Consider the following 288,358-nt stretch of genomic DNA (forward strand, 5'->3'; position numbering starts at 1 on the left):
CGGATCTATTATATATTGAAAAGATCAGAAAAAGGGTGAATAGAAAGGTTTATACATTTATGCCTTCTGTTGACGGCTTTTCTTTTAGACATACCAATTTGGAAGGCGGGTTGGTTGGTTTTTACCGCAATGATGAAGTCCACCTTTCTGATATTGGACTTGATATTTTTAATTTAGATTTGCAGACTTGTGTGGAGTTAGCCGTGGCCCAGGGTGCCAGGCCATGTAACTCTTAGCCTGGGGTTTGGGGTAGTTGGTATATAGTTTGAGCTTTAATGGCTGAACTAATTGAAAGTTAAATATTGTATATATATATATATATATATATATATATATATATATATATATATATATATATATATATATATATATATATAGTTTGAGCTTTGATAGCGGAACTATTATTGTTCTGGTATAGTCAGAAATTGTATTGTTTAAATTGGTATTATTTTAAGCCAATAATAAAGGGCCACGGCCATTTGTTATCCATATCTTTAGTCTGTGTGTGTTTATTATATTATTAACATTACATTTTAAATTATGTTTTCAGCCTTTGGTCCCATGAAAGGCAGGAAGAGCTAAATAGCGACCCCTGCCTATGGGACCAGGGACTGAAACAAAGCAGTGGGTAATTATTATTTAACTGTTAATAAACTTTATTTATAAACTGTCAATTTTAAAAATGTCAGGTGACTTGAAGAACCTATAGGAAAGAAGAAAAATTAACGGTCAATCACTTCAAGGGCAGCGCTTCAAGGAGAAACATCCCTCCCCCCTCCCTATGTTGTGGTTTTGTTATGTGTCTGGTGTAGTTTATATTGTGTAGTTAGTTTCATCTACCTTAAGGGGTAGTTGGTATGATTATTTGTATATAGTTCGAGCTTTAATGGCTGAACTAATTGAAAGTTAAATATTGTATGTATAGTTTGAGCTTTGATAGCTGAACTATTATTGTTCTGGTATAGTCAGAAAATGTATTGTTTAAATTGGTATTATTTTAAGCCAATAATAAAGGACCATGGCCATTTGTTATCCATATCTTTAGTCTGTGTGTGTTTATTATATTATTAACATTACATTTTAAATGATGTTTTCAGCCTTTGGTCCCATACACTGATTAGTGGCTGCTGAACAATGAAAGTTTTCCAGTGTGACCATTCAACAAAAGTAGATCCAATGATCAACCCCCGTCCAACAGGGAAGCATAAACTCAGATCAAACCATATGAATTGTGATCCAAATGTGTCTAGCCCAACACTACCCTCCCCTGGATTAAAAATGCTGCTGTGCAAGGGATGCTCTGTTGCCCTTCCATAGAGTGGAGCTACCGTAAGACAGAAAGTGAATTACTGGCAGGATCACCATGAAAAAAAAACTAAAAAAGGAAAACTACTGCAGTCACCACATTTAAAGCAGAACTAAACCCACCAATTTTAATGTTCCCCAAACACTTACATTCTAGACGACATGCCCCTAGGAATAACTGTCATGCTTACCACTGTGTTAATGCTAGCTCTCAACCAAACTTTCAAGTCTTTGAATGACCACTGTCATAGCTAATCTCATGTGCAGCACCATAGCAACTACAGATTAAACAGAGGCTAAGATGGTACCTTCCTTGGTTGTAAATAATAGGATAGTTTAGTTCTGTTTTAAGGATTGGTAAGCTGCCATATATACTTTTTTTAATTTAACCATTGAAGCCCACACTATAGTCGGAAGACGGCTACAGTGCAGGCTTAAATTGCTGGGAGGGCCTATAAAAAATGTTTTTTTATTTTATTTTATTTATTTTTTTACATACAGTTGTCAGTCAGTGTCCCTGATCACTGCCTCACCTGTTTTATGATATTGCTATTGATATTTTTTTATTTCTTAATTTTCCACAAATTTGTGACAAAAAATTACAACTTCAAAAAAACTTGTCATGTGTCTTACTAAATACCTTGGACATTCTACTTTTCCAAAAGGGAGTAATTTGGGGGATATCTGTACTGTGTTGGTGTTTTCATGCCTCAAGAAATGAGATAGGCTATCAGTACATCAGAACTGGTCAATTCAGATTCAATGGCCTTGTTGCCCTCTCAGGAGAATGGGTATCCTCAGACTGAAAAACAAGAAAAAAGAAAAGGGCGCACCTACCTAGCGCATTACCCCATTAACCACTTCAGCTCCGGACCAATAAACACCTTAAGGACCAGAGGTCTTTTTGCAATTTCGCACTGCGCTGCTTTAACTGGTAATTGCGCGGTCATGCAATATTGCACCCAAACGAAATTTGCGTCCTTTTCTTCCCACAAATAGAGCTTTCTTTTGATGGTATTTGATTGCCTCTGCGATTTTTTTTTTTTGCGATATAAATGGAAAAAGAGCGAAAATTTTGAAAAAAAAAGATATTTTCTTCTTTTTGTTATAAGAAAAATCGAATAAACTAAATTTTAGTCATACATTGAGGGCAAAATTTATTTAGCCACATGTCTTTAGTAAAAAAAATGTCAATAAGCGTATATTTTTTGGTTTGCGCAAAAGTTATAGCGTCTACAAACTAGAGTACATTTTCTGGAATTTACACAGCTTTTAATTTATGACTGCCGATCTCATTTCTTGAGGTGCTAAAATGGCAGGGCAGTACAAATCCCCCCCAAATGACCCCATTTTGGAAAGTAGACACCCCAAGGAAATTGCTGATGGGTATGTTGAGCCCATTGAATATTTATTTTTTTTGTCCTAAGGGATTGAATAATGACAAAAAAAAAAAAAAAAAATTTTTTTTTACAAAAAGTTGTCACTAAATGATATATTGCTCACACATGCTATGGGCATATGTGAAATGACACCCCAAAATACATTCTGCTGCTTCTCCCGAGTACGGGGATACCACATGTGTGGGACTTTTTGGGAGTCTAGTCGCGCACGGCACCCCGAAAACCAATTACCACCTTCAGGATTTCTAAGGGTGCAAATTTTTGATTTAACTCCTCACTACCTATCACAGTTTCGAAGGCCATAAAATGCCAAAATAGCACAAAACCCCCCCAAATGACCCCATTTTGGAAAGTAGACACCCCAAGCTATTTACTGAGAGGCATGTTGAGTCCATGGAATATTTTATATTTTGCCAAAAGTTGCGGGAATATTACAAACTTTTTTTTTTTTTGCACAAAGTTGTCACTAAATGATATATTGCTCACACATGCTATGTGCAGAAGTCAAATTACACCCCAAAATAAATTCTGCTGCTTCTCCCGAGTACGGGGATACCACATGTGGGGGACTTTTTGGGAGCCTAGCCACGTACGGGACCCCGAAAACCAAGCACTGCCTTCCGGATTTGAATATAAAATGCTATAAAAAACAAACTAACCAGAGTCACCCGTAACACTTATACGGTGATCAGTGGTGAAAGGGTTAACTAGGGGCAATCAGGGGGTTCAAATTTTTATTAGGTAGTATATGGGGGTCCCTGGCGCTATATAAAAACCTGACGGGGAACCTAAATAACTAACTGGCTAACCAGCGTCACCAGTGACACTTATACTGTGATCGCTGGTGAAAGGGGGTGAAAGGGTTAACTAGCAGCAATCAGGGGGTTAAAACCATTATTGGGTAGTATAATATCGTACCTAGCGCTATAGAAACCTGGCGGTGAACCTAAAAAAATAACTAGCTACCTAGCGACACATGCAGCGATCAGAAAAATGATCGCTTAGTGACACTGGCAAAAGGGGGTGAAAGGGTTAACTAGCGGCAATCAGGGGGTTAAAAACATTATTGGGTAGTATATCGGGGTACCTATCGCTATAAAAACCTGGCGGTGAACCTAAAAAAATAACTAGCTACCTAGCGACTGTAGCGACACTAATGCAGCGATCAGAAAAACGATCGCTTAGTGACACTGGCAAAAGGGGGTGAAAGGGTTAACTAGCGGCAATCAGGGGGTTAAAAACATTATTGGGTAGTATATCGGGGTACCTAGCACTATAAAAACCTGGCGGTGAACCTAAAAAAATAACTAGCTACCTAGCGACACTAGCGACACATGCAGCGATCAGAAAAATGATCGCTTAGTGACACTGGCAAAAGGGGGTGAAAGGGTTAACTCTAGGGGCAATCAGGGGGTTAAATCTTTATTGGGGGGTGATAGGGGGCTACCCTGGACCTAACACTAACTGTCCTGACAGTTTTTACTGTCACAACTGACACTGAATGCATTGATCAGTAAAGAAATGATCAATGCAATCAGTGACACTGTGACTGGGGGGGGAGGGGGGGCGGGGGGGATCGGGGGGCGATCGGGGGGGGGATCAGGGGGGGGTTTGTGTGCCTGTGTGTACCTACATGTCAGTGTAGTGTTGGTGCACACTTACTTTTACTGTTCTCCTCGTAGTCCGGTCAAAAAGACCGCCCCGAGGAGAATGACATCACTTCCTCCTTCCTGTGTAAACAATACACAGGGGAGGAAGCTTCTCATTGGCCAGGAGCGATCCAGAGGGGGTGGCCGAAAACCAACGGCCATCCCCTCATCACGGAGCGCTCCTGGACCGAATCGGACCGCCGTAACCAGCGGGAGGGGGTCCGATCGGACCCCCCACCCGCTGGAAGGCAATCACGTGGATGTACGTGATTATGCCTGCCTGTGCCATTGTGCTGACGTACAATGGCAATACGGCGGTCCTCAAGTGGTTAAAATGTATTCCAAAATAAAAATAGCAATAAATATATTCATGAACGTGAATTAAGTAAACGCATGTCATAGCAAGTGACATCACTTGCCTGAAGGTCTAATCAAGTCTATTGGTACTGCCAGAAGACCAGGAGGCATCCAAAAATGACGGAATACGTTTTATTGAGGTAATGTGCTAGGTCGGTGCTCCCTTTTCATTTTTGTTGATTTTCAGATATATACCATAGTTTGTGGACTCTATAACTTTCCTAGAGACTAAATGTAGCAGAATACATTTTGGTTTAATATTATGAAGAAAGATTATTTATTTGCAAAAAACAGAAACAAAAAAAAACATGTTTTTTTTTTTCAAAGTTTTCGGTCTTTTTTTTTGTTTATTTAGGAAAAAATTAAGTGGTGATTAAATACCACCAAAAGAAAGCTCTATTTGTGTGAAAAAAATGTAAAAAATGTCATATGGGTACAGTGTTACATGACTGCGCAATTGTCATTCAAAGTCGACAGTGCTGAAAGCTGAAAATTGGCCAGGGCAGGAAAAGGTGAAAGAGCTCAGCATTGAAGTGGTTAAACATACTTCATTGGAAAGTAGGCATAAACAAGACAGAGAATAATTTGTCCTTTTACTGAAATTAGCCCTGCCACATTATAGTTACATTGTTGGATAGTCTATAACAGGGGTAGCCAACCAGACGAAGACCAAGAGCCACATTTTTTACCGAGTTACCGCAAAGAGCCACATCATACGCATGGGCACACATGAACATCACCCCATTCCTTCCTCATACACACATACTTTTGCTCAACTGGATTTATTGTAAATGTCACACACTGTTTTAACACTACAAAGACCACAGGTCAGTAATCTTCCTTTGAAAGTACATCCATGTGACAGAAGACAGCAGCTCATCTAATTTCCAAAATACAAATTGTCTTACAAACAGTGAACTGGTCAGGATAACAATAAACAGTTAATGGGTCTTCTAGCCTGAACTAGCAGTAAATTCTTCCAAAAAACATCACAGAAAGCATGCAGCACACACAGAGCTCTGGATAAATAAGTGAAAAGAAGCTGAAATGGTTAACAGCCAGCAGTGTGTCACACTATCAACAGACAGAGAATGTGCTGAGCAGATCTTATCAGTGTTCAGGTGAAACCGTTATTAAAAAAAAAAAAAGTACAGAGCAAGACAGAGGGAGAAGGGAGGACAGATCAGTAACCTGCACACTTGTGGCCATACCTTTTTGTATCTCATCGGCTTCAGATACAGCGTGTTTCTCCTTCCTCTGCCCCCCTTCAGCCTCACTCCAGCACCTATGTATTCAAATGTGGCGGGCTGGGGACACTACACGCTGATTGGCTGTTGATGTGTGGGAGGAGCGGAGGAGTGCAGAGACTCGGGCTGCCTGTCACCGCAATGAAACAGCCCGAACCAGCCCGAAGAGCTGCAGGAAACCGATCAAAGAGCCGCATGCGGCTCGAGAGCCGCGGGTTGGCCACCCCTGGTCTATAATCTTGTGAGAGCTTAATTTATTATCTATCTCGATAGAGAGAGAAAGAAAGAAAGAAAAATAGATAAATGTGCTGTATGTGTTTTTGTGTTGTGTTTGTAACATAAACCTTTATTCTTTATTCTTTATTCTTGAGAACTTCTGCTTGCAACTGTTTTGCATTTTCCCCCATCCTCCATTTTACAAAACACACACTGAATTAATTTGCTAAAATATGTTCTGCCAGAATTTCTTTTCTTGGAAAGGGTGAGGCTACAAATTGTAATTGTATCACTGAAAGATTTATCTGTAATAAAGAAACAAACAAAAAAAAGTGGAAAGATTTGTCTCACAGCTGCATAATGGTCTTTTTCAGCTTTCTTTTTTTGATGGTGGCATCATTAGTTGCTATGGGTATTGAATTGTGGTAAATTTTAGCTCCAAAGTTTGCCATTCAAGATTGGCAGTTAAAATGCATCACCATTTAGCTCACTGAGTAAAAACAGTATGCAAAATGGACATCATTGACAAGTCAACAGTGGTAGGATGAAAAATGTATTGTTCTTATATAGTGCACAGTTTCACAGTTTTATATCATCTCGGTACAAATATTATAAACAAACCCAATGCTAGCTACCTACCATAGTAAAATTTCTTGTCAAATTACCTTATTTTGTGTTAGTAAATAAAATATTGTAAATAACATAATTCCCCAATAGTGAAGCACTGTCAGGTTTTTACTGCTGTCTGGGGCTCCATTAGAGAGATTTATCCTCACTTCCTGTCTACCGCAACATTATTCATACAAGAGATGAGGTTCCATCCTCACTGCACCACAGACAGAAATATAAATGCATTTTCTGGTATAATAGATTATATTGAGAATAACAATATAACATAATATGAGATGAACATGTAAATCCCACGCAGGGGATTGGAACAGATAAAATAGCATGTAAATGTAGAAGAAACACACTTTTTTGGGGGTTAATCAAAGCAAAAGTGCAAAAATATCCAGCATCCAGTGAAAGAATGTCAGACCATCTGAGGCCAGGTGACAGATGCACACCGTTGGGATCAGGAGTGCACCATAAGGTAGTGGACCCTACGGCTGACTGCTGCGGATGGAAGTCTGGGTGGTAAAGGAAGGCAGGGCAACTAGAACACCAACATGGATCCCACCGGGGTTAGAGCATAAGATTCCCTAGGGCGCGAAGTCTAAGAGCCAGCAGGTGTTCACCAGAACCTCTAGTGGTGAGGATAGACTGGGCTGCAACTGGCTCCAGGTCATGACCCCCAGGGTCCCCTAGCTCATGCCCACAGTAGGCAACAGGAAGATAGTGATAGTAAGGAAATAAGCCAAGGTCAGGGCCACAAGCAGACAAGGACAACAGAGTAAATGCCAAAGGTTCAGGGTCACAGGCAAACAGGGATAGTCTGGGACGTAGCAAAAGGTCAGGGTCACTAGCAGACAGGAATAGTCGAGAACACGCCAAGGTCAGTAACAGAGACATACGAAGAGCACGCGGAAAGCAGGGAACAGGAAGCCAAATACACAATGAATACACAATGGTTGATCAGCACCGCTAGCTTTCAGTGCATAGGTTAATATAGGGTTCCCTGATAGGGCCTGATGTGGAGCCATGCTTAGAGGAGAGGTTATAAAAAACAGCCAGGTGAGAGTGGCTGGCCTCTTTGTCTGAACACATGAGGAGAGGAAAGCTGACAGAGAAAGATTACTGCATAACCATGACAAAGAAATGGCAACAAGTTTCCAGGCACGGTGGCCCAGAACTGAGTGGAGCAGAAAAGGTCCAAGCTTGAGTCAGTAGGGTGGAAAATAATAAGAGGAAGGGAAAAAAGAGGGGGGGGGGTAGTTTGGGGAAGAGAAGGGAGTAGGGGAAAAGGAGATAGGCAAGTGCAAGTGAGAATGAGAAGGAAAGTATAAACAGGACTAAGTAAGAGAAGAAGGAAAAATCTGCGGGCTGGGCTGAAGTCTACATCGGTCTGAAATACCTAGGCTGGACAGGGGCAGAATGGGGAGAGTATAGAACTACCACAGCTCCACACAGGAAATTTGGAGTGGGAGTAGTGGAGAATGCTAGTCATTTTCTCCTTGATCATGAGTAGTGATGGACGAACTTCCGACGGGACGTTTCGCGAACGCGAACGCGGCCAAAAGTTTGCGAACTGCAAAGGTTCATGGCGGACCCCATTGACTTTAATGGCAGGCGAACCTTAAAAACCTCCAGGTCATATTTTCAGCCACAAAATACTTACTAGCTGTGCAAACACAGTCCCACAACATGGACACTGACAAAAGTATTAAGTGAATCTGGGATCGACAACGACAAGCATTCTTTTTTTATCTGTGAAATTTTGACAATTCAGGAGCGCATGAAGGCCATGGAGGAGAGGCAAGGTCAGGGCAGGCTATGAAGGGGGTGCAGGAGATGATCAGTGCCACAGTCAGGGCAGCACAGTCCTGTCCCAGTGTGCCAACCTGTGCTTGAGCCCCTCCCTCTGCCTGGCCCTTACCCCCACCTATGCAGGGCTCCACTGCGGTGGCCTGGAGGTGCCAGTCCAGTGCTGATCCTCAGCCATGGTGCTGGCACTGCCTGCTGATTGGCTTCTCTGCTGCTATCTCCCTCCCTGTCTGAAACCAGCACCGTGATAGAGACTGAGCACTGACACCAGCACCGTGATAGAGAGCACTGACACCAGCACAGAGATAGAGAGCACTGACACAAGCACCATGATAGAGAACACTAAGACCACACCAGCACCAAGATAGAGAGCACTGACACCACACCAGCACCGTTATATAGAGCACTGACACCAGCACCGAAATAGAGAGCACTGAGACCACACCAGCACCGAAATAGAGAGCACTGACACCAGCACCGAGATAGAGAGCACTGACACCAGCACCGTGAGAGCACTGACACCAGCACCGTGATAGAGATCACTGAGACCACACCAGCACCAAGATAGAGAGCACTGACACCACACCAGCACCGTTATAGAGAGCACTGACACCAGCACTGAAATAGAGAGCACTGACACCACACCAGCACCGAGATAGGGAGCACTGACACCAGCACTGATACTGCAACTCACTGCGGGACCCAAAAATATGACACCACTCAACCTCTTAAAACAGGAGGGTACAGGCATATAGTACGGTGTGCTTTTTTTGCACAAGATAGTGAGCCAAAGGTAGAAAAAAGGTCAGCGTTCTAGATTAAATAAATCGTTTATAGAGTTATGCATGTACATGGTCTACAGGTCACATGTGTTGAGATCCATGCCTCATTCATTTTTATAAATGTGAGGTAGTCAACACTGTTGTGAGCTAGGCGAGTGCGCTTATCGGTCACGATCTCCCCTGGTGCGTTGAACGTCCTTTCGGACAGGACACTGGACAAGAAGCAAGACAACAGTTCCATTGCAAATTGGGCAAGCTCTGGCCAGAGGTCAAGCCTACCCACCCAGTAGTCCAGGGGTTCATCACTTCTCAGAGCATCCACATCGGCCGTTAGCCCGATGTAGTCGGACACCTGTCGGTCTAGGCGTTCCCTGATGCTGGATCCGTATGAGACCTAGCGATGGGTCGGCTGAAAGAATTACCTCATATCAGAAGTCACCTATACATCTTCTAACTGCCCTCTTCTTGCAGGCGCTGTTGGATTGGTACCCGCAACTCTTTCTCTGGGAGTGGGAATTCCTCCTCTGCCAGCACATGCAAAAGCAGAATGCATCATTTCTCGAAGCAAGGCCTGTAAGTGCTCTGTTCTGACAGCATTCTGTGACGGTGGTAACATTTCCGCCATTTTGTGTTTGTACCGGGGGTATAAGTACGTTGCCACCCAGTACTGGTCCTTGACCCTTATGCTTTTTATACGGGGGTTCCTGTTAAAACACTGGAGCGTGAAGGCCCCCATGTGCACTAAACTGGAAGCGGTGGCCTGGCTCCTGCTCATCATCCAGGATAATGTCGTCCTCCTCCTTCTCCTCTCCCCATCCATGGACAACAACAGGGATCCCAGAAAGGTTTAAAGCATGCTCTTCTTGCTCCTCCTCATTCGCTCCGGCACCATCCTCCTCTGACCCCTCTTCAGACTCCTGTTGTTGACTTGTCCCAGATAGAGTAACCCCCATGGGAATTCATCCAGAATTGCGACTTCCTCATCTTCCTGCTCCTGCTCCTCCACGGCTTGATCAATGATATAACGCAATGCACGCTCCATAAAGAAGGCATAAGGTACGATGTCACTGATGGCGCCATGGCTGCGACTGACCAGTTTGGTGATCTCATCAAATGGCCGCAGAAGTCTGTATGCGTCGCGCATGAGCAGCCACTGGTGCGGTGAAAAAAAAACAAGCTCCCCAGAACCCGTTCTGCCACAGAGTTCGTACAGGTAGTCATTAACTGCAAGTTTCTGCTGGAGCAGCCTATCAAGCATATAGAAGGTTGAGTTCGGGCAATCACAAATAAGACGTCTGACCGGCAGATCGTGTTGCCGCTGAATATCAGCAAGGCAAGCCATGGCCGTGTAAGATCTTCTGAAATGGGCCGAGATTTTCCTTGCCTGCCGCAAGATGTCCTGGACCCCAGGGTATTGGACAACGAATCGCTGCACGACCAAGTTTAAGACGTGTGCCATGCATGGCACGTGTGTAATTTTGCCCTGTTTCAATGCGCTAAGCAGATTGGCACCGTTGTCACACACCACTTTACCAACTGTCAAATTGAGCGGTGTTAGCCACTGATCTGCCTGTGAACGCAAAGCTGAAAGGTGTACAGTGTGGCTCTTGGCTTCCAGGCAAAACAGGCGCAGCACAGCATGGCAACGTCTTACCTGGCATGTTGAATAGGTTCTGGGGATCTTGGGCGGCGCAGTGGAAGAGGCTCTAGCAGTGGAAAAGGAGGAGTCAGCCGAGGAGGAGAGGGAGGAGGATGGAGTAGGAGGAGGAGAAGAAGAGGCAGGCCTGCATGCAATCCGTGGCGGTAAAACCAAATCTACACGGGTGCCATGGGTTACACGCTTGACGGATGTCAGGAAGTTCACCCAGTAGGCAATAAAAGTTATATACCTTCCCTGCCCGTGTTTGCTAGACCACGTGTCTGTGGTCAGATGTATCTTGGCACCGACACTGTGTGCCAGAGATACATTCACTTGTCGCTGAACATGGCCATATAGCTCTGGGATGCCCTTCTCTGAGAAATACTTCCTTTCTGGGACCTTCCATTGTGATGTTCCAAAGGCCACAAATTTTCAAAAGGCCTCCGAGTCCACCAGTTTATATGGCAGTAGTTGGCGGGCTATCAGTTCTGACAAGCCAGCGGTCAACCGTTGGGCAAGAGGGTTATCCGGCATCATCATTTTTTTATGCTCGAACATTTGGCCCACGGAAGCCTGCCTTTTTCCAGAAAAACGTGAGGACGGCATGATGGAAGGTGGAGTGGAGGACAGTTGGGAGGAGAGAGGAGAAGGAGAAGTAGAAGACGAGGCTGGATGGTGAGAGCCTGGAGTGTGGCTTTGTGGGTTCCGTTGCTCCCACTGGGCTCGGTGATGGCAGCTCATATGCCTTCTTAAGGTGGTCATCCCTAGGTGAGTGTTGGGATTACCGCGACTTATGCATTGACTGCAAAGATTGCAGATGGCAACACTATTGTCAGCAGCGGATACGTTAAAAAAAAGCCCACACTGCGGAGCCATGTGCCGGCGTCCTGGGAGCACCAGATGTGATTGTTTTTGAGTTTTTTTGCACTTTAATATAAACTGTGATGGCCATCTCATCTTTCAAGACCCTGTGTAAGTGTGCGCTAGGACTGTGCAATGCTGTACCCTTCTCTAATACTCCACTAGTGTGTGGTAGCATTCGAAAACATTCACCAATGCAAAGAGCAGGTTGGTCAGGACAGGAGGGTTAATTAAAACGGGTGTCATGCCTATATCTGCGTTTTCTGCAGACACTACATCTTCTTTGGGGATTTCTTTGGGTAGGGTTACTAGAGAGGACATACGGAAAATGTCTCTCATGCAGCCGGCTCACTGCATTTGGATTAGGAAGTTGGGTCACAGCACCGTCTGGAAACAGAAGGGCTGTGATGATCTTTTCCTGGAATTTAAGGAAGGATCCAGTCGTCCTGAAGCTTTGTATAGCACATAAACATTCAGCAGAGCCAATTGGAATAAATATACAGACACTTTCTTATACCAGCATCTGGCCTTATGGGTAATTAGGTATGGTGCCAACCACTGATCATTGAGGTCCACCCTTCCCATGTTAAGGTTGTATTCCTGGACATAGAGGGGTTTCTCCACAACATCAGTCGCCGTTTGAATTTGGACCATCGTGTCTGCATGAAGGGAGGACAGAACAAAAACATTCTTATTATCCCTGTACTTCACAGCAAGCAAATTATTACATCTCAAGCAAGTTCTCTCCCCCAGCCTAAGATGGGAATCTACAAGCCGCTGTGGTAAGCCCAGTGATTAGATTGCACAGTGCCACATGCGCCAATTCCATGATGAAACCAGTGACTAAAAAGTGGCACGCTTGTGTAATAATTGTCCACATACAAGTGGTACCCCTTTCCGAATAAGGGTGACACCAAGTCCTACACAATCTTACCAGCACTCTCTATGTAGTCTGGGCAGTTCTCCGGCTCTACATAACTATCTCTTCCCTCGTAAACCATAAAACTATATGTATAGCCTGTTGCCCTGTCACAGAGCTCATGCATCTTGACCCTAAATCTGGCACGCTTGCTGGAAAGATACTGTTTGAATGACAAGTGGCCAGAAAACGTAAAGCAGTGTTTCAGCTGTAATAATTTATTTTTTTTAAAAGTCAGCTGCTAAAAAAAAAAAGTAGATGCTGACTTTTAATAAGGAGACTTACCTTTCCAGGGTGCCCGCGATGTCGGCCGCCGAGGCCGACATGTCCCTTGGCTCTCAGGTCCCAGCGCCACCATCCTCACTAAGGGAAACAGGCAGTGGAGTCTTGTGGCTTCACTGCCCGTTTCCTACTGCGCATGCAGCGCTCTGTGAATGGGACGTGCTATGTTAGGGAACACACCGTTCCCAGAACACAGTGCACCCCATTACCCAGAAGACAACCCGGAGGACGAGAGAAGACAGAAGATCACTGCAGAGTAGGAAGGAGACAGATTAGGAAGCAACAGGGATTTCTGGTAAGGTGAAAAAATATTTTTTTTTCAAATGTTTTTTTTACTTTTTTTTAAGAATATTAATGCTCTTTTTTTTTTTTTTTTTTTTTTTTAGGGTGGCCCTCCAATTTAATCAGGGATTCATCAACATAGACTTGAACGGGAGTAAACAAGGCTGCAAACTGCTGGTTGAAGTGGTTTACGAGGGGCCGAATTTTGTAGAGCCAATCGTGTTCAGGGTCACTCCGAGGATGACAGAGTTAATTTTCTTTGAAATGCATGAACCACAAGATCTGTTCGTATCTTGTCCTGGTCATGGAGACAGAGAACAAGAGCATATGGTAAATTGGGTCAGTGGACCAATATGACAGCAACTCACTTTTTTTAGTTATGTCCATGAGGAGGGATAGGCCCAGGAAGGTCTTAAATTCAGAGACCATAATAGGTCTCCAATCTCTGGCAGGGGTCAACTGGTGATTAATGGCGCTGAATTGACCAGCATACAAATTGCTTTGGTCCACAAAAGATCTATAGAGATTTTCTGTGAAAAACAGCAAATAAAAATCAAGTGACGGAAAATCAACTGTTTCCATCTGAATTCCGGGTTGGCCAGTGAATGGGGGAAGTACGGTGCTGCAGAAGTGGTGGGCTCCTAATTCTGATTGGCAAATGCAGCAGGAAGGACACTATGGGCTAGACAGGCCTGTGTTTGTCTTCTTGCTGGCTGCGGGACTCTATTTGTGCTTGCCACCTCACCAGCTTGAACTGCACTTATGGGACTCGCCACATCACCAAGCGTAACTGCAGTGCTGGATGTACGACCAGGATGTCTAGGCCACTGCTGCTTGCCAGTTCACCAGAAGGATGAGCGGCACTAGTACTGGCTCTCTGCTCCATACAAGAGCCCTGCGGTTCTTGCACCTCAACGGCAGCAGAAGAACGGGGTCAGGTACACCTGACCTTGGCAGGGACCACTATTTCATCATCAGAGCTATCTGTCAGGGTGCCACTGCTGTCTACAGGTTCGAGAGACACCTCAGATGACGTCACTGGCTCCTCCCAAGTGACGTCATCCGAGGTGTCTCGTTACTACACAGCGGACGCTGTGTGAGGATTATTCAGAGCGGCTGATTGTTACAAGCGCTGTTTTGGTTACACTCACGTGAGTGGATCGGCGTATGTCTGGTGACCTGTGTACAATGATCATTGAGCAATGATTGCCTGTCTTTGTTTGTTTTTTATGAACTGGATGTAATTTAGAAGAAATCTGGACTTAAAGGAGAATCTTAGGGGAGAAACGAGCATGAGTGCCTGAAGAGTTTTTATGATTGATTTGTGATCCATATGTAAGTGCTTCTATGGACTTTCATATAATGAACATCAATTTATTTTCTTCATTGTTCCTTCACTCATTGTTCTCTGCTTGTGAAGATTTATGTGGGTGTATTTTGATCAATAATTATTGGTTGGTGCTTGAGGTTTTTTATTACAGTACCATTATGATTCAGCACTCAGCACTTTATATTCAAACATCCTATATTTAAGCACTTTATATTTTATACTTGTTATACTACACTTTAGCACCTTTATACCGCACTTTATTGCACTATATATAAATAGAAAGTTGATTGCAGCGCACTATTACTTGATATATATATTTGATGTTTTAGGGTGTCAGAACACCACTACATGGTTGCAGCGTGATCATTTGTTTTTTTTCTATTTTTCATATTTATACACAATTTTCGCATTTATATTCTCTAGCGTATCAGCACTTGGATTCACATTTTTATATTAAGGGGTTAACTGTGTTAGCTGGGTGTGTTCTAACTGTGTGGGGGGCTTGGCTCACTGGAACACCACAGAGATCGATCTTCCTGATAACTGGAAACAGCAGATCTCCATGATGTCTCCTGTCAGAATGAGGATCCGCCTTATTCTCACAGGCAGTTCCCCATTTTACCTCTGTGTACTGAGATTACGGGTCTTTGTTGTTTTCATTTTGGATAGATTAAGGGAGAGTGATAATGCCCATCAGTTTTTTTTTCTTTGTCATCTGTGTCCCATTGAGGAGGTTTCCCTTTATTTCCTTTCCCATAGCCAAAACAGGAAATGAGAGGAAATCCCTTCAAAGTGAGGGAATCCTGGTGTGTCACCAGGATCACCACAATTAAAGTCATCATTGGAAGAATTCCCCTCCATTAGTGTTCTGATATCAACCCAAAATCTGGAATTGTCTTTTACTTTCACTTGCAATAATAACGCTAAACATGACAAATAGAGGGGGTGAGGGGGACACAAGTGTGCAGGGGTGCTCTAGTGAGGATATAAGTGTGGAGGAGGACTATGATGGGGAAAAAATTGTGGGGGGGCTCTGATGGGGGACACAAGTGTGAGCGGGGCCCTGATGGGGACACAAGTTTGGAGGGGGGTTCTGATAGGGGACTAAATTGTGGGGGGGTTCTGATGGGGGACAAAAGTGTGGGGGGGACTCTGATGGGGGACAAAAGTGTGGGGAGGACTCTGATGGGGAACACAAGTGTGCAGGGGGGGCTCTGGGGAGGACACAAGTGTGCAGGGGAGCCCTGTTGGGAACACAAGTGTGGAGGGGGACTCTGATGGGAACAAAAGTGTGGAAGGACTCTGATTGGGGACACATACAGTATGTGAAGAGGGGGCTCTGATGGGCACACAAATGTGGGAAGGGGACTTTGATGGGGGACACAAGTATAGGGGTCTCTGATGGGGGACACAAGTGTGCAGGGGGGATCTGCTGGAGACATAAATGTGGGAGGGGGACTCTGATGGGGACACAAGGGTGAGGTGGCTCTGTTGGGGGCACAAATGTAGGGGGGAAAGACTCTGATGTGGAACACAATTTATAAATACCGTACTGGTGACCCCACAATAGGGATAAAACGTTTTCACAGAAGGGAGTTTAACAAGACACATGGCCACTCATTAAAATGAGAAAAAAAGAGGTTGAACCTTAAACTACGTAGAGGGTTCTTTACTGTAAGAGCGGCAAGGATGTGGAATTCCCTTCCACAGGCGGTGGTCTCAGCGGGGGGGGGCATCAAAAAACTATTAGATAAGCACCTGAACGACCGCAACATACAGGGATATACAATGTAATACTGACATATAATCACACACATACAGTAGGTTGGACTTGATGGTCTTTTTTCAACCACACCTACTATCTAAGCAGTAAGTGTGCAGGGGGCTCTGATGGAGACACAACAGGAGGGGTTTTAATGGGTGTGGGGAGGTAGCTCTGAGGGGACACAAGCATGTGGCAGGAGTTCTGATGGGGACACAAATGTGTGAGGGGTGGCTGTGATGGGAGCAGAAATGTGCAAAGGGGGGGGGGGGGTGTTAATCTGGAATCAAGCTTGTAGGTAGAGTTTGATGAGGACACAATTGTGTGGCTAGAATCTGCGGGGACAGAAGTGTGTGAGGAGATTTTGCTGGTGATACAAATGGGCAGGGAGGCTCTGATGGGGACACAAATGTACAAGGCAACTCTGACAGGAACACAGATGTAAGGCCTCATGCACACTTAATGTTTAGCCCTGGTGCACAAGGCTCTGGCAATTAGGTGTGAGCGGAGGATACACAGGTGCATCATCCAGCAAATGTCATTAATACAGTGACAGTGTATATTATTAGCACTGATCACTGTATTAGTGTCGCTGGTAATGTCAGTGGCAGTTAGTCAGTTCCCACAAACTGTCAGTTGGTGTCAGATTTCTCTCTACATTATCACTGTCCCAATATAAGTCGCTGATCACCGCCATTAGTAGTATAAAAATAAAACAATTCCAGTATATATACCAAAGTTTGTAGACTGTAACTTTCATGCAAACCAATCAATATACACTTTAATGGGATTTTGTTTTACCAAAGACATATACCAGAATACATTTTGCCCTACATTTTTGAAGATTTTTTTGTTTTGTTTTTAATTGGAAATTTTTTATAGGATAAATTAAAAAATATTGTTTTTCAATATTTTTGGTCTTTTTTTGTTTATGTAATAAAAATTAAAAAAAACAGTGGCTATCAAATACCACCAAAAGAATACTCTATTTCTAAAGTAATGCACTGCTAAATAGCAAAAAAAATGGCCTGATCATGAATGGGTAAAATCTTCCAGAGCTGAAGTGGTTGAAGAAGAAATTCATTAACATAGTTGGTAATTACTTAACAACCATCAGCTTGGGACAATGAACACTTTGGCATACTCCCCCCCCCCCCCAACTTTTTGAGATGGGAGCAAGAGACACCTATTAGCAAAAGTAAGTAGGCATAGGGCACACACCCTGCCACGCCCCCTTAAAGGAGAATTGTACAAAAAATGATTGGTTAAACTCGCAAGTGTTTTTTTTTACCACTAATATTCCTCTATATTGGCTTTTGAAATTTAGAAATGCAGCAATTTAGAAACTGGATGAAAGGTTTAGCGCTGGGAAACACTTTTTTTATCGATAAAAAGTGCATTTTATATACAACTATATAGATCAGACCAAAATGAGGGACAAATGAGGTGGAAAGAGGGACAGAGGGACTTTGTTCCAAATTAGGGACAGTTTCTCAAAATCAGGGACAGTTGGGAGCTATGACTTTGGTCAAGACTATGTATCATATGGCATATTATTAAGTGCAGCCATTTGGAATAGGTCAAGTATGTCAAGTGTAAAATGAAGATGTATACCCTGGTGATCAGTGAAAACTCAGCTAAAAAGATCATTGGTGTCAGCTCATAGTTTCTTACAAATTCATCCAACATTGCCTAAACTTTGTCTGTGTGTAGCTAGACCTGAGGCACCGAACAAGGGGACCAGGCTTAAGCGCCCCAAGTGCTGGGGCCTGCAATGTCCATCAAAGGAATACTGATGGCTACAACAGCACATGAAGAATCATTCCATGAAATGCATCTCTAATTTGCAGTTTTCTTTTGATATAGGTAGTCTACAAAATCAAATAAGAATTAGGACAATGCAAATTAAAAAGACCTGCCAGCAACAGAAAATTCAGTAACAAGATATAGTTCAGAGCAAACGTTTAATTTTGTTAATTAATAACATATAAATCTTAGCACAAACACTTGTCACTTATTCCATTTTAATGTTAATCTGTAAATGATAAACCAAAATTAAAGTTTAATTTTATAAAGGTAAAACTTTATCAGTTTTGGATAGAGTGAAGAGGCCTTAGAACACCTACGCTTTTTTTTTCTGCTTTACTGTCTGTGTCTCTGTTATGGAAATTTTCCCTCTCTATTTTTCCTGTTTACCATTTTCATTGGAAGTGAAAGTAAAATAAAATACAAAATTTTGAGTTGTCTCCAGAAAAGTAAAAGAGGGGAAATCTTCCAATTGGGACACTAGTTCTGGTGACCTGGGGGTTTACATATTTTTTTAGGGATTTCCTCTCACTTCCTGTTCCGGCATGGAACAGGAAGTGAAGGTAAATCTCCCCAATGGGACACAGATGGCAAAAATACATTTGCCATGGTATAATCATCCCTTTCTCTATCCAAATTGAAACTTTCTACTTTAAGCACATGACTATTCAAGGTATCATTAAAGGAGAACTGAACTGCGTTAATACATATATGTACAGTAAAACCTTGGATTGAGAGTAACTTGGTCTGAAAATGATTTGGAAGACAAGCAAATGTTTTTTTTTATACATTTTGACTTGATAAACGAGCAACGTATTGATATACAAGTAGCATTATGTCACAACTGAGTGTAAAAGAGAAAAGAGGTGTCTCTAAGTGCCTCAATATGGTTACATTTAATGAAGGTACAACATTTAGCAACTCACATGGTTGATGATTAAAACAGGCGCATCTATGTATGCAGGCATCCGGGGTAAAGCTTTTTACCATGACCATCCTCCTCACCACCATCAACGTCATCCCTTCCATGCTGCGCCTCACAAGCGATTCAAGCATTGCTTTCAGATCGCTCTATTGCAGGGTAGTCTTCCCGGTCACGATTGCAGACTGACAGCGGTGAGACCTGGTGGTGCGAGGGAATGGTCTATGTGGACAGCTTTACCCCGGATACCTGCATATTTAGATTTGGCTCTTTTAACCGCTTGCCGATCAGCCACCACAGTTATACTGTGGAAGGTTGGCACAGCTGTGCAAATTACCGTAGCTGTACGTCAGCTCTTTAAGACACTATAGCAAGCGCAGGTGTGTGCACCCATAGCATGTTCCCGGAGCTGGTGTGCATGCCCGGTGGGCGCAATGTATGCTGGGCACCCGCAATCACTGCTGACAGAACGAGAACCGGGATCTGTGTGTGTAAACACACAAATTCTGGTTCTGTCAGAGAAGTAGAGACAGATCATGTGTTACTAAGTAGGAACAACAATCTATCACCTCCCCCAGTCAGTCACATCCCCCCACAGTTAGAAACAAACCTAGGGAACACACCTAACCCTTTGATCGACCCCAAGAGTTAACCCCTTCCCTGCCAGTGATATTTATACAGTAATCCGTGGCTATTTTTAGCTCTTATCGCTGTACATGTGTCAGTGGTCCCAAAAAAAAGTGTCAAAAGTGTCCGATCTGTCCTCCACAATGTCACAGTCCCGATAAAATAAAAAAGCAGATTGCCACCATTGCTAGTTTAAAAAAAAATAATAAAAATGACATAAATCTGTCCCCACATTTGTAGACACTATAACTTTGGCACAAACCAATCAATATACGCTTATTACGATTTTTTTATTTTTATCAAAAATACGTAGAAGAATACATGTCGGCCTTAACTGATGAAGAAATCATTTTTTTACTTTTTTTGGTATATTTATTATAGCAAAAAGTACAAAATATTGTGTTTTTTTCAAAATTGTGAAAAACCGCAGAGGTGATCAAATACAACCAAAAGAATGCTGTACTTGTGGGGAAACACAAATCAGCATCAGTTAAAGCGACATAGTAGTGCCATATCACAAAAAATGGCCTTGTTAGGAAGGGGGCAAATCCTTCCGGGGCTGAAGTGATTAATCATAAATCACGTGAGTTGCTAAACGTTGTACCTACTTTAAATGTGCCTCTCTTCTTTTTTATACACTGTAGCTCCTGCTGGATTTTGCTTCTAATCCCTTTGTGGAGGTTTCCATTTGTGGATGGATATTTTATGGTTACACAACCAATCACATTACTATAATCTTTTTATGTGGAATATAAACTGAAGGACTTATGAATAAATGGTTGTGGAATGAATCATCTGAGTTTTCATTTTCACATATTATGAGTATCGCCTCTGGTCTAAATTTTTATAAATATTGTATAATGTACCATCATCCAGAATTTGCAGTTAAAGGAAAGAGGGCTTAAATGGGAATACCGGGTAGTCGCTCACACCAACCCCATATGTAGTTCCATTCGGCCATATAATAAATTGGACTATACCGGTACTTGGTAATGGAAAAACACTAATAAAATTTAAAATCAATATAATGTTTAATAAAGATATAAAACAAAACAACACTGAAATATCACTTGAAGGAGTACAATAATATGCACATCACAGTTGAGGTATTCCTGACGGGTTCTCCATAGGGAACATTCAACCGTAGAGAGTGCACAATAATTTATTGTATATGTAAATAGGGATGGCCTTGCGTTTCGCCCGGGGGTCAGTTCGTGGCAAATTTTGCTCGTTCGCGATTCACTAAACTGGCGGACTTCTGTCGCTGTTCGAACGGCGGCCATATGCGTTTACATTGTGAAAGAACTTCGACCCATGATGACACATCCATCATGGGGTACAGGACAGCCAATTGAGACATTTCAGCACATGGATAATTGGACATTCCCCCTACCTTATAAATAGACCTGGTCTGGTGGCCATTTTACATTCTGTCTTTTGTTAGTGTAGGGACAGGACGCTGTGTGGAGCAGGGACAGTCAGTTTAATCACTAGCTATTACTATTAGGTCCACAAAGGTCCTTTTAAGGACTGGTATAGGTGTACAGTGTATAGGGTTGTACACGTATAATATACTTTCTTTCAAATATAGAAAGCCTATTATACTTGACTGCTGAGCTGAGTGCTGACCGATTCTGCAGCTATCTTTTATCGGTGTAGGGACTGAGGGACAGTCCGCAAATCACTAGCTACTAGGTCCACAAAGGTCCTATTAAGGACTGGTATAGGTGTACAGTATATAGGGTTGTACACGTATAATATACTTTCTTTCAAATATAGAAAGCATATTATACTTGACTGCTGTGCTGCTGAGCTGAGTGCTGACCGATTCTGCAGCTGTCTTTTATCGGTGTAGGGACTGAGGGACAATACATGGGTCAAAGTATTATGGGGTTGATTTACTAAAACTGGAGAGAATGTTACACTCCCCAGTTTTAGTAAATCAATGCCTATTGGCTAAAAAGACATTTTTACATTTATTTTGACATTTTATTTTCAGTTTTAACAGTTTTTATTGTGTGTTTTACTATTTTGAGGCACAAACTAGAGACCCAATACTAAATGGTCTGTCACAAACTAGAGACCCAATATTAAATGGTCTGTCTATAATACTCTGCAGTTTTTGTAAATCAACACCTATATGTACTTTGTCCCATAAAGAACATAACAGTAAAAAAATATATAATGATAGACATTCTTAAAGACCTAAAGTTATCACATATTTCAGGAACTGGATGGATGAATGTGTTTATTAAACAAAAATACAGAAAATAAAGTTTAAACGTGCAAGGAAGCAGGCATATGACATAATCTGAAAAGACTGTAAGCTCAGAAAATACGGTCTCACTCTTATCAGAGCAGAAATTAACTCAGTGACCAATATGTTACAGAAGATAGTCAATTCAATGGTTGCTTTAAATAATCATCTCTTGTGCGGAATATCTAATTCTCTTTGAACTAATTCTGCTTTTATGGTCACTAAAAAAGTAGAAAAAGTTGTGCAAATGTCTCTTATGAAAATTTTACATATTTTTCCAAACATATGATGCATTGTGGACTAAACATGGTAGAGCCACAGTGACAGTTTTCAGCCCTCAATGGACTTCTCCACACTCCACGAAAGCACATTATTTTAACATTATTGTAATACAAATAAAAGATTGAAGTTGTAAACTGTTACTGACATTGGTAGAAAAAAATCAGATGACACGATGCTGCATCTGCCAGGAGAACACATTTGTTTTGTGCATTAAAAACCTTTGGACTGGAAGAAAGCAAATACACTTTGACAGGACATGTGCTTGTGTGTAAAAGTACTGCATTTGCAAAGGAGAATAAACTACGGAACAAAATTCCATTATGGGAAGGGTCCAGATAGATGATTTTGTAGCTGGATATCTTGGAGGTAAGCACATTTCTTTCTTTGCACTATTTTTCACAATAATATCCTCTTACATATTTCACCGATCTTTAGGATTATTAATTTTCTAATGTGTGACAGTCAGACCATTTTGTGTTGCCAAATTACTTTTTGACGAACAGTATTATAACTTAATACTGTTTTTTTTGTTTGTTTTTTTGTTTCTTTTATGTGCAGGCGCTGCTAGTGTTATTGTTGGACATCCTTTGGACACTGTTAAGGTATGTGATTTCTTCATGTTTGGCAGTGTTTTTAGACAATTTTTACATTGCTAAGCAGACTGCATTTCTCTGGTGGTAATCATATTTTGTTGATGCTATAATGTTATAGTATGACAAAAAGAACAGGATATAAAAGCAAATATTGTACTTCTTATTATGTATAGAAAAAAAATAACAACACTTTAACTTAGAAATATTCCATGTCTTGCATTTCAGATACACACCAGATCAAATCCCCGCCACACCTCACCTGCGCTATACTGTCAGTCACAACTCAAGCACGATTATTGTAATACCAATAATAAGGGCAGAAGCAAAGGCATTAATAACATAGTTTTTGCATTTGTTTACAGATAATCAAACTTCTTAACAGCCATTCTTGTAACAAAGAAAGCTTGATTTATTCATAGGACCTGGTTAGCAGACTGAAAATCTGCCATAGATCAGGGTTGCCAACCATCAGTAAATTTATGGAGAGTTTGTAAAAATCTGTGATTTTTACAACTCTGTAAATATCAGGTGCTGATTATTTGTCATGCTGTGTTGACTTTTTAAGTGTAACCCAGGCATATTACTTGTTATGGGTATGGTCAGTGTTTCCATATTGTGTTTATACTGTTTAAATATCGATTGTCTTAATTTTTAATAGGAGTTCTGTCATTTTTCAGGTTGTCAGTAAAAAATTTGCTCTGTCAATAAAATTTTCCATGTTTTGTCAGTAAAAAATACTGCAGGAGGTTGGCAACACTGTCATAGATTGTCTGTTATTGCTGAAAAATAAGAGGAAAAAAATGTTCCCTGTTATAGGTTCCTCATTGTCGGTCTTTGACCTGAACGCAGGTACTTTGTTGAAGTGAACAGCCCTTTGTTGAGCTATGGACCCCTTTAAGAATCCGATGAAAGTTCATGGGGGCCAGTGTGTGCACAAGAGCCGGTATTTTGGTATCCGTGCATGCCATCTACAGTAAAAGTCTGTTGCTTTTGGTGCTTCAGACATCACTCCGCAGAACATTTCTTCATCCTGACCAGAATAACACATTCCACTCAGGAGGTGGATGCCCTCTCTGATTACATCAAGATTATATGACTTTATCACCGCTGATCACGTTGTAAATAGAAAGAGCCGGTGATCGGCTTTTTCCTCACTCGCGTCTGACAGACACGAGTAGAGGAAAGCTGATCGGCAGCTTTCCTCATGGGGGGGTCTGCGCTGATTGTTTATCAGTGCAGTCCCTCCTCGGATGACCACACTGGACCACCAGGGTTGCCACTAGGACCACCAGGGAAGTACCCCATGGCCATCCACATGTTCAAATGTTCAAATGAATGCTCAATCTGTGACAATCAGTGCCCACAAATGGGCACTGATTGGCACCAGTATGTACTAAAAGAGAACAGTGATACCCAGAAATGCCACCCATCAGTGTCATCAGTGCCACCAATTAGTGTCATCAGTGCCACCCATTAGTGTCATCATTGCCACCCATCAGTGTCCATCAGTGCCACCTATCAGTGCCCATCCATGCCCATTCAGTGCCCACCTATCAGTGCCCATCCATGCCACCTATCAGTGCCACCCATAAGTACCCATCAGTGCTGCTTATGAGTGCCCATCAGTGCCGCCTATGAGTTCCCATTGGTGCCACCTATAAGTGCGCATCAGTGCTGCATACAAGTACCACCGAGCAGTGCCCATCAGTGCCACCTATCAATGCCCATCAGTGCAGCCTATCAGTGCCCATCATTAGTGCCCATCAGTGCCACCTCATTGGTGCCCCCTCATCGGTGCCCATCAGTGCCACCTTATCAGTGCCCATCAGTGCAGCCATATCAGTGCCCATCATTGAAGGAGAAAACTTACTTATTTACAAACATTTTTAACAGAAACAAAGAAAACGTGTTTTTTTTTCAAAATTTTCAGTATTTTTTTATTTGTTGAGCAAAAAATAAAAATCGCAGAGGTGATTAAATACCACCAAAAGAAAGCTATATTTGTGAGAACAAAATTATAAAATTTGTTTGGGTACAATGTCACATGACAGCACAATTGTCATTCAAATTGTGAAAGCGCTAAAAGCTGAAAATTGGCTTGAGCAGCAAGGTGTCTAAGTGCCTGGTATTGAAGTGGTTTAACGGGTCCTCTGAGTGGATATAGGAGTGGAGGTATATTACATTTATGCTGCCATAGATTGGTGTCAGAAAAGGAAAATTATGGTATTTGATACAATTTTCAATTTTTCTGAGGCTTGGGAGTAGGTTTGTGAGCACCTAGTTGGTATATTCAGGAGACAGCACACAAGTGCAGAAAAATTTGAATTAATAGGGTACGTAGTGTAAAGGAAATGTGTAAGTTCTGTATATAATTGTATTCTATTTTGTATGTATTGCACACTGCACTCACTGTGCACATGGCACTAATAATGTTTTCATTACATGTTTGCATTCTTTCGAGTTCTGATTAGAATTAGTCTGCCTATGTTATGCCCCTTGTTACCATAAACGTACAATTGTAATATTAATGCTACAATAACTAATCTTTATCAAAAAGACACTCTACATGCATTTTTTACTGATTTATAGATCAGTGTTCACCAGAATATAACATTGTCCAATAAACACTCTGAGTTTGCCCCAGAGCTTCCTAAATGTGATGAAGTTTCACTTTTTAAACCATACCTAATGATATGTAAAGAAAATAAAAAAACAGCATTTTTGCTTGCATACGAATGGTGAAAGTCAGCAAAGATTCACCTTATTCATTAAGCTCATGGACAAATTCACTTGCAAAGTGCAATTTCCCTTGCAAAGTGAACAGCCTATTTGTGTTTAGTCAATCAACCCCTTTGTGCACTGTAATGAACTTTGTCCTACACGCAGGGTACCTTTCACGTGGAACATGTTGATCAATGCCAGGGACCAGGTGGAGATTGCAGTCTTGTGAGAACATTAACCACTTAAGCCCCTGACCATTTTGCTGGCCCAAGACCAAAGCCCTTTTAGCGCTTCGGCACTGCATTGCTTTAACTGACAATTGCGCAGTCATGCGGCGTGGCTCCCATACAAAATTGACATCTTTTTTTCCCACAAATACAGTTTTCTTTTGGTGGCATTTGATCACCTCTGCGGTTTTTATTTTTTGCGCTATAAACAAAAAAAGAGTGAAAATTTAAAAAAAAGCATTATTTTTTACTTTTTGCTATAATAAATATCCCCCAAAAATATATAAAAACATTTTTTTTCCTCACTTTAGGCCTATACGTATTCTTCTACATATTTTTGGTAAAAAAAATGGCAATAAGCGTTTATTGATTGGTTTGCGCAAAAGTTATAGCTTCTACAAAATAGGGGATAGTTTTATTATATTTTTATTAATAATTTTTTTTTTTTACTAGTAATGGCAGCGATCAATGATTTTTATTGTGACTGCGACATTATGGTGGACACATCAGACAATTTTGACACCTTTTTGGGATGATTGGCATTAATACAGCGATCAATGCTATAAAGATGCATTGATTACTGTAAAAATGCCACTAGCAGTGAAAGGGTTAACCACTAGGGAGCAGGGGAGGGGTTAAGTGTGTCCTGGGGAGTGATTCTAACTGTCTGGGGGATGGGCTAGCAGTGACACGACACTGATTGCTGCCCCCGATGACAGGGAGCAGATGATCAGTGTCCTGTCACTAGGCAGAACAGGGAGATGCTGTGTTCTTCAGCTTCGTGAGACGATCGCGGGTATCCCTGTGGACATGGAGTCCGTGGGTGCCACGGGCACTGTTAGGAGCCATGCCATTCTGACGACGTATATGTGCAGGACATGGTCGGCAAGCGGTTAAGGTATTAGGCAGCCTTCACTATGTGCAGTAATTAAAGTACAGAGTTCTACTGAAACATCCCATGTCACTACATACCGTATATACTCGAGTATAAGCCGAGATTTTCAGCCTCTTTTTTGAGGCTGAAAGTGCCCCCCTCGGCTTATACTCGAGTCATCGCCGTCTGCCTGCCCGATCAGCGTGTCGAGCAGACAGACGGCGGCCATTCTACTATTCAAAAGCCGCGCCTCCCTGTCTGTGATAGGCGGAACCCTCAATTTCGCAGCAGTCAGTGCTCCGCCTATCACGGACATCCGCTCATCCTCATACTACGGACGAGGATGAGAGGATGTCCGTGATAGGCGGAACACAGACTGCTGGGAAATTGAGTGTTCCGCCTATCACAGACGGAGGCGCGGCTTTTGAACAGTGGAATGGCTGCCGAGGCGCCGACGCCATCTGTCAGACGAGAAGAGCGGCGATCCTGGCATGGCAGAAGCACACAGGCTCGGGACGCAGGCGGGACGCAGGCTCGGGACGCAGGCTCGGGACGCAGGCTCGGGACACAGGTAGGCTGGACACACAAGGCTGCACACACAGGGATGGACGGACACACAGGGATGGACGGACACACAGGGATGGACGGACACACAGGGCTGGACACACAGGGATGGACGGACACATAGGGATGGACGGACACACAGGGATGGACGGACGGACACACAGGGATGGACGGACACACAGGGATGGACGGACACACAGGGATGGATGGACACACAGGGATGGACAGGCATGTCTCACCCTCGGCTTATACACGAGTCAATAAGTTTCCCAGTTTTTTTGTGGTAAATTGGGGGCCTCGGCTTATATTCGGGTCGGCCTATACTCGAGTATATACGGTACTATACCTTGATGTATGTTACATTATTACAGACGTGTTGAGCCTGCGCCTACTCCACCAATCCAGCATACCTCTGTTAACTCACTCTCAATAACAGAATGTGGTCCCGCCGTGCACCTGGCATAGACCTCATGCATGCACTTGTTACCTTCTTTACTTCCTGTACCTCGTGACCAGGCCATGGACCTCCATAATGTAAGTTCGGATCCAGTTGCTATTAGATACCGACTGATACGAAGGGAGCCAGATAATGCCGCCCTTGCTACCAGAGGACCTGTCACTTTACCAGGTACCATGTCTAATGACTGGTTGCTTGTGTCTTGAACTTTTGCTTGGATACTCTTGGCAACTACACTCCTCTTTTTCTCTTGGCCAGTTAACCATTTGTAGTTTTTCTTAGTGCTTTACAGACCCTGAAGGCTGTGGTGATGCTGGTGAAACTGGTCGGCCTATACTCGAGTATATACGGTACTATACCTTGATGTATGTTACATTATTACAGACGTGCTGAGCCTGCGCCTACTCCACCAATACAACATACCTCTGTTAACTCACTCTCAATAACAGAATGTGGTCCCGCCGTGCACCTGGCATAGACCTCATGCATGCACTTGTTACCTTCTTTACTTCCTGTACCTCGTGACCAGGCCATGGACCTCCATAATGCAAGTTCGGATCCAGTTGCTATTAGATACCGACTGATACGAAGGGAGCCAGATAATGCCGCCCTGACCTGTCACTTTACCAGGTACCATGTCTAATGACTGGTTGCTTGTGTCTTGAACTTTTGCTTGGATACTCTTGGCAACTACACTCCTCTTTTTCTCTTGGCCAGTTAACCATTTGTAGTTTTCCTTAGTGCTTTACAGACCCTGAAGGCTGTGGTGACTCTGGTAAAACTGGTGAAGCAGCTGCAGAGGTAGAGACAGTAGTACCTCTTGGTCAAGAACTGCCACGTCCAAATAACTGGTGGTGTCTGGAAAGGGTGCAGGAGGCATTGTTGCCACTGTTGGTGCCAGAGGGGCAGTGACAAGAGGACTTGAAGAATCCTTCAAGCAGATGGTCACTTCGCCATCATTCTGGATGGACAATTCTCCTGAGGCAGGTGGTTCAGCTGGCTGCTCGACCCCTTTCTCCCCAGGGAAGGCCAACTCATGGGCATTCTGCCCAACAACGAAGCTCAGAGAGGTTAGAGAGCTCGGGACTTTATCAGTGATGGAGGGACTTAAAAGGAGGGGATATCTGGGGGAAATGGCAGTCCATTCTCGCTGACAGCTCCTCAGTCCCTTCCATCCAATGATAGAGAATAGACCCACAAATGTGGCATGTGGCCCAAAGGGTGAAGTTCATATTCCACCTCTGACAGGATGGGCAGATTATCTGCATTTATTCTCTGTCACGTAGCCTGCAGTGGGCAAATCCCACAATCAGCCAGGACATAAGGCCTGTATGCAGCACTGAAATATGCTTCTTCCAGGGAAGTATCTCTTGCAACATAGCAATTTCAGACGCATAGCATACCATGTGGCGATCTGGGACGCTTCAGAGTTTTGGTTGTTATATATGCCCCTTATCATAAATCCAGCCAGTCTGGTGACACAGCATAGCACAGCAGTTACTTTCTAAGTTACTAAGCCTGAACACGTTCTTGCTAACTAATTACAGCCACGGTCTCTTTACTGGTGGTCTTCAGGCGCATTGGGGTGGGCGTATCCTGTTGACTACATTGGTGGGGTCTATTTCGCCCTGCATGCACGGATATCTTTCGCACGGGGCATGCTCATTAATGTCTGGGACCAGGCAGAGACTGCAGTCATGTGAAAAATCTAGTATTAAGGCATTTCCCAAACTAATGCCTTGTACACACAGTCGGAATTTCCGACAGAAAATGTGTGATCAGATCATGTTGTCAGAAAATCCGACCGTGTGTGGGCTCCAACTGACTTTTTCCATCGGATTTTCCAATGCAAAAAGTTTGAGAGCAGGATCTAAAATTTTCCGACAACAAAATCCGATCACAGAAATTCCAATCGTGTGTAGACAATTCCAACGGACAAAGTGCCATGCATGCTCAGAATAAATTATGAGACAAAAGCTATTGGCTACTGGCCCGTTTATAGTCCAGTCGTATGTGTTCTATATCACATATGTATACACCATGTATATGCTAGACAAGTTTGGGCCAAAATCCATCTGAAAAAATCTGATGGATTTTGTTGTCGGAAAGTCCGACCGTGTGTACAGGGCATTAGAGATGAGCCTTCACTGTGTGCAATAATTAAAGTACAGCGTTCCTCTGAAAAGTGCTGTCCTATGTCACTACACATTGTAACCATGAGCAACAATGTACTTTTTTGTACCCATGTATTTAGAACATGCCAGGATCTATTGATTAGATGTCTGCATATGCTCTGAAAGAAACAGTGGTTTTGTCATACTAGCTTCAGCCATTTGTCCCTTAAAAGCCCCCCCCCCCCCCCACATTCTTTATCTCCCATTACTTTCATAAAGTGTTTTCATGGGATGTCATTCAAGCACTCTCTTGAAGAGTATGGATGCGCCAATGGTGAAGTCTGAATCCAGTAGCGGTGACATCAGAAGTACAGGAGGATACTTCAGGTTTACTATAGGGACAGTGCAGTAGGGATGAGCCTGCCTAAGTAAGTAAAGGGGCAAGGATAGCCATGACATCACTGCCCAAATATAGTCACTGACCATATTTAGGCAATGATGTCACCACTATCCTCCCCTCTTCCATAATATAGCTTATAGCAGCTTGGGGAGCTGCCATTCAGTTGGTGGTACCCTTTGGATTGGTCATGTGTGCCAGATCATCGTCTTTTTTCAGTGAGTTATTGGGTGGCAGGCATTCTGATTGACAAGGGATGTACAATAAGGAACATTGTTGGGGATTTTTATTTTTATAAAAAAAATGACTTTTAAAATGTTTCGAGTGTATCTATTTCTAGGTTACATTTTTATTTTAATGAGCAAGTATGGGTACTATGTACTGCATATTCATTCACATGGTAGGGGTGGTATTTGGCAAGATAGCCTCAATGTTGAAACATGTGGTCTGTATGGTTTAGGAATAAAAGGGGGGCACATGCTCATCCCTCTCTTTCTTGGCCAGCCAGGATCCATGTTTGGAGGATTACTCCTCTTGATCCCAAAAATAAGTAAGTAGTTCCCCACTCTATCTCCAGCCCTGTTGCTGAACTGGTAAGGCCCAGTGAATTTTTATGTATGGGAGCCACAGCTGGCAGGATTACTTACATGCACAAAAAGGTATTTAAAGTTTCTTCTATGCAGTGGTGCATTTAGAGTTTTTGGTGCCCTTGGCCGGAGTAAACTCGTGCACCCACTAATTTAAATATGACCCACCCCACCCCTTCCTGTCAAGGCCACCCCCCACATTTAAAACCTGCTCTGACATTTTCCAGTGGGGACACTAGTTCTGAGGGTCTTGGGGGCAGTAAAGTTCCTTAATTTGCAGGTATTTCCTTCCACTTCCAATTTGGCTATAGAGCCCGTCAGCTAATTTTCTGACAGTTTTTAGCCTCCCGACATGGCCTCTGCCTCTCTGTAGCTGAGAACTCAGGTGAGAGGTTCGCTGTTATGATAGGACAGTAAAAACTAGAAGCAGAGCCCCCCCAGTTGCGGAACGCTGCATGCCCACACAATAACTCATTGGTTGGGGTCCACCGCCCAAGCCTCCTACATGTGTATAGGCTGTCCCCCATGATGATGGCCCTGCCAGTATTATTATACCAGCAGCAGTGCAGTTGATTTGTGGGGGCACTAGACTGATTTTCCTCCCAGCCCAGTCCAGACTGGAGCTAAACTAAAAGTGTAGCACAAGCCCGCGCGCCCCCCCCCACCCCAAAGCACCTTGTCCCCATGTTGATGAGGACAAGGGCCTCTTCCCGACAACCCTGGCCGTTGGTTGTCGGAGTCTGCGGGCGTGGGGGCTTATCGGAATCCGGGAGCCCCCTTTAATAAGGGGGCCCCCGGATACCGGCCCCCCACCCTATGTGAATGAGTATGGGGTACAATGTACCCCTACCCATTCACCTGTGAAAAAAAATGTTAAAAAAAAAAACACAACACAGGGTTCAAATAGTTTATTGCACAGATCCAGGGGTCTTCCGTCTTCAGGGGTCTTCTCACCGGACTCCTCCGCTATCTTCTGCTAGCTCTTTTGCTAGCGGATGAGCCCAACTTTCTTCTTCGTCGCCGCCGCCCTCTTCTTTCCGACTTCGGCGGTCTTGTCCCCCTCTTCGGTTCTTCTTGCCGGGCCACCGCTTCTTCTTCCAACTCTTTTACTAGCGGTGGCCCGGTCTTCTGTCGCTGCCACCGCCGTCGTCGCCGCCGTCGTCGCCGCCACTGCCGCCTTCCGTTCTTCTTCTTCTTCTGGAGATGTTGACTCAACGTTCTCTCCGGCCGCAATGCCAGGGATGCGTTGCGCGGCGACTTATATAGGCACAAGGGGTGGGGTCACCGGTTGATGTCACATGGTGACCCCGCCCCCTTACGATGTCACAGTCCCAGCATCGTCTGGGACTGTGACATCGTAGGGGGCGGGGTCACCATGTGACATCAACCGTTGACCCCGCCCCTTGTCCCTATATAAGTCGCCGCGCACCGCGTTCCTGGCATTGCGGCCGGAGAGAGCGTTGAGTCAACATCTCCAGAAGAAGAAGAAGAACGGAAGGCAGCGGTGATAGCAGTGACAGAAGACCGGGCCACTGCTAGTAAAAGAGCTGGAAGAAGAAGCGGTGGCCCGGCAAGAAGAACCGAAGAGGGGGACAAGACCCCCAAAGTCGGAAGAAGAAGGCGGCGGCGACGAAGAAGAAAGCCGGGCTCCTCCGCTAACAAAAGAGCTAGCAGAATATAGCGGAGGAGTCCGGCGAGAAGACCCCCGAAGACGGAAGACCCCCGGATCTGTGCAATAAACTATTTGAATCCTGTGTTGTGTGTTTTTTTTTACATTTTTTTTCACAGGTGAATGGGTAGGGGTACATTGTACCCCATACTCATTCACATAGGGTGGGGGGCCGGTATCCGGGGGCCCCCTTATTAAAGGGTGCTCCCGGATTCCAATAAGCCCCCCGCCCGCAGACCCCGACAACCAACGGCCAGGGTTGTCGGGAAGAGGCCCTTGTCCTCATCAACATGGGGACAAGGTGCTTTGGGGTGGGGGGGGCCGCGCGGCCCCCCTTCCCCAAGGCACCCCCCATGTTGAGGGCACGCGGCCTGGTATGGCTCAGGAGGGGGGGCGCTCGCTCGTCCCCACCCCCTTTCCTGGCCGGCCGGGTAGCGTGCTCGGATAAGGGTCTGGTATGGATCTGGGGGGGGACCCCACAACGTTTTTCCGGCGTAGGGGGTTCCCCTTAGAATCCATACCAGACCTAAGGGCGTGGAGTTCCCTCTTGAGAGCTGATAATTCTGTCAGAGTCGCCTCCGTATAGACGGAGATCCGACTTGGAGGCGACCTCCATTGAAATCAATGGGTACCAGTCGCCTATAAGTCGGATTGAAGTAGTACAGGAACCTTTTCTGAATCGGAGCGACTTCAGTAGTGTGCATTAAGACGGCTCTCATTTACTTACATTGATTTTTAAATGTTGTCCGACCTGAGGCGACTAGGGGCGACCTGAAGTCGGATCTGAGTCGCCCATGTGTGAACCGGCTCTTAGAGAGTCTACAAGTTGTGGTGCAAATCATAAAAAAATGATCACACCTGAAGTACTGGTGGCTCATCTCATTTCTTGTGACCCAAACAAGCCAGGAAAGTACAAATATCCCACAAATGACCCCTTTTTTTAAAGTAGACACTCCAAGGTATTTAGTAAGATGCATAGTGAGGCGTTTTATGTTGTCATTTTTTCCCATAATTCTTTGCAAAATTAAGATTTTTTTTCCACAAAATTGTCATTGTGATAGGTTATTTCTCTCACATGGCATGTGTATAAAACAAATGACGCCCCAAAATACATTCTGCTACTCCTCCTAAGTATGGTGATACCACTTGTGTGGGACTTTTTCACAGCCTGGCCACATAGAGAGGCCGAACATGCAGGGAGCACCATCAGGTGTTCTAGGAGCATAAATGACACATCTAACTTGTTGACTACCTATTACAATTTTGAAGGCCCTGGAGCACCAGGACAATGGAAAAGCCCACAAAATTACCCCATTTTGGAAAGCTTACACCCCGACATATAATCTATGAGGCATAATGAGTCTTTTGAATGGTTCATTTTTTTCCAGAAGTTTTTGGAATATGTGGAAAAAAAATGAAAACACTTTTTTTTTTTTTACACAAAGTTGTCCATATATAAGATATTTCCAACACATAGCATGTAGATAGCAAAAATTACACCCCAAAATACATTCTGCTACTCCTTCAGAGTATGGTGATACCACATGTGTGAGACTTTTACACAGCCTGGCCACATACAGAGGCCCAACATTGAAATAGCACCTTCTCATTTCTCAACCACCTATTACACTTTTGAAGGCCCTGGAGCACCAAGACAATGGAAACACTCACAAAATGACCCCATTTTGGAAAGGTAACACCTCAACGTATAATCTATGAGGCATAGTGAGTCTTTTGATTTTTTTTTTTTTTTCCAGAAGTTTTTGGAATATGTGGAAAAAAAATGAAAACACATTTTTTTTACACAAAGTTGTCCATTTATAAGATATTTCCAACACATAGCATATATATAGCAAAAATTACACCCCAAAATACATTCTGCTACTCCTCCTGAGTATAGCAATACCACATGTGTGAGACTGTTACACAGCCTGGCCACAAACAAGGAACACCGTCAGGTGTTCTAGGGACACATAGCATGCACATACCAAGAATTACACCTCAAAAAACAAACATTCTGCTGAGCAAAGGTTAAAAAAATGATTACCTGTGGTTTTAGTAGCACAGTTATCCACATAAGGATAGCACTGGTCCATGCAGCAGGCAGGTACTGGTCAGTAAAAGCGAACACAATTGTCCAGGCAACAGACAGGAACACTTTCCATTGTGAGTTCAGGAAGAGATTGTCAGCAGTGGCAAAATATTGATCCTGGTAGTAGGCAGGAACATGGTCCATCCATGTGGTGTGGTCAATTCATGCGTCAGGCAGAGGCATGATGGCATAGGTCCTACAGGCAGCAGGCAAAAGTAGGACCTCATTCAGGATGGAATGGGGACAGGGGCAGAGGCTTCTCCAGACCCTAATCTAGGAATGAGAAAAAAAAAAAAATGTCTTCATCCAGAAAAACAATTCTGGAGCCCCTAACATATGTGAGACCCCTGTGTTATCAATCCCACTAGTCCAGTGGCATGGTACAAGATCAGTCCAAGATGCAGGAAAAAAGGATGGTCAAACAGTCCAGGGTCAGTTCCAGATCAGGCAGAGGTATGTATAGCATTGGTAGGCAGAAGCGTGGTCGAATAACAAGCCAGGGTCAGTTCCAGATCAGGCAGAGGTATGAACAGAATAGGAAGGCAGAAATGTGGTCGAACAAGCAGCCAGGGTCAGTTCCAGATAAGGTAGAGGTATAAACAGAATCGGTAGGCAGAAGCGTGGTTGAATAACAAGCCAGGTTCAGTTACAGAGCAAGTAGAGGCATAAGGGGTGTGAAGGTAAATGGCAGGAAGTGAGGGTTATGTTTACCACACTTCACTAATAATGTAGTGAAGTATGGTAATGGCAGAAACAGCTAACTATGCAGAGGCCTGGTTGGGAAGGACATTGGGGACAATAAAAAGTGGTGTCTCTTCTCACTCCTCCTTTGGAGCACACCCGGCATTTTTTCTGCTGTTTTTGACCTGTTGGTTTGGGAGGGATTTTTTGGGGAAAGGGGCATTCAGAGAGTCTGCTAATCACATCAGATCGAATGGTTTCTGGTAGGCCGTTTGGGAATACAAGGGCAGTGGTGATTTCTTCCTGGTAGCCAAGGAAGGATTTGGGGCTTTCAGTGGATTTGTGATAAATAACGTAGCTGTTGTATATGGCCAAATTAAACAAATAAATGGATACTTTTTTATACCACTGGTATGTTCGTCTTGTGGCAAGGTAGGGTTTGAGTATCTGGTCGTTGAAGTCGACACCCCCCATGAACATGTTCTATTGGTGGATACATGTTGGCTTTTGAACTCGGCCATTCCTCCTGTTGATCTCCACTAAGGTATTATTGTGGATCGATGAAAGAACGTATACATCCCTTCTGTCTCTCCAATTCACAGCCAGAATTTCCTCATTCCGTAAGCTCGCCATCTCCCCTCTTCTTAGCTTCTTGTTGATGAGGATTTGAGGAAAACCCTTCCGATTATTCCTTACGGTGCCACATGCTGGAGTGTTCTTTCTGTGAAGGTTGCGGAACAGGGGCAAACTTGTATAAAAGTTGTCCACATACAGATGGTAGCCTTTCTCCAGGAGTGGATTTATGAGTTCCCAAATGACTTTCCCACTCGATCCAATGTATTCTGGGCATTTGGGGGGATGTAGCTGGGTGTCCTTCCCTTAGTATACCATGAAGGCATAGGTATACCCTGTAGCTCGGTTGCATAATTTGTACATCTTCACCCCATAGCGGGCCCTTTTGGTGGGAATAAATTATTTTATGCCCAGCCTGCCAGTAAATTTGACAAGGGACTCATCCACGCATATGTGTTGGTCGGGGGTAAACAACTGGGGGAAGATATCAGAAAAATAATTGAGTAATGGTCGAATTTTATAAAGCTTGTCAAAATTTGGGTCATTTCGGGGAGGGCACTGGGTATTATCATTGTAGTGTAGGAATCTCATAATCATGAGATATCTGGTCCTGGGCATTACTGAGGAAAAGATGTGCATGTGGTGGATGGGGAGGGTAGACAAATACGAACGTAAAATATTTTTTTCGTTAGTCTAATACAGAATGTGAGGCCCAATTTTTTTTTAACTCCTCCACTGTTTGGGCTCTCCACTCGTAGGGACGGGCATAACAGGACGTTGGGTTGCTTGCTATAAATTGTTGGGCATATAGGTTGCCCTAGGCCACAACTGATGCAAGCATGTCCTCAGTAAAATAAGGTTGAAAAAAACGATTGGTGAAAAAATTTCTGTGTCCCCCTGGACTCCTGACTGGGCAGTGAAAAAGGGGGAAGGATAGCTTCTCCTGAATTGGGAGGAAGCCATAAGGGGTTCTGAAGGGAATAGGGAAGGCTGGCATGGGACCTAACCCTTTGGGACTGAGGTGACACTCCACTGGTACTTGGCCTTTGCCGAGGTAGTGCAGTGCTGGTGGATGGCATTGCGGTGCTGGTGGATGGCACTGCCTCCTCACTTCAGCTGGCGGGCGGACTCTCATCCTCCTCTGAGGCTGTCAGTGTTCCACTGGTTGGAATAGGCTCTTAGTCCACGTCAGACTCAGAGTCCGAATATGAGAAATCCAAAGCGGAGAGCTCCCTGTTGCGCTCGTCGGCGGCAAGAATATAGTATGCCTCCTCAGCTGAAAATAATCTTTGTGACATTCTCACAAATGGCACTGATATGTGGTACTGATGACACGTGGCACTGGCAGATTGCACTGGTGACAGATGGCACTGATGTGGCAGGTAACACTGACAGATGACACTGATTGGCAGGTGACACATATGTGACAGGTGACACTGATGACAGATGGCACTGATAAGTGGCACTGATGACACGTGGCACTGGCAGATGGCACTGGTGACAGATGGCACTGATGACACGTGGCACTGATGTGGCAGATTACACTGACAGGTGACACTGATGTGACAGGTTTCACTGACAGGTGGCACTGAGTTGGCACTGATGATAGATGGCACTGATGACAGATGGCACTGTGGCACTAACAGTGATGAGCACTGTGACACTGTGTGGGCACTGATGTGTGTTTTCAACTGAAAAATGTACTTGCACAAATCCGGCACAAATAGGCTGTAGTTAGGCAGATTTTGAAAATAAATATTTTAATAATTAATGTCCTCAGCCATTGGATAATAGTAAGGCATGGTAGGGTGGAGCAAGTTGAGTCAATGAGGGTTTAGGCAGTGTGAGGAGTAAGCTAGGGTCAGTTAGAGCCAGGCAGTGCAAGCAAATTTTCCCTCCCTCCCTTAAGTTCCCTGTTGGCATGTTGTCTTGGATAGTGTGTGTGGTGTGGTTGGCCAGTTGTTTGGTAATGAAAGGGGGGGGGGGTTGTTTGGTGTCATAGCAGCGGGCAGGGGTCTCAGGGTTTTGAAGGTGGGCATGGTTAAAATTTTATGTGGAGAATGGTGGGAGCGGCTCATCTGTGGTATGGGTACCTTCCCGAATTAAGTGACGTCAGTAAGACAAGAATGGTATTGGGACTGTATCAGGTTGGTAATGTGTTACAAATTGTCCCTGAGTCGGGATATTCGTGGCTGGGGACCATGGTATAAAAAGGTAGCTTGATACAGCATATTTGGTAGACCATGCACACCTCCAAATACCTGCTCTAAGAGAGTCAGTTAGTTAGGATGAATATTATGGTTATGTTTTTTATTGTTAATAAAAGGCTGCCATGGCCATTTAAAACCCATAAAGGTCTGGTGTCTTATTTGTATTAAAGTTGGTGAGGTAGTATTAAGTTGGTCACGGCAGCCGGTAAGTCTGCAATACACCAGTCATGTCTACCCTCATGTTATAAAGCTCTGAGCAAACTGTTGGCGCTATATAAATACTGTATAATAATAATAATAATAATTTATCGTTGACTTTCATAGAAACTATTAACAGTATACAGTATAACGTGTAAAACAAGCTATCCAAAAAATAAGTTAATATTAATTTGTACCTTTGTATTTAAAGGCTCGATTACAAGCTGGCCAAGGATATGGCAATACATTTAAATGTATTCTCAGAGTTTACAGGAATGAAAATGTAAGTACTTGTCATTATCTTCTACCTTCATTTGAAATAAGTTCCTATACTTCAGTGTATTTCCTATATTAAACCTGACATTTTAAAACTGACAACAAATAAACATAACCTGTGGATGCAGTAAAAAAATAAAATAAAATACATTTTAGCATGCCCTGAACCCATGCTTGTGATGTTTGTAAATTTTAAGTTTATCCACAGGTCAGAGTTAAGGTACTCCTTACCTCTTCAAAATTATATATTGCATTGTATGGATTACATAGTGAGATGTGTGCAGTGTACTATGTTATGTGAGGGTGGGCCTAAGTCCTGCTCCACAGTTATAATACATTTTTCCAAAGCAATGCCTGACTTTGTGGGCTCTTGGCCCACATAAGATGTTGGGACTGGGAGGTTCAACGTAATGTCTCTAGGGGCCACTGGGGAACTGCAAGCAAATTTAGGCCGCGTACACACGCGGGGACTGTTCGCCCAACTTTGTCCGCTGAACAGTGTTTCAGGGGACAGTCCGCTCGTGTGTGGGCTTCAGCGGACAGTTTCAGCGGACAGTCTGACGAACAAAGTTTTTCGGAAATTCCGTAAAACTGTCCGCTGAAACTTGGTTTGAGCGGACAGTCCGCCCGTGTGTAGGCTTGTTCGGCAAACTAAGTTCCGCGCATGCTCAGAAAGGATTTACACGGCGAAGGTTGCCTTACAGTGTATAGGACGTCGTATTTCTATTCCCGTCGTACGTGCCGTTCACGTCATCGCGCAAGTTTCAGCGGACTGTTCGTTCGTCGTGTGTGGCCAAGTCCGTCCATGCTAATTTTGAGCGGACTGTCCGCTCAAACTGTTTGACGAACAAAGTTGGGCGAACAGTCCCTGCGTGTGTACGCGGCCTTAGTTGTACATTTAAGTTACTTACTTCCTGTGTGTGGGCATTAACACTTTCAGCCCAGAGGCCACTTGACATTTTAGGCCCTACACACACTTACCAAAGGACCACATCTCTTCTTCAGCCAGCCAATAGGTCTGTTGCCACCTGCCCCCACACCAGACTGCAAAGTCATTTTGAGAAAGTGGCACAAAGCACACACTTTACTCCACCAGCCTATAACTTTACACTGCATCTTTAACTTGACCCACTTGTAGGCACAAAGAGAAGCCCACATGCTTAATTTCACAAGGCATTGTACAATCCAGCCCAGGTTGTCCCTATGAAGATCCTGTACTGCAGTGGGCCCCAGTATGGAGACTCTACTGCTAGAAGAGGTGCATGAAGTAGCACCTGTCATCTGTCACCATCACTGCTTCTTCTGTCAACCAGCTGATTCACCTTCTTGTTACACACCTGTGCTTCTCCACCAGAAAGACAGGACTGGAGCTGAGTAGGCACATATTCAGCGGAGGGGATACATGACAGGGTGATAAGGGTAACCAGCCAACGGGGGATTAACAAAAGATATTTTCATTTAATCACAGGCCCCTACCTGATTGGCCAAGGAGAAGAGGGTTGGGGGAGCTTAGTGTTAGCTGCTGGGTAGGTGAGGCTTCAGCAGTTGCAGAGCAGAAATCGTTGGACGAACATGCTGTGTAGCCTGCATCTGTGTCAGTTGCCCTGCAAAAAGAATGAGTGAAACAGATCAATTATTGGCCCAGCTCAGGGCTGCAGCAGACATTCATGGCTCAGCATGGGTACAGAGCCAGGTAGCAGCTTCTCTACAAGGGGTCCGGCAGAGTTCCACTCAGCCAGGGTCTGCCACACCGCGCGCTCAGATTGCTTCAGTCTTGACAGGACCCCTCTAGCTCAGCACCACAATGAGAGCCCGCCATCGGACCCTTCAGGCCCCCTGCCAAGCACAAGCTGGCTTCGGTGAGTGGTGAGCCTGGGAGGAATCGCCAGCTCAGGCGGAGCCCTCGGGATGGGCACTCACCGGCGTGTGGCCCCAATCCCACCCTCCATCATCCAGATTCCAGAGCAGGAGGGGATACTCCGGTCAACGCGACAGCCTAATAGGGGAGAGTGCTGTCTGTGGATGCCAGCTTGTCTCCAGGTGCGGCTGGCGGCAATCCACAGGGGTCGGAGGAGTGACATGGGAGGGCACATCTGCCCTGGGAGGACAAAGACAGCGGCACGCATCTCCGGGCTCAGTCGGGGCCTGGGACTGGCGGGACGTCAGAGGCAGCAGAAGGTCGGAAGCGGCCCGGAGGACACTCTATGGGAATCACCTGCGGCAGATGAGGGGAGAGGAAGTTCTGTGGTCTGGAGGTTGGCGGGACCCGCTATGGCAGAGGTCTGGTCAAAAGTGGAGGTCAGCAGCTCTGAGGACGGGGAGCTGGAGGAGGACATTCAGGAGGCAGCGGGGGGAGTCTGGATCTGCGGCTGGGGGGGTCCCTGGCCCAGTGCAGCCTGGTGAGTGCAATTCTGCTGGGGCAGGGGTCAGGAGTCATGGAGGTCTAGGGATTTTGTACAGGGGAGTGATATGCTTGCTAGTGATGTTTTGTCCAGCCTCAGGGAACTGTTGAAAAAATTGGAGGGTGGTTCTGTTCAGGGGGTGGCGCAAGAGATGTCGGGGGATCCGCCAAGGGTGCTGGAGGAGTCGGTGCATGGAGTCCCCCCTTTCCCAGTGGTACAGTTGGGTTCTGGGGCAGAGATGCAGACGGAGAGTGGCACATCGGGTAGTGTAGCCCTGGTGGTGGAGAAGTCTAAGGACGGGAAAGACTCAGAAAAAGTGAGGCTGGCAGACTCTGCAAAATGCAAGGTCTACATGTGCTTCGAGGGACCCCTGGGTGCTCACCTTAAGCCTGAGGTGAGGGACAAGATTTGGAAAGGGGAGTATGTGGACATTTTTTCATTGCTTCTGCTGGAAAAGTTTAACCTGGGCTGGGTGAAGCCTGATGACAGCAAGAAAGAGGAGGAGGAGAAGAGGAGGTATTGCCTTATCCCTCGCACATTTGCCAATTGGTTGCAAGCTTTTGCGATTTTGGCTAGTGTGATTGGAAAAAGCGCCAAAGAATTGTTTGGCTCTTTTTTGTTATCTGGACGCCATTAGGGAGGCCAATAGTGTTTTCAGTGGCGTGTCAGGGCTCCGTTATTATGAGCAGTTCTGGCAGCGGAAGGCTGTCAGGGGAGCACTCCAATATTGATATTGCATGCTCATCACCACCAGCCCTCTTCCCCGATCCCAGGATACAACGTGGGAAGGTGAGAGAGGATTGCAGGCAGGGATCAGCGCCACTGCACCTTTCCGGTGCCACTATGCATTAAAAAACTTTTGTGCTCTCCTAACACTCCAGCCATCCTGATGCCACAGCACCATGCAATTTTACATCTAGTCCTCCTGACACCACAGCCCTCCTAGTGTCCCAATGCCATACCCTTCTGACCCCCCAGTATTATGCTCTCCCGACACCCCAACCCTCCTGATTCAATCTGTAATGACACCCTGAGTATGAAAGGGGTTAAAGCCATTTAGGACATTCCATTTCCGAACACAAAGGCAGCTACCGAACACTCCAATCACCCGAACTGCCCTACCTACTACTGCCCGCTATACACTGTCCTACATGCTACTGACTCCTGTATGCCGCCCTACATACTACTGACCTCGGCACACGCATTTGATGGGCACAGTGAGGCCGCATTTGATGGGAACTAGTAAGGCTGTATCATGTCAGCAGTCTGTGACCAACTCTTGTAGCATGTCTGCATTCTCTTACCATCTTTGGTATGATGTCCTCAGTCTCTAACCATCTCCTGTATCATGTCCGCAACCTCTGACATCTCCTGTATCATGTCTGCAGTCTCTGAGGGAGTCTGGAGAGGAGTCAAGAATAGGAGTACCGCCAGGATGGGGGTCATTGGAGAAGTCAGACGTGTGTGGACTGTGGTGAGGAGACTATAGAATAAAACCAGAGCAACCAAGCTGAAGCCAACTGACTGAGATCTGCATGGTGCACCTGAGAGGAGGTCAGTGACAGCCCTGCCAGGCCAGTCTGAGGGGGGTCACTGATGTTGAGTGAAAGCTGTATATCCAAGTCTAGGATAGTGGATTTGGTGGAATTTGCTTTATAACAGGACATTTTACTAAATTCAGATAGTACAAGCTGTACCGAAGCCAGGGAGGGAGCTGGTTGTGAAAGCATGAGGATGACATCATCTGCAAATAAATTGATTTTGTGCTCGGTGAAGCCAGTGTGGAAGCCAAATATGTCTGGGTTAGATCGCACTTTTTTCACCAGCAATTCCAGTTGAAAATGAGAGGGGATAAAGGACACCACTGCGTGGTGCCATTGGTGATCTGGAATGGTTTAGATAACATATTTGAGCAATACACTTGAGCTGTTGGTCTAGAGTACAGAGCCATAATGGCAGACAATATGCACCCCTGGAAACCAAATTTTTGCAATGTCATCTGTAAATAGGACCAGTGCACTCTGTCAAATATCTTTTCTGCATCCAGTGAGAGGAGCAGAGAAGGCACTTGGGATTTACCTGCATGGTGGATTATGTTGATTATGCGGCAGGTTTGGCGCTCCTTTGTGGATCCTGATTGGTCAGGATGTATGAGATTTGGGAGGAGGTCGACCAAGCGATTAGCTATAATTTTGGCGTATAGTTTTAAACAATGATTTAGAAGGGAGATTGGCCAAAAATCTTGGGGGCAGGTGGGGTCCTTTCCTGGCTTCGGCAAAGCCACAATTAAAGTTTTCAACATATCTGTGGGAAAAGATGATGAGGAAGCAACAGCATTGAAAAACCTGGAGATATGGGGCAGTAAAATGTGTTTAAAATGTTTATAATATTCCCCAGTAAAGCCTTTTGGGCCCGGGGATTTATTATTCGGGAGAGATGTGATAGCTGTGCATATTTCTGCACAAATGAAAGGTTTGTTAAAGAGGGATTCCGCCAAAAAAAAAATATTAAAAGCCAGCAACTATAAATACTACAGCTGCTGACTTTTAATAAATGGACACTCACCTGTCCCGGGTTCCAGCGATGCCGGCAGCCGAGGCCGATCGACCGCTCGGGCCTCGGCTGCTGCCGCCGCCATTCTAGGTGAGGGAATCAGGAAGTGAAGCGAATCGGCTTCACTTCCTGGTTCCCTACTGCGCATGCGCGAGCCGCACCGCGCAATAGGAAATCTCCGCTCTGTCACTGGGACCCGTGTGTGTCCCAGCAGACAGCGCGGCAGGGCAGGAAATGGCGTAGACTACCATGGGAGTCTATGCCCGGAAGTGGGTGAAAATACCTGTCTTTGACAGGTATCTCCACCCCCCTCCCCCCTGAAAGGTGTCAATTGTCAAAGGTGTCAATTGTGACACCGGAGGGGGGGGTAGGTCCGATCAGCGGAGGTTCCACTTTAGGGTGGAATCCCGCTTTAAGATTTTCCAGTTGATTTGCTGTTAGACTGGGAAGTTTTATTGTGTCAAGGGATGACCGGATATCAGCGGGGGTGGATTGGAATATGGAGGGATCCTCTTTAAGATTATAGAGGGACCTGTAGCAGGTGCTAAATGCATCAGCTATCGCTTTTGGTTTGGTTAAATGTTCTTCGGAGGTTAGGTGGAATAGATGGGGAATATGAGATTTAGGGTGGTGGCCCTTGGTCAGCTGGGATAGGAGTTTAAAATGATAGTGTTTTATTCCTGCGCTACCACTGGTGATCTATCAAATGTCAGGGGCTGCTGCTACTACCGGAATGGATCACACCGTATCCACTTAATATGAAACTTAAGATATGTTGGTATTGCGCTGCCCCTATATTAAATAACCCTCCGAGGGTGATAAGTATAATGCCTAGTTACATAAATCAATAGTGTAATATAAAAAAGTATATATAAATGTCTACTGAATAATATCAAAAAGTGCAAAGTGCTACATTAAATAAAAAATTTATAAACACACCACAGAGGTGATAGAATCCAAATAAATGAAAATCAAGTGAACAAAGGTAAGTAACTAAAAACAGTCTCTTAAAAAAAAAAAATATACTATTTTGATAAAGTGCAGAGAAAAAAAAAAAAGTAAATGCACTACAGAGTCAATTGAAAACCTCCACGGAAACACAACTGCTTCAATTGAGTGCAAAGCCAAAAAACAGTGAATTGATCATAAAGTGCCAAGTGCGTCTTATAAATGTGCAAATAAGTAAACACTCTCCAGAGGTGATATAAGTGAACCACCCTAATAATAAACAAATGATATACAAGAAAATAAGAAAGAATATACCTAGACCAAAAAAAGAGGGTACCCTCTCCTGATCACATGGAAATAAACTTTAGAATTAAACAAAAAATATATATAGTAGTAAACGCACTACAGAGCCGGCTGTAACATACGTTATATCAGAATGAATCCGGCCTCTATAGATTAAATATACATATTGAAATCCATCAAAAAGGAAAAAAAAAAAGATATAAATATTCAAGTCCATAAATAAACAACAGTCTCCTTTAAGTGCAAGTGCTTTGTGCAAACTTGTGCAAATTCAACTGAGGTGTGGATCTCCCAGTGCTTAATACCGCTGTGATCACACTTTAGTGGGCAGTGGCCCCTTACCTATAGCAAGGAGGGATTCGCATAGAGGTATATAGATTTCTTTATATGTCTTCTCTCCTGGTAAATTCGGTCACCTTCTCCTTTGAATTTTATTCTTATTGCTCCATAGGACCCAATAGATTAATAGAGAGTGAATACCATAGTGTAGTATTTCACAAATAGCATTTATTAAAAATTTTCATACACAGGGTACTCACACATTAATAGATAGAAAAAAGCCTTTTTCTAGTAATCAGCAGAAAGTACATCCACAGTCAGCTTCCTTCCCGTCCCTACTCGTGACATCACACCACGTGACTTCATCATTTATTTATGGACTTGAATATTTATATCTTTTTCTTTTTTTTTTCTTTTTGATGGATTTCAATATGTATATTTAATCTATAGAGGCCAGATTCATTCTGATATAACGTATGTTACAGCCGGCTCTGTAGTGCGTTTACTACTATATATATTTTTTGTTTAATTCTAAAGTTTATTTCCATGTGATCAGGAGAGGGTACCCTCTTTTTTTGGTCTAGGTATACTCTTTCTTATTTTCTTGTATATCATTTGTTTATTATTAGGGTGGTTCACTTATATCACCTCTGGAGAGTGTTTACTTATTTGCACATTTATAAGACGCATTTGGCACTTTATGATCAATTCACTGTTTTTTGGCTTTGCACTCAATTGAAGCAGTTGTGTTTCCGTGGAGGTTTTCAATTGACTCTGTAGTGCGTTTACTTTTTTTTTTTTTCTCTGCACTTTATCAAAATAGTATTTTTTTTTTAAGAGACTGTTTTTAGTTACTTACCTTTGTTCACTTGATTTTAATTTATTTGTATTCTATCACCTCTGTGGTGTGTTTATTTTATTTTATTTAATGTAGCACTTTGCACTTTTTGATATTATTCAGTAGACATTTATATATATTTTTTTATATTACACTATTGATTTATGTAACTAGGCATTATACTTATCACCCTCGAAGGGTTATTTAATATAGGGGCAGCGCAATACCAACATATCTTAAGTGGGATAGGAGTTTACCCGCTTTGTTTCCCGAGGTATAAAAGCATTTAAGCGTTTCTGCTGTTTTCCAAATTTGTCCAGTAATAGTGTTCTAAGTTCCAGGCGCAATCGGCCCAATTAAATTTTAAGGGGGGGGGGGGTATCTTTTGTTTAAGAGGTTGGTTTTTTGGATTTCAGTAGTACGTTTTTCAACGTGCTACCTCCTCTTTCTTTTTGCCCTAGCACCTAGTTTGATGAATACCCCGCGCATGTATGCTTTATGCGCAGCCCATAGGATGGCTGGTTGGCAGACTGAGTCGTTGTTGATACTTCAAGAACATCTGAAAGAATTCTTCACTATTTTGGCATAGGAAGATGACTGGAATACCATGGGAGTTCATCTTCCACAGGAAAGATGGGTTAGATTTTGGGCAGTCTTCTATAGTTATGTAGAATGGAGCATGGTCAGACCACATTACGGTCATAATGATCGAGGAAGAGATTTTTGGTAGGAGCCATTGATCTGTAAGAAAGAGGTCTATGCAGGAGTAGGAATTGTGGCAGGCGGAAAAGTCATGTTCTTCCGCGCGTTGGCAATGCCAAGCATCACATGATTGGAAATCTCGTAAGAAAGGGTTTAGGTTAGGTTTCCCTCTCATAGATGGGGTTTAGGTATCTAAGGCCGCGTACACACGCGCGGACTGTTTGCCCAACCTTGTTCGTCAAACAGTTTCGGCAAACAGTCCGCTCAAAATTTGCATGAGCGGACTTGCCCACACACGAGCGGACTGTTTCAGCGAACTGTTTGCCAAACAGTTCGCTCAACTTTTGAAATGAACGGACTCGCCCACGTAAGGAGGAGGCAAATCCGCCCATTTCGAGCGCGTGTACAGGTAGGCGGGGCCCGCGAAGGAGACGTCGCGGGCTCCGCCGCCTGGAATGGGCTTAAAGGGGAACCCCAACGCCGAAAAAAATCGGCGTGGGGGTTCCCCCAAAGTCCACACCAGACCCTTGTGCGAGCACGCTACCCGGCCGGCCAGGAAAGGGGGGCGAGCGAGCGCGCCCCCCCTCCTGAGCCGTACCAGGCCGCGTGCCCTCAACATGGGGGGTGCCTTGGGGAAGGCCCCAAAGCACCTTGTCCCCATGTTGATGAGGACAAGGGCCTCTTCCCGACAACCCTGGCCGTTGGTTGTCGGGGTCTGCGGGCGGGGGGCTTATCGGAATCCGGGAGCCCCCTTTAAGAAGGGGGCCCCCGGATACCGGCCCCCCACCCTATGTGAATGAGTATGGGGTACAATGTACCCCTACCCATTCACCTGTGAAATAAAGTACAAAAAAAAACACAACACAGGGAAAAAATATTTTATTGCACAGCTCCGGGGGTCTTCCGTCTTCGGGGGTCTTCTCGCCGGACTCCTCCGCTATCTGTGTGTAGCTCTTTTACTAGCGGAGGAGTCCGGCTTTCTTCCTCCCCGCCGCCGGCCTCTTCTCCCGACTTCGGGGGTCTTGTCCCCCTCTTCGGTTCTTCTGCCGGGCCACCGCGCCTTCTTCTAGCTCTTTTACAGGCGGTGGCCCGGTCTTCTGTCGCCGCTGCCTTCCGTTCTTCTGTCGCCGCCTTCGGTTCTTCTGCCGGGCCACCGCGCCTTCTTGTAGCTCTTTTACAGGCGGTGGCCCGGTCTTCTGTCGCCGCTGTCGTCGCCGCCGCCGCCGCCTTCCGTTCTTGTTCTTCTTCTTGTTCTTCTTCTTCTTCTCCTGGAGATGTTGACTCGACGAGCTCTCCGGCCGGAATGCCAGAGCCGCGCTGTGCGGTCACTTATATAGTGACAATGGGGCGGTGTCACATGGTATATGTCACATGGGTTGGTCACATGGTGACCCCGCCCCCTTACGATGTCATAGTCCCCATGTGACATCAACCCATGTGACCAACCCATGTGACATATACCATGTGACACCGCCCCATTGTCACTATATAAGTGACCGCACAGCACGGCTCTGGCATTCCGGCCGGAGAGCTCGTCGAGTCAACATCTCCAGGAGAAGAAGAAGAAGAACAAGAAGAAGAACAAGAACGGAAGGCGGCGGCGGCGGCGACGACAGCGGCGACAGAAGACCGGGCCACCGCCTGTAAAAGAGCTACAAGAAGGCGCGGTGGCCCGGCAGAAGAACCGAAGGCGGCGACAGAAGAACGGAAGGCAGCGGCGACAGAAGACCGGGCCACCGCCTGTAAAAGAGCTAGAAGAAGGCGCGGTGGCCCGGCAGAAGAACCGAAGAGGGGGACAAGACCCCCGAAGTCGGGAGAAGAGGCCGGCGGCGGGGAGGAAGAAAGCCGGACTCCTCCGCTAGTAAAAGAGCTACACACAGATAGCGGAGGAGTCCGGCGAGAAGACCCCCGAAGACGGAAGACCCCCGGAGCTGTGCAATAAAATATTTTTTCCCTGTGTTATGTTTTTTTTTTGTACTTTATTTCACAGGTGAATGGGTAGGGGTACATTGTACCCCATACTCATTCACATAGGGTGGGGGGCCGGTATCCGGGGGCCCCCTTCTTAAAGGGGGCTCCCGGATTCCGATAAGCCCCCCGCCCGCAGACCCCGACAACCAACGGCCAGGGTTGTCGGGAAGAGGCCCTTGTCCTCATCAACATGGGGACAAGGTGCTTTGGGGTGGGGGGGCCGCGCGGCCCCCCCTTCCCCAAGGCACCCCCCATGTTGAGGGCACGCGGCCTGGTACGGCTCAGGAGGGGGGGCGCGCTCGCTCGCCCCCCTTTCCTGGCCGGCCGGGTAGCGTGCTCGGACAAGGGTCTGGTGTGGACTTTGGGGGAACCCCCACGCCGATTTTTTTCGGCGTTGGGGTTCCCCTTTAAGCCCATTCCAGGCGGCGGAGCCCGCGACGTCTCTTTCGCGGGCCCCGCCTACCTGTACACGCGCTCGAAATGGGCGGACTTTCCGAGCGGGAACAGTTTGCTCATTTCGAAAGTAGCCTACACACGGGCGGACTGTTCGCTCAAACACAGTTTCAGCGGACAGTTTTTCGGAATTTCCGAAAGACTTTGTCCGTCCAACTGTCCGCTGAAACTGTCCGCTGAAAGCCCACACACGGGCGGACTGTCCGCCCAAACACTGTTCAGCGGACAAGGTTGGGCGAACAGTCCGCCCGTGTGTACGCGGCCTAATTGTGGATCCGGCATATGATTGCAGTCCCAGCACCATATGATAGAGCCTTGTTGGATTCTGGTTATTTTCTTGTGCGTTTTCCTTAAGATGTGAATATAATGGGTGTTGGGCACATAAACATTCACCATGGTGAAAAGTATGTGAGATAGTGGCCATTTTCATCGGAGATGCTAGAAATAAGCTGGAAAGAGATGGTGTGTTTAATGGCTATCAGTACACCTCTTTTTTTGGCAGAAGCCAAAAGATATGAAGGAATTGCTTGTATGAGCAAGCATACTGGTGATGTGTGTGAAAATGTGTTTCCTGTGCGCATATAACATCGCACTGGGTTTATAGGGCTAGTCTCCAGGGGGAGGATCTTTTGGCGGGGTGGTTAAGCCCCTTGGTGTTGATGGATAGTAGCTTTATAGCCATAGTGCAAAAGTCTGAGTGTTCAAAGAACTGTGGTACTCAAGTAGCTGAGGGAGTAGACTTAATTGGATAGGTGGGCAGACGCATAGGTGGCTGTAGTTAGTAGATTGTACTGTATCGTGTTTGAAAGCAAACGCAATGAACAAAAAAAATACAAAAATAAAATAAGAACAGGTAACAGAAGATGCAATGTGAACTTGCGGTGATGGTTGCAGACGTAATAAAATGAAACAGTGTTGATAACTTCCCGAGGAACAACAGGCACGGTATGTGCGCAGGAAGAACAGTGGGGTAAAGAGTTATTATACAGCTGAAAGTTATATGGCATCGGAGTGGGCAACGTAGCTTGCGATATCCGCAGTTTGATTTCAGTGCGGTTGTGATTTGTAGTGGCTGCGTTGTGGCAATGGGTGGCTGGTTGGTGGAATTCTATCTGGTGTTGCAGCACTATGTGTTGCAGGTTCTGAAATGATTCCCCATGTGTGTAGGCATTGTAAGCCCTCTTGGATGGATGGATCATTTGTTTGGAGCCTTGGAAGGTAACTGGGAGCTTCGCTGGATGGACCCATTGATATGGAATTTTGTGGTTATACAGGGCTTTAGTAATATTATTCAGTTGTCTGCGTTTCTACAGAGTGTGTTGTGATAGGTCAGCGTATATTTGCAGGTGGGAATAGGGATCAGGTAGGGATCCCATAGTGCAAGCCTTTTGTATAAGTTGGTTTTTGACATGAAAAAAATGTATACGTAGGATAACATCTCTGGGTATTGTGTCAGGTAGGTATGAGGGTTTTGGAAGTCTGTGGATGTGGTCAATGACTAATTCTATTTTTTGAGCTCTGGAATCATAGCTTTGAGTAGGTTGCGGACATATGGGTATAGGTCTTGGGTCTGTATTTCTTCAGATATTCCCCTAATTTTGATATTAATCCTGCGGGACCTATGTTCGAGGTCAGAGCTTAGCTTTAATCCAGTCATGTTCTTTGTTATGATTAGCTTGGGCATCAATAATGTGATTGACTGTAGATGCACTTGCACCCATTTGAGTTTCCATATGAGACATTCTGTCTCCCAGGGATGTGACATCCTGTCTGAACTGTTACTTCTCAAGGATATTAGCATATCCTTAAGTGTAGTGTCCAGGACAGGTTGGTTGGCTGTGCACTATGGGGCCCAGGATGGACGGATGGCAGGCTCATCTCACATGTGGCAGGAGCTGAAGAATTTATCCTCATTCTGGCTTTAGCCGGGCTGCTAGTATTTAGGGTACCAGGAGGGGAGTCACATGTGGCAGTATTGACAGTAGCCATCTCAATTGGGTCATGTTACTGGGAGGATGCAGCTGAAGGCAGGGATGTCTGGGGAAACGTTGCGCTGACTGACAGAGCGCTGGCGCCATCTTGTCCCCGCCAGTCCACGGGCTGGTACATTTCGGTCAGTTTTTTGGGCAGTCTTTCTTCCTTTTGTTTGGCTGCCATGACACCGCCACGTAGAGGGATCATTCAGGGATCTTTCCCGGTGCGGCTATGCCACAAATTGTCGATTATAGCCTCATGTGCCCTTTGCCACACCCCTCAAGTTTATATTTTAAAATTTTTACATCCACTTACAGGAGTGGAGACAGAAATTCCATTCATGACGGTAGTTGGTGAATTTTGGGTCAGCAGGCTTCATTCATTATAACTGGTGAACCCATTCTGAATTGAACGCAGGGTAGGTGGCCCCTCAGCCTTGTGCATTAATGCTGACCGTAGTACTTGCACAGCCTCTTTTTTACCCTCTCATGAGTCGGTTTGAACCCTCGGTGGGTTATTTATTGTTATTCATCCTTCCCTCCTCCTGATTCCATCAAGAGAAGACTGGATCCCCTGAAGGTCATCCTGGACCATTCCACATCGATTGAGTGATCCCCGGTGGCCTGTCGCACTGTCTCTACCTCATCGTGTGTGTATTCAGTTATGCTCATTTGACCTGGTGTCGTTGACACATAGGTCCATTGGCTCTGGTAAGAATACCCATTTTTAATTTATATCATCAAAGTCGTTTCTTCAGAGATCCACTAATCGTTTCTGGCCTAAATTGCATCATCGTGGTTGAGACAGACATGATTATTGGGACTGATCTTTTTTTGGACTGTTTTATGTCTATATAGTTCTTCACGGACTCATGTTTTTCTAGCTTGGTTGATATATGCCGAAGTTCATTCATATATCTTCACATAACATTTTTTATATACACTTGTGATTTATGCACTTTATTATACTGTTTAATTTTTTTCTTTACTAGTGCTACATTTTTTGCTTTCTCACTTTTATATTTTTACAGTGACAAATGCTGTCTTTATTTTTTATTGGGGTTTTGGTAGTTTCTTATAAAAAAAAAGGGAGGGCTCTGTACCTGGTGATATGGCCAGTAGGATGTAGGGCAGTTTACAGAGGTCAGTAGTATGTAGGGCAGCTTACAGCGGTCAGTAGTATGTAGGGCAGCTTACAGTGGTCAGTGGTATGTAGGGCAGCTTACAGCGGTCAGTAGTATGTAGGGCAGCTTACAGTGGTCAGTGGTATGTAGGGCAGCATACAGAGGTCAGTAGTATATAGGGCAGTGTACAGAGGTCAGTAGGATGTAGGGCGGCGTACAGGAGTCAGTAGGATGTAGGGCAGTGTATAGAGGTCAGTAGTAGGTAGGGCGGTGTATAAAGGTCAGTAGTATGTAGGGCAGCTTACAGAATTCAGTAGTATGTAGGGCAGCGTACAGAGATGAGTAGTATGTAGAGTGGTGTACAGAGATCAGCAGTATGTAGGGCAGTGTACAGGGCTCAGGAGTATGTAGGGCAGGCCTACAGAGGCCATAAGTTAGTAGGGCAGTGTACAGAGGTCAGTAGTATGTAGGCGAATGTACAGAGGTCAGCAGTATGTAGGGCAGTGTACAGAGGTCAGTAGTAGGTAGGGCGGTGTATAAAGGTCAGTAGTATGTAGGGCAGCTTACAGAATTCAGTAGTATGTAGGGCAGCGTACAGAGATGAGTAGTATGTAGAGTGGTGTACAGAGGTCAGTAGTATGTAGGGCAGCATACAGAGGTCAGTAGTTTGTAGGGCAGTTTACAGAGTGTACGGAGGTCGGTAGTTTGTAGGGCAGTGTATAGAGATCAGTAGTAGCTAGGCCAGTGTATAAAGGTCAGTAGTATGTAGGGCACCATAAAGAGGTCAGTAGTATATAGGGCAGTGTACAGAGGTGAGTAGTATAAAGGGTGGCGTACAGAGATCAGCAGTATGTAGGGCAGTGTACAGGTTTCAATAGTATCTAGGGCAGGCCTACAGAGGTCATAACTTAGTAGGGCAGTGTACAGAGGTCAGTAGTATGTAGAGTGGCGTACAGAGATCAGCAGTATGTAGGGCAGCGTACAGGGCTCAGTAGTATGTAGAGCTGGCCTACAGAGGTCATAAGTTAGTAGGGCAGTGTACAGAGGTCAGTAGTATGTAGGCCAGTGTACAGACATCAGCAGTATGTAGGGCAGTGTACAGAGGTCAATAGTATGTAGGGCAGCTTACAGAGGTCAATAGTATGTAGGGCAGGGTACAAAGGTCAGCAGTAGGTAGGGCAGTGTACAGAGGTCAGTAGTATGTAGGGCAGCATACAGAGGTCAGTAGTTTATAGGGCAGTGAACAGAGGTTGATAGTTTGCAGGGCAGTGTATAGAGTTCAGTAGTAGGTAGGACGGTGTACAGGAGTCAGTAGGATGTAGGGCAGTGTATACAGGTCAGTAGTAGGTAGGGCAGTGTATAAAGGTCAGTAGTATGTAGGGCAGCATACAGAGGTCAGTAGTATATAGGGCAGTGTACAGAGGTGAGTAGTATGTAGAGTGGTGTACAGAGATCAGCAGTATGTAGGGCAGTTCACAGGGCTCAGTAGTATGTAGGGCAGGCCTACAGAGGTCATAAGTTAGTAGGGTAGTGTACAGAGGTCAGTAGTATGTAGGGCAGTTTACCGAGGTCAGCAGTATGTAGGGCAGTGTACCGAGGTCAGTAGTATGTAGGGCAGCATACAGAGGTCAGTAGTTTGTAGGGCAGTGTACAGAGGTCAGTAGTATGTAGGGCAGCTTACAGGGGTCAGTAGTATGTAGGGCAGCTTACAGCGGTCAGTAGTATGTAGGGCAGCTTACAGCGGTCAGTGGTATGTAGGGCACCATACAGAGGTCAGTAGTATATAGGGCAGTGTACAGAGGTCAGTAGGATGTAGGGAGGCGTACAGGAGTCAGTAGGATAAAGGGCAGTGTATAGAGGACAGTAGTAAGTAGGGCAGTGTATAAAGGTCAGTAGTATGTAGGGCAGCTTACAGAGGTCAATAGTATGTAGGGCAGCGTACAGAGGTGAGTAGTATATTGAGTGGCGTACAGAGATCAGCTGTTTGTAGGGCAGTGTACAGGCTCAGGAGCATGTAGGGCAGGCCTACAGAGGTCATAAGTTAGTAGGGCAGTGTACAGAGGTCAGTAGTATGTAGGCGAATGTACAGAGGTCAGCAGTATGTAGGGCAGTGTACAGAGGTCAACAGATTATAGGGCAGCTTACAGAAGTCAATAGTATATAGGGCAGTGTACAAAGGTCAGCAGTAGGTAGGGCAGTGTACAGAGGTCAGTAGAATGTAGGGCAGCATACAGAGTTCAGTAGTTTGTAGGGCAGTGTACAGAGGTCGGTAGTTTGTAGGGCAGTGTATAGAGATCAGTAGTAGGTAGACCAGTGTATAAAGGTCAGTAGTTTGTAGGGCAGCTTACAGAGGTGAGTAGTATATAGGGCAGTGTACAGAGGAGAGTAGTATGTAGAGTGGTGTACAGAGATCAGCAGCATGTAGGGCAGTGTACAGGGCTCAGTAGTATGTAGGGCAGGCCTACAGAGGTCATAAGTTATTAGGGCAGTGTACAGAGGTCAGTAGTATGTAGGCCAGTGTACCGAGGTCAGCAGTATGTAGGCCAGTGTACCGAGGTCAGCAGTATGTAGGGCAGCATACAGAGGTCAGTAGTTTGTAGGGCAGTGTTCAGAAGTCAGTAGTATGTAGGGCAGTGTACAGAGGTCAGTAGTATGTAGGGCAGTGTACAGGGCTCAGTAGTATGTAGGGCAGGCCTACAGATGTCATAAGTTAGTAGGGCAGTGTACACAGATCATCAGTATGGTCAGCAGTATATAGGGCAGTGTACCAAGGTCAGTAGTATGTAGGGCAGCATACAGAAGTCAGTAGTTTGTAGGGCAGTGTACAGAGGTCAGTAGTTTGTTGGGCAGTGTACAGAGGTCAGTAGTATGTAGGGCAGTGTACCAAGGTCAGCAGTATGTAGGGCAGTGTACAGAGGTCAGTAGTATGTAGGGCAGTGTACAGAGGTCAGTAGTATGTAGGGCAGCATACAGAGGTCAGTAGTTTGTAGGGCAGTGTACAGAGGTCAGTAGTTTGTAGGGCAGTGTACAGAGGTCAGTAGTATGTAGGGCAGTGTACCGAGGTCAGCAGTATGTAGGGCAGTGTATAAAGGTCAGTAGTATGTAGGACAGCATACAGAGGTCAGTAGTATATAGGACAGTGTACAGAGGTGAGTAGTATAAAGGGTGTCGTGCAGAGATCAGCAGTATGTAAGGCAGTGTACAGGGCTCAATAGTATCTAGGGCAAGCCTACAGAGGTCATAACTTAGTAGGGCAGTGTACAGAGGTCAGTAGTATGTAGGGCAGCGTAGAGAGGTCAGCAGTATGTAGGGTAGTGTACAGAGCTCAAAAGTATCTAGGGCAGGCCTACAGAAGTCATAACTTAGTAGGGCAGTGTACAGACGTCAGTAATATGTAGGGTGGCGTACAGAGATCAGCAGTATGTAGGGCAGCGTACAGAGGTCAGTAGTATGTAGGGCAGTGTACAGAGGTCAGTAAGATGTAGGGCAGTGTACAGGAGTCAGTAGGATGTAGGGCAGTGTATAGAGGTCAGTAGTAGGTAAGGCAGTGTATAGAGGTCAGTAGTAGGTAAGGCAGTGTATAGAGGTCAGTATTATGTAGAGTGGTGTACAGAGATCAGCAGTATGTAGGGCAGTGTACAGGGCTCAGTAGTATGTAGGGCAGGCCTACAGAGGACATAAATTAGTATGGCAGTGTACAGAGATCAGTAGTATGTAGGGCAGTGTACCGAGGTCAGCAGTATGTAGGACAGCATACAGAGATCAGTAGTATATAGGACAGTGTACAGAGGTGAGTAGTATAAAGGGTGGCGTGCAGAGATCAGCAGTATGTAAGGCAGTGTACAGGGCTCAATAGTATCTAGGGCAAGCCTACAGAGGTCATAACTTAGTAGGGCAGTGTACAGAGGTCAGTAGTATGTAGGGCAGCGTAGAGAGGTCAGCAGTATGTAGGGTAGTGTACAGAGCTCAAAAGTATCTAGGGCAGGCCTACAGAAGTCATAACTTAGTAGGGCAGTGTACAGACGTCAGTAATATGTAGGGTGGCGTACAGAGATCAGCAGTATGTAGGGCAGCGTACAGAGGTCAGTAGTATGTAGGGCAGCGTACAGAGGTCAGTAAGATGTAGGGCAGTGTACAGGAGTCAGTAGGATGTAGGGCAGTGTATAGAGGTCAGTAGTAGGTAAGGCAGTGTATAGAGGTCAGTAGTAGGTAAGGCAGTGTATAGAGGTCAGTATTATGTAGAGTGGTGTACAGAGATCAGCAGTATGTAGGGCAGTGTACAGGGCTCAGTAGTATGTAGGGCAGGCCTACAGAGGACATAAATTAGTATGGCAGTGTACAGAGATCAGTAGTATGTAGGGCAGTGTACCGAGGTCAGCAGTATGTAGGGCAGTGTACAGAGGTCAGCAGTATGTAGGGCAGTGTACCGAGGTCAGTAGTATGTAGGGCAGCATACAGAGGTCAGTAGTTTGTAGGGCAGTGTACAGAGGTCAGTAGTTTGTTGGGCAGTGTACAGAGGTCAGTAGTATGTAGGGCAGTGTACCGAGGTCAGCAGTATGTAGGGCAGTGTATATAGGTCAGTAGTTTGTAGGGCAGCATACAGAGGTCAGTAGTATATAGGACAGTGTACAGAGGTGAGTAGTATAAAGGGTGGCGTACAGAGATCAGCAGGATGTAGGGCAGTGTACAGGGCTCAATAGTATCTAGGGCAAGCCTACAGAGGTCATAACTTAGTAGGGCAGTGTACAGAGGTCAGTAGTATGTAGGACAGCGTAGAAAGGTCAGCAGTATGTAGGGCAGTGTACAGGGCTCAATAGTATCTAGGGCAGGCCTACAGAGGTCATAACTTAGTAGGGCAGTGTACAGAGGTCAGTAGTATGTAGGACAGTGTAGAGAGATCAGCAGTATGTAGGGCAGTGTACAGGGCTCAATAGTATCTAGGGCAGGCCTACAGAGGTCATAACTAAGTAGGGCAGTGTACAGAGGTCAGTAGTATGTAGGGCGGCGTACAGAGGTCAGCAGTATGTAGGGCAGTGTGTAGAGGTCAACAGTATGTAGGGCAGCGTACAGAGGTCAGTAGTATGTAAGGCAGTGTACAGAGGTCAGTAGTTTGTAGGGCAGTTTACAGAGGTCAGTAGCTTGTAGGGCAGTATAAAAAGGTCAGCAGTATGTAGGGCAGCATGCAGAGGTCAGTAGTATGTAGAGCAGTGTATAGAGGTCAGTAGCAAGTAGGGCGGCGTACAGAGGTCAGTAAGATGTAGGGCAGCGTACAGGAGTCAGTAGGATGTAGGGCAGTGTATAGAGGTCAGTAGTAGGTAAGGCAATGTATAGAGGTCAGTAGTAGGTAGGGCAGTGTCCAGACGTCAGTAAGATGTAGGGCAGCATACAGGAGTCAGTAGGATGTAGGGCAGTGTATAGAGGTCAGTAGTATGTAGGGCAGTGTACAGAGGTCAGTAGTATGTAGGGAAGTGTACAGAGGTCAGTAGTATGTAGGGTACTGTACAGAGTTTAGTAGTAGGTAGGGTGTTGTACAGAGGTCAGCAGTCGGTAGTGCTGCATACAGAGGTCAGAAGCAGATAGAGCGGAGTACAGAGGTCAGTAGCAGTTAGGGCGGTTTACAGAGGTTAGTAGCATGTAGGTTGGCATACAGAGGTCAGTAGGATGTAGGGCAGTGTGCAGGGGTCAGGAAGACATAGTACTGGGAGATTAGGAGTGCAAGGTATAGGGAGGTCGGGGGGGCACGACACTGGGGGGGGGGGAGCAGAAGAGCATAGTGTAAAGAGGTCAGCAGACTATGGTACTGGGTTGGGGTGTCAGAAGAGCATAATATTGGGGGGTCAGGAGGGCCGGCAGGTCAGGAGGGTATGGTATTGGGACATCAGGTGTCCTGTGGTGTCATGAGGTCTGGGTGTAAGGAGGGCATGGTGCCATGGCATCAGGATGGCTGGAGTGTTAAGAGGGCACAGGGAACCTGCAGTGGCACTGATCCCTGACTGCAATCCTCTCTCACCTTCCCACATGGTATCTTGGAATTGGGGAAGAGGGCCGGTGGTGATGAGCATGCAATATCAATATTAAGAGCTTGGGCACGTTCAGAGAAGAGCCTGAACCCGCCCGAGCTATACCAGAGGGTTTCCCCGCTCTGTGGCTGCACGTTTGCAAGCGGGGGAAGCCACCTCTGCAGACAGGGATTTTGCATGCACCACTCTAGAGCAAACACCGGGTCGACAACAGTGGGACATCTTCATACATCACAATCGACAGGTTGCCGACCCCCGTTCTAAAGTATGATCATTTTGATGATGCTTTTATTGTGTAGTAACCTACAAGATCTGCACTTCAGTAGCTGTCATTACAAATTCTACTTTTCCACTCATAATACTGAATACAATAGGTAATAATAATACATAATACACACCAAGTACAAAAACCCTCAACAGAAACCTTTGTTTTTGCTTGTGAGTGAAGCCCCGTACACACTATCAGATTGTCTGCTGAGTTTTTCCTTCAGATTTACCAAAACCATATAATATGAGGTCAAACCTTAGGAGTTTCAATGTGTATGCAATCAGGCAGGCCCTTCTACTACATGGTTTTGGTAAATCTGAAGGAAAAACTCAGCAGACAATCTGATAGTGTGTATGGGGCTTTAGTGAATATTTGTAGGTACCTTTAGTAGGTTAAAGTGGAATTCCTGTCAAATTATAACTAATGCCGCATTCACACGACTGGACTTTCCAGCAGACTAGGTCCGACGGTCTTCCGAACAAATGGACTTGGACACACACGAACGGATCATTCGAAAGTCCATTCGTTTTGAACGTGATGACGTAAGAGGGGACTAAAAAATGAAGTTCAGCCAGTAGCCAATAGCTTCCCTTGTGTCGTATTTGGTTCTTCGGACCAGAATACAGACGAACGGTTTGCCCGATAGGAATTGACTCCGTCGGACAGATTTGAAACATGTTCTATTTCTAGGTCCGTCTGATTTCTTATGTGAAAAACGAACCGATTAGCCCACACATGATCGGATTGTCTGACGGACTGATTCCTTCGGACCTAGTCTGCAGGAATGTCCAGCCGTGTGTACGCGGCATAAACCTAAACCTACCTAATGAAAACTATTCTGACTCCGATTGTTGTGAAGCGACTATTCCTTGTGAGACCTCTATGCCTGGCCTGTATAAGATAATGACAATCCTCATCAGATAGTTTGAACTCACCAAATACTGATTCCATCCACAAGATGCTTTTGTTATGAACATCAGGTTACAGCAGATGACAGGATACAAACAGATGAAAAAGTTGTAGTATTTATGCGGTCAAAAGATTATATAGTCTGTAGCTTAAAATGCAGAATACACGTGCCCTGCTACATGTGGCTTGTTGCTGCATCCATGACACAGGAAGTACAATCACAGGAAGAAGGGTGAAGCGTTACATATAAAGGAAGTATGTCATGCATAAGGCAAAATAAACTTGAGAAAACAAGTGCATTACCACTAAAGGTCACTAGATGGCAGCATGTGAACTAAATATAAATAATTGGGAAAACAATCTATATAAATCCTATGCCCGGTTGGGGCAGCACAAAATTGCTATCATTAGCAGTAATCAGCATGGCTTCATGAAGAATTGTTCTTGCCAAACCAATCTATTAACCCTCTATGAGGAGGTGAGTTGCCATCTGGATAAAGGAAGGTCCGTAGAAGTGGTGTATCTGGATTTTGCAAAAGCATTTGACACAGTTCCCCATAAATGTTTACTGTACAAAATAAGGTCCGTTGACATGAGCCATAGGGTGAGTACATGGATTGAAAACTGGCTACAAGGGCGAGTTCAGAGGGTGGCGATAAATTAAGAATACTCAGAATGGTCAGGGGTGGGTACAGGGCCAGATTAAGAACATCATGGGCCTGGTGCTGAGGATTTTGGTAGGGCCTTTTATAAACAATAAGTAAATAAAAATGCAAACATTTTTTTGTTATAACAAATTAAATTAAAGAGAGAGAAAGGGGATGAAAGAGGTGTGAGGGGTAAGGGATCGAGGATGAGAGAGAAAGGGGGGGGTGAGAGAAAGAGGATGCACATGAGCATGTGTGGGAATGACATCAATGCAGCCGGGCCAAGGCAAGTGACCGAAGGCACAGAACCCAGAAGGAAGACCGGGTGAAGATGTTAGTGCCCAGGCCCCACCGGATTGATCACAGCACAGCACTGGAGGGCTCAGTCTGACAATTTAAGTGTACCCTAATGTGCTAATATGCTGGGCATACTTGTACATTATGGCATAACCTACCCCAGGGCCTCTAAAAAGTAGTAATGTTCGAAAAGTTTACTACTGCTTTAATATCACGAGCCTCTCATGGGGCCCCCTACTGACCCTGTGGCCCTTGGGCAGTGCCTAAGTGCATAGTTGTCAACATTTCAAAAATATTTTCAGGAACGCTTTTTTACAATTGCTATATTTAGAGTAGCTGACATCCCCTATGTTCCTCTATACATCACAATAGTAATTACAAAATTAAATAAATACTAATAATGGGGCAGAACAAATATGAGGACTGTGAGATTTCCTTTATTTGAACTGACAAAAGTGGGCCCATTCTAGAGCTGGTAACATTGAGGATATTCAGTATAATTTTAAAGAACAGTTTTTGTGGGTAAGAGGCATAGGGGAGGAGTATGGATGGTATAAAAGTGGGAAGTATGTGCAGGTGAGGGAGAGGAATGTGGAGGGTCTAACAGTGGGCACTATGTACATGAGGAGTGCAGAGGGTATGGCAGAAGGCACTATGTACAGGAGAGGAGTGTGAAGGGTATGACAGTGGGCAGTATGCACAGCAGAGGAGTGTAGAGGGTATGACATTGGGCACTATGTATAAGAGAACAGTGTGGAGGGTATAACAGTGAGCAATATGTACAGGAGTGTGGAGGGTATGACAGTGGGCACTATGTACAGGAGAGAAGTGTGGAGAGTAGGACAGTAAGCAGTAATTACAGGAGAGGGGTGTGGAGGGAGGGTATGACGCTGGGCACTATGTATAGGAGAGGAGTATGGAGGGAATGACAGTGGGTAGTATGTACTGGAGAGGAGTGTGGAGGGTGTGACAGTGGGCACTATGTATAGGAGAGAAGTGTGGAGGGTATGACAGTGGGCACTATGTATAGGAGAGGAGTATGGAGGGTATGACAGTGAGTAGTTTGTACAGGAGAGGAGTGTGGAGGGTATGACAGTGGGCACTATGTATAGGAGAGAAGTGTGGAGAGTATGACAGTGGGCACTATGTATGGGAGAGGAGGATGAAGTAATCTGGGAAGGAAAAATGTAAAGGTTTGTGGAAGGATGTTTAGGGGCTGCGTAGTGGTTAATCGGGCCATACATGGATTGAAATTACACCAATTAAGCAGAGACCAGCCATAGTCGATCTATATATGGGATAGCTGGTTTTACACAAGTCAACCTATTAACCGACTTGAGTACAACCAGCCTGTCAGGTTTTCCCCAAAACAATCAGTGCTGCCAGCTATAGTTAGCAACACTAATCATTGTATTCACTGGCAGAACACAATAACACTGCGGGAGTGATTGCCCCATTCACAGGTCTGCAGGTGAGAGGGTGTGTGGGGACAGGCTGGGGAGAGATACTAGTCAGTCCCTGGGTAGGCACTGGTTAGTATCAGAGCCAGATACACACAGGTTACATACGCCATGATCGTTAGAACGAGAGCAATAATTCTAGCACTAGACCTCCTCTGTAACTCTAAACGTGTAACCTGTAAAAAAATTTAAAGCATCGCTTAGTACACAACAAAAAATAGTGCTAACTTTAGTGTTTTTTTTTAATGAATTAAACTGTTTCTTTCCAAAAAAAAAGTTTGAAAAATTGCTGCGCAAATGTCATGTAACATAAAAAGTTGCAAAGACCACAATTTTATTCCATAGAGTGTCTGCTAAAACAATATATAATGCTTGAGGGTTCTGAGTAATTTTCTAGCATAAAAAAATGATGATTTTTACATGTAGGAGAGAAGTCTCAGAATGGGCCTAGGTGGCAAGGGGTTAATTATCATAAGTAATATACAAATAATTATTATGAGCACTGTGAGTTCATCCTCTCAGTCTGCTGCAGAGTGTTCCAGATTGTGTTTAACCAGTTGCCGACCGCCGCACGCCGATGTACGTCGGTAGAATGGCACGGGCAGGCATAAGGACATACATGTACGTCCCTTGCCTCCCGCGGGTCGGGGGCCCGATCGGGCCCCTGCCCGGTGCCTGCGGCGGTCGGTTTTCGTCCGGGAGCGATCCGGGACGAGGGGGCGGCCATTCATTCATGGCCACCCCCTCGCGATCGCTCCCGACGAATAGAAATCCCCGGTGACATCACTTCCTCTCCTGTAATGTAAACACAGGAGAGGAAGTGATGTATTCTCTCCTCCGTGTCGGTATTTTTCGTTCCGACACGGAGGAGAGCGGATCGGTGAGTTGCACCAACACTCTACACACACAGTAGAACATGCCAGGCACACTCACACCCCCCCTTTACCCCCCGATCACCCCCCCAATTACCCCTGCCCCCCAGTCACAGTGACACCAATGTCATTTTTTTTTTTTTTTTTTTGCATTGGTGTCATTTGTGACTGTAATAACTGTTAGGGCAGTTAGAGTTAGCCCCCTTTAGTTCTAATGTACCCCCCTAACCCCCCCAATAAAGGTTTAACCCCGTGATCACCCCCCGTCGCCAGTGTCACTAAGGCTGGGTTCACATTGCAGCGGTTTATGAGAACGAATGTGATTCGCACCGCACTGCAGTGCAAATCACATCCGATCTCTGTGCGATTCGAGTTCAGCCATTCGCCGCACCCGCCGCACCCGCCGCACCCGCCGCAAATTCGCACGGGACCCTTTTTTTGGCCCGCAGCAGAATCGGATCGCATGGGTGTTCACACCATGCGATCCGAGTTTGCAGATCGCACTGCGATATGCGAACTGATCTGGGGGTGTCAGTAACATTTCACTGACACTCCCAGCAGTTCGCATAGGGCAGTGTGAACTGCCGCCGGGAGGCATGCGATGCGGGAACCCGCCGCGGATTCGCGGCGTTTCCGCATCGCTCCAGTGTGAACCCAGCCTAATAAGCGATCATTTTTCTGATCGCCGTATTAGTGTCACAGGTGACGCTAGTTAGGCAGGTAGGTATTTAGGTTCGCCGCAGCTTTTTATAGCGCCAGGGACCCCCATATACTACCGCATAAAGCCCCCTGATTGCCCCCTAGTTAACCCTTTCACCAGTGATCACCATATAACTGTTACAGGTGACGCTGGTTGGTTAGTTATTTTTTTATAGTTTCAGGGCACCCGCCATTTATTACCTAATAAAGGTTTAACCCCCTGATCACCCGGCGGGTGTCATTTGTGACTAATAACTGTTAGGGCAGTTAGGGTTAGCCCCCTTTAGTTCTAAGGTACCCCCCTAACCCCCCCAATAAATGTTTAACCCCGTGATCACCCCCCGTCGCCAGTGTCACTAAGGCTGGGTTCACATTGCAGCGGTTTATGAGAACGGATGTGATTCGCACCGCACTGCAGTGCAAATCACATCCGATCTCTGTGCGATTCGAGTTCAGCCATTCGCCGCACCCGCCGCACCCGCCGCACCCGCCGCACCCGCCGCAAATTCGCACGGGACCCTTTTTTTGGCCCGCAGCAGAATCGGATCGCATGGGTGTTCACACCATGCGATCCGAGTTTGCAGATCGCACTGCGATATGCGAACTGATCTGGGGGTGTCAGTAACATTTCACTGACACTCCCAGCAGTTCGCATAGGGCAGTGTGAACTGCCGCCGGGACGCATGCGATGCGGGAACCCGCCGCGCATTTGTGGCGTTCCCGCATCGCTCCAGTGTGAACCCAGCCTAATAAGCGATCGTTTTTCTGATCGCTGTATTAGTGTCACAGGTGACCCTAGTTAGGCAGGTAGGTATTTAGGTTCGCTGCAGCTTTTTATAGCGCCAGGGACCCCCATATACTACCGCATAAAGCCCCCTAATTGCCCCCTAGTTAACCCTTTCACCAGTGATCACCATATAACTGTTACAGGTGACGCTGGTTGGTTAGTTATTTTTTTATAGTTTCAGGGCACCCGCCATTTATTACCTAGTCTCACTAGTGTACCCCTAAATTTAGGGGTGTCTACTTTCCAAAATGGGGTCATTTGGGGGGGGTTTGTGCCATCTTGGCATTTTATGGCCTTCAAAACTGTAACGCCCTTAGAAAGCCTGAAGGCGGTGCTTGGTTTTCGGGGCCCCGTACGCGGCTAGGCTCCCAAAAAGTCCCACATATGTGGTATCCCCGTACTCAGAAGAAGCAGCAGAATTTATTTTGGGGTGTCATTTCACATATGCCCATGGCATGCGTGAGCAATATATCATTTAGTGACAACTTTGTGAAAAAAAAAAAAAAAAAAAAAGTTTGTAATTTTCCCGCAACTTGTGGCAAAATATAAAATATTCCATGGACTCAACATGCCTCTCAGCAAATAGCTTGGGGTGTCTACTTTCTAAAATGGGGTAATTTGTGGGGGTTTTGTGCCATCTTGGCATTTTATGGCCTTCAAAACTGTAATAGGTAGTGAGAAGTGAACTCAAAAATTTACGCCCTTAGAAAGCCTGAAGGCGGTGCTTGGTTTTCGGGGCCCCGTACGCGGCTAGGCTCCCAAAAAGTCCCACATATGTGGTATCCCCATACTCAGGAGAAGCAGCAGAATTTATTTTGGGGTGTCATTTCACATACGCCCATAGCATGTGTGAGCAATATATCATTTAGTGACAACTTTGTGTAAAAAAAAAAAAAAATTTTTTTTTTTGTCATTATTCAATCGCTTGAGGCAAAAAAATAAAATATTCAATGGGCTCAACATGCCTCTTATCAATTTCCTTAGGGGGTCTACTTTCCAAAATGGGGTCATTTGGGGGGGTTTTGTACTGCCCTGCCATTTTAGCACCTCAAGAAATGAGATAGGCAGTCGTAAACTAAAAGCTGCGTAAATTCCAGAAAACGTACCTTAGTTTGTAGATGTGACAACTTTTGCGCAAACCAATAAATATACAATTATTGACTTTTTTTTTACCAAAGACATGTGGCTGAATACATTTTGGCCTAAATGTATGACTAAAATTGAGTTTATTGGATTTTTCTAATAACAAAAAGTAGAAAATATCATTTTTTTTCAAAATTTGCGGTCTTTTTACGTTTATATCGCAAAAAATAAAAATCGCAGAGGCAATCAAATACCATCAAAAGAAAGCTCTATTTGTGGGAAGAAAAGGACGCAAATTTTGTTTGGGTACAACATTGCATGACTGTGCAATTACCAGTTAAAGCAGCGCAGTGCCAAAGTGTAAAAAGACCTCTGGTCATTTACCAGCAAAATGGTCCGGTCTGAAAGTGGTTAAACTGGCCGCTCTGTATGTAGCTTCTGACAGGCTGTGCAAGGAGCTCCGTATCTCTGGAACCATAGATGATAGCAGCCCCATATTTTAACCAGTGCTGGAGTGGATTTTTCGCTACCTACCCCCCAAATGTGGGGTCTCTGTGACTCCTGATCGCCGAGCTACAATCCTCGAAGTCAATCTTTTTTTTTTTTTTTGATTTTTTTTTTTTTTTTTTTTTGGGCAAATGGGCCTATCTTGAGAAAGGGGCCTGGAGCTGCAGCTCCAATAGCCCCGATGTTAATCCGGCCCTGGGTGGGTAGTGGGGTCCCACAGGGTTCTGTGCTGGGACCAATAATAATTAATTTGTTCATAAACTACCTGGAGGATGGGGTAAACAGTTCAATCTGTATTTGCGGACGATGCTAAGCTAAGCAGGGCAATAACTTCTCCGCAGGATGTGGAAACCTTGCAAGAAGATCTCAACAAATGAATGGGGTGGGCATGGGTGTCCGCAGAACTTTTTCCAAGGGGGGGCATCATTTCAAGGCCACTCATGCTCCACCCCTTTTCGCCAATCTCATGAAAATCTTTCCACTGGTAATACATATGTGTTATATAACAAATAATTCATCTTTACTTTGTATTGGAAGTTACTCTGGCGGCTGTGTTCCATGCCCATATAGCCTAGAGAATGTACATCTTTTTACATTGCAATACATCTGTTGTGGCCATATTTTGATCTCATACTGTCACTGTATAGGCTGTTTTCATCAAGATAAAAATATGGCAACAACAGATTTATTGCAATGTAAAAAGATGTACATTCTCTAGGCTATATGGGCATGGTACGCAGCCGCCTGAGTAATCTTGCGGACGCCCATGCTTTCAAAAACCAGCCCTGGAAAAAAATTCATACCAGCCTTACAGCATTATTATACCAGCCCAACAGCATAACATCATTCTTTTCTTGTTCATGAAAGGGAAAAACCATGCATTTTAAAAGCACATTTGATGAAGAGAGTATTAGATATAGATATGAAATCACATAGGGCTTATATATATATATATATATATATATATATATATATATATATATATTCAAATTACAGTTAAGTGGTAAGTGATCAATCATCAAGGGGGGCCCCAGAAACTCAGAACGTGAGGGGGACACCACCTTCTGCAGAAAGAATACTCTAAGGTAAGGGGGGTGGGTTACTAATATAAGGAGGAAACCCTTTATATCAGTGCCCCTTACATTATCATATTCACCCCCCCCTTACATCAGTGACCCCCGACTGGCCTGGTGTTGCTTTCACTGACCTCCTCTCAGGTGCACTGTGCAGGGCTCAGTCAGTCGGCTCAAGCTTGGAGGTTTTATCCTTTAGTCTCCTGTCCACAGTCTGACTTCTCCCCTGACCCCCATCCCGGCGGTGCTCCCACTCTTGACTCCTCTCCAGACTCCCTCAGAGACTGCAGACATGCTACAGGAGATGGACAGAGACTGCAGACTTGATGCAAGAGCTCAATGCAGCCTCACCAGTGCCCATCAAATTCAGCCTCACTGTGCCCACCAAATTCAGCCTCACTGTGCCCACCAAATGCAGCCTCACTGTGCCCACCAAATGCAGCCTCACTGTGCCCACCACATGCAGCCTCACTGTGCCCATCAAGTGCAGCCTCACTGTGCCCATCAAATGCAGCCTCACTGTGTCCATCAAATGCAGCTTTACTGTTCCGTGAATGCAGTCTTACTGTGCCCATCAGTGCAGCCCCTCCTGTGCCCCATGTCCCAGTCTGCAGTCCCTGTCTGTGGGAAGGTGTGTTGTTGATGCTCGGTACAGTACCTTGCATGCCAGCAGGATATCCATGACGGCCAACAGCAGGCAAGGTCTGTTCTCGTTTTGGATAGGGACGGTGCTCCTTCCAGAGGATCTGTCTGCTGTGAGATGGAGTGGTCCCTGGCCACCTGCACCTTCAGCCGTCCTCATTTTCCAGCCCCAGTCAGCCTGCCCTCTGGTCCTGGGGAAGTGGAGAGCACTGAGTGGGAGTTGGAGAGAAGGGGGAGCAAAGAGTACTGGCGGGGTTGGAGAACACATGGGTGGGGGCAAAGAGCGAGGGGGAGTGGAAATCACAGGGGTGGGGAGCAGAGAGCCTTGGGGGTGGAACTTGAGAGTACTGGGGGGGCCAACAAGAACAGGGGTTGAGAGTATGGTAGGCTGAGAGCACCAGGGGGGCTAAGAGTGTGGGGTGGTGAAGAGCACTGGGGGGGCAGAAAAACAGGGGTGGAGAGCACAGGGGCTGGAGAGTACTGGGGGGGGGGTACAAAGAGCAGGGGGGAGTGGAGAGCAATGGGGGGAGCTTGAGAGCACCAGTGGGGGCCAGAAAGAACAGGGGTGGAAAGCACGGGGACTGGAGAGCACTATGGGGGGTGGAGAGCACATGGGTGGGGGCAAAATGCAGGGGGAGTGGAGAGTACAGGGGTGGGGAGTGGAGAGTGCTGGGGGAGAGCCAAAAAGAACTGGTGTGGAGAGCACGGAGGGTAGAGAGCACTGGGGGGGGCTGGAGAGCACCAGGGGGGCAGAAAGAACAGGGGTGGGGAGAATGGGGGGCTGGAGAGCACTGGGTTGGGGGCTGGGGAGTGATGGGGAGAGCTGAAAAGCACTGGGGGGGAGAAAGAACAGGGGGAGAGCACTGGGGGGAGTGGAGAGCACTGAGGGGAGAGCACGGGGGGGGGAAAGAACAGGGGGAGAGAGGAGAGCGCTGGGGGGAGGAGAGCACTGGGGGGGGGGGCAGGAGAGTGCGGTGGTGGAGGAGAGCACTGTGGGGGGGGGGCGTAGAGTGTTGTGGTGGAGGAGAGTACTGGAGGGGTGGCAGGAGAGTGTGGTGGTGGAGGAGAGCACTGGGGGGGGGGGCAGGAGAGTGTTGTGGTGGAGGAGAGCACTGGAGGGGTGGCAGGAGAGTGTGGTGGTGTAGGAGAGCACTGGGGGGGGGCAGGAGAGTGTGGTGGTGGAGGAGAGCACTGGGGGGGGCAGGAGAGTGTGGTGGTGGAGGAGAGCACTGGGGGGGGCAGGAGAGTGCGGTGGTGGAGGAGAGCACTGGGGGGGCAGGAGAGTGCGGTGGTGGAAGAGAGCACTGGGGGGCAGGAGAGTGCGGTGGTGGAGGAGAGCATGGGGGGGCAGGAGAGTGTGGTGGTGGTGGAGGAGAGCACTGGGGGGGCAGGAGAGTGTGGTGGTGGAGGAAAGCACTGGGGGGGGCAGGAGAGTGTGGTGGTGGAGGAGAGCACTGTGGGGGAAGGGGCAGGAGAGTGTGGTGGTGGAGGAGAGCACTGGGGGGGGGCAGGAGAGTGCGGTGGTGGAGGAGAGCACTGGGGGGGGGCAGGAGAGTGTGGTGGTGGAGGGGAGCACTGGAGGGGGGGCAGGAGAGTGTGGAGGTGGAGGGGAGCACTGGAGGGGGGGCAGGAGAGTGTGGAGGTGGAGGGGAGCACTGGAGGGGGGGCAGGAGAGTGTGGTGGTGGAGGAGACCACGGGGGGGTGGCAGGAGAGTGTGGTGGTGGAGGAGACCACTGGAGGGGGTGGCAGGAGAGTGTGGTGGTGGAGGGGAGCACTGGAGGGGGGGCAGGAGAGTGTGGTGGTGGAGGGGAGCACTGGAGGGGGGGCAGGAGAGTGTGGAGGTGGAGGGGAGCACTGGAGGGGGGGCAGGAGAGTGTGGAGGTGGAGGGGAGCACTGGAGGGGGGGCAGGAGAGTGTGGTGGTGGAGGAGACCACGGGGGGGGGTGGCAGGAGAGTGTGGTGGTGGAGGAGAGCACGGGGGGGGGGCAGGAGAGTGCGGTGGTGGAGGAGAGCACTGCAGCCCCCCCCCCTCGATCCTCCTATCCAGGCACTGTGGCACGGATGGGCATCTACTCCTCTGGATCACAGCGCTGGATGGCTGTGTTCGGCGGCCGCTCTGTAACACAGTCCCGCCCCCCCAGACCGGCTCATGTGATAGGCGGAACGTGATTCTCTCTACTATCACACGAGCTGGTCTGGGGGGGCAGGACTGTGTTAGAGAGCGGCCGCCGAACACAGAGCCAGCGTTGTGATCCAGAGGAGAGAGCGGAGGATGCAGCATGGAGGCGGCAACACCTTGGGGATTCCAGGGGGGGCACTTGCCCCCCCTTGCCCCCTGCTGCGGACACCCATGGGGGTGGGCAACTACATGACAAATGAGGTTTAATGTATAAAAATGTAAAATAATGGATTTGGGTGGCAATAATATGAATGCAATCTATAGGGGGTGAACCTCTGGGGGAATGAAGGATGTACTAGGACCTGGGGGTCTTAGTAGATGATAGACTCAGCAATGGCATGCAATGCCAAGCTGCTGCTAACAAAGCAAACAGAATATTGGCATGCATTAAAAAAAGGATTAACTCCAGGGATAAAGCGATAATTCTCCCACTCTACAAGACTCTGGTTTGGCCGCACCTGGAGTATGCTGTCCAGTTCTGGGCACCAGTCCTCAGGAAGGATGTACTGGAAATGGAGTACAAAGAAGGGCAACAAATGTAATAAAGGGTCTGGAAGACATTCGTTCTGAATAAAGTTTGCAAGCACTGAACTTATTGTCTTTGGAGAAGAGACGCTTGAGAGGGGATATGATTTAAATTTACAAATACCATACTGGTGACCCCACAACAGGGATAAAACTTTTTTGCAGAAGGGAGTTTAACAAGACACGTGGCCATTCATTAAAATTAGAAGAAAAGAGGTTTAACCATAAACTACATAGAGGGTTCTTTACTGTAAGAGCGGCAAGGATGTGAAATTCCCTTTCACAGGTGGTGGTCTCAGCGGGGGGCATCGATAGTTTCAAAAAACTATTAGATAAGCACCTGAACGACCACAACATACAGGAATATACAATATAATACTCACATATAATCACACACATATGTTGGCCTTGATGGACTTGTGTCTTTTTTCAACCTCACCTACTATGTAACTATATACTCCCACCATCATTCTAAGACTATTCTATGGTCTTCCTGCACTGGCTTCAGTGTAGAGGAGGAACAACTGACAACCAATGCCCCAAAGTAAGCCTATGGGAGACAAGGGCTCAGCAGCCGTGGTTATTGCTTCTCCTCTACACTGAAGCTGACACCGGGACCTGATCATGTGACTGGACCAGAGCAGCTTCAGAATAGGTAAGTATAGGCATCTTTTCTTTCACAGGGAAGTTAGAATAGTCTTAGAAGGTTGCAGGAGTAGGTTTATGCTTAGTTAGAATTTGACTAGATTTACACAATAATGTTATTCCAAACTTTATTCAATCCAAATAAGTTAAAGACAGTAGGAGAGTTCACTGACAGCAGTTATTTTTACTGCAGTTGGTATTTTATCACCACAATCATTTTTTACACGTACAGCCAACTTACTTTCACTTACGATTGCTAGCAGAGAGAGACACACACCCTGAATGATTTCAGAAGACAGTCAATCTTAGCTGGTCTGTTTGTCAGAGAACCTAAATTATTTAGCAATTAACCACTTAAGCCCCGGACCAATTTGCAGCCATAGGACCAAGCCCCTTTTTGCGAATTCGGCACTGCATCGCTTTAACTGACAATTGCGCGGTTGTGCGACATGGCTCCCAAACAAAATTGGAACAGACGATCGTGACAGCCACAGTAGGAATCTCGGGGAGAGGTTTGTTTACACAGACCTCTCCTCGTTCTTCAGATCTGTGACCCGATCGCGGGACACCAGCAGCGATCGGGTACACTGGTTCTGCGGCCACGGTCACGGAGCTCAGGGCCAGGTCGGGAGCGCCCCGCCGCCGGCGCGCTCCCGACCCATGGCTGGGCACTTAAAAAGCAACATACAGGTACGTGCTTGTGCCCAGCCGTGCCATTCTGCCGACGTATATGTGCAGGAGGCGGTCCTTAAGTGGTTAAGCATAAGCACAGCAGCAGAACAAAAGTGAAGCAAACTACAGTTCAACTTAACTTTTTAATAATAATCTGCTGCTATTGTGTTAGTGTTGTGAACTTGATAGTGATACTAGTGTTGCTAGTGTTGTGATAGTCTCAGAGGCTGCCCGTGTTGTGGGGGGGGGGGGGGGGGCATTTATTATTATAGATTCTATATTATAGATTGAGATTCTATATAGATTCTATATACCCTATCTTGTTACCTGTCTGATCAGTGATCACTATCACCAGTCCATTTTCTGTTTGAAATATATACATTCAACATGAATGACAAAGATTCGACAAAGCAGCGAAAAACATACAAACATCAAATCTTTTGCTTATGGTGTCTGTTGAAAGTTCTAAGAAGATTCGACGGAGCAGATAAACTATGCGGCGGAGTCATACAGTTTAGCTTCTCCGTTGAATCTTCTTTGAACATTCAACAGACACCATAAGCCTTCAATGACAGATTCGACCTTAATTAATTTGGATTTTCAGAGGAATACATTTTTTTTATGAAAAACTAAATAAATAAAAATAAATTTCCAAAACAAAATATTTCAGTGTGCACATGTCTACTATTTATACATTTTAAATATTCAAAGTTAACTTACTCACCTATCCATGTCTCCGTGGTTTATTTTGTTGAGAAATAACTGTGAAAAACAGCCCTAGCATTTCTAGCCAAGGCCATCTTGAGTAGGGCTGGTGATTTGTGTAGCATTTTCTTCCTAGAATCTATATGCTGCTAGTTCAGACATGCAGGCAGTAGGGTGCAATAAGCTGAGAATGCCCCTCTTCCCCTCCTCCAGATGAAAGGAAAAAAATGCCCATGAAGACTCATGGGATGTATAATGTTATTTTGGCCTAGAATAGAAACCAGGAAGCAACTAAAGAAATGTAAAAAAAAATAAAAAGGTTAAAACAAGTAAATATATTTCTATCTATTTACTAATGCTACTATCATGAGGATTAAAACTAGTTAATGTTGATTAAGAGAATAAAGTTCAGCTTTAAAATAGAATAGTATGTTATGTGTGAAGCACATCTTTGTTTTTTTTAACTACTGTGACACTGTCAACTATACCACTAAAGTTATGATAAGTTATTGCATCTACAGTATCTGTAATACAGAAGACATATTACTAACATAAGCATATCACAATAACGGGTATATTTTTATTTATTTATTTTTGTTGGCAAAGAAATGAAAAAGCAAAAGTTGATTCATGTTGTAGTATGGTATAGGGGAATTTAACGAAGCTGACCATAGATGGATTCCCCCCGTGTTGATGGGAGCCATTGTGTTTTTACTGGGGGGGGGGCAGGGGGTCTAGCCATTCCTGCCGGGAGTACACAGTGATTATTGCAATAGTCCCATGTAGAATCTGACAGGCTGATTGCCCCAAGTTGATCGATCGATCAACTTGGGTACATTCAGCCTGCCCATACATGGTTCAAATCTCGGTCAGTCCCTACTGAACCGGCTGAGATTCGAACCGTCTATGGCCGGCTTAAGCTGGAGCAGGCAATCAATCTGTTTCTAGCTTTCATTTTCAAAGATTATTTGAACAAGCTGAAGTTAGAAGCTGATCGGGTTACTATGCACAGCTGCACCAGTGTCTGCTCTAGTTCTAGTAAATCCTCCATATTGTCTTTGTATTTGTTAGATGTACTTATATCTGTTATCTGATTTCCAAGTAAAAATTATTTATATCACTTTTCTGCCAGGTTGCTGGGTTCTTTAAAGGAATGTCATTCCCTTTGGCCAGCATAGCAATTTACAACTCTGTAGTTTTTGGTGTTTTCAGCAATACACAAAGATTTATTAGCCAGCATCGACCTACAGACAGAAAACGCTCCCCGGACATCATAGACTTAACTATCGCCAGCATGTTAACAGGACTGGTTTCTGTTGGGATTGGTGGACCTGTTGACCTGGTAAAGATAAAACTACAAATGCAGACACAAACATCCCTCCCAGGTAGGATAATTTTGTCTATAAACTGCAAAAAATTATTTTTGTATTATTAAGGTAAAACACTCAAATTATAAATTGTTGCAATACAAGTGAAGGCTTTAGTATGACAATATGAATTTTAAACAATCAAGGCATTTAGTTGACTTGATGTCAACACCTATTCTACTTTGAACTTCAAGTACAATAAAATTGTTGGTAGCATACATATACTGTTGGTGCAGGATGGGCTAAGCTGGGGCCTACCAAGGATTTATAAGAAAATCTATTAACTGTTGTATTTATTTATTGTCTTATCCTTTCTACTATGTTTGCTGGCTTTAAAAAGCTTAAATAAGAATTCCAGGTTTGCCATCTTTTACAGCTTGATCCAGCTTGTAAAACTTTATATACCCTAGTGGGGTCCCTCTAGAAGCTGGAAATCACTTTAGTAAACACTGCTACTCCAGTGATCTCCACTAACTTCCGTATCTCATGTCTAGCAGCTTCCCTGCTGCATTTTGAACACAAGAGGTAGATCGCTCAGCACGGCCACCACTCAAAGAATGTTGTGCATTCTTCGCTTGAATATGCATAGATATTTTTGTACACTCTGGACCCATTTAACTATGTAAAATATGCCATGCCTGACATTTTTCTTTAAGACTTCTTTCTGTCCATCTGCCCAAGCTAGATTAGTTTTAACTGGACACTATTGAAAGGGAGTAAGAAGAATCAGTGCTCATCAAAAGAAAATTGAGCCTATGTGAAGTTTTTTGTGTTTCCCTGATCGGGTTCATCCCTAAACCTGGTGGCTATTTGCTTCTGCCTGCCTCCGGAAGAATATTTCCAGAAGGTCAATCCTTGGATTATGAATATTTATCTGACCTTAGCCAATCCCTGGGAGGCTTGCCCACCAGCAGAAGGTGTGGCTGGAGAGAGAATAAATGTTTGGCAGGGTCCAATCAGAGGTCTCTCTCTTCTGGGGTCCACCAGAAGATCCCCCCCCCCCCAGAGGCATCCTCTGTGGTGTGATGTAGAAGAACTACTGCCATTAGACCTCAGTAGGTGCTATGGCTGAGCAGTATGATGGCACTACGTGAAAAGACATAAGTTTAAACTTCTTAGTTAGAAATCAGAAACTAAAGAGTAGTCACTGATGCTCTCTCTACGTGATCAGAGTGACCGGTCTTGTATCCACTCCCTTCTGTAGTTCTCCTTAGGCAGCTGTAGTGGGTTGGCCTACTGGGTCCCTCCCACAGTTCAGCTTACCGCACATGCTAAATGCAGAACAGTGATGATGTCACTGATAATTTTTCAAGGTATTATATTGTTGTGATAAAGACATTTGAAGCATGCAAAATAGATTTATATCCTTTGTTTGAGAAATGCATTTGATGGAAAGTTTTCATACTGGGAGTTCAGCGTTAAGTGTGTAAGGGTGTAAAGTGATCTGTGTGGGGACATATTCTCTCACTTCCTGTTTCTGTGGTACCCCCTTAAAGGAAATGGTGGGGGGGGGGGGGCTGTTGCTACTAGGAAAAGAGAGGTACAGACAGCAAGAAAAACTTTACTGGATGTTCTTATTTAAGTTTTGAGCTACATACCAATGGGTTAAAGTACCCTATTCTGTTGATTTCACAGTGTTTTGACTGGGATAATTTGAAGTGATGTAAATTGTGAGATTATAGACCAAGGTCTCACATTGATGATTAACAGGAGTATGGCTAGTATTTTGCTAGAACGGGAAGGACAAAATCCACTGAAATTACATCTGCTTGTAGATACAGTATGGGCAGGTAGTTCCCCATTAATTGCATATACTGTAGTTATGACGAGCGTAATCTATTGTGTTTGTAAATGTCTAGTATTTTTATGTGTACATTTTGGACTGAACACATTAAAATGGAAATACAGCCTCTTATTGATATGTCTAAATATGACACTTTTACTTCCACCTCCGTGCTTATGTACATGCACAGTTCCAGGTGCCTTGTATGAAGTAAATAGGCTGTAATGTGTGTACTCACTTATAGCTTCAAGCTTACATAGAAAACAAATGCAATAAATGAAATGTGGCAGACTGCGATTTTTAGGAATCAAGACCTGACTGTTTAGTAGACTAATGCCGCGTACACACGACCAGACTTTTCGAGGGACTAAGTCTGACAGACTTTCGACTGAGTTCTGACGGAGTTCTGACAGAGTTCTGACGGACTTTCCGAATGAACGGACTTGGCCACACACAATCACACCAAAGTCCGACGGATTCGAACGTGATGACGTATGACTGGACTAGAATAAGGAAGTTCATAGCCAGTAGCCAATAGCTGCCCTAGCGTCAGTTTTTGTCCGTCGGACTAGCACACACACGAGCGGATTTCTCAGTAGGAACTGGGTCCGGCAGAGTTCTGTCGGAAAAATTTGAAACATGTGCCATTTCTAAAGTCTGTCACACTTTTGCAAATCAAAAGTCCGCTGCAGCCCACACACGTTCGAATAGTCTGCCGGAATCATTCCGTCAGACTTTTGATGTTGAAAAGTCTGGTCGTGTGTACGGGACATTATAGATGAACTCCAGCGTTATCTTCAGTCTTGCAATCGGTTTGCCTATACACTGTTGGCTTCTCACAGTGTGCAATATAAAATAAGTTAGCTATAGCCTGGCTCATTTCCTGGCTGGAGGACTTCCAAAATCATCTAGCACTTTCCTACCCAGCTTTACTGACACTGGTATGCTCCTTTTTTTTTTAATGTAATTCTTCTGTTGGAGACTCAGCATCGCTGAGTAAAGGTCTCTGCACTTGTCACACAGGGAGACACATTGGATGGCAGCACTGTTCTCAGTGATTCTGAATCTGCACTGTTAACAGGCATCTTGTCACTGAAGAGGCTTGGCCGCTGCACCTGCCTAGCGGGGACTATGGATGAGCTTCGTGTTCGAGTCGAACATACGTTCGACTCGAACATCGGCTGTTCGACCGTTCGGTGAATTCCGAACGTTATGGGTCGTTCGCGCCAAATTCGTGTGGCGCTCACGGCCCACAATGCACTGTGATGGCGCAGTGCATTGCTGGCTCATGATTGGTCAAGCATGCACTGTGACCCCGCAGGCTTGGCCAATCACAGCGCCAGCAGCGAGGAGAGCCATGATTGGCCACAGGCAGGATGGCTGTGGCCAATCATAGCTCAGGCTGTGTAGTACACGCCCCACACTATATAAGGCCGCCAGCGCGGCGGCCTTGTGTAGTGTGTTGGCGTCTGAAGCAGTTAGTGGGTGTTCTGTGTACCTTCAACACAGTATACACCGATCGTTATCGGCCGATTTTTCGATCTTGCTCTTCTGTAGTGGTTGTTGTCTGCGTGCCCTAAACGCAGTATACACCGCTATATTCACCTCACATATATAGCTAGCGATATATCTATCTTTTATAATAGAGCTTGCAGTCAGTGTTAGGAGCTTGTGCGTGCTGTCTGCGTGCACTGTACCCAGTACACACCGCTATATCCACCTACATAGCTCTTCTCTATTTGAGCCATCTGCCAACTGCAGGAGTTATTGGAAGTTGTGTGTACCTCCAGCACAGCACAGTATACATCTGTATTTACCCTTTATTGCTGGTGTTCTATAATAAAGGCATCTGCAGGAGTTAGTGGGTGTTGTGTGCCTCCAGTACAGTATACCCATTTATCTACCCTTTCTTGCTGTTGTTGTATAATAAAGGCATCTGCAGGAGTTAGTGGGTGTTGTGTGCCTCCAGCACAATATACACCTGTATCTACCCTTGATTGTTGTTCTCTAATAGAGCGATCTGCAGGGCTTAGTGGGTGTTGTGTGCCTCCAGTACAGTATACCCCTTTATCTACCCTTTATTGCTGGTGTTCTATAATAAAGGCATCTGCAGGAGTTAGTGGGTGTTGTGTGCCTCCAGCACAATATACACTACCCAATTGCTGTTTTACCCAACTCCCTTCAGGCCATTACCATGTCTGGAAGGCCAGCAAGGAGAGGCAGACAGGCGCGAGCCGATAAAAGAGGGGAAGCAGGCTCTGTGTCTAGAGACAGTGCTGATCGTGGATGTGGTGCATTGTCATCATCAGCACGTGGCCATGGGACACGCTTGTCCTTCTTTTCGGCAGCTGGACATGTTGAGTCGCAACATGCCAACGACTTGGTAGAGTGGATGACCAAGCCCTCTTCATCCTCCTCATCCTCTCTCACCCAGGCTCAAGGTACTGGCAAAGCAGCTGCCAACGCATCGTCTTCCCTCCTCTCAATGTCATCATCAGTGACTCCTTCCCTAGACCCACCACGTCCTCCTGAGGAGTCCCCTGAACTCTTTGAGCACAGTGTTGGGTACATGCTCCAGGAGGATGCCCTGTGTTTTGTAGGCTCTGATGATGACACTCAGCTAGAGCAAGGCAGTAGCGTGAGCGCAGAGAGAGGGGATGCTCAAGAAGGACAGCAATCTGGCAGTCATGTTCCACAAGCTGCAGCATACTGCCAGGTTTGCTCCAGCGATGAAGAGGGAGGGGATGATGAGGGCACTGACTCCACGTGGGTGCCTGGTAGGAGAGAGGAGGATGAGGAGGAGGCACATGTCCAACAAGGCAGGATGCCCTCCGGGGGCCAGCTTTGGGGCAGCACACCGACTGAATCACACCGCAGAGCTCCGCCTGTGCAGGGCGCTGCCTCTGTGCGTTATTCTAAAAGTTCTTTGGTGTGGGCCTTTTTTGAGACGAGTGCATCAGATCGCACTGCTGCTATTTGCAACATATGTCTCAAGCGTATTTCGCGTGGCCAAAACATCAGCCGCTTGGGCACCACATGCTTGACCAGACATATGTTGACCTGCCATGCAGCTCGTTGGCAAGCGTACCTCAAAGACCCACACCAAAGAACAAAGCGGACCTCTCCTTGCTCCTCATCAGCTGGCATCTCCAACCCCACTAGACCTTCAGTCCTCTCTGAAACCTGCTCTGAGAGGAATGAAGGTGTAGAATTAGGTGTGTCATAGCCAAGTGCTTCCGGGCACTCTGCTAGCAGTACACCCACATCCGATTAAAGCAGGCAAATGTCCCTGCCCCAGCTGCTGGACCGGCGAAAGAAGTTCACTCCCAGCCATCCACATGCCCAGCGGTTGAATGCTAGCTTGGCTAAATTGCTAGCACTTCAACTGCTGCCTTTTCAGTTGGTATACTCGGCCCCCTTCCGTGAGTTTGTACAATGTGCGGTTCCTCAGTGGCAGGTCCCCAAACGCCACTTTTTCTCACGGAAGGCGATTCCGGCTCTCTACTGGCATGTGGAAGGCAATGTCCTTGCCACGCTAGACAGGGCGGTCAGCGGTAAGGTGCATATTACCGCTGATTCATGGTCCAGCAGGCATGAACAGGGACGTTACCTGTTTTTCATGGCCCATTGGGTCACTCTTCTGGCAGCTGGGAAGGATGCAGGACAAGGTGCAGTAGTGTTGGAGGTTGTTCCGCCACCACGCCTCCAAAATGCTACTATTGGTTGTGACACACCTCTCTCCTCCACCCCCTGCTCTTCTTCTTCCTCCATGGCCTCTTCCAGTGCTCTGTCCTCAGAACCAGCGGTGCTCCGTAGGCGTTCCAGGGGCTACGCAAGTACGCAGGCAAAACGATGCCATGCAGTGCTTGCGCTGGTTTGTTTGGGGGACAGGAGCCACACTGGGCGGATGTTTTGTCAGCTCTGCAGGGGAAGGCCGAGAGGTGGTTGACGCCACGCCAGCTTAAGCCAGGAATGGTGGTTTGCGACAATGGCACCAACCTCCTCTCCGCCCTCCGACAGGGACAACTGACCCATGTGCCCTGTGTAGCTCACGTCCTTAACCTGGTGGTGCAGCGGTTCTTGGGCAGGTACCCCGGCTTACAGGATGTCCTGAAGCAGGCCAGGAAAGTCTGTGTGCATTTCCGCCGATCATTTAATGCCTGTGCTCAGCTGGCTGAGCTCCAAAAGGAGCTGAATCTGCCCAAGAACCGCCTTATATGTGACATGCCCACCAGGTGGAACTCAATGTTGGCCATGCTGCAGCGGCAGCACACGCAGCAGAGGGCCATCAATGAGTACCTGTGCGACTACGGCACCAGGACAGGGTCAGGGGAGCTCGGTTTTTTTCTCACCACGCCAGTGGGGCATGATCAGGGATGCATGCACTGTCCTGTCACCGTTTGAGGAGGCCACAAGGATGGTGAGCAGTGACAGTGCATGCATCAGTGACACTGTACCTCTTGTCCACCTCTTGGAGCATACGCTGCGTGGAATAATGGACAGGGCACTTGAGGCAGAACACAGGCAGGAAGACTTCCTTGCCTCTTAAGGCCCCCTTTATCCAGACAGTGTTCCTGCTGTGCCACCCATCACACAGGAAGAGGATGAGGAGGAGGATGATTGTGTCAGCATGGAGGTGGAGGCTGGCACTCCGCATCAGCAGCAACAGCAGTCTTGTAGGGATGATTTACAGTCCCAAGAAACCCGTGGACTTGTACGTGGCTGGGAGGAGGTAGCTGCGGATCATGTTGTCCTTAGTGACCCAGAGGACACCGGACCGAATGCCTCAGCTAACCTACACTGCATGGCCTCCCTGATCCTGCAAAGCCTGCGGAAGGATCCTCGTATTCTTCGGATCAAGGAGAGGGACCATTACTGGCTGGCCACTCTCCTTGATCCACGGTACAAGGGTAAGGTTGCCAACCTTATCTTGCCATTGCAGAGGGAGCAGAGGATGAGACATCTCTGGGAGGCCTTGCAGAAAGGTGTGTGCAACGCGTTCCCAGAGACTGGGAGGTTACAAACTCCTGGTCCTGGACAACGTGTTGCTGAGGCATCGGTCAGAAGGAGCGGTGGAGAAGGTGGCCGTCTGACTGATGCTTTCAGACAATTTTTTAGTCCGCAGCCCCAAGGTATGATCGGTTCGAGCAACCATCGCCAGCGTCTGATTTACATGGTGTAAGAATACCTAGGGGCAAGGTCAGACTTGGACACCTTTCCCACCGAAAATCCTCTGGCTTACTGGGTCTTGAGGATGGATCACTGGCCAGAGCTTGCACAGTATGCAATTGAGCTACTGGCCTGTCCTGCATCCAGCGTTCTTTCGGAACGCACCTTCAGTGCTGCTAGTGGCTTTGTTACCGATCACAGGGTGCACCTGTCTACCGAATCAGTTGATCGACTGACCTTCATCAAGATGAATCAGTCTTGGATAACCCACAGCTACCAAGCATCTGAAGCTGATGTAACCGAATAATTTTTTTTGAAATATCACATCCTTTCAAGACTGCCTATGCTGATGCTGAGTGACTGTCCTGTTATGTTGATTGTTTATCCTCTTCCTCCTCCGCTAATATGTTGGAAGAACATTTCTGGTTCTGGGTGATGCCATCAGCCCAATTTTTCTGCCCCTGTTTAACAGGGGCGTTTAATTACAGTTTTTGATGCAATGCTTTGCAGCAGGGCTAATTCCTGCAATAAAACTAGAGTATATGGGAGAGGTTGCAGTGTCGTGGCACCAGCACCAGTGCCTAAGGCCCAATTTTTCTGCCCCTGTTTAACAGGGGCGTTTAATTACAATTTTGATGCAATGCTTTGCAGCAGGGATAATTCCTGCAATAAAACTAGAGTATATGGGAGAGGTTGCAGTGTGGTGGCACCAGCACCAGTGCCTAAGGCTCAATTTTTCTGCCCCTGTTTAACAGGGGCGTTTAATTACAATTTTAGATGCAATGCTTTGCAGCAGGGCTAATTCCTGCAATAAAACTAGAGTATATGGGAGAGGTTGCAGTGTCATGGCACCAGCACCAGTGCCTAAGGCCCAATTTTTCTGCCCCTGTTTAACAGGGACATGTAATTACAATGCTTGATATAATATTTCACAGGAGGGCCCATTCCTGTGCCCACCCAGAGTAACTGGGAGGACCTATAGTGTTGTGGCACCAGCACCACAACCACCAAAGGTCAATTTTTCTACCACTGTTCAACAATGGCATGTAATTACAATTCTTGATATAATCGTTCACAGCAGGGCGCTCCAGCGCCCACCAAGAGTCACTTTGAGGGCTTACAATGTTGTGGCAAAACCAACACCTTGTTCCGCCATTTCTGCAGAGCATATAGGGCAGGCCCCTACTTTCAAACATCCAACTTACAAACATCTCCTACTTGCAAACGGAAGGAGACAACAGCAAGTGAGATGAAAAAAGATGGACAACAAAACAAATTATACAGGGGTGATAACTGGAGCTACACTTTAAAAATGTACCAGTTGAAAATTACAAACAGATTCAACTTAACACAACAAACCTACACAGTCCCTGTCTTGTTTGCACCGCCTGTATACTGCTGTTCTGAGTATATAGGGCTTGGGGGCCACACGCATTTCCTTTTTTTTAATATGGGTACAGGGTTCCCCTTAATATGCGTACAAGACCCAAAGGGGCTGGTAATGGGCAGGGAGGGCTACCCATGCCATTTTTCTCAATGATTTTCAACCATATTGCAGGAACCAGATATAACATTAAAACCGCAAGCAGTTTTAAATGACGTTATTTCCGTTAAATGTCATTTTGTGCAGGGACTGTTCTAAACACGGGAAACTAGTGGCACTTCACAGGCATACTACAGACACCCCCCAGGCACGATATTTAAAGGAATATTTCACTTTTTTCTTTCACTTTAATCGTTATTAAAATCAGTGCTCCCGCCAAAACTGACATTTTTAAAAACATTTTAGGCATTGACCCATGTCCCCTGGGGCAGGAGCCAGGTCCCCAAACCCTTTTTAGGACAGCATCTTGCATATTAGCCATTAAAATTAGCACTTTTCATTTCAAACGTTCGAGTCCCATAGACTTCAATGGGGTTCTAACGTTCGTACGAATTTGGGGTCCGTTCGAAAGTTCTGGTGCGAACCGAACCGGGGGGTGTTCGGCTCATCCCTAGCGGGGACCTCAGTAATGCTGAGCATGTGATTTTTATAAATACATTTTTTGGAAGGATTTTTTTTTTACAAATAAAATATAAGGTATCTCCAGAAAACAGAGCTTATTCATAGAAATACAAAAAATAAGTGCAGGATGTAGAAAACAGGACTTATACCAAATAGGCAAGTGAACAAATATAGGAAACACTCATTTAGGACTTAGAAACCAGACTTAGAAACCAGTATGAGGGAAGGGAGTAAGGAATATATGGGAAGGGGTGAGGAGAGAGGTGGAGGAGGGGAAAACAGGGGGTACACATCATATATACAGACCATAAAATATATAAAAATATCCAGAGAGCAATATTAGGCATAAACATTAAAGAATGGTAGAATATTCAAATATCTATATTTCAAAAGTAGTAAATTAAACAAGTGGATATCAATAAAGAACGGAGATTAATTTGCCTCTTCACTGTCATCTGATAGATTGCCAGTAGGGTGTTATGGCTCAACAGTATTGTAGAGGTATAATTGAGGCTCCCAACACGTACGCTCTATAAGAGAGCAGTAGATAGACTGAGTTGAGACCATGTCCTCCTCCCTGACCAAAATGATTTCCCTTTCCCATTCTTGAGGGCACACGTGAATTTAAATTGGCTTTGTAAATTTAAGTGGTGCAAAAAGGGCTTAGGATCAGGTGGAACCTTTTGCCTCCATAATGTCGCTACATTCTCCCTGGTGGCTATTACACGGTGTGTGATAAAAGGGTCATGTTGGCGAGGCCACTGAGTTCAAAAGAAGGAAGGTCCATAGCTGGGTTTGGTTGAGTTATAATTCCCTTTACTGAAGAAATGAAGGAAAAGATGAAAGCCCAGAAAGAAGATAATTTGTGGCACGACCACCAAATATGTAATTACTGTATGTTTCCCTATAGCCACAGTCTCTCTAGCACGAGCAGGGGTGGTATACCACCTAGTCATTTTGAGGAAAGAGTCCCAATAGGATGAGCAGCACAAGTTTGTTATCAGAAGATGTGTAGCTCTGCTGCACTACAAGGGAAACAAGAGATCTTGTTCCCACTTCAGCATGGAGTGGGTTTTAGTCATATTTTGAGAGCAGTTCCAAATGTGGTATAGGAAGGTAACGCCTTTGATATTATTGTTCGTTGTCATTGTAGAATGCCAAAAGCTCCATCAGCAGAGCGTTTAAAATGTATTTGATGCATAAATATTTAAAGAAAAAAATCTTGCTATAGAAGGTCATCCATTGTTGCAATGCCAAAAATGTAATGTCCTACCTTTAAATATGTGCCAAATAGAGGGCAGGCCGAAGAATACCCAGTTGCTGATCAATAGATCGGTCATGAAGGGTTCCAGAGAGTGTATAGGTAAAGAGAAGACATCAGAGTTGGTAGACGTAGCGTGGTGTCATTGGACATGGGACCAGACCTTGATTACAGCTTTAAAGTCAAGTAAGGGGTACTCGAAGGTGAGAGGCCAAGAGGTATAGCTCCCCTCATTCCCTGCAAAGCATTTACAAACATAGTTTGCTCCATGCATGCTCAGGTTTTATCCATGGATGGAAACCACCAGAAGTGTAATTGATCCAGGATAATTGTATAGTAATAGGATGGTAGATTGGGAATTCTCTTATTGATCGTATTTTTTTTTTTATCTGTAGAGAATGTGATTTTTGAAAAAACAAAATGGAGGGCGCACACACCTAGTGCATTATCAATGACATTTATTAATTAGTAAAATCAATAAAAAGTGGGTACTCACAAAACTCTCAATGAGCCATAAAATTACACAGTATGGAAACGTGTTAAATCACATCAGGGGCTAAAATCTGATGCATTTTAGGGTGCACCCCCATCCTCAGAGCTAGGTATCTAACTAGTTTTGGAATACTGATGCCATGTTGCCCTTTACTACAGAAGACCCCTTGTGTGACTGTATTTTTTTGTGTGATTTTTGAACCTAGGTCTCTTCCTGACCAGATATATGAGTTAAAAGTAGACTGTAGTTTGAGATGGGAAGCAGAGAGGGGGATAGAAAGGGTCCTAAAATAATATAGAACCGTCAGTAGTAGAAGCATTTTTTTTTTTAGGGCAGTTCTTCCTGCCTAGGAAATTTGGAATTTCGCAAGATCCTGAGTTTGCTTAAAAATGTTATACAACAGAACATCATCTTTATGCTGGCATAAGGTTGACCTCAGGCTGATCCTGTGATTTCATAAGTCTCAGCCTTACTAAGAGTCAGCCACCTAAGACCACCCCTCTCCACCTCCCTCCTGCCGCACATCCCCTCCCAGGCTTGTAGAGCGTGCACTTCCATAGAAGTGAAAAAGACACCCAGGACTGCCCCTCTCCACCTTCCACCTGCTGCACATCTAAGGAGGGGGGCAGTAAATGTCTCTGCAAAGCAGTCCTAAGTGGGCAGGCTCAAGCCCTCTGAGTCAACCCTCCTCAGTGTGCACCCTTGTGACAGTGCGCTGGAGGCATTGGTACAATGGAGGATTAAACAAGATGTGTGCTGGGAGAAAAGGGGGGGGGGGGATTGAGAGCATAGATGTGCTGGATTGGGAGGGTGTAATTGGAGGCATAGGTATGATGTCCGAATCATAACTATGCCTTGATTGGCACAGGTTACGCTTCATTAATGGGCACTGGTCAGGCTGCATTGATGGGCACAGGTCACACTACATTGATGGGCACAGGTCACGCTACATTGATGGGCACAGGTCATGCTGCATTGATAGGCACTGGTTACGCTGCATTGATGGGCACAGATCCGCTGCATTGATGGGCACTAGTTACACTGAATTGATGGGCACTAGTTACGCTGAATTGTGCACTGATCAGGCTGCATTGATGGGCATAAGTTATGCTTCATTGATGGGCAGTGGTCACGCTTCATTGATGGGCACTGGTCACGCTGCATTGATAGGCACTTCTCACGCTGCATTGATGGGCAATGGTTATACTGCTTTGATGGGCACTGGTCACGCTGCATTGATGGGCACTGTTTACACTGCATTGATGAGCACTGGTCAGGCTGCATTGATTGGCACAGGTTACGCTTCATTGATGCGCACTAGTCATGCTGCATTGATGGTCACTGGTCATGCTGCACTGATGGGTTCTGGATACGCTGCATTGATGGCACAGGTTATGCTGCATTGATGGGCACTGGTTACACTGCATTGATGAGCACTGGTTATGCTGTATTGATGAGCACTGGTCAGGCTGTATTCATATGCATCGTTTACGCTTCATTGATGGGCACTGGTCATGCTGCATTGATGGGCACTGGTCACGCTGCATTGATGGGCTCCGGATATGCTGCATTGATGGTCACTGGTCACGCTGCATTGATGGGCTCTAGATACGCTGCATTTATGGGCACAGGTTATGTTGCATTGATGGGCACTCGTCATGCTGCATTGATGGGCACTGTTTACGCTGCATTGATGGGCAAAGGTCTGCTGCATTGATGGGCACTAGTCAGGCTGCATTGATGGGCACAGGTCAGGCATTGATAAGGCTGCACTGATAAAGTTGTTAATATTTATTTTTGTAACTTAATTCTGCATACAAAAAAAAGGGTCATTTCATGAGATAATTTATAAGGGCTTGTTTAGGGGAGGGGCTTGGTAGGGGTTGGGTGGGGCAACTGGTGGCAAATAACCCTTATGTCCTGGCTAGTAGCTCAGGACTTGAAATTCTGAGCCCTGCATATACAGTTGTAAAAAACCCTTTTGGAATGATATGGATTTGTGCACAAATTGGTCATAAAATGTGATCTGGTCTTCATCTAAGTCACAACAATCACAGTCTGTTTAAACGAATAACACACAAAGAATTAAATGTTTTTATTGAACACACCATGTAAACATTCACAGTGCAGTTGGAAAAAGTATGTGGACCCTTGGATTTAATAAGTGGCTGAACCTCCTTTGGCAGCAATAACTTCAACCAAATGTTTCCTGTAGTTACAGATCAGACATGCACAATGATCAGGCGTAATTGTTGACCATTCCTCTTTACAGAACTGTTTCATTTCAGCAATATTCTTGGGATGTCTGGTGTGAATCGCTTTCTTGAGGTCATGCCACAGCATCTCAATTGGGTTGAGGTCACGACACTGACTGGGTCACTCCAGAAGGCATATTTTCTTTTGTTTAAGCCATTCTGTTGTTGATTTACTTCTATGCTTTGGGTCGTTGTCCTGTTGCAACACCCATCTTCTGTTGAGATTCAGCTGGTGGACAGATGGCCTTAGGTTTTCCTGCAAAATGTCTTTATAAACTTGGGAATTAATTTTTCCTTCGATGATAGCAATCCGTCCAGGCCCTGAAGCAGCAAAGCAGCCCCAAACCATGATGCCCCACCACCATACTTCACAGTTGGGATGAGGTTTTGATGTTGGTGTGCTGTGCCTCTTTTTCTCCACACATAGTGTTGTGTGTTTCTTCCAAACAACTCAACTTTGGTTTCCTCTGTCCACAGAATATTTTGCCAGTACTGCTGTGGAAAATCCAGGTGCTCTTGTGCAAACTGTAAACGTGCAGCAATGTTTTTTTTGGACAGCAGTGGCTTCCTCTGTGGTATCCTCCCATGAAATCCATTCTTGTTTAGTGTTTTACATATCATCGATTCACTAACAGGTATGTTAGCATATGTCAGAGACTTTTGTAAGTCTTTAGCTAACACTCTAGGATTCTTCTTCATCTCATTGAGCAGTCTGCGCTGTGCTCTTGCAGTCATCTTTAGAGGACGCCCACTCCTAGGGAGAGTAGCAGCAGTGCTGAACTTTCTCCATTTATAGACAATTTGTCTCACTGTGGACTGATGAACAGCAAGGCTTTTGGAGATACCTTTATAACCCTTTCCAGCTTTCTGCAAGTCAACAATTCTTAATCGTAGGTCTTCTGAGAGCTCTTTTGTGCGAGGCATCATTCACATCAGGCAATGCTTCTTTTGAAAAGAAAACCCGGAACTGGTGTGTGTTTTTTTAGGGCAGGGAAGCTGTAACAAACACCTCCAATCTCATCTCATTGATTGGACTCTTGTTGGCTGACACCTCACTACAATTAGCTGAGCTCTTGGAGATCTCATTAGTCTCGGGGTTCACATACTTTTTCCACGTGCACTGTGAATGTTTACTTGTTGTGTTCAATAAAAACATGGTAACATTTAATTCTTTGTGTGTTATTAGTTTAAGCAGACTGTGATTGTATATTGTTGTGACTTAGATGAAGATCAGATCACATTTTATGACCAATTTGTGCAGAAATCCATATCATTCCAAAAGGGTTCAACTTCACATACCGGTACTTTTTTTCTTGCAACTGTACCATATATTATATATAAACACACATATGATCATGCATACATTAGGAATATGCAAAAACACATACAATATAAGCATATATGTAAAAATATATATATCTATAAAATAAAATCATGTATGTAAATATAAATCATTGGCTGATTTCTGGTACAACAGTATACAGTAAATGGATAAGAAACATATTAAAGAATTAAGATGATAATGATGATAATAATAGCACATGTATATATGTAAACATATGTATATACGTAAGCTATGTGCTAATTGAAAAATGATGGTTGAAAAATTATATTAAGAGATATTTGATAGCAATGGTACGCATAGGCAAAAACAACAACTGTAGTCAGATTATGTTAAAAAAATGTCATGTCTGGGATTTTTACGGTAGCGATAGGGTTAAAACGTCAGTATGGTTATAGAGGAGGATCAATACATGGCTAAACATGAAGTCACATACACTGACCCAAGCATGCATACATGTATAAACCATGATGGAAAACATACAAACCCGTAGAGCACTAATAGTTATAAAAGGGGATCATGCTACACGGTCAAGAGCAACATGAGATTATTATATGCAGTACTTACTATGGGTGCAGATAGACTAACAAAAGGGGACCATAAAGGTCCACTAAAAAAGAGAAACACAAGGATGAACAGGATATACATTATACAGGATGAAAACCAACAGAACTACACTCCCTATACCTACACAGGGATTGTAATATAGAGTGGGGGGCTACAGGATGGTATATGCTTCTATATTCTCGTTTAACCCCCCTGGTGCCAGATTACCCAAGGAGTAAATCCAAAAAGATTCCTGTTGGCATAGACGTTTAAAACGTTCAGCTGCGGGGATTGACTATTATTTCTATAAGCCAAACCTTGCCAGCACAGTGGTGTAGTGGTTAGCACTCTCACCTAGCACTAAGAAGGGTCACTGGTTCGAATCCCAACCATGACACTACCGGCCTGGAGTTTGCATGTTCTCCCTGTGCCTGCGTGGGTTTCCTCCGGTTTCCTCCCACACTCCAAAGACATGCAGGTAGGTTAATTGGCTTCTGTCCAAAATTGACCCTAGTATATGAATGGGGACCTTGGATCGTGGGCTCCTTGAGGGTAGGGACCGTGAGTGTGCAATGTACAAGGATAGGGACAATTGTAGACACCTCACTCAGGTTGAACTGGATGGACTGGTGTCTTTATTCAACCTTACTAACTATGTAACTATGTAAGGTTCACTTCACTGGCATTATCTGGACTCCCTCTACTGCAGCCCCAGCTGGTTATCAGTGGATATCGGCCGATTAAACCTGCTTTGGGGCCTGCAATTAGACCAGCACTACAGGTTACAACATCTTGAGGCCTACAGACCTTCTGGAGCCCGCTGCTCTTCATCCCTGTGACCAGGGGACAAATGTTTGCTCCATTCTGGCCCATCAACCGCTATACCTCTGGAGGGCACAGGACATCGGCACAATGGAGGAGGGCCCCATCAGCTGGCTCTGGTTACCTGTGGCCCAACGCCATCTTGCGGCCTGCTGACCCAGACTCCCAGACCTCCTGGACGCAGTGAGTACCAAGAAAGTCAGTTACCCATCCTCTCTATGGCTGATACTTCCTAAAAAGTGACTGCTTTCCCGAAATACCGGTGGTGTCCCGATCCCTGAACTGGTTGAGAAAATCCTGAGCCCATGCAGAGCGGAGCTTACTTGGGTGGCCACTATTCTCAGGAAAATCTGTGGCTTCGGCCTACCCCTGGAAGCCGGTGGCCATCTTGCTGCTCCAAGTACTCCTCATCTCCTATTACCTCACCCCACCTGAGGCTCATCTCTCTCTCAGCCAGGCTTGGTGCAGCTGAGGGGTTATTATCTACTCCACACATAGCTACTGGCAGAAAATTTGAGAACCTGCTATCAAATATTTGTTGGCGGAAAGTCCGACAGCAAATGTTCGATGGAGCATACACGCAGTCGGACTTTCCAACAACAAGCTCACATCCAACATTTCCCGTCGGAAAATCTGACCGTGTCTACGCGGCATTAGGAGAAAAATAAATTCAATACCTTCGCCATCTCACCATCCTTTGTAACCATATTCTGTTCTTCATTCTTAATGGGGCCATTATGGTCTGCCTTCCCTCTTTTACTGTTTATATACTTAACCACTTCCCACCCGGCCAATGCATATATACGGCCGGGTGGGAGCCGTCTACTCCTGATAGGACGTTCAGGAACGTCCTTCAGGAGTAGCGGGATCGCGCGCGCGCGCGCAGCGGCGCGATCCCGATGTGCTCGTGTCACCCGGACACGGCACATCTCAGATCGGCAGGAGGGCTCTGTGATTGGCCCTCCTGATCACATGACGGCCGTGTCCAATCACGGCCGTCATGTGATGTAAACAAACAGCCGGTTGCTAGGCAATCGGCTCTCCTCTCCTCACACGGAAGTCACCGCTGAGGAGAGGAGAGCAGAACGCTGCAGCCGGCTGATGATCAGTGAGTATGGGCTGCTTTTTACAGCTTTTTACTCACTGATCATCAGTGTAGTGTAAACACACAACACACCACACAGTACAAACACAGTCCCCACATATGTCCCCAAAACACACATGTCCCCAAAACATACATGTCCCCAAATAATAAAAACACATGTCCCTAATAATAAAAACATGTCCCCCACATATATCCCACTAAAATCACATGTCCCAATGATTATCTGCACACATATGTACGTGATCACCTGCACACATATGTACATGATCATTTGCGTACATATGTCCGTGATCACACAAACCAATTATTATACACTTAACGGAATTTTTTTTACCAAAAACATGTAGCAGAATACATTTTGGCTTAAATTTATGACAAAATTAGATTTTATTGGATTTCTTTTCAAATAGAAAAAAGAAAATATTGTTTTTTTTCCAAATTTCCGCTATTTTTGCGCTTATATCGCAAAAAAAAAAAACGGAGTCGTGAATAAATAACACCAAAATAAAGCTCTATTTGTGCGAACAAAATGATAACAATTTCATTTGGGTACAGTGTAGCATGACCGCGCAATTGTCACTGAAAGCGCTAGAGCGCTGAAAGCTGAAAATTGGGCTGGGAAGGAAGGGGGTGAAAGTGCCCTGTATTGTAGTGGTTAAAGAATTTCTTGGGATTTTTTTTTGCTCCCCTCAGCTATGTGTCTTTTGTGTTCTACCTTAGCTGACCTGATTGCAACCCTACATTTGGTAAAGCTCCAACATCCGCAGCAGTAAAGCTGGCCTTTAAAATGTACAATCAGACTTGAAAGTGCAAATGGTGAAGCTCCAACATCCACAGCAGTGAAGCTGACCATTAATATTTACAATCAGACATGACAGTGCAATCTGATTGTATAAAGTAGATGTATTTTTGGACAGTTCCCTCTTAAACCCGAGCACTCCATTTAAGGGGAAAGGAAGTTGGACACAGGTAGTACTGACACAGGGAAACAATAACAAATTTGCAAGGTTTTCTTACTTTCTTTGACAAAAACACTTGTTCAGGGCTATTATGAGCTGTCCCTAGACATTGGATTTTTAACCGATCTAGCCTTTGCAGTTTTTGAATCTAGCCACTGGAATTCATTTTGATTTCAGCGTCTTGCAATCCCTAATGCAGCAGCTCTCAGACTGGGAGCAGGAGGGACAGCACTGGAATCCAATCAGGAGCTGCATACATATATTCTTTCACTTTTTCTTTATTGAAAAAGAAGACAAAATAGCACTTTTACATTGCATACAGTATGAAACAAAACATAAATCACCAGTTTTATTCAGTTTAATAGAGAACAAGCTGATTAACCATCCCAGAAAACATGAATCGAAACAAACAAATGAAGGTAGGGAGAAGAACGAAAACCATTACATCTACAGTAGTAGGAGTGATAACATGGGAAGATCAAGAAAAAACTCCCCTAAAGCATAAAGGGGAGCCTATGCACTTGTGAGCCCCATGGAGGGGTTTACGAAAAGGGGTGTTTGTGGTTTGTTCCACTGCCAGATTTTCTACAAGACATAAAAAAAGCCCAAAGGAAAAGGGAGAGTTCAGTGTTCATTACTGGAGATAGCGGTGAAAGAAAAATTCTGTAGTAGGGAAAACTGAAGATGAGAAAGAACATGTAGCGGGAAAAGAAATTAAAAGAAGAAGGAAGAGAAGAGAGGGAAACAGAGAGAGTGAGGAGCGGTTGGAGGGGGAGGAGAAAAGAAAGGGAGGGGAGGAACTCCTATCCCGCTCTTCCTCTCGGAGGCCTGTTAAGAAACCACCACTGTTAAGAAGCTGTCATGATACGGATCAACTGGTCAAAATCCAACATATTCCCGCTTGACCTGCAGGCCAGGGACAGTGGTTTTGACATCCCTCTTCGTTGGGTCGACCAGTTCCGGTACTTGGGTATCCAGGTTGGGAGGGAGTTGGCAAGCTTTGGGGAGCTGAATCTGCAGCCGGTTTTGGCTCAGCTTCGGACCAGGTGCACCGCATGGGCCTCCCTCCCCCTGAATCTGATGGGTCGTATAAATTTGCTGAAGATGATTTTCCTCCCCAAGTTTTTATATGTTTTTCACCACAGCCCTATCTGGATACCCAATTCCTTCTTTGCGGAGATCGACAAATGCGTGGGCTCCTTTATTTGGAAAGGGGGGACGCTCCGGTTGGCCAGGTCCACCCTGATGCTTCCTATCCGCTGTGGGGGGTTGGCACTACCAGACTATCGAGCGTATTTTTGGGCGGCGGTTTTGGTGACGGCTCGGTGGTGACTTGCCCTCCCTAAGGGGAATGCGGCGGTATGCTTGGAGGCGGAGGTCGTGGGGTCGCGTCGAGAGCTGAGCAGCTTGGTGTATAGGGGGCGACGGGCAGGCAGTGGGCTCCCGGCACCTACCAAAACTATCCTTAGGGCATGGGTGGTGGCCAGGCGGGGGATGGTTGTCCCACAGGACTGGTCTCCACATTGCCCGCTCTGGGGTAACCCTAGCCTCCCTCATATGAAAATGGTGCCCGGACCCACAGGTATGGACCAGGTATGGGATCGAGACCTTGGGGAATATATTTGTTGCTGGAGTCTTGCTCTCATACACGGCCCTACAGGATAAATACGACTTACCGGAATGGATGGCTTTCCGATACTTGCAGCTGTGCCATGCTGTCAGGGCCCAATTCCCGTATCCGATTAGGTTGCGCATGGACCCGATTGAGGAGCTGTTAGTGCAGGAGAGACTGGATAAGCCCTTGTCTGCATTATACCTGAACCTATTGTGGACGGACTCTGCTAAGGTACACAAATTATGGGATTTATGGAAGGCAGATTTACCTGGGCTGGACAGATCGGATTGGGAGGAATGTCTGGCAGATAGTGCAGCTACCCTTATATCCTCCAGGGAAAGGTTGATCCAGGTTAAATTTTTGCATAGGGTATATTATACTCCTCAGAGGCTCCATCAGGTTTACCCCCAGCGGTCGAGGGACTGCCCCAGATGTAGACAGTCTATAGGCACATATCTGCATATGTTCTGGGGCTGTCCTAAGATTGCTGATTACTGGGCTCAAGTATTTGACACTATTAATGGGCGTCTCCAGTTGGAGCTCCCCCTGTCGCCGGAGCTAGCCTTATTGGGGATCCAGGATGATGACCAAAGACCTAGATATACTAAACTGTTGTTGACCTATCTTCTGTTTTATGCCAAAAGGGAAATTATACTGAGGTGGAATGCTTCCTCCCCCCCTGCGATTGGAATGTGGGAAAAGTCGATTACTACTGTGCTCCCATTGTACAAACTTACCTATATGAATAGGAATTGCCCCCAGAAATTCAGCAAGGTCTGGAGGGCATGGACGGCCTAATGGGTGGGGTTCACGGGGGGGAAATGGGACCCCTGGATACCTTTTGTACCTCCTATGTTTTTTCAAGTCTTAATCAATTGTTGGTGGTGGAATAATGGATGTTGGTGGGTGGCGTGGGTTAGCCACGCCGGCGCTAGCAATATAACTGGTCACCCGTTGAAATGTTATACACTTACATGTACTGCTTGCCTAATGTATACTTACTATGTTTTGGATTTGGTCCATGTTTGTCTACTTACTGTACTGTGTCTTAATTGATTGCAATAAAGGAACATTCTGGTTTGTAAAAGAAGCTGTCATGAGTATTATTAAGAACTGCCATTAGCATTCAATTTATAAGAGTGCCCTGTATCCTGTTCTTCACCTTTTCAAACCCCCAGCAATTTCCATGATCTTGCTAAAGTCTGTTTAGTGGTCAAAAAAATGGGAGTAATTAATGCACGCTCCCTGTGCAAAAATATTTGGAATTGGTTGATGTGAAAGTGCTTCCCACGGGTTTTTCTACAGGTTAATATGAAGTATTGTTTTGACCAACCCATACACCCGAATCCACAACCTTTTAACTTTGGAACAGGTCTACCATATATGCTTCACATGAGCCAGGTCCGAACACCACCTAAAACAGGTAGTCGGGTAAGCTGGAAGGCAGTGGGATAACCTTGTTGGGGTGTAATACCACCAAGACATAACCTTATAGGAGTTCTCAAGTGTCAGTATGTTACAGGAATATTTGTGGAGTGACTCGCATATCTTGCTCTATTCCTCGGGGAGCCTAGAAATTGCAAAATCCTGCTCCCACCGCTAACAATAGAGCAGTGTCCAGGCCCCGATATTGCTCAGGATAGACGAATATAGCAGGGCTTTGCAGTGTGATATCGCTGTGTAAATTTCAGGGCTGGGTGAATTAAATGCAAATCCTTTGGCCAATAAGACAGCTACCATAAATATATTTAATCTGTGTATTTAGATATATGTTTAGAGTTAAAATTTCATGGGACACTGACACTTTACCCATCAGGGTAAAATGACAGGGCCTCCTGACCGTCCACCCTACTAAACAAGGCATTCCAGCCTTTCCCTGGCCTTTGCAGCTTCTCTGCTCCATAAGTGCCATATTTTCATTGCTCGGGAGCTTGAATTCAGGGTATGAGGATGCATGTGATCACCCGTTCCTTGATCATGAAATCAAGGGTGAACACTGATGTGCAAAATGTAAACACGTTGTTTCCTTGGAAGCCCAGGTTCTGAATCGGAAGCAACTGTCAGCACTGAGAAGGCCCTCCATACTAAAGGAGAGCCAGGAACGTACACGGCAGGTTCCGGAAGGGACCAGCACAGAGGTGGGTGGAGAAAAAGAGGTGCCGGCACTAGGAAAGAGTAGATGGGTTACAGTCAGGAAGGGTAGAGGGGGAAGTGCCAGGGAGGCCGATCCAGGGCTGGAGCATCCCAATAAGTACGCTCCATTGAGTGATATTGGTGAAACCAGTCAGGGACCAGCACTGCTGGAGATGAGGGACTCTCCTAGCTGCCAGGGGAAGAACTATTCCAGTGAGAGTGGGAGGGAAGCGAAGGGAAAGGAAAGACAGATTCGGGTGGTAGGGGACTCAATTCTTAGAAGGACAGAGAGGGCAATCTGTAATAAAGACCTGAAGCGCTGAACTGTATGTTGTTTACCGGGTGCTCGGGTTTGCACATCATGGATCTTGTGGACAGATTACTGGGAGGGGCTGGGAAGACCCAGCTGTCATGGTGCACCTTGGCACCAATGATAAAGTCAGAGGCAGATGGAGTGTCCTAACGAACGATTTTAGGGACTTGGGAGCTAAATTGAGGAAAAGGGACCTCCTATTAGAATTCTCAGGAATACTACCGGTACATTGAGCCACACCAGAAAGGCAGAGGGAGATTACGAAAGTAAATAATTGACTGAAGAGCTGGTGTAGTAAGGAGAGGTATGGGTTCCTGGAGGACTGGGCTGACTTCTCAGTCAATAACCAGTAATATAGAAGGGGGGGACTGCACCTAAATGAGGAGGGTGCAGATCAGTTGGAATGGAGATGGCCAAAAAGTTAGAGTGGTTTTTAAACTAGGCGATGGGGGGGTCCAGAGGTAGAGATAGTCAGCGGGGAACATATTCCAGAGGGTAGTATTGGGGCATTAGTGATAGGTTGACCAAAGCACATAAACCCAAGGTAAGTATAGTAGCAAGTCCTAGTTGCAATTTCAGAACACCCAATAAGAGGATAATATGTGACCGGCCTAAACTACGTGGCATGTTCACCAATGCCATGAGCCTGGCGGACAAGATGGATGAAATAGAGATACTGTTGTACAAGGAGGATTTGGATTTTGTGGGAATTTCAGAGACCTGGTTCAACAGCTCTCACGATTGGCTGGCAACCATTCAAGGGTATACTCTTTATCGCAAGGATAGAGAGGGTAAAAAATATATAATGTACAAGTGAATGTGAGAGATAACATCACTAAGGGAGCTAGGGGGGAGGTGAAATCCTTATGGGTAGAGCTCCAAAGAGATGTAGCTAAGGGGAAAATAATACTGGGAGTATTCTATAAGCCCCCTAACCTGAGGGAGGAAGGGGAGACAGATCTCCTATCACAAATTGGATTAGCAGCAAGGATGGGAAGTGTTATCATAATGGGGGATTTTAATTATCCAGACATAGACTGGGCGGAGGGAATAACGCCATTCATTTAAGGCTCACCAGTTCCTAAATGTCTTGCAGGAATTTTTTTTGGGTCAGATGGTAGACGCACCAACTATAAATAAAGTGTTATTGGATCTACTGATTACCAACAATACAGACCTGATCACGGATGTGTAAATACAGGGCAATTTAGGTAACAGCGATCACAGGTCAATTGGCTTCAGTATAAATCACACAAATAGGAAACATAAGGGGAATACAAAGACACTGAATTTCAAAAAAGCCAACTTCCCTAAACTACGAACCTTGCTAGAAGGCATAAATTGGGATAAAATCTTAGGAACAAAGAACGCAGAGGAGAGATGGGTTTGCTTTAAGAGAATATTAAATAAGGGCACTAGCCAATGCATCCCATTGGGTAATAGATTTAAAAGAGCGAAAAAAAGTCCTGGGTGGTTTAACTCCAATGTAAAAATGCATATAAAAGCAAAGGAGAAGGCCTTCAAAAAATACAAGGTTTAGGGATCATCATCAGTGTTCAGACTTTGTAAAGAATGCAACAAGAATTGTAAGGGTGCATTAAGGATGGCTAAGATAGAACATGAAATACACATAGGAGAGCAAAAAAATCCCAAGAAATTCTTTAAGTATGTAAACAGTAAAAAATAAAAAAGGGAAGACAGACTATATTGGCCCCATAAAGAACATGGAAGGACATCTGGTTACAAAGGATGGGGAGATGGTGAAGGTATTGCATTTATTCTTCTCCTCAGTCTTCACGAGGGAATTGAGGGGCTTCAGTAACCAAAACTGCAGTGTTTATTCTCATGACACATCACAGGAAGTGGCTCCATGGTTAACAGAGGACAGAATTGAAATTAGACTTAGGAAACCTAACATTAATAAATCAACGGGACCAGTCCTAATTTTTACTGACAGTCTACTGACTGGAATGGTACCAGCTGAAGAAAAGCCAATGTAGCACCAATATTTAAAAAGGGCCCAAAATACAGCCCTAGAAATTACAGACCAGTTAGCCTAACCTCAATAGTATGCAAACTCTTGGAGGGGATGATTAGGGACTATATACAAGATTTTAGTAATGAGAATGGTATCATTAGCAGTAATCAGCATGGATTCATTTAGAATCATTCTTGCCAAACCAATCTATTAACCTTCTATGAGGAGCTGAGGTGCCATCTTGATAGAGGAAGGCCCGTAGACGTGGTGTATCTGGATTTTGCAAAAGAATTTTACACAGTTCCCCATAAACATTTACTGTACAAAATAAGGTCCGTTGGCATGGACCATAGCATGGGTACATGGATTGAAAACTGGCTACAGGGGCGAGTTCAGAGGGTGGTGATAAATGGGGAGTACTCAGAATGGTCAGGGGTGGGTAGTGTGGTCCCCCAGGGTTCTGTGCTGGGACCAATCCTGTTTAATTGGTTCATAAATGACCTGGAGGGTGGGGTAAACAGTTCAATCGCTGTATTTATGGACGATACTGAGCTAAGCAGGGCAATAACTTCTCCGCAGGATGTGAAAACCTTGCAAAAAGATCTGAACAAATTAATGGTGTGGGCAACTACATGGCAAATGAGGTTCAATATAGAAAAATTTTAAATAATGCACTCGGGTGGCAAAAATATGAATGCAATCTATACACTGGGGGGAGACCCTCTGGGAGAATCTAGGATGGAAAAGGACCTGGGCTTCCTAGTAGATGATAAGCTCAGCAATGGCATGCAATGCCAAGCTGCTGCTAACAAAGCAAACAGAATATTGGCATGCTTCAAAAAAGGGATTAACTCCAGAGATAAAAGGATAATTCTCCCACTCTACAAGACTCTGGTCTGGCCACACTTAGAGTATGCTGTCCAGTTCTGGGCACCTGTGGTCTCAGCAGGGGGCATTAATAGTTTTAAGAAACTATTAGATAATCACCTGAAGGACTGCAACATACAGGGATATACAATGTAATACTAACATATAATCACACACATAGGTTGGACTTGTGTGTTTTTTTCAACCTCACCTACTATGTAACTATGTAACTATAGTCTGTTAAGTTAATTGATCTTTAATCTCATGCTAGTATTCTAATTGTAAGAAACACATTCTACCAGCAGAGGACTCACCATCACACAACAAGCGAGACAATCATCCTGTTATAATAAAGACAAAAATAACGATATTTAGGCGTCATGCACACTCTGCTTTTAGCCTCATGCATGAGATCCTGACATTTATATGTGGGCAGAAGGCACAGACGCCCCATTGTCCACAGCTTGTTAAAGCCTAAGTGTAGTCCATTTTTTAAAATAAATCCGCACAAGGGGCATTACTGATGTAGCACCCTCCTAGGTAGGCTGCTAGGTGGTAGATACATTTAGTTTCTCTTTTGGTTTCACTGCATTTAGGGAATTGGCCCTCAATTGCTTTGGGCTGTTCTGGCATTCACAGGCTGCAGATTTGATTAGTCCCTCCTGCTTTCTGTATATTTCCAGAACATAGTGTAGGTAGAGTCAAATATAGCCAGAATATTTATTGAGCCCCAGCAAATCCCTGGGGAAGGATGGCCCACTAGGTGGCTGGAGAGGCTGATAAACAGTGTGAACTCCAGATAGCAGGGTCTTCCTGTTGAAGAGATTCCACCAATCAGTGGGAAAAGTTGTCTAACTCCCTCCCTCATAGGAGATACAGCTGGCACATGTGGCTGCTCGTTGAAGTCTTAGCTGTGGCAGAGCTGGGGGGCCTACCCCTAAAGTTGTTCGCATCAACCTGACATTTCACCTGACGGATTCAGTCTGCAAAGCCTCACTAGCTTATGGCATATGGAGGAATCTGAATGGGCACAGCTGATCCCTGGCCGTGTGAATAGTGAATGTTCTGCAAGATCCTGGTAACTGAGTACTATTAAGATACCTGAGCTGAGTAGTTGCTCTTTTTGGGGCCCCTCCCTCTGGCCTTTCCTTAGTCCTTAGTCTCCTGTGGGGACCTGTATACTGAAATGTAGCAGAAAATATATCTATGAGGAGTGTAGCACAGAGGAGGGAGAGAGTCCTCTTATTGACTTGTGCAGTTTAGTGTCTCTCATACCCTGCACCGTCTCCTAATGTTTAAGCTCGAGCAATAAATCATAAAAAAAAATTCCCCTAGGCTGCTTACTTGTGTCAGTGTGCTTTGGACTGTGCTTTTGTGGGCTGGCGGTCTCTGTACAAGTAGGGGAAAACGTAAGTCACTATGAATTCAGTGGGCCCCTTTTTGGGGTCCTGCCTCACTTATAATCAGTTGGATGTGTACCTTGTGCTGATGTCTCTTCTGAAATCCTCCTCCATTAATGCCCCCCTCCCCTCACCCCCACTACAGTATTCTTCCAGTGCGGCAGGAGTTAATAGAACAGAGGGAGCAGTGACAGGCACACATCAAGAGTGCCTGACTATGCCTGCCCTTTCCATCCAGCTCCGCCACTCATAGAATCTGTACTACAGCTGGAAAGATAGCCCAATCACAAGACCACTGTGACTGGCTATCATAGTTGTTACATGATTAGTAGCCAATCCGGCTGGCTACGGATCATTAGTCTTATGCCACGTACACACGATCAGACTGTCTGGCGGAATTAGCCCAGCGGACAAACCGCCGGACTTTTGGCGGGAGTCCACCGTACTTTTGAAATGAACGGACTTGCCCACACACGGAGGAAAGTCCGTTCATTTTGAACGCGGCTCCAGGTAGCCGGGACTAGCTAACGGGGTCAATGTCGCCGCCTTCGGCGGCGAGATTGACACGTCGCTGGCCCCGTCACCTGGTATGGACTTAAACGGGAATCCCTACACCGAAAAAATGGTGTGGGGGTCCCCCCAATGTTCATATTAGACCCTTATCCGAGCACGCAGACCGGCCAGTCAGGAAAGGGGGTGGGGACGAGCGAGCGCCCCCCCTGAGCTGTACCAGGCTGCGTGCCCTCAACATGGGGGGTGCTTTGGGGAAGGGGGGCCGTGCGGCCCCCCACCCCAAAGCACCTTGTCCCCATGTTGATGAGGACAAGGGCCTCTTCCCGACAAAAAACCCTGGCCGTTGGTTGTTGGGGTCTGCGGGCAGGGCGCTTATCGGAATCCGGGAGCCCCCTTTAATAAGGGGGCCCCCAGATCCCGGCCCCCCACCCTATGTGAATGAGTATGGGGTACAATGTACCCCTACCCATTCACCTGGCTCTTTTACTAGTGGTGGCCCGGTCTTCTGTTGCCGCCGCTGCCGCCTCTTCTTCCGACTTTGGGGGTCTTGTCCCCCTCTTTTTTGTTCTTCTTGCCAGGCCTCCGATCCTTCTTCCAGCTCTTTTACTGGCGGTGGCCCGGTCTTCTGTCGCCGCCTTCTCTTCTTTTCTTCTTTTCCTCTTTTCTTTTCTTCTCTTCTTCTTCCTTGTGATGTTGACTCAACGCTGTCTCTGGCCGTAATGACAGGGACGTGTTGCGCGGCAACTTATATAGGGACAATGGACGGGGTCACCGGGTGATGTCCCCGCCTCTTATGATGTCACCTTCCTCGGATCCTCTGGGACTGTGACATCATGTCCCTGTCATCACGTCCCTGCCATTACCGCCAGAGATAGCGTCGAGTCAACATCTCAAGGAAGAAGAAGAAGAAGAAAAGAAGAAAAGAAGAGAAGGCGGAGACAGAAGACCGGGCCACCACCAGTAAAAGAGCTGGAAGAAGGAGCAGAGGCCCGGCAAGAAGAACCGAAGAGGGGGACAAGACCCCCGAAGTCAGAAGAAGAGGCGGCGGCGACAGAAGACCGGGCCACCACTAGTAAAAGAGCTAAAGGAAGAAAGCGGAGGCCCGGCAAGAAGAACCGAAGAGGGGACCCCCGAAGAGGGGGACAAGACCCCCGAAGTCAGAAGAAGACCCCCGGGTGGCGACGAAGAAGAAAGCTCCTCCGCTAGTAAAAGGGCTAGCAGAAGATAGCGGAGGAGTCTGGTGAGAAGACCCCCCAAGACGGAAGAAGACCCCCGGAGCTGTGCAATAAATTATTTTAAATCTTTGTGTGGTGTTTTTTTTTCCATTTTTTCACAGGTGAATTGGTAAGGGTACATTGTACCCCATACTCATTCACATTCACAGGGAAGAGGCCCTTGTCCTCATCAACATGGGGACACGGCCCCCCCTTCCCAAAAGCACCCCCCATGTTGAGGGCACGCAGCCTGGTACGGCTCAGGAGGGGTGGCGCTCGCTCGTCCCCAACCCCTTTCCTGTCCGGCCGGGTTGCGTGCTCAGATAAGGGTCTTATATGGACCTTGGGGCGGACCCCATGCCATTTTTTCAGCGTAGGGCTACCCCTATAAGTCCATACCAGGTGACGGGACTAGCGACGTGTCAATCTCGCCGCTAAAGGCGGTGACATTGACTTCCTTCGCTAGTCCTGTCTACCTGGAGCCGTGTTCAAAGTGAACCGACTTTTCTCCGTGTGTGGGAAAATCCGTTCATTTCAAAAGTCCGGCGGACTAGCACAGATACAGCCGGATTGTCCACCGGACTCTCAGTCCGGCGGACAATTTTTGAGTCAAAACAACTTTCTAAGGCCGCGTACACACGGGCGGACTGTCTGACGGACTTGGTCCGCTGAAACGTGTTTCAGCGGACAATCCGCTCGTGTGTGGGCTTCAGCGGACTTTTTCAGCGGACAGTCTGGCGGACTAAGTCTTTCGGAATTTCCGTAATATTGTCCGTCCAAACTTGGTTTCAGCGGACAGTCCGCTCGTGAGTAGGCTAGTTCGACGGACTAAGTATGGCGCATGCTCAGAAAGGATTTACACGGCCGAAGGTTGCATTGCAGTGTATTGGACATCGTATTTCTAGTCCCGTCGTACGTGCCGTACACGTCATCGCGCAAGCTTTTAGCGGACTGTCTGTTCGTCGTGTGTGGTCAAGTCCGTTCATTCAAAAGGAGGACGGACTGTCTGTCGGATTGTCTGACGGACTTAGTTGGACAGATAGTCCGCCCGTGTGTACGCGGCCTAAGTCCGCTGGACTTTTGGGGAAAAGAAGTCCGCCGGAGCCCACACATGGGCGGATTGTCCGGCGGACTCTGGTCCGCCGGACTAAGTCCTCCAGATAGTTTGATCGTGTTTACTCAGCATTAGTCTTTCACAGCTCAGTCTCTGTACTGGAGCGTGCAGGGAATGCTCTCTCAGCACAGAAACAACGGTTACCCAGCAATGTAATGTAAACATATGAGATCATCTCTCAGCGCCGCTCTCCTTCCTCACACAGACAGCGTGTGAGAAGGGAGAGAACAACGGTTGCAGCGGCCGTAAGTTAAAAAAAAAAGGAAAAAAAGTGCCATCCGCCCCAGTGCCATCCTCCCCCAGTGCCATCCTCACCCAGTGCCATCCACCCCAGTGCCATCTTCCCCAGTGCCATCCTCACCCAGTGCCATCCTCCCCAGTGCCATCCTCCCCAGAGCCACCTGCCCCCAGTGCCACCTGCTGTCCCCAGTGCCACCTGTTAATGCTATCTGTCCCCAGTGCCACCTGTTGTCAGTGCCTTTTGTCCCCAGTGCCATCTGTCATCAGTGCCACGTGTCATCAGTGCCACATAGCGCCATCTGTCATCAGTGCCACATATTAGTGCCATCTGTCATCAGTGCCACGTATAAGTGCCATCTGTCATCAGTGCCACAAATTAGTGCCATCTGTCATCAGTGCCACGTGTCAATGTCCTGGTGCTCCAGGGCCTTCAAAAGTGTAATAGGTAGTCAACAAGTTAGATGTGTAATTTATGCTCCTAGAACATGTGACGGCGCTCCCTGCATGTTGGGCCTCTCTATGTAGCCAGTCTGTGAAAAAGTCCCACACATGTGGTATCGTAATACTCTGGAGGAGTAGCAGAATTTTTTTGGGGTGTCATTTGTGGTATACACATGCCATGTGAGAGAAATAACCTATTACCAATGACAATTTTGTGGAAAAAATAAATAAATAAATAAAATCTTAATTTTGAAAAGAATTGTGGGAAAAAATGACAACATCAAAAAGCTCACCATGCCTCTTACTAAATACCTTGGAATGTCTACTTTCCAAAAAGGGGTCATTTGGGGGGTATTTGTACTTTCCTGACTTGTTTGGGTCGCAAGAAGTGAGATATGATTCGCACCACAGCTTGTAGACTCTCTAACTTTCACAAAGACCAAATAACATCCACTAATTTGGGTTATTTTTACCAAAGATATGTAGCAATATAAATTGTGGCCAAAATGTATGAAGAAAAATTAATAATTTGCATCATTTTGTCACAGAAACAAAGAAATATGTGTTTTTTTTCAAAATTTTCGGTCTTTTTTCATTTATAGCGCAAAAAATAAAAACCCCAGAGGTGATTAAATACCACCAAAAGAAAGCTCTATTTGTGGGAAAAAAAGGACAAAAAATTAATTTGGGTACAGTGTTGCATGACTGAGTAATTGTCATTCAAAATGTGAGAGCACCAAAAGCTGAAAATTGGTCTGGGCAGGAAGGGTGTTTAAGTGCCCAGTAGGCAAGTGGTTAAAAGCTTTACTTGTACTCTATGTTTTTATCTTCAATTTACTAAAATATACCAACTGCATCAAAATGACCACTTACCTATTTATTTTCTTATGTCTTTAAGAAGGCCTTTCACTTAACCAGAAGGCATCACTCCTTTATTATCAAGCAACCTACAGAGGACCAATACATTGTGTGTACTGCATACTGAAGAAAGATGGCTTCACTGGAATGTACCGTGGAGCTGGAGCAATGATTCTAAGAGATGTTCCAGGTTACTGTGTATACTTTATCCCCTACACATATATTTGTGAGTGGCTGACCTTAGATGATCACAGCACCCCAAGTGCTTTCTCAGTGTGGCTAGCAGGTGGGATTGCAGGTACGCAATTTCTGTATTCTTTATAACCATAAATTGTAGGCATAATTCTGCTGCATTATTGTATAAGAACCTATGCACCACAGCAGGTTTTTTGATCTGCTTTTCATCAGTCAATAGGAAGGCAAAGGCAATGCAAAGTCACTAGCAGCTTAGCAGGAACTCAGAAGCATCTCACACACAAGCTGAATGCACTTGATAGCAAGCTATTTTGCCCTTCTATGTGTTAAAAAATGATCTCATATATAAATGCAGTAAAGGGGGGAAAAGGGCAAATAAAGGGTCAAAGCTTAAAAATAAATCCAGTTAAAGACAGTAATTCAATATTGCCCCTCCCCCCATGACTTTTTGTTGAGGTTTTAGAGTGATTAATGCTACAGAATAAAAAGAAAGAGTAAATTATAAATCACAAATTCAGAATGTATACGCCCAACGGCTGTGTAAATTGCTCTCTGAATTCTGGCAGAAACTGATTACAGAGAACTCAGATTAGAATAAATGAGGTGATTTTAGCACCACTTCAGTTTTTGGTGCATGATTTAATGTTCACTGACTTGTTGCCTACAATTGCTCTTTAAGGGCAATCTGAATTTAAAAAGTGAAGATTAGCTTTGTTACAGAAAATAAAAACCTATAAATGTTAAATGTAACCTGAAAATGTACCTTTTTTGTCTTGAATTCCTACTGAAAAATAGCAGTGCATTTCCTGGCATTTGAGGGTGCTTAGGTGCTCCTGAGTCTTGAGCCTCATAACTGTATATCTACAGTGTGAGATGGCACTGGTGCATCTGGTTGTTAATTCAACCAGATTTAGAGTAATGTTTGGTTATGTCACTATTGTACTGCTCATTGTTCTCCTGGTAGGCAGGGGCAGACTGACAACTCATGGGGCCCCCGGGCAATAGGAGATTATGGGGCCCCCAGGCAATAGAAGATTATGGGGCCCCGGGCAATAGGAGAATATGGGGCCCCCAGGCAATAGGAGATTATGAGGCACCCAGGCAATAGATTATGGGGCCACACAGTATACACACATACAGTATACACACACACACACAGAATACACACACACACACACTGAAAAGGCACTGGAGAGGCGGGGCAGCTATAATCTAAAAAAAACACAGATTTTTACATACTGTCCCTGGTTTTATTGAGGCTGGCAAGCCTGATGGGGCCCCTTGGTGGCATGGGGCCCTCGGGCAGTGCTTGAGTGCCCTAATGGTCAGTCCGCCCCTGCTGGCAGGAGACCCACAAGGTAGATTCACGCTCTCTATTTTTGTCCTGGTGACTGTCGTCATGAGACAGATAATTGTAGAAAATCCAACAGAGAAGTTTCTAAAAATGAAAACGAGAGATCCAGTGAAAAGACTCAGTACAGTAAATTAATGTGTATGTATGTCCAGACGATCCCAAGAAAGTCTGGCCAGGCTGCAGAGGAGATCACACTGTTGTAGCTGGAGGCGCTAAACCATGCAGATGAGGATTTCACTCACCGTCAGTGAGGAACCCACCATCCTGAACGATATCATAGAGTGTATCTTGATTACATTTTTATAATAAATGGATCTGTTTTCATTACTGCACTATGCGTCTTTCCACTGGATCTCTGTTTATTTTTTTTACAGAGCTCCCACCTCTGGTCCGCATTGGACTTGATAGATCTTTAGACTTATAGTCAATGCCTCTCTATGTTTCATGGTTTAACCATGGCCATTTTTAGTCTGTTTATATCTGATGTTGTAGTTTTTCACACGCAGCTGGTCATTCTTCATTATCAGAATTATTGTAAATAATTATTGATCATCTCTGACGCACAACATGGATAAGGTTTAGCCCAGTATCTTCACCCTTTACCCATGCACCCAACCCCAGAATGTCAGAGTAGGGCTCTCAGTAGTGTTTTTACTTTTGTAAGAGTGCTTTGTCCCTTTTTTTCCAAAATATTTTTTTTTTATCTCATATACAGGACTTGAAGGAAATCTCCCAAACCATTTTTTACTATGTAATTTTTGTCAAAATTAGAAAGTTAAAATGAAATTCCAAGTTGGTGGCCGAGATACAAAGGGGCAGCTTCACCCTGCATAGTTATTGTCTAAAAAATGTTATCACGATAAGTAGGAATATATTCATTTACTATGTGCTTATTTACCAATTCATTATATTTTAAGCTAAGTTAGAAGCAGTGAAATCAGAATATTCTCGGTGTAAAAAGGTAATCCTACCTGATGAGTGTCGCTTTGGGTGCCAAAAATGTTCTGCATATAGGTTCCAGCTATACAAATTTGGCAATAGCAACAAGTTATAGCAACCAGCTAAAGTTTTTACTTTTTATTAGTTTACCATTCCGAACAATGAAAGATGATGGGTGTTTTGGATTACTACAGTATATGTTTTTGCTTCTTGCTTATGCAAAAAAAAAGTGTTTGTGCACCTTTTATTTGGTATAAGAAGCTAAAAAAAACCCTATGACTAAAAACGTCACCTCCCACTACAATTGAGACTTGTGAAGATGTTTTCCAATATTTCTTTACAGCTAAAGATATCACAAATAAAGCAACTGAGCCCCCTAGCCATTCTCTCTGACTCAAGAAAGCAAAGCCTACATTAACAGAAGCATACTTCTGCCTTAATAACTGTATTGTTAATGTGTACTCATGTTTTTTGGTTGTAGCAGAATGTTTTAGGCACATCTAGATGTGCTTAGCGTGCATAGATTGATTTTTTTTTTGGTCTTAAAAAAACAAATATTCGTTGACTAAATAAATATATATATATATATATATATATATATATATATATATATATATATATATATATAAAAGTTTATATATCACAAGCATTGATGTATGCTGGAATAGAGTGCTAACAACTTTCCTAGTACAATTGCTTAACCACATCATGTCTGTGGTTAACATCAAAATCTGACGAAATTGTGCATGGTTTAGTGTCTTCGGTAATAGCTATAACTAATGTGTGTCAAATCAGATAAACTAAAAAGAAAAAAAAAAAAGGCTCCAACATACAATAATACATTTACATTAAATATCACATTTATTGAGGTGAAATAGCTAACTTTGTTTAGCATTTTAAATTGTCATAAGGTACTGTAATTTTTATCTATAACATCACTGGAGCTGTTACAGTTATTACTCAGGATGGGTAGAGCATGTGACACTACTATCTTTACAGCCTACAATGTTTACTTATACTGCTTCAAATTAACCAGTTGCTTACCGGACCAGATCTGACATTTCTCTCATACATGTAAAAATATGCTATTTTTGCTTTGTAAGGCGTCTAGGACATAGGCTGTGCCTATCATGAAATTGTGATTTTTCTGATTAACATTGTCTTAAAGTGGTTGTAAACCCTTACAACCAACTTTGACCTACAGGTAAGCCTAGATTAAGGCTTACCTGTAGGTCCAAGAAATATCTCCTAAACCTACACGGTTTAGGAGATATTTGGCGAAAGACAGGCAGCGCTGTCTCCGGCGCATGCGCAGTAGACAGCGGCGCGCAGGCGCACTGAGCGCGCCGCCGTCAACGGCGATATGCCGCGAGTGCGCATGCGCTCCCGTGCGCAACTTCGCCGAATGACAGCGGCGGAGCAGCGAGAGCCACCAAGAAGATGGATGCGCCGGACTACAGGGGACAGCGGTGACTTCCTGTGTCAGGTAAGTGACACATAATGGACTACTATGTGATGCATAGTAGTCCATTATGCTTTACCTTTGCAGGGAATGAAATAGGAAGTAAACTTATCAGGGTTTACTTCCTCTTTAACAATAAACAATCAAATTATAACTGGGCAGTTCAATAGGTAACCATATGCCAACCTACAAAAAGCCCCAAGCACAATCCAGTGGCTGTGTCAGCCTACTTGCCCGCAGATGGAGATGTTGTGGGATAAATCCTCAGCTGTTGTAGAGTGCACTGCAAGGGATGCCGTCTGTCAGCACCCACTGATGGACTAAAAAATGTAGATGGCTCTCATGCTGTGTCCCCAAGTAGCGACACAGCATCTGGGTAGGGCAGCAGGACATGACGTCACAGAGCCACACTGGAAGATGGACCCTGCCAAACAGAAGGCCCGCTGTGGGTGGTTAGAGGGTGAAATGCAACCCAGTGTATCCGTCAGTCTCATGACAACACGTTTTGTGTGTCTGCTCCTTCTCAAGTCTCAGAAAATCACAGTTTCTTGGTAGGCACAGCCTATGTCCTTAGTGCTTTACAGAGAACTCTAGATGTGCCTTTTATGGCTATACCCCCACAATGGTTATCTCTACCAGCTACGGACAGTTTGCCATTACAAGGATTTTCTTAGGTCTGTATTAGACATGTGTGATTCGTTTCGTACGAATAAAAAATCTGTACGAATTTCCGGAAATTCGTACATTCGTATGAATCTGAAATACACATTTTTATGCATACGAATTCCATACGAAATACTAAATTTTGTTTACGAATTTCGAATCCAAATTCATAACGAAAATTCGTAATTGTTACGAAAAGTTAACAAACCTAAAAGTTAAAACCCCAGGAAGTCAGCACAGGGATGGTGGGAACCCTATGGGGAATTCCTATGCTTAAGAATTTTATACAAAATACGAAATTTCGTTAACGATTTTCGGAATTTCAGATCCAAATTAACAGAATTGTGACTGGTGTTTTGTTCACCAATCAGAGGAAGTCAGCAAAGCACAGGGATCGTGGGAATCCTTCATAATGGGCACAGTGGGTGTACATTCAGACCCGGGAACTCAGCACATGGATGGTGGGAATCCCTCATAATGGACACAGCAGGTGTACAGACCTGGGAACTCAGCACAGGGATGGTGGGGACCCCTCATAATGATAAATTCATCACAACGAACATTTGTAATTGTTATGAAAAGTTAACAAACCTAAAAGTTAAAAACCCAGGAAGTCAGCACAGCACAGGGATGGTGGGAACCCCTCAAAATTATAAATTAATCATAACAAACTTTCGTTATTTTTTGCGAAAAGTTAACAAAACTAAAGGTTAAAAACCCAGGAAGTCAGCACAGCACAAGGATGATGGGAGCCCCTCATAATGATAAATTAATCAAAACGAACTTTCGCTATTTCAACGAAAAGTTTACAAATCTAACGAAAATCTGTATTTCGTACAAATCCGAATTGAATTTCGTACGCAAATTACAATTTTTTTTCCTGTACGAAACAGAACGAAACAAAACACATTTTTTGATAGCGCCCATGTCTAGTCTGTATACCACAAGTAGCGCTTGATCCTTTTGGTGTGTTATTCTTTTTTTCTTTTTAAGCAGAGACCCTAGAGAATAACATGGTGGATATTGCAATCTTTTATGTCACACAGTATTTGCACAGTAGTTTTTCAAATGGAAATTTTTTGGAAAAATAAAATTGAATGAATTTTAGTGAACACACACACAATATACTACCCAATTTTGGGTAAAATATAACATATATACATGTCATGATTTAAAATTACGCATGCCGGTGGAATGGCAAAACACTACAGTACATTAAACTATCCATAGGTGACGCTTTAAAAGCTTTAACAGGTTACCAGTTTACAGTTACACAAGAGGTCTGGTGCTAGAATTACTGCTTTCACTTTTATGTTTGTGGCGATACCTCATATGTGTGGCAATCACCATTTATATATGCCCGCGGGGCTTATGTGCACGTTTGCATTTGTTTGTATGCACGGGGGAGAGGGGGGCACTTTAAAGTGGTTTTAAAGCCTACCTTGTTTACTTGTACCTACAGGTAAGCCTAAAATAAGGCTTACCTGTTGGTATAGTAAGTATCTCCAAAATATTCACCATTTAGGAGATATTTACTATACTAGCAGCCAGTGACGTCACCGCGCATGAGCACTGCACTTTCAATGGATGACAAGCCCTCCATTAAGAGAGCCGTGCCTCAGCCATGACTCCCACATGCATGCACAGTGACATCATCACGGCTTGGCCAGTCAAACTGTTGGATGCCAAAGTCCGCAAACCCGGAGGGAAGACCAGGTGAAGAGGCAAGCCCTGTCAGCGGTCACAGCGCGCTGCTGTAGGGCTTAATTCTAAGGTAAGTCTTAATGTGCTATTATGCAATGCACATTATGCTATTGTTTTGCAAGGGACTTTTTTTTTTGCTGGTTTACTACTGCTTTTCCATTTTTTGTATTTATTATTTATTTTATTTTAATACTGTACCTTTCATTTTTTTTATCAACTTTATTGCTTTCAGATAGCATGGACCATGACAGGTCCTCTTTATGGAGAAATCTGGGGTAATTAGACCCTGGATCTCTGTTTTTGCCTCAAAAGCATCTGATCATAAAAAAAATAGTTTGATCAGATACTTTCGCAAGCCAGTAATGGCTAGTTTACAACCAACCGAAACGGGAAGTGACACAATCCTTGTTGCTTCCACCTTCTGATCTCACAGAGTTCTTCTCTTTGTTAATGCGCTAAATGCCCCCAGTCAAATCTGTCCCAGGCTCCCCAATGGGATGGAAGAGCCTGGAAAGGTGGCAGCAGGGAGGACCTTTTCCACCTCCTGTAGAAGTGATTAAGCAGCTGTATAGCTGTTCCAATCATGTCTACAAAAAAGAGAATTGCCGCCTGAAAATGTTGATACTGCAGACATAATCCCAGTATAACCACTTAAATCCGAGGATGTCATACAACATCCTTCAGGCAGGAACTGGTTAATGATTTGTCATGATTATGGGCAGTTACACTGGAAAATATAAGAAACAACTGAAGCTGGTGATTCTGTAACTGGCTCCAAACACTGTAAAAAAAAGTCTTTTTCTTAGCAACCAAGCTATGAAATCATGCTTGCAAAACCTTTCATTGATTCACACCCATTCCTACCTACAAAAACACGAATGCCTTGTACACATGGTCGGAATTACCGACGGAAAATGTCGGAAAATTCGACCGTGTATGGGCTCCATTGGACTATTTCCGTTGGAATTTCCGACACACAAGTTTGAGAGCTGAATCTCGAGTTTTCCGACAACATAATCCAATCACGTCAATTCCGATTGTGTGTAGCCTAGTCCGACACACAAAGTGGCACACATGCTCAGAATAAATTATGAGATGGAAGCGCTCGGTCTGGTAAAACTAATGTTCGTAATCGATATAGCACATTCGTCACGCTGCAATGTTAAAAATTGTTTAATGTAGCGCATTCTCTTTTTCTTTATAATGCTAGAAGAATGAAGTTGTTTTGCTGCTCATATTCACACACACTTCTCTTAAACGTATTTCTTTATTCTTTTTACTCATTTCATGAATAGAATCAGATCTCCCAAATCATTTTGGATTTTTATCTTTTAATTTTTTTTTTAATTTTGTGGTTGCTTTTTTAATCAAGATCTTTTTTTTTTTTTGGTCACCTTCGTAATTTTTGTGTGTGTCAACTTACCACAACACCAATATTATCTTTTTATTTTATTGATTTTTTTTTAAATCTCGAGGAGGTTGTTTGGTGTTGGTGTCCCTTGTTGTTAATTTGACTTTGTATTTATGAAATTGGTGGCCTGAGGAGTCCATATCTAAGGAGTACAGTCTGGTCCAAGAGATTAGGAACAGCAGCAGATGACATCTATGTCCCCAGGCTGTGGTCATACAAGAGCCTGCATCTTTTGTCAGACCAGACTGAACCCAGGTCATCACTCTCTGGTCTTCCTTCCATGCTTCCTTCCAGGCTGAGGCTGTGGTGTTGGAGGTGTGGCAGAAGGAGGAGCAGTATGGTCCAAATCACACAGGTGGGTTTTTGGGATGATTTGGCCCTTCACCCCCTTGTTTAGTGTGAGGTAAATTAGTTCCTCACACATGAGGCGTTGCCCTTCCCCCATTTTCTAAAATTTGCACCCAGCCAAGGCGGTAAAGGCCTCTTGATGAGTGGGGGTGGCTTTGAGGGCCACAGAAGCCTCCCCAATCAGCCTGAGTGCTGACTCCTTCACGTTCCCCTCCTTTCTGGCCCTTTTGGTTGGAAGGCGGAGGGGAGGGACCTGGGATTCTGTCAGGCTCCTAGGCTTGACAAAAGCATGGTACAGTAGATCTTGGCGCTGTTCCTTAGTTTGATAAACGGTGTATTTAAATGACAGTTTTTACGACGGGAGAAACGTTATATTAGGCTAGAAAAACTTCATAAACAATGGCTTATCCCAAAGTGCTAAATACCCTTATCTTACTACAAATACCAAGGGAAAAAATAAATATATAAATATATATATATATATATATATATATATATATATATTTACATATATATATATATATTTACATATATATATATATATATATATATATATATATATATATATATATATATATAAATTATATTTGTGTTAGAATCTCTGCCTGCATTTAATTCTTGCCCAAAAAGTTATATTGGGGCTTTTCTCTTATATTGGGTTAGACAAATGGCATCAGATGACATCAAATATATTGGAAAATAGAAAAACTTTTCTAAGAAGCTTTTTGTAAAAAATGCTCTGTGTTAGAACCTCTGTGATCTTTTGTTTAAAACCCCAAAACATTTTTTTTGTTTGATTATTTATTACGAGCTAAAAAATGTCTGTTTAATCCTGCTGTGTTTTTCCAGAAAAAAGGAAACTTATTATGAATTGAATTGATCAGACAATCCTTTATGAGAAAATACAAAAGTGATGGCGATAGTGGAAAATAGCAACTCAATCCCCCTATGTTTTCATATAAAGTGACCAGTGCATCAATACAATAACCAAAGTGACTATGTGCTATTGAAGAAAACCGCAAATAATGTTGCAGTTTTTACATAAACAAATCATACATTAAAGCCATAAAGTGACTTGTGCGTATCAGAAAAACACACACAATATTGTGGTTTTTACATAACCAAAACATGCACCAAAATCATAAAGTGACTCGTGCTTATCAAAAAAGTGACTGGTGCCTTGTGTAAACCAATAAAGCAAAACAGGTGACTAGGTGCTTTCAGAATAGTCCCATGAGTGAAATTCCAGCTTCTCAGGGAGAATTCCTTCCCAGGTGAATCGTGCGGGGTGATATGATCCGTGCCCCTATTGCCAATGCACTCACCGGAGCCTCTAACCCCTCCCGGGGTATTACGCCATCACAGTATGTGCCACTGTGTAGCAAATTAAGGATTCCCTGGCTTTGTTGTGCTGCCACTATTAGATGTTAATCTCGTATATTCACCATATAAAAGAGAAGGGGATGCCCATAGCGTAATTTATTTATTTTTTTAATTAAGATTTATTATAATAAGTCAACGCCTGATATTGAAACACGTAGAACGACATTGTGTCACTTCCGGTTACTGCTGATACAGCGCGCATGTTTTGAATAACGCTTGTATTTTTCATGGAAATGTAAGTAGTTTATTTTATTATAATACATCTTAATTTAAAAAAAACAAAGTTACGCAGTATTTGTAGTAAAGTTGTTGTTTTCTGTGACAATGGGTGTTATTTACTAAAGGCAAATCCATTTTGCACTCCAAGTGCAGTTTCAAGTGCACTTTTGCAGTGTACTTGTAGTGCATAGTGGATTTGTCTTTAGTAAATAACACCCACAGTGCTTTTGAATTTGCCCCAATCACACCATTTTCATGACTCCACACATTTCTGCCATGGTGCTGAAAATGAGGAATATTTTTTGTCAGTAATGCACTACATACATTAACAACAAAAACAAGGTGTGTGTAGCAGACCCACAACATAATAATATTATCTGAAGAAGAGACTGTCACCTTATCTTGCCCAGAAATTTGGTTTGCACTGTTGAAGAAAAAAGCCCAAAAAATAAACAAAAAAAAAAGCTAGGAGACACCTAAAACAAACCCAAGCAGTAAATGAAAACAAACATTATTGCAGTTTGAAAGAGAAATTTATTTAAAAAATGCCTCTCAGACATTGTCTGGCATATCAATGCCCCCCCTACCCACAAAGTACTCCATGTATTGGTTACTGACCTCATGGGTGCTTTGGGGGTGCAGGCCAAGACGGCCAGCTTCAAGTCCCAACTGAGGCCACATAGTTTGGTGAGTACTTTTTTTAAAAATTGTGCAAAATGCAGCAGGAAAGCACTATATGATTCAGTTTATATTCCGCCACGTGGATGGGTGTAAAAAATAAGCGGAACCAGCTGGCTCTTATGCCGAAAGCGTTCTCCACTACTCTTCTGGCTCTGGCCAGCCGGTAATTAAAAACCCTCTGGTCCGGGGTGAGGGTCCTAATCAGGAATGGTCACATAAGATGGTCCCCCAGTGCAAATGCTTCATCTGTGACAAAGACAAAGGGTCCTTCCACATTCTCCTCTGGATGTTGCAAGCCCAAACTGCCACTCTGGAGATGCCAGTAGAACTCTGTCTGCGCAATCACTCCACCATCTGACATCCGGCCATTTTTCCCCACGTCCACATACAGGAACTCGTAGGTAGCTGACACCACTGCCAACATCACAATACTATTATACTATTGAGGGGTGGGGCGATGCGGACGTGTTTACCATTAATTGCACCTCCACAATTGGGAAAATCCTAACGGGTGGCAAAGTGGGAGGCCACAGTCTGCCATTCCTGTGGTGTTGAAGGAAACATTTGTGGCCAACATCAGTATAACCTTTTTAGGAAATTAGTATTTAAAGCCAAAAGTATAAGGTCCCCTTATCAGATTCCTCACCCCATCTGATGGCCCATTGCAAAAAATTAGGGGTGGGGGGGGAATGTTTTGGACAGGTAACCCTCTCGACTTCATTGAGAGCTGAATGCATAAATAATGTGTGTTAACTTTGGCCAGACCATCCTTACTTACACTATTGTCAGACCACTGGACAGGTAAGAAGTGTCATAATACCAAAAAAATATATACACACTGAGCAAATGGAAGCACATTTTTACATTCTGTTATTACCTATCAAGATAATAATAGGAGAAAAAAACTTTAAACAGTAACATTTGAAAGTATTGAGGCAGGCCTTTGCACTACATGCTTTGGTGAATTCATCCATACATCTGACCACAAAAGAGGTAGGTATAGTGTGTATGGCTTTGGCAAAGTCAGCAGATAGAGGATTGCTATCAGCTGACTTAGTTGTTGGAGGAGGGGGGTTCCTAATGAGTTTGACCAACCAAAAAAAAAAAGCCTCTGGCACTCTGCATGAATTTAAGGACACATAACATTTGTACACATTTTAGGGGGTGTTTAGGGGAAAGCACTACTATGGAGCTGACAAAATACATTGTTAAGTGACTAGGCTATAGGTGTATATGGGCCCAGAAGAGCATGCTGGAGAGGTTAGTGAAGGCAAATATGCATGAAGGACAAAAAAGGAACTTTAAAAGCTTCCAGCATGCATGAGGACAAAGGGGCACAGCATATTACAGGATATTCCAATCATGGTAATTAAGGAATAATGTAAGAAATACAATACATTAGCAAACATTAAATACATAGAATGTGATGTTAAAGGATAAAACGTACCTTAATATAGTCCTCCTGCAGGACCTGAATGATGGCAGAATAGGTTTCTGGAATAATGATCCCCAGAGCCTTGGGGGGAGATGCCTGTGGAGAACTTGAGGTCCTGTAGGCTTCTCCCTGTTTCCAAGTACCGTAATGTGGCAACTAGCCTCTGCTCCGGAGTGCAGGTATCCTGCCTGCTGATATAAGGGGTCAGCAAAGCCAACAGACAGTGAAAAATGGGGTCCATCATCCTGAGATAATTCCTGAAATCATCAGGATTATTCTCCCGGATCTCACGAAGCAAAGGCATATGCGAGAATTGGTCACGCTGGAGCAACCAATTCTTGGTCCATGAACTCCTCACTCTGTTCATGGACTAGGCTTGTGTCAAAGCTAAAAGCCCAACACCAAGCCCCTGCACAGCACGAACTCTACGACGAGTATGTACACGCAACATGGCTTCAAAACGGTCGGCTGGTCAGAACGGACTATCAGAAAGCACCGATAAACAGCAAGGCCTGAAAGAACAAACTGAAAATCAGCAACGAGCGGACAATAAGCACTGGGAATCAAAGAGTATTGTCTAAAATAGCATGCAATGACAAACAAATGCGAATTGACTACACGCACTGATAAGCAGATACACACCGACAAGCACAAACTGAAAAGCAGTAACAATCTGAAGCACAAGTCTGAAAAGCACAAATCGTCTCTAACCAAACTTCTACTAACACACGATAAACACAAGATCAGCAGAAGGAGCCCAAAGGGTGCCGCACGTGGTGCTGAACTTCCCTTTTATAGTCCTGTCGTACGCGTTGTATGTCACCGCGTTCTTGACAATCGGAAATTCTGACAACTTTGTGTGACCGTGTATATGCAAGGCAAGTTTGAGCCAACATCCATCGGAAAAAATCAGAGGGACCTTGTGTACAAGGCATTAGAAGAGTCATATTTTTAAAGTTACAAAAGTGGCAGTGTGACATTGACCTTATACAATCAGTATTCAAAACTTGTCATTAATGGTGTATAACCTCTAATGCCCTGTACACACGATAGGATTTTCCGATGGAAAATGTGTGAAAGGAGATTGTTGTCAGAAATTCTCACTGTGTGTAGGCTCCATCTGACATTTTCCTTCGAAATTTCCGTCACACAAAATCTGAGAGCTGGTTCTCAAATTTTCCGACAACAAAAGCTGTTGTCGGAAATGTACACAATTCCGACGCACAAAGTGCCATGCATGCTTGGAATCAATCAGAAGAGCGGCACTGGCTATTGAACTTAATTTTTCTCGACTCATCCTACGTGTTGTACATCACCCACGTTCTTGACGTTCGGAATTTCCGACCAACTTTGTGTGATCGTGTGTATGCAAGCCAACATTCATCCAACATTCATCCAAAAAAAAATATGGATTTTTTTGTCGGAAAATCCCATCGTGTGTACAGGGCATAAGTGTGGACAGGAAATTTCTTCCAATCTTTCTGTCTAGCAGTATGGGTGGATGGGTAAAATAGGTGGGTTGTACAACATTTCAGGTACATTCACATTTAAAAAAAGAAGTCTCCTTTCTCTTTTTTCTTTTAATTATAGGGTTCTGTGCCCCAGGGTCATTCGACAATGCAACTAGCAAGGAGATGACTGCATTAATAACTGGTACTTAAAGGTTGTAAACCCTCGTATTTTGTCCCCTTAATGGATGCATTAAGGTGAAAAAACTTCTGACATTGACAGCCCCCCTAGCCCCCCCGCTTTACAAAGGGGAGACGTGCTCTATGTCTCTGCCTGGGATTCTTGGCTTTTGATTGGATAGATTGATAGCAGCGCAGCCATTGGCTCCAGCTGCTGTCTGTGGACACAAATTCTGAACTCAGGAGCATGCCTGCAAGGAAATCCCCAGGGAGAGCGCTTATCCTAGGGGGTTTACCGATGAGAGGAGGAGCCGCGAGAGACATTGGGGGACCCCAGAAGACGATGATTGGGGCCACACTGTGCAAAACAAACTGCACAGTGGAGGTAAGTATGATATGTTTGTTATTTAAAAAAAAGAAGGGTTTACAACCCCTATAACTCTGAATCCAAGCAATTGCTCAAGCGTAATGATGAGCTTGTGTTTGTTCCGAATGTTAGTTCAGGAAAAACATTGACTGTTTAGGGCATTTGAAATTGACAAACGTGGCAGATTTTAGCTGTCAATGGTTGCTAAGGATGCAGCAGCTCCTCGTTGCTTGGCCCATTCACTTAAACTTGCTGTCGATTCCCCAGCTATGTAAGCAAATAGGTGGGGAATGGAGCAGATTACATTAGTGCTTAAATATGGCCAAGGGATGTCACCATTATCCCAGCTGTCAATTGTTACATAGTTACATAGTTAGTAAGGTTGAATAAAGACACCAGTCCATCCAGTTCAACCTGAGTGAGTGTCTACAATTATCCCTATCCTATCCTATCCTATCCTATCCCCATTGGGGATCAGTTGTGTTTTTTTAGCTAGTTTACAGCAGTGGGCATAGTGATTGATGATAGATTTACAATGGGGGACTTTCTTGGGGACTATTATTTTTTTAATAAAGGAGTTATCAAACAATTGGGGGCCTATACTGTATTTATAGATATTATCTTTTTTTGTAAATAAGTAGGGGTACTAGCTACCTCATGCCCATTTATTTAAGGGGGTGGCATCTGGGGGTTCCCTTATTGGGGGCGTCCAGATTCCGATAAGCTCCCTACCCCACAGACTCCAACAACCACGGAGCAAGGGTTGTGGCTATGAGTCCCTTATCGTCATCAACATGGAGTCAAGGTGCTTTGCCAGTGAGTTTCCGCCTGGCAAGGCTACCCACCCATGTTGAGGGCATGTGGCCTGGTATGGTCCAGGAGAGAGGGAGACACGCTTTTCTGTCCCCTTTTCCTAGCCAGCCAGGCTGCATGCTTCGACTTGCCGACCGCCTAACTGGGAATTTGAGGTTAAATACCTGGATTATGGCTGCAGCTAAAAACCCCATAACAGTATTTTCTTTCCCTTAGGTGGCCGTCTTACAGATAAATGTGGTCCCTGTGGCGGATTCACCATGGGATCACCTTTAGAAGTGGCGATAGAGGTGCCTCCCCCTCCCGCTGCTTCCCGATGGTTTCCAGGCTTGTGTTACCGTTCGCTGAGCCCAGAAACTGAAAGAGGGCATTCTGTTGGTGGACTTCCATATCTGGATACAGTTAAGAATATTTCCAATGTTGCTGTAATCATTATCAAGAGTCAAAATTGAACTGTCTTCAACATTTATAAGCCTAACACCAATTAACCCTTGACAAACATTTTTAAAGAAATCGCTAAAATAATCTGGAGGTGGAGAGACCAAAGGAGCATCTAATCTAAATCTAAACAAATGATTTCATGACTATCTCCAAAACATTTTTCCATACTTGTTATAAAAGTTAAATTGGCTCATATCTCTTAATTCTGTTGCTCTTCTGTCACCAAGTGTTAGGACCCCCAAATTTTAGAATCTTTCTGCAACAACTGAAGCAAATCTTTGTTTTCCAGCTAATTCAGAAATGAGCAAGATATATTCTGGAGCAGTAACTTGATTAAATCTATGCATCCTACTAAATTGCTGAATGGCATGGTCTGCACTCCAAGTCAATTTCAGGGTCATGTGTACCCTTCTCTGGCTTTTAGCTCTGCGGTCAGCTTGTAAGGGTATTCCTGAACTGACAGCTTCTGAGATGATTGCTACATTTTTTTCACCATCCATGAACCTTGGTTTTTTAGTGATATGAAGAATTTCTACAGGCACCTGAAGCTCCATCAATGGAGATAAGCGATGGCAAGATGGGCACCACTCATCTCTATGCCCTTGGAGGACTAGAGCGACGTTGTGTTCTTGGGCCATATAAACATGTTTGTTTTTTTCTTAAAGCAAAAGATAATTTTTTTTTTTTGATCTTTTGCTTTTAAAGGTAGAGGAGAGAGCTGGTGTCTTTTATGCCCCATACATACTATCAGTTTTTCTGCAGATTTTTTCCTTCAGATTTACCAAAATCATGTAGTACAAGGGCCTGCCTGATTGCATACAAATTGAAACTCCTAAGGTTTGACCTCATATTATATGGTGTTGGTAAATCTGAAGGAAAAACTCAGCAGAAAAACTGATAGTGTGTATGGGGCTTTAGTCATGCTGTATGGTTATCGCCAGGGTTGTTTACATTCCTTGCAATAGTGATAAAAACGTTTTGGAAAGGGGCAGTTTAAAAATTAGAAAAATGTAATAAAATCCCCCCCCCCAAAAAACAAAAAAAACGCCTCCATCCCCACATGCTCACGCGCAGTAGTGAACGTTTTCGGAAGTCACGCTGACATATGACAACCGTGTTTGCGAGAACATTAAGACCTGCTCTGTAATTCTAAACTGGTAACCTGTAGACATTTTTAAAGCGTCGCCTATTTAAATTTTTGAATACTATAGTTTGGCGCCATTCCACGAGCGTGTTCAATTTTAAAGAATGACATGTTAGGTATCTATTTACTCAGCATAACATCATCTTTCATATTGTACAAAAGATTGGGGTATATACAGTTATACTTTAGTTCATGAATGCTTCTGTTCACAAACAGAAGAGTTCACAAAAATTTGCTTCAGTACGCAAACTCCATTTCAGTTTACGAAGCGGAGCCATCTTCCCTGCTCTGATACGTTGGTCTTGACTTCCTTTAGGTGAGATTGCAGTCACAGAGAGACAATGAAAATGTACTTTGAAGACACTTACAGTATTGAGAATGTTTTTTGTATGCTTTTTACTGGACATCCAGTATGGCTCCAAAGAAAATTCAGAGCAAGCATGGTGGTAAGAAGAAAGTGCAGAGCAGTAATGAAGGTCACAAGACTGTTCAGAGCAAGCATGTTGTTGAAAAGAAAACGCAGAGCGGTAATGAAGGTGACAATAATGTGCAGAGCAGTGATGCAGGTGAATAGAATGTGCAGAGCAGTGATGCAGGTGAATAGAATGTGCAGAGCGGTAATGAAGGTAACAAGAACCCACCTTCCTCCAAGCCAGAAGTCATCTCAAGCAAGGTTAGCATTCGTGTTCTCTCTCTTCATAGTGTACTGTACTTTGTTTCATATTTTTGTGGTTCAAAAACAAAAAGAAGTTCAGAACGGATTAACCTGATTTACATTGAACCCTATGGGAAAATTTGCCTCTGTTTGCGTCCAGTCATAGAACAAATTAAGTTTGTGAACTGAGGTATCACTGTATTGTGTTTTGTTTTTTTAAGTTCATTAAAGTGCTTTGAAAAACCACTGTGGAAAACTTGTGTGACATAAAAAATTGCAATGACCACCATTTTATTCTCTAGGGTCTCTGCTAAAAAAAAAATATATATATATATATATATATATATATATATATATATATATATATATATATATATATATATATATAATGTTTGTGGGTTCATTTAAAGTAATTTTCTAGCAAAAAACACAGATTTGTACCTGTAAAAAACAAATGTCAGAAAAAGGCTGGGCCCTTAACCACTTATGAACCACTGCCGATGTACATCCTAACTTTGAAGAGGAATATCATTGTTATGGCAGTCCGCTTTCCCATAAGAGAGGTCTCTGCGGCAAATTCGCCACAAAATCACTTTTATCGGCAGCGGGACAGGGGGCCCCGGATCCGTCTGCAGCAGCGGAGGCGGTCAGATGTTTCCCTTGCCTGGGTATGGAGCCGAGTGAGTGGAAGGTCGTCTCCATAATATTGCAGGGCAGAAAATGTCACTTATGCCCATAGCTCTTAAAGGGCCATTTAAAAAAAAAATAATTTAAATGACAAAATGTTGACCCCAGATCTCATATTTAAGAGGTCCTGTCATGCTTGTTTTCTATTACAAGGGATCTTTACATTCCTTGTAATAGGAATAAAAGTGATACAATTTTTTTTTTTTTTTAAAGAACAGTGTAAAAAATAAAATATAAAAAGTAAAATAAAAGATTTTTTTTTTTTAGATTTTTAAGGGTAAAAGTTTATCCCCATTCCACGAGCGGGGTGCAATTTTTAAGCATGACATGTTGGGTATCAATTTACTCTGCATAACATTATCTTTCACAATATTTAAAAAAATAAATGGGCTAAATTTACTGTTGATTTATTTTTTAATTTAAAGAAAGTGTATTTTTTCCAAAAAAAGTGCGCTTGTAAGATTCACAAATACGGTGTGACAGAAAGTATTGCAACAACTGCTATTTTATTCTCTAGGGTGTTAGAAAGAGCAGCTCTCTGCCCAAATAGCTCTAATAGAGCACTGAAAACCGAGCGATCAGTGGTATTTGATCACTCAGTTCTCACTCTTAGAGCCGGCAGGGGACAGATACAGCAACGGACTGATGCTGCATCCATCTAGGTAAGTATGATTTAAAAAAATCCTCACTTCTCTTTTAAGGCAGCCCACTCATTATGAATGACCTGCTAATGCACCACAATTTATCCTTTTTTTGGCAATGGAGCACACCACATTACAGAGTATATTAACATGCAGTGCAGTCTACTGTACAATGCTTAGGTTGCCCTATACAATGAATATCACCAAAATGCAAACATTGCGTAGGTAAGGTTGCCACCTGTCCAGGATTCACCCGGATAGTTCGGGTTTGGAATCATGTGTCCGGGTTTCAGACTGTCTGCAACCCGGACACATTATTTAGACTGGCCTATGGCTTCCCAGCAGGTTTGCTGGCTGCAGTTGTCTAAGCTGAAAGTGTCTGTTACTCTCTTTCACACTCCCTAAAGCCAACATTAACAACCCCCCCCCCCCCAAACACATACAGACGGGAGAGGAGAGAGGGCTCGATCTGCACCTCTTCCCCCCCACCCCTACCCCTCTTTGTCTGCCCACACTCCAATCCCTGGCACTGTGCCTCAGAAAAGGGAAATTTGGGCCAGAAATTTGAAGTCCAGCAGCCTCAGATCCAACTGGATGAGAGGTGTTGACTGTCAAGAGGTGAGTGAGCTCACCATCCATCTCACCATCCATCTATCTGTGATTGAAGTCTCCCCCCTTCACTCTCTTGCCTCTGAGTAAGTAAACTAAGGCAAATCAGGGTTCTCAGAGCACCCCTTATATCAGAGTTCCCCTTTACACCAGAGGCCAAAGCCTATCCCCTTACATCAGAGTTCTCCCTTACATCAGAGTCTGCAGAGCCCCCCCCTGCTTACAGTGAAAGGGAACTCTGCGAATTCAGATGTAAAGAGGAACTCTGTGGACTCTGATGTAACAGGGAACTCTTGTTATTAACTTCATATGATTAGAAATGTTATTTAGTAGCAAAATATATGTATAGTTTATACTATAAAAAAAATTGCTGTGCACCGCTAAAGTGTTCGGGTTTGACTTGAAGAAAAGGTGGCAACCCTATGCATAGGTGTGCTGCAATGCGATGTGGAAACATGCATTATGGTGCATATGGCTGTAATGCACAAGTGTGAATGGATCATTAGTGTATGTCAGAGACTCACTGTACTCCTCTATGTCAGTCTAACTGTATCCCTCCACAATGACAGCATTGCCGCCACTACATACATACAGGAAATGTATGGGAGGTTTCCTGACCACACTAAAGTTTGCACAGCACCTGGGAAAACTCTCAGAATAACAATTCAGTTTGTTCTTCTACCCTGGCAATTAGGTGCTTAATGGCTTTACATGTTGTTCACTGTCAGAAGACATAAGTGTACAGTTCATTGAAATCAATTTATGATGATAGCAAAGCTTTCATTGTGTTAAAAAATGTCATAAAAATGCCATCCACCACTTAAACTTATGTCCCATTCTAGTTTCCTTTAATACCTTTTTTGGGGAATTTAAAAGTAAAAAGTGAAAGCAGGAGTACAACAATCTGAATCCAACTAAAATACACAAAGCCCTTACCACTGCTATATTGGAACGGTAAAAACTATTTGACAAATAGACTTAATTATATATAGCCAGAACAGGGCCAGCCCTACTATGGGTCCAAGCAACAGCTTGAGCAGGGGCAGCCACGGCCCCATCACCACCTCTATATGTCCAGACTCCTGCCGCACTGTGTGTGCATGGGCATCTGCAAGGGGGGCAGATGCCCAGGGCCACCCGTGACATATCCACGCTGCCCAGTGCCACCAGAGAGAGAGCCATACTGTCCAGCGCTATTAGAGAGAGAAGCACACTGCCCAGAGCCACCAGAGAGAGAGTCACACTGACAAGCACCACCAAAGAGAGAGCCACACTGCTCAAAGATCCACCCGATTCTACAGCTGCCAGTCACTGACACCACCAGTGCTGCAAAACAGAATAAGAGACTCAGGTACCGCTTTGCCAGCTGACGAGTTCTGTGTTCATAGTAAATCTAATGTGATGTGGTGTGTAATGTGAGTGGCAGGCTGGCTTAATTGGTTGCTCTATGTATGTTTACTCAGTTGGGGGCAAGTCCCTCCCACTTTCCGACCGTGCTATAGCCGATTGATGGCTACAGTGTGGCCAGCTAGTTCTGGGAGGCCTCCCAGTCTCACTTCTCAGAAGGGTCGTGATGGCTGAGTCCGCAGGACCCAGCGCATCACAGAATGGGGTAAAGGGCCAATGACAGTGGCCCTTTAACACATGATCACTCTGTTCAATAATGGACAGTGGCAGATCCAGAGTCTAGTCTAGGGAGGTGCACTGCCAGAAAATAAGTCTGGCGGAAGCAATGTCTGCCAGTCACCCGCAATCGCTCCCACAATGTAAACCAGGCAGACTAGTGTTCTGTCAGAGATGAACAGAGTGATCTTGTGTTCCTGCTAACCAGGAACATGGATCACTCTGTTAATCTAGTGAATCCATCCCCCATACAGTTAGCAAGCACCCACTAGGGATACTGTTAACCCTTTGATCGCCCCTGATGTTTACCCCTTCCCAGACAGTGTTATTAGTACAGTGACAGTGCATATTTTTAGCATTAATCACTGTATTATTGTCACTGGTTCCCAAAAAGTGTCAGTTAGGTGTCCGATCTGTCTGCCGCAATGCTGCAGTCCTGCTAAAAATTGCTGATCACCACCATTACTAATATAAAATAAATAAATACAAATGCCGTAAATCTATCTCCTGTTTTGTAGACGCTATAACTTTTGTGCAAACCAATCAATATACGCTTATTGGGGTTTACCAAAAATATGTAGCAGAATACATATTGGCCTAAATTGATAAAGAAATCTTTTTATAGCAAAAAGTAAAAAATGTTGCTTTTTTTTCAAAAATGTCAGTCTTTTTTTGTTTATATTGCAGAAAATAAAAACAGCAGAGGTGATCAAATACCACCAAAAGAAAGCTTTTTGGGAAAAAAAGAACATCAATTTTACTTGGGTACAGCTTCGCGCGACCACGCAATTATCAGTCAATTAAAGTAACATAGTATCATAGTATTGCAAAAAATGGTCTGTTCATGGGGGGACAACTTTCCAGAGCTGAAAGGGTTAAGTTTGAACAAGACTAAAAGGGCATTTTTTTCCCATAAATAATGGCACCAATTACATTTTACATATTCATTAATTCTTTTACTCACTTTTGTTAACATATTTTGGTGCTCTGTTGGAGGGAGGAGCTCCGATGCAGAAGCTATGGAGATGAGCGGGATCCAGTAATTACACCATCTGCAGGCAGCATCAGATGACAGTGACACACAGTCACTGGTTCTTCCTGTGTTCATGCCTTGTGCTCTGTTTCTTCCATGCAGCACTGTAGTGTGGAGAAGATGGAGGGAGGAGGTGGGTGGAGCCAACACTCCCATTCAGGGGTGAAGACAGAAGAAGGCTCCACTCTGAATGCTGGGGCTCTCCTCCTCATCCAAAGCAGCTCTGATGTCAGTGATATTTTCAGGGGGGTACAATTGCCCTTTTGCCCTTGGGTCTGCCCCTGATGACAGATCAATCATTTGTCATCTAACGAGCATCATTGTGTCAATCTTGTGTGCCATCAGTGCCCCAACAGTGCAATCACCCTGCCCCATCATATAGATAAGGTGCTATTGCATGTAAATCTGACTTCCTGATAAATTTAATTTTAAATATCATGATATATGGTAAATTATGTACTACCCCTTTTCATTTTATATGTCCATGAAGCAAAGCTGTCACTTCCAGTACACTGACAAACTCCCTTGTGAATGCAATAACAGTAAAGTGGTTGTAAAGGCTCCTATTATTTTTTTCTTAAAATAATATACACGTTATTCTTACCTACTCTCTGTAATGGTTTTGAACAAAGCAGCTTCAAACCTCCTCTTCTGGGGTCCTCTGCCTAAGCTCTAGGCTCCTCCTCTTAGCTACTTGCTATGGAGGCGCACATGGGAGCATGCCACCAAGCTGGGCTGTGTGCATTCATAGACACACACAGTGCAACTCGGCCCCACCCCTCCATAATTACAGGATTTGATTGACAGCAACAGAAGCTAATGGCTCCTGCTGCTGCCTGTGTCCTGTAAGGTAAAAGAGAGAGGGCAATGCTGCTCTCAGGCACAGCACTGCATCGAAAGAGGAGCAAGATGTGTATTTAGGGGGGGCTGGTGGGAGCTAATCATAGAAGGCGTGTTGCCTTAATGCAGAGAATGCATTAAGGCAGTGATGTACTGAGGGGGGTGCGTTCCACACTGAATGTGCACTGGCTTGGGGTGCTGCGGCCACCTGACATTTCTTTGTTTGTGTTGTACAGCATTGCACTGCTATTTCTTCCACTACAGTGCCGTGCAATACAAAGAAATTGCCAGGCAGCCACAGGAATAGCCTTCCCTGCACTGCTCTACTCATATGACAGAGCAGAGAGCAGGAATCCCTCTCACTCTGATCTCCCACTGTTTGTCTGTACATTTTGGCATGGGGGAGGGTCTGTACTAAGGGGTGATTTTGGGAGGATAGAGGGTACCTGTACCCCTGTACTGAGAGGTTCTGTGTTGTAAAGGAGGCGGGTGTTGGGTGGAGATGAGTGGTTGTTTTACTACTGAAGGGTCTAAACTGGAGGATAGGAATGTCTATACTGTATTGGGGAGGGGGTGTTATTGATGAGGGGTCTGTACTGGGGGGAGGGGGGGAGGTTCTATTACCAGGGGGATCTGTGTTGGGGGAGGGGAATGGACCGTGCCTATACTGGAGGTTGGGTTCAATACTGAGAGGCCTGTACTGGTGGGGAGGGAAATGGGGAGTGTCTGTATTGAGGGTAGGGATGAGCTTTGTGTTCGAGTCAAACCCATGTTCGTCTCAAACCGTTTGCCGAATTGTCTTTGGCCAATTATGTCTCACGGGGTTTAGTACATGCTACACACTATATAAGGCCGCCTGCATGGCAGCCTTTTATAGTGTGTTGCGGGAGGCGGTGGTTAAAGACAGACAGAGAAAGAGAGACAGTGTCATTTAATTTGAGTTAGATAGAGTAGGCAGGCGAGTCAGCTAGCTTCAGTTACAGTGTGTAGAGGATATATATGCATCCCAGGTGTGTTGTATATATATTTATACACTGTATTCAGTTTAGCTAGATCCATTCCTGTTCTTCTCTTCATAATATACTGACAGCCAGGGAGCTGCACTATTTTCACTTGGTGTACTGTGTCCTTTGCACAGTGTGCACCTAAAGCTTTACCTGAATACAATTGCCAGTGTTCTTGTACAAATGAAGGCAGTGAGCTGCAGTATTTTGTTTTAGTGTCCTTTGCACAGTGTGCACCTATAGCTTTACCCGAATACAATTGCCGGCGTTCTCATACAAATACAGGCAGGGAGCTGCAGTATTTTTTTTAGTGTCCTTTGCACAGTGTGCACCTAAAGCTTTACCCGAATATAATTGCCGGCGTTCTCATACAAATAAAGGCAGGGAGCTGCAGTATTTTGTTTTAGTGTCCTTTGCAGCGTGTGCAACCTAAAGCTTACCTAAATACAATTGCTGGTGTTCTCATACAAATACAGGCAGGGAGCTGCAGTATTTTGTTTTAGTGTCCTTTGCACAGTGTGCACCTAAAGCTTTACCCGAATATAATTGCTGGCGTTCTCATATAAATGAAGGCAGTGAGCTGCAGTATTTTGTTTTAGTGTCCTTTGCACAGTGTGCACCTATAGCTTTACCTGAATACAATTGCCGGCGTTCTCATACAAATACAGGCAGGGAGTGCAGTATTTTTTTTAGTGTCCTTTGCGCAGTGTGCACCTAAAGCTTTACCTGAATACAACTGCTGGCATTCTCATACAAATACAGGCAGGGAGCTGCAGTATTTTGTTTTAGTGTCCTTTGCACAGTGTGCACCTAAAGCTTTACCCGAATATAATTGACGGCGTTCTCATACAAATAAAGGCAGGGAGCTGCAGTATTTTGTTTTAGTGTCCTTTGCAGCGTGTGCAACCTAAAGCTTACCTAAATACAATTGCTGGTGTTCTCATACTAATAATACTACCGACAGGCAGTTGATTCTGCTAGCTCCAGTATAATCAGTATATATATATATATATATATATATATATATATATATATATATATATATCCCAGCTTTGTGCAGCTACATCTCCCTGCAGGCCATTAGTATGTCTTGAAGGCCAACAAGGAGAGGCAGACAGTCACAAGCCAATAAAAGGGGGCAAGCAGGCTCTGTGTCAAGAGGCAACGGTGCTGGTCATGGACACGATGCATCCTCATCAGCATGTGGCCATGGGACATGCTTGTCCTTTTTTTCGCCAGCTGGCCGTGTTGAGCCACAACATCCCGAAGACTTGGTAGAGTGGATGACATAGCCGTCCTCATCCTCCTCATCCTCTCTCACCCAGGCTCAGGGTACTTTTTCTGGCAATGCAGCTGCCAACGCGGCCTCTTCCCTCGGCTCAATGGCATTAGTCATTCCTTCCCTAGCCCCACCATGTCCTCCTGAGTAGTCCCCTGAACTGTTTCACCACAGTGTTGGGTACATGCTCCAAGAGGATGCCCAGCGTTTTGAAGGCTCTGGTGATGGTACCCAACTAGAGGAAGGCAGTAACGTGAACCCAGAGAGAGGGGGTGCCCAAGAAGGACAGCAATCTGTTCATGTTCCCCCAGCTGCAGCATACTACCAGGTTTGCTCCAGTGATGAGGAGGGAGGGGATGATGAGGTCACTGACTCCACATGGGTGCCTGATAGGAGAGAGAGGAGTAGGAGGAGGAGGCACATCAACGAGGCAGGATGCCCACCAGGGGCCAGCTTAAGGGCAGCACATCGACTGCATCACACCGCAGAGCTCTGCATGGCAGGGCGCTACTGTCTCTTCGCATTATTCCAAAAGTTCTTTGGTGTGGGCCTTTTTGGAGATGAGTGTATCAGATCGTGCCACTGCGATTTGCAACATATGTCTCAAGCGTATCTCGCATGGCCAAAACATCAGCCGCTTGGGCACCACATGCTTGACCAGACATATGTCGACCTGCCATGCAGTTCATTGGCAAGGGTACCTAAAAGACCCACACCAAAGAACAAAGCAGACATCTCCTTGCTCCTCATCAGCTGGGATCTCCAACCCCACTAGATCTTCAGTCCTCTCTGAAACCTGCACTGAGAGGAATGAAGGTGTAGAATTAGGTGTGTCACAGCCAAGTACTTGCGGGCAATTTGGTATTGGTACACCGACGTCAGATTGTACCAGGCAAATTTCCCTGCCCCAGCTGCTGCACCACCGAAAGAAGTTCAGCCATCCACATGCCCAGTGGTTGAATGCTAGCTTGGCTAATTTGCTAGCACTTCAACTGCTGCCTTTTCAGTTAGTAGACTCTGCCCCCTTCCGTGAGTTTGTGGAATGTGCAGTTTCTCAGTGGCAGGTTCCCAAAGCCACTTTTTCTCACGGAAGGCGATTCCAGCTCTCTAACGGCATGTGGAAGGAAATGTCTTGGCCTCGGAGGACAGGGCAGTCAGTGGCAAGGTGCATATTACCGCTGACTCATGGTCCAGCAGGCATGGAGAGGGACGTTACCTATCTTTCACGTCGCATTGGATAACTCTGCTGGCAGCTTGGAAGGATGCAGGACAAGGTGCAGTAGTGTTGGAGGTTGCTCTGCCACCACGCCTCCAAAATGCTTCTACTGGTGATTCTGACACATCTCTCTCCTCCACCTGCTCCTCTTCTTCTTCCTCCATGGCCTCTTCCTGTACTTTGTCCTCGAAACCAACAGTGCTCCGTAGGTGTTCAAGGGGCTATGCAAATATGCAGGCAAAAAGATACCATGTGGTGCTTCGCTGGTGTGCTGAGAGGTGGTTGACGCCACGCCAGCTTAAGCCAGGAATGGTGGTTTGTGACAATGCCACAGACCTCCTCTCTGCCCTCCGACAGGGACAACTGACCCATGTGCCCTGTTTGGCTCATGTCCTTAATTTGGTGGTACAGAGGTTCTTGGGCAGGTACCTGGGTTTACAAGATGTCCTGAGGCAGGCCAGGAAAGTCTGTGTGCATTTTTACCAGTCATATAATGCCAGTGCTCAGCCAGGCCTCCATGGCCTCTTCCTGTACTTTGTCCTCGAAACCAACGGTACTCCGTAGGCGTTCAAGGGGCTATGCAAGTACGCAGGCAAAAATATACCATGTTGTTACAAAATTACATCTGATTACCTCCAAGTCTATTTGGATCTGGATTTTGGATTTTGTGAACAAACATGGATGTAAAATCAATGATCAATATCCAAGAATCAATCAATTAATGGTCAGTATACCTTGCCTCTGTGATTTCTGTGATTCAGCCAGGGGTTTACAGACAGCTGATCGAAACAGATGAGGTTTGTTTAAAAGGACACTTAGAGGTGGCTGCCTTAATTTTTTTTTTCATTTTTTTTTACCTGGTAATACTGTGAATAAAATACCTTTGTCTACACTCTGACATTACATCCACAAGAGGAGGAGGAGGAGACTAATGCCGCGTACACGCGATCAGATTTTTCGAGGGACTAGGTCCGACAGTCTTTCCAACGGACTTTGCAGCGGAGGTCTGCCGGACTTTCAAACAAACGGATTTGCCCACACACGATCACTCCAAAAGTCAGACGGATTTGAACGTGATGATGTACGACCGCACTAGTATAAGGACGTTCATAGCCAGTAGCCAATAGTTGCCCTAGTGTCGGTTTTCATCCGTCGGACTAGCATACAGACTAAAGGATTTTTTCAACCAGACTCGAGTCCATCGGAAAGATTTGAAACATGTTTTATCTCTAGGTCCGTCGGACTTTTGGGAAAAAAAGTCTGCTGGTGCCCACACACGATCAAATTGTCTGAAGGATTCTGGTTCGCCGGACCTAGTCTGCCAGAAAATCTGACCGTTTGTACGCAGCATAAGCAGAGGGGTATCTGTTGGGAGAGTCACGCTGATCTGAGGTCTGTAATGGTGGAGATGTAAATTTAACATGTGAGCACAGGGGAGATTGCAATGGGGAGATTACACTTGTGGGATTGCACTGGGGGGATACTTTGGGGAGATTACATTGGGGGGATTGCATTGGGGGCATTTCAATTGGGGGGATTACACTGGGGGGGTATTTACACAGGAGGCAGTACATTGGGGGCATTACACTGGGATGGACTTTCTACTGGGTGGATTATACTGCAGGGGATTAAAATGGGGGGAGTAAAATGGGGGGGGGGATTACATTCTGGGGGATTCAAACTAGAGGGATTGCATTTGTTGCATTACATTTGGGGGACTACACTGCGGGGATTAAACTGTGAGGATTACATTGGGGGACATTACACAGTGGGGATTTATATGGGAGTTTTTGCACTGAGGAGATTACACTGGGGAGGGATTAAACTGGGGGGATAATACACTCTGGGGGAATTACAAGGAGGGGGACATTATACAGAGTGGATTTACATGGGGGGCATTACACAGTGGGGATTTACATGGTTTGCACTGAGGGAATTACAACTGGGGGGATTAAACTGTGGGATAATATACTCTGAGGGATTTACACTGGGAGGATTAATGGCACTACTATTGCCATTTTATATGCAGTGTTATATGGGGAAAAAATTATTGGGGGAGGGTGACACCATGTTTTACTGCACCAGGTGACACCAACCCTAGTGACACCACTGGTATCTATGGATGAAGCCATGGTTGTCACACAGGTTGCACGTCAAACACAACTATCTTTGTTCATCACAATTACAAGGCAGATTGATTGAACTAGTAGTCCAATCAATGAAAGAGATATAACATTGTGTATGCCATCTTTTCAGCTCACAGTGACAAGAACATTGCATTTCTAGCAAGATTTCTGTACTTGCAGCAAATGTTCTTAGCCTGAAAAAAACGAATGCAGCCACCACCACAAGCTGCATTATATTAATTTTTTTAGGATTAACACTTTAACTCAAGACAATCTAATATTTAAAACATTTTTTAGAGGTTGTATTTATCTGCACTGAAATTTAAAAAAGAAGTGAATCTTGGATGAAAGTTGTATGAATCTAACATTGATAAAAACACCCCTAAGCCTACCATGTTTTTATTCTATAGGTCATCTGTTTCAGAATATTTATAGTTTTGGAGGTCTTTAGTAAATTTAATAATGTTCATTTTAGGATATGTCTAGCTGCAAAAGGGATGTTATTTCCTAGGGGCTTATAAGAGCTGTTAAAATGTTTTGCTACTATTTTTTTTATATTGCATGTGCTTCAAAGAAAACAGTCTTGCCAGTGTTCAGTATTGATTTTCTGGGTATGATGAATGTGGAAGCATTGTGCTTAGAATGCCTGCTACCAACACTCCTATGGAAAAGTCTGTAGTAGAATCCAAAGCCCTGCATCCCTGTTGTCACACTTTAAGGTTCCGTCCCTCATGCTGGCCAGTCCTAATGCCATTTTAAAGTATTACTCAAAACATTTGAGATGTATTCTGCTACATATCTTTTGTAAAAATAAATCCCAATAATTGTATATTAATTGGTTTGTGTGATCATCACCCAGAGTGATAGATGGAATGCTCGATTACCGACTCCCCATGACCCCCTATTTCAGGGTGGTCATAAAGTGCTTTTTTGGGTGTTAATTATAAACCCCAGGTCTCCACTAGGGAAGCTGCTCAATTCACCAGGGATGCCAACAATCCAGCAATTGTAGCAAATGTTGCACTAGATTACTCATTTAAGACAATCAAAAGCCTCTCCATAGTGTAGAAATCTTTAAAAATGTTTATTAACCACTTTCAGACCGGACCATTTTGCTGGTCAAAGACCAGACCACTTTTTGCGATTCGGCACTGCGTCGCTTTAACTGACAATTGCGCGGTTGTGCGACGTGGCTCCCAAACAAAATTGACGTCCTTTTTTTCCCACAAATAGAGCTTTCTTTTGGTGGTATTTGATCACCCCTGCGGTTTTTATTTTTTGCGCTATAAACAAAAATAGAGCGACAATTTTGAAAAAAAACGCATTCTTTTTTACTTTTTGTTATAATAAATATCCCCCCAAAATATATAAAAAAAAAAAATTTTTCCCTCAGTTTAGGCCGATACGTATTCTTCTACATATTTTTGGTAGAAAAAATCGCAATAAGCGATTATTGATTGGTTTGCGCAAAAGTTATAGCGTTTACAAAATAGGGATAGTTTTATAGCATTTTTATTAATAATTTTTTATAATTTTTTTTTTTTTACTAGTAATGGTGGCGATCAGCGATTTTTATTGTGACTGCGACATTGTGGGGGACCCATCGGACATTTTTGACACATTTTTGGGACCATTGTCATTTATACAGTAATCACTGCTATATAAATGCAGTGATTCCTGTGTAAATGACACTGGCAGTGAAAGGGTTAACCAGTGGGTGGAAGTGTAGGGGTTAAGTGTTCCTAGGGGTGTGTTACTAACTGTGGGGGGGTTGGGCTTTCACTAGTTGCTAGGCAGAATGGAGAAATGCTGTTTACATGGCATTTCCTCCATTCAGCCGTCCCGTGAGACGATCGCGGGTATGCCCGCGGCGATCGAGTCCGCGGGTCCCGCGACCGGACTCACGGGGGTCCCGACCAGCGGCATTGAAGATTGGACGTACATGTACGCCAATATGCCTGCCCGTGCCATTCTGTCGACGTACATCATCGTGCGCTGGTCGGGAAGTGGTTAAATAAGAAAATATACTCACATGTGATAAAAAGTAGTGTGCATATAAAAGAAAACATTTAGCTGGCATGAAATGTCCTTTTCCTGGAATGAGATGACATCAGCAGGAGGGTCCTCCCAACAAAGTTTCTTCTGGCACAAACCTTCCTTGTTGTTATGTCATTATGGAGCCCTGCCCTACAGGTGGAAAAAGCTAGATAGGTGCTGTCCTGAAGGGGAGGGTAAAAGTAAATGCCTTTCCCATTTTTTGGTCTTTTCTGCAGGTTCTTCTCTGGGTGCGGCCCACAAAGAAAAAATTAGGACAGTGGTGTGGTACAGAGTGCTCACAAGTGTGGAGCCAGTTCCCCCCGAGAGAGCTGGCCAAGGTCAGTTCAGGTTTGAGTTATCAAATAGTGTAGCGATCTAAAAATACATGATGTGACATGTATATCAAACAACGGGTAATGAACCCAAATATTCACAAAAACAAAGGAACATTTTCAAATGTGATAGACACTATAACAAATAATGAATGTCCAAGAAAAATCAAAGTGACGCTATACAAAATATAATTCAAAACTTCATGTCCAAAACAGTGAACCGGGATGTATGGCTTAAAGTGAAGGGTACCGTTACCGAAAGTTAGGAGACTTACCAGAGCATTTGAACCCACAAGAACATATGTTCTGCGGGTCAAACGGGCTTGTGTTGTTTGAACGACCAATGGCAATAAACACTGGAACCCTCAGATTGCCGGAACAGGAACACCCGACTATCCTGAGGATGGAGGTATCTTTGTGGGTTTGTCTCATAGGAGACAATGATCAGATGTCCATAAATGTGGTAGGGGTAGTTAAAGAAGGAAAAACAGAAAGGGCCACGTGGCGTAGTTCCATTCGGATACAAATACATTTTAATGAAGTTAGAAAACTTACAGTCCAGCAAAGGCATAACTTTCAGTGGTGGTACCACTTTAAGCCATACATCCTGGTTCACTGTTTTGGACACTCACATGAAGTTTTGAATTATATTTTGTATAGTGTCACTTTGATTTTTCTTGGACATTCATTATTTGTTATAGTGTATATCACATTTGCACATGTTCTTTTGTTTTTGTGAATATTTGGGTTCATTACCCGTTGTTTGATATACGTGTCACGTTATTTTGTTTTAGAGCGCTACACTATTTGTTTTCTTTTGTTTTGCCATTTATCCAGTTTGCTGTCTTAGCTGATGTTTAGAAAAGGGAAGCGTGGTATTACTTGTTACACCAGGTTTGAGTTATCTCCAATGACATATTCCCGACAAAGACCTATTGGAGAGTTAAGACCGAGGCACATAAGGGAGGATGATTCTTATCACCCTGTGGATGTGAAATCATCAGAACCTGAGGTTCACCCCAAAGACACCAGCCCTGGAGGAATGCCTTTGCTGGACTTTGTATTGCACGAACACTATCTTTGCAGGTATGCCGGGGCAACACACAGCCTGTGATTAAAATAAGGAATTAGGGAAGAATTCTGTCTGTGAATGTTTGACTCTATAATTACCTTGTTTGCACTTTTCAAGTAAAGCGTGAAAATTGTTCCTGCCTGGTCTGAAGTTACTAAAAGGGGTGTAATGTAAGTAACCACCCACTGAGTGGCACTTAAACACATTTAGGTATGAAGACATCAGTGTGGAGTATAGTGATGTAAAGACACAAGTCATTACCTAGGGTAGCAGAAGTTTTACAGCAGCCTGTCAGTAGCGTGTACCTGTTATAGGTGGTGGCTTCTAGCAGTGAGGGAGATGTTGGCCCCCCTTCCCCCAGTGGTCTGTCTTATAACTGGGAATGGTAGTGGAAAACGCTGGACAGGTGGATGTAGACAAAGCTCAGTATGTCCCTCCTAAATGTGTCAGAAACCATGAATCAGACCGAGACAGAAGTACAATTAAATCACACTTGTTTATTAAATAAAAATAAAAAGGTAAATAGAAAAAGCATAGTCAAAGCATAGCCAGAGTTCAATAACCAAATCGGGTAATCATCCAGGCCAGAAGTCAGGGATCCAAGTAGAGCAACAGCAAGCAGGATAAGGAGCCAGAAGGGATGTCAGCAAGCCAGTCTTTAAACAGAACCGCAGGAGATGGTTTCTTGTGATGTGACCAAGGCGAAGACAGAGGTGAAGTGAGCTGGACAGCTTTAAGTAGGCAGGTCAGACGAGCATGATCAGGAACAGCTGGTAACTGTGGAGAGAGATGAGAGCTGTGTAGTCATAGTGACCATGTACAAGGTGCCTAGTGTAGCCCAGAAGAACCCACCCCAGGGTAGGCCTCTCATGTGACCCTTGCTTGGAAGGAAGCATGGAGGACATGAAAAACAACTGCTACCCTACCCTTACAGTACCTCTTCCTACATGGCTGTGTTTCAAGTCCTTTTCCCTCCCCGTGCTTCCTGCCAACCTAATTTCCTGTTGCATGAGGGTCATGAACCAATTCAACAATTTAATTAGCATGCAAATAGGGGAAGCCTAGCTTCTAAAAAACAATAACTGGTCTGAAAATTGTTATTCAATAAATGTATGCTATAAAAAAAACTTTTTTAAATTGTAGGAGCCATCTCTTGGGGAACTGCTACTCCCATGGATGTTGTTAAGACCCGTCTTCAAGCTGATAACTTATATAAACAAAAATATAAAGGAGTTAAAGACTGTATTTCACAAAGTTATCAAAATGAAGGTCTTCAGGTAAAGTACATTAGAAACCCTGTATTAATATATTAATATATATTAATGTTAAATTCTATAAATGTAACATTTAAAGAGTTATTGAACATACAACTGTGGCCCTTCCCCCTTCATTTTCCACCCTAGAAAATAACAGCAGAGCACATGCTGAAAAATTTCAGGTTTGTGTTGGTTTTCGTTCTCCAACCCATGCACTCTTGTAGCAACAGATTGTCAAACCTACCCCAATGCAGATGGTCAGACACTAAAGCTGGCTACTGTGTTCTTGCCTATAGAAGCCCCTTTCCCATAAGGCAAACAGGCCTGCCAGTACTCAGTTTCCCTCAGGTCTTGTACACAGTGCTATAGTGCCTGGCCACCATGCCAGGGCAGGGGCAAACTGAGCAAAGTATACTCCCCATGTTGAGGGCATGTGGCCTGGTACGGTTAAGGAGGAGGGGATGCTCGCTCCCCCCTTTTCCTGTGGCCTGCCAGGTTGCGTGCTTGGATAAGGGTCTTGTATGGATTTTGGGGGGACCTCTGTGGCATTTTTTTTATTTTGGTGCAGGATTCCCCTTAAAATCCATACCAGATCTGAAGGGCCCGGTATGGATTTTGGGAGAACCCCCACACATTTTTTTTTAAATGTTGGTGCTGGGTTCCTCTTAATGTTCATACCAGACCCAAATGGCCTGGTGATGGACTGGGGTGGAACCCATGCCATTTGATTTTTATCTGTATTGCAGGGATCCGACAATTCATTATGGCCGCGAGTAGTTTAAAAATAACTTTTTCCTTTAGAAATGTAATTTTGCTGTGGTACTGTTAGAAACACGGGGAAAATGTGCTACTTTACAGGCATAGTAAGGACAACTAAAGCCGCGTACACACGTAGCCGTCTGTCCGACGTACTTAGTCTGGCGGACGTCCGCCAGACTGTCTGTCGAAATTTCCGAACGGGCTACTTGCCCACGCACGGCACTTTTTCAGTGGACTAATACGGCGTACTAACTCCGCCGTACTTTCGAAATGAACGGACTCGCCCACACAGGCGGAGGAAAGTCCGCTCATTTCGAGTGGGTCTCCAGGTAGGCGGGGCCCGCGAAGGAGACGACGCTGGCCCCGCCGCCTGGTATGGACTTAAAGGGGAACCCCAACGCCGAAAAAAAATCGGCGTGGGGGTCCCCCAAAGTCCACAACAGACCCTTGTCCGAGCACGCTACCCGGCCGGCCAGGAAAGGGGGGGCGAGCGAGCGCCCCCCCCTCCTGAGCCGTACCAGGCCGCGTGCCCTCAACATGGGGGGGTGCCTTGGGGAAGGGGGGGCCCCGCGGCCCCTCCACCCCAAAGCACATTGTCCCCATGTTGATGAGGACAAGGGCCTCTTCCCGACAACCCTGGCCGTTGGTTGTCGGGGTCTGCGGGCGAGGGGCTTATCGGAATCCGGGAGCCCCCTTTAATAAGGGGGCCCCCGGATACCGGCCCCCCACCCTATGTGAATGAGTATGGGGTACAATGTACCCCTACCCATTCACCTGTAAAATAAAAGTACAAAAAAAAAACACAACACACAAGATATAATAATTTATTGCACAGCTTCGGGGGTCTTCCGTCTTCGGGGGTCTTCTCGCCGGACTCCTCCGCTATCTTCTTGTAGCTCTTTTGCTAGCGGAGGAGTCCGGCTTTCTTCCTCGCCACCGGCCTCTTCTCCCGACTTCGGGGGTCTTGTCCCCCTCTTCGGTTCTTCTGCCAGGCCACCGCGCCTTCTTATAGCTCTTTTACAGGCGGTGGCCCAGTCTTCTGTTGCCGCCGCCTTCCGTTCTTCTTCTCCTTCTTCTCCTGGAGATGTTGACTCGACGCTCTCTCCGGCCACAATGCCAGGGACGCGCTGCGTGGCCACTTATATAGGGACAAGGGGCGGTGTCACATGGCTTTATGTCACATGGGTTGGTGTCACATGGTGACCCCGCCCCCTTACGATGTCACAGTCCCCATGTGACATCAACCCATGTGACCAACCCATGTGACATAAAGCCATGTGACACCGCCCATTGTCCCTATATAAGTGGCCGCGCAGCACGTCCCTGGCATTGTGGCCGGAGAGAGCGTCGAGTCAACATCTCCAGGAGAAGAAGGAGAAGAAGAAGAACGGAAGGCGGCGGCAGCGGCGGCGGCGGCGGCGGCGGCGACAGAAGACCGGGCCACCGCCTGTAAAAGAGCTATAAGAAGGCGCGGTGGCCCGGCAGAAGAACCGAAGAGGGGGACAAGACCCCGGAAGTCGGAAGAAGAGGCCGGAGGCGAGGAAGAAAGCCGGACTCCTCCGCTAGCAAAAGAGCTACAAGAAGATAGTGGAGGAGTCCGGCGAGAAGACCCCCGAAGACGGAAGACCCCCGGAGCTGTGCAATAAATTATTTTATCTTGTGTGTTGTGTTTTTTTTTGTACTTTTATTTTACAGGTGAATGGGTAGGGGTACATTGTACCCCATACTCATTCACATAGGGTGGGGGGCCGGTATCCGGGGGCCCCCTTATTAAAGTGGGCTCCCGGATTCCGATAAGCCCCTCGCCCGCAGACCCCGACAACCAACGGCCAGGGTTGTCGGGAAGAGGCCCTTGTCCTCATCAACATGGGGACAAGGTGCTTTGGGGTGGAGGGGCCGCGGGGCCCCCCCTTCCCCAAGGCACCCCCCCATGTTGAGGGCACGCGGCCTGGTACGGCTCAGGAGGGGGGGCGCTCGCTTGCCCCCCCTTTCCTGGCCGACCGGGTAGCGTGCTCGGACAAGGGTCTGTTGTGGACTTTGGGGGACCCCCACGCCGATTTTTTTTCGGCGTTGGGGTTCCCCTTTAAGTCCATACCAGGCGGCGGGGCCAGCGACGTCTCCTTCGCGGGCCCCGCCTACCTGGAGACCCGCTCGAAATGATCGGACTTTTCTCCGGGCGGGAAAAGTCCGCTCATTTCTAAAGTACGGCGGACTGGCATACACACGGCCGGATTGTCCGCCGAAATGCGAGTCTGACGGACAGAATTTTGGAAAAACCGAAATTCTAAGTCCGCCGTACTGTCGGGTCAAAAAAGTATGCCGGAGGCTACACACGGGGGGATTGTTTGGCGGACTTGAGTTTGCCGGACTTTTCCACCGGATTGTTTGATCGTGTGTACGCGGCATTAGGACAACCTACCCCCCCCCCCCCCCCGCACAATAGTTAAAGGAATATTTCATTTTTATTGTTTCATTTTATGCATTATTAAAACAAAAAATACTCCTGATAAAACTGACACTTTTAAAACTTTTTTTGCATTAATACATGTCCCTTGGGGCAGGACCTGGGTTCCCATGCCGTTTTTTCAGTGATTTTTATCTATATTGCCTGAATCCGACAATACATTACAGCCACAAGCAGTTTCAAATTCGATTTTTTCCTTTAGAAATGTCATTTTGCTGTGGTATTGTTCTGAACACAGGAAAGAATATTTCATTTTATTGGTTCCCTTTCAGCATTATTAAAATCACTGCTCCTGAAAAAACAGACATTTGTAAAACTTTTTTTGCATTGCATTTGATACATGTCCCCTGGGACAAGGACCCAGGTCCCCATTCACTTTTTACGGCAATAACTTGAAAATAAGCCTTTAAATTGAGCACTGGTTTTTCTTGTTCGTGTCCCATAGACTTTAATGGTGTTCGTACAAATTTTTTGCATGTTCGCATGTTCTGGTGCTAACCGAACCGGGGGTGTTCGGCTCATCCCTTATTTCTAATAATGATCTATTGCTGTTGGGAGAATTAAGGTCTGGAGTACAGCCTTTTGTTAGTCCATTGATTTAAACCTTCACTGGTACCCATGACTTTTGCTTGACAAATGTGCTAATACTTTTCAGGGGATTACATTTTTGCATATGGGGTGTGGAAATGATGAAGGTTCAAACTGGATAAACCACTGGTATTATAAACCATTTACATTTAGAAAAAAAAAAAAGCGTTCATGATTTTTTATCTTTTATTGCATCATCTGCAGTCTTATTGCTGCTGTACATGTCTACCTGCATGTACTCCAGTGATTGCTGCATTGTATTTCCATACCCCCCCCCCCCCCAAGCCCCTTTAAAGGGGAATTATACAAAAAAATGATTAGTTAACCATTTCAGCCCCAGAAGGTTTTACCCTCCTTCCTGACCAGAGCACTTCTTACAATTTGGCACTGTGTAATTTTAACTGGTAATTGCGCGGTCATGCAATGTTGTACCCAAACAAAATTTGCGTCCTTTTTTTCCCCACAAAACTTTCTTTTGATGGTATTTGATTGCCTCTGCAATTTTAATTTTTTGTGATATAAACAGAAAAAGACTGCAAATTTTGGAAAAAAAATGATATTTTCTTCTTTTTGTTATAAGAAAAATCCAATAAACTCAATTTTAGTCATAAATTTAGGCCAAAATGTATTCAGCCACATATCTTTGGTAAAAAAAGTCAATAAGCGTATATTTATTGGTTTGCGCAAAAGTTATAGCGTCTACAAACTAGGGTATATTTTCTGGAATTTACACAGCTTTTAGTTTATGACTGCCTATCAGGGTATGATTAGACCAGACTGTGTGGACTGCACAGAGGAAACCCAAAACGCATGTGAGTGAAATAACAAAAGTGTTTATTATAAATAAAAGGAAAGTGAAAACAAACAGTGCACTACCAACCACAACAAGTAATATATAAAGTATATTGTAAGGGGGTTAGCTCGGCAGCGGGTGTGTGTGACCCCCTGGATGGGTTCACAACACAAAATTAGGCACAGCAGACAGCGTTGTAGGTGCAAAAAAAACTAAAGATGCGGTTTATTTATGCTACATGCAGTGAAACATATAACAGCCAAACAAAAATAAAACATGAAAATAAATCCTGGTCAGCTTGACCTCTAATTACACACTTAGATTCCCTGTCTACCAACTGAGTGCAGCCTTGTGCTGCACCAGTCCCTGTCTCTGTTGTAGAGGTTTGCCACACAGGCGTTAACTCACCGCACAGAACAGGTGTCACACTCCCCAGTCTATACAAACACAAAACTGGTTCCAGGATGGAGCATCTCCCTAAGCATGCTGGGGTTTTTTGTAGAGGTCTTAATGAGCCCACTTACTTCAGCTGGGCTCATTAACTCTTCCCCTCTAATTATACAAGTCTGCATAAAGCCTGAATCTAGGGCACACATATTTCCCATCCTGGATACAACCAGGTGACTTTACCTGCGTGCTGCCACATACCCCCCCCCCTCTTGTTTCAACCTTGGGGTTGTAACACAAGCAGTCAGACACGCATGTATCCGAGACAAAGCATCCACATTCCCCATTATAACACCAGGGCGATGCTTAACTGTAAAGTTAAATTCTTGTAGGGCCAGGAACCACCTATTTACCCTTCTATTGGTCTCCTTGTTCTGAGCCATCCACTTTAAAGGAGCGTGATCAGTCACCAGGTCAAAGTGCCTACCTAGCAGATAGTACCGAAGGGAATCTAGAGCCCACTTCACTGCTAAACATTCCTTCTCAATCGTGGAGTAATTTACCTCATGGGACTTCAACTTCCTGCTGAGGTAAATGACTGGGTGCTCTTCCCCGTTCCAGACCTGGGATAACACTGCTTCTAACCCAACGTCTGATGCATCAGTTTGTACAACGAAGTCCTTAGAGAAGTCTGGTGAGTACAACACTGGCTGGCTACATAAGGCTGTTTTTAAGGACTGAAATGCTTCCTCAGCCTCTGGGGACCATTTAACCATGACAGACTCTTTCCCTTTTGTCAGGTGGGTGAGAGGCACAGCCTGAGAAGCAAAATGGGGAATGAATCGTCGATAATAGCCAGCGATTCCCAGAAAGGCTCGTACCTGTTTCTTACTGTTGGGACGTGGCCAACTCTGTATGGCCTCGACTTTATTGACTTGGGGTTTTATCACCCCCCTCCCAATAGTGTACCCAAGATATTTGGCCTCCTCCTGTCCAATGGTACACTTCTTTGGATTGGCCGTAAACCCAGCTTCCCGGATAGAGTTTAGGACTGCTTATACTTTTGGCAAATGTGAGACCCAGTCTGTGCTATGGATAATCACATCATCCAAGTAAGCTGCAGCATATTTCTGATGGGGCCTCAGAATCTTGTCCATTTTCCGCTGGAATGTTGCCGGTGCATTCTGTAACCCAAACGGCATTCTCTTATATTGGAATGCCCCATCTGGGGCTACAAACGCAGTTTTCTCCTTGGCCGACTCGGCCAGGGGAATTTGCCAATACCCTTTGGTGAGAACAAGAGTTGTCATATATCGGGCTGTTCCCAGCCGGTCAATCAACTCATCTATACGGGGCATGGGGTAGGTGTCAAATTTTGTAACTTTATTCAATTGTCGAAAATCGTTACAAAACCGCCAGCTCCCATCAGGTTTGGGCACTAGTACGATGGGACTGGACCAGTCACTCTGGGACTCCTCTATCACACCCAATTCCAGCATCCTTTGAACCTCCCCACGTATTGCCTCCCGTCGGGCCTCTGGTATTCTATAAGGTTTTAGTTTTACCCTTTCTCCTGGCGGGGTGATAATGTCATGCTCTACGCCCAGGGCCGCTGATAAGCCAGTACAGCTGACCCTGTTGTACCGGGCCCAGCCAGCAGGGGGGGCCCGAGCAATCTTAATAGCATTTAGAATAATAAAAAAAAAAGAAAAAAGTCTGACTGCACAGGGCTGACCGAGGGAGGAGGAGAGCATCACCGCAGGAGCCTGGATCTCAGATAACACAGGGGTCTATGGATAAGAGAAGAGGGGACGTGTATTCCTATCAGCACCCGAGCCTCCCTCCCCCCTCCTTGGGAAGGACAGAACACCGGAGCTCTCCTCAAGGCAAGATAACAGGTGACAGATTGCATTCTTCTCCTGTGATCCCCGTTCTGCCTCTGTACAAATCTGTGCTGCAAACTTGCCCTGCACCTCAGCAGGACAGGTCTGGTGGAAGTGAAAGCTAAATTCATGAATATGTTAGGAAAATAATGGGACTTTTCAGGGACTACACACAGATGCATTTCACAAAATCATTCTTTTAATATAGTTGTATGTTGAATATATTTATATAGCACCTGAAAAGTCCCAGTATATTCCTAACATATTCATAAAGTTGAGTATTAACAGCAAAGAAAGTGTATACATATATATATATATAATACAGCCCATCTCCAGGAAATGAAATAAAGTCCAACCTTGCAGTGTGTGGAGGGGGGGGGGGGATAGACTCTTTCACTTACCTGTTTCCATGCTCCAGCCAGCTGCAGAGCCCTCTTCCCCCACCAAACCTCATCACATCACAAGGGGGCTGAAGTGTGAGCAACTGGGCTTAGGTGTCTGTTTGTGAAGCAGTGATCAGCAGTGATCCAGAGGATCGCCGCTGATCACAGCCCATAAACAGTTTATGAACCAGAGATAATCGGGGGGAGAAGTGTTTGAATATGTTCTCCCGCCGATTATCTCCGCACACTGAGAATCCTCATTGAATGACACAGGAACGGTCACTTTATGAAGCTGCGATCTCAGCGCTTCACTGGTGATCTGTGTCAGAATTCACATTCCCCGATTCACCAGCTCAGAGGTGGAGAACCGGGGAGTGAAGAGAGAATCTGGGGGGATCTGAGGAGGAACGAGGAAGATGATTAACTTCCTTATGCCTCGTTCAGACCCCCCAACACTGTAACCATGTCCCCCTGTCATATTTATATATAATGTGTGTATATATATAATGTTTGTGTATATACATGTATATATTATGTAGGGGGACTCTTTATTTTACTAACATTAATCACACCGTGTGTCAGTGTATTGAGCTGTGATAATTTATCACTGCTTAATAAATTGACATCTCTGTGTATTGGTGAATTTCTAATACTGTAATCTTGTAAAGTCTCACGAGATTCCAGTATTAGGGGCCGTTCTCCAGTGTTAGAAGCGTTTGTAGATCGCTTCACTCCTCCAAGGGTGAAGCGATCTACTCCGCTTTATAAACTGACATACAGAGGAGAAAGATCTCCTCTGTGAATGCCGGAGAATGAAGTAGTGAATAGATTTCACTGCTTCATAAAAGGACACCATAGTCAGTAAAACATACACAAGCGCTGTAGGGAACCATTCAGCGCTGGAAGAAGCCAGCTAAAGCAAGAAGTTGGGTAAAGCTGGGTACACACACATCAAAATTCAGTTTAGCAGTAATCGGACAAATTTTGATCTATGTGTAGCCCTCCGTGTTAGAAGCCAATCATTATACCACCTTGGTATATTCATATGCCATCCCACATACTGACTCCTACCACCTTTGATCACTTCAAATCACTGAAGTGGTCATTGTGGTTAGAGTGTTCCTTTAATATCTCTCAGAAAAAGTTAACCTCTGTATACTGATTCCATTTCATTTGATCATCCTCTAGTTGTGTTAAATTGGTGGGGGGTGCTGTCTGTATACCCTAGCCTCTCGGTATAGGGGCGGGGCCAGGGATGTGGCTAAAGGGGGCCCCATCAGGTAGGCTGTACGGGGCCCCATGATTTCTATCAGCAGCCCTGTCTACGCCAGATGTTTGTCCCGGCAGCTCAGAGAAAATCTCTTTGTTACGAAGTACAAACTCTTTAACCTCCTGTTGTTGGGGTTTCGATAAGGTGTCTGCTATTCCAACCTCAGGAACTAAGCAATCAGGCTGTGCTTGTGACAAAGTCTCTGCGACTAGGGATTCCCTATCCCTCCAGGCTTTCAGCAGATTGACGTGATAGATCTGCTCCGGCTTTCGCCTTCCTGGCTGTCTAACCCTGTAGTTCACCTCACTAATTTTTTCAATTACTTCATATGGACCTTGCCATTTGGCCAGAAATTTGCTTTCAACCGTAGGGACTAGCACCAAGACCCTATCCCCCGGGGAAAAAGTACGGGTCTTGGCCCCACGGTTGTACACCCTCTGCTGTGCTAACTGCGCTTGGGTTAAATGTTCCTTTACAATTGGCATTACCTGTGCAATCCTATCTTGCATCAGGGCGACATGCTCAATCACACTCCTGTGAGGAGAACTCTCATTTTCCCAAGTTTCCTTGGCGATATCCAGCAGCCCTCTTGGGTGTCTCCCATAGAGCAACTCGAAGGGTGAGAAACCCGTAGAGGATTGGGGTACCTCCCTAATGGCAAACATCAGATAGGGTATTAGACAGTCCCAATTCTTTCCATCTCTATCCACCACCTTCTTTAACATTTGTTTTAGGGTTTTGTTGAATCTTTCAACCAACCCATCTGTTTGGGGGTGATACACAGATGTACGCATTTGTGTTACTTTGTACAACTTGCATAGGACATAAAGGGTGTACCTTGGTCCATAAGCAGTTCCTTACAAATACCCACGCGGCTAAAAACAAGAGATAGCTCTTTGGCTATGGTTTGGTTATGGTTATGGTTATGGTTATGGTATTTCGAAGAGGAATTGCTTCTGGATAACGGGTGGCATAGTCCAATATAACCAAAATGTACTGATGCCCCCTAGCAGACTTCATTATCGGACCTACCAAATCCATTGCGATCCTCTCAAAGGGGACCTCAATGATAGGAAGAGGTACCAGCGGGTTATGGAAATGTGGCATAGGTGCCAACTTCTGACACACAGGGCAGGAGGAACAATAATTTTCTGTTTCCTTCATGACCCCAGGCCAATAGAATCTCTGCAATACCCTCTCTTTGGTTTTCTCGGTCCCCAGATGACCTCCCAGAATGTGCCCATGGGCCAATTCTAACACCAACTTCCTGTAAGGTTTGGGCACCACAAGTTGCTCAATGGTTTCTTCTGCCCTTTGAGCCACTCGATACAGCAGGTCCCTTTCCATAGTGAAGTACGGGTAAGTGCAAATCTTATCTGGGTTCACTAACTCGCCATCTATTTTCACCACATTTTCCCGTGCCTTTATTAGGGTGGGGTCTTTTAACTGTTCTGTGGCAAAATTTTCCCTGTGAACCTCAAGATCCGAAAACTCCACAGACGGCATGTTTTCATCTGAGGATGTTGGCTCCTCCCCAGTTTCTCGAGTTTCCCCCGCCAATACCGACAAGGGAAATTCAGGAGAGTCCTCACCACTCCCAGAGGAATTCTGGTCATCTTCCTGGTCTATAGGGGCACCAGTGGGGGGCTCAGGACAATCCCAGAGTTCCCAGAATTTTGGAAAATCCCTTCCCACAATAGCATCATGTGGTAAGTGAGACACTAACCCCACCTGATGAGAGAGGTTACCTTTGGGGGTCTCAAAAAACACTGAAGTTACAGGATACTCTCGGGTGTCCGCATGCACACAAATAACAGCCACCTTGTTCTTCCCAGAGACCTTTGTAGTAACTAATTCAGCTTTTATCAATGTTACCAGGCTACCTGAATCCAGCAACACATCAACATTTCTACCATTAATACGCATTTTACATAAATGTTTCTCAGGTCCCCGAATGGCAGTGCATGCAACTGTCGCAAACAGCGACTGACGTCTCTCCCTTATAAAGTCACATTGCATAGGCTCATCCACAACTGGGCAATTGGCTGCAATATGTCCCTCTTGCCGGCAGCGGTAGCAAATAATCTTTTTCGCTGCCTCTTGCAGCCTGGGCTTCCCGGGCTGCTCCCGCCAGACCTTAGGTAGAACTCCCACCCTCTCACTCTCTCCACCCTCACCCCTTGGAGTCATCTTACCCGCCACTGGGGATGATCTGGTCTTAGGGTGGAAAGTCCGTGAGTCCCTGGAAGAGGTGGTCAGGTTCTCTGTAGCCAAGTACCTCTCAACCAGATCCACAAGTTTATCTGCATTTTCTGGGTCTCCATGGCTTACCCATTTTTGGATGGCAGTAGGAAGAGCTCTCAGGAAACGATCCATAACAACACGTTCCACAATGTTTGGTGCGGTCAAAGTCTCTGGCTGCAGCCACTTCCTGCTCAGGTGAATGAGATCATACATTTGAGACCTGGGGGGTTTTCCAACCTGAAAAGTCCAATTATGCACACGCTGAGCCCGGGCGGCCAGGGTAACACCCAGCCGTGCCAATATTTCTGTTTTTAGCACCACATAGTCTTTTGCTTGGTCAGGCTCTAGGTCATAATAAGCTTTCTGCGATTCCCCAGTTAACAGAGGGGCCACCAGTCCAGCCCATTGCTCCTTAGGCCACTTTTCCCTTTCAGCAGTCCTTTCAAATGTGGTCAAAAACACCTCCGGATCATCCTCTCCAGTCATTTTTGTCAGTAAACGGCTCACACCAAAGGATGAGGTATTATTGTAACCACTTGCCTCATTGGTCTGCGGACGTTGCTGTATTAATGTCTCTATTTGCTGTTGAAAACACTGCTCTTGCTTCTGCAACAGGTCTATGAAGCGGGCTTCAGATTGCTGCTGGGCTTGTTGCTGAGCTTCCAGACTCTGCAGGTGAGCTTTCTGCTGAGCTTCCAGACTCTGCTGGTGAGCTTTCTGCTGAGCTTCCAGACTCTGCTGCAAAGTTGCATTTGTCTGCTGCTGGGCTGCAAGGCTCTGTTGTTGAGCTGCAAGGCTCTTTTGTAAACCTGCATTTGTTTGCTGCTGATTTGCATTTGCTTGCTGCTGGTTTGCATTTGCTAGAGCCAGCTGTCTCAGTATCTCCTCCATGCTGGCCTTAAAAAATAAATAAAAAAAAAACTGCCCAAATTCTCCACCAACTGTAAGGGGGTTAGCTCGGCAGCGGGTGTGTGTGACCCGCCTGGATGGGTTCACAACACAAAATTAGGCACAGCAGACAGCGTTGTAGGTGCAAAAAAAACAAAAGATGCGGTTTATTTATGCTACATGCAGTGAAACATATAACAGCCAAACAAAAATAAAACATGAAAATAAATCCTGGTCAGCTTGACCTCTAATTACACACTTAGATTCCCTGTCTACCAACTGAATGCAGCCTTGTGCTGCACCAGTCCCTGTCTCTGTTGTAGAGGTTTGCCACACAGGCGTTAACTCACCGCACAGAACAGGTGTCACACTCCCCAGTCTATACAAACACAAAACTGGTTCCAGGATGGAGCATCTCCCTAAGCATGCTGGGGTTTTTTGTAGAGGTCTTAATGAGCCCACTTACTTCAGCTGGGCTCATTAACTCTTCCCCTCTAATTATACAAGTCTGCATAAAGCCTGAATCTAGGGCACACATATTTCCCATCCTGGATACAACCAGGTGACTTTACCTGCGTGCTGCAACAATATATACAATAAATGGGAACTACCAGAGACGTCAACAAAAGCCAGGCTGAGGTCATACACCGGGTTATCAGTAGATGGGGAAGGACCGATGGATGAGCTGCAGAGCAGGGATCTAGGGAGCAGGAGACAAGAGGGACAGGTCCAGGATGGGCTCAGAATCGGGAAGGAACAGGTCAGGTAGATACAAGGTTCAGGTTCCAAGGTTCAGGTTCCAAGGTTCAGGTTCCAAGGTTCAGGTTCCAAGGTTCAGGGCACATGGAGAGAGCGATACCAAGGCAAGCATGTTAGGGCTTGCCGACTATTTATAAGACTACCGATGATTACCCTCACGTAACAGCTGAGCGCAGAAGGTGCTGTCTGCTCCACACTGCCGGAGTACACCCGCTGGTGGGCGCCGGTACTACAGTCCAAGGATCCAATAGTGCCACCAGGAGGTAGGTCCTCTTATTACAGGCCCTGGGTGTTAGAAGACACCCGCTGGTGGACACTGGTACTGCAATCCAAGAGATCAACAGCGCCACCAACGGGTGGACCTTTTCATGACACTGCCGATCTCAGTTCTTGAGGTGCTAAAATGGCAGGGCAGTACAAGCCATCCCCCCCCCCCCATGACCCCATTTTGAAAAGTAGACATCCCAAGGAAGAAGTAGAGAAGCACGTTCAGCCCATTGAATATTTTTTTTTTTGTCCCAAGTGATTAAATAATGACAAAAAATATTTTGTTTTACAAAAAGTAGTCACTAAATGATATATTGCTCACACATGCCATTGTTATATGTGGAATTGCACCCCAATTGCTGATTTTCCTGAGTACAGGGATACCACATGTGTGGGACTTTTTGGGAGCCTAGCCTCCTTCAGGATTTCTAAGAGCATACATTTTTGATTTCACTCCTCACTACCTATCACAGTTTAGAAGGCAACATTCTGGAAAGTAGACCCCCAAGTAGGGATGAGCCGAACACCCCCCGGTTCGGTTCGCACCAGAACTTTCGAACGGACCCCAAATTCGTACGAACGTTAGAACCCCATTGAAGTCTATGGGACTCGAACGTTCGAAATTAAAAGTGCTAATTTTAACGGCTAATATGCAAGATACTGTCCTAAAAAGGGTTTGGGGACCTGGCTCCTGCCCCAGGGGACATGGGTCAATGCCTAAAATGTTTTTAAAAATGGCCGTTTTGGCGGGAGCACTGATTTTAATGACGATTAAAGTGAAAAAAAAGTGAAATATTCCTTTAAATATGGTGCCTGGGGGGTGTCTGTAGGATGCCTGTGAAGTGCCACGTGTTTCCCGTGTTTAGAACAGTCCCTGCACAAAATGACATTAAATGGAAATAACACCATTTAAAACTGCTTGCGGTTTTAATCTTATATCTGGTTCCTGCAATATGGTTGAAAATCATTGAGAAAAATGGCATGGGTAGCCCTCTCTGCCCATCACCAGCCTATTTGGGTCTTGTACGCATATTAAGGGGAACCCTGTACCCATATTTAAAAAAGGAAATGCGTGTGGCCCCCAGGCCCTATATACTCAGAACAGCAGTATATAGGCGGTGCAAACAAGACAGGGACTGTGTAGGTTTGTTGTGTTAAGTTGAATCTGTTTGTAATTTTCAACTGGTACATTTTTAAAGTGTAGCTCCAGTCAAAAAAACTATTTTTAAGCTTTTTGAAAAACATAGGGAAGGGTTATCACCCCTGTATAATTTGTTTTGTCGTCCATCTTTTTTCATCTCACTTGCTGTTGTCTCCTTCCGTTTGCAAGTAGGAGATGTTTGTAAGTTGGATGTTTGAAAGTAGGGGCCTGCCCTATATGCTCTGCAGAAATGGCGGAACAAGGTGTTGGTTTTGCCACAACATTGTAAGCCCTCAAAGTGACTCTTGGTGGGCGCTGGAGCGCCCTGCTGTGAACGATTATATCAGGAATTGTAATTACATGCCATTGTTGAACAGTGGTAGAAAAATTGACCTTTGGTGGTTGTGGTACTGGTGCCACAACACTATAAGTCCTCACCGTTACTCTGGGTGGGCACAGGAAGGGGGCCCTCCTGTGAAATATTATATCAAGAATTGTAATTAAACGCCCCTGTTAAACAGGGGCAGAAAAATTTGGCCTTAGGCCCTGGTGCTGGTGCCACCACACTGCAACCTCTTCCATATACTCTAGTTTTATTGCAGGAATTAGCCCTGCTGCAAAGCATTGCATCAAAAATTGTAATTAAACGCCCCTGTTAAACAGGGGCAGAAAAATTGGGCCTTAGGCACTGGTGCTGGTGCCACCACACTGCAACCTCTGCCATATACTCTTGTTTTATTGCAGAATTAGCCCTGCTGCAAAGCATTGCATCAAAAATTGTACTTAAACGCCCCTGTTAAACAGGGGCAGAAAAATTGGGCCTTAGGCACTGGTGCTGGTGCCACGACACTGCAACCTCTCCCATATACTCTTGTTTGATTGCAGGAATTAGCCCTGCTGCAAAGCATTGCATCAAAAATTGTACTTAAACGCCCCTGTTAAACAGGGGCAGAAAAATTGGGCTGATGGCATCACCCAGAACCAGAAATATTCTTCCAACATATCAGTGGAGGAGGAAGAGGATAGACAATCAACATAACAGGACAGTCACTCAGCATCAGCATAGGCAGTCTTGAAGGGATGTGATATTTCAAAACAAATTATTCTGTTACATCAGCTTCAGGTGCTTGGTAGCTGTGGGTGATCCAAGACTGATTCATCTTGATGAAGGTCAGTCGATCAACTGATTCGGTGGACAGGCGCACCCTGTGATCGGTAACAAAGCCACCAGCAGCACTGAAGGTGCGTTCCGAAAGAACGCTGGATGCAGGACAGGCCAGTAGCTCAATTGCATACTGTGCAAGCTCTGGCCAGTGATCCATCCTCAAGACCCAGTAAGCCAGAGGATTTTCGGTGGGAAAAGTGTCCAAGTCTGACCTTGCCCCTAGGTATTCCTGCACCATGTAAATCAGACGCTGGCGATGGGTGCTGGAACCGATCATACCTTGGGGCTGCGGACTAAAAAATTGTCTGAAAGCATCAGTCAGACGGCCACCTTCTCCACCGCTCCTTGTGACCGATGCCTCAGCAACACGTTGTTCAGGACCAGGAGTTTGTAACCTCCCAGTCTCTGGGAACGCATTGCACAGACCTTTCTGCAAGGCCTCCCGGAGATGTCTCATCCTCTGCTCCCTCTGCGATGGCAAGATAAGGTCGGCAACCTTACCCTTGTACCATGGCTCAAGGAGAGTGGCCAGCCAGTAATGGTCCCTCTCCTTGATCCGAAGAATACGAGGATCCTTCTGCAGGCTTTGCAGGATCAGGGAGGCCATGCAGCGGAGGTTAGCTGAGGCATTCGGTCCGGAGTCCTCTGGGTCACTAAGGACAACATGATCCGCAGCTACCTCCTCCCAGCCACGTACAAGTCCACGTGTTTCTTGGGACTGTAAATCATCCCTACAAGACTGCTTCTGCTGCTGCTGATGCTGAGTGCCAGCCTCCACCTCCATGCTGACACAATCATCCTCCTCCTCCTCTTCCTCCTCCTCATCCTCTTCCTGTGTGATGGGTGGCACAGCAGGAACACTGTCTGGATAAAGGGGGCCTTGAGAGGCAAGGAAGTCCTCCATTTCCTGCCTCTGTTCTGCCTCAAGTGCCCTGTCCATTATTCCACGCAGTGTATGCTCCAAGAGGTGGACAAGAGGTACAGTGTCACTGATGCATGCACTGTCACTGCTCACCATCCTTGTGGCCTCCTCAAACGGTGACAGGACAGTGCATGCATCCCTGATCATGCCCCACTGGCGTGGTGAGAAAAAACCGAGCTCCCCTGACCCTGTCCTGGTGCCATAGTTGCACAGGTACTCATTGATGGCCCTCTGCTGCGTGTGCAGCCGCAGCAGCATGGCCAACATTGAGTTCCATCTGGTGGGCATGTCACATATAAGGCAGTTCTTGGGCAGGTTCAACTCCTTTTGGAGCTTAGCCAGCCGAGCACAGGCATTAAATGATCGTCGGAAATGCACACAGACTTTCCTGGCCTGCTTCAGGACATCCTGTAAGCCGGGGTACCTGCCCAAGAACCGCTGCACCACCAGGTTAAGGACGTGAGCTACACAGGGCACATGGGTCAGTTGTCCCTGTCGGAGGGCGGAGAGGAGGTTGGTGCCATTGTCACAAACCACCATTCCTGGCTTAAGCTGGCGTGGCGTCATCCACCTCTCGGCCTGCCCCTGCAGAGCTGACAAAACATCCGCCCCAGTGTGGCTCCTGTCCCCCAAACAAACCAGCGCAAGCACGGCATGGCATCGTTTTGCCTGCGTACTTGCGTAGCCCCTGGAATGCCTACGAAGCACCGCTGGTTCTGAGGACAGAGCACTGGAAGAGGCCATGGAGGAAGAAGAAGAGGAGGGGGTGGAGGAGAGAGGTGTGTCACAACCAATAGTAGCATTTTGGAGGCGTGGTGGCGGAACAACCTCCAACACTACTGCACCTTGTCCTGCATCCTTCCCAGCTGCCAGAAGAGTGACCCAATGGGCCGTGAAAGACAGGTAACGTCCCTGTCCATGCCTGCTGGACCATGAGTCAGCGGTAATATGCACCTTACCGCTGACCGCCCTGTCCAGTGAGGCAAGGACATTGCCTTCCACATGCCGGTAGAGAGCCGGAATCGCCTTCCGTGAGAAAAAGTGGCGTTTGGGGACCTGCAACTGAGGAACCGCACATTGTACAAACTCACGGAAGGGGGCCGAGTCTACCAACTGAAAAGGCAGCAGTTGAAGTGCTAGCAATTTAGCCAAGTTGAGTGAACTTCTTTCGCCAGTCCAGCAGCTGGGGCAGGGACATTTGCCTGCTATAATCGGACGTGGGTGTACCGCTAGCAGAGTTCCCGGAAGCACTTGGCTGTGACACACCTAATTCTACACCTTCATTCCTCTCAGAGCAGGGTTCAGAGAGGACTGAAGGTCTAGCGGGGTTGGAGATGCCAGCTGATGAGGAGCAAGGAGAGGTCCGCTTTGTTCTTTGGTGTGGGTCTTTGAGGTACGCTTGCCAACGAGCTGCATGGCAGGTCAACATATGTCTGGTCAAGCATGTGGTGCCCAAGCGGCTGATGTATTGGCCATGCGAGATACGCTTGAGACATATGTTGCAAATAGCAGCGGTGCGATCTGATGCACTCGTCTCAAAAAAGGCCCACGCCAAAGAACTTTTAGAATAACGCGCAGAGGCAGCGCCCTGCACAGGCGGAGCTCTGCGGTGTGATTCAGTCGGTGTGCTGCCCCTAAGCTGGCCCCCGAAGGGCATCCTGCTTCGTTAGGCATGTGCCTCCTCCTCCTCCTCCTCCTCCACCTCCTCTCTCCTTCCAGGCACCCACGTGGAGTCAGTGCCCTCATCATCCCCTCCCTCTTCATCGCTGTAGCAAACCTGGCAGTATGCTGCAGCTTGTGGAACATGACTGCCAGATTGCTATCCTTCTTGAGCATCCCCTCTCTCTGCGCTCACGCTACTGCCTTCCTCTAGCTGAGTGTCATCATGAGAGCCCACAAAACACTGGGCATCCTCCTGGAGCATGTACCCAACACTGTGCTCAAAGAGTTCAGGGGACTCCTCAGGAGGACGTGGTGGGTCTAGGGAAGGAGTCACTGATGATGACATTGAGAGGAGGGAAGACAATGCGTTGGCAACTGCTTTGCTAGTACCCTGAGACTGGGTGAGAGAGGATGAGGAGGATGAAGAAGGCTTGGTCATCCACTCTACCAAGTCGTTGGCATGTTGCGGCTCAACATGTCCAGCTGCCGAAAAGAAGGACAAGCGTGTCCCATGGCCACGTGCTGATGACAATGCACCGCGTCCACAACCAGCACTGTTGTCTCTAGACACAGAGCCTGCTTGCCCTCTTTTATCGGCTCGCGCCTGTCTGCCTCTCCTTGCTGGCCTTCCAGACATGGTAATGGCCTGAAGGGAGTTGGGTAAAAAAGCAGTTGGGTAGTGTATATTGTGCTAGAGGCACACAACACCCACTAACTCCTGCAGATGCCTTTATTATAGAACACCAGAGATAAAGGGGTATATACAGATGTATACTGTGCTGTGCTGGAGGCACACACAACTTCCAATAACTCTGGCAGATGGCAAGTGGGCTCAAATAGAGAACAGCTATGTAGGTGGATATAGCGGTATGTACTGGGTACAGAGCACGCAGACAGCACGCACAAGCTCCTAACACTACTGACTGCAAGCTCTATTATAAAAGATAGATCACTAGCTATATAGGTGAGGTGAATATAGCGGTGTATACTGCGGTCAGGGCACGCAGACAACAACCACTACACAACAGCAAGATCGAAAATCGTCCGAAAACGATCGGTGTGTACTGTGTTGAAGGTACACAGAACACCCACTGCTTCAGACGCCAACACACTACACAAGGCCGCCGCGCTGGCGGCCTTATATAGTGTGGGGCGTGCACTACACAGCCTGAGCTATGATTGGCCACAGTCATCCTGCCTGTGGCCAATCATGGCTCTCCTCGCTGCTGGCGCTGCGATTGGCCAAGCATGCGGGGTCACAGTGCCTGCTTGGCCAATCATGAGCCAGCAATGCACTGCGCCATCGCAGTGCATTGTGGGCCGTGAGCGCCACACGAATTTGGCACGAACAGACCAAAATGTTCGGACTTCGCCGAACGGACGAACAGCCGATGTTCGAGTCGAACGTATGTTCGACTCGAACACGAAGCTCATCCCTACCCCCAAGCTATTTGCTGAGAGGCATGTTGAGTCCATGGACTATTTCATATTTTGCCACAAGTTGCGGGAAAATTACAAACTTTTTTTTTATTGCACAAAGTTGTCACTAAATGATATATTGCTCACACATGCCATATGACATGTATTCTTTTTTGAAAAAATTGGGCTCCACTAGAGCCCCGATCTCTCCTCTGCCCACAAAGCATCTGACCACACTAAGATCGGTGTGATAAAATGCTTTCCCAATTTCCCAATGGCGCTGTTTAAATCCTGTGAAATTTAGGTCATGAAATGCCCGTAGCTTCCGATTTCTGAGGCCATAGAGATGATTGGAGCCATTCTGGTCTCTGATCAGCTCTATGGTCAGCTGGCGGAACCACTGGCTGCATTCTCAGGTTCCCTGTTGGGACAGGTGAGCCAGAGAAAACAATGGAAGGCAGTGGGTGTGGGGACATTCCCTCCCACTGCTTGTAAAAGCAGTCTAGAGGCTAATTAGTTGCTAGGATTGCTTTTACTTGAAAGTCGACTGCTGGCTGAAAAGAATGATACCAAGATGATACCTAAACCCGTAGGCATCTTTCCAGTATAACCACTCAAAGTCCAACAACATACCAGTACATTTCTAGTCCTTGTTGGGCATATATTGTAATTGTTGTGGGCTGAAAGAAAAAAAGAGATTGATCGGTGGGTATGCTCACCATTAGAATACCTTCCCTCATCCACCCATTTCTAATGATGGGCATACATGCACCATTTTGTTTTTAATTGTGGTGGTGAAATCACCTCCTACAGTGCTGGAGTCACAGCTTTGTGTATCGTGGGAGCAAGCGCTGTTGCTGTCAAGATAAATAAATCAGTGCTGCAAATGAATGTCCTAAAAAATATAGGCCGAAGCATGGGGGAATCCGCCCCAAAAGTTAGGATCAAATCGCTCCTCCACCCCTTCTGCCCCTTCTGCATATATACTCTTTTTTTTAACTGTGGTGGTGAAATCTCCTTCGACAGTGCTGGAGTCATGGCTTTATGCATCGTAGGAGAAAACACTGTTGCTGTCAAGATAGATAAATTTGCGCTGCAACTGAATGGCGTACCTGCTAAGCAAATTATGGTTAAAAATAAAACAAAGTAACATTACAGTATAACAGTAAGACATACCACACCTGCAAAGCAAATACAAGTAAGTAAGTAAAAATTCAAACATTTTTTAACGCAATCTGTGCCTAAAATATATATATGCCGAAGCATGGGGACATCCGCCCGCAAAAGTTATGAGAAAATTGCTCCTCCATCCCTGCTGCCCCCCTGCTTTGGCATATATGTTCTTTTTTTTAACTGTGGTGGTGAAATCCCCTCCTACAGCGCTGGAGTCATGGCTTTATATATCGGAGCAAACGCTGTTGCTGTCAAGATAAATAAATCCGCGCTGCAGCTTAATGGCGTACCTGAAAACAAAAAAATGGTTAACAATAAAACACAGTAAAGTATAAAAAAATTACATACCTGAAAAGCAAACATGATAAAACATAATAACAATAAAACATTGCATAATAGAATGCAGTAAAAAAGAGCAGAACAATAGAGAGAGAATTTTTACTTTATATTTTTTTGTGTTTTTTTAAACTCTTTTTTTTTGCAACTGTAACTGTTGTAACTGTAACGGTTCCAGGTTCGGGTGTCTCAAAATGCGATGGCATCTTGGAAGACCCTGTGAAAGTGTGTCCTAGTCTGTGCAGTACCGTAACCTACACTAATACTCAACTAATGTATGGTAGCGTTCAAAAAATTCACCAATGCAAAGACCAGGATTGTCAGGACAGGAGGGACTATAATAGCGGGTGTCACACCTATATCCGTGCTTTCTGCAGACACGACATCTTCTTTGGGGGGCTCGTTGGATAGAGGTACTCAGGAGGATGTACGGAAAATGCCTCTCATGCAGCCGGCTTACTGCATTTGGATTGGGAAGGTGAGGTGGAGCACCATCTGGAAACAGAAGGGCTCTCACGATCTCTTCCTGGAATTTAAGGAAGGATCCAGTCCATCCTGAATCTCTGTATAGCACATGAGCGTACAGCAAAGCCAATTGAAATAAATAAATAGACACTTTTTTGCTCCAGTGTCTTGCCTTACGGACAACTAGGTATGGTGCCAACAACTGGTCTTTGAGTTTCACCCCCCCTATATTAAGTTTATATTCATAGACACAAATGGGTTTCTCCACAACACCAGTCGCCATAGGAATTTGGACCGTCATGTCTGCATGAACTGAGGTAAGAACGAAAACATTCTTATTATCCCTCCACTCCACAGCGAGCAAATTATTACACTTGAAGCAGGCTCTCTCCCCCAGCCTAAGATGGGAATCTACAAGCCGCTGGGGAAAGCCCGGCGATTAGATTGCATGGTGCCACATGCTCCAATCTGATGATCAAACAAGTGACTAAAAAGTGGCACACAATTTTGCCAGAGCTCCCTATGTAATCTGGGCAGTTTGGCTGCTCTACGTGACTATCTTTACCCTCATACACCATAAAACTGTATGTATAGCCTATGGCCCTGTCACAGAGCTTATACATCTTGACCCTGTATCTGGCACGCTTGCTGGGAAGATACTGATTGAAAGACAAGCGGCCAGAAAACGTAATCAGGGACTCATCAACACAGACAACTTGATGGGGAGTAAACAAGTCTGCAAAGCGTTGGTTGAAGTGGTTAACGAGGTGCTGAATTTTGTAGAGCCAATCATATCTAGGGTCTCCATGAGGACGACAGAGTTCATTGTTTTTGAAATGCATGAGCCGCAAGATCTGCCCATATCACGCCCTGGTCATGGTGGTAGAGAACACGGGCATATGGTGAATTGGGTCAGTGGACCAATATGACCGCAACTCACTCTTTTTAGTTATGCCCATGAGGAGGGATAGGCCCAGAAAGATCTTAAATTCAGAAACTGTAATTGGTTTCCAATCTCTGGTAAGGGAGGACAGGGGATTAGCGGCGGGTGGTGGGTTCCCAATTAGGATTGGCGAATGCAGCAGGAAGGGCACTATGGGCTCGACGGGCCTGTGTTTGTCTTCTTGGTGGCAGCGGGACACTACTTGTGCTTGCCACCTCACCAGCTTGAACTGCACTGGGACTCGCTACATCACCACATCTTACTGCAATGCTGGTTTGACTATGACCAGGGTGTAGTAGGCCACTGGTGCTTGCCAGTTCACCAGAAGGAATAGCAGCACTAGTACTTCTCTGCTCCAATCGAGAGCCCTGTGGTTCCGGCACCTCAACAGCAGAAGAAGATCGGGGTCTGGTACACCTGACCTTGGTAGGGACCACAACTCCATCGTCAGAGCTATCTGACATGGAGCCGCTGTCGTCTACAGGATCATATTCTGAAACGTGTTGCCCTCTTCACTAGTGTACCTTCCATTTACCATTTTGGGCTCTAAATTTACTGGTACACTAGTGAGACTCACAGGAAAAGAAGCTCCTGACTGTTAGAGACTGATTTAAACACTACCAAAAAAACTGTTAACGATTGCAGGGATCAGGCCTGACTCTGTGAATGCTGTAGTTATGTGTGTTTAGTGTTTTGTAAGTGACAGTGATCGATCGATACTGCACTTGGGTGTACTGGGCTGGGCGGAGGGGCAAAACACAAGTGCTAGCAGGTATCTGGGCTGATCTCGCTAACACTGCATTTTTGGGAACCCTAAACTGCTGGGGACTCTAGAATAGATCTGATCAGATCAGATATTGATCCGTTCAGATACTATACCACTAAGCAAGGTGTATGCTGCATGCGTGGGTGTTATCGGTACTGGCACTAACCTAACACTGCCTGGGGCGATGCAGACCCTATCTGACCCTAAAACTTAACTGATATCACCCGCCGGGTGATCAGGGGGTTAAACCTTTATTGGGTAATAAACGGTGAATATAAAAAATAAACTAGCTAGCCAGCGTCACCCGTAACACTTATACTGTGATCACTGGTTAACTAGGGGGTGGTTAAATATATTAGGTAATATATGGGGGTACCTGACGCTATAAAAAGCTGACACTGAACCTAAATATTTACCTGGCTACCTAGCGTCACCTGTGACACTAACACGGTGATCAGAAAAAAGATTGCTTAGTGACACTGGCGACAGGGGGTGATCAAGGGGTTAAACCTTTATTAGGGGGGGTTGGAGGGTACCCTAGACCTAAAGGGGCCTACCACTAACTGCCCTAACCCTTATAAGAGTCACAAATGATACCAATGCAGTAATCAGTAAAAAAAACCTGCTATTGGTGTCACTGTGACAGGGGGTGCAGGGGCGGTAGAAAAAAAGGGAAAACACTGCTCTAAACCGCAAAATGTATAAAACAATATGTGAAAAAAAAAAAAAATATATATATATATATATATATATATATATATATATATATATATATATATATACCCAATCTGTGAATAAACATAGTTAAGCTGCTGACACACAAACAAAGTTTAAACACAAATGTAAATATAAAGTGCAGCGCTAAAATTTGTGTACGTAAAAAATGTGTAAAGGTATAACAGTGATTAAAAGTCCAAAAAATATATAAATGTCCACTGGTAACCATTCAAATCCAGAGGGTCTGATCTTCCAGCATCCAAAAACATGGTAAATCTTGCATCAAACTGCTATAACGTATCAAACAGAAGATGGGTACTCTTACCATGTATGTTGGACACATCTACCCTATGGCAATGCGTCATATGAGCTCAAAACGGCTGTGGTAGCCGAGGGCACTTGACATCCAGCTGGATCCTATCCCCCCTCTGAATGGATCCAATACTTGTCCACTACTGTCAGAGGTCCGCGGTTCTAAATTGCAGGTGGATCAGCAGCCTGGTGCTCCGATTTCCAAAGCTTGGTCTGGGATGACTCAGCAAAGGCCAAAACATAAAAAAGAAAAGCACATGGAGGCGCTCCACATCATGTAGGTCAACTGATGAAGGTTTATTATAGAAAATAGTATTTCAAGCATTAAAAAAACACCAAACAACTGGTGATACAAATTAAAAATCATGTGATATATGAATAAAAGAAAAGCAATATGAGGAGCAAAAATATGCTTTCCCTACACGTTTCGACTGCAAAGTCTTCTACTGGGGCATAACCTGACCCCCCCCCCCCCCGGGGTGTTTAATGTGCTTATGTGTACTAGTGTCAGTGTAGTGTGTCAGAAACCATGAATCAGACCGAGACAGACGTACAATTAAATCACACTTGTTTATTAAATAAAAATAAAAAGGTAAATAGAAAAGGAGTTGTCAAAGCATAGCCAGAGTCCAGTAACTGGATAGAGTAGTCAGCCAGGCCAGTGTTCAATAACCAGTTCGGGTAATCAGCCAGGCCAGAAGTCAGGGATCCAAGTAGAGCAACAACAAGCAGAATAAGGAACCAGAAGGGATGTCAGCAAGCCAGTCTTTAAACAGAACCGCAGGAGATGATTTATTGTGATATGATCAAGGCGAAGGCAGAGGTGAAGTGAGCTGGACAGCTTTAAGTAGGCAGGTCAGACGAGCATGATCAGGAACAGCTGGTAACTGTGGAGAGAGATGAGAGCTGGCAATTAGCCGACAGCTGAGCAACCAGCCCAGAGAAGGAAGGGCTAAGCCAGCCCTGACATAGTGTTGGTGCAAACTCACTGTAGACATCTTCTCTCCTCGGAAGCCAGAACGAAAAGGCTTCACGAGGAGAGATGACATCACTTCCTCTGCTTCTGTTCACATTACAGAAGCAGAGGAAGCTTCTCATTTGCCAGGAGCAATTGTGAGGGGGTGGCCATGAATCAGTGCCCCCCCTCAGAACAGATTGCTCCTGGAACGATGCGGAATGCCTCGGGCACTGGGGGGGCACGATGCACACCCCACCCACGGAGGGGAGTTATGTACCCATACGCTACTCTGCCTGCCCGTGCCATTCTACCGCAGTATATCTGCGTGAGGCGGTTGGCAAGTGGTTAAACCCACACGTGCTTTTCTTAACACTACTATTCCTTTACTCTGGCTATTGAAATTTACAAATGCACCCATTTAGAAACTGGATGAAAGGTTTAGCACTGAGAAACACTTTTTTGAAAGATACTTTTAATATACAACTATATAGCTCAGACAAAAATGAGGGACAAATGAGGAGGGACTAAGGGAATTTGTTCAAAATTAGGGACAGTCCCTAAAAATCAGGGACAGTTGGGAGTTATGTATTTCTCACAGAAAGTTTCCAGTTGGTTACAGCAGTGAACCATACCTGCATAATGTGTTTTGTAGCCTTCATCAGAAGCCGATATAACAGGGTGGCAACACTGAAATACAGTTGTGAGATGGGGACAGAGTTTTGTCACCCTATAAGAGATATCTGAATGAGGACCTTGTAGTGCAGTATCATCTGGTTATATTTTAAAGACTAGTTTCAGTTTTGAACATCCAGAACTGGGTTCCAGAATTACCACTTAGTGTTAGGTTAATCTATGCAAGAACTAGCATAATCGTGAGAATGAAAAAGACATTAATAAGGATGCCCAAAGATATCACATTTTTAGTCAGGGGCAGATTTTGCTGCTGAGGCTATAGCTGTTTTAAAAAATAAATAAACTGAAAGACACTGCAAACCCTTTGGTTTTAGCGCACCTAAAATATATTTAGCTCTGTCAAACTTAGTGTTTGATTGAGATTTACATTAGAAATGTAAGTCTGGTGGTAGGGTCTTTTTAAATGCAGTTGAGGCAATTATCAACAAGGGCTTAAATCTTTTACTAACAAACAATTGCTATTTCATGTGTAGCCCCCAGCTTTACTGAGGTTATTATCACTACACTATCACACTTGCAGACATGCAGGAAATACTGACAGATAAAGTGATTACAGGTATTTCCTGTACAAGGAAGAAGGCCCGTTCCATCAGTTCTTATATGACCTTTAACACATTGGCCACAGCAGTACATCATCCTAAAGTTTTATAAATGTTTTTTAGTAAGAGTTGTATAATTAGAATTTGCGTATTTAGTGATGAGTTCTTGGTGAGTATGCCAAATGTGAGCGTGTAAGCATCAACTCAAAAGGTAATACACTATGCTCATATGAGTGGCAAGGTATTAGAGAATGCTAGTTAAATGCAATTGAATGTATTCAGTAGTACTGAATGACAATTGTATTAAAGAATGCCCTAAAAATGCAAGCCTGACCTTTAACCCTTTCACAGCCAGACTGCCAGATCTTTTTTTGCAATTTTATATTTTATATTTTTTTGCCATTCTTCACTAATTTGCTGTGAAAGATTTTAAAAGCCTCTAAAGCAGTACACACCAAACTGCGCATGTCCGAGTGCCTCCTAGGGCTCTGTACTATCAGCAGATGGACTGGGAACAGTAAAAGAAGGGGCTTATCATGCTTATAAGACATGATCAAACTGCCCTTTTACACAGTGAAAAAGATTAACCCTTTCCACCGTGAGTATAACAAGCATACTTTACTGCATTTACAAACTGATTTTACTGTTCTGGGTTTAATAACACTTTAAGGTTGTCGTTACACCTACAGCATAGTTGCCAACGGTCCCGAATTTGCCGGGACATTTCGGGGATTAGGACATTTGTCCCGAATTAATTTTGTCCCGGGAAATGTCTCGGGAAATTCGGTTTGTCCCGGGAAATTCAAATTCCCCGTTTTTCGCCGCCTGCTGCTAGAGGTCCGCAGCCAGATGTAAGGAGGGGCTCCGCTGATGGACACAGATGTGAGGAAGGTACCTCTGATAGGGCACCTGATGTAAGGAGGGACTCTGCTGGGGGCACCTGATGGCATCTGGTGGCAGGCAACGTGGCTAGGGATGCACTCATGGCTCCCACTGATTCTGCATTATGGTGAGTTGAATAATTTCATTTCATATTACAATGTAATAATAGAAATAATGTGCTTCAATCATCCTGACACCATAACAATCATGGCGCTGGGATGATTGAAGCGCTAACACCAGGTATTTGGAGTATCTTTATCTGCTGATTGTCAAACTCTGGAAAACACATATTGCTATTGTGGTGTAGGATCGGGGGGATGCTGTCCCTCCATCCCTCCACTCTCCTCCCCTTTCCCTTTCCCTTTCCCTCTCCATGCCGCATTCATCTCAGACACTAACCACACCCCTTTGAGCCACCCTCCATGTAAGCCACGCCCACTATTTTCCATAAACCACGCCCATACTTTGCCACGGCGCGCGCCGCATTTTCACCTTATTCCTATGCCACACCTATACCCGCATGCCCCCACCCCCTAATTATAACACAACTCCGCCTACTGCCAAAAAAGTGTCCCGAATTTTTTTTTTTACAATGTTGACAACTATGCTACAGTATCTCACAAAAGTGAGTACATCCCTCACATTTTTGTAAATATTTTATTATATCTTTTCATGTGACAACACTGAAGAAATTAGACTTTGCTAGAATGTAAAGTAGTGAGTGTACAGCTTGTATAACGGTGAACATTTTCTGTTCTCTCAAACCAAAAAATGCTGGCAACAAAAGTGAGCACACCCCTAAATGAAAATGTCCAAATTGGGTCCAATTAGCCATTTTACCTCCCCGGTGCCATGTGACTCTTTAGTGTAACATGGTCTCAATGGGGAGCAGGTGCATTACATTTGGTGTTATCGCTCTCACTCTCTCATACTGGTTACTGAAAGTTCAAAATGGCACCTCATGGCAAAGAATTCTCTGAGGATCTGAAAAAAATAATTTTTGCTTTACATAAAGATGGCCTAGTCCATAAAAAGATTGCCAAGACCCTGAAACTGAGCTTCAGCACAGTGGCCAAGACCATACAGTGGTTTAACAGGACAGGTTCCACTTACAACAGGCCTCGCAATGGTCAACCAAAGAAGTTGAGTGCACGTTCTCAGCATCATATCCAGAGGTTGTCTATGGGAAATAGACATATGAGTGCTGCCAGCATCGCTGTAGAGGTTGAAGGAGTGGTGGGTCAGTCTGTCAATGCTCAGACCAAATGCCACACGCTGCATCAAATTGGTCTGCACGGCTGTCGTAAAGATGATGCACAAGAAAGCCTGTAAAACAGTTTGCTGAAGACAAGCAGACTAAGGACATGGATTACTGGAATCATGTCCTGTGGTATGATAGGACCAAGATAAATTTATTTGGTTCAGATGGTGTCAAGTGTGTGTGGCAGCAGCCAGGTGAGGTCAAGCATGGTGGTGGAAGTGTCATGATCTGGGGCTGCATGAGTGCTGCCAGCACTGGGAAAATACAGTTCATTGAGGAACCTTGAATGCCAACATGTACTGTGACATACTGAAGCAGAGCATGCTTGCTTCCCTTCGGAGACTGGGCTGCAGGGCAGTATTCCAACATAACGACCCCAAACACATCTCCAAGATGACCACTGCCTTGCTAAAGAGGCTGAGGGTAAAGGTGATGGACTAGCCAAACATGTCTCCAGACATGAGCATCTGTGGGGCATTCTCAAACAGAAGGTGAAGGAGCACAAGGCAACATCTACCAGCTCCGTGATGTCATCATGGAGGAGTGGAAGAGGGCTCCCGTGGCAACCTGTGAAGCTCTGGTGAACTCCATGCCCAAGAGAGTTAAGATAGTGCTGTAAAATAATGCTGGCCACACAAAATATTGACACTTTGGGTCCAATTTGGACATTTTCACTTAGGGGTGTACTCAGTTTTGTTGCCAGCGGTTTAGACATTAATGGCTGTTAGGGATGAGCTTCCAGTTTGAGTCGAACTCATGTTCGACTCGAACATTGCCTGTTTGCTTGCTCACCAAACAGCGAACAATTTAGGGTGTTCGCAGCATATTCAAAAAGCCACGGAACACCCTGTACAGGTCTAAAGTACTAATTTTAAAGGCTTATATGCAAGTTATTGTCATAAAAAGTGTTTGGGGACCTGGGTCCTGCCCCAGGGGACATGTATCAGTGCAAAAAAAAGTTTTAAAAACGCAGTTTTTTTGGGAGCAGTGATTTTAATAATGCTTAAAGTGAAACAATAAAAGTGTAATATTCCTTTAAATTTTGTACCTGGGGGGTGTCTATAGCATGTTTCCCGTGCTTAGAACTGTCCCTGCACAAACTGTCGTTTCTGCAGGAAAAAAGTTATTTCAAAAGCACTCGCGGCTATAATGAATTGTCGGCTCCCCATAATACAGAGAACAGTCATTGAAAGTCATTGATAAAAAATAAAAAAATTCAATTACCAGGCCCTTCAGGTCTGGTATGGATTTTAAGGGGAACTCCATGCCAAATAAAAAAAAAATGGCGTGGGGTTCCCCCTAAAAATCCATACCAGACCCTTTATCTGAGCACACAACCTGGCAGGCTGCAGGAAAAGAGAGAGCGCTGTGGTAATCCACTCTTGCTATCCAGCGATGGATGATCATCTCTCCGGGGTCCAGCGATGGGTGATCTGATCCAGTGATGGGTGATCTTTCCCTCCAGTGCAGCGCATCCATCCTGTCTCCATCGGAGACACTGCAGGAATCCTGGCAGTCTGACACTTCTTAGCTGAGGAGGGCGGGGCCACCCCTCACCTGACCCCGCCCCCTCTGACGCAAGGGGAAATCCGGGCTTCCCCAGTGACGTATGGGTGAATCCGCCCCCCTCTGATGTAACGCAGGTTTCCGTTACAGACGCTCTATCATCCCCCCTCTTTTCCTGCGGCCTGCCAGGTTGCGCGCTCGGATAAAGGGTATGGTATGGATTTTTGGGGGGAACTCCACGCCATTTTTTTTTTTTTACATTTGGCATGGAGTTCCCCATAAAATCCATACCAGACCTAAATGGCCTGGTAATTGAATTTGGGGGAACCGCACACTTTTTTTTTCTTTTATCAATGACTTTCAATGACTGTTCTCTGTATTACGGGGAGCCGACAATTCATTATAGCGGCGAGTGCTTTTAAATGACTTTTTTTCCTGCAGAAATGACACTTTGTGCAGGGACAGTTCTAAGCAAACATGCACCCATTTACAGGAATACTATACACACCCCCCAGGTATGAAATTTAAAGGAATGTTACACTTTTATTGTTTCACTTTTTAGCATTATTAAAATCACTTCTCCTGTAAAAGGCAGTTTTTAAAACTTTTTTTGCATTGATACATGTCCCCTGGGGCAAGACCCGGTTCCCCAAACACTTTTTATGACATAACTTGCATATTAGCCTTTAAAATTGGCACTTTTGAAATTGAACGTTCAAGTCCTATAGACTTTAATAGGGTTCTAAAGTTCACACGAAGTTTAGGTCTGTTCGCAGGTTCTGGTGCGAACTGAACCGGGGGGTGTTCGGCTCATCCTTAATGGCTGTACACTCGCCACATTACATTGTAGCAAAGTGTCATTTCTTCAGTGTTGTCAAATGAAAAGGTATAATAAAATATTTACACAAATGTAAGTGGTGTACTCACTTTTGTCAGATACTGTATGTGTTGTGTTGTGGTAACACACAATCCACAGTGTATTGTAGTGCTGTTCATTTTGAATGGCACCCCAATACATGTATTTGAGTTCACCACAATGCACAGATGGTAACCACCTGTGCTTTGTAGTGTGCTGTGTTAAAAATGGGTCTGGAAATTATCTTAACCCTTATGTCAGCAGCAGTAAAAGGTTTTACTTTTTTTTTTTTTTACTTCGTTTGAAACTTTTGCTGTCACATGAAGACTGATTACTCGCTATGTGACAGAAATCATGGGATATCATAAAAGATGTTTAGGGCTCTCTGGGATTCCATGAACTGAATAGATGACTCTAAATCGTATTACTTTCAGTAAGGAACAGGTTACCTTTGTAAAGACATCAGAGATTTAAATAAAACCTTGATGCCAACTTTTTGTGCTGAATATGGAGGTCAGGAGCTTGGAGCTAGAAAACTGAGCATGAATGCGGAAGTACTCAGTTTCAATTGTCGAAAAGGAGATAGATGAAACTGAGCGGATTATCTAATTTTAGCACAGTTTTAATATTTTCTGTAAAAGTATAGTAGTTCAGGTATTGGTCTTGCTTGTTCTCTAGAATTATTTTTTCAACCTGACTAGATGCCTAAAGTAGGCACAGTTTTACTGGGCCTAGGGAAGAATTCCTTCAATAGTATTTTTATCCTCAATATTTATTTTCTGTTTTTCTATTTAGTCCATAATTCCAGTCATTGCAAAAACCTTAACAGACATTTTAAAGTAGAGGTTGAATGTGTTACTTATATTTCTAATTCATTATTTTTTTCATGTGAAACATTACATATCTACCTATTCAGCTATTATAATATGTGAAAAAAATACCTCACAATCAAATATCCGAAAGTGCTAGTGCAAACAATCAAAATATTTCATCACACATATAATATGCAAAATACATGTGTCAAAAAAGTGCTAACGTAAATAAAATGCGCAAATGATATATCGGAAAGTGCAAATGTCTAAAAATGTGCAATTAATTCATAGTGTAAAGAATGCAAATATCAAACCAATTTAGATGAACAATAAAGGAAAAAAAAGTCCCCAACAGAAACAGTTCAATCCTGTGCTGTGTGAGCTTCTGAAAAATATTCCATCTGCCACTGTGTATGCCACACCTGGTGTAATTCACCACTAATCATGCTAAATTAACTCACCAAAAGCAATGGCTGGTCAGATTATAAACCGGCTGAAATGCAAAATGCTAATCTCTTCAACAGGCTTTTGTATTAAAACAATCCAAAGCACTCATATTTCCAAAGTGTCATTTCTGACACTAGGGTGACAGCGCTTAGTTGTATACCTTTGGACTCCGGCCGGTATTCCAGACTGTGAGTACGATACCACCCTGCATGATCGATGTCATCATGCACGCGGTATCATACTCGTGGTCTGGAATACCGGCTGGAGTCAATAGGTTTACAATTAAGTGTTTGACACTTTGGAAATGTGAGTGGTTTGTATTTTTTTCAAATATTATTTTTTGATTAACACTGACTTTTTCTTTATTGTTTTTTATATAAATTGATTTGATATATGCATTTTTGCACTATGAATTAATTGCACTATTGTGCATTTTTTATATACTATTTGTGCATTTTATGCATGTTACCACTTTTTTGGCACGTGTATTTTGTATAATATAGGTATTATATATATGTATAATCAAGTGAGATATCTATGGAGTGTCCCAGACAAAGTCAACAGAACTTTTCTCATTAAACAAATGTTTATTGGGTAGATTGAACTATTTTTAACAACCCTACGGTAGGAAGCTGTAGTGAATAGGTGAAATATTGCACGGTTTAACTAGTTGTAAAAATCCTTTTATGAATTTCACATATAACACATATCTTTATTATTTTAGGTCTTTTTTAGGGGAATCACAGTCAATGCCATACGTGGATTCCCAATGAGTGCTGCTATGTTTCTGACCTATGAACTTTCATTGAAAGCCTTGAAGACTAGAAAGGAATCTGACTAGTAGAAACATAGGCATGAAGAAGTTGAATACTACGAATTGCATGCTGACTGGTTTTTAGTTTCTTATTGCCAAGAAAACTCCCTTGTTTGTTAAGGTATTTAGCAAGGAAGCCATGTAGAAGAACTTCTTCCTACCACACACTTAATGATAGTGAAAAAGGAAGGAAAGTTTTGAGTCGTTGCGTCACAGAGATGAGGTCAAGATCCTAATCACACATCTACAATCAGATATCAGGAATGTACTGTAGTCATGTTCCATTACTTTGTATGTTACCAAAAATAAAGAAGAGGCTTATGAAACGTGTGGGTTAATAGTATTTGTCTGTCATTTCGGTGAACCTGGAATAATCAGAATACCTTTTTATGTCATGGGTTTACCAATTATTTTTTTGTAATGCTCTAATTTTATTTCCCAAATGTATTGTGACTCAACTGATTTCTAGTTACTTGGGAAAATTAGTGGCTTTTAAAATATTTCTGAATTATATAGCTAGACAAATGCCCAATTTAGTGAACAGGCTAAATAGGTCCAAGCATGGGTGGAGAGTCTACCACTACAAGGCTTGCTTGACTTATCTGTTCATAAATCATACAGCTGAAGTGTTATGCCTTGTACACATGGTCGGACTTTCTGAGTGAAAATGTGCGATCGGACTGTGTTGTCAGAAATTCCGACCATGTGTGAGCTCCATCTGACTTTTTCCGTCGGAATTTTTGACACACAAAGTTTGAGACCTTGTTCTAAAATTTTCCAACAAACAGTCCGATCGTTTAAATTCCGATCGTGTGTAGACAATTCTGACGTACAAAGTGCCATGCATGCTCAGAATAAATTACGAGACGAAAGCTATTTGCTACTGGCCTCTTTATAGTCCCGTCGTATGTGTTTTACGTCACCTCGTTCTGAACGATCGGCTTTTCCGATAACTTTGTGCAACCGTGTGTATGCAAGACAAGTTTGGGCCAAAATCCGTCTGAAAAAATCTGACGGATTTTGTCGTCAGAATGTCCGACTGTGTGTAAAGAGCATTAGTGTAATTTAGGAGTACTGACATTATTCTGAATCCACTAGCTAAAAGTACCTGTTTCTAGTCAGTGAAAGTATGCAAGTCAGAGGATCTGTATGACAGCCAGGAAGTTAATATTTTTAGAAGGGGGTCAACCATGGCAGACTATGCATGTGTTTCAGCACTGAATTCATTTAAAATGGGAATTCATTTAATTGGAAAAACAGCCATTTGTCATCATTGTGGTATTTACCAGCTTCCTAGCATAATTCAATTTTCACGTTCCCTGGCTTCCAATGTGCTTTAAAGGATTGATGATTATGCATGGTACCTGCATGGACCAAGCTGGCCCAGACAAACTATTTCCTTCACTAGCATGTGTTCCTACTGAGCATGCTGTATAAACTGTATGTAGCCTCAGATACATACAGTATACAGCACTGTGTTTCACTGTGTACAGGAAAGTCTCATCTCACACCCGGGACAAAAATAGCATCAGGTTGAGCAGCACTCAGCCATTCATATGTGAATTTGTATTCTATCAATTAATGCAAAGCTCCCTCTGATTGGTCAAGTCGGATGGGTGGGCTGATGATGTCACAAACTCCAACTGGGCCAATCAGAGGAAGCACTGTATTCATTGTTATGACTATGAATGGCTGAGTGCTGTATACTGTAGGTAGCTGTGTGCACACATGTTAGTGAAGGAAATAGTTTGTTCAGACCAGCTTGGCACAGACACACTATTTAGAGTCAAAATAAACCTGGACATCAAATTAAAACTGTAATAACCTTTAGGGCAAAATAGAGATAGCTGCCCCTTTAAGTGCAAAAACACTGTGATACATGTAAATAAGTAAAGACAGATGCTACCCCCCCCCCCCCAAAAAAAAACCAATCATGAATCAGTATATCAATAACCTGCAATGTGTCCTAAATACACAGTGTCCATCAAGTATTTGGGCATGCAAATGTCCATCCAATTCCATAAGCACAATCACTGTTTATTGGAATGAATGACAAAATGAATGAAATTGTGTGAATCACCACTATGAGCATGCACTGTCCTTGGGTTGGAGAAGTCTTACCAAAACAAGAAAAGTTTGATTTAATGATGAACAAGTTGGATGTCATGATGTCTGTAGACAAGGATTTTAACTGGGTAAAACTATAGTCAAAAACAGTCATAAATCATTTTTAATAAACATATAGGAATTGTGGGAATAAATACATTTGTCTGGCTGCATGACAGATGGCAGGTTCATGGTTAATCACAATGACGTAGATCTTAGCAACCAATCATATGTAAGTCTGTGATGAAACTTTGTTATAAAAATGGCCTGCATGCCTTCTTTTTTCGAGCAAGTAAATATGAACTTGCTCCCAGCTGCAGCTGATGTTAATAAAGACTCTTTCTCTTTTGGAAGTTCACTGCCTGATTGTTTTGATACTTTCCCCATCAGAAGCATGATAGATAAACCTAGATATGTTCTTAGGAATGCATCCAGATTCCACAAGACCATTTTGGTGATAACCAGACCTTATGTAAATCTAACAAACTGGATCCAATCAATATTTCCTTTAACCTCATTACGGTAAATGTTTATGAATACATTGGATCTTGTGTGAGCCCACATACCTTTCAAATAGGAAAGAAAGCACTCGCATTGCTGTATTCGTTGGTTAGGGGGAACAAAAAAAGGAAGGGATACTTATTAAGTATCCCTAGGTCGGACTTTAAAGGCATATGAAACAAATATGACCCAAAAAGAACCGCGCTGTCCTAAAAATTAATCTTAGGGTGTGCGCCTCCCATATGAGAGACTATATATGTGAAAGAAAACAATAAAAATAGTGCAATATCACATAATAGATATGTTATAAATAGCCCAAAATAAATATGTAGAAAAAAAATCTATGTGCTGAAATTATATTAATACATATACATCAACAGCAATATCACATAATAGATATGTTATAAGTAGCCCAAAATGCAAAAATTACAACCATACCTAATAAATGTATAGAAAAAAATCTATGTGCTGAAATTATATTAATACATATACATCAACAGAAACTGTGATATAAATAAACAATCTAAAACACCCTCAATCTGAATATGTCCATTATTTGATAGTCCTTAGAGTGAATCCATAAAAACAATAAGTTGCAGTCAGGGGCATACCTAGAGCATTCGGCACCCGAGGCGATTCCTATATCTGGCACCCCCCCTCTCTTTAAAATGTAAAAACACCGCACTGTGTCCCCTGCATACCTCTGCATCCCCCAATATCTCTTTGTCACTACTTTGTACCCCCTCTCCACAACTGGACTCCTTTACATTGCACAGCCCCCCGCAGCTCTGGATCCCTTTACATTACACACCTCTGGACCCCTTTACATTACAAAACCGGTGAACCTCTAGACCCCTTTACATTACACAACCCCCTGTACCTCTAGACCTCTTTACATTGCATAACCCCCTGAACCTCAGGGCCCCTTTACTTTACACAGCATCATGCACCTCTAGACCCCTTTACATTACACAACACTCTGCACCTCAGGACACCTTTACATTACAAAACAGTCTGCACCTCTGGACCCCTTTACATTACATAGCACCCTGCACCTCAGGACACCTTTACATTACAAAACCCTCTGCACCTTTGGACCCCTTTCAATTACACAGCACCCTGCCCCTGTGGACCCATTTACATTACACAACCCCCTGAACCTCAGGGCCCCTTTACATTACATAGCACCCTGCACCTCAGGACACCTTTACATTACAAAACCCTCTGGACCTCTTTACATGACACAACCCCCTGCACCTCTGGACCCCTTTACATTACACAACCCCCTGCACCTGTGGACCCCTTTACATTACACAGCCCCCTGCACCTCTGGACCCCTTTACATTACACAGCACTGTGCACCTCAGGACACCTTTACATTACAAAACCCTATGCACCTTTGGATCCCTTTACATTACACAGCACCCTGCACCTCTGGACCCATTTACATTACACAACCCCCTGAACCTCAGGGCCCCTTTACATTACACAGCACCCTGCACCTCTAGACCCCTTTACATTACACAACACCCTGCACCTCAGGACACCTTTACATTACAAAACCCTCTGCACCTCCTGGACCCCTTTACATTACACAGCACCCTGCACCTCTGGACCCATTTACATTACACAACCCCCTGAACCTCAGGGCCCCTTTACATTGCACAGCACCCTGCACCTGTAGACCCCTTTACATTACACAACACCCTGCACCTCAGGACACCTTTACATTACAAACCCCTCTGCACCTCTGGACCCCTTTGCATTACACAACCCCCTGCACCTGTGGAGCTCTTTACATTACACAGCCCCCTGCACCTCTGGACCCCTTTACATTACACAGCACTGTGCACCTCAGGACACCTTTACATTACAAAACCCTATGCACCTTTGGACCCCTTTACATTACACAGCACCCTGCACCTCTGGACCCATTTACATTACACAGCACCCTGCACCTCTAGACCCCTTTACATTACACAGCACTGTGCACCTCAGGACACCTTTACATTACAAAACCCTCTGCACCTCCTGGACCCCTTTACATTACACAGCACCCTTCACCTCTGAAACCATTTACATTACACAACCCCCTGAACCTCAGGGCCCCTTTACATTACATAGCACCCTGCCCCTCAGGACACCTTTACATTACAAAACCCTCTGCACCTCCTGGACCCCTTTACATTACACAGCACCCTGCATCTCAGGACCCCTTTACATTACACAACCCCCTGCACCTCAGGACCCCTTTACATTACACAACCCCCTGCACCTCGGGACCCCTTTACATTACACAACCCCCTGCACCTCAGGACCCCTTTACATTACACAACCCCCTGCACTTCAGGACCCCTTTACATTACACAACCCCCTGCACTTCAGGACCCCTTTACATTACACAGCACCCTGAAGCCTTTGGGTTCACACTGGTGTCTTGGAGTTTCTCCCAGTGTTGGGGTATATGCAGTTTTTCTGCATATAATCCTCATTTTTAGCTGCAGTCCCACAGACGTCTATCAGCTTGTGTAATTTTACTGTGTTTTCTGAAAGATTCAGTATAGAGGACATTTGGTGCGCTTTCAGAAAATGGTGCAAAAATGTGTAACCTAATAGAAGTCTGTGGGACTGTAGTGAAAATTGAGGCAACTGTACCACAGCACATCAGTGTGAACCCACCTGAGTCCTGGTTCACATATATGCGATGCGATGCAGGAATCGGTGAGATTCCAGTGCAGATTCCTGCATTGCATGTTGCTTGTTGGCTGTTCACACTGCCCTTTGCAAGCTGCTACAGGTGTTAATGTAAAATTAATGACATCCCCAGATTGGTTTGCAAATCGCAGTGAGAACTGTGAAATGGTGCAAGAATCACATTGCATAGGTGTGAACACCCATCCAATCCAATTCCAGTGCAACCAAAAAAAGGGTCCCTCACCATTTTGGTGCAAATGTGATTTCAGCCATACAGTTTGTATTGCTGAATTTGCATCGCACAGACACAGCAATTCAGTGTGAATCACATGCAATGTCTATGAACACACTAGTGTAAACCCTGGTAAAGGAACATGATGGGGAGCATGATGGGAATATGATGGGAACATGATGGGGAGCATGATGGGAATATGATGGGAACATGATGGGGAGCATGATGGGAATATGATGGGAACATGATGGAAAGATACTGGAGGACAACAGAGGAAAGAGGGGGAGTGAATGAGATTTGGAAGAGAGAGGGCAGAGTCTGGACACAGGGACAGTGCTGATAACTTACTTGGATGTTCTTCCTCACACTGTTTAAATGTTCCCTCCCCCACATTCCTTTCAGAGCAGCTCAGCACACAGGCTACACAGGCTGCACGGAGCATGGATGGGACACGCAGGGGAGAGAGGGGGCAGAGCTAAGGCAGACTCTTCCATCTCTGTGGAGGGGAGGGGGGGGGGAATTGTACTCACTCACTGGGCTGTTATAATTAAACAGAGAGTGAGAGCATTGTGACAATGGGTCAGTCTGCCTGAGGTCTCCCTGCTCAGCATGTCACATCGGCTGCACTACCAAGCCTGTCCCACTCTCACTGTTTCATACAGGGGAGCTGCCTGACACCCCCCTAATGTGTGGCACCTGGGGCGGACCGCACCCCCCGCCTCCTAGTTAGTACGCCACTGACTGCAGTGCACCACCACCAAGAATTAAGATTGGCTCCTTACCAGATGTCTTTAAGTGGTGCGCTCTAAGAGATCAAGCCAGACTATATGTGTTCCTCAATTCTCCAAAGACTCCGCCCACATCCAAGATCACAATTCAGAAGGGCTCCAATATATTTATGTTAAATGGTCCACCATAAGAAGGGAGAGAAAGCGCTCCAAATAGTGTAAAAACGTTTATTAATAAAATCAAATAATAAGAAATACACTTACAAGGGTACTGTAAGGTTAGGCATGTCACAATGGGAAGCGTCGGCCGAACGCAATTCTCCACAGATATGTCCTTTCTCCAGCTGGTATAGTTCGAGGCAGTAGATAGCGTGTCGCCCTTGTTTTTATGGATTCACTCTAAGGACTATCAAATAATGGATATATTCCGATTGAGGGTGTTTTAGATTGTTTATTTATGTTATATCACAGTTTCTGTCGATGTATATGTATTAATATATGTAGCGGGGTCTCTTTAAGAACTATAAAATTACTGTTCCCAGAACCCCGCTGGTTCCCAGGATGCTTTGAGTTATGCCCCAGAGACTTATGGGGGAGATAATATAAGGAGGGGGAGAGGCCTAGTTCGCTCTCTTTGGACACCCCCCTCTCTCCTAGCAAGAGGAGGTCTGTGCTGAACTGCTGAAAGCACAAGGCCTGAAGCCTGGGCCTTGTGCTCTTTTCCAAAGAGCTCTCTGCCAGCTTAGTTGCACCTGAGAGACATTTTCTCATCTTTGCTGCAGTACACCAGAAGGATTGAAGACTGGGAGGTCGGTGGATTCCTGTTCCTAGACGAAAAGGCAGAGAAACCGGACTTGGACTTGTCCGAGTGGTGAGAGCTGTTTAAAGACAGATGCTTTATCTTTATTATACGTTTGGATTACAAAGTTGTTCTTCAAGTGCACCACCGAAAGATTGCTAGCGAATATTGTTTTACTGGACTTCCATTTAGATCAGTCAGGCCTGACTGCATAGGTAGACAGTGCTGGGTGTTTACCCATGTGGGGAAGTAGCTGAAAAAGGGCAGCGCTAGAGTTGCATAGCAATACTTTATTATGCTGATTACTCTGTTTATCTTTATTACTGGTTACTGCAGGGACCTGATTATGTGTTGCAATCCAAATGTTTGATTCATGTTATTCCTTTTATAAAACCAATAAGTAAAGTCAGTTATATACTTTCAAGGATTGTCTATGAGCTTGAGTTATCCACCCACACACACACACATATTTAGAGTATAAGCGATTTAATGTGTATTGCTAGATACTAACTGTGCCAAAGTGGGTAGTGCAGATTGCCGGGGGGTTGGCGGAGCTGTGCTCAGGACCCAAACCAAACTTGCGGCCCTCTTAAGTGAGGGTATCGCTATATATAATTTCAGCACATAGATTTTTTTCTATACATTTATTAGGTATGGTTGTAATTTTTGCATTTTGGGCTACTTATAACATATCTATTATGTGATATTGCTGTTGATGTATATGTATTAATATAATTTCAGCACATAGATTTTTTTCTATATATTTATTTTGGGCTATTTATAACATATCTATTATGTGATATTGCACTATTTTTATTGTTTTCTTTCACATATATAGTCTCTCATATGGGAGGCGCACACCCTAAGATTCATTTTTAGGACAGCGCGGTTCTTTTTTGGGTCACGTTTACACGTATATAACTTTGTGGTATATAACAGAACTGCAGCAGTATTGGATGTGTAAATTTCTTTAATTTATTTTGTAGCGCGATTTTTCCTGTCTTGTTTAATATGAAACAAATAGCAAGGTGTAGAAAAATAACAATGTTTGATGAAAATCCAATACATGGATAGAGCATTCAAAGGTTAAAAATCATGTCTATGATACAGAGTATCTCCCTCTCTGCGTTGACGTGTGCATGTTTTTCTTTTTGGCGCGGTCTTTTCAATTTGCGCCGCTGTATGACTTAATTTGTGGCTTTCTCTGACTGTGTTGCTGTTTGGCACCAATGCACCAGGGGGTATATATAAATAGCCCACTTACATACAAAGCTTTGTGACTAGCGGAGGGCTGTCTCCCAGCGGCCATTCAGTATTTGTTTATGTTGAAAGTAAGTACCTCCTTCCTCTTTTGTTTTCCCTTTCTAACTTCATACATATTGACTTATAGTTGAAATATTTCACCACTTAATATTTGTTCTCTCCCGGTTTTGTTACCTCTATTGTAGATCACTATATGGGGACCAAACTATCTGTCCAGAATCCAGTACAGAATTCAGTACGGTTTAGCCATTAAGGCAACTTGGCTTTGTTGTTCCAGCACCCTTAAAGGTGGCCATTGGTCCTGGATTATTCTGTTTGGTATGTCCTTGGACCCTGTCTATTGAACCATTTGGTTATCACTCCTGATCTATTTATATCAGCTGGTATTTCTTTTTCTTCTTTTTTCTTTTTCCTTTGTGTCTTTTTTGGGGTTTTATTAATACTTTTTTTTACTAATTTCTGTATTCTCAGGGATTGCTATGACAGTTTTTTGATTATATTGTTCACTATGTATTGCCAGATTTGGCTGTTCCCAGTCATCATGTGAACCACAGAGATTTATCCCCCCCCCCCTTTTCTGGGAGTTTGACATCCACACTATCTGGATATTTACATATGAAGTTCATTTTCCTGCAAGGTATTTTTCTTTTCTTTCATTTTCATTATACTTTTTTTTCCCTGTGTTTTTTGGTGTTCATTTGAGCCTCGTCTTTTTCCTTTTGAACAGACAAGCGTTTTTAAATTGTAATATGTATGTTATGGTTACTTGAATTTATTTTTAAAACGAGTATGTTCTATTCTAGACAGTGAGATTCGTTTTCTCCTTTGCTATCTCTGAATACCTTGATTGTGTCCTGAAGAAACCTAACAGTGAAACGCGCCAATACAAAAGGGCTCACTATATACTCTGTATCATAGAGATGATTTTTCACCTTTGAATGCTCTATTCATATATTGTATTTTCATAATAAACATTGTTATTTTTCTACACCTTGCTATTTGTTTTGTATGCCTTTAAAGTCTGACCTAGGGATACTTAATAAGTATCCCTTCCTTTTTTTGTTCCCACATACCTTTATATTTCTATATACTTTAATTAAAATAAGTATAATGTGCAGTTTCATTTTGTATACACAGTTAGCTTAGTCTTCACCACAACTGTTAACCTTTGACCTTTAAAATCCACATCCAACTTAAAAACTAGATGCCCAGCCAGCAAAGCATCCTTGTTGATATGTTGATGGGGACAAGGGCCTCTTGCCCACATCCTTGGCCCAGTGAATGTAAGGGTCTGTGGGGTGAATTAGAATTTGGAAGCCACCAGGAGTACATACTACCCCTGGTTACTTATTTATAAAAAGTAAAATAGTAATTAAATACACAAAACCATGCCTCCCAACCTCACGTCCTGGTCCTTGGCTCTGCGCATTGAGAGCAGTGTTGCAGTGCTTGTGCCTGTCAATCCCTAAGCTGTTTGTCTTGGTGCCTGCAGTCAGGACCTTAACATGTGAGTGCAATAATTTTTATACATTACCTTGCCATTTTTATTAGAAGTTACTACACTATGAGAGCTTGTTAGTTTGGTTACATTAGTTTGAGCTGATTATCACCAGAATGGTCTTGTGGAATCTGAATGCATACCTCTGAACATATCTGGGTTTATCCATCATGCTTTCTGGCTGCTCTGTAGCCTTATGTATCTGGCGAGTGTATAGTTTGCTCACAGTGGTGGATCACTATATTTAAGAAAGAGTATCATTCACTTTGTCATTCATTCCAATACACTGTGAGAGAACTTATGGAATTGGATGGACATTGCATGCACAAATACTTTATGGACATTGTTCATTTAGGACACATTGTGGGTTATTGATGGACTGATTCATGATTGGTTTATTTATTTCATAGTTTTTTGGGGATTAGCACCTGTCTTTACTAATTTACATCAAACCTGGACATCAGCTTTAAATATTCTTAACAAGCAGCAAAAAAACTTTAAAACAAGCCCTCATTCACATTTCTGGTTGCATTTACAAAATAGCACTTTATTTTCAAATATCTTTAAAGATTACAAAAAAGATTACCTAAGTTTCAGTTGGTTCTAACAGCTTAGAAACATTGGCTGGTTGTTTACATTCGAGAATTGACAGGCTACCATGGATTGCAACCACAGAGAAAAGCTGAGATTTCTATGCCTTTGTTGTGAAAATTAATTTATCCACAATGCCTTTAGCTACAAAGGATAGTCCAGTCTGTTTTAGAAGTGCTTTTACTACTTTATCAGAAAATGTAAACACTTCAGTGTCCATAATCTGGGCAAAGGTTTACGTTAATAGTCAGAAAGTGTAAACCACACCTAACTGATGGTGGAACCAACATTTACCCAGAGAAAATCATTCACTAGTGAATAAAACACACCCTGGAGCAAGGGTGTAACTGATGTCACCTGTTATTCTCACAGAGAAATTTAAATATTAAAGAAAGCATAACAAAGCTTTTCCTCTAGAGCAGGGGTGCCCAACCTATTCAAGAGAAAGGGCCACTTAAGCGACTTGGTAACCAGTCGTGGGCCACAATGAGCAGAGAGGGGGTATGACAGGTCTGTGTCCACACTGCATATGCAGAGCAGACACAAACAAAGCCCACTCGACTCTATGGGCCCTCCAATCCGATTCACCCAGATGGAAGAGACGGATCCCCTTCAGTTTTTTTTGCGAATTGGATTGATCCTGCAGTTTACCTACACTGCAGGTGCAGTGCAGTGCAGCTGTGACTTTCCTGCGGGTTACTTGCACTTTGCCATAGACTTCTATTATACCCTGCAGGTGTGGTGCACTGTCAGAAAGCGCACCAAACCAGCGGGTAATAACAGAAGTCTATGGCTCAGTGCAGGTAACCAGTTCGAAAGCAGCCCAGTAACCACAGCAGAACAGATATGTCCATATATACACTGTGATTTTACTAATAAGCTTACCTTTAAAGTGGTTGTAAACCCCTACAAACCACTTTGACCTACAGGTAAGCCTAGATTAAGGCTTACCTGTAGGTCCAAGAAATATCTCCTAAACCTATACGGTTTAGGAGATATTTACAAAAATACAGCCACCGCTGTCTACGGCGCATGCGCCATAGACAGCGGTGTGCAGGTGCACTGGGCAGGCTGCAGATCACAGCGATATTCCACGAGTATCAGCTCCCGTGCGCATGCGCGGGAGTGACATCATCTCTGCTCCGGCGAATCACAGAGCCGGAGCAGTGAGACCCAGAATTCCCGGACATGAAGATGGAGGACCGCTTCGGGGGCTTCGTTCTCAGGTAAGTTATTCATAATGAGCTAGTATGCTATGCATACTAGCTCATTATGCCTTTGCCTTGCAGGTTGCTTTTTTTTTTTCCCATGGGTTTACAACCACTTTAATTCCTTACCTTACTTCAACTCCTGCTGGCTTCATTCACAACACTGATGCTCCATGTATGGTGGGTCGGCAACCTGCGATCTGGGCTTGTCAACTAGCCATCCCAGAGCAGGAGGTCACGGGCCACATCAGATGGCTCCGTGGGCCATATACATAGTTACATAGTTACATAGTTAGCCAGGTTTAAAAAAGACACAAGTCCATCTAGTTCAACCACAAAAAAAATAAAAATAAAATAATAATATCATACAATCCCATATACCCAATTCTGTAGCCACAGTTGATCCAGATGAAGGCAAAAAACCCCAGCAGAGCATGATCCAATTTGCTAAAGCAGGAAAAAAATTCCTTCCTGATCCCCCGAGAGGCAATCGGATTTTCCCCGGATCAACTTTACCTATAAATGTTAGTGCCCAGTTATATTATGTACACTTGGGAAATAATACAGGCCTTTCTTAAAGCAATCTACTGAGCTGGCCAGAACCACCTCTGCAGGGAGTCTATTCCACATTTTCACAGCTCTTACTGTGAAGAAACCTTTCCGCATTTGGAGATGAAATCTCTTTTCCTCTAGACGTGCCCCCTGTCCTCTTTGTTGACTGTAAAGTGAATAACTCAACCCCAAGTTCACTATATGGACCCCTTATATATTTGTACACGCTGATCATATCCCCCCTTAATCTCCTCTTATCAAGAGTGAATAAATTCAGTTCCTCTAATCTTTTCTCATAGCTGAGCTCCTCCATGCCTCTTATCCCCAATATCCTTTTTATGAACTGGTTCCCAAAACTGAACTGCATATTTCAGATGAGGTCTTACTAATGATTTGAACAGGGGCAAAATGATATCTCTCTCTCTGGAGTCCATACCTCTCTTAATACAAGAAAGGACTTTGCTCCCTTTGGAAACCGCAGCTTGGCATTCCATGCTATTATTGAACTTATGACCTACCAAAACCCCCAGATCCTTCTCCACTATGGATTGGGGATCCATGCTCTGTCTACTTGGGCGACAATGTGGCAGATGAGGTTTAATGTGGAGAAATGTAAAGTTATACACTTGGGGGCTAAGAATATGCATGCATTATACATTTTAGGGGGAGGACAACTGGGGGGCAGTTGTCCTCCCCCTAAAATGTATAATGCATGCATATTCTTAGCCCCCAAGTGTATAACTTTACATTTCTCCACATTAAACCTCATCTGCCACATTGTCGCCCAAGTAGACAGAGCATTGAGGTCGTAAATTGGAGACATCCTGTAAGGACGTTATTCCACTGCAAAGCTTGGTGTCATCTGCAAAGATGGAAATGTTACTTTTGATTCCAGACCCAATATCATTTATAAATATATTAAAAAGTAAGGGTCCCAGCACTGAACCTTGGGGTACACCACTGATAACCTTAGACCATTCAGAGTAAGAATCATTAACCACTACTCTCTGAATTCTGTCTTTTAGACAGTTTTCTATCCATTTACAAACTGATATTTCCAAACCTGTAAAATTTACCTTACACATGAGCCGTGTGTGCGGAACTGTATCGAACGATTTTGCAAAATCCAAGTATACCACGTCCACAGCCACCCCTCTGTCCAAGATTTTTTTCTTGCAAGAACTCCTCTATGTGGTCTTTTATTAATTTCTCCAGTATCTTCCCAACTATAGAAGTTAAACTAACAGGTCTATAGTTACTTGGTAAAGACTTTGTTCCCTTTTTAAATATAGGCCCTGCGCTGATCCAGTGGTATTTTTCCTGTCATTAATGAGTCCCTAAAAATTAGATACAATGGCTTTGAAATTACAGAGCTCAAGTCTTTTAGGATCCGTGGGTGAATGCCATCAGGTCCAGGTGCTTTATCCACCTTTATTCTGTCCAAATATTTCTGGACCATATCACTTTTGAGCCATTGTGGATTTGGGGCTGTGTCACTACCACCCCCATTATGGACATGAGCTTCCCAATGCTCCTTTGTATACACAGAGCTGAAGAAAATATTTAATAAATTAGCCTTTTCTTTGTCCCCAGTCACCCACTCCAGATTATTTTGTAAAGGGCCTACATGCTCAGACTTGACCTTTTTACTATTAATATATTTGAAGAATTTTTGGGGGGTTTTTGGGGTTTGTCCTACTATTTTTTGCAATCTGTCTTTCCTTTTGAATTTTTGCATTCTTGATTTCCTTTTTACATATTCTGTTATATTCTTTGTAACATTAAAATGACACTAGTATTCCTTAATTTTTATATTTTTTAAAAGCTCTTTTCTTATAGTTTAGAGCTTTTTTAACTTTGGCCCTGAGCCATATAGGTTTTATTTTTAGCCTTTTAATCTTATAGCCCATGGGAATATACTTTGCAGTGAGATCACAAAAAGTCTTTTTGAAGAATTCCCATTTCTGTTATGAGCCCATTGATGCCAATATTCTCTACTAGTCTAAGTCCTGGAGAGCAGCCCTTGTCCTTGGAAAATGTGCTTTCTTGAAATTAAGTGTTTTTATCTTTCCCGTATGTGATTTTTGCTTACAGCTAACATCAAATGAAATCATGTTATGGTCACTGCTACCCAGGCGTTCCTTTATCTGAACATTAGTAATACGCTCTGCATGGTTTGAGATTACCAGGTCCAACATAGCATCATTCCTAGTTGGGGCCTCAATAAACTGGACCATAAAATTGTCCTGTAATAGGTTTATAAATTTTTGCCCTTTAACTGTCCCAGCAGTGCCATTACTCCAGTCAATTTCTGGGTAGTTAAAATCTCTCATTATTATCACTGTCTTAGTCCTTGCAGCCCTTTCCATCTGTGCAAGGAGCTGAGTCTCCACCTCCTCATTAACATTTGGTGGTCTATAACAAACTCCAATGATTAACTTTGAACTACGCACATCTGTATGCAGTTCCACCCATAATGCTTCAGACTCATCACACTCTCACCAGGTCCTCTTTCACGCTTGCTTTGAGATCACTTCTCACATACAGACATACCCCTCCACCTTTCCTTTTTACTCTGCCTTTCTGAAAGAGTGAATAGCCAGGAATATTAATAGCCCAGTCATGTGAGGAATGAAGCCAAGTTTCAGCAATACTTATTACATCATAGCTCTCCTGATGCACCAGAGCTTCCGACTCACCTATTTTACTTGGCAGACTTCTGGCATTGGTGAACAAACATTTTAATGCATTAATATATTTAGACCGGTCACATACTATCCTCTTGGGTGTTCCGAGATTGCAACTAGGACTTGCTACTATACTTAACTTGGGTTTATGTGCTTTGGTTACCCTACCACTAATGCCCCTAATATTACCCTCTGGAATATTTTCCATGCTGACTATCTCTGGAACCTCCCCCCATCGCCTAGTTTAAAAACCCCTCTAACTTTTTGGCCATCCTTATTCCTAGTTGATCTGCACCCTCCTCATTTAGGTGCAGTCCGTCCCTTCTATAGTACCGGTTATCGAATGAGAAGTCGTCCCTGTCCTCCAGGAAATATGTGGCCTCCGGGCCACTGGTTGGGCATCCCGGTTCTAGAACTACACATATCCTGAAGGTAAGAAGTTAGTGTGGTGTTTGGTCACTTATATTGTACACAAAAAACCTTAAAAATGATTTAAATGAAATTTAAAGGATAAGTTCACCTTTGGGAACATGTTATATGTTCCACCACTTTTTAGTGGTTCCCCATGTTGTAGCTTTGCCCATACGGCTGTGTCATTCATTTACACAGCTCTGTGTGTGAATGAACTACAAGCCCAGACATACTGTACTTTGTGGTTTTCAGCTTGTACTTCTCATTGATTTCTTCCTGTCTTCCCACAGATATACTGACAGATCCAAAGAAGACCTGCATGGCACCAGCGTGCAAGTTGAACTTATCATTTAACCCTGCTGGGAATGCCCCAGTTTAGAAACAACAAACTTTAGTCCTCCTTTCACCTTTTACTGTGACCTGTTGAAAGTTGTGAACAGTTCTAAAACCTATGACTGTGTGACCAACCCTCTGTTGTCTGTACACTTGCTTAGCTCCATACTTGTCTGATTGTTGTCTTTATATTGTTTTATGAACAACCTCTCAACATTCTACCAAACGGTAATTAAGGGGAACTCTATAAAAGCAACACAGTCTGAAATAAAAATTCTTCTCTTTAGTAACAAAGAGAAAGACTAGGATTTCTTTCAGAAGTAATTCTGTCTTTGTTCCTGTCCCCGTTGCAGATTTTCACTGACTTTTTGTCTGATAAAGCATCAGGAGGACAGGAAGTGAGAGTAAATCATTCTAACTGAGCCCCAGACAGCAGTAAAAATGCAATAGAGGTTTTAATGCTTCCTCACATCTAAAAGTAGAATCAAAGTTGAAAAAAATTAGCAAAAATAAATTATGTTAAAGTGTGTATCCAGTGTTAAATGTAAATCTAACACACTGGATACAATGTTTAATTTAACCTCATTACATTTTTATAAATACACTGGATTGAATGTTGTGTGATCTCATATACCTTTATACCTTTTCTACATACTTTAGTTAAAATAAGTAGAATATGCAGTGACATTATGTTTGTACAGCTAGCTTGGTCTTCACCACAACTGCTAACCTTTGACCTTTAAAATCCACATACAACTTAAAAACCAGATGCCCAACCAGCAAAGCATCCTTGTTGTTATGTTGATGGGGACAAGGGCCTGTTGCCCACTTCCTTGGCCCAGTGAATGTAATGACCTGTAAATGTAACTTTTGCTTTAGTACATCAAATAGGTGTGCCATTTTACATGCAAGTTTAAAGCATCATGTTATTTTAAGGTGACCTGATAAAGGATGCCATTCCAAGCAAGAGGACACTCTCCACCCCTGGTCCTCAGGTGTGGGGGTGTCAGCGTCCAAACTAACTATTTGTGGGGTATGTCTGGGTTGAAGGTAAAACACCCATAAAATTAGCACCGCAACCCAAATAGTTTAGTCCTATGGAAGAGAGAAGGAAAAACGTGATTTTAACGGTTCTGACAAATGATAATGAAAACCAAGTAATAAAATGTATAATACTTTAACCACTTGACCACTGGGCACTTAAACCCCCTTCCTAACCAGACCAATTTTCAGCCTTTGGTGCATTCACATTTTGAATGCAATTACTCAGTCACGCAACACTGTACTCATCTCAAATTTTCGTCATTTTTTCACACACTCTTTTGGTGGTATTTGATCCCCTCTGGGTTTTTTATTTTCTGTGCTATAAATGAAAAAAGACCAAAAATCTCTACACAATGGTATAGAGCCTCGTTGAGAGCTCACAAAGGTATTTTTAATGTCTCTCTGATCGAGGCTGGCCTCAAGGTTTTATTTAGGTGGTATTATGTTCCTTTCAGGCTGGCTAGAATTTTCCCGGGCTCATCGCCATTATGTTTCAGAGGTTGTGGACTAGAGGGTGACATGTTCCATATCTGGTGGTCATGTCCTCGCATCCGATCCTTTTGGCGGAAAGTATTTCGCACGGTTAGTTCCCTAACGGGGTCATCATTGGGCCACACCCCAGTGCAGCCTTACTCAACCATACCATCCCGGAACTACCCAAACTTTCTCAGAAACTGGCGTTTTTTATTTTTCTTGGGGGCAAAATTACAATAGCCAAGGCTTGGAAGAAACATACGGTTTCCTTTAAGATGTTTAAAATGAAGGTATCATGGATTATGGTGCAAGAACAAGTGGTGGCCAAATGGAATGACAGAACTGAGAGATTTTGGGCGGTTTGGGAACCTTGGGCCACGATGTGTAAGATTTCTCTTATACCTGGGGTGCAACCTGGTAGTTTGCCCTTCGGGGACCATTAGTACTGGCGTAACATATTCTTCTCTTCCTCTTCCCCCCTCACACGTTTTCCTTCTTTCCTCTCCTGGCACCTCCCTTGGTGCAATGTGACGATACCCTATTGGGCTACTTAGCGAGACAGCAGCCATGATATGGGCAAGTTGATCACTCAAGTTATTTATCAACATCTCAGGCTGTGTGACCCTAGTAGGATGGAGCGAAGGTTCCCTGGTTGGAGTGGGCGGGCCCAACCCTTGGACAGCAGCGTGATCCCATTTGGGGCACCAGGGGTCTGGGGGCCCGTGTACTTCAGCCGGACGTAACCCGATTAGAGGAATAGACCGGTTGATATGGGCTCACGACAGTTCATTTGGTTTACCGATCTAGTTGTCGTTTGTTTTAATAATATGCTCTGAGATGTCCTCGACTAGGGTTTGCCTTTTTTTGCCTTTATGTACGGAAAGGTGGATGATCTTTCTTTGTTTAATTGAATGTTCATGTTATTTGTTATGATGAAAATCTTCTAATAAAAATTATTGAAATAAAAAGACCAAAAATTTTGTAAAAAAAAAAGCATTTTTCTTCATTTCTATAATAACATTTTGCAAATAAGTAATTTTTCTTCATAAATTTGGGCCAAAATTTATACTGCTACATATCTTTGGTAAAAATAACTCAAATTAGTGGATATTATTTAGTGTCTGTGAAAGTTATAGAGTATACAAGCTATGGTGCCAATCACTGAAAATTGATCACACCTGATGTACTGAGGCCTATCTCATTTCTTGAGACCCTAACAAGCCAGGAAAGTACAAATAATCACAAAATGACCCCTTTTTGGAAAGTAGATATTCCAAGGAATTCAGTGAGAGACATGGTGAGTTTTTTAAGTTGTTATTTTTTCCCACAATTCTTTGCAAAATTAAGATTTTTTTTTATTTTTATTTTTTTCACACCAAATTGTCACTTTAACAGGTTATTTCTCTCACATGGCATGTACATTGCACAAATGACACCCCAAAATATATTCTGCTACTCCTTCTGAGTATGGCAATACCACATGTGTGAGACTTTTACACAGCCTGGCCACATACAGAGGCCCAACATTGAAGTAGCACATTCAGGCGTTCTAGGAGCATAAATCACACATCTAATCTCTCAACCGCCTATTACAATTTTGAAGGCCCTGGAGCACCAGGACAATGGAAATGCCCACAAAGTGACCCCATTTTGGAAAGCAAACTCCCCAACGTATAATATATGAGGCATAATGAGTCTTTTGAATGGTTAGTTTTTTCCAGAAGCTTTGGAAAAGTTGTCAATTTCTAAGATATTTCCAACACATAGAAGATGTTGCACAGATGACACAGATGTGGCCTAGATGACACTGTTGTGGCACTATTGGGTACTGTTGTGGCACTCTCCTCTCGCACTGCATCGGTGTGAGGAGAGGGGAGAGATGAACTCCTGATGACCCTGCTTTCCCTGCACTGTTTACACTTGTGATCGCTCAGTCATTGGACAGAGCGATCACATGGTAAAGGGCTGCTATCATTGCCCCTTTACTGCGATCCGTGTTGCGTTGGGTCCCGTGAACCCAGCGAACATGGATTTCCCCAGGGGGCGTGCGGGAGCAACAATACGCAGAAAAAAATCCTTCCAGACAACCTGCAAGTAATCAGATCAGTTACATTCATCAGAAAATTTCTCTGTTAGCCTTAAGTAATGAAAACTTTAGTTTCTCCAACGCTTCCTCAGATTGGCTGAGGTGGTGGGGAGGGATGATGACATCACAATCTCCACTTTAGCCAATCAGAGGAAGCTTTGTATTCAATGACAGAATACAAAGCTGCCTATGAATGGCTGAGCACCACTCAGCCCAAATCTATTTTGTTCCAGATGTGAGACAGGAAGTTCTAATCTCATTTTGAAACACAGCACTGTGTACTGTATGCTACATACAGCTGCATACAGCTCATACAGTGCTGAGAGCCACTGCAGCAGTTACTGAAGGAAATAGTTAATCTGGACCAGCTTTAATTAAATTTGCAGTAACAGAGAGATCAGCTTTAAATTCCTTTTTTGTTTTTTGTGATTACCAGCATATGCAGTAAAGCATTTCAAATCTTAACTACAGAAGAGAAGCCCTTCCTAAACTGATGGAAAGTATGACGTATCACGTTCTCTTTGTATTGCTTCCTTTGTATGAAATCCCTGGTGTTCCTGCCAGTCCCTCTGCTTTCCTATTACAAAACTGACCAAATTTGAACTTGAAAAATCTTTTTACTGGCCTTGGGTATATTTAAATGTAATAAATAAGTCACCTCTAGGATGTTTTTTTTTTCTAATCCAAGTATTCTTTAGTTATTTTTTTCCAACCCTTTCCAACATTTCAATGTCATTCTTATAAAGGTGTGCCTAAACTGGACTGTATATTCTATGTAGCATTGCAAGAAATTGTTAGAAAAGCTATGCGTTAATAGAATAAAATCTTTTTATCTCCCTTTGTATACATTCAAGATGGAATTTGCTTTTGCAGCTGCAACTTGGCATTGAGTGTTTTTTCATCTGCATACCATTTAAAATATAGGTGTAAAATGCTACTCTCCGAGCCCAGTTGTATATTTGTTCAACTATTTAAAAATGTCATATGATATATACACTGCTCAACAAAAATTAAAGGAACACTTTTTAATCAGATTATAGCATCAAGTCAATTAAACTCCTGGTATATTGATCTGGTCAGTTAAAGGGTAACTCCACTTTCGTTGGGGAAAAAAATAGCAAATAAAGAAAAAATATTATAGCACATATAATTGCAACACTATAATTTTCTGAGAATGCATTACAATATGGCCACCTGGAGTTGTTCTGCTCACAGAGTGTTTATTGATCAGTCCTCAGAAACATAATTTCCTGCTTGTGTGATTGGCTCCCCAATTTTCCCAGAAGTCTGCCTAAGATAGAAGTCAGTTTTCAGGCATCCCCTGCAACATGTAATTTTTGGACAGATAATTTCAATAGGAACACGTTTAAAGGGATGCAGGACAAGCAGATTTCCTCATTAGTGCCCTGCAGCTGCACACCTGACAGTTAATTATGAAACAACTCCAATTAGACCCACTCAGTACAAAGGCACAGACAAACACACATGGATTTCTTCAGAATAACAAAAGGTAGGAATCTGCAATAAAAGTTGTTAGAATCCTTGCAATGTACATTGATCACCCAGAGGAAAATGTTTTTTTCTTAACAAAAATGGAGTTACGCTTTAAGTAGCAGGGGGGCTGTTAATCAGTTTTAGCTGCTTTGATGTTAATGAAATTAACAACAGGTGCACTAGATGAGCAACAATTAGATGACCTCCAAAACAGGAATGGTTTTACAGGTGGAGGCCACTGAAATTTGTTTCCCTACTCCTATTTTCTGACTGTTTTTACACTAGTTTTGCATTTGGCTAGGGTCAGTGTCACTACTGGTAGCACTTCTATCATGTGTTGACCAACTGGTGTTGACTGCAGTGTTTGCACGGATAAGTCTTGGCACTCGGCTCTTTTTTCTTATTGTTGGATTATCACAAGTTATGCACTGCACATGGTAATAATTTGTATGATATTTTTCAATTTTTTTGCTTGTTTTGATTATAATTTGATATAATCTCGCATGATTATATATATCCAATATTTACACTCACTGTTCATGTTGTAACTGAAGGAGTGTTCAGTAGTACAACGTCACATTTTATCTTAAATTGCTTTCACCTATTCTTTTCCCCTTATTTTTTCACTCTGGACATTCTTCTTTCCTATTTCTTCTCCCCCTCCATTTTTTTGTTCCCCCCCTCCTTTTTTCCTACCCTCTTGCCCCTAAAACTCCCTCCCCCTCCCCCCTTTTTCTTCCCCTCCTTTATCTTTTCCCTTCTATATTGCGCAGCACTATTACATATAGACACCACAAGACTTACAACATGAAATGGACCTGAAGTGTATCCTGGTCTGCTGGTCAGTATACCAAAAAAGGGAGCATACCCAAGATAAGTGATAGATGTTTGTGGAGATAAATGAATTAAGAAATACCTTGAAAACAGTAATGGAAGGGAGGGTATCATGCACAGGAACCGACAAAGACCACAGATGAGTGGGCTGCTTAAATACCCCCCCCCCCGGACTCCTGCCATAAATTCAGGCCACCATACTGGCCTTCTTGTTTATGAACAATGCCCTTTAACTGGGATGGATGTGAACCACATAAACATGCCACAAGACTTACAACATGAAATGGACCTGAAATGTGCCCTATTCTGCTGGTCTGTATACCAAAAAAGGGGGCAAAAACATTCAGGTAGGGGTGAAAGCTCTTTATTGGTTTAGTGTTATTTAATGTTAAATGCTTGCGACATTTATACCTTAGGATTTGGGATGTATAGGGCAAAGCAGGCGGATTTCTACCTGCCTAATCTCTTGATGATATGTTCTGGAACCCCGTGCTGGGATTCGGCCGAGGCTGCTCCAATTCAAAAGGAGTGTCCAGAGTACCAACTGAGGTTGAGGCTTAGGTTGAGCAGGAGGATCCTAACGTGCTTGATGAACTGGCAGCCACTCAAGGGGTTGGTCAGGAAAGGTAGTAGGGGACTAGAGTTGGACTGGCTGGGTAGAAGCCACACTAGGCGGTTGAGTATCGCTACTGGGCACCAGATGTTGTTTGTCTTGAATAGATGGATGTCAACCCTGGGGCCATATTGCTGGGTTTTGGATATTGCGAGGTGGAGAATGAAATGATCTTGAAAGTGAGGCAGGTGACGTCTACACAGTACCTGGCTGGCAGGGCTATTACAGGTAAACTTGCTAGTCCGCAAAAAACTGTAGTAGGCTAGGTAGATGGCCGCTTGAATGACCAAGCTTGGAAAAAAGCAAAACGGGGAACAAGAAAGGATAGTCAACATGTCTCTGAAGATGGTACTCTTGATGGGCAAGCATTTGGAGTTGGCTATGGGCTGCTGCTTCTGAATGCCACGCAGGATGGCTCGGATCTCAAGGGCTATGAACAAGGATGGTTTGCGGGATCCTGTAAGGCCAGGAAGTGTTGGGTGCTGGCTAAGTATAGTCTGATGGTGGTGTGTGATAAAGCCAATTGTGTGTGTGGCAATATGAAATGAAAGCTAGTACATGCTTAGTGTCTGGTGATGTGAAAAAAATTATAGCTCATAACCAGTGGCATGGAGTTACCATCATCCCTTCTAATAAGTGCAAATTCGAAAAGACCTCTATTTGGTGAGATTGTAAAGGCAACAATACAAAAAAGAAAAAATCATAAAATATATCAATTTATTAACATAGTCAAAATATAGGTAACGGAAAGGAAAAAGAGGACAAACACTGCATGTTCTAAATGGCATCTAAAAACAATTGATTGGTGAGAGAATGATACTATCCGCTTATGAGTCCCAAGACCTCCAGAAGATGGTGGAAATGAAATGAAATAAGCGGGTCACCCAACGCGTTTCAATATTTCAAACAGTATAATCTTCTTCAGGGATGAAAGTTTGTAACATTCTCTAAAATAGGTTAGACAAAAATACATTACATATGTATCAAATATATCAAAATTGTTCATAGTTTGTTGCCAAAGAATATACAAATATACTTACTATACACCATTGATCCACTGAGACAAAAGCATCTCGCATTCCCCCTGGCTGGAGACGAGAGGAGGGGAAATCTCCACCTTTCTCAAACAGGTCCACCCCTGGCCCCTCTGACATCTCATGCAGGAGACTGAACTTCACTCTCCTCAAATGGCGTTTGAAAAAGGAATATATGAGCCTGCACAGGAATTAATATAAAGGAAGGAGAGGGATAATGAAAACACTGGAGTAACCCCCACATCATTAAAAGGCTAAACCATCCCTCTTGAAGCCAAGAAAATAATCTTACCTTATCACAGGGAAGTAAGGGGCTAAGATGATAGAGCTCCTGTTCAAGCTGCCCTGCTCAGATGTGTCCTGTGGCCTCTCCATTGGAAAAAATGGGAATGACGCCACGTCCCTTGGCATCCTTTTATATGGTGGTGTGAGCTCAAAAGGTGTGCACGGTGATGCGGCGCACATTAATGTGTCACCGTGCACATTAATGCATCACGGCACACATTGATGTGCCAAGGCGCACATTGATGTGCCACGGCGTTTCTCACGCCATGCACGTTCATGCGCCACGGCGCACATTGATGTGCCACGGCGTTCCCATCTGTGCGCATGTCAATACTTTGCGCATGTTCAATACCAATGCACCATAAATAAACATGTGTGTACCAATTAGACTCAGCGTGCCATCACCAATGATGGCGCACTGAGTCTCCTTGATTGTGTCGCCTACATACTACGTATGCCCGGTCTCAAAATATGTGTTCCAGATGCTCACTAGTGCGCTTCAAGGTGATGCCAAAATTGCGCCCAACACCTAATTGGCTATAGCCTGTATTTTCAGCGCAGGCCCGGCCACGATATTTGCGTTCCAGGCACACAAATATGCGCTTCTAGGAAAATCCCCTTTAAAAAGGGAGATATCAGTACCCCCCGGTAGCAGGACTTTTAAGGCAAACAAAATATATTAGTATAAAAATATACATATATATATATCTATATATATATAGATATATATATATATATCTATATATCTATCTATCTATATATATATATATATATATATATATATATATATATATATATATATATATATATATATATATATATATATATATATATAATCTATGAACAGAATAGGTTATGCCTGATCAAATATGCGCTTTGGGCTAAAGCGAAAAAAAAAAGAAGGGGAGACATTGGTATTGATATGTGGGGATCCCATCGGGACAGTCCGGAACCAATCAATGGCCCCGGAGATCTCCAAGGTCCAACCCAAACTACCCGTTCAAATCAAGTGTGTAATTTAGAACAAACTATATAATTTAACCACCACCAATATAATATAATGGGCAGAGCTGCACATGACTGTGCAACTATAGATCCCATATGGGACTAATAACCACTGGCAAAGATTTTCTGGTATGTCCCTCCATCAAATGGGGGCTTCCAGGAAACAGGGGCTTCCTCTGCGTGGTGAATAGCCACCCAGGGTGCCCCTCTTTTGGCGGGCAGAGATGCAGAGGGCAAGGGGGAAATGCCTAACCCCCTCCTAAATCCCTAAACTGCGGAGCAGAGGGAAAGGAAGAATGGACTCTCTCCACAACAATGTACCTCCCAGGGGGAAAGATGCCTTTGCCAAAACCAGAGAATCATACTAAATTAATCTATATCAAACACATCAAATAGAAAAAATCTAATAATCAAAAAATGAATAACAAAAACACCCCAAAATGGACTAACCTCTACTGTAATCAGAAAGACACCCCCCACCAGATCCATAAATCGGGAAATCCCAGTGGCCAGGGCCGGACAAATGATACAGACCATGCTTCTGTACAGGGGCAGACTGACCACTGGGCCACTCGGGCACTGCCCGAGGGCCCCATGCCACTAGGGGGCCCCATCAGGGTTGCCAGCCTCAGTAAAACCAGGGACAGTATGTAAAAATCTGTGTTTTTTCTTTTATATCTGTCTCTAAAATTTCCCTTACCGACATCATTTTGGTCTAAAAATCCTGAGATTATAGCTGCCCCACCTCTCCAGTACCTTCTCAGCCAATAGAAACATGTTTGTGTATACTGTGTTATTGTATACTGTGTGTGTGTGTTTGTGTCCACTGTGTTGCCCCATAATCTCTGATTGCCTGGGGGCCCCATAATCTCCTATTGCCCGGGGGCCCCATGAGTTGTCAGTCCGCCCCTGCTTCTGTAAGATTTTTCAAGAAAAAAATCTTTAAATAGTAAAATCGGTAGACATGAGCCTGATGATAATCTACCAACTCAGTCTGTTTTGCCTAAACTAACTAAAGCTAAAACCCTTTAAAAATGGTCTATAACTCTCTGCTTCATTTAAACCAGGAGGGGTTGTGTCCCTCAAGTGTCTAATCCAGCGTATTTTGCGCTGGAGCAAACACTTGTTCCAATATCCCCCTCTTATGGGTATATGTAACTGTGAAATTCACCCGCGGGAGTCTAGTTGTGTTGTAATGGTACATACAGATTGCATATGTGCATGCTGTTCATGTGATTTTCTACTCTTTTCCCAAATTCCTGTTTGGTTTTACCTACATAGTAGGCACCACACTGGCACTGCATGAGGTAGACCACCCCCTGGGTTTTACAAGAAGCATAATGCTTCAGGGTGAACGTCTCCCCATTGGGCAGTGCCAGTGTGATCCTCCTACCAATCACACTACACTGGGAGCACGACCCACAGGGGTATATGCCCCAGATTTTGACTGGATCTTTTCTCTTATTGCCTTTGTATTCACTCTGGTTAAGTATATTCCCTAGTGAGCTTGTTTTTTGGAGGGAATTTGTGGTCTAGGACCAACAAGAGTCTTTAAAACAGAGTCTTCTGTAAGGATTGGCCAATATTTGTTGATTATTTTTTTAATATGCTCTTGTTCGTTTGAAAACCTTAATATAATTCTAGTGATGTTGTCACACTTTTTTGTTTTGGATTTGAAAACTAGATCTTTTCTATTATGGCCTTTTACCTGATTAAATACTTTTTTAAGTGAAGATTTTGTATAACCTCTGCTTAGTAATCTCCTTTTAAGTTCATCTGATTCATTTTGGAAATCCTCGTCTGATGCACAATTTCTTCTTATTCTTAAGAATTGACTGAATGGAATGGATTTTTTGAGTGGTTCTGGATGAAACTGTCTGCATAAAGTAAAGTGTTTCCTGCAGTGTCCTTCCTATATAGTTTACTTCTTAATCTCCCATTGGGTTATTTTTGGATACTAACATCCAAAAAATGTACTTGATCGAGATTGTAAGTCATGGTGAAAGAGAGATTGAAACTATTTTGGTTCATCAACTGTCAGAAATGTCAGAGGGGGCATGGGTGGACCTGTTTGAGAAAGGTGGAGATTTCCTCTCCTCTCCTGTCCAGCCATAGGGGGAATGCGAGATGCTTTTGTCTCAGTGCATCAATGGTGTATAGTAGCTTTATTTGTATATTCTTTGCCAACAAACTATGAACATTTTTGATATATTTGATACATATGTAATAGATTTTGTCTAATCTATTATAGAGAATGTTACAATATTTCATCCCGGGAAGAAGATTATACTGTTTGAAATTTCGTAACGCGTTGAATGACTGCTTATTCCATTTCCACCAGCTTCTGGAGGTCTTGGAACTCATTCTCTCACCAATCAATTGTTTTTAGATGCCATTTAGAACATGCAGTGTTTGTCCTCTTTTTCCTTTCTGTTATGTATATTTTGACTATGTTAATAAATTTATATATTTTATGATTTTTTCTTTTTTGTATTGTTGCCTTTACAATCCCACCAAATAGAGGTCTTTTCGAATTTGCAGTGTCTGATGATGTTGCCCCAGGGCAGGATGCGAGAAGCTTGCAGAAGGAGTTCCAAGCTGTGTGGTAGGCCTGGAATGTGTTGCGAGATAAGGATTGATTGATGAGATGGGTTGCCCTGTGAAGGATTAAGAGGCGCAAAATAAAAGATGGTCCCTGTGGAATAATTCTCATTGCGAAGTTGAGCATTCCTAAGAGGGATTGAAGCTGTTTCTTAGTACACCCCTGTGCTCAGATAAAGTAATGAAGAACTGACCTGATAGGGATCAGTTTGTCGGGGGGGCAGCATGGAGCGAGTGTCAAGGTTGGCCCCGAGTAAGGTGATACAGTGTGCTGGGCCTTCCACTTTGTGTTCTGCTATGGGCACATTGAGATTCCCAAACACCTCTTAACTTATCTAGGTCTACCAGAGGCACGCCTGGCTGTTCAATTAGCAGGAAGTAATGAATAATGAATGACCACCTGGCACTGGGCTTAATGCCACAGGATCCAAGTGAGGGACTGTGCAAAGGTGTCCCACAGTCTGTTTTTAGAGCCGAAGGTCAATTTAGTGGCAAAGTAATATGATTCTTTCCATTTAATGCCGTGCCAGCACCAGAGGGACGGTTGGATGGGTAGAAGCTTAAATGCATCTGATATGTCGGCTTTAGAGTGCCAAGCGCCTGTGCCTATTTTCCTCTGGCACAGGCGTTAAGGAATTCAAAACTCGGAATGTGAGAAGAATGAGGCGCAGACAGGTCGTATACCAAGCAAAGTTTATTTGAAAACCTGCCCTTGATAAGCCCAATAGGGCTAACTCTCCAGATGGTGAAAGGGGGCAATGATGATGCCTTGGTCAAGTTTGACCTGTAACAGATGGTCTATGGCCTGTTCCTCGATGGCCACTGAGTGGAGATTCCTGTACGCGTGAGTCATGTGGGGTAGTGTGACGAGGCCGGTATGGAATCCTGCTGTAAATCCTTGGATAAGGAAGCAGCCAGTGAGGGGGTGGGGTGTGAAGTTTGCTAAAACCCCAGCCATAGGACATCTACTCGGCCTAGTCAGGACATTTTCTAGACATGTGCCATTCGGTTCGTAACAAATAGATTTTCGTATGAATCTGTTAGTATTCGTACATTCGGATCAATTCAAACATCCAAATAGCTGAAAGAACCAAAATATGAAAATTCCGAGTAAGCAAAGTAATGAACACGCGTAAATACAAGCTTACGAACAGACAAACTTACGAAAATACGAAACTCCGAAACAGTAAAAGAAAGAAAATGACATTTATAACTAATGATTTACATTTCATATTTTCAATCCTTAGTTTGTTCGTAATTATGTATGTGGGTATTTTCATTTGTGTATTTGTAATTTCATTTCTTCGTCTGTTCGTAATTTAGTTTGTTCATGTTCTTGAATCATTCTTTTGAATGGACAGTGTAATTGTATCTTAATATATATGTTCGTAATTTTGTGTTCTCGAATCGTTCTTTCAAATGGACAGTGTATTAGTGAGTGATGTATCTTACTTAATATCTTTAGCCAATCAGCTGATCCCTTTTGTGTCTAAGTCACACTGCATTCCTGAATCTTTTTAGTTGAGGAGAAGACAGGTCTCGGGACTGAGGGAGTGGACTGGAGTAAGTACAAGACTTATTAGAAAAGCAACCATAGGATTATTACTTATTCTTTATTTCCTACGAATGTACGAATCAACGAAAAAGGCAATCTCACAAAAGTAACAAGTAGTCTACCGAATAATTGAAAATTATTATTTAACAAAACTATGATTTTCAAATCAAAGAAAATGATTTTGTATCGAAGAAAATATAACTGTTACGAAAATAAGAAAGAGTCCAAATATGAAACCTCACATCTTACGACATTACGTTGTTACGTACATTGTTACGAATTTTGTTGTGCACATGTATAACAGTTTCTGCTGCTTGATCTGGGATAGGGTTTTAGGATGTCCCCTATGACATGTGGTACAGATATGGAGCAGCCAGGATTGGCTGTAGTTGCATGAACCAAAATGAAAGTTATCGCAGATGGATGCTCCCCCTACTGACAGAATGGGGCGTCCAAACTTGTCCACCTGGGGTGACTGAGCTGAGGCAGGAAATCCCTGACCTGTACTGGAAGTGGAGGGGAGATAGAGAGGGCTAACTGCTATTTTGGCGCACCGGTTAGCGGTGTGGGTGGAGGACTGGCAGAGTAGTGAGCGTAGGCCAGCAAAGTTGTGGCAGAACAACTCTGTGTCAATGAGGCTCCAATCAATGCCCACTTGGAACTCCTTGAACATGGCTGGCCTCTTTGGCCGAGAATGAACGGTGGTGATCTTAAAACGAGAACCCCCTGTATTTATAGCCCAGGTTCACCACTGTGTTGAGATAGAAGTCGAGCTGTTCCTGCTGGGGCTGGCTGAGCACAAAATATCCCTCACCATCCCAAAGGTCAAAGCAAACTCTGTAATAGTTAGTTTGCGGTTGAGCTTGGGGTCTTTGGCCTTGATGGCCACTGATACGTCCCCCCAGGCATATAATTTATTATCTGCCAGATCGTGAATTGAAATGGGGAGGGAAGCAAGGTTGACGTCCTTGTCATCCAAAATGTCCTTCCTGATGCTGGCTGGGACCAAATGGGCTGGGAAGATAGTAGAACTCTTCCCTGTTATACCTGATGGAGAGGGTGTCGGGACCGGAACTGCGACTGAGTCAGGGATGGTCGCAGCTGGGCGTCCTTCCAAGACTGTCACTCTGGCTTGGATGTCAGTGAATGTGGTGGACAATGATGACACCATGGTGTGAAGCTGAGAAATGGCTGAGGATATGGACTGAAGAGACGCCTGCTGGGTGCTGGGCCCGTCTGTCGCTGAGGGTGGGAAGATGAGACTGAAGAGCTCAGCTTAGCTGGCTGTAGCAGGGAAGGGCATGCCCTGCGCCTTGGTTCTGCTGTTAACTTGGGGATGGTCCATCCCCTAAGGGACTGCATGCTGCTGCTTTCTGAACCCGGAGAGGATAACAGAGGGGCAGATGTGAGGTCTTCGCTGCCGGCCTGTGACATGGCACTGGCTGACTTGTGCCCTAGTGGCGAAGTCCTGGTTTTTGAAGTCAAAAGCTCAGTCGACCGGAACCTGTAGTGGGGGCGACATGAAAGTCCAGATTTTTTTTTGAATTGTCTTATGAATTGTCTATGTACATATTTAATTATTTTTCTTTACCTGGGGGGAATAACATCCAACCTGGCGCAGGATGGAACAACCTGAACTTGACTGACCTAGAGGATATGTGACAGACGGACAATGGTGAGTGACTCAATTACATGCCATTTGGAGGTGAATGAGTGGCCGGGTCGTGCGACTTTGAGATGTGTTTATGGCAATTGCAAGGGAAACAATGTCGGGAGACAAAAGATGGTTAAACTAATGAATTGAAACCATGAATGGAATTTGAAGGAAAACGGCTTTGAGAACAGTTGGTCTGAAGCTATGTGGGCCGATGTGCCATATTGCGACTGGATTCGAACTGCACCGTAGGGTGAGTACTGAGTAGTGTCCGTCGATGACGTGACAAATCATACAGCAATCTGAATGAAAAGTCATTGAGTTGCTGAGGTAGCCAACATCGAACAACTGTAGAGCGTATGAGATGGAATGAAAGAGACAAAAAATGCACGAATGACCTGTCACGGAGGCCATACCTAAGGAGAACATGACATTCAATATACTCAATAAGACCACTGAATGATTGAAGTGATGAGCGGTTGGTGGCCGCCTCTGGGAGACCTCTAGAGGAACCCCATTATAGACCCCCCGGCCGGAAGGCTGGGGATAAAACTGACTGTGTGCTGTACATCTTAAGAATTGTTGGCCCACTATGTTTGATGATGTTTTCAGATCATGCAGAACTACAGTATGTGTTTTTGGTGTATTTAATTACTGTAACTCTTTTTCAGGCTGATATTTAATGTCCAACCTCTTTTATAGGTCTGCCTGGGCTCTCCTGGGGCGCTTGAGCTCGGTGGCGGGCCTCTGGGGATCCCTTGGTGGGCTCAAGGTTTGGCCTTCACAGCCAATTGGCTGGGGGCCAGCCTAACTGCATGATCAGAACCTCCAAGGTCGTTTACTCCAGTTGTTTCTTTCTGTCATAAAACAATTTTGTGTTAACAGTTCAAATAGCAATTTCTTGCTGTAACTAATTCCCAGGTTGATCATTCCTCCTTGTCCTCTTACTTTTGACTGGTTGACTCAGCCAGTCATTCTCCCCCCCCCCAGAACCCCCCCCCCTCTTCTTTCTGTATTATGAGCTATCATGACCTAGATTGGCCATGTGTCCGGCGGTCGAGACCCCCTGCCTTATACATCTTACCAAAGATGTGGTCCACGCTTTGCATGGCGTACTTGGTACATTTTTGTCTTTTTGTTTTTTTTTTGTGCTTCCCCCCGTATTGCCTCCTGCTTCTTCTCTTACACCCTCCCCTGTCTTTCTCTTCACTTGTTTCCCCAGGCTGGAAATTCACAAAAGTTGTTGACCAAGGTCCCTACTGTACTTAGCTGCCATTGCTGGACTCCATCACTAGCTTTCATCTCCTCACTATGACCCAATCCCCATTGAAGTTTTACTCACATAAAATTAATGGTTTGAATTCACCAGTTAAACCCTCCAAATTGTTTCACCACTTAAAATCTAGCTGCGTTGATGTAGTATGTCTGCAAGAGACCAGGTTTTCCTCCTCTTCTGCTCCAAAATGTGTTTCCTCTCACTTCCCCGCCTTTTATTTGGCTTCTGCCCCGAAAAGGGTTGGGGGGTACTTATTGTCTTTAGACGCAACCTCCTATTCACATGTTCCAAGGAAATAGCAGACCCAATGGGTAGGTATCTGGTACTATGCCCCCAACCGCTTCCAACACAAGTTTTTCTCCCACCTCCTTAATGTCCTATCCCAACATAGTTCAGGGACCCTTATCTTGATGGGTGACTCAAACGTAGCTCTGGACTCCTTGGTAGACAGGAAATACTCATCTGGGTCCTCCCCCTCCCATGACCCGGTTGTGGAGGAGCAGATGAGATCCCTGGTGCAAGCCCATGACCTGGTGGATGCCTGGCGAGAGCTCCATCCCCGCGACTTCACTTACTACTCCAGCCCGCATGACTTCTGTAGGATCGATTACGTTTTCATCCCTTTATGCTTCATCTCCAATATCCATAAGATAACAATCCCCCCTTCCGTGTGGTCGGATCATGACCCTATCGTTTTTCTGCTCACCTTTTCAGGTCTCACTCGTCCTACCTTTCAGTGGCGTTTAAATGACTCGCTTCTCACATCACAGGATGCCATCCTTGAGATCCATGCATGACTCCAAACCTTCTTCAAGGAAAATGTAGGCTCCGTGTCTTTGCCCATCTCTCTCTGGGAGGCCCATAAGGCCATCATGAGAGACCATTGTATACAAATAGCATCCTCTCGAAAAAAGCTTACAGAGCTCCTGGCCTCCGCTGATGCAGAGTGGAAATCCCACCCATCAGAAGCAAACAAGAAGGCTAGGGATACCTTAGCAGCTGAATTAGACTTGTTGGCCTCCAACCGAGCCAAGAGGGCCCTACAGTATACAGAAATATACAGTATTCAGATACACCGTTTTCAGTGATCTGAATACTTTGAAGTGCAAAGGAGGGTTTTGGGCCCTGATCCCCTATAAAGAGTACCTGTTGCCACGTATTACTGTCACAAGGGATGTTTACATTCCTTGTGACAGCAATAAAAGTGATCAATAAAAAAAAAAAAAACACACAATTTAATCATATAAAAATAAATAAAATAAATAAGAAAAAAAAAATTCAAACCGCCCCATCACAGCGAGGTCACGCAGCAAACGCATACGTTAGTCACGCCCGCATATGTAAACGTAAAACACATGTGAAGTATTGCCGCGATTGCCAGAGTGAGAGCAATAATTATAGCACTAGACCTCCTCTGTAACTCTAACCTGGTAACCGTAAAAAAAATTTTAAGCGTTACCTATGGGGATTTTTAAGTACCAACGTTTTTCGCCATCCACAAGTGCGTGCAATTATAAAACGTGACATGTTTGGTATCTATTTACTCGGTGTAACATAATATTTCACATTATACAAAAAAATTGGGATAACTATACAGTTTCGTTTTTTTTTTTTAATTAATTAAAGTGTACCTTTTCCTATAAAATTGCATTTAAAACACCGCTGCACAAATACCACTGACATAAAATATTGCAGCAATCGCTATTTTATTTTCTAGATTCTCTGCTAAAAAAATGTATAGAATGTTTGGGGATTCTAAGTAGTTTTCTAGCAAAAAATAGGGATTTTAACTTGTAAACACCAAATGTCAGAAATAGGCTTAGTCATGGAAGGGTTAAATACAGTATCTCACAAAAGTGAGTACACCCGCACATTTTTGGAACTATTTTATTATATCTTTTCATGTAACACTGAAGAAATTACACTTTGCTGCAATGTAAAGTAGCGAGTGAACAGCTTGTATAACAGTGTAAATTTGCTGTCTCAAATAACTCAACACACATCCATCAATGTCTAAACTGCTGGCAACAAAAGTGAATACAACCCTAAGAGCCGGTTCACACAGGGGCGACTCAGATCCGACTTCAGGTCGCCCCTAGTCGCCTCAAGTCACGCTCCATGTAAAAATCAATGTAAGTGAATGAGAGCCGTCTTAATGCACACTACTGAAGTTGCTCCAACTTCAGAAAAGGTTCCTGTACTACTTGTATCTGACTTTTAGGGGACTGGTACCCATTGATTTCAATGGAAGTCGGATCTCCGTCTAAATTGAGGCGACTCTCACAGAATTATCAGCTCTCTCTAGAGAGAGAGGGAACTCCAAGCAAAATTTATTTAAAAAATCCGGCGTGGGTTCCCCCTCCAGGAGCATACCAGACCATTATCCAAGCACGGAGCCTGGCCAGTCAGGAAGGGGGTGGGGACGAGCGATCGCCCCCCCCCCCTCCTGGACTGTACCAGGCCGCATGCTCTCAACATGTAGGGGTTGGTGCTTTGGGGAAGGGGGGCGCCCTGTGGCCCTCCCACCCCAAAGCACCTTGTCCCCATGTTGATGAGGACAAGGGCCTCCTCCCGACAACCCTGGCCTTTAGCTGTCGGGGTCTGCGGGCGGGGGGCTTATCGGAATCCGGGAGCCCCCTTTAATAAGCCCCTGATCCTGCCCCCCCCACCCTATGTGAATGAGTAAGTGGTACCCTACCCATTCACATGGGGAAAAAATGTCAATAAGAAACACACAAGTTTTAAAAGTAATTTATTAATCAGCTCCGGGGGTCTTCTTCCGACGTCGGGGGGGTCTTCTGACGACTTCTCCGCTCTGTTCAGCCTCTTCTCCCGCTGTCCGGGATCTTCTCACCTGTCCTTCTTCCCTCTTCTTTCTTCCCTCTTCTCTCTTCTTTCTTCTTCTGATGTTGACCCGGCGCTGTCTTCCGCTGTACTGGCTTGTGCGACGCGCGTGGCGACTTATATAGGTATAGGGCGTGGTCACCGGGTGATGTCACACTGTGACCCCGCCCCTTTATGATGTCACAGTCCCAGCATGCCCCGGGATGTGATGTCATAAAGGGGTGGGGAAGAACGACAGATGAGACTGGGCTGCTCCACTAGTAAAAGAGCTGCAAGAAGACAGCGGAGGAGCCCCAGGAGAAGATGCCGGTGTCAGGAAATGTTCCATCCGCTGATAATATCTGTCTTTTAGCGTGCAGTACTGAGGTCCACCAGCAGGTGTCTCCTGGCAGTTTTGAACTTTGGGCTGCAGTACTGGCGTCCACCAGGGGATGGATCCTGGCAGTGTGGAGTAGACAGCACCTCCTGCAATCAGTGGTCACTTGAGGCCAATCACAGGCCTATAAATAGCTGGCAAGCATTCGCATGTTTGCCTTGGTATTGTCCTTGTGCCCTGACCTGCTGCTTGTGGTCCTGAGCCTGATTCTGAACCTGTTCCTGTGCCCTGAACCTGTGACCCGTGTTTCTGATCCTGTTTCCCTGTCCTGGTCCCTACCCTGTCCCACCTGTTAATATCATCCCTGCCCTGCAGTCTGATCCGTCCATCCTCTCCCTGTCCTGTGTTCCTACCCCATCTGCTGATCTCCCCATGTATGACCTTGGCCTGGCTTGTGTCTCTGATTCTGGACTGCCCTGTGTTAATCTACTGATCCTCTGTGCATGACCCTGGCCTGCCTATCGTTTACAATCCTGGTATTTCCCATGTATTGTACATATCTGTCTGTTGTTATTTGGGGGTCTCTGTTGGTTGATTTATTGCACTGTGTGGTTGTATTTATATTATTCACTTTCCTTAATAAATCATTATATTTCACTTATACACATTTGGGTTTCCTCTGTTGCAGTCCACACAGTTCTGGTCTTATCTGATACATGACAGCCTGAGCGGCAGAAGAGGCTGGATACCAGGAGAAGAGGCCGAACAGAGCAGAGAAGTCGTCAGAAGACCCCACCCCCGGACGTCAGAAGAAGACCCCCGGAGCTGATTAATAAATTACTTTTAAAACTTGTGTTGTGTTTTTTATTGAAATTTTTTCCCCAGGTGAATGGGTAGGGGTACGATGTAGCCCTTACTCATTCACATAGGGTGGGGGGCCGGGATCTGGGGGCCCCCTTATTAAAGGGGGCTCCCGGATTCCGATAAGCCCCCCACCCGCAGCCCCCGACAACCAACTGCCAGGGTTGTCGGGAAGAGGCCCTTGTCCTCATCAACATTGGGACAAGGTGCTTTGGGGTGGGGGGGCCGCAGGGCGCCCCCCTTCCCCAAAGCACCAACCCCCCTTGTTGAGGGCACGTGGCCTGGTACGGTCCAGGAGGGAGGGGGCGCTCGCTCGTCCCCACCTCCTTCCTGACCGGCCAGGCTTCGTGCTCGGATAATGGTCTGGTATGGATCTGGGGGGAAACCCATGCCGTTTTTCTTTAAATTTGGCGCGGAGTTCCCCCTTGAGAGCTCATTGTCTGATTCGCCATGGCCAAAGTCGCCTGGCCTGGGGCGACTTAAAGTCGTGTTGTAAGTCACCCCAAGTCGTGTTGACAAGTCGTGTCCAAGTTGCCTACAAAAGTCTCATTGGAGGTCGTGTTGCCCCCGTGTGAACCGGCTCTAAGTGAAAATTTATAAATTGGGCCCAAAGAGCCATTTTCCCTCCCCGGTGTCATGTGACTGGTTAGTGTTACAAGGTCTCAGTTGTGAATGGGAAGCAGGTGTGTTAGATTTGGTGTTATCGCTCTCAGGCCCTAGGCGATCGTAAGGTGGAGTGGTAAGATGGACTTCATCATACACGGCAGCAGTCTTTGTATTTATATTAATTGTATTGTACCTTTCTGGTCCTGTCTCCCCTCTCTCTAGTTTCTCCGCTGGTGTAACTTTCCCCTGAGCAAGAGAGAAAGAGAAGCTGCTGGAACGCAGGAGGTACTAGCCAGCGCTCTCTCTCTCTCTCTTCCAGACCCCGGCGTACGCTCTGTAAAAATGAGGCTTAGTTTGCCCATGCGCACAAACGTCTCGTACCTGGCGCTGCCAGCGAGCCACTTTTAAATCCTGGGGAGAAACCTGCAAAGCCTCGGGAATGATCGTGGGCATTGCGGCAACTTCCCTGGCCTCTGGTTCAGTTCCTCCAGGCAAGTACTGTTTCTGTGGGGGATGGATAAGTTCGCTACCTAGACTCTGATCTGTGTCTTTCACTGCAGTGACCTACTTGTGATATCATGTATCCCATAATGCTGACTCTTATCACTATTATCACCCCCCTCATAACCACATATAATATATTCTTACCTCTTTGTGATACATATAATGGTGGTGGGGTCACGAATATATGGATGAGGAGTATGGACACCCAAGGGAGAAAAATATCCTCAGATCCAAGAGAGGCTCCAGAGGAGGGAGGCGAGCTCAGAGAAAAAAAGAAGAATAGCCTAATAGGCCATGGTGTTTTTAATCTCCGTACTCAGGAATTAACCACTGAAGAATTAATGATTTTGGATAAGGGTTTAAAATTTGCTCTCCAAAGCAATTAAACAAATTTAATAAGTTTATTGATATTCAGAAATGTGTTAGAAAGATTGACATTCAGCATTATCTTGTGTCAATACTTCTGATAGTTTCCAATAGTTTCCAATGTGTTGCTACCTCAGGGATGGTAATTCAGGGTTATTTAACCCTTCGCTGTTCATTCCACCTGTCCCTGCTGCTCCAGCTGTCAACATTTTTAGAGATTTGGTCCTTAATGACTTAGTTCAACTGCCCCTAAAAAGAATGCATAGTCACTCTTTCTCCAAAGCAGGTTTCAAATCATTATGTAATAGGAAGGATCTAGTTGTTCGTCCTGCCAACAAGGGCAGTGGGATTGTCATATTGGACAAACCATTATATAAAGGAAATGTATAGAATTCTTGGTGATCAGGATACATACAAAATACAAAATAATCCTACTATGCCTCTTAAGAGAGAATTAGAGGAACCATTGCACCCAGAATTCCTACAATATAATATTTGCCCAAAATACATAAGGACTCCACCCATCCTCCTGGACGAACGATAGTATAGTCTCAGTGAATTCTCACATTGGTTGCTATATAGATTTTTATCTTCAACCCCTGTTGAGACAAACTCCATCTTACCTTAAGGACACTGGGGATACTATTATACGTCTTGAAAATGTGAAGATATGCAGTGACTACATATTGGCGACTGCTGATGTAGCATCACTATACACCTGTATCCCCCATACATTGGGGATTGAAGCTGTGAGACATTTTCCAAAACAAGATGTATCTATTACAGAGAAACAAGCATTATAGAACTACTACAGTTCGCTACTAAACTTAATTACTTCTGGTTTGACCAAAATTTTTATCTCCAGCAGAGAGGAGCGGCTATGGGGGCTAAATTAGCCCCCAGTCTCGCCAATCTGTTTATGGCCAAGTGGGAGGAGGATGTCATCTATTTTGAACATAGAGAAATGGAAATGCCCTACCAGCAATAACATAACCCAAACCACATCCCAGAAAAATCGAAAAAACAAAGGAAAAGAGGCCCCAGGGATAGTACGGAATTTTAGTGAGTATCAATGAAGTAAAAAAGTATAGAAAATGTAAGAAAAACAACATTTTATTCAAAAAATATATATAAAAATATTAATAAATAATAAAATAATACATAGGACAATACAGTAAAATCTCCCGTAAGGCAGATCAGAGAGACTCTCTATAGCACAAGCACCAACTGTCTTAACAAGACAGGCTACCCAACATGTTTCGTAAAAATCATTACAATTCCTTCTTCAGGGGTATGAAGATATATACTGTAATATCTAGCATAAAGACAAATAAGTACAAATTAGAAATATAATATATGAAATTCATGCATTGAAACATTAGAACACAAATATATACACATGGAGATAGATTTGAAGCGAAAAGCTGAGGCACTTGCTAGAAATATTTGATTACAATTCATATGATGCTGGTACAAGATGGTGACTTGATTCAGACAGAGAATATTCCAGTGCCCCGGTTTCCAATGTTGGTATATTAAGAGTAGAATATTTACAATTTTTCAAAGTATTAAAGTTTTTTTGAGCAAAAATATTTATGGACAAGCACATATATTGAGCCTATATTAGGCAGCCAGTCAAATCACAAAATACCAATCCAAAAAATGGCATGAGTAAACACCCGGCTGAGGGTGTATAGATCAACACCCAGCTGATGGTGTGTGGATCAATGCTAATAAGGGAGGAGAGAAAAGGAAGCAGCCATGCATTGGTTAGGAAATCCACAAGGAACAGCAAACCTCAAACCAAGATCCCTTTAAACAAAAATAATAATAATAATAATAATATCAGACGGGGGTATGAATTGTAAAAAAAAAAAAAAAAAAAAAAAGGCACAGTATATAGCATGAAAACAGGTGTATAATATATGTTAACCAATATATACAAATTTGGAAACTATATGTCTATATACATGGAGGAATTGGTTAAAATAGCCAAAACACCACCATTACCCAAATATGTAAAAATCTGAAGAAAACCTAAGGTGTATATAAATTTGAAGGAACAGGTAAACCTCACTGTGTTATAAAATAAATTAACATAAATCCCTGAATATTAGTTAAAAAAACTCCCAAGTAAATAAGGGCTGACACATGTTGACACATACTAATATAAAATGCAGCAGGGAGAGTATATCAAAAATAAACCCACAGAGTAAAGAGCAAACAGTCACAGGGAAATCATAGACTTCAAACTGAAACTATTATGCAGATACTCCAGGAAATGTTGCAAAAATAGTTGGCAATAAACTTACCAAAGATCAAAGGAAGAGTAAAATCATCATTGCTGATAACCATACAGGCTTGGTGTGCAGCCATCAGCTAATGCTGTAGCCATGCTTATATATGAATAAGGAAGGAAGCCCCCACACCCCCCACAGGCGCATGAATACTTTGGATAATTAAATCAAAACCACAGTGGAGTGAAAAAGGGAAAGAAAAATGGTTAAAAGATGGTGTGTCGCCAAACCTCCCCCTGCCGACATCAAGTGTCAGCAGAGAAGTGTTAGTAGGTGACGCAGCAGCTGCTCCCTCGGCGGGGCAGTGTCCAATGCCACCGCATCATACGGCGCAATGGCATCAGACACGGAGAGAACAGCCAACAAGCCCTGACCGGCATAGCACAATCGCGCATGCGCTGTATGCTGCCCAGACAGGACAAAAAGCTGGAAGCAGGCCCAGAGACACCGGAAATGTCAGAGGGCCTTTCTGTGTCGGGGGACAGCCAACCAAATAGGCATAGAGCAGCTAATCATCCCCAAACCAGGACATATATTGTCAAAAAATGGCCTAAAGCTCTATATAGGCCATTATAAGCGATACAACTACTTAAAATGGAAGCCAAGGCATGGAATAGTTCTGTAAAAATAAAAAACACAGCAGTCAGCATGATAAACAGTATATGTGTCAATAATTGAACAGCATATACGTACAATATAGCAATCAAATAGGCAGCGATGAAATGCAAATACCGTATTTTCCGGCGTATAAGACGACCTTTTACACTTAAAAAAACTGAGCAAAAAGGAGGGGTCGTCTTATACGCCGGGTCAGCTGCTGGGATGCCTTCTAGATGTCCGGTAATACTGTATGTAGCTTCGGCTACATACAGTATATACCACTGAACCAATCCCAGTGAGCGATGTATTCAAATGAATACAGAGCCTACTCGGATTGGAGCAGCAATCTCTGCCAATCCGAGCAGGCTACACACAGTAGCCTGCTCCGATTGGCTTTGAGAGTGAGGCGCGGGCTGATGATGTAACAGCCTCCGCCAATCCCAGCAGGCTTTGTATTCATTAATAGAATACATTGCTCACCGTGATTGGCTCCAGCACCAGAAGGAAGAAGGAAATGGCTCCAGCAAGAACGAAGAAGAAGAGGGATATGAAGCGTCGGAAGCCTCGGAATCGGGGGTCGTCTTAAACGGTGAGTACGGGCAAAACATTTTAACTGTGCAGGTTTTTAGGGGGTCGTCTTATATGCCGGGTCGTCTTATACGCCGGCAAATACGGTATGACAATAAAATGTACCAGGTAACATAACAAGGGCAATAACATATCTAACAAATTAATCTATATGAAAATACATCAGTGAAAGATATGCAGGTAAGGTAGAGAGAAAAGGCAGTGATAAATGATTAATAAGCATAGTTGCCAATTATTATAGCTCCCCTCCATCTTGACCGGATGCAAAACCTTGAAGAAAAGGTTTAAAACGTAACACTTCATTCAACCCCAGAGGGGAGGTCACGTCGAGATTAGAAATCCATCTAATTTCTCGTTGGAGGAGAATTTTATTTAAATCTCCTCCCCAGGGGTATGATGGAGTCTATCAAGTACTAAAACTGAGATTTTGGGAAAACGGGCGTCATGTACTGCTGCTACATGACGGCCTAATGGGAAGTCTGGATTTGCACTTGTCATGGCTGCTACATGTCAGTAAAGTCTCTTCCATAGTTTTTTAATTGTCTTGCCGACATAGTTTCATAGTTTCATAGTTAGTAAGGTTGAATAAAGACACCAGTCCATCCAGTTCAATCTGAGTAAGTGTCTACAACTGTCCCTATCCCTGTACATTGCACACTCATGTTGGTCCCTACCCTCAAGGAGCCCACAATCCAAGGTCCCCATTCATTTACTAGGGCCAATTTTGGACAGAAGACAATTAACCTACCTGCATGTCTTTGGATTGTGGGAGGAAACCAGAGTACCTGGAGGAAAACCATGCAGGCACAGGGAGAGCATGCAAACTCCAGGCAGGTAGTGTCCTGGGTGGGATTTGAACCAGCGACCCTTCTTACTGCTAGGTGAGAGTGCTAACCACTACACCACTGTGCTGCCCAAATTCATAATAGCATAATATTATAATAGACATAATAGCAGCCATACTCACATTGCAGTAAACAAATCACGAACAATGTTTGACAGTTGGCATAGTGTTTGGCCGTAAAAAGACAACCATTGGGGAGACCTGACGGCAATACCCACATGTCCCAAAGGGGAATGTACCCAGAGTATGACAGGGATCCCCCGGGATAGGCCCTTGAACTCACTTTTCACGAAAAGAACTCCTATTCAGGTGCTACGCCTGAAAGTGACAAGAGGTACTGAAGGAACGAAAGGGCAGATAAGTGGGTCGCTAATCAAAACATGCCAGTATTTATTTAAAATTTCTTTTACCTGTATGTGTTCATTGTAAAAAGTCGTAATGATTCTAGTATAGGCATTTTTGTCAGGTACAGGTTTTATCTGTGGATTTAAAATATCCCGACGATTTTTATTGTTTGCTTTGTTAAATGATTGTTTTAAACACCTATGACTTTAACCTCTTTCTAAAAGACGTTTTTTTTTTAATTTTAGCTTCCTGAACAAAATCATCATTATTGGAGCAATTGCGTTTGATCCTTAAAAATTTACTGAAGGGGATCGAATTCAACAGAGATTTAGGGTGAAAACTGTTAGAATGTAAGATGGTATTACCCGAACTTTGTTTTCTAAAGAGTTTACAAGCCAACACAGTAGTAGAGTTTTTGAAGATCTCAACATCCAAAAAGGTAATGGAAGTTGAATCATATGACATAGTAAACTTTAAATTGAATTCATTACTGTTTAGAATATTTAGAAAAGTATGTAATACTTCAACTGGGCAATTCCACAGGACGAAAATGTAATCTATGTACCTGTGCCACAAAAATATGGGGCGCAGGTACATAGAGAGAGTTTCGTCCCAGAAAAGGGTGCCTTCCCATTCCCCAGGTACAGATTGGCGTAGCCAGGGGCACAACAAGTGCTCATGGCTACGCCCTGTACCAGGAGGAAATACTGGCCATTGAAACCAAACACATTGTGCTCCAAGATGAATTCTAAGGCCAATAAAACAAACTCATTAAATGGTCGATTCATGTGTAGATTCTGTGATAGAATTTTTTGAACTATATAAAGTTTCTACGTCAATAGATAACAGAAGGGTTTTATCAGAGACTTGGACCCCATCAATAATTTGTAAGATGAATAGTATCTCTCATGTATGATGGTAAAGAACATACTAATGGTCTAAAATACTCATCTATCAACTTTGAAAGATTCTCTGTAATAGACCCATTCCCTGACACAATTGGTCACCCAGGAGGATCCACACTGTTTTTGTGGATCTTCGGGAGACAATAAAACGTAGGTATAATTGGAAAAGGGGTTCAGATAAACTTCCAAAGCTGATTGGTGATGATATTGTTGTTCAATGCCCTATCAACAAGGATATACAATTCCTCATTGTATCTAGCAATCAACTCATATTTTACGGGCCTATACCAGTCAGTGTTGGTAAGTATGTCCATGCACATTGACACATATTTGTTATTGTCCATTAGGACAATGTTTCCTCCCTTGTCTGACGATTTAATCGTCAGATTTGGGTTGTTAGATAGTTCCCTTAGGGCTGTCTTTTCACTGATAGATAAATTAACAGATTGATCTGATGTCACATAAAAAATTTTGATCTCTTTGATAGTGAGTCTCAAGAAAGTAGCTATCCCATGGTTAGAATTTGGAGGTGGATATAAATCAGATTTTTTCTTTAAACCTGGGATAGTTGATTGGGGTGTGAGTGAATTAGTTGCTTGTGCTAGTAGTTATTCCAATATCGATCAGATCTCTTGTGTCACTTTCTTCTAGTAGTGAATTTAAATTGTCTAATGCTTGACGCTCACTCAAAGATTGACCAATATCCCCACCTGAGTTGGTTTTGCAAACATACTCTGTAACTGGATTTTACGTGTAAATAGGTGAAGGTCTTTAATCGTTTTGAATTGATCAACTTTATGATTAGGACAAAAAGTACATCCTTTCGAAAGAACAGAAATTTCATCAGCCATAGGGGAATATGAGGAAAGATTGATAACGTAAAATCTTGGTATATTGCTGTAAGGTCAAGTGTAGTATTTCTTATTTCGTTGGATCTGGAGGGCATTGGGGTCCTACATTTTTTGGAAAAAATATACTTGGAGTTTTTATAGCAGTAGCATTGGCTTCTTTACTGATAGGTCCCATATTACCAGAGGAGACTGACTCATCCTGGGCTTGTGGCAACAAGGAGATGTTTTTAGTAGGAGTTTTGCATGTGCGATTGCCCTGATTGCATTTAGGTTTTACATCAGAGATATCACCATCTCTATACCTGTTTGGTTGTCTAGTGTGCTAGAACTGTTTAAACGATGATTGAGATACGGTAGATGCCACTGATAAAGAATCGGATGCATCTGATTGGTGGCCTTGTGTAGTTCCACGTTGGTTTGATCCAGCATTGGCTTGTTGCTGCCATCTATAGGCTCTACCTTCTAGAAAGGCCTGTTTATCAAGTAAAAAATTATTTTCCTTTTTCACTAAAATGTTTTTGTTGAAAATTTCAATATGCACTTTCAGCTTTTCAAGTTCAGAGAAAGTTGGATGAGTATTAAGTACATTGATTTGTAAATATAAACTATCTATCAATATCAGGAAGTCATTTCTTATACTCTTCAATAAGTAAGATCATCATGTGACTGGAACAAAGTTTGAGGTTTGACGCTTCCTGAAGATGTTAACAACGAAACGTACGTCGGAGCGGTACCTGGTCACGCCTCTGACGCCATTTCCGGCTATCTGGTTGTCGGTCTGACGGCCTGGAACTCACGCCATACCAGCCATTGCGGAAGGGATACACTGACCGATCGGAGTGTGTATTTTCAAGGCGAGCAGCCCCAGTGGCGGGTCAGGCACATGACAATGTAAGGAGCCATTTGGCTGTCTGTTTTATATATTGTTTATTACAATCAGTATCACGCTATGGATTTTTTGTGCTCTTTTATATATACCACCTGAGTTTGTGAAGGGGGACGTATTATCCTGTATTATTTTCACCAGCATCCATATGAGCAGGCATTTACCTGTACAGGCGCTGCATGACTTACTTTTTAATTAAAGTGGTCAAACAAATCTGGTAAGCAGTTTGGATTTGTATCTTCACAAGTGGTGTGGTGCTGTTTTCTCAGTGGAGGGAGTTGCAAGCCCTTTGGATCTGCTGCTATACAACAGTTTACAAGAATTTTCTTTGCACTTGGGGTATTTGAGAATATTCATCAAGGAAGCTGCAAAGACACTTATATTGGGAATTTTTTATGATTGAATGTCAGTTAGTCCATGGTGCAGTTTATATATATTTTTTTTCTATGGTGATTGGATCACGATTTGAAGATTTATTATTGATGTCACTTTTTATTGTTTATTTTGAGTATTGTTATGTTTTAAACAATTTACATGATTAGAGTAATTCATTTAGAGCGCCCCTAAATTATCGTCACTATTGGCTTTTTGCTGCCATCTATAGGCTCTACCTTCTAGAAAGGCCTGTTTATCACGTAAAAAATTATTTTCCTTTTTCACTAAAATGTTTTTGTTGAAAATTTCAATATGCACTTTCAGCTTTTCATTAAGTTCAGAGAAAGTTGGATGAGTATTAAGCACATTGATTTGTAAATATAAACTATCTATCAATATCAGAAAGTTGTTTCTTGTACTCTTCAATAAGTAAGCTCATCATGTGGCTGGAACAAAGTTTGAGGGTTGCTTCCCAGGCATTCTCGAAGGTAGCATCAATATTCTCAAAGGAAGGAAAAATCTGGACCCGAAGGCCCAGAGGATTCAAATCCTCCCTGAGATATTCCTCAAATGTTTTAATATGCTAATAAAAAAAAGGAAATGTGTGCAGGATGATGGTAAGTCAGGGCTGGTCTATCAAATTCCAAAACGTGAGAACAAGAAAAAAAGAAAGCCTAGTGCACAAGGCATGACAGGTACCCCTAGGGATATTAAATCAGATAGACTAGTCAGTAGTTACAAATATATATATAGTTTTTATTTATTAAGGAAAAATAGTATAACACGTATTAAGCGTATTAAACAAAAAGTACTTCACAATACTGAATTGGAGCAGGCTTGAAACATATGTAGTATAGAGAATTCTGCCGACACGTTTCAGACTATCCGTCCTTTTTCTTAGGCATAACAAACATCTCGTGAATGCATAGTCTAAAATATAAACGTAATGAGATACGTACAGGCAAAACAAGAAGGTGAATAGCTCAGAAAATTCATCCTTGATAATAAATACTACAGATAATGATAATACTCACAAGCCGGACACAAGCACCGATGGTCAACAGCAGGGGTTAGAAGTTTTTTTTTGTGTAGAATGTTACTCTGCCTATTATATACCATCCTGTTACCGCAATGCTATTTTGGTTTCTTTGTTCATATCCTATCCTAATCAGATTATCATTGTTAACCAGCTGTACTTAGTACTAATATAATACTATGTTATACTATGTACCAAAAATACCAGATATCTTCTCACAGTGTATTTGTCTTTGATTATATGTTACTGCCATATATTGATGTTTACGTTCTATGTTATTTAGTTAATTTCTAGGATACATTTGTTTCCTACCCTCTCTTTGTACATATTGTCAATATTATTTAATACTTATCTGTTATGTCTATTTACAATGATTTTCATGTACCATTACACTATCATTACCTCTAATGCCTGCCTGTCTTTTCCATAGATTTACTGCTTCGGTTTCAAGCCTGCACTACCCTTTACTCACCACCAGGGGTTTTTAGGGCCTTCTTCCCTACCTTTCCTCCTTATACATCATTCCCCCTTATACATCCTCCCCACATATCAAGCCTTATTAAGTTGTCTGGTTTGTGTTTGTCTGCCCGGCATGCCTGGGATGGTGGATCAGCGACCTGTGATCTGGGCTTGTCAAACCACCATCCCTGAGCAGGAGGTTGTGGGCCACATCAGAGGGCTCTGCGGGCCACTGGTTGGGCACCCCTGCTCTATAGCAAGAGCACCACCTGGCTTAACAAGACAGGATACCTAACATGTTTCTGAAAAATCATTACAATTCATTCTTCAGGGGTATGAAGATATATGCTGTAATATCTAGCATAAAGAAAAATAAGTACAAATTAGAAATATAATATATGAAATTCATGCATCGAAACATTAGAACACAAATATATACACATGGTGATAGATTTGAAGCAAAAAGCTGAGGCACTTACTAGAAATATTTTATTACAATTCATATGATGCTGGTACAAGATGATGACTTGATTCAGACAGAGAATATTCCAGCTCCCCGGTTTCCAAGGTTGGTATATTAAGAGTAGAATATTTAAAAATTTTCAAAGTATTAAAGTTTTTTTGCGCAAAAATATTTATGGACAGGCACATATATTGAGCCTATATTAGGCAGCCAGTCAAATCAAAAAATACCAATCCAAATGGCATGAGTAAACACTCAGCTGAGGGTGTATAGATCAACACCCGGCTGAGGGTGTGTGGATCAATGCCAATAAGGGGGAGAGAAAAAGAAGCAGCCATGCATTGGTTAGGAAATCCACAAAGAGCAGTAAACCTCAAACCAAGATCCCTCTAAACAAAAATAATAATAATATCAGACGGGGGATGAATTATATAAAAAAAAAAAGGCACAGTATATAGCATGAAAACAGCTGTATAATATATGTTAACCAATATATACAATTTGGAAACTATATGTCTATATATATGGAGGGATTGTGCTATGCCGGTTGGGGCTTGTTGGCCGTTCTCTCCGTGTCTGGCGGCGCTCCGACGTCTGATGCCATTGCGTCGTATGACGCGGTGGCACCTGACTCCGCCCCACTAAGGGATCAGCTGCTGCGCCGCTTACTAACACTTCTCTGCTGACACTTGATGTCGGCAGGGGGAGGTTTGGCGACACACCCTCTTTTAACCATTTCTCTTTCCCTTTTTCAATCCACTGTGGTTTTCTTTTAATTATCCCAAGTATTCATCTGCCTGTGTGCAGGTGTGGGGGCTTCCTTACTTATTCATATATGAGCATGGCTGCAGCATTAGCTGATTGCTGCACGTCAAGCCTGTATGGTTATCAGCAATGATGATTTTACTCTCCCTTTGATCTTTGGTAAGTTATGTACACACTTTATTGCCAACTATTTTTGCAACATATCTTGGAGTATCTGCATAATAGTTTCAGTTTGAAGTCTATGATTTCCCTGTGACTGTTTGCTCTTTACTCTGTGGGTTTATTATTAATATACTCTCCCTGCTGCATTTTATATTAGTATGTGTCAACATGTGTCAGCCCTTATTTACTTGGGAGTTTTTTTAACTATTTATGTTAATTTATTTTATAACACAGTGAGGTTTACCTGTTCCTTCAAATTTATATACACCTTAGGTTTTCTTCAGATTTTTACATATTTGGGTAATGGTGGTGTTTTGGCTATTTTAACCCACCCCTCCATGTATATAGACATATAGTTTCCAAATTTGTATATATTGGTTAACATATATTATACACCTGTTTTCCTGCTATATATTGTGCCTTTTTTATATATATATATAATTCATACCCCCGTCTGATATTAGCTCAGCTGGGTGTTTACTCATGCCATTTTTTGGATTGGTATTTTGTAATTTGACTGGCTGCCTAATATAGGCTCAATATATGTGCCTGTCCATAAATAGTTTTGCACAAAAAAACTTTAATACTTTGAAAAATGTAAGATATTCTACTCTTAATATATCAACCTTGGAAACCGTGGGCACTGGAATATTCTCTGTCTGAATCAAGTCATCATCTTGTACCAGCATCATATGAATTGTAATCAAATATTTCTAGTAAGTGCCTCAACTTTTTTCGCTTCAAATCTATCGCCATGTGTATATATTTGTGTTCTAATGATGTGATGCATGAATTTCATATATTATATTTCTAATTTGTACTTATTCGTCTTTATGCTAGACATTACAACATATATCTTCAATTGTATATCAATTGTAATGATTTTTCCGAAACAACTTGTTGTTTTTCTTAAATTTTCTATACTTCTTTACTTCATTGATACTCACTAAAATCCTTACCCGTACTATCCCTGGGGCCCCTTCTCCTTTGTTTTTTCTATTCTGAACATAGGCCATCGTTGGTCTTTTCGTTGTATCTACATTGACAACATCCTCCTCTTATGGGATGGCCCCTTAGAGTCTTTACAACTTTTTTCCTTTCTAAATGTGAGTGATCACGGTATTTCTTTGCCCTATGAGTCAAGCTCCAGTAAAATCCTTTTTTTGGATCCAGAGATGTAGATCAGTTCACGTCAGTTGAAATTAATATTGTGGATTTTCTTCTCATGTGTTTAACTATATTGTAATAAAATGTATTATATATTTTTTTTTTTACCCATGGTGGTTAGACCTGTATATTTGACACCTTAAAAGTCCCAAGGTTTGTTACCTCTTACCCCTGTCTGCCTTTGATATATATTATTTTTCCATTTATTCTGAGATTTATTTTGAGTGCTGCACTTACTGATCACATATATCATGGATCCTTCACTGTCTCCTGGTGACCAGCACTCTCGCATCAGGTTTGCTTTGGGATTTTCCCTGTGTAGGGGGGTGGAAAAATCATGTTGGGGTGTAGGGCTCCGGTCCCAGCCAGCAAGTTCCTCTGTGACCACTGTTTTTCTAAAGCAGCAGACGAGAGGGAGGGTGCAGACCAACACCTTGAATCTTTAGTCAAGCGGGTCATGTGAGAATCCGTGCAGGAGAGGGAGGCTCATCAGCCTTGTGACCCCCCACCAGAACCACTACGCTCTCAAATGGGAGAGGGGCAGGTCCACGATACATGGGAATCTTCCCAGCCAAGCCACCCATCTACTCCTCCCTCAGACAGTAAGTCAGAAGTAGAGGATCCAGGAATGGGCTTTGAGTATGCCCTGGTTCCCTCTTTAGTGAAAGCAGTAAGGGAAGCCCTGAATTGGGAAGATCCTGTAACTTCTTTTCCAAACCACAGGAAATTTTACAAGCAGTTCAAAAAGGAGCATCAATTATTTCCCTTTCTCACTGAACTAGGCAATGTCACATCTGATGAATGAGGCAAAATGGACAAGAAGAGTTACATGCAATCTAAAATCCTGAAGCTGTATCCCTTCAGGGAAGAAGAGAATACACTGTCTCCTTTAACCACTTCCCTACCCACCATAGTAATATGACGCCCGCAGATGGGATCTCCCATCCTGGGCAGGCATCATAGGATGTCCTCCCATTCTGTCAGTCGGGCACCCGCGATTGCCCGGGAACACAGCAGGACCGTGGATCTGTGTGTGTAAACACACAGATCCAAGTCCTGTCAGAGGAGAGGAGACAGATGGTGTGTTTCCAGTACAGAGGAACACCGATCAGTCTCCTCCCCTTGTGAGTCCCCTCCCCCCACAGGAAGAATCACTCCCAGGGAACATAATTAACCCCTGCAGCGCCCCCTGGTGTTAACCCCTTCCCTGCCAGTCACATTTACACAGTAATTAGTGCAATTTTATAGCACCAATCGCTATGTAAATGTGAATGGTTCCAAAAATGTGTCAAAAGTCTCCGATATGTCCATCAAAATGTCGCAGTCATGAAAATATCGCAGATCGTCGCCATTACTAGTAAAAAAAGAAAAATGCCATAAATCTATCCCCTATTTTGTAGACGCTATAACTTTTGCACAAACCAATCAATATACGCTTATTGCGTTTTTTTTTACCAAAAATATGTAGAAGAATACGTATCGGCCTAAACTGAGGAAAAAATTAGTTTTGTTTTTAAATGGGTGCTGAGATCCCTTTGAGGTCACTTCTCTTTTTGGCAACAAATTTGATAGCGCCATATCCCAGGCCACGTGTGGCAAGTCGGGTTTCCTCTCTAAAGATTGGCGCTATCAGAGCCAGAGACGCAGCTTTCTGAGAAAACAGAATTCCGATCAGGCAAGAGAGGTGCACAGCTACAGGCCTGGTCGGGAGATTACAAGATCCTGGAAAGCTAGGCAGTCTTCATTCAAGAAACCCATGAAGGGTGGTTCTTCCAGCAATCGGGAATCCACAAAGTCTTTTTTAAGTCTTCTCTAAGTCTTCTGTGCTTTTGGTGTGTCTTGGCGGCCTCAATCCAGGAATTCTGGACGTCAAAACGGTCTCCTCAGGTCACACCTGGGTCTTCAGCAGTAATGATGGACAAACTTCCGGTGGGATGTTTCGCGAACGCGAACCGCTAACGTGGCCAAAAGTTTGCGAACCACAAGGTTCACGGTGGGCCCCATTGACTTTAATGGCAGGTGAACCTTAAAAACCTCCAGGTTATATTTTCAGCCACAAAATACTTACTAGCTGAGCACACATAGTCCCACAACATGGACACTGACATAACAAAAGTATTAAGTGAATCTGGGAGCGACAACGACAAGCATTCTTTTTTTATCTGTGAAATTTTGACAATTCCGGGGCGCGCATGAGGGCCATGGAGGAGAGGCAAGGTCAGGGCAGGCTATGAAGGGGGTGCAGGAGATGATCAGTGCCACAGTCAGGGCAGCGCAGTCCTGTGCCAGTGTCCCAGTGTGCCAACCTGTGCTTGAGCCCCTCCCTCTGCCCGGCCCTTACCCCCACCTATGCAGGGCTCCACTGCGGTGGTCCGCAGGTGCCAGTCCAGTGCTGATCCTCAACCATGGTGCTGGCATTGCCTGCTGATTGGCTTCTCTGCTGCTATCTCCCTCACTGTCTGAAACCAGCACCACGATAGAGACTGAGCACTGACACCAGCACCGTGATAGAGAGCACTGACACCAGCACCGTGATAGAGAGCACTGACACCAGCACTGTGATAGAGAGCACTGACACCAGCACTGTGATAGAGAGCACTGACACCAGCACCGTGAGAGCACTGATACCAGCACCGTGATAGAGAGCACTGAGACCACACCAGCACCGAGATAGAGAGCACTGACACCAGCACCATGATAGGGAGCACTGCGACCACACCAGCACCAAGATAAAGAGCACTGACACCACACCAGCACCGAGATAGAGAGAGAGCACTGACACCAGCACCGTGATAGAGAGCACTGACACCAGCACCATGATAGAGAGCACTGGCACCACACCAGCACTGTGATAGAGAGCACTGACACCAGCACCGAGATAGAGAGCACTGACACCAGCACCGTGATAGAGAGCACTGAGACCACACCAGTGCCGAGATAGAGATAGAGAGCACTGACAACAGCACCGAGATAGAGAGAGAGCACTGACACCAGCACCGAGATAGAGAGCACTGACACCAGCACCGTGATAGAGAGCACTGACACCAGCACCGTGATAGAGAGAAATGAGACCACACCAGCACCGAGACAGAGAGAGAGAACTGACACCAGCACCGAGATACAGAGAGAGCACTGACACAGCACCATGATAGAGAGCACTGAGACCACACCAGCACCTAGATAGAGAGCACTGACACCACACCAGCACCGAGATAGAGAGAGAGCACTGACACCAGCACCGAGATAGAGAGAGAGCACTGACACCAGCACCGTGATAGAGAGCACTGAGACCACACCAGCACCGAGATAGAGAGCACTGACACCACACCAGCACCGAGATAGAGAGAGAGCACTAACACCAGCACCGAGATAGAGAGAGAGCACTGACACCAGCACCGTGATAGAGAGCACTGAGACCACACCAGCACCAAGATAGAGAGCACTGACACCACACTAGCACCGAGATAGAGAGAGAGCACTGACACCAGCACCGATATAGAGAGAGAGCACTGACACCAACACCGTGATAGAGAGCACTGAGACCACACCAGCACCGAGATAGAGAGCACTGACACCACACCAGCACCGAGATAGAGAGAGAGCACTGACACCAGCACCGTGATAGAGAGCACTGAGACCACACTTGCACCATGATAGAGAGCACTGACACCACACCAGCACCAAGATAGACAGCACTGACATCAGCACTGATACCAGCAACTCGCTGCGGGACCCAAAAATATGACACCGCTCAACCTCTTCAAACAGGAGGGTACGGGCATATAGTACGGTGTGTTTTTTTTGTACAAGGAAGTGAGCCAAAGGTAGAAAAAAGGTCTAACTAGTCACGTGTGCTAGATTAAAAAAATTGTTTATAGAGTTTATAGAGTTATGGATATACTACTGGTCACATGTGTTGAATTCCTCTGAGATCCATGCCTCATTCATTTTTATAAATTTGAGGTAGTCAACACTCTCTCGTGAGCTAGGTGAGTGTGCTTATTGGTCACGATCCCCCTGCTGCGCTGAACGACCTTTCGGACAGGACACTGGATGAGGGGCAAGCCAACAGTTCCATTGCAAATTGTGCAAGCTCTGGCCAGAGGTCAAGCCTGCCCACCCAGTAGTCCAGGGGTTCATCACTTCTCAGAGTGTCCACATCAGCCGTTAACCCGATGTAGTCAGATACCTGTCCATCTAGGCATTCCCTGATGCTGGATCCGGATGACACCTGTCAATGGGTCGGCTGAAAGAATGACCTCATATCAGAAGTCACCAACACATCTTCAAACTGCCCTCTTCTTGCAGTCACTGTTGGATTGGTACCCGTAACTCTTTCTCTGGGAGTGGGAATTCCTCCTCTGCCAGCGCATGCAAAAGCAGAATGCAGCATTTCTCGAAGCAAGGCCTGGAAGTGCTCCATTCTGACAGCCCTCTGTGATGGTGGTAACATTTCCACCATTTTGTGTTTGTACCGGGGTCTAAGTACGTTGCCACCCAGTACTGGTCCTTGACCTTTATGCTTTTTATACAGGGGTCCCTGTTAAAACACTGCAGCAAGAAGGCCCCCATCTGCACTAAACTGGAAGCGGTGTGGTGGCCTGGCTCCTGCTCATCATCCAGGATAATGTCATCCTCCTCGTTCTCCTCTCCCCATCCACGCACAACAACAGGGATCCCAGAAAGGTTTAAAGCATGCTCTTCTTGCTCCTCCTCATCCGCCCCGGCACCACCCTCCTCTGACTCCTCTTCAGACTCCTGTTGTTGACTTGTCTTAGATAGAGTAGCCCCCCTGGGAATTCATCCAGCATTGCGACTTCCTCATCTTTCTGCTCCTCCATGGCTTGATCAATGACACGATGCAATGCACGCTCCTTTAAAGAAGGCATTAGGTACGATGTCACTGATGGCGCCATGGCTGCGACTGACTAGTTTGGTGATCTCATCAAATAGCAGCAGAAGACTGCATGCGTCGCGCATTAGCAGCCACTGGCACGGTGAAAAAAAACCAAGCTTCCCAGAACCTGTTCTGCCGCAGGCTTCGTACAGGTAGTCGTTAACTGCACGTTTCTGCTGGAGCAGCCTATCAAGCATATAGAAGGTTGAGTTCCATCACGTCGGGCAATCGCAAATAAGACGTCTGACCGGCAGATTGTGTCGCCGCTGAATGTCAGCAAGGCGAGCCATGGCCGTGTAAGATCTTCTGAAATGGGCCGAGATTTTCCTTGCCTGCCGCAAGATGTCCTGGACACCAGGGTATTTGACAACGAATTGCTGCACGACCAAGTTTAAGACGTTTTAAAGATAAAAGGAAAGGGATAAAGGGGCTGGAGGGTAACCAACCCCCGGGATTTTTAAATGGTACCGATTATGGAGGCAGAACAGTCACATGCCAACAGTAAGATAAAATGAATACAGCTTTATTTGGAATACAGATACATAATAAAAACCAATATAATTAGAAAATAATTTTGTATGAAAATATTTATATATACATCAAATACTAGAGTACAAAAGGTGGTACATAATCACAGGTGACCATACATGTTACCAATTTGTACACAGAAATGCTACATGTTTCTCTACATGTTTCGGTCACTTGAGCTTCTTCAGGATGTTGCAGCATTTACAGTTAAAAGACTGAAAAATAAATAAATAGAATAATCAAGTAAATAAATTACCAATTAGTTCTTATGGATTTTATTATCGAACAGAAATTATACATTCCGTTTGATGTCTGTTAAAAAGATTTGTTAATCTAAACCGATAACAGTTTATTATTCAAGATCAATATTTATGTTATCAATTCAAGGACATATATTGTTAATACATACTAATAGATATGTACTGATATATTAGAATAAGAAAGTGTGTGTGTGTGTGGATATATACATTTCTTGTTTAGGTAAAAGCCCTGAGCAAGAAAAAACTTTTTTTTTTTTTAATCACAAACAATAGCCATCTTACCAAGTGGGTAATAACTCCATGCTTTTTGAACAATCTGTCCAACCAACTTTTGTAAATAGAAATAACCAAATAAAGCTACGCCAACAAGGAGCCCCAGTAGTCCCCGGCAGTCTGCAGAGGCACGAGATAAATTATTCAAAAAATATCAATTTACGCATGAAGATGGTGTTTGAAACAGCAAGTATTGATCATATGAGGACATACCTGGAGAGTAACAAGGATGAAAATATATAGAGCCAATGCTGGCTGAAGAGGGCAATATGCCTTAAGAGATCTGGGTGTTGTCAGATTAAACTTAGAGTTGGGTCCTCTGACTAGATGGGTAGCCTATAGGGATTCAGATTCGGATACGTCTTCTCACTCCTCGATCTCTTCTTCTCTTTCACAGACTACGGCTGCAGCTGCATCGCTTAAGAAGACACGTCACTCTAAGCGCACTAACGGTAACAAAGGAGTAGCCAAACCCAAAATGGCACCTCATACACAAAGCGCTTTTATGAATACTAGAGCCTCAGTGGCGAAAATGGCCTCTGTGGCTAAGTCTATTATTCCTACCTCACTTATTTCTCACAACGGCACACCCGACTCACAGGTGACCGTGTCCTTGCCCCAATCAGATGGGGGCGGGCCGCTGCCACCTCTGAGTCGGGTTTTCGTACGGCCCCCATCTTCTCCCAACCTGTTCACAAAGCACCAGATCACATTTCCAATCCTTTGAGGCAGACCAAGACTCCCTCGAAGTACTTAATCTATCTTCTACTTCACTAACGGAAGCCCAAATCTCTGTATTGAAACTGGGTCTTTCCTTCTGCCCAACACAATCTATTGATACTTTCGAATTAGTGAAAGATCTTCACCTGTTTGCTCATAAATGAATGTTCAAAGCTATTTTTGACAAATCTCAAACCCCTGTGCAAAGTTCCCAGCAGGTTGAAACTATACACTTGAAGGGATTGAGCCTTTCGGAGGTTAAAGCTATTGAGGAATTGATGGAGCTGTGGGATGAAGGACAAATAGATGAAATGGATCTTGAAGAAGCTCTATCATTGTCATCTAACACAAGCCCAGGTCCCTCTGGGGCTAATCAATCGGGTATGCCACGTACTCTATATTCAGCTAAAGAGTAGAAACTTAAATCTAATAAATTCCCGGCCCTCCAAAGTAATCCCAACATATGGGCATTCTTGCAACAAGTTACAAAAGAAATTGTTTAAACTAAGTAGGTGGGACAGAAACAATCGAACTTGACTCCCCAACAGAGAGAGGGGCTCTCCCTCTTAAAATCAAACACTGCTATCATGATAAAACCTGCTGACAAGGGGGTAACGTTGTAATAATGGATGTTACACAGTATGAAGAAATGGTGTTTAATTTACTTAGAAATAAGGAATGGTATCGGAAAATCCCAGAAAGCCACATTGGACATGTCAATGCCCAATTTGGCAAACTGATTGAACTAGGCTATCGACAAGGATTAATTACAAAAAAGACATGGGAATTTCTAAATGTCCAAAATCCTAAGACCCCTACCCTTTACACCTTACCCATGGCACACAAACATCCCCAAAAAAACCCCGGACGTCCCATAGTCTCGGAGAGGGGCTGTAGCACCCTTGTGGATGATTTCTTACGCCCCTATGTTGAAGGTCTAACGTCATATCTACAGGACACTTCTGACCTGTTGCGAGCAGTGGATGGTATCTCGATATCAGAGGGGACCTGGTTGGTGACTCTTGATGTGGAGGCCCTCTACAGTTCGATTCCTCATGACCTGGGTGTTCGCATTGTGGAGAGCTTCATAGTGGAGGACGGTAAGACTCCGCATAACTATATGCAATTCATTTTGAATCTTTTACGTTTTATTCTGACAAACAACATTTTTATGTTTGGGCACTCCCATTACCTCCAGGTGCAGGGTGTGGCTATGGGGACCAAATGTGCCCCCTCATATGCCAACCTGTACCTGGGGGGATGGGAGCGTCATATTTTCAGACAGGAAAATCTTCAAAGGTTTTTTGATCTAATTCCAATATGGCGGAGATTTATCGATGACATTTTTTTTATTTGGACGGGCACAGAAACAGATTTAGTCACTTTCATGAACTTATTGGGGGTTAATTCCTTCAACTTAAATTTCACTATGGAAAAAAGCCTCTCCAGAATAACCTTCCTAGATGTACAAATTTTTGTTGATTCTAAAGGTGAGGTTCAATCTACCCTCCACCGGAAATCCACTGCGGCAAATTCATTGCTGCATGCATCGAGTTCACACCCGTCCCATCTGATATCGAGTATTCCATACGGACAGTATCTCCGTCTCAGACATAATTGTAGCAACTATAATGATTTCGCATCTGAAGCCAAAAAGCTGAGAATGCATCTACGCCAAAGAGGCTACAGCAATAAATGCCTCAAACGTGCATATTCACAAGCAAGGAAACAGGGCAGGGCGACTCTGATACATGGTCAAAAACCACCCAAAGCGTCTCCTGGAGTTAGACTTATAACTACCTGTAATGAACAACATCTACAAATAAAGGACATTCTCCAAAGGTACTGGTATCTCCTGAAAGGGGATCGAATACTAGCGAAGTATCTTCCGGATTCTCCGGGAGTCACTTATAGAAGATCACGCTCTCTAAAAGACTCCCTAGTGCATAGTCACTTTACCCCTCCCCTGGCGATAGGTAGAAAACTAAAGGGATGTGCACCCTGCTACAGATGTGGCTTTTGCAGGTATTTTCACACTTCTGAGTCTATTCTATTGCCCAATGGTTATTTATTTAAACCTCAATTTACAGTCACTTGCCAGTCCATTGGCATAATATACATTATGATATGTCAATGCAATGCCTTCTATATAGGCAAAACTAAACTTCCACCGTATCAGGGACCACGTGTCCCTGGTATGCGGGGAAAAAATGGAGAATCCCATCAGTCGCCATTTTGGTCTCCATCATCAATTTAATGATAACTTCATGCACTTCTTTGCATTAGAACATGTACCTCCGGGAGAGAGGGGTGGTGACTATAACTGTACTTTATCGCAACGGGAAACCCGGTGGATATTTAACCTGGGGGCCACGCGTTCCCCAGGTTTAAATGATGCGTTTAGTTTCAAGCCTTTTTTATAGGGGAGTCGCAATATTTGAGTATGCAATTTATTTATCGCTTTATTATTTTAAAAAAAACTTTTTTTTTCCACAATACCTTGTTGGGTATTACCATGCTTTTATCTGTCAGACTGGGGTGACCAATGGAATCACCATTTTTTACTGATTTAAATTCTTGTATTATCATTTGTTTATTACTACAAAGTTACTGTGATTTATCAAAATGATCAATTTTCGCCACAAGGAGTTCCTTCTTTGGTTACCCCTCTAAGACAGTCTGTACGGGCGCCCAGGGACATTGTTTGCCAGTATGTTGTTTAGCCAATGTGACTCTTGCAACCTTGCCCCTTTTGTAAAACGAGGATTTTTTTTTGCCCAATACTGGTTTCCTTCTATTCATTCTGGAATTATGGGAATAAGGGACGATAGGGGTGTTTACCTCTCCGTCCCCCTTTCTCCTATATCTGGCACTTTTTCCTATTCGTTTATGCGAATGGGCATTGTGCCATTCTCCATAATGGCCGCTTGCGTGAGAACGACGTGCTTTCCGTCGTCCGCGCAGGCGCAGCGCTAGAAATGGGAAATACCTTGATGCTTGCCATCACCTAAGATGGCCGATGCGTGAGCAGGACGTGAGTCACGTCGCTCGCGCATGCGCAGTATTATATCGCTCACATCAAGGGTAATCATCCTCTAAGAACACACCCACAGCCCGGCGGTGACGTCAGACGCCGCTGGGCTGGAGCCACGAGATATAAACAGCCTTACTGGCATTGTCTGTTTGGCAATTGATGGAGAAGGATTAACATGATTCTCTGTAGCTGATTGGTATAGCACTGCTGATTTCCTCCTTTGGAAAGGTACATTTCAGAACTTTATTAGAACATATTTAGGGACAGTCTTTTATATAAGCTTTTTATAACAAAAAAGCTTATTAAATTTTGCATGGCACCGTTTCTTTGGTCTCTCTGAATAGACATTATATGCTCACAAAAAACCCTTTTGCCTTTAATCCCTATAGGCTACCCATCTAGTCAGAGGACCCAACTTTAAGTTTAATCTGACAACACCCAGATCTCTTAAGGCATATTGCCCTCTTCAGCCAGCATTGGCTCTATATATTTTCATCCTTGTTACTCTCCAGGTATGTCCTCAAATGATCAATACTTGCTGTTTCAAACACTATCTTCATGCCTAATTTTATATTTTTTTTCAATAATTTATCTCGTGCCTCTGCAGACTGCCGGGGACTATTGGGGCTCCTTGTTGGTGTAGCTTTATTTGGTTATTTCTATTTACAAAAGTCGGTTGGACAGATTGTTCAAAAAGCATGGAGTTATTACCCACTTGGTAAGATGGCTATTGTTTGTGATTAAAAAAAAAAAAAAGTTTTTTCTTGCTCAAGGCTTTTACCTAAACAAGAAATGTATATATCCACACACACACACTTTCTTATTCTAATATATCAGTACATATCTATTAGTATGTATTAACAATATATGTCCTTGAATTTATAACATAAATATTGATCTTGAATAATAAACTGTTATCGATTTAGATTAACAAATCTGTTTAACAGACATCAAACGGAATGTATAATTTCTGTTCGATAATAAAATCCATAAGAACTAATTGGTAATTTATTTACTTGATTATTCTATTTATTTATTTTTCAGTCTTTTAACTGTAAACGCTGCAACATCCTGAAGAAGTTCAAGTGAGCGAAACATGTAGAGAAACATGCAGCATTTCTGTGTACAAATTGGTAACATGTATGGTCACCTGTGATTATGTACCACCTTTTGTACTCTAGTATTTGATGTATATATACATATTTTCATACAAAATTATTTTCTAATTATATTGGTTTTTATTATGTATCTGTATTCCAAATAAAACTGTATTCATTTTATCGTACTGTTGGCATGTGACTGTTTTGCCTCCATAATCGGTACCGTTTAAAAATCCCGGGGATTGGTTACCCTCCAGCCCCTTTATCCCTTTCCTCTTATCTTTAAAATTTATATTCTGGGATGTGGTATCACTTTATCTCTGATCAATTCATCTATTCAATCTTTTTTTGTGCAAGTTTAAGACGTGTGCCATGCATGGCATGTGTGTAATTTTGCCCTGTTTCAATGCGCTAAGCAGATTGGCACCGTTGTCACACACCACTTTACCAACTGTCAAATTGAGCGGTGTTAGCCACTGATCTTCCTGTGAACGCAAAGCTGAAAGGAGTGCAGGGCCAGTGTGGCTCTTGGCTTCCAGGCACAACAGACGCAGCACAGCATGGCAACGTCTCATCTGGCATGTCGAATAGGTTCTGGGGAGCTTGGGCGGCGCAGCGGAAGAGACGCTAGCAGCGGAAAAGGAGGAATCAGCCGAGGAGGAGAGGGAGGATGGAGTAGGAGGAGGAGAAGAAGAGGCAGGCCTGCATGCAATCCGTGGCGGTAAAACCAAATCTACACGGGTGCCACGGGTTACATGCTTGACGGCCGTCAGAAGGTTCACCCAGTGGGCAGTAAAAGTTATATACCATCCCTACCCGTTTTTGCTAGACTACATGTCTGTGGCACCGACACTGTATGCCAGAGATACATTCACTTGCCGCTGAACATGGCCATATAGCTCTGGGATGCCCTTCTGTGAGAAATACTTCCTTCCTGGGACCTTCCATTGTGGTGTTCCAATGGCCGCAAATTTTTGAAAGGCCTCCGAGTCCACCAGTTTATATGGCAGTAGTTTGTGGGCTAACAGTTCTGACAAGCCAGCCGTCAACCGTTGGGCAAGAGGGTTATCCGGCATCATAATTTTTTTACGCTCTGACATTTGGCCCACGGAAGCCTGCCCTTTTCCAGAAAAAATGTGAGGACGGCATGATTGAAGGTGGAGTGGAGGACAATTCTGAGGAGAGAGGAGAAGGAGAAGTAGAAGACGAGGCTGGACGGTGAGAGCCTGGAGTGTGGCTTTGTGTGTTCCGTTGCTCCCACTGGGCTCGGTGATGGCAGCTCATGTGCCTTCTTAAAGCGGTTGTCCCCATAAGAGTATTGGGCTTACCGCAACTTATGCGTTGACTGCAAAGGCTGCAGATGGCAACACTATTGTCAGCAGCGGACACGTTATAAAAAGCCCACCCTGCAGAGCCATGTGCCGGCATCCTGGGAGCACCAGATGTGACCGTACATGGTTGATGCCTCGCTCCTGATACATTAGCAGTCTGCTTTGTCCCTCCTGTGCAATCTAAGTTCTGCCTGCTTCTCCTCCCTATCTGCTGGTCCATATCTCCCTCTGAACTCCCCTCCTCTTCCTCTCTTGTGGGCACCCACGTGACATCACTAGACACGTCACCATCAACGTCACCTTCCCCACCACTATAATTAGAGATCTCAGAGTAGGCAGCAACACCAGGGACCAACCTCCTCCTTGGGCTGATCTGGGTACTATCGTCAGAGTGGCGGTTTTTGCTTCCTCCTCTTCCTGATCCAATGCCAAGAGTGGCTGTGCATCGGCAATGTCTTGTTATGGATCGGAAAATAATCGAGATCGAGAGGATGAGGAGGGTGCAGAAAAGTAAGGCTGAGTGAGCCACTCAACCAGGTCTGGTGCGTCCTTTGACATAATCGAACACACCTTCTGCAATTTGCCACTTTGGCTCAAGCCTTTTGCTCCTGCTCTACCCCTACCACTCCTGCGGAAGGGCCTGCCTCTTCCTCTGCCTGTCATTTTTTAAATAACCCTGTGACAAAAGTCTCTAGAGAAGTGCAGTATGTATGTGGAAGAAGGCATATAACACCCACTTCAATCTGTAATTTGGGGGGGCCACTGGTCTATCATACCAGTTATAATACTTTTTTCTAATTGCGTTTGTCACTCTTTGTAGTATCGCTGCAGAACCGCTCAGCAGTCACAATGCTGCACAGTGGAAATGCACTATACTATGCTTTCTATATTTGCAAGTATTTTATACGTGTATTACACCCCTATATAGTACACCTACTGTATACCAGTCTTTAAAAGGACCTTTGTGGAACTAATAGTAGCTAGCTAGTAGCTAGTGAATTGCAGACTGTCCCTGCTCCAAACACCAAACTGTCCCTCCCTACACTGAGAAATGACAGCTGCAGAATCGGTCAGCAGCACAGCAGTGCAGTGCACTATAATATGCTTTCTATATTTGAAAGAAAGTATATTATACATGTATTACAACCCTATATACTGTACACCTATACCAGTCCTTAAAAGGACCTTTATGGACCTAGTAGTAGCTAGCTAGTAGCTAGTGAATTGCAGACTGTCCCTGCTCCAAACACCAAACTGTCCCTCCCTACACTGAGAAACGACATCTGCAGAATCAGTCAGCAGCACTGCATGCAGTGCAGTGCACTATAATATTTCTTTCTATTACAACCCTATATACTGTACACCTATACCAGTCCAAAAGGACTTTTGTGGACCTAGTAGCTAGTGATTTGCAGACTGTCCCTGCTCCAAACACCAAACTGTCCCTCAGTGCACCATAATATACTTTCTATATTTGAAAGAAAGTATATTACAAGTGTATTACAACCCTATATACTGTACACCTATACCAGTCCTTAAAAGGACTTTTGTGGACCTAATAGTAATAGCTAATTAGCTAGCTAGTGATTAGACTGACTGTCCCTGCTCCACACAGCGTCCTTTCCCTACACTGACAAAAGACAGAATGTAAAATGGCCACCAGATCAAGTCTATTTATAAGGTAGGGGGTATGCCCATGTGCTGAAATGTCTCAATTGGCTGTCATGTACCCCATGATGGATGTGTCATGGGTCAAAGTTCTTCACGATGTAAACAAATATGTCCGCCGCGAACAGCGCCAGAAGTCTGCCGGTTTGGCGAATCGCGAACGAGCAAAGTTCGCCGCAAACCGACCGCCAGGCGAACAGGAAGGCCATCTCTATTCAGCAGCACCCCTAGACTCAGATTCATCCTTTATCCTATTAGCCTACATAAACTCTTTGTTGGAGCAAGGCACAGCCATTCATGTTCCAGATGGCGAACAAGGCCAGGGCATGTATTCTCCTCTGTTCATGGTAGAGAAAAGGAATGGCACGTGGAGACTAGGAATGAGCCGAACACGCCCTGGTTAGGTTTGCAGCAGAACATGCGAACAGGCAATACATTTGTGCAAACACGTGAACACCGTAAAGCCCCATACACACTATCAGATTTTCTGGTGATTTTTTCCTTCAGATTTACCAAAACCATATAATATGAGGTCAAACCTTAGGAGTTTCAATTTGTATGCAATCAGGCAGGCCCTTGCACTACATGGTTTTGGTAAATCTGAAGGAAAAATCTGCAGAAAATCTGATAGCGTGTATGGAGCTTTAAAGTCTATGGGATACGAACACGAATGGCTCATTTTAAAGGCTTATATGCCATAAAAATAGTTTGGGGACCTGGGTACTGCCCCAGAGGACATGTATCAATGCAAACAAAAGTTCTAAAAACTGAAGTTTTTTTCAGGAGCAGTGATTTTAATAATACTTAAAGTGAAACAATAAAAATGAAAAATTCCTATAAATATCATGCCGGGGGTCCCCTTAGTCTGCCTAAAAAGTAGCACATCTTTTCCATACTCATAACAGTCCCGCAAAAAAATTACATTTCTAAAAACATTTCTTAATTGCTTGCAGCTATAATGTATTGCCAGGTCCCGGCAATATGCATGAAAAAATCATTGAAAAAAACAGCATAGGTTCTGCTGTGGATATTAAGAGGAAGCCCGCGGCAAAAAAAAAAATGGTGGGGGGCAACCAGGCACTATATAATCTGAACTGAAATATATATATTACACGGACTACACTATATACTCTGAAGAAAAATTGGGTCTTAGGTGTCGGGTGGTGCCATAGCATGGTAACCCCTCACAGTTATGCCTTGTACACATGGTTGGACATTCCGACAACAAAACCCATCTGATTTTTTCAGATGGATTTTGTCCTAAACTGGTGTTGCACACACACAGTCGGACAAAGTTGTCGAAAAATGCAATCGTTCGGAACGTGATGACGTTCGTTTCTTACGACGGGACTACGTTGAGGCTAGTAGCCAATAGCTTTGGTCTCGTCATTTGATCTGAGCATGCGTGGCACTTTGTCTGATCGTAATTCTCTACAAACGATCGGAAAAAAGTCTGATCTGATTTTTTTGTCGGAAAATTTGAGATCTTGCTCTCAAATGTTTTCCTTAGGAATTTTCGATGGAAAAAGTTCAATAGAGCCCACACGCGATCGATTTTCCAACTATATAATCCAATCAGACATTTTCCGTTGGAATTTCCAACCGCCTGTACAAGGCACAACTCTTGTTGGGTGGAGGGATTGGCTCTGCTGTTAAATATTATTTCAAAAATTTTAATTACATGCCCCTGTTAAACAGGGACAGAAAAATTGGGCCTTGGCTGGTGCCCTAAACCAAAAATATTGTTTGAAGCGAGCATCATCATGATTGAGGAGCAATAGGGTAGGCAGCATAAGCTGTCTTCAAGGGATCCCAGATCCATAGCAAATTCAATCAGTTACATCAGCATCAGATGCTTGATAGCTGCCGATTAAGGACTGATTAATTTTTATAAATTTGAGCCTATCAACGGAGTCCTTGGACAGGTGCACTCTTTGATCTGTTACAAACCCTCCAGCAGCACTGAATGTGCATTCTGAAAGCACACTAGATGCAGGACAGGCCAGTAGCTCAATTGCATATTGAGCAAGTTCTGGCCAGTCAAAAGGTAAAAAGGTAGTGGTGCGCGGTACTATGGTGAAGAATCTAGTTAGAACAGGTTTAATATATTCAATAGGTACTCAAAAGATTAGAAGATAAATGTAATATCGTCTCCACTACAGGTAATAAATGGAACGTAGAAAAAGAAAAGACAATATATGTATATAAAAAATATAAAATATATATATATATATATATATATGTATATATAGTGAGGGACCCTCACTCCTATGCATAGTAGTATTTTGAGTGGTGGACAAATGGATAAGAAAAACAATTAATGATAAATAAGACTAGTGGTCCCAATGCGATTTTTTTAGGTAGCAGAGTTGCATAAAGTGGCAGTGCTGAATATAAAGAAGGTCCGTGAAAATAACTACTACTGTATTTGTTTCAGTGACTAAAGTACTATACATAAAATAGTGGACGAAATAAAAAATATATAAAGTGAATCACCATGCGATTTGTTAAAAATGACGAAAAACGCAGAGATCCCAGAGGGTTGTTTCCCTCTCACCAACACTTGGATCTTTTATGCGTTTTTGTTTTGATTCAACAATTTGATTTATTTTCTTTGATTGTATGATTCAATTTAGTGCACTGCACCGATATTTAAGTCTATGGTATAAAGACACCCGCACAGAGTCACTTTGCTTAACCCTCCCTTGGCTTTAACACCATATGCGATTTCTTTAGTCACAAGGCAAGCATTACTTACATCTTTTGCCTTATCTAGCTAATGATTACTTTTGTACACTGTTACACATATACTTTGACTTAGCAGATTTTCTTTTCAGATCTATTTATTGTTCAGCACTAGCACTTTGTATGCGTTTTTCGTCATTTTTAACAAATCGCATGGTGATTCACTTTATATATTTTTTATTTCGTCCACTATTTTATGTATAGTACTTTAGTCACTGAAACAAATACAGTAGTAGTTATTTTCACGGACCTTCTTTATATTCAGCACTGCCACTTTATGCAACTCTGCTACCTAAAAAATCGCATTGGGACCACTAGTCTTATTTATCATTAATTGTTTTTCTTATCCATTTGTCCACCACTCAAAATACTACTACGCATAGGAGTGAGGGTCCCTCACTATATATACATATATATATATTTTTTATATACATATATTGTCTTTTCTTTTTCTACGTTCCATTTATTACCTGTAGTGGAGACGATATTACATTTATCTTCTAATCTTTTGAGTACCTATTGAATATATTAAACCTGTTCTAACTAGATTCTTCACCATAGTACCGCGCACCACTACCTTTTTACCTTTTGTCTTCTCCAATTGGGGTTCAAGTACCCCATTTCAGTGTGTGCAGCGGTGCAACAATTAGATTACTCTTTGATTGGAGGAATATTCTCTTTTATACTTAAGTTCTGGCCAGTGGTCCATCCTCAAGACCCAGTAACCCAGTGGATTCTCTGTTGGAAAGGTCTCCAAGTCTGCTCTTGCCCCTAGATATTCCTGCACCATATAAGACGCTGATGATGGTAGCTGAAATCAGACTTTGGCCCTGAGGGCTGAAAAATTGTTTAAAGGCATCGGTCAGCCCTCCACCTTCTCCGCCGCTCTTCCTCTGACTGAATGAAGCCTCAGAAACACATTGTCCAGCACCAGGAAATTGTAACCTCAGAGGGTCTGGAAATGCGTTACACAAACTTTTCTTCAAGGTCTCCTGAAGATGTTCGATCCTCTGCTCCCTCTGCAAAGGCAGGAGGAGTTCTGAAACTTTACCCTTGTAATGTGGATCAAGAAGGGTTGCCAGCCAGTAATGATCCCTCTCCTTGATACCACGAATTCTAGGATCCTTTCGCCGGCTTTGCAGAATCAGAAAGGCCATGCAGTGTAAGTTTGCAGAGGCATTCGATTCTGAATCCTCTGGGTTACTAAGGATCACATTATCCATAATGCAGCCACATACAACTTCTTGGGTTTTTGGGGACTAAAAACCATCCCTTGAAGACTGCTGTGTGTTATCCTCTACATCAACAGCTGACACAATCCTCCTCCTCTTCTTCTTCCTGTGTGTTTGGCGGTCCCATAGGAATTCTATCTGGATAAAGGGGGCCTTGAGAGGAAAGGAAGTCCTCCTCTTCCTCCCACTGTTCTACCTCAAGTGCCCTGTCCATGATTCCATAAAGAGTGTGCTCCAGCAGGAAGACTAGAGGGACAGTGTCACTGATGCATGCAGTGTCACTGCTCACCATCCTTGTGGCCTCCTCAAATGGTGACAGGGCACTGCATGCATCCTTGAACAGTAGCCACTGGTGTGGTGAAAAGAAGCTAAGCTCCCCTGACCCTGTCCTGGTGCCATACTCGCACATGTACTCATTGATGGCCCTCTACTGTGTGTGCTGCCACTATAGCATTGCCAATGTTGAGTTCCACCTGATGTGCATGTCACAAATGAGGCGGTTGGTGGGCAGGTTGCATTTCCTTTGAGTGTCAGCCAGCCGAGCACTGGCATTGTATGACCGGCGGAAATGACCACAGACTTTTCTGGCCTGCCTCAGGAGATCTTGTACGCCTGGGTACCTGGTCAAGAGCTGTTGCACCACCAAATTCAGGACATATGCCAAACATGGAACATGAGTCAAGTGTTCCTGTCAGAGGGCCGAGAGAATGTTGGTGCCATTGTTGCATACAACCATTCCTGGCTGAAGCTGGCATGGCGTCAACTACCAACACTGAAGAAATGGCTGCACTACAAGATCCATCAAAATTCTTATTTAATAACCATCATCCCAAGTGTTACAAACAGTTCAAATGGTAGATACGTTTCACACACTAACAGGTACGCTTATTCATTACTGGCACCAACCACCTCTGAGCCTGCCCCTGCAGAGCTGACAGAATCTCTGCCCTAGTGTGGCTCCTGTCCTCTAGGCAGGCCAGCTTAAGCACTGCATGGCATCTTTTAGACTGACTGCTTGCATAGCCCCTTGAGCACTTAGGAAATACTGCTGGTTCAGAGGACAATTCTGCAGAAGAGGCCATAGAGGAAGAAGAAGAAGCGGGATACAGATTTTGTCCTCCTCCTCTTCTTCCTGTGTATTTGGCAGTCCCACATTAATGCTATCTGGATAAAGGGGGCCTTGAGAGGAAAGGAAGTCCTCCTCTTCTTGCCTCTGTTCTGCCTCAATTACCCTGTCCATTATTCCACGCAGCGTATGCTCCAACAGGTGGACAAGAGGTACAGTGCCACTGATGCATGCACTGTCACTGCTCACCATGCTTGTGGCCTCCTCAAACGGTGACAGGACAGTGCATGCCCCACTGGCGTGGTGAGAAAAAACCAAGCTCCCCTGACCCTGTCCTGGTGCCATAGTCGCACAGGTACTCATTGATGGCCCTCTGCTGCGTGTGCAGCCGCTGCAGCATGGGTAACGTTGAGTTCCACCTGGTGGGCATGTCACATGTAAGGCGGTTCTTGGGCAGGTTCAACTCCTTTTGGAGCTCAGCCAGCCGAGCACTGGCATTAAATGATCAGCGGAAATGCACACAATTCTGCAGAAGAGGCCATGGAGGAAGAAGAAGAAGAGAGAGGGGAGCATACAGATGTTGTGGCAGAATCACCACCAGCTTTTTGGAGGTGTGGTGGCGAAACAAGCTCCAGCACTGAACCCTGTCCTGCATCCTTCCCTGCTGCCAGCAGAGATACCCAGTGTGCCGTGAAGGGAAGGTAACGTCCCTGTCCATGCCTGCTGGACCATTAGTCAGCGGTAATATGAACCTTACTGCTAAACTGCCCTGTCCAACGAGGCCAAAACATTGCCTTTCGCAATGTTTCATGGAAGACAATGTTTCCACAAAACATTGTGGAAGCATGTGGTGCCCAAGTGGCTGCTGTTCTGGCCATGCTTGATCCGCTTCAGACATAGGTTGTAAACAGCAATGGTGCAATTTGCTGCACACATGTCGAAAAAAGGCCCACACCAAGGAACTTTTAAAATTCAGTGGGGAGTCATTAGCGCCCTCCACCTGTGGAGCTCTGTGGTGTGATGCAATAGGGTGGCTGCCCTTTACCTGCCCCCTGGAGGACATCCTGCCTTGTTGGAGTTGTGCCTCCTTCTCACTTTCCTCCTCTCTTCTCCCAGGCACCCAAGTACAGTCAGATCCCCTCGCTCCTCGTCAATGGAACAAACTTGGCAGTATGCTGCAGCTGGGGGAACATGACTGCCAGTTTCTTGTCCTCCAGTGGCACCCCCTCTCTCTAGGCTCACGTTGCTCCCTTCCTCAACCTGCAAACCAACATCGGAGCCTTCAAATTGCCACACATCCTCCAGCAGCATGTAACCGACACTGTGGTCGAATAATTCCGGAAACTCCTCCATGCATGATGGTGGGGCTATGGAAGGAGTGACTGTGGACAAGGAGCCAGTGGAATAGGCCGCTTTGGCAGCTGCGTTGGAAACTACTCTGAGCCTGGGTGACAGAGGATGAGGAAGATGAGGACAGCTTTGTTATCCACTCCACTAACTCTTCTGCATGTTGTGGCTCAATAACACGGACAGCAGCAGAAAAAAAGCACAAGCATCCCCCATGGCCACCTGCAGAGGATGCACCATGTCCACGACCACCACTGTTGACTGTAGACACAGCGGCTGCTTGCCCTTTTAGTGGCCTGTGAGTGTCTACCTCTCCTTTGTGGCCTTACGGACATGATGTTTTTTTTTTGTAACACTACACTGTATTATACACTGTGTACACCACCTGAAGTGTATTCTAAACAGTGCACCACCAAATGCACTGTATATATAGGCACCACTGAATGCAGAGAGTATATATATATATATATATATATATATATATATATATATATATATATATATATATATATATATACATACACTAAACTGTATATATATATATATATATATATATATATATATATATTAATACACTGCCTGAAGTGTATTAGAAACTGTATACACTGCATTAGATACTGTGTACACCACCTGCACTGTATTAAAAACTGTTATACAGAGAGTCCCGGAGCTAACCAAAAGAGAGATAGCCAGAGTGATGGCATGATAGTGCTGGACTGCACAGTTGCCATTTTAAGAGGGGGTGTTTGGAGCTTTAAGAGAAGGGGGAGGAGCTGGGGTAGGGCGGTGTTCAGAATGGAGAAGGGAAGAGAGTGGAGGAAGTGACATCAGTCCCAGAGCAGAGGAGAAAGCGATTAGACGCCTCACCTCTCTGCATCCACCCATAAACATGGCGGCGATGGAAGGCTTAATGGCTTATCTCAGATCGGCAGTAGCGTGCAAGGCGCTGAATGGCTACAAGCGCAGTTAGCAGCCATGGAGGTTCCCAGAAGAGGCAGCGGCAAGTGGATGTGAGCGAGCCCCCGACCCCTAGCACCCAAGGGAGCTAAAGGAACGGGTACAGGGAGAAGAGCGGGACCCGACAGAAAAGCAAGGGCATGGAGGGGGGAGCCCAGCACAGCACATGGCTCCGCTCCCCTGGCTCGGCGTAGATGCACAGAGCAGACGGCTGGGGCTGCAGGGACGAGCGCAGCAGGCAGACGGCACAGCAGGGGAACACCGAACCTCGGGAGGGGGGCCAGACGGCCGGTATGGCTCCCAGTCCCATGCAACCCAGAAGAAGGCCTATATATATATATATATATATACATATATATATATATATATATAGAAAGGCCAGTATGGTGGCCTGAAATTATGGGAGGAGCCCGGTGGAATATATAACCAGCCGTCCGCCCGTCTTCCTCGTCGGTTCCGGTGCGCGATACCTGATACGTCAGATATCAAGGGCCGACTATCCTAGACCAGACGCAGTGAGCCCGTTCGTGAGTTCCCGCGTTGTTCGTCTCCGTCTTGACCGTCTTCCCGTTCATCAGCGTCCGTGGGTTCACCGTCGGAGTGTCGTCTTACCCATCGAATTTGTCGTTACACGTCGGGCCGGCTGTCGCAGGTAGGGCTTCGGCACCCCCTTTTCGGTTCATGTATTACGATGTCCCATCAACATCCCCTGAACTCACGAACTGCTCGGATGTTTTACTGTGGCTCTCGTACTCATGTCACTGTTTCTACTTTCGATGTAGTCGTTATCACCTTCGGTCGATCACGCCACGTCAGGCGATTCATTCGCAGGTACGACGTTCGAAACCGTTCGACTCCCCGAGCATTTCGATTAGTATCGGTCGAATCGTTCGACTCACAGCCGACTGCTTGTTACGACAAAGCAAGCAGTCCGCACGTATCGGTTTGGTCTGCTCCAGTTCAAATATATCTCATCATTCATGCAGTTGTGTTATTTATCTCATGTCATCTCATTTCAAATCATTTCAGTCCCACTCTTTCTACCGTTGCAAATCATTTCTGTCACTAGCCGCGCTCCGGCGCGAATCCTGTCGCACCTCTGGTGCACCGATTCGCTTTGAAGTGCCCCAGGGTTCGGCCTCATTTCTGTACATGCTCCAGAGACTGAGTCACTCGCAGGTTCACGCACGGTCCCTGATTCTTGTCTTTGTCATGGCATACCATTTCTGTCACTTATTACGCTCCAATTCGAATCCTGTCGCATTTTTCTATGCACCGATTCGTCCTGGTGTGCCCAGCTGCTACGCCTCATTTCGGTACATGCTCCAGAGACGGATTCTTTTTTCGTAACCTGCAGTCCAGTCGTTGAATCCGGTCTCTGTCATGGGATATCATTTCTGTCACTTATTACAATCCAATTCGAATCCTGTCGCATTCTTTTATGCACCGATTCGTTCTGGTGTGCCCAGCTGTTACGCCTCATTTCAGTACATGCTCCAGAGACGGATTCTTTGTTGTAACCATCAGTCCAGTCGTTGAATCTTGTCTCTGTCATGGCATATCATTTCTGTCACTTATTACGCTCCAATTCGAATCCTGTCGCATTCCTTATGCACCGATTCGTTCTGGTGTGCCCAGCTGCTACGCCTCATTTCAGTACATGCTCCAAAGACAGGATTCATCTGTTTGGTTCAAGGGCTCGTCCTCTGATTCTTGTCTTTGTCATGGGTTTTTCATTTCATTTCACCTATCACGTTCCGGTACGAATAGTCACATCTGTGTACCAAATTCGTCTCGGCGTGCCCCAGGAATGGCCTCATTTCAGTACATGCTCCATGGTCCGTTTCGTGCTCGGTCGCAAGTTGTGGCATGGCGATCTGGATCTCTGTCATGGCAGGTTCTCTCATTTCACTGTCACATACCGCTTCCCGGCTCGGGTCCAGTTGATTCTTCAATGTTTGGATGCCTGCCAGGGGCCTTGCTCCTCGGCCTCATTTCATTATAGATTGCCTCAAAAGGGAAAACACAGCTTTGTTTAGGCGTGTCTCGCTGTTTTCTCCACATACAAGCGTAGACTTCTTGCAATTGTTGCAAACACACATCCAAGCGTAGACTTCTCGCAATCGTTGCAAGCACGCATCCAGACATAGACTTCTCGCAATCATTACAAGCACGCATTCGAGCATAGACCTCTTGCACTTATTACTAGCACGCATTCGAGCATAGACCTCTTGCAATCGTTGCAAGCACGCATTTGAGCATAGACCTCTTGCAATCATTGCAAGCACGCATTCGAGCATAGACCTCTTGCACTCATTACAAGCACGCATTCGGGCATAGACCTCTTGCAATCGCTGCAAGCACGCATTCGAGCATAGACCTCTCGCGATCATTACAAGCACGCATTCGAGCATAGACCTCTTACACTCATTACAAGCATGCATTCAAGCATAGACCTCTTGCAATCGTTGCATGCACGCATTCGAGCATAGACCTCTGGCGATCATTGCAAGCACGCATTCGAGCATAGATCTCTTGCACTCATTACGAGCACGCATGCAATCATGGCAAGCACGCATTCGAGCATAGACCTCTTGCAATCGTTGCAAGCAGGTGTCCAGGCACAACTTGTTGCAATCATTGCTGGCAGGCACTTCTGGCTTGCTCAATAGATTGCTTTAGGGAAAACCTGGATACCTTCCTAAATGTACGTTGTATTACGGGGTACTTATATTTATAGGTATAGTTGATCCAGGGAAAAAATCAGATTCCCTCTCGAGGGGTCAGGAAGGAATTTTTTCCCCGGCTGTAGCAAATTGGCCTATGCTCTGTTGGGGTTTTTTTTTGCCTTCCTCTGGATCAGCTGCGGGCGTGGAATTGGGTGTGTCGGGTTGTGTGATACCTTATTTATTTTGATTTGGTTGGACCGGATGGACTTCTGTCTTTTCCGGCCTGGCTACCCATGAAGCCTACCATAATTCCTTGCAGTCGTTGCAGGCACGAGTCCTGGCACAACTCCTTGCATAGTTGCAGGCACGCATCCTAGCATAACATCTTGCAGTCGTGGCAAGCACGCATCCTGGGTAACATCTTGCAATCATCGCAAGCACGCATCCAAACATGCATTCAAGCACAACTCCTGTAGTCTTCGCAGTGCACATGCGGTAACACGAATTGCTCACAGTCACTACGTATACATCTCCAGTGACAAACTCCCGGGCAATTGTCGCAAGCACATGTTTAAACACAACTTTTAGTCATGCCAGGGCTCGCGACTTAGCATAACTTCTTGCAATCATTCGTTGGCAAGCACGTTCTCAGTGGCACACAAACTGGCTACACGTCATTTTCAGCAGCACTTAATTGGCCACTCGTCTCCTGTGGCTTTTCTTACAAACCACTCACTGTTGTCTGTCTATCCGTCTCTTCCTTAGGACAGTTGAGTTCAGCTTCCGTCCCGCACCAGGATCATGTTGTCACACGCAACTGGCTTCTTCCCGTAGCACGCCCAGGCTATTTCTAGCCAGCATTCAGCATTTCTTATCCTTACAGTGCACGGAGAGCCATCTGTCGTTACGGCCCATACAGCAAGATCCCCACCACGAGGCATCCAGAGGCATCAGCCCATAGCTAACGGCAAACGCTCGCCATCACAACTGCCATCTTTAGGGGCATATTATATCCTCGCATATTCTCCAGTCTAGTCGTCCAAAGACACCTACAGTCCCTACACGGCATGTTGAGTTCGCTATGCGCATCATCCATCAGGGTCGCGCCTTGTGTCACGCCTATTGGTCTTACTGTCCCTCTCACAGGATCCAGAGCAAGTCCTCAGCCTGGATCCCGCGGCAATAGCAGTCCTTGCTATGCGGGAGGAATTCCTATCGTCTGGGAATGGCGTCTCTAGTCCCTCCGTGTCTTCCCTTTCGCCCCAGGTGATGACCGACACAGCGGCCTCCACGGGATTGCGGCTGTTTTTTGGCCACCTCCGGCTCGCAGCTCCCTGGCCTCCCCAGTTACTGGCAATTCCTGGCTGCGCCAAGGCGTCCTCTCTGTTGATTATGTCCTTCCTACGTCAACTGGTCCAGCTCTTGTTGTTGTTTCAGTTCAACATCCATTGTTCCTTTATCCACGGTAAGTTCAATCAGGCAGCGGACGCCCTCTCCCGCTTTAACCTTGTCTCTTTTCCGATCAGGTACCCGGAGCCGGACCAACATCAGCAGCTATCCCGGACTGGTCTCAACTAACCCTGGATTAGCCCCTCACCTCCTAGCGGCTACCCAACTTGTCGATCACTCCCTTTCCCGCAATACCCTCAAGGCCTATCAGTCAGCCTGGAGGGCCTTTAACCGCTTCATCACGTATCACAGCACAGTGACGTCCCGTGTCAAGCAAGTCGTAGCCTTCATTTCCTACTGCCACTCGCAGTTGGTGTTATCCGTTAATACGATCCGGCTATACCTGACCGGTGTATAACATTTCACGTCCCTCCAGGACCCTACCGTACCCTCCTTATTTTCTTACCACACCGTTCGGGCTGTTATGCGCAGTGTCCAGAAGCGCCAGCCGATGGCCGGCACCAAACCACCGGCTTTCACAGGAGAGGTTTTAGAACTATGTCAGATATCCTGGCCACTTCACCTTTCGGTCTCCACATGAGTGGCATTTACAAGCAGCCATACACCTGGCCTTCTACGGCTTCTTACGGCCAAGCCAGTTTACTTGTAGTAGCCTCACAGCACGCATGCTGTACAAGCACCACCTGGTCCGATACGAAGACCATTTCATCTTACACTTAGCAGTCTCCAAGACGCAGCAGCTTGGCTCGGGTATGGACATACACTTCTATAAAACCAACAACCGCTGGTGCCCGGTCACTGTTCTCATCCGCTTGTTGACCCTTTTGGCCAACCAACTAGGAACTGGCCCGCTTCTGCCTTTTCACACGAAACCTCTCAACGCAGCCCAGTTCATGGAGCATGTCAGGATACTCCTGGGCATCCTTCACCTCAATCCTGCTCACTACTCCGGACATTCATTCCGTATCGAAGCAGCTTCTACTGCCTCCCGCCAAGGGGTCCCGGTCCATGTTATCAAGAAATTGGGTAGATGGAAGTCCTCCTGTTTTGCCCGTTACATACCCAATCTGCAAATAGTGATGGCCCAGGCCTTTGTCAAACTCACCCAGTGGCAGTCTTGATTCAATAAAGTGCAACCCTTACCTGGATGTTTTGCCCCCTTATTTTGGCATACCGTACGTTAGACCAGGGCACACTTTCAGGTCCATTTCAAGTAAGCGAGTTTATGTTAACCTTGTTTGTCATCCTTATCCGTATCGGTCTGAGGGCTCTGGACCATATATATATATATATATATATATATATATATATAGATAATTAGACTGACATATATCAAATATATATCAAATACGCTGCCACTAACTGAATAACCTGTATGCTTAATCTAACTCAAGCTATATCACTGTCCACGCCACCAACACTACACACAGCCGCTATGTAAGCAGCCTTATATAGTGCGGGCCATGATGGACTAATCCCCCTGAGCCATGATCTCGCAGTGCATTATGGGGCATTCCATGGTGCTCAAATTTCCCGCGAATGCCGCATAATGTTCGCTGTTCGGCAAACGGTTGAACAGCTGATGTTCAAGTTGGACTTACATTCGGCTCGAACATTGAGCTCATCCCTAGTGGAGATCGGTCATAGATGTGATCTATCTCAAAAGCTTCATCAGGAAAGAAAAATTCAAAATGGAGTCTTTATACACGATCTAGCAGTCAGTCCAACCAGGAGACTGGTTAATATGGATCAATCTAAAAGACGCCTACTTCCACGTCCCAGTGTCAGCAGATTTCCAACAATTTCTTGGTTTTGCAGTAGGCCAGCGGCACTTACAATTCACCTGTCTCTTCTATGGTTTAACAACATCACCTCGTGTCTTGTTAGCTGTTGTGGTTTTGCTTTGAGTCAAGGGGGTTCGCCTTCATCACTACCTAGATGACCTCCTTCTCCTGGCACAAGACAAAGGTCATCTTCTAGAACACAGGAGCCTGGTCATCTCCACCCTTCAAGAGTTTGGGTGGCTCCTGAATCTAGAGAAGAGTTACCTGGAACCGTCACATTCCCTTGTGTTTCTTGGAGCCCACTTCAATGCAGTAAAGAGCACCATCTCGCTGTCCGAGGAGAAGATTGTAGTGGTCCGAGACTGAATCTGCTCAGCCCTCGCTTCATCTCATCTCTCTGCCCTCCAGTGTCTGAAGGTGATTGGCACCATGGCAGACACAATTCCCATGGTGAAGAGAGAACAGTGGACACTCCAGAAAGGGTTCCTCCAACAAGAGCCAGTGCATCTACCTTACTCCAGCTATGAGAATGTCCCTCCTTTGGTGGCTCCAGCGGGAAAATCTTCACAATTGCTTGATCGTCCCTATCACATGGTTCTCGATAAGTGGCTCTTAACCCCATAAGTTGACCTCTTCTGCAATAACAAGTTGGCCAAGTACTACTCAAGGTTCTAAGACCCTCAGGCCTATGGAATACCCTGGATGCCCTCACAGACCAGTGGAGGTTCCGCAAGGCTTATGCCTTTCCTCCGGTGCCTGTGATACTCCATTTTCTCCAGAGACTCAGAACAGAGAAGGTGGAGATGATAGCGATAACTCCTTTCTGGCCCAACAAGCCATGGTTTCCTCTCCTGACACTCCTCAGTTATTGTGACTCAGTTCCCCTGCCACTCAGGCTGGACCTATTGTCTCAGGGCACAACCATGCAATCCTGGCCTCACCTGCACCTTTAGGGATTGGTTCTTGAGAGGCTTGAAGCTCTAGGCTGCCCAGAAGAGCACCAACAAGGACTATGAATGAATATGGACCAGGTTCATGGATCACCTGTCCTCCAGGTCCAACCCGTATAGCACTCCGGCAGTCCAGGACATTCTTAGCTTCCTGCAACCAGGTCTACACCTATCCCTATCACTTAGCTTACTTCTGGTACAGGTAGCGACCATCTCGCCATTCACAGGAGTTTAATGGTCCAAACACTCCCCTTTTCGCCAGTTCTTTAAAGGAGCTATCAGGCTTAGGCCTCAAAGGAAGCCAAGGTTCCCCGTGTGCGACCTCCCTCTTGTTCTGGATTTCCTTTCCCAGTTTTGATCAGATCCCGGTAAGCCATTCTCAGTGAAGGAACTTACTCTCAAGATCACCTTCATGGTGGATGTTACTTCAGCAGTCTAAAATCCAGAAACCTGGGTTCGAAGGAACCTTTTCTAACTTTCTTTCCAGACAGAGCTGTGGTAATCCCTATGCGGGGTCAAATCCTAAAGTGACCACAATTTTCCACAGAAATCAAGAAATTGTGCTCCTCACCTTTTAGATCAACAGAAAATAAAGATGTTCATCCCCATGATGTGGGGCACACTCTGAATCAATATCTGGAAGTCACAGCTCCCTTTCAGCAATCGCATTTTCTTTTCATCCTTCTCCACGGGAAAAATAGAGGAATGCAGGCCTCTGTTAGATCCATTGCTGCATGGATTGTTCATACCATTCAATGGGCTTGGCTCCTCCAGAGGCAGTGACGGAGCATTCAACCCAGAGTATCTCGACATCTTGAGCAGCTTCGTGCCACGTCACTCCCGAGGTAATCTGTAGGGTGGCTTCCTTGTCTTCTAGCAACACATTTGTGTCTCACTACTGTGTTGAACCAGCTGCCTTATCATCTGTCAATTTTGGTTTGCAAATACTGTCAGTTGACGATGTTAAAGAACTTTGTTTCCTTTGCTCAGCATTTGCCCACCCGGGTGTGTTCGGCATGTTATTTCCCACTCGTATGCTGACATGGTGTCTGTTAGGAAAACTGAATATTACCTATCAAATACATACCATAATTATCCTTTCCTGATAGACTCCATGGCAGCAGGAGTCCCCTCCCAATGCCTGGAATAGGCTAGTTACAGAACAAAACCGGTAGCCCAGAGCAAAGATTTATGGGAGAGGTGTCCTATAGGTTAGTTATAGAAGTGGGGCTAACCCACACATATGCTGCCATGGAGTCTATTAGGAAAGGAAAATTATTGTAAGTATTTGACTTGACTTAATTTTACTTTTTACGGTAATGCACAAGGCTGATGCACCCTCTACTTTTTGTTATAATAATAGTAAATCTGGTCCTTATTGTAAAAAAAATAGATATGTAGTACAGTGCTCTCTCTGGGGGGCAGGGCCCTGTAATGTCAACACTTTTAGAGGAAGATTGCAGCCTGTTTGGTGGTTGCCATTACTACATCCAAGTGATCCCTAAGGGGGCTGCACACCCTTTTTGTGCTATGCATGCTATCTAAGGGGAACCAGAGCTAGTGCCCTGAAAACTGTGAGTTGTCATTTCTTATGGTTTTTATTAAAGTGGTTTTAAATGGTTCAGTACTATATCAGTTTTCTGATTCCTTTATGAGTTCTACCAATAGGGATTGTTGCAGAGCATTTATTTACCACTAAGGATCCAACCACCCGCCAGAGGTTTCTTTAGCCCCTTAAAGGGGAAGGGGCATTTTGATCTGTGGAAGGTCAGTAATGGATATGAGTGCATCGTTTGGAAGGTGGCAGGCACTGTAAATTGCTATGAATATTTTATTGTACCCATGGACTAGTCTCTTCACTATATTGGACTTTTTGTGTTTCAATTTTACTTTATATCACTGGAAATGCTGATCGCTGATTATCACTGGTTTAGGCATCACAGTTGTGTTTTATTTCAAGTGTCTTTTGTTGCTTTTTATTTATATATTCCACACAATGTTTTTGGTTCTGATGATGCATAGGACCTCACACGTAGTGTGCTCTTACTGTGTCATAGTATACATTATCCTTATGTTTTACTATGCAGTACTATAGTGGGGAGTGCTGTACCACATATCTAATTTTTGTTCACTGCTTACAATCAGTTAGAACACTAGCAGGTGTTCAGCAGCAGACACATACACATATATTCACTTGAGGTTTTCTCTTTATTTTATATCTCTTTTTCCTTCAATTTAAACATTTCTTTCACACATTCCATTTCTGTGCACATAGTAGTTCAGGAGATCAGACACTTTTTCATTTGGTCTTGATTGGACTCTATCCAAAGCTAAATGCAATAAATCTAGAACTGTTAAAATATGCTTTGTGGTTCTTAATTTTAAATCATATTATCTTATTTTTCTTTAATTATACCAAATTCCCTTAGCTCTTAAAAATATAGAAAACCAGTTTCCCACAATAAGGTGATACTCGTCTTTAATTCTGTTGCTTATCAGCCCTTGAATATGTTTGAAGGGCTGCCAGAGAACTCTAAACTTCTACCAAGTATACCATTCATAAAACCTTCAAAGTAGGGGTTTTCCCTTTTTGCTAAAAGTGAGAAAACATAAAAAATAGCATCTTTACGGCTATTTTTACATTTTTGAATGCAATATGTCATTAACAACTCTGTTAAACGCCTGCCTACCTGTATTGTTTTCTTAGTTGCAAGATATTGCAAATTTTTAGCAGATTTGTGGTTTAAACAGTTGTAGTCTCTGAGTTATTACTTTACTACACCTGATGTTTTGAAATTATGTAAATGAATGCTGCAAACAGAATATTTCCTGTAATTTTTGCAAAGGTCGGCCATTTTTCCCAGGAAATATATTTCTACATCTTGTTAAATCATGTGAGCTGAATGTAATTTATTTCACTTACTATTTTACTTCCTAAAGGAGTTTTCTAGTCTCCCCGAAAAAGAGAAAGCTCCTTTTCTATGAACATACATGAAAATACATGGTTGCACCTTATAGAAAATGATGCAACTAACAAACAAGCATAAATTAATATTAGTAAATCTATGCATGCTAATAGAAACTATACATATTTACTTTGAGGTAAAACTTGAACCCAGAACCCACAAAGGACAGTCAGCCATACATGGATTGAAATTCAGCCAGTTCAGCAGGGACTGGACAAATTGTGATCCATGTATTGGCAGGCTGGTTGTACAGTAGTCGATCTACCAACTTTTTTACAACCAGACTATTGGAAAATTTCTGCATGATCAGCGTGGATTTGATTTTTCCCTCTTCTATGTTTATACAGATAGACTTTTTGTTTGCTGTTAACTTAACAATAATTATGGCGTGCAAGCCTAAATAATTGTTATATATCATTTTTAAAGACATATAAAATGTGTGGTTTTAATAATAAAAAAAAAATTCCCTTATGTTGCACATGCAGGATGTTCTGTGTAGTTAGTCCCACCTCTCCTCTTCATGCTTTAGCCTCCATTTACCACATGTACAGTATTCTGCTGGAGCTAGACAAATTATGTTTTTTTTTTGGCTTATTTTACATAGTTACATAGTTGGTACGGTTGAATAAAGAAAGTCCATCCAGTTGCACTAACCCCCGGAGGAGCTGCTGGTTTTATTCGGGCTTACCGTTACCTCTCCTGCTCGCCTCTTCATCTTAGGGGGGTCCCGTGGAAAGTAGACCAAATTATGATCGATCAGTTTGTGGTCCTTTTTGAAGATTTATTTAGTGGTAACACCAAAGAAAGACACAAGACACAGTCCTTCAGTAGAGGGTTAGAGGATAAGGGGGAGTTCAGGAACCTAGTAATTGCGGGTTAGAGGTATTAGTCAGATCCAGAGGATGAACAGTTCCACAGACTGGATCCAGCAGTCACCGGATAGGCTCTTCTCACTTGACCTAGCAGCCGATCAGATGCCAAACAAAGTCTCTGCCACAGACTTGTTAATTGAACTTAGTGGTCTTGAGAGTAGATGCACAATAAAATCTCTGCCACAGACTTGTTAATTGTACTTAGATATTCTTGAGAGTTTTTAGGAAGAACTACCATACAGTAGGGATGGCCGAACGGTTCGCCCGGCGGTCATTTCGCGGCAAATTTTCGGATGTTTGCGGTCCACCCGATCGGCGGACTATTGCCGCCGTTCACCCGGCGGACTTCCGTGTTTACTGTGTAAAATAACTTTGACCTATTATGACACATCCATCATGGGGTACAGGACAGCCAATTGAGACATTACAGCACATGGACACTTGGACATTCCCCCTAACTTATAAATAGACCCGATCCGGCGGCCATTTTACATTCTTTCGTATGTCACTATAGGGAGAGGTTGCTGTGTGGAGCAGGGAGAGACTGCAGTGACCCAAATCGCTAGCTATTAGGTCCACAAAAGTTCTTTTAAGGACTGGTATCATGGTATAGGTGTTAGGTATATTTCAGGATATAGGTTTGAGGCACTGCTGTGCTAGTGATTGTTGCAGCAGCCTGTCTTTTGTCAGTGTAGAGAGAGGGACAGGACGCTGTGTGCAGCAGGGACAGTCAGTTTAATCATTAGCTGTTACTATTAGGTCCAAAAAAGTCCTTTTCAGGACTGGTATGGTAAAGTAGTACAGGATACAGTTTTGAGTGCTATTCAAGTTATTGTTCCAGCAGCCTGTATTTTGTCAGATTAAATAGGGACAGGCAGGAAGCTGTGTGTGGCAGTGAGGGACAGTCAGTTTAATCAGTAGCTGTTACTATTAGGTCCACAAAGGTTCTTTTCAGGACTGGTATGGTAATAGGCTTGTACACGTATAATATTCTTTCTTCCAAATATAGAAAGAATATTATACTTGACTGCTGCCCTTCTGCTGCAGTAGTCCTTTATGAGTATAGGGACTGAGGTACAGTCTGCTAATCATTCACAACCTACTAGTTCCACAAAGGTCCTTATAAGGACTGGTAAGGTATAGGGTACTACAGTACATAGGGCTGAGTGAGGTACAGTCTGCTATTCCTTAAGGACTGGTATAGGTCCACAATATATAGGGTTGAGGTGCACTACTGCTGACTGCTGCCCTATACTGCAGCAGTCCTTTATCAGTAAAGGGACTGAGGTACAGTCTGCTAATCATTCACAACCTACTAGGACCAGCAGATAGGGAGGATAAGCAGGAATAACTTACATTGCACAGGAGGGACAAAGCACCTGCTAATGTATCAGGAGCGAGTCATCGACCATATACGGTCACATCTGGCGCTCCTAGGATGCCGGCACATGGCTCCGCAGTGTGGGCTTTTTTTAACGTGTCCTCTGCTGACAATAGCGTTGCCATCTGCAATCTTTGCAGTCAACGCATTAGTCGTGGTAAGCCCAACACTCACCTAGGGACGACCGCCTTAAGAAGGCACATGAGTAGCCATCACCGAGCCCAGTGGAAGCAACGGAACACACAAAGCCACACTCCAGGCTCTCACCGTCCAGCCTCGTCTTCTACTTCTCCTTCTCCTCTCTCCTCACAATTGTCCTCCACTCCACCTTCCATCACGCCAAGCTCACGTTTTTCTGCAAAAAGGCAGGCTTTGGTGGGCCTAATGTTCGAGCGTAAAAAATGATGACGCCGGATAACCCTCTTGCCCAACGGTTGATGGCTGGCTTGTCAGAACTGATAGCCCGCCAACTACTGACATATAAACTGGTGGACTCGGAGGCCTTTCGAAAATTTGTGGCCATTGGAACACCACAATGGAAGGTCCCAGGAAGGAAGTATTTCTCAGAGAAGGGCATCCCAGAGCTATATGGCCATGTTCAGCGGCAAGTGAATGTATCTCTGGCACACAGCGTCGGTGCCAAGATACATCTGACCACAGACACGTGGTCTAGCAAACACGGACAGGGAAGGTATATCACTTTTACTGCCCACTGGGTGAACCTTCTGACGGCCGTCAAGCATGTAACCCATGGCACCCGTGTAGATTTGGTTTTACCGCCACGGATTGCATGCAGGTCTGGCTCTTCTTCTCCTCCTCCTCCTACTCCATCCTCCTCCCTCTCCTCCTCGGCTGACTCCTCCTTTTCCGCTGCTAGCGTCTCTTCCTCTGCGCCACCCAAGCTCCCCAGAACCTATTCGACATGCCAGGTGAGACGTTGCCATGCCGTGCTGCGTCTGTTGTGCCTGGAAGCCAAGAGCCACACTGGCCCGGCACTCCTTTCAGCTTTGCGTTCACAGGCAGATCAGTGGCTAACACCGCTCAATTTGACAGTTGGTAAAGTGGTGTGTGACAACGGTGCCAATCTGCTTAGCGCATTGAAACAGGGCAAAATCACGCACGTGCCATGCATGGCACACGTCTTAAACTTGGTCTTGCAGCGATTCGTTGTCAAATACCCTGGGGTCCAGGACATCTTGCGGCAGGCAAGGAAAATCTCGGCCCATTTCATAAGATCTTACACGGCCATGGCTCGCCTTGCTGACATTCAGCGGTGACACAATCTGCCGGTCAGATGTCTTATTTGCGATTGCCCGACGCAATGGAACTCAACCTTCTATATGCTTGATAGGCTGCTCCAGCAGAAACGTGCAGTTAACGTCTACCTGTATGAACTCTGCGGCAGAACAGGTTCTGGGGAGCTGTTTTTTTTTTCACCGCGCCAGTGGCTGCTCATGCGCGACGCATGCAGACTTCTGCTGCCATTTGAGGAGATCACCAAACTGATCAGTCGCAGCCATGGCGCCATCAGTGACATGGTACCTTATGCCTTCTTTATGGAGCGTGCATTGCATCGTGTCATTGATCAAGCTGTGGAGGAGCAGGAGCGGGAAGATGAGGAAGTCGCAATGCTGGATGAATTCCCAGGGGGGGCTACTCTATCTGAGACAAGTGAACAACAGGAGTCTGAAAAGGAGTCAGAGGAGGATGGTGCCGGGGCAGATGAGGAGGAGCAAGAAGAGCATGCTTTAAACCTTTCTGGGATCCCTGTTGTTGTGCGTGGATGGGGAGAGGAGAATGAAGAGGATGACATTATCCTGGATGATGAGCAGGAGCCAGGCCACCACACCGCTTCCAGTTTAGTGCAAATGGGGGCCTTCATGCTCCAGTGTTTTAATAGGGACCCCCGTATAAAAAGCATAAGGTTCAAGGACCAGTACTGGGTGGCAACGTACTTAGACCCCCGATACAAACACAAAATGGCGGAAAGGTTACCGCCGTCACAGAGGGCTGTCAGAATGGAGCACTTCCAGGCCTTGCTTCGAGAAATGCTGCATTCTGCTTTTGCGTGCGCTGGCAGAGGAGCAATTCCCACTCCCAGAGAAGGAGTTGCGGGTACCAATCCAACAGCGTCTGCAAGAAGAGGCCGGTTTGAAGATGTGTTTGTGACTTCTGATATGAGGTCATTCTTTCAGCCGACCCATCGACAGGTGTCATCCGGATCCAGCATCAGGGAACGCCTAGACCGTCCGGTGTCCGACTACATCGGGTTAAGGGGCCGATGTGGACGCTCTGAGGAGTGATGAACCCCTGGACTACTGGGTGGGCAGGCTTGACCTCTGGCCAGAGCTTGCCCAATTTGCAATCGAACTGTTGGCTTGCCCCTAGTCCAGTGTACTGTCTGAAAGGACGTTCAGCACAGCAGGGGGGATCGTGACCGATAAGCGTACTCGCCTAGCTCACGACAGTGTTAACTACCTCACATTTCTAAAAATGAATGAGGCATGGATCTCGGAGGAATTCAACACATGTGACCAGTAGACCATGTATATGTCTATAAACGATTTTTTTATTCGAGCACACAGACCTTCTTTCTTCATTTGGCTCACTTTCTTGTCCAAAAAAAGCACACTGTACTATATGCCCGTACCCTCCTGTTTGAAGAGGTTGAGCGGTGTCATATTTCTACTGGGGCTGCTTATTATGAGGGGCTCCCACCATCCCTGTGCTGTGCTGACTTCCTCCTGGGGCTGTACCTCTGCTGTGCATATTATGAGGGGCTCCCACCATCCCTGTGCTATGCTCATTATGAGAGGCTCCCACCATCCCTGTGCTATGCTCATTATGAGGGGCTCCCATCATCCCTGTGCTGTGCTGACTTCCTCCTGGGGCTGTACCTCTGCTGTGCATATTATGAGGGGCTCCCACCATCCCTGTGCTATGCTCATTATGAGGGGCTCCCACCATCCCTGTGCTGTGCCGACTTCCTCCTGGGACTGCTTATTATGAGGGGCTCCCACCATCCCTGTGCTATACTGACATCCTCCTGGGGCTGCTTATTATGAGGGGCTCCCACCATCCCTGTGCTGTGCTGAATTCCTCCTGGGGCTGTACCTCTGCTGTGCATATTATGAGGGGCTCCCACCATCCCTGTGCTATGCTCATTATGAGGGGCTCCCACCATCCATGTGCTATGCTGACTTCTTCCTGGGGCAGGTGTCAGTGCTGTATATCACGGTGCTGGTGTCAGTGCTGTATATCACGGTGCTGGTGTCAGTGCTTTATGTCACGCTGCTGATGTCAGTGCTCTCTATCACGGTGCTGGTGTCAGATCACTCTATCACGGTGCAGGTGTCATTGCTGTATGTCACGCTGCTGATGTCAGTGCTCTCTATCACAGTGTTGCTGTCAGTGCTGTATATCACGGTGATGGTGTCAGTGCTTTATGTCACGCTGCTGATGTCAGTGCTCTCTATCACGGTGCTGGTGTCAGATCACTCTATCACGGTGCAGGTGTCATTGCTGTATGTCACGCTGCTGATGTCAGTTCTCTCTATGCCCTTGTACACACGGTCGGAGAATCTGTCGGAATGAGTCTTATCGGACCGTGTCGTCAGATAATCCGACTGTGTGTGGTATGCATCGGACTGATTCCGTCCGAATCTCCGTCCGACCCAATTTTCCAACATGTTGGAAATATTTCCCGACCAACTGGGCTGGACGGACCTAACCCGATCATGTGTAGAGCATTTTCATCGGACCAAGTGCCACGCATGCTCAGATTAAATTCCTACATCAAAGCTATTGGCTACTAGCCTGAATGTTGTCCCATTGTAACAAAATTACGTCATCACGTTCTGAAAGATTGGATTTTTCGCCAACTTGGCCCAACCGTGTGTATGCAACAGTTTCGGACACAATCCGTTGGCCTAAATCCGACGGGCAAAATCCGACGGATTCGGTTGGCAAAATCTCCGACCGTGTGTACAGGGGCTATCACGGTGCTGCTGTCAGTGCTGTATATCACGGTGCTGGTGTCAGTGCTTTATGTCACGCTGCTGATGTCAGTGATCTCTATCACGGTGCTGGTGTCAGTGCTGTATATCACGGTGCTGGTGTCAGTGCTTTATGTCACGCTGCTGATGTCAGTGCTCTCTATCACGGTGCTGGTGTCAGATCACTCTATCACGGTGCAGGTGTCATTGCTGTATGTCACGCTGCTGGTGATCATCTCCTGCACCCTCTTCTTTGCCTAACCTGACCTTCCCTCTCCTCCATTGCCTTCATGCGCTCCACAGTCCTGAATTGTCACAACAATTTCACATATAAAAAAAGAATGCTTGTAGTTGTCGATCCCAGATTCACCTCATACATGTGTTATGTCATTGGCCATGTGGTGGGACTATGTTTGCACAGCTAGTAATTATTTTGTGGCTGCAAATTTGACCTATAGGTTTGCAAAGTTCGCCTCCCATTGAACGTTACGGTTCGCAAACTATCGGCCGCGTTCGCAAAACGTTGCGTCGGAAGTTCGTCCATCACTACCATACAGTACCAGATTCTTTCAGCCCACCCGGTGATACTGTAGGGCCATTGATCCGGGTTGTGTCCTCAAACTGAGTTTCCAGGCTCCTCCAGAGACACCAGCCTTGCGCTTGGTCCTCCACTGGAAAAGTCCTCCCCTGGATCCTCCAGCTTTTCTCGGCTTCTCCCCACAGGCGAGACAGCACAGGACCACCCCTGGATCAGCAAGCCTGAAGAGATTCCTGGGCCTACACTCTCAGCTGCGAAGCCTTGGGCCAACCGGCCCCGAGGCACAAGACCGTGCAACACACACCCCAGGCCAGGAGGGCCCTGGGGTTGGGATCGTGGACCCCGAAAAACGAACCAAGAAAAATGGCGTCGGTACCTTAAATACCCTCTCCCAGAATGCACAGCAGGGAAGCCACACCTACTGAACCACTTCCAAGCAAGAGGCGGCATTCAATGCATCCAGCCTGGATGAAATAGTGCCATGGGCCGGATAAAAGAATGCAAAGAGCCGCATCTGTCCCCCGGGCTGGAGTTTGGAGATCACTGCTCTAAAAGTAAAGAACCTCTTAAGCAGTTTACTGTTAAACCACTTCTTGTCCAACTTCGTTGAGTGGCCACTTGTCTTCTGAGACCTGAGACTGAATAATTTCCTTCCTAAGCTAGAATCACCATTAATATATTTGTATATCACTATCATATTGCCTCTTAAGTGTCTCTTCTCCATGATACTTAATGTGATTGTAGCCGTATTAGTGCAATTGTGACAGAGAAAATTGAGTACTGTCCGTGATACTTTTTTTATTATTTGTTAGTGCAAATAAAAAAAGTATCACGGACAGTACTCAATTTTCTCTTCTCCATGGAAAATAGGTTTAAATTTGTCGCCATTCATCATAACTAAGAACCTCCAGCCCCTGTATTCGTTTTGTTACCCTTCTCTGGACTCTCTCAAGTCCACATCCTTCATGAGGACTGGTGACTGGTGAGCAGAATTGGATTGCATACTCAAGATGCAGCTGAACAAAGTTTTGTAAATTGGTAGAATTTTAGTATTATCTCTTGAGTAAATATCCTTTTTAATACATGCTAATATTCAGCTGACCCTGTTTTGCTGTGACTTGGCATTGCATGCTATTTCTGTGTCTGTCATCAAAATCTTTTTCCATTTTCTATCCCCCCAGAGGTTCTCCCCCCAGCATGTACAGTGGTGTGAAAAAGTGTTTGCCCCCTTCCTCATTTCCTGTTCCTTTGCATGTTTGTCACACTTAAGTGTTTCGGAACATCAAACCAATTTAAACAATAGTCAAGGACAACACAAGTAAACACAAAATGCAATTTGTAAATGAAGGTGTTTATTATTAAAGGTGAAAAAAAATCCAAACCATCATGGCCCTGTGTGAAATGTATCTATGTATCTATGTATCACTACCCTCTGGACGTGCCCCTGTAACCAATTCTCTATCCAGGAACATACACAACCATCAATGCCAGCAGATCTCAAATTATGGATTAAGCATTTATGGGGTATCGTGTCAAATGTTTTGGCAAAGTCTAGATATATTACATCCACACCCTTTGCTTTATTCAGATTACAACAAATTCTTGTATATGGTCTCTTATCATCCCCGCTAAGGATGAGCCGAACACCCCCCAGTTCGGTTTGCACCAGAACCTGCGAACAGACCTAAACTTTGTGTGAACTTTAGAACCCTATTAAAGTCTATGGGACTCAAACGTTCAAAATCAAAAGTGCTAATTTTAAAGGCTAATATGCAAGTTATTGTCATAAAAAGTGTTTAGGGACCCGGGTCCTGCCCCAGGGGACATGTATCAATGTAAAAAAAAGTTTTAAAAACTGCAGTTTTTTCGGGAGCAGTGATTTTAATAATGCTTATAGTGAAACAATAAAAGTGTAATATTCCTTTAAATTTCGTATCTGGGGGTGTCTATAGTATGCCTGTAAAGGGGCGCATGTTTCCCATGCTTAGAACTATCCCTGCACAAAGCGCAGGAAAAAAAGTCCTTTAAAAGCACTCACGGCTATAATGAATTGTCAGCTCCCCATAATACAGATAACAGTCATTGAAAGTCATTGATAAAAAATTTAAAAAAAAAAGCATGAGGTTCCCCCAAATTACCGGGCCCTTCAGGTCTGGTATGGATATTAAGGAGAACCTCGCGTCAAATAAAAAAAAAAATGACGTGGGGTTCCCCCAAATATCCATACCAGACCCTTTATCCGAGCACTCAACCTAGCAGGCCGCAGGAAAAGAGGGGGAGATGAGAGAGTCCCCCCCCTCCTGAACCGTACCAGGCCACCACATGCCCTCAACATTGGGAGGATGCTTTGGGGTCCCCCCCAAAGCACCTTGTCCCCATGTTGACGAGGACAAGGCCCTCATCCCCACAACCCTGGCCAGTGGTTGTGGGGGTCTGGAGGGGTTATCAGAATCTGAAAGCCCCCTTTAACAAGGGGACCCCCAGATCCCCCCCCCCGTTTGAAATGGTAGGGGGGTACAAAAGTACCTCTACCATTTCACAAAGAAAGTTTAAAAAAATGTTCAAAAACACACGCACACCGTTGGGAAAAGTCCTTTATTAAAAATAAAAAGAATAAAAAAAAAGATTCCAGCGGTGGTAATCCACTCTTGCTATCCAGCGATGGATGATCATCTCTCCGGGGTCCAGCGATCGGTGATCTGACCCAGCAATAGGTGATCTCTCCCTCCAGCGCAGCGCATCCATCCGGTCTCCTGCAGGGATCCCGACAGCCTGACACTTCTTAGCTGAGGAGATCCCGTCCCCCTCTGACGCAAGGGGAAATCCGGGCTTCCCCAGTGACTCTGCTCCCCTCTGATGTAACGGAAACCTGTAACGGATGCACCGCGTCCACAACCAGCACTGTTGTCTCTAGACACAGAGCCTGCTTGCCCTCTTTTATTGGCTCGTGACTGTCTGCTTCTCCTTGTTGGCCTTCCAGACATAGTAATGGCCTGCAGGGAGATGGGAAAACCAGCAATTGGGTAGTGTATATTGTGCTGGAGGCACACAACACCCACTAACTCCTGCAGATGCCTTTATTATAGAACACCAGCAATAAAGAGTAGATACAGGTGTATACTGTGCTGTGCTGGAGGCACAAACACCCACTAACTCCTGCAGATGCCTTTATTATAGAACACCAGCAATAAAGGGTAGATACAGGTGTATATTGTGCTGTGCTGGAGGAACACAACACCCACTAACTCCTGCAGATGGCTCTATTAGAGAACAGCAATACAGGGTAGATACAGATGTATATTGCGCTGTGCTGGAGGCACACAGCACCCACTAACTCCTGCTGATGGCTCTATTAGAGAACAGCAATAAAGGGTAGATACAGGTGTAAATTGTGCTGTGCTGGAGGCACACAACACCCACTAACTCCTGCAGATGGCTGTGTTTTGGATCCGAACTAGAACCACTCGGTACCTTTTGTTTCTGTCCCCCTGGCCAAATTAATCCTCAATATAAAAGTGTGCACACTTGAAGTCAAACACTGACACAGACAGAGTTCAGTATTCAGATACTTCTCCTTTTTATTTCCTGAACTTCGGCTGATATATAATGAGCCGGATATCTTACTATCAAATCAAAAATTAGATGAAAGACAGCGTGTATAAACCACAAATTATACATATTCATTATTGTGACGGAGTATAAGCTTTTTAGCTGGGTTATGTCTAAAAAAGGGAAAAGCAAACTATTGTAGCTAAAATAGGGTCTTGTTTTCAGCCCCTTCTTCCTCTTGGGTGTAGTCTCATGGTTCAGAAAACAGGCGCAATCTTCTTTTTAACGTTGCTCTTTTTAACCCTTGCAGTTTCGTTCCACATGAAGGGAGAAGCTGGCAGACATCTTTATTATGATTAAATGAGTATGATTAAGGTTGATAGCTGATAGTGAAAGATAAGCACTTATATATATATATATATATATATATTTCACTTATAACACTCATGATCACATCCATTACAGTTTTATTAGAGAACAGCAATAAAGGGTAGATACAGGTGTATATTGTGGTGTGCTGGAGGCACACAACACCCACTAACTCCTACAAATGGCTCTATTAGAGAACACCAGCAAGAAAGGGTAGATACAGGTGTATATTGTGCTGTGCTGGTGGCACACAACACCCACTAACTCCTGCAGATGGCTCTATTAGAGAACAGCAATAAAGGGTAGATACAGGTGTATACTGCGCTGGAGGCACACAACACCCACTAACTACTGCAGATGTCTCTATTAGAGAACAGCAATAAAGGGTAGATACAGGTGTATACTGCGCTGGAGGCACACAACACCCACTAACTCCTGCAGATGGCTAGAGAACAGCAATAAACTGTAGAAACAGGTGTATACTGCGCTGGAGGCACACAACACCCACTAACTCCTGCAGATGGCTATATTAGAGAACATCAATAAATGGTAGATACAGGTGTATACTGGAGGCACACAACACCCACTAACTCCTGCAGACGCCGGAACACTACACAAGGCCGCCGCGCTGGCGGCCTTATATAGTATGGGGTGTGTACCCATTTTTTCTCCATGTTCTTTGCTCTTAAGATTTTATCCCATTTAGTATCTTCTAGCAAGGATCGTAGTTTAGGTTAGTTTTGAAATTCAGTGTCTTTGTATTCCCCTTATGTTTCCTATTTGTGTGATTTATACTGAAGCCAATTCACCTGTGATCGCTGTTTCCTAAATTGCTCCGTATTTCCAAATCCATGATCAGGTCTATATTGTTGGTAATCAGTAAGTCTAGTAACGCTTTGTTTCTAGGTGGTGCATTCATCATCAGACCCATTAAATTGTCCTGCAAGACATTTAGGAACTGGCGAACCTTATGCACCATGCTGACAGTCGGACAACAAAATCCATTGTTTTATTTTTCCGACGGATGTTAGCTAAAACCTGTCTTGCATGCACACGGTCACACAAAGTTGTTGGTATTTCCGATCATCGAGACCGCGGTGACATACACCGTGTACGATGGGACTATAAAAGTTAAGTTCAGCACCACGTGCGGCACACTTTGGGCTCCTTCTGCTGATCTCGTGTTTATCGTGCGTTAGTAGAAGTTTGGTTAGAAATGATTTGCGTTTTTCAGACTTGTGCTTCAGATTGTTACTGCTCTTCAGTTTGTGCGTGTCGGTGCATATCTCCTTATCAGTGTGTGTAGTCAGTTCGCATTTGTTTGTCATTGCGTGCTATTTTATATAGTAATCTTTGATTTTCAGTGCGTTATTGTCCGCTTGTTGCTGATTTTCAGTTCGTTCTTTCAGGCCTTGCTGGTTATCAGTGCTTTCTGTTAGTCCGTTCCGACCAGCACCCGTTTTAAAGCCATGTTGCGTGTACGTACTTGTCGTAGAGTTCATGCTGTGCAGGGGCTTGGTGTTGGGATTTTAGCTTGACACAAGCCCAGTCCATGAATTGGGCGAGGAGGAGTTCATGGAGCAAGAATTGGTTGCTCCAGCGTGACCAATTCTCGCACATACCTTTGCTTTGAGAATAATCCTGATGATTTCAGGAATTATCTCAGGATGACGGACCCCGTTTTTCACCGTCTGTTGGCTTTGCTGTCTCCTTATGTCAGCAGGCAGGATACCTGCATGAGGCAAGCCATCACGCCGGAGCAGAGGCTAGTTGCCACGTTGCGGTACTTGGCGACAGGGAGAAGCCTGCAGCACCTCAAGTTCTCCACAGGCATCTCCCCCCAGGCTCTGGGGATCATTATTCCAGAGACCTGTTCTCATGGGCGTCCGCAGCAGGGGGCAAGGGGGGTCAAGTGCCCCCCCCCTGGAATCCCCAAGGGTGTTGCCACCGCCATGCTGCATTTTTTTTTCTGAGTCCGCTTGCGGCTGCATCCTCCGCTGTCTCCTCTGGATCACAGCGCTGGATGGCTCTGTGTTCGGCGGCCGCTCTGTAACACAGTAGATGTCCATCCGTGCTACAGTGCCTGGATAGGAGGGTCGAGGGGGGGCTGCAGTGCTCTCCTCCACCACCGCACTCTCCTGCCCCCCCCAGTGCTCTCCCCCACCACCGCACTCTTCTGCTCCCCCAGCACTCTCCTGCCCCCCCCCCCCAGTGGTCTCCTCCACCACAACACTCTCCTGCCACCCCCTCCAGTGCTCTCCTCCACCACCACACTCTCCTGCCCCCCCCCCACAGTGCTCTCCTCCACCACCACACTCTCCTGCCCCCCCCAGTGCTCTCCTCCACCACCACACTCTCCTGCCCCTCCCCCCAGTGCTCTCCTCCACCACCGCACTATCCTGCCCCCTCCCAGTGCTCTCCTCCACTGCCACACTCTCCTGCCCCCCCCCCAGTTTTCTCCTCCCCTGTTCTTGCTGCTCTCCAGCTCTCACCATCCTTCTCTAGCCACCATCCCAGTGCTTTCCCCCCCAGTGCTCTCCCCCTGTCCCCCCCCCCAGTGCTCTCCCCCAGTTCATCCCCCCAGTGCTCTCCACTCCGCCCAGTGCTCCCCCCCTGTCCCCCCCCCCCCCACAGTGCTCTCCACTCCCCCCAGTCCTTTCCTCTACATGCTCTCCCCCCGTTTTCCTCCCCAGTGCTCTTCCCCCTGTTCTCCCCCCAGTGCTCTCCCCCTGTTCTTTCCCCCCCCAGTGCTCTCCACTCCCTCCAGTTCTCCCCCCCCCCCAGTGCCCTTCACTCCCCCAGTGCTCTCCCCCAGTGCTTTCTCCCCCCCAGTGCTCTCCTCTCTCCGCCTGTTCTTTCCCCCCCAGTGCTCTCCACTCCCCCCAGTGCTCCCCCCCTGTTCTTTCTCCCACCCCAGTGCTCTTCAGCTCTCCCCATCACTCTCCAGCCCCCCATTCTCCCCACCCCTGTTCTTTCTGCCCCCCTGGTGCTCTCCAGCCCCCCCAGTGCTCTCTACCCTCCGTGCTCTCCACCCCTGTACTTTTTGGCTCCCCCCAGCACTCTCCACTCCCCACCCCTGTACTCTCCACTCCCCCTGCATTTTGCCCCTACCCATGTGCTCTCCACCCCCCATAGTGCTCTCCAGTCCCCCGTGCTTTCCACCCCTGTTCTTTCTGTCCCCCACTGGTGCTCTCAAGCTCCCCCCATTGCTCTCCACTCCCCCCTGCTCTTTGTACCCCCCCAGTACTCTCCAGCCCCCCATTCTCCCCACCCCTGTTCTTTCTGCCCCCTGGTGCTCTCCAGCCCCCCAGTGCTCTCTACCCTCCGTGCTCTCCACCCCTGTTCTTTTTGGCTCCCCCCAGCACTCTCCACTCCCCACCCCTGTACTCTCCACTCCCCCTGCATTTTGCCCCCACCCATGTGCTCTCCACCCCCCATAGTGCTCTCCAGTCCCCCGTGCTTTCCACCCCTGTTATTTCTGTCCCCCACTGGTGCTCTCAAGCTCCTCCCATTGCTCTGAAGGTGCAGGTGGCCAGGGACCACTCCATCTCACAGCAGACAGATCCTCTGGAAGGAGCACCGTCCCCATCCAAAACGAGAACAGACCCTGCCTGCTGCTGGCCGTCATGGATATCCTGCTGGCATGCAAGGTACTGTACCGAGCATCAACAACACACCTTCCCACAGACAGGGACTGCAGACTGGGACACGGGGCACAGGAGGGGCTGCAATGATGGGCACAGTGAGACTGCATTCACGGCACAGTAAAGCTGCATTTGATGGACACAGCGAGGCTGCATTTGATGGACGCAGCGAGGCTGCATTTGATGGACGCAGTGAGGCTGCATTTGATGGACGCAGTGAGGCTGCATTTGATGGACACAGTGAGGCTGCATTTGATGGGCACAGTGAGGCTGCATTTGATGGGCACAGTGAGGCTGCATTTGGTGGGCACAGTGAGGCTGCATTTGGTGGGCACAGTGAGGCTGCATTTGGTGGGCACAGTGAGGCTGCATTTGGTGGGCACAGTGAGGCTGCATTGGTGGGCACAGTGAGGCTGAATTTGATGGGCACTGGTGAGGCTGCATTGAGCTCTTGCATCAAGTCTGCAGTCTCTGTCCATCTCTTGTAGCATGTCTGCAGTCTCTGAGGGAGTCTGGAGAGCAGTCAAGAGTGGGAGCACCGCTGGGATGGGGGTCATGGGAGAAGTCAGACTTGTGTGGACTGTGGACAGGAGATTATAGGATAAAACCTCCAAGCTGGAGCCAACTGACTGAGCCTTGCACAGTGCACCTGAGAGGAGGTCAGTGAAAGCACCGCCAGGCCAGTCGAGGGTCACTGATGTAAGGGGGGAGTGAATACGATAATGTAAGGGGCACTGATATAAAGGGTTTCCTCCTTATATTAGTAACCCACCCCCCTTACCTTAGAGTATTCTTGCAGAAGGTGGTCGTCCCCCACGTTCTGAGTTTCTAGGGTCCCCCTTGATCATTGATCACTTACCACTATTAACTGGAATTTGTGTATATATATATATATATATATATATATATATATATATATATATATATATATATATATATATATATATATAAAAAAGCCATATGTGATTTCATATCTATATCTAATACTCTCTTCATCAAATGTGCTTTAAAATGTATGGTTTTTCCCTTTCATGAACAAGAAAATAATGACGTTATGCTGTTGGGCTGGTATAATAATGCTGTGAGGCTGGTATGAAATTTTTTCCAGGGCTGGTTTTTGAAAGCATGGGCATCCGCAAGGTTACTCAGGTGGCTGCGTACCATGCCCATATAGCCTAGAGAATGTACATCTTTTTACATTGCAATACATCTGTTGTTGCCATATTTTTTATCTTGATGAAAACAGCCTATACAGTGACAGTATGAGATCAGAATATGGCCACAACAGATGTATTGCAATGTAAAAAGATGTACACTCTCTAGGCTATATGGGCATGGAACACAGCTGCCAGAGTAACTTCCAATACAAAGTGAAGATGAATTATCTGTTATATAACACATATGTATTACCAGTGGAAAGATTTTCATGAGATTGTCGAAAAGGGGCGGAGCATGAGTTGCCTTGAAATGATGCCCCCCCCCCCCTGGAAAAAGTTCTGCGGACGCCTATGCCTGTTCTGCCATCATTCAGGTCCTGTAGAAGGACTATATTAAGGTAAGTTTTATCCTTTAACATCACATTCTACGTATTTAATGTTTGCTAATGTATTGTATTTCTTTCATCATTCCCTAATTACCATGATTGGAATATGCTGTAAAATGCTGTGCCCCTTTGTCCTCATGCATGCTGGAAGCTTTTTAACCACTTGCCGCCCGCCCTATAGCAAATAGACGGCGGCAAAGTGGTTTCATAATCCTGACCGGACGTCATATGACGTGATCAGGATTATGAGCCGCTGCGTGCCCCCGGGGGCGCGCATCGCGGCGATCGTTGTTGCGGGGTGTCAGTCTGACACCCGGCAACTACGATCTCGGTAAAGAGTCTCCGACGGAGACTCTTTACCACGTGATCAGCCGTGTCCAATCACGGCTGATCACAGTGTAAATAGGAAAAGCCGGTGATCGGCTTTTCCTCACTCACGTCTGTCAGACGCGAGTAGAGGAGAGCCGATCGGCTGCTCCTCTGACAGGGGGGGTCTGTGCTGATCGATTATCAGCACAGCCCCCCCGAGGATGCCCACACTGGACCACCAGGGACGCCACTAGACCACCAAGGATGCCAAGGACAAGGTATGCCACCCTAGACCACCAGGGATTGCAATCAGTGCCACAATGGATGCCAATCAGTGCCCATAATGGATGCCAATTAGTGCCCACAATGGGCATCACTGATTGCCATGCATTATTGATTGGCACTGATTGGCATTAGTATAATATATTATAATACAATGCCGCCTATCAGTTCCCATCTGTGCCGCCTATCAGTGCCTACCCATGCCCACCTGTGCCGCCTACCCATGCCCACCTGTGCCGCCTACCCATGCCCACCTGTGCCGCCTAACCCATGCCCACCTGTGCCACCTATCCATGCCCATCCATGCCAATCCGTGCCAATTTGTGCCACCTATCAGTGCCCATCCGTGTCGCCCATCAGTGCCACCCATCAGTGCCGCCCATCAGTGCCACATATCGGTGTCCATCAATGCCACCTCATCAGTGCCACTTCATTGGTGCCACCTCATCAGTGCCCATCAGTGCCGCCTTATCATTGCCCATCAGTGTAACCCCATCAGTGCCCATCAGTGAAGGAGAAAACTTACTTATTTGCAAAGTTTTGAAACTGAAACAAAAAAAACATTTTTTTTTTTCAAAATTTTCGGTATTTTTTTTATTTGTTTAGCAAAAAATAAAAACCGCAGAGGTGATCAAATAGCACCAAAAGAAAGCTCTATTTGTGGAAAAAAAATGATAAAAATTTCATTTGGGTACAGTGTAGCATGACCGCGCAATTGTCATTCAAAGTGCGACAGCGCTGAAAGCTCAAAATTGGTCTGGGCAGGAAGGTGTTTAAGTGCCCGGTATTGAAGTGGTTAAGTTCCTTTTTTGTCCTTCATGCATATTTGCCTTCACTAACCTCCCCAGCGTGCTCTTCTGAGCCCATATACACCTATAGCCTAGTCACTTAACAATGTATTTTGTCACCTCCATAGTAGTGCTTTCCCCTAAACACCCCCTAAAATGTGTACAAATCTTATGTGTGTCCCTAAATTCATGCACAGTGCCAGAGGCTTTTTTTTGTTGGGCCAAACTCATTTGGAACCCCCCTCCCCCCAACCGCTAAGTCAGCTGATACCAATTCTCTATCTGCTGACTTTGGCAACCCATACAAACTATACCTACCTCTTTTGTGGTCAGATTTATGGATGAATTCACCAAAGCATGTAGTGAAAGGGCCTGCCTGAACACTTTCAAATGCTATTGTTTAAAGTTTTTTTTCTCCTATTATTATCTTGATAGGTAATAGCAGAATGTAAAAATGTGCTTCCATTTGTCCAGTGTGTATTTTTATTTTTTGTATTATGACACTTCTTATCTTTCCAGTGGGCTGCCAATAGTGTAAGTAAGGAGGGGCTGACCAAAGTTAACACACATTATTTAGGCATTCAGCTCTCAATGAAGTAGAGAGGGTTACCTGTCCAAACCCCCCCCCCCCCCTAATTTTTGCAATGGGCCATCAGATGGGGTGAGGAATCTGATAAGGGGGCCTTATACTTTTGTCTTTAAATACTCATTTGAAAAAATGTTGGACAAACACGTTTGTGTCTAATCTGCTTGCAATGTTGATGTGCAAAATGACTAATTTTTATTTCTTGTTTGACTCCACAGTTTCCTTCAACGCCACAGGAATGGGAAACTGTGGCCTCCCACTTTGCCACCTCTTGGGACTTTCCCAATTGTGGAGGTGCAATTGATGGGAAACATGTCCGCATTCTCCCAACCCCCAACTCGGGGTCCTACTATTATAATTACAAGGTGTATAATAGTATAGTGATGTTGGCAGTTGTGTCAGCTACCTACCAGTTCCTGTATGTGGACGTGGGGAAAAAATGGCCGGATGTCGGATGGTGGAGTGATTGTGCAGACGGAGTTCTACTGGCGTCTCCAAAGTTTGGGCTTGCCACCTCCAGAGGAGAATGTGGAAGGACTCCCCTTCGTCTTCGTCGCGGATGAAGCATTTGCGCTGGGGGACCATCTCATGCGGCCATTCCCGATGAGGGTCACCCCAGACCAGAGGGTTTTTAATTATCAGCTGACCAGAGCCAGAAGAGTGGTGGAGAACTCTTTCGGGATAATGGCCACTTTGGCCAGCCAGTTCCGCCTATTTTTGACACCCATCCACATGAATATAAACTGAACTATATAGTGCTTTCCTGCTGAATTTTGCACAATTAAAAAAAAAAAAAATACTCACCAAACTATGTGGCCTCAGGCAGACTTTCCTGAACTTGCCAACCTGACGGCACTTGAAGCAGGCCATCCTGGCTTGCCCCCCCAAAGCGCCCACGAGGTCATAAACCGATACATGGAATACTTTGCGGGTAGGGGGGCCATTGATATGCCAGCCAATGTGTGAGAGGCATTTTTTTTAATAAATGTATTTTTCAAACTGCAATAATTGTTTTCATTTACTGCTTGGGTTTGTTTTAGGTGTCTCCTAGGTTTTTTTTTTTGGTTCTTTTTTGGGCCTTTTTCTTCAACAGTGCAAACCAAATTCCTGAGCGAGATGAGGTGACAGTCTCTTCTTCAGATAATATTATTATGTTGTGGGTCTGCTACACACACCTTGTTTTTGTTGTTAATGTATGTAGTGCATTGCTGACAAAAATATTCCTCATTTTCAGCACCATGACAGAAATGACAGAAATGTGTGGAGTCATGAAAATGGCGTGATTGGGGCGAATTAAAAAGAACTGGTTGAAGGGGGAACTAACCCCAAAAACACACCTGTGTGATTTGGCCCATACTCCTCCTCCTCTTCCTTCTGCCACACCTCCAACATCACAGCCACAGCCACAGCCTGGAAGGAAGCATGGAAGGAAGACCAGAGTGTGATGGCCTGGTTTCAGTGTGGTCTGACAAAAGATGCAGGCTCTTGTATGACGACAGCCTGGGGACATAGATGTCATCTGCTGCTGTTCCTGATCTCTTGGACTTCTGGACCAGACTGTACTCCCTTATATATGGCCTCCCCAGGCCACAAACTTTTGCCTTTAAATAGTTGATGTGTGCCCTGGGGGCCAAAGGCTTTGCCAATTTCACCAGTTTCTCCAGTGTTGCTTCCCTCTCTATTTGATTATGACACCTAATAAAGGTTTTTTTTGGTTAAAGAAATACTTGCCTATGTGTTTTACTTAAAAAAAAATGACAGTTTATTTCTGAATAGGCAGGTATATTTCAAAAATACAAAGTCAAATTAACAAGGGACACCAACACCAAACAACCTCCTCGAGATTAAAAAATAAAACAATAAAATAAAAAGATAATAATGGTGTTGTGGTAAGTTGACACACAAAACACACAAAAAAGTCCCATCCTTGCCGCTAATCCAAATTGTGATAGTAGGGTCGCCTCCGCCTCCTCCTTCTGGTTAGGTGGCCTATAGCATACTCCCAGTATTACTTCCCCCTTAGTTTCCTCCCTTTGTAACTCTGCCCATAAGGATTACACCTCCCCCCTTGCTCCATTAGTGATGTCGTCTCTCACATCACTTGTACATAATTTTTAATATACAGGCATAACCCTCCCCCTTTTTTAGCCTCTCTATCCCTGCGATATAGGGAATACCCTTGAATGGTTGCCAACCAATCATGAGGGCTGTTGAACTAAGTTTCTGAAAAACCTACAAAATTAAAATCCTCCTTTTACAACAGTAGCTCTAGTTCTCCATTCTTTGTCCACCAGACTCCTGCCATTGGTGAACATGCCACATAGTTTAGACCGGTCGTATACTATCTCTTTATTGGGTGTTCTGAGGTTGCAAATAGGACTTCTGTACTTACCTCAGGTTACATAGTTACATAGTAGGTGAGGTTGAAAAAAGACACAAGTTCATCAAGTCCAACCTATGTCTGTGATTATATGTCAGTATTACATTGTATATCCCTGTATGTTGTGGTCGTTCAGGTGCTTATCTAAATTTTTTTGAAACTATCGATGCTCCCCGCTGAGACCATTGCTTGTGGAAGGGAATTCCACATCCTTGCCGCTCTTATGCCACGTACACATGACAAAACTTTCTGGCAGAATGATTCCGTCGGATATTACGATCATGTGTGGGCTTCATCAGACTTTAGTTCTTCAAAAATTCCAATGGACCTAGAAATAGAACATGTTTCAAATCTGTCCGACGGAATCAATTTCTATTGAGAAAACCGTTTGTCTGTATGCTGGGCCGACTGACCAAATATGACGCTACGGCAGCTATTGGCTACTGGCTATTGAACTTCCTTTTCTAGTCCTGTCATACGTCATCATGTTCAAAATGAACGGACTTTGGTCCATTCGCGTGTGGGCAAGTCCGTTCGGTTGGAAGTCCATCATAACTCCGTCAAAAGTCTATCAGGAAGACCATCGGACCTTTTCTGATGGAAAGTCTGGTCGTGTGTACGCAGCATTACAGTAAAGAATCCTCTATGTAGTTTAAGGTTAAACCTCTTTTCTTCTAGTTTTAATGAGTGGTAACATGTCTTGTTAAACACTCTTCCACAAAAAAGTTTTATCCCTATTGTGGGGTCACCAGTATGGTATTTGTAAATTACCTTTTATCATCCTTCTTTGTACTCACTCCATTGGTTGAGGTGCTTTAGTCAACCTTCCACTAATGCCCCCAATACTACCCTCTAGAATTTGTTCCATGATGACTAGCTCTACCTCTGGACCCTCCCCCCATCGCCTAGTTTAAAAGCCCCTCTAACTTTTCGGCCGCCTTCACTCCCAGCAGATCTGCACCCTCCTCCTCACTCTCTCGTAGTCTAATACCATTTAAAATAAGTTTAATTGAAAACAGCTACAACTGACATTTAAAAGCCAAAAAAAGGCAAAACTCCATGAGTGTCGAACTTATATCCTTAATAGCGTCACTTCCGGTATACCTGCGTTTACACCCTATGCATTACATCACGCCCACGTGACTTCTTCAGGGGATGGTGGAGGGTATAGGAAGTGGCCTTAAATAGTGTGTACTAATCAATGATGACAGCCATTTTCCGAAAGCCTTATATAATTCATAGTAGTGTATCACAGTGGACATTTTCTAGTGGATCAGAGGAAAGTCTGACCCGCCGCCATATATATGATGACTTATATACCCAATCGGCCATTTTAATGAAGTCTATGTTGGATATTATGGCTAAGATTCCAAATGGAGAAGCACATACACTATGCCTAAATAGGCAGTGATGGCAATAGACATGATGCTTAAATATGAAAACGGAGCCTAGGAATACCAGGAGCGACAGATCAATACCAGACAGTAGCATTACAGGAATAATACATTGAATAGAAAAAAATGAACGTAATGTCATAATAAAATCATGTCCTGAATATAGGGACATACTGGACTGCATAAAACTAAATAAACAAATGGAATATATAAAAATGTAAAATATATTGGATAAAAAAGAAAAAAGAGGATATAGGTCTGCAAGGTGTATAACAAGGTAAATAAAAGTACCTCCATATAAATGGAATACATGGGATGGATGGTAAGTGTATTGTAATTCTATGTGTGTTGTATATGATTGAGAGTGAAAACAACATAATAACCAGTATGGTAAAACTAGAGGTATGAATAATATCCGTAAAAAAATGTAAATTAAAAGTCACTGATAAAACAGTTGAGATAAAATTCTATATTTAATCCATGTGGCGTGAAATTATCCATGAGAAATATCCCTTTGGATTCAAGCTGACTAATGCCGCGTACACACGATCAAACAATCGGGTGGAAAAGTCCGGCAAACTTAAGTCAGCCAGACAATTCCCCCGTGTGTAGCCTCCGGCAGACTTTTTTGACCCGAAAGTACGGCGGACTTAGAAAGTAGTTTTGCACTCCAATCTTCCCGCCAGACTCGCATTTCGGCGGACAATCCGGCCGTGCGTATGCCAGTCCGCCGTACTTTTGAAATGAACGGACTTTTCCCACCCGGAGAAAAGTCCGCTCATTTCGAGCGGGTCACCAGGTAGGCGGGGCCCGCGAAGGAGAGGTCGCTGGCCCCGCCACCTGGTATGGACTTAAAGGGGAAGCCCAACGCCGAAAAAAATCGGGGTGGGGGTTCCCCACAGGTCCACATCAGACCCTTTTCCGAGCACGCTACACGGCCGGCCAGGAAAGGGGGGGACGAGCGAGCGGCCCCCCTTCTGAGCCGTACCAGGCCGCGTTCCCTCAACATGGGGGGTGCCTTGGGGAAGGGGGGCCGCGCACCCCCCCCACCCCAAAGCACCTTGTCCCCATGTTGATGAGGACAAGGGCCTCTTCCTGACAACCCTGGCCGTTGGTTGTTGGGGTCTGCAGGTGGGGGGCTTATCGGAATCCGGGAGTCCCCTTTAATAAAGGGGCCCTCGGATACCGCCCCCCCACCCTATGTGAATGAGTATGTGGTACAATGTACCACACAAGAGCTATAAGAAGGTGTGGTGGCCCGGCAGAAGAACCGAAGAGGGGGACAAGACCCAAAAAAAGCTAGCAGAAGATAGCGGAGGAGTCCAGCGAGAAGACCCCCGAAGATGGAAGACCCCCGGAGCTGTGCAATAAACTATTTTTACCCTGTGTTGTGGTTTTTTTTGTACTCTTTTTCACAGGTGAATGCGTAGTGGTACATTGTACCCCATACTCATTCACATAGGCACGCCCCATGTTGAGGGCACACGGCCTGGTACGTGAAATGAGGAGGGGAAATAGACTTGGCGCTATACCGTTTTGGTTTGAAAAATTTGTAGTTTAACTTTATATTAATAAAATTCATTTTACAAACGTACTGCACAATGGATATGCCTCTTACTTGTTGCATATAACGAGGCACGCTATACGAACGGAGGAACAAGGGACCCCCAGGACCACAGCAGAGACAAGCCAGAGAGCAACACAGTGGCTTACACTGTGAAGGCTGATCCACCCCGGACGGGGTTCTACCTCTGGTGAGAGCAATCACATTAGCAGTCACCGAGCACAGCGAGCAGCAATTGCAGTCACCCTCCTCCCTCTCCTTTCAAAGACACTCATAACAGATTTTTTCACCATTTTTTCACTATTTTTTCACAGTTTGTTTCACTGTTTATTATCATTATTATTATTCTTATAAAAAAACTATTTTTGTCTGTTTTTCCAATATCTAACTTTAAATTTTTCAATTTTATATGGGCTAGTCATTACTATTTTTATAATTTTTTAGGCCGCTCACCTCTTTTATTTTAATCTCAATATTTATTATTTTTATCCTTCCACGGGCCATTCGTCACTTGGTATTTTATGTGAGCACTAATTGAGATATAATATACAAAATTGTTAATTAATCATATATTTACTTACTTATTTATTTTGGAGTTGTAATTGTGTATTTCAACACTCGCACATGTGTTTTTTTCACTGGCACTTGCACTTTAATACTTAAATATAGTTATCGCATGTTTATTTATGGTTTATTAACATTTATAAGGAAGCATAAGAACATATATGTATAAATAATCATTGGAGAGTACTGTTGGGTATGAACAGATAGTTATTTACTTTTTTACATAGTTAGTTACTTTTATTTAGGTTTATTCCATTTTATTTTATTAGTTACCAGCAAGCTGGAAAATCTATAAACCATAACCAATTATTAATTTTTCAAACCAAAACGGTATAGCGCCAAGTCTATTTCCCCTCCTCATTTCACTTTACTGTTTTCACCCACATTGGGTGGAAATTGAATAGAGGCCGCTCATACCAAAATTACACTAAACTGCTCCATAGCGCGACCTTACTTCCTCCTCTTTCCTTTTACACGGCCTGGTACGGCTCAGGGGGGGGGGGCGCTCGCTCGTCCCCCCCGTTCCTGGCCGGCCGGGGTAGCGTGCTCGGACAAGGGTCTGATGTGGACCTGGGGGGAACCCCCACGCCGATTTTTTCGGCTTTGGGGTTCCCCTTTAAGTCCATACCAGGTGGCGGGGCCAGCGATGTCTCCTTCGCGGGCCCCGCCTACCTGGAGACCCGCTCGAAATGAGCGGACTTTCCTCCGCGTGTGTGGGCGAGTCTGTTCATTTCAAAAGTACGGCGGATAGTACGGCGGACTTAGTACGCCGTATTAGTCGGCTGAAAAAGTGCCGTGTGTGGGCAAGTAGCCCGTTCGGAAAGTCAGACGGACAGTCTGGCGGAAAGTCCGCCAGACTAAGTCTGTCGGATAGTCCGCTACGTGTGTACGCGGCATAAGGGTCCTAATAAGAAATACATGTTGAATTTTACCCAAACACACCTTAGGACCAATGAAGAAAGCACTGGAAGAATTGTATACAGCAATTCAAAAAACAAATCTTTGTTCAAACCACCGGTTCATATTAATGAACAGATAGAAGTTTTCAACAAAATGGTGGTGAAAGACCTAGAAAAGCTGGATATTAATAAAATAGAAGAATCTCAGTGCATTAAACATGGAATAAAGGCACTGGAGAAAAATAAACAAGTCATAATTAGACCTGCTGACAAAGGAGGGGCAATTGTTGTGCTATCCAAAGAATACTATAATCAAGAATTAACTGACCAACTTAATGACGCGAATACATATATTAAATTGAAAGGCAATTCCACCAAAGAATACAAAGAGGAGCTGTGCGATTTAGTGTTGAGAGGAAGATTGAAGAACATTCTCGCAAAAAAAGAAGAGAGATACCTTATACCGGATACATGTAGGGTACCCATTATATATACACTCCCTAAAATACATAAAAATCTTATAACACCTCCAGGGAGACCCATAGTACACAAGCATTTCTACGAGATACGAAACATCTGATCCAGATATTTAATTAGTTGAAACTGGACCCACAACATAAATATTTGATTGCAACAGCAGATGTAGCATCACTTTACACAAATATTAGTCATGATGGAGCAATTGAATCCACAAAATGGGCACTTGACAAGTTCTCGAATCTGATATCAAAACAAAGAAGATTTGTCCTTAGATGTTTAGCATTTGGTCTACAACATAACTATATATGGTTTAATAATGAATACTTCAGACAGCTCAATGGCATTGCTATGGGGGCTAAATATGCACCGAGCGTTGCATATATCTATATGTCCAAGTGGAAAGAACAAGCAATATATGAAAATACCCCAGAGGAGCTTATCCTAAACAAACGATACATTGATGACTGTATCATAATTTGGAGGGGAGAGGAAAGTAGTCTGATACATTTTTTGGACAAATTGAATATGAATTAACAGAACATCAAATTCACTTATGAAATTGGAAGGACTGAGGCACACTTTTTGGATCTTACAATCCAACAGGAAAATGGAAAACGAATAACCAAAACATATTTTAAACCAGTCGAACGGAATAGCTATATACCCACCAACAGTTGTCACCAGGATCCATGGCTGATTAACATCCCAAAGGGACAATTAATTTGACTGAGAAGGAATTGTACTATCACTGAAACTTTTTTGGAACAAGCAGATTGGATAGGTAAGAAATTTGTCAATAAAGGTTATAATGAACATTTTATACAGGATAAAATACAGGAAGTTTACAATATCCCAAGAACTGATCTGATAAAGGATAAAGTGAGAATCTTGAACCAATCGTAACAGGTACCCGTCTTGAACTACAGTATTCAACATAAACAAGTGGAACGAATCATTAATAAACACTGGTCATTACAGCAGATACACAATTACAGAAGATTTTACCAACCAAACCTCGATTCACATATAGAAGAGTCCCTACATTGAGAGACTTGGTGGCAAAGAATATACCGGATCCCCCCAAAAAATCAAGCTTTTTCTCGCCTTTTAACGAAAAAGGTTTTTTTTTCATGCCGTAGATGCTATGCCTGTATACATACTAAGAGAAATGGTAAAAAAATGCTCCAAATTCTGTTCCACAGTTACACACAGGGAATATGAGATTAGAAAGTTTATCTTGTGTAAAACTGAAGGAGTGGTCTATGTTTTACAATGTCCATGCTCACTGCAATATGTGGGCAGGACTAAAAGACCTTTATGGAAGCGCCTACGTGAACACATCCAGAATATCCGCAGTGGCTTCCCGAAACATAGTGTTTCACACCATTTTGCAGAGGTTCATAACAAAGACCCTTCCCAACTTAGTTTTTGGGCGATTGATAGGTTTGATCCCCACTGGAGAGGAAGTAATTAAATCTGAGACCTCAGTAAGAGTGAATCTCAGTGGATTTTTGAAATGGGCACTTTGGCACCCAGGGGCTTGAACATTGAGTTTGATTTGAATTGTTTTATTTCAGATTTCTAACTATGAGACATACTTACAGATTCGATTTTATATTTATCTGGCTGGGTCCTTTTTTCAGGGTGGCAAATACCCATTCCCCCCCAGATGAACCAATCATATTATAGAAATATTGATTAATTTATAACAATTTATTTATTTCTTTAAAGCGGGAGTCTGCCGGGAGTCCGCGTTTTTTTTTTTTAAAAGCCAGCAGCTACAAATACTGCAGCTGCTGACTTTTAAAATAGTGACACTTACCTGTCCAGCGCGCCCGCGATGTCGGCACCCGAAGCCGATCTCTCGATCGTCTCTCGGGTGCTGCCGCCGCCATCTTGGGTATGGGAATCAGGAAGTGGAGCCTTTCGGCTTCATTTCCCGGTTCCCTACTGCGCATGCACGAGTCGCGCTGCGCAATAAGGATGGAGCCGCTGCCTCTGAGATCTGTGTGTTTCCCAGCAGGCAGCGGCAGAGAGCTATCCCGGAAGTGGGTGCAGATACCTGTACTGTACAGGTACCTGCACCCCCTCCCCCCTGAAAGGTGCCAATTGTGGCGCCGGAGGGGGGGAGGATTCCAATAAGCGGAAGGTCCACTTTAGGGTGGACCTCCGCTTTAATGTTCTTTTTTGCATATGTGTATATTGCTATCTGATTTTTTGGTTAATATAGAGGGATTTTCTGGTTTCAGGATGTTTCAGGGTAAGGAATGGGACAAACTCAAGGCAGGCTTTTCTCATGACTATACCAAAAAATCCTCATCATCCTCTGAAATTGCTTCCTTGTTTTTCCAGTTAGGTAAGATTGTTGACAAAAAAGTAGCGTTTTTTAGACATGGGCGCGTCAATAAATTTGTTTTGTTTCGTTCCTTTACGGTTTGTATTAGAATCAATTCGTATTTCGTTCTCCGTGTCCGAAATTCAATTTCGATTCATACGAAATATGAATTGTCATTAGGTTTGTTAACTTGTCATAACAATTACGAACATTCGTTATGATGAATTTAAAGGCAAAAATATATATACCTCAATATGACAGTCGATGCTGATGGTAGTTTGGTTTTTATCCGAAATACAAAATTCCGTTGAATTTCCGATTCACTTTCACTTTTCGGTCCAAATTCCGTTACTACGGAAACATGTGACTATTGGTTGACCAACCAGAGGTTTTCTTCTGCTGCTGAGGCCTACAGGGCAGGCCCGATCATGTGACTTCCCTTTGTGGGTTAGTTAGTGTAGTGGACCAGATCACACGATTATTTGTCTGTACATCTGAGGGAATATCTTTGCAATCCTTAGTTTTTCATTGTTAATTTTAGTTTCTATCTGTTGTAGTTTGCGAGTGTATCAGTAGTGTTTAATTTCTGGTTGTATTCGTTTTTTGGTTGGTTTTGAGAGATCTTTTTTTTTTTCATTTCTTGTTTCATTTAGTTAATATTTTGTTATATTCTGTTGGTATAATATTTTTTTTTGTACATTTGGTGATTTTGGTGTTAGTTTACTGTGATCAAAATCATATTTTTTTTGTCTACATTTTTCTAACTTTCAAAGGAAACAAGGCCAAAAAAGCAGTAAGAGTGCTGCTGGGAGAGGGAGAGCTATGACCTGTGTACATGAGCAGCAGGTGGGACGTTCTGTCTCTGCGCCCCCTGAGCTCAGCTCATCTCTCATAAAGCTGAGGTGAATGGGAGTGAAGACTGCTGGTGGTAAAGAGCCTGGCAAACAGCAGACATTTGCACATCGCCAGCTGTTCCAGGATTTACCTTCTTGAACCAGCAGCACAGTTCATAGCAAAAGTGGTGCTACCCCCTCTGCCACTGCTGCTGGTAGCATGCTACCCATTGGTCCATTTTATGGAAGAGGGCAGGCCAAAGGGGTTCCCAGTGCACATACTGTACATTTGTGCAGCCAAAGCTGGAGATCCTGGCCATGCAGCAGTACACATTTCAGGAGGCCGGGGCTCATAATGCTGTCACCACCACCATTGCTGCCAGTGCCATCACCATCAGCACTACAGGGAGCTTGGCAGTGATCCGCAAGGAGACAGAGTTTACTCCTTCTAATGATCACTGTTCCCTTGGCAACGTGGAAGAGGCGGAAGCAGGCTTTCCTGACATTGTTGTAGACAAATTTAATTTCCAATCCTCTACCCATGTTGGCAACACCAACAGCCCAGAAAGTATCTCCCCTCATTCCCCACTACTTTTCTCTCTTGAAAAGACCTCTGCCCAAGTGATTTCTAAGCCTCCAGCATCAGAATGGGCAAATGCAACCATTAGGTCTCAATCCATCAAAGCACCCAAAATACCTGGGATGTTCAGGTCTCTTCCTCCTGCTCCTGCCGAACCTCAGGAAGAGAGTGTGACCACTGCAGTGGAAGGGATTTCATCAGGCAGTGTCATTGGTGGTGGCTGCCGTTCCAGCATTTGGCAGCATTTTAAAAGGATTGGTGTTGGTCAGAAGGCCAAATGCAATCACTGTGGCAGGGAGGTCAGCCGGGGCTGGGACATAGGGCATCTCAGTAATAGTGGCATGAATCAGCACATGCGTGTGCACCACCACGCAGTGCTGTTAGGGGAGAAAGGTATTATGGCCACTCCTCCAAACACCAAAAGGGGAACCAATAGTGGCACCGCCACAGCCACCATGAGTGCCAGCACCACTAGCCAGTATAAGGCAGAAAAGAATGCTGTTACCATCCCACATCCAATCCATACCAGCCAGGCCACCCTGGAAGATTTTGGTGGCTTTCAGAGTAAGGGTATGTCTCGTCTCAGCTCATTGCAGTTGGAGGAACACCTTTCAACATGGTGGAAGGTGGGCCCTTCAAGCAATTGATGCAGTCTGTTGCACCACAGTACCGTGTGCCATCACGTAAGACCTTCAGCCAAACTGTGGTGCCAGCCTTATACAGGTCTTGTGTTGAGGTGCTAAAGGAGGAGACTGGAAGGGCAGGTGGACAGGCAGTGCACCTGACCACTAACTTGTGGAGTGCGTGTAGTGCCCATTGGTGGCAGGTCAAGGTGTCTCATGATGTAGTTCAAACATCTGGATCCTCGTCAGCAGTTGACAAACAGGGGCACCGTTCCCTCCTCCTGCACGCTGAGGTGCTTGATGAAAAGCACACAGCGCAAAACATCCTGCAAGCCCTGAAGAAAATGCCGTTGCAGTGGTTTGGACAGGCAGACAGCAACTACCGGATTGGCTATGTTGTCACTGATGGAGGCAGCAACATGGTCAAGGCTGTAAGGGATGGCAGCTTTGTGGGTGTGCGCTGCTTAGCCCACCTTCTCCACCAGGTGATAACTGACAGTTTTCAGTTGGTGGAGGTCATTTATGGAGGCGATGGAAAGCTGTCCAAAGTGGTGGACTCTTGTCGGAAGATGGCTGGCCACGTCCATCGAAGTGTGAGGGACAGGCACCTCCTCAGGGTGGAACAGAGGAAGAACATTGCCTAAAACAGGATGTGGGGACTAGGTGGAATTCAACCCTAGCAATGCTGGAACGCATCCTTGAGCAGCAGAAGGCTCTCCATGCCATGGCCTGTGATCATAACATTGGCATAGAGAGACCTTTAGGCAGGGAGGACTGGGCCATAATTGGACAGATTGTGGCAGTCCTCAAACCTTTCCTCTCTGCCACAGATCACCTAAGCCGCAAGTATGCCAGCATTGGTCATGTGCTCCTACTCTTCAACCACCTTCAGAACAAATTGGAGTGGTTCAAGTTGGCTGAGGAACCTTTGCCTGGTGGTGGCCCTCAACCTGATGTGTTTGCTCTGCTAAACAAATGGTAAGGCTGGGAGAGAAGGAAGAGGAGGAAGAAGATATTGAACATCCCCTCTCCCATGCATCATCTAGTGAAGTGAGCAGCGCTTCTCATCTACCCCTATTTGCTTGTGACATCATCTGGGATGGATGAGAAGAGAGGAGGGGCCACCAGGGAGCAGTGGAGAGAGAACTTAATACACACACTTCCTGCGTTACTCTGCATACTGGCTGGTAAACACTGTGCCCTGATGTTCCCCAATGTGCCCTGATGTTCCCCAATGTGTCCCAATGTGCTCCAATATGCCCTGATGTGTGACGATGTACACTGATGTGCCCCAATGTGCTCCAATATAACCTGATGTGCCCAGGGGCATAACTAGAAATCACATGGCCCATAGCAAAATGTTGTATGGGCCCCCCCCCCCACAAAAAAATAATTAACTAATGCCATTGAACAACAGACTACCACATCCATGTGGCACAGTACCCAGGCAACGGCTTATATTAATTTTTAACAACAAAGTATGCAGTATACTGTATGCAGCCCCTGAAGGGAACACATTGCTGACCTCCATGCCTTCTAACCAATTTCTGTTCTGTTATATAAAACAAAATAGTTCAACTCACCATAATGCAAAATCAGTGGGATCCCTGAGCATGTCACTTGCCATCATCGCCTGCCACCAGATGCAGATTTTAACTTGTCACACATTGCAGAATGTCACCTGCCACATGTTGCGGATTGTCCTCTTGCCACATCCCAGATTGTCACTTGCCACGTCACTTGCCACGCAATGTGGATTGTCACTTGCCACGTCCTGGATTGTCACTTGCCACACATTAAGGATTGTCACTTGTCACATCACCTGCCACACGTTGCGGATTGTCCACTTGCCACGTCGCCTGCCACCAAGTGCAGATTGTCACTTGTCACACATTGCAGAATGTCACCTGCCACATGTTGCGGATTATCCACTTGCCACGTCCCAGATTGTCACTCGCCACACATTACGGATTGTCCCTTGCCACGTCCTAGATTGCCACTTGCCACACATTACAGATTGTCACTTGCCACGTCCTAGATTGCCACTCGCCACACATTATGGATTGTCACTTGCCACGTCCTAGATTGTCACTTGCCACACATTATGGATTGTCACTTGCCACGTCCTAGATTGTCACTTGCCACACATTATGGATTGTCACTTGCCACATCCCGGGTTGTCACTTGCCACGTCACCTGCCACACATTACGGATTGTCACTCGCCACGTCACCTGCCACACATTACGGATTGTCACTTGCCATGTCACGGGTTTTCACTTGCCACGTCAACTGCCGCATATTACGGATTGTCACTTGCCACATCCAGGTTGTCACTTACCACATCACCTGCCACACATTACGGATTGTCACTTGCCATGTCCCAGGTTGTCACTTGCCACGTCACCTGCCACACATTATGGATTGTCACTTGCCACGTCACCTGCCACACATTACGGATTGTCACTTGCCACGTCACGGATTTTCACTTGCCACATCACCTGCCACACGTTACGGATTGTCACTTGCCATGTCATAGATTTTCACTTGCCACGTCCCCTGCCACATATTACGGATTGTCACTTGCCACATCCAGGTTGTCACTTACCACATCACCTGCCACACATTACGGATTGTCACTTGCCATGTCCCGGGTTGTCACTTGCCACGTCACCTGCCACACATTATGGATTGTCACTTGCCACGTCACCTGCCACACATTACGGATTGTCCCTTGCCACGTCCTAGATTGCCACTTGCCACAGATTACAGATTGTCACTTGCCACGTCCTTGATTGCCACTCGCCACACATTATGGATTGTCACTTGCCACGTCCTAGATTGTCACTTGCCACACATTATGGATGGTCACTTGCCACACATTATGGATTGTCACTTGCCACATCCTGGGTTGTCCCTTGCCACGTCACCTGCCACACATTACGGATTGTCACTTGCCACGTCACCTGCCACACATTACGGATTGTCACTTGCCACGTCACCTGCCACACATTACGGATTGTTACTTGCCATGTCACGGATTTTCACTTGCCACGTCACCTGCCACATATTACGGATTGTCGCTTGCCACATCCAGGTTGTCACTTACCACATCACCTGCCACACATTACGTATTGTCACTTGCCATGTCCCAGGTTCTCATTTGCCACGTCACCTGCCACACATTATGGATTGTCACTTGCCACGTCACCTGCCACACATTACGGATTGTCACTTGCCACGTCACGGATTTTCACTTGCCACGTCACCTGCCACACATTACAGATTGTCACTTGCCATGTCCCGGTTGTCACTTGCCACGTCGCCTGCCACACATTATGGATTGTCACTTGCTCTGTCACTTTCCTGCTGTGTCACAGAGTCAGGCAGCAGAGAGATAATGTCATCTCTCTGCTTCCTGGCTGCCTGCACAGTGAGGGGGAAACTGCACTGCAGGGATGCAGGGCGGGCGCCGGGCAGTGAGAGATGATGTCATCTGTATGGTCCCCCGCCCGTCAGCTCCCTGATTGGCCAGCCCGCTCACGCCCACTCTCTCACCCGCGGAGCCGGCCGCTCTCGCCCGCGGACCACCCGCCGAGCCACGGACCACCCGCTCTCACCCGCGGAGCTGCCCGCTCTTGCCTGCGGACCACCCGCGGAGCCGCGGGCCGCCCGCTCTCGCCCGCGGACCACCCGCGGAGCCGCGGGCCGCCCGCTATCACCCACGGAGCCGCGCCGTCTGTCCTCACCGGGCCCCACTTGACCGCATGTGTTGCTATGGCGGTAGTTCCGCCACTGGATGTGCCCCAATGTGCTCCAATATGCTCTGATGTGCCCCAATGTGCCCTGATGTGCCCCAATGTGCCCTCATGTTCTCCAGTGTGCCCTGATGTGCCTTAATGTGCCCTGATGTGCCCCCACCATTCTTCTCATTTACACATATGACTGCTAGAACAGATAAAAAGACATTTAGGGAAATTTATCAAAATTTTAGTGAACAGAATCTGGAGCAGTTGCCCACGGCAACCAATCAGCTTCTCTTCGATTCGTTCTGTTAAGATGTGAAAATCAAAGAGAGAAGCTGATTGTCTGCCATGCAACGCTGGTCCAATTTCCGCCTGCTCCAGTTTCGATAGATCCACTGCACTGTTTGGGGTCACCGGGGAAGTGCGGAGAGCACATGCGTGGTAACACCAAGCAATTTCCAGTGACCCATGCCCGGTGACCCCGCACAGTGCGGGGGATCTATCAAAACTCTAGCAGGCAAAAACTGTAGCAGCTGTGCATGGGAGCCATGTGCTCATTATGAGGGGCTCCCACCATCCCTGTGCTGTGCTGACTTCCTCCTGGGGCTGTACTCAGTATGTCAGCACAGCACAGGGATGGCAGAAGCCCCTCATAATGAGCACAGCAGGGGTACAGCCCTAGAAGGGAGTCAGCACAGCACAGGGATGGTGGGAGCCCCTCATAATAAGCATAATGAGTCGACGACGACGACTGATCCGAAATTCGTAAAAGAAAGTTCGTACAAAATTTGGACGCATGGCAATTCATATTTCGAATCCTCCCAAAATGTACGAATTTAGGGAAATTCGTACGAATTTTTGATTCATACGAAACTAATCGTGTTTTTTTGGCTTAAGGAAAGCTTTGACAGATACATTCGGGAGGATAGCAATCCTCTTGGACTGCGATTCAGGTCTTTCCCATATTGGATGAGATTGATTCCACCTTTAAATCCAATAGGGAAAAGAACTTACAATCATGTACCAAAACAATGATGACCATGTTAAGTGCAGAATATAGAAGGCATATTGCCATTCTGGACAAAGATATTGATGCCATTTATACCAAATTACTCCCGTTTAAAGATTTACCTAGTTACAAAGAACATAAAGAACAAATAAAAAAACAATTGAATTCAAAATCTCAAGAAAAAGTTTTGGCACGATAAAAGAGCATTCCAGGAAGGGAAAGCGTATAAATGGCACCAAAATAACTTTATATCACTTTCTCGAAAAAGACATTCAGGCAATGCATTTAGGGAATCAGGCTCTACATCCTCCTTAAATTCCTCTACTTCTTTTTTTTCCCACAATAGACACAGGAATCACAAACAACAACAAAATAAAAGATCGTCTTCGGGTGAAGATACTTCCCTAACTAAGAAAAGAATCACTGACCCCACATCTACACATCACAGCACATCTTCTTTATCTATTTGGCAAGGTAATTCACGTGGTTCTAATCAAATTTCTTCAATAAATGTGTGTGGTGTTGGGTCTTCTCTATCTGTACACAATGGTGATTCTGTACCTTCTTCTTTACCATTAATCGATAAAGATTTTTTAGTTCACAAAATGGAGGAGGCTCCTCCCATCACTTAAATTTCTCAGACACAATGTCTAATATTGAGTCATCTTCTGACTCTAATACACAAAATATTATAAACCTTTCTTCATACCAACTCACTGTAGCTGACAATAATTTACTGCACAAGGATCTTAGATTTTGCCCAGACACTGGACTCAATACATTTGAAACTATCAAAGATTTACATCTCTTTGTGAAGAGGCTCTATTATAAGAGTGTCCTTTCAAAGGAGAAAATGAAAAATGCACTAGAGGTGGAGAGTCAAAAATCTGAGGAAGCATTCGACGATTTACTGAACCTGTTAGCCCTTGTACACACGGTCGGACATTCCGACTGAAAATGTCTGATCGGACCGTGTTGTCAGATAATCTGACCGTGTGTGCGCTTCGACTTTGTCCGTTTGAAGAGAATTCCGATCAAACAAAGTGCCACGCATGCTCAGATCAAATTCCTAGACCAAAGCTATTGGCTACTAGCCTGATCATAGTCCCTATGTGTGAAAAGGTGACTGGCAATAAAGAATGGTATAAACCTATTTCGAGAGGCCCCATTGATAAATTTAATGTTGCGTTCTATGAGCTAGTCGATGATGCCTTTTGTAAAGGGGTCATCAACAAAGATGTTTGGGAATATAAAACAAAAAATATAACTGCGCTATCCTACAAATCTCTACCCCAAAAATAGTTTACACCTATATTGACATATATTACCCTATGGACATATGATCTCCAGTAATATTATGCACATCAATGTTAGTTCTAAAATAATAATACATTAATAAATTATACCAATCTCTTAATCATATAAAAAATCGATATGCTCCTCATGAAAGTAGTGATATATAACAATGAATGAACATTAACAACTGAAAATAAAATATAATATAAAAATAAATAATCTTGTTAAATTGATCAAACACGTGATATTAGTGAATAAGTAAATTAATAAATAAATTAAGATAATAAATGTAAATAACTTAACAAACACTTTAAGTCCCAACGTGACGAATCACACTTAAAGTGTTTTTTAAGTTATTTATATTTATTATGTTAATTTATTTATTAATGCTTTATTTATTAATGCTTGTGGGCACGTGAAGCCCACAAGCATTAACTTCCTGGTTCCAGTGAATGCTGAGCTACCAGCATTCACTGCTCGTTCCCACGCATGCTCAGTAGTGATGGCCGAACGGTTCGCCCGGCGGTCGTTTTGCAGAGAATTTCGGCTGTTCGCGGTCCGCCTGTTTGGCGGACTATTGCCGCCGTTCGCTCGGCGGACTTCCGTGTTTACTGTGTAAAAGAACTTTGACCTATGATGACACATCCATCATGGGGTACAGGACAGCCAATTCAGACATTACAGCACATGGACACTTGGACATTCCCCCTAACTTATAAATAAACCCGATCCGGCGGCCATTTTACATTCTTTCTTCTGTCACTATAGGGAGAGGTTGCTGTGTGGAGCAGGGAGAGATTGCAGTGACCCAAATCGCTAACTATTTGGTACACAAAAGTTCTTTTCAGGACTGGTATAGGTGTTAGATGTATATAGGTTTGCTGTGCTACTGATTGTTGCAGCAGCCTGGGTGTCTTTTGTCAGTTTAGAGAAAGGGACAGGACGGTGTGTCTGCTGTAGGGACAGTCAGTTTAGTCATTAGCTGTTACTATCAGGTCCACAAAAGTGCTATTCCAGTTATTGTTCCAGTAGCCTCTGTTTTGTCAGTTTATATAGGGACAGGCAGGAAGCAGTGTGTGAGGCAGTGAGGGTCAGTGTAATCAGTAGCTGTTACTATATTAGGTCCACAAAGGTTCTTTTCAGGACTGGTATCAGTGGTGTGGTAATAGGCTTGTACACGTATAATATTCTTTCTTCCAAATATAGAAAGAATATTATACTTGACTGCTGCCCTTCTGCTGCAGTCTGCTAATCATTCACAACCTACTTGTTCCACAAAGGTCCTTTTATGGACTGGTAAGGTAATAACCTGGTGTAGGGTGCTATAGTACATAGGGTTGAGTGAGGTACAGTCTGCTATTCTATAAGGACTGGTATAGGTCCACAATACATAGGGTTGAGGTGCACTACTGCTGACCGCTGCCCTATACTGCAGCAGTCCTTCATCGGTATAGGGACTGACGTACAGTCTGCTAATCACTCACACACAACCTACTTGTTCCACAAAGGTCCTTATAAGGACTGGTAACTTGGTCTGTCTAGGGTGCTACATTACATAGGGTTGAGTTAGGTACAGTCTGCTATTCCTTAAGGACTGGTATAGGTCCACAATACATAGGGTTGAGGTGCACTACTGCTGACCGCTGCCCTATACTGCAGCAGTCCTTCATCGGTAAAGGGACTGACGTACAGTCTGCTAATCACTCACACAGAGCCTACTTGTTCCACAAATGTCCTTATAAGGACTGGTAACTTGGTCTGTCTAGGGTGCTACAGTACATAGGGTTGAGTGAGGTACAGTCTGCCATTCTATAAGGACTGGTATAGGTCCACAATACATAGGGTTGAGGTGCACTACTGCTGACCGCTGCCCTATACTGCAGCAGTCCTTCATCGGTATAGGGACTGATGTACAGTCTGCTAATCACTCACACACAACCTACTTGTTCCACAAAGGTCCTTATAAGGACTGTTAAGGTATAGGGTACTACAGTACATAGGGTTGGGTGAGGTACAGTCTGCCATTCTATAAGGACTGGTATAGGTCCACAATACATAGGGTTGAGGTGCACTACTGCTGACCGCTGCCCTATACTGCAGCAGTCCTTCATCGGTATAGGGACTGACGTACAGTCTGCTAATCACTCACAACCTACTTGTTCCACAAAGGTCCTTATAAGGACTGGTAACTTGGTCTGTCTAGGGTGCTATAGTACATAGGGTTGAGTGAGGTACAGTCTGCTATTCTATAAGGACTGGTATTGGTCCATAATACATAGGGTTGAGGTGCACTACTGCTGGCCGCTGCCCTATACTGCAGCAGTCCTTCATCGGTATAGGGACTGAGGTATAGGGAAGAGGAGGGGAGTTCAGAGGGAGATATGGACCAGCAGACAGGGAGGAGAAGCAGGAATAACTTACATTGCACAGGAGGGACAAAGCAGACTGCAAATGTATCAGGAGCGAGTCATCGACCATGTATGGTCACATCTGGCGCTCCCAGGACACAGCACATGGCTCCGCAGTGTGGGCTTTTTTTAACGTGTCCGCTGCTGACAATAGCGTTGCCATCTGCAATCTTTGCAGTCAACGCATTAGTCGCGGTAAGCCCAACACTCACCTAGGGATGACCGCCTTAAGAAGGCACATGAGCAGCCATCACCGAGCCCAGTGGGAGCAACGGAACACACAAAGCCACACTCCAGGCTCTCACCGTCCAGCCTCTTCTTCTACTTCTCCTTCTCCTCTCTCCTCACAATTGTCCTCCACTCCACCTTCCATCACGCCAAGCTCACGTTTTTCTGCAAAAAGGCAGGCTTCTGTGGGCCTAATGTTCGAGCGTAAAAAAATTATGACGCCAGATAACCCTCTTGCCCAACGGTTGATGGCTGGCTTATCAGAACTGATAGCCCGCCAACTACTGCCATATAAACTGGTGGACTCGGAGGCCTTTTGTAAATTTGTGGCCATTGGAACACCACAATGGAAGGTCCCAGGAAGGAAGTATTTCTCACAGAAGGGCATCCCAGAGCTATATGGCCATGTTCAGCGGCAAGTGAATGTATCTCTGGCACACAGTGTCGGTGCCAAGATACATCTGACCACCGACACGTGGTCTAGCAAACACGGGCAGGGAAGGTATATCACTTTTACTGCCCACTGGGTGAACCTTCTGACGGCCGTCAAGCATGTAACCCGTGGCACCCGTGTAGATTTGGTTTTACCGCCACGGATTGCATGCAGGCCTGGCTCTTCTTCTCCTCATCCTCCTCCTACTCCATCCTCCTCCCTCTCCTCCTCGGCTGACTCCTCCTTTTCCGCTGCTAGTGTCTCTTCCGCTGCACCGCCCAAGCTCCCCAGAACCTATTCGACATGCCAGGTGAGACGTTGCCATGCCGTGCTGCGTCTGTTGTGCCTGGAAGCCAAGAGCCACACTGGCCCGGCACTCCTTTCAGCTTTGTGTTCACAGGCAGATCAGTGGCTAACACCGCTCAATTTGACAGTTGGTAAAGTGGTGTGTGACAACGGTGCCAATCTGCTTAGCGCATTGAAACAGGGCAAAATCACGCACGTGCCATGCATGGCACATGTCTTAAACTTGGTCGTGCAGCGATTCGTTGTCAAATACCCTGAGATCACCAAACTGGTCAGTCGCAGCCATGGCGCCATCAGTGACATGGTACCTTATGCCTTCTTTATGGAGCGTGCATTGCGTCGTGTCATTGATCAAGCTGTGGAGGAGCAGGAGCGGGAAGATGAGGAAGTCGCAATGCTGGATGAATTCCCAGGGGGGCTACTCTATCTGAGACAAGTGAACAACAGGAGTCTGAAGAGGAGTCAGAGGAGGATGGTGCCGGGGCAGATGAGGAGGAGCAAGAAGAGCATGCTTTAAACTTTTCTGGGACCCCTGTTGTTGTGCGTGGATGGGGAGAGGAGAATGAAGAGGACGACATTATCCTGGATGATGAGCAGGAGCCAGGCCACCACACCGCTTCCAGTTTAGTGCAAATGGGGGCCTTCATGCTCCAGTGTTTTAATAGGGACCCCCGTATAAAAAGCATAAGGGTCAAGGACCAGTACTGG

At 44.6% G+C, this 288,358-nt stretch overlaps 1 protein-coding gene across 2 annotated transcripts; it reads left to right on the forward strand.

Annotated features, from left to right (window-relative positions):
- Window positions 1-22,536: 22,536 nt before the first annotated feature.
- SLC25A48 (solute carrier family 25 member 48) lies at window positions 22,537-169,313 on the forward strand. Of its 2 annotated transcripts, none has more exons than XM_077474018.1 (7): window positions 22,537-22,715; window positions 22,908-22,951; window positions 38,518-38,589; window positions 73,252-73,504; window positions 103,956-104,210; window positions 136,397-136,530; window positions 168,894-169,313. In XM_077474018.1, the coding sequence occupies exons 1-7, from the start codon at window positions 22,670-22,672 to the stop codon at window positions 169,008-169,010; spliced, it is 921 nt and encodes a 306-aa protein (XP_077330144.1). In that variant the 5' UTR covers window positions 22,537-22,669; the 3' UTR covers window positions 169,011-169,313. The 2 variants fall into 2 exon arrangements, with proteins under 2 accessions (XP_077330144.1, XP_077330143.1); XM_077474017.1 differs by having other exon boundaries at window positions 22,548-22,715; window positions 103,953-104,210.
- The last annotated feature ends 119,045 nt before the right edge of the window (window positions 169,314-288,358 follow it).

Source organism: Lithobates pipiens, unplaced genomic scaffold (assembly GCF_037356315.1).
Source record: "Lithobates pipiens isolate NorthernLeopardFrog02 unplaced genomic scaffold, aLitPip1_a1.2 Scaffold_8, whole genome shotgun sequence".
Taxonomy (NCBI): Eukaryota; Metazoa; Chordata; class Amphibia; order Anura; family Ranidae; genus Lithobates; species Lithobates pipiens.

What these genes read in the sequence shown, in the direction of transcription:
- SLC25A48 (XM_077474017.1), top strand. Translation starts at nt 22,670, where the DNA reads ATGGGAAGGGTCCAGATAGATGATTTTGTAGCTGGATATCTTGGAG. An exon ending in TGTAGCTGGATATCTTGGAG is followed by an intron (nt 22,716 to 22,907) that starts GTAAGCACATTT and finishes TTTTATGTGCAG; the next exon opens with GCGCTGCTAGTGTTATTGTT. An exon ending in GCTAGCAGGTGGGATTGCAG is followed by an intron (nt 104,211 to 136,396) that starts GTACGCAATTTC and finishes TTTAAATTGTAG; the next exon opens with GAGCCATCTCTTGGGGAACT.